General features: G+C 45.3%; 3 protein-coding genes and 2 long non-coding RNA genes across 10 annotated transcripts in view; 1 reads left to right on the top strand and 4 right to left on the bottom strand.

The window, feature by feature from the left end:
- IQGAP1 (IQ motif containing GTPase activating protein 1) overlaps positions 1–116327 on the bottom strand; it is a 183118-nt gene extending 66791 nt beyond the window's left edge. Inside the window, exons 1-19 of the mRNA XM_077829238.1 lie at positions 116196–116327; positions 100623–100722; positions 61554–61710; positions 61060–61137; positions 58923–58999; positions 55466–55533; positions 54704–54817; positions 54159–54337; positions 52789–52879; positions 52211–52374; positions 45364–45448; positions 44158–44321; positions 38965–39125; positions 38241–38365; positions 11276–11439; positions 5277–5367; positions 3928–4095; positions 3397–3539; positions 2695–2865 (exon numbers count right to left, since the gene is read on the bottom strand). Of these exons, the coding sequence (XP_077685364.1) occupies positions 2695–2865; positions 3397–3539; positions 3928–4095; positions 5277–5367; positions 11276–11439; positions 38241–38365; positions 38965–39125; positions 44158–44321; positions 45364–45448; positions 52211–52374; positions 52789–52879; positions 54159–54337; positions 54704–54817; positions 55466–55533; positions 58923–58999; positions 61060–61137; positions 61554–61710; positions 100623–100722; positions 116196–116250 (2355 nt within the window). The 5' untranslated portion in view covers positions 116251–116327. The remainder of the gene's footprint in view (positions 1–2694; positions 2866–3396; positions 3540–3927; positions 4096–5276; positions 5368–11275; positions 11440–38240; positions 38366–38964; positions 39126–44157; positions 44322–45363; positions 45449–52210; positions 52375–52788; positions 52880–54158; positions 54338–54703; positions 54818–55465; positions 55534–58922; positions 59000–61059; positions 61138–61553; positions 61711–100622; positions 100723–116195) is intronic.
- A 44258-nt stretch (positions 116328–160585) lies between these two features.
- Positions 160586–209689, top strand: TUBGCP4 (tubulin gamma complex component 4). 2 transcript variants are annotated; one of them, XR_013347326.1, is made up of 19 exons: positions 160586–160719; positions 160794–160922; positions 166423–166545; positions 167062–167115; positions 168069–168125; positions 171902–171981; positions 176073–176274; positions 186375–186540; positions 188605–188729; positions 189864–189914; positions 192484–192589; positions 193318–193425; positions 193723–193861; positions 195926–196103; positions 197625–197759; positions 202727–202843; positions 203483–203622; positions 204094–204185; positions 207172–209689. XR_013347326.1 is itself a non-coding variant. In XM_077828548.1 (18 exons), the coding sequence occupies exons 1-18, from the start codon at positions 160642–160644 to the stop codon at positions 204104–204106; spliced, it is 2001 nt and encodes a 666-aa protein (XP_077684674.1). In that variant the 5' UTR covers positions 160586–160641; the 3' UTR covers positions 204107–204615. The 2 variants fall into 2 exon arrangements, 1 of the variants encoding a protein (XP_077684674.1); XM_077828548.1 differs by lacking the exon at positions 207172–209689 and having other exon boundaries at positions 204094–204615.
- LOC144271291 (uncharacterized) lies at positions 196099–203487 on the bottom strand. Its single transcript, XR_013347327.1, has 3 exons — positions 203323–203487; positions 202716–202880; positions 196099–196248 (listed from the first exon to the last, which is right to left on the bottom strand). It is a non-coding gene; the product is annotated as an uncharacterized LOC144271291 (long non-coding RNA).
- Positions 209625–281166, bottom strand: TP53BP1 (tumor protein p53 binding protein 1). Of its 5 annotated transcripts, none has more exons than XM_077828542.1 (28): positions 281032–281166; positions 280341–280516; positions 280075–280162; positions 279659–279746; positions 279145–279227; positions 278164–278325; positions 277616–277697; positions 271929–272113; positions 270008–270134; positions 266973–267067; positions 262319–262524; positions 259652–260954; positions 238258–238377; positions 237340–237576; positions 236663–236720; positions 235626–235718; positions 233630–234134; positions 228463–228615; positions 219871–220160; positions 219167–219343; positions 218491–218921; positions 217784–217975; positions 216987–217190; positions 216135–216350; positions 215182–215270; positions 212608–212807; positions 210611–210756; positions 209625–209969 (listed from the first exon to the last, which is right to left on the bottom strand). In XM_077828542.1, the coding sequence occupies exons 2-28, from the start codon at positions 280506–280508 to the stop codon at positions 209782–209784; spliced, it is 5886 nt and encodes a 1961-aa protein (XP_077684668.1). In that variant the 5' UTR covers positions 280509–280516; positions 281032–281166; the 3' UTR covers positions 209625–209781. The 5 variants fall into 5 exon arrangements, with proteins under 5 accessions (XP_077684668.1, XP_077684669.1, XP_077684671.1 ...); XM_077828543.1 differs by having other exon boundaries at positions 266973–267025; XM_077828545.1 differs by lacking the exon at positions 216135–216350.
- Positions 281167–282364: 1198 nt separating this feature from the next.
- On the bottom strand, positions 282365–284483 carry LOC144271603 (uncharacterized). Its single transcript, XR_013347375.1, has 3 exons — positions 284140–284483; positions 283414–283460; positions 282365–282679 (listed from the first exon to the last, which is right to left on the bottom strand). It is a non-coding gene; the product is annotated as an uncharacterized LOC144271603 (long non-coding RNA).
- Between the last annotated feature and the right edge of the window lie 3875 nt (positions 284484–288358).

Below are 288358 nucleotides of genomic sequence, written 5' to 3'. Positions count from 1 at the left end.
GCCCGAGTCAGCTAGCACAGTCTAGCCACAGGGTTTTAATTGCAGGGTAGACATATCCTAACAGGTCCCCTTGCCCAATAGTCTTTATTACAGAGTTTACCATGGGCAAGGTGATAGGTATGTGCCTTAAGAAGGGAGCTGGACCACAAAAAAGTGGCTGTCCACATAAATTTAGTGAAGGTGTTCCATGTATAAGGGGTCACGTGGAAGAAATGCAGTGCTCTTTAAGAAAGAAATCCAAATTTGTTAACTTTTGGGAAAAAGACACTTCTCTGCAGGCTCTGGGGAAGGGGGTGTGGAAAAGCTTGGAGGTATCCAATTGCTGTTTTCTGTGAAAGGATGAAATTTTATTCAGTTTGAAGTATACATACGTCTTGTGGAGATAAACTACTCATCAAGTACAGATCAGTCACATATTACACACTGGAAGCATTATTCACTCTCCCCCTGCAAAAAGTGTCCAACCCTCATGCCAAATGGTGCTTCTTCCCTCTTCTGACCCCCTAGCTCCTTGAACAACCTGACCACGAAGAGGAGCAACATGGTCCCCCCATCAATCCTGTGAGTGACTCTCATGCCCACTCCCTCCTAACCAAATGTTCCTGCTCTGTTATGAAGCCACTGATCTCTCTCATTCCTGGCCTAAGGCTACCAGCTCATTCTACATTCCTCCCAGGTGGTTCTAGCCCAAGAAGGATCCAGCTGTACAAGAGGGCAAGTTGCATCAGCTTCACACCTGAAGGATTACAACAGGTAATAGGAGAAAGGACAGACTTCACTCCATGTAAGAGTCCTGACCAGTCTTGCCTAGCTCCCAGTTTTTCACAGATCTCCTGCTTTTGTGTCTGCTCTCTGCTTCCCCAAACTCCTTACTGAGTCTCCAGTTTTGGCCAGCTACAAGGTAGATGAGGCCAGGTTCTAAGGCCTGATCTACACTACACAGATAGATCGACGTAAGGCAGCTTACATCGACCTAATTAAATCAGTGTGTACACTACAGCCTTGTCCTGCGATGTATGTGCCCTACTACACCAACATAATAACTCCACCTCCATGAGAGGCATAGGGCTTATGTCGGTGTAGTTAGGACGACAAAGTGTTTATATATATACTGCTACTTACATCGGCTGTTAGATCTTGTCAATTTCAAGAGAGTTGGGCAGCTGGACCCTGCTCCCAGCTGGGAGCTGGGGCAAGAATGTATCAGTCTCCCAACTAGGAGCTGGGACGAGAAGACTAGGTGGCTGGACTGTGCACCCAGCTGGGAGCCAGGGTGAGAATGGACCCTGCTCCTGGCTGGCAGCTGGAGTGAGAAGTCTGGGTGCCTCCCCAGGGCTGGGAACATTGGCTGTCTTGTCAATTTCATGGCTCCATGGTGGATGCCCATCTCCCAGTGGGAGTGGGGGGGGGGTAAGATGCCAGGGTAGCTGGACCCCGCTCTCCAGGGGCAAGAAGCCCTGGACAGCTTCTTCCCTGTTCATGGCAGGGAACAGGGAGGTAAGGGAGGGGGAGCAGCCTGCTGGGAGCCAGGGAGACTATGGGGCAGCCACGCTTAGGTCGGTGGAAGCACTCCTAGTGAGGACATGCTCAACCGAACCAAGGAGGATAGTGTGGACATGCACCACCACAGTAATTACTGCGGTGGCTGCAAGTCATAAGAATGGCCATACTGGGTCAGATCAAAGGTCCCTCTAGCCCAATATCCTGTCTTTCGACAGTGGCCAATGTCAGATGCCCCAGAGGGAATGAACAGAACAGGTAATTGCCAAGTGATCCATCCCCTGTCGCACAATCCCAGCTTCTGGCAAACAGAGGCTAGGGACACCATCCCTGTCCATCCTGACTAATAGCCATTGATTGACCTATCCTCCATGAATTTATCTAGTTCTTTTTTGAACCCTGTTATAGTCTTGGTCTTCACAACATCCTCTGGCAAGCAATTCCACAGGTTGACTCTGCGTTATGGGAAAAAATTCGTCCTTTTGTTTTAAACCTACTGCCTATTAATTTCATTTGGTGACCCCCTAGTTCTTTTATTATGAGAAGGAGTAAATAACACTTCCTTATTTACTTTCTGCACACCAGTCATGATTATATAGACCTCTCTCATATCCCCCCTTAGTCATCTCTTTTCCAAGCTGAAAAGTCCCAATCTTATTAATCTCTCCTCATATGGCAGCTGTTCCATACCCCTAATAATTTTTGTTGCTCTTTTTTGAACCAATTCCAATGCATCTTTTTTGAGATGGGGAAACCACATCTGTACGCAGTATTCAAGATGTGGGTGTACCATGGATTTACATACAGGCAATATGATATTTTCTGTCTTATTATCTATCCCATTCTTAATGATTCCCAACATTCTATTTGCTTTTTTAACAGCTGCTACACATTGAGTGGATATTTTTAGAGAACTTATGCACAATGACTCCAAGATCTTTCTTGAGTGGTAACAGCCAATTTAGACCCCATCATTTTATATGTATAGTTGGGATTATGTTTTCCAATGTGCATTACTTTGCATTTATCAACACTGAAGTCAACCTAATATAGGTTTACTTTATTTTATACCCTAAGACTAGGCACTACTATAATTCACATAAATAAATAATAATAAATAATAATAGTATCACAGTATATGTAGTATGGACACAGAAGAAGTCACCCATAGACAAAGACATAGGACTTCACTACCTGGATACAAGTGATTGCAGGGACTTGCTTCTTCAAGAAATTCATTCTGGAGTTGAATTCCTGGCGAACAAGGTACCCACGGCAGCAAGCCTGCAGCCTGGTAATCAAGTTCTCATTAGCAAGCCAGAGCTGCTCTCTGTTGTACGCAGCAGTGACTCCAGAGATAGAGCTCTGAATTAGTGTTATGGAAGAAGAGGCAGTGCAAATCAGAAAAGGAAAAAGGACAGGTAGAGGAGACAAAAGTCAAGATGGTAAATTAACTTCCTATATCATGCACAAAATATCCTAAATTATCCTTCAACATACACTGGGATCATGATCTTGAGCTCAAAGTTATGGTGAATTTGCTGAAGTGGCTCCTCTATATACTTTCTCCAGAGAGAAGGAATTTCCTGACACATGGAGCCAACATCATCTATAAAAATCTGCTAGTCCCCAGTAGAAAGGGTGCAAACCATGTGTATAGCATAATGGCAAAACCAAAAGGGCATGGTGGCACAACCAAAAAGGCACAATTGAGAAGATGATGTAGCAGCAAATTATTTGTTTTAGTTATTTTTAAACAGCATTATCTTTTAGTCAATAATTCTATTTGGATTAAGCTTTAACTCGTAGGATAATACTGGGGAGAATTGCTCAGGTGAGCAACTACAAAGAACTTGCTCTTTTCAGGGAGACAATGAGCACATGTTATTCTACTACCTGTATCTCCTCCCGGGAGAGTTGGGTATTATTCTGCACAAATCCTGAGGGTTCATCCCAACGTCCCTCTCTGGTTCGCAGGTTATGGTAATAATAATAGCCTCCTTTCACCCAGTGCTTCACCCACTCACTGCCATTGTCCCCTATGAGCAGAAATTGAAGTACAGGAACTGAAGGTGAAGCACAGCCTCCCAGCACACAGATAACATTCTTTAAGCAATCATCAGTACAACTGCTTTTAACTATCTGTTCACTGCAGCTAGAAAAGCAGATGTCATTCCCCCAAGACCTTACTGAGCTACCTACCATAACATGCTCCTGAAGTAGAGAACATGCTACTAAAGATTTAAGTAAAAGTATATTTTCTAAATGTTAAAAAGAAGTCCCCCATCCCCTCCACACAACCTTAGACTCCATTCCAGACAGATTTTTTTCCTGGCCTCTGCTTTCCACACCACCATCACAGATTCATCTGCTTTCTTCTTGCTAGTTTACCATTTAAAATTCAGTTGTACAACCCCCACAGTTCACCTGCTGCCATTTTTTCTTTCTTGGCTTCTGCCAGCTCACGCTGGTATGTCTCATCACACTCCGGAGTGACTCCATACAGTCCAACATCAGGTGAGCGCAGGGCACTGAGGGTCTGGCCCACATCACCATGGACCACTGCTTCATTAATGGCCAGAATTCCTAAGGAAACTTAGATAATGCACAAAAGAGTGGGTTACCTTAGAATCATTTAATGTCATTATTGTGATACTATAATATTAGAAATTAAAGTAGACAAGAATAAGAATATATTTTATAAAACATGACGGGTTAAAAAGGAATATCAAGAAAAATGTAAGATGACTACTAAAAGCTGGGGAGGGGAGGGCAGGAGCTTGGAGAAAATAAAATGCTCAGCTACTTTGCCTTCATCGTCAATACAAAGGACGCTAGTGAGTTCACATGATAAATGTTACAGAGAATGAGAGAATATAAAAAAATCAGAATACATAAAATGCAAGAAAAAAATCTCGATAATTTAAAGGTATAGAAGTTAGCAGGGCTCCCACTTGTTTCAGAGAGTTAAAATGGCAAATAAAGGAAACTGGTGAAAAGAATTTAAAAAGGCTTTTGATAAAGTCTATAACACCACGCCATCAAAGAAACTTAAAACCACAAGGAGAGAGAGAAAATTCTGTCAGGAACTGAAAAAATAGTTGAGATAGGAAACAAAGAGCAGGAATCAACCATGGTTTCTGGAGACAGAAAGGAAGTGAATAGTGAGGTGCCCATGAACTAGTGGTAGGCCTACTGTTCAAGATTCTTTTAGGGTATCTGAAAGCTGTGGTGAATAGCACAGGTGAAAAATGCTAATGTACAAAATTATTTAGGTTAGTAAAAATCAGTGCAAATTTGAGGAACTCCAAAAGCATCTAATAAAACTGGGTGACTGGGCAAAATAATGGCAGATTATATTTACCATAGACAAATACAATGTAATATGAACCGGATTAAATCATTTAAATTGTGCGTGCATGCACAAATACACAGATGAGTAATGAATTGGTTGCAACCTCAGGAAAAAAATTTAGGCATTATTGAGTGCATTTTGGTGAAGACACTTGCCCACTGTGCTGCAGTGGTAAAATAATACCAAATTGGATGCTTGGATGTATTCAGAAGGTAACATAATAACGTGGAAAAAATAACACCGTTAAAATAAGTTAACAGTCTGGCCTCACCTTGAATATTGCCTTATGCACATGGATTCCACCTGAAACACTCCTCCAGAGCACTCCACGCAGTGACAGTTTTATGTCTGAACCATCTTGTAGAAAGTCTGAGGACGCCTGATGATGAAGATTAATATAAACACTTAATATGCAACTTACATTTCTGTGCTTCCTCTGTGTCCCTGTTGGATCGATGAATCCCATCCTGAATTTCATCCAGCCACAGCACAGCTGTCTCATCCCGAGTGTCCTAAAGAAAAAATGGGAAAAAGCTCATCTCCTGCTGTGCATCTAAGATAACTGTGCCTAGTGAAGTAAATTGCGCACATATCAAGTGTTCACACATTAAGTTTCAGCCACAGAGGAAAAAAAGCCACATTCCTCTCCAGATACTCTGCATTTGACTACAGCACAAGAATTAAAACTTCATGTGTTCCTGTGACCAGCAGAGGCTGCTACAGCCATAACTCAAGCAGGTTCTTCTGTTCTTCTCCCATCATCTCATTTCAAAAATAAACTTGCTGAGGAAGGGGGAGCAACTGATAGATTCTAATATTGTGCATAGCTCTAATAAGCAGAGATCAGGGACACGAGAGCAAAAGGCCACTGAATTAGCACCAAGTAGCCTAAAGCCACTCAGAGGATATTGTTTCCCTGATAGTATGGGAAGAAGACTCTAGCCCAGCGTGGAGGGCCACATCTAGGTATGGAAATTGTATGGCAGGCCATGAATGCTCACAAAATTGGGGGCTGGGGTGCAGGACAGGGTGAGGACTCTGGCTGGGGGTGCGGGCTCTGGGCTGGGGCCACAAATGAGTTCAGGGTGCAGGAGAGGGCTCTGGGCTGGGGATGAGGGGTTGGGGGTGCAGGAAGGTGCTCCGGGCTGGGACCAAGGGGTTAGGAAGGCAGGAGAGGGATCAGGGCTGGGGCAGGGGTGCGTAAGGGGGTCAGGGGTGTAGGCTCCGGGTGGCGCTTACTTCAAGCAGCAGCATGTCTCCTCTCCAGCTCCTATGCAGGGGCGCAGCCAGGCAGCTCTGCACGCTGCCCTGTCCGCAGGCACCACCCCTGCATCTCCCACTGGCCATGGTTCCCAGCCAATGGGAGCTGCCGGGATGGCGCTTGGTGTAGGGGCAGCGCACTGAGCCCCCTGGCTGCCCCTATGCGTAGGAGCCGGACGGGGGATACGCTGCTGCTTCCGGGAGGCGTGTGGAGCCATGGCACACGCGGAGTGGGGCAAGCCCGACCCCACTCCCTGGCTGGAGCACTGGAGCAGGGCAAGCCCCCAACCCCACTCGCTGGCGGGAGCTCGAGGACCGGATTAAAACGTCTGAAGGGCCAGATACAGCCCCCAGATTGTAGTTTGCCCACCCCTGCCCTAGCCTATGTACAAAGAGGCTACAGAACATGTGAAAAAAGAGTTCTTAAACATGATTCAAAGTTGGTTTCTCCCCATCCACATTCCGAGGCCAAAAAGTGTTAGAATAGTCTTTGGCTGGAAGTGCTTTAAACAGACTTTAAACTAAGCGTGGGAACCCTGTTTAACAGGCCATTGTATATAGGGCCTTCGTCACACACACTAAACTGCTCTGGTTGGACTTTGAACAAAACTATTCAGCTGTGTTTATGTGCAGGAGACTGAGATGAGGGAAAAGGGGTAGAAGTTTAACAAAGACCCAAAACATATGCATGAAGAACAAATGACCTTGCAGCTGCCAAGTATAGTCTCTCTCCACCCACCATTTGCTTCCTGTTGCTAATTACTAAAAACAGAAACCACCTCCCTCAGCCCTCACTGTACAAAGAGAATACAGGAAACACTCAACTCCAGCACAAAGTGCACCACTGCCATACAACATAAAGAGCCACTCTATAGCTGGAAACAGGGGTTTTGAGGGTCAATTCCAAAAGAGGCATTTCCTAATATATCCTCTGAATTTGCCCTATTAAAATAGTTTAATTCAATAGCTTTGAGACAGGTCACAACAATGACCTGGATATCTGTCCCTTTCACTCAAGAGAGCAACATGTCCAAAACAGGCAGCTTTCTTCTAAAAGTCAAACTGATCCCAGGAGAATGGCAGAGGGGAGAAACTGTCCAAGTGGAGGGGGGAAGAGGGCTTTTCTAGTCCACTTTGATAAAGGTAACTTTGCACACTCCAATCTCTGCTAGTAAAAGTCAATCCACAGAATGTCAGGATGATTAGGATGGCTTTGGAAACCCCCCCCCACATTTAGCATTGCAGGGCTTCAGCAATAGTAAGGAATAGTAAGGAAACTGTTACTCTTTCTTCTCTATGAAAAAAAGACCTTGCTTTTGACTTCTCTAAAAACTTCCACATGTACTGTTGCCTGGAAAATGTCACCATACAGTAGCCCACCATCCAAGGAGAAACTAAGTGACTAAGTTAGAAGGAGTTAGAAGTGACTAAGGAGAAACTAAGTGACAATCGTACAGTCAGTCCAAGATAACACACATTTACTAGCCAGTACTAGTCAGGTTGAAGATTTTCACTATTTTCCTTCTATACTGTAGTCTAATATCTCAATTTCTAAAATTACTCCAAGTGCAGCTGGGAGGGGCCCTGAAGCTGAGTTAATGTCCAAAAAAGGCAATTTCACCCCAACTGCAGTTACCAGCCCAGCCTGGCACAAGCTGCCAGCACACTAAAAGGAGCTCATTATTTCACACTGACTCAGCAAAAGGAAATGATTCAACCCCAGATCAGTTCCTGAGAGATTTTAACCCTTTCAGGGCCCTCATTTGCATTAGTAATTTGTGCAATTATCAGTCATCTGCATTTCAGAAGTTTACATTTACATGGAACCATTAGTGACCTCAAAATAGGTCTTAGTCTCATAAACCAAATTCCTGCCTAGAAAAATCAGTGATGGATTCTGAGATAAGCTGTATGAAACTCTCCTCCTCAAGTTACCAAAGGCAGAGAAATCTAGCATCCCCTTCTCCAGGGAGAAGAGGAAAAGGCAAGGTCAGTTTCTGACTCCAAACTACCCAAAGCAGGCACACACCAACAAGAATCATGCCCCCTACCCTTTCCCCAGCTAAGAAGATGAACCACTTACTTATCTCCCTAACTTCTGCTTGTTATTTAGCTAGTGCTGAAACTCTGCCAGACTCTTTAAAGAAGATTCAGAAGATAAGGTTCCCACTTACAATCTATACCAGACAATCATCAGAGCAGGGAAAGGAAGCAAGAGAAGTAAGCGATGATTAGCAGGCAGCTTGTCGGTAGCATATGTTTTGTGTGATCTCTCCTTCCCCAAGTCTCTCAATGAATTGGTTATTCATTGGTCTCTAACATTTATTTTCTGTATTATAGGTGTAAACAGGTGTAAAATATAGCTTTAACTATATTTTACATTAAAAAACTGATATGAAGAGAATGTTAATATTGCAAAGTCAAGCACTTAAAAGTTAGGAAATGCAAAAATGAAGGCTTCCTGTACGAACTTCATTTGATTGATTATGATTCAAGCTTTAATTACATGATCACATGCTATATTTTCCACAGGACCTTTGTCTCATTCAGTGCTCAGAATGGTTATTGCTCAATAAAAGGATAGCTAGTTAATATTTCTTTTTAATCCTTGTCATTTAACATTTGACCACATTCATTATTTACTACATTATATACATGCAAACCCTGCACTCAATATACAATCATCAATTTCCTCATGGGTTTTCTATGGTGCTCTCATTATAGCACACATGCGGCACAGAGGGTATGTCTACAATATAGTTGGGAGAGACCCTCCAAGCAATGTTCCCTCTAATTTTTTCCATCCACGTGCGTAATGAATTTTGTTATGTGCACCAATATTGAGGTAATGTGCGGATGTGCGCCACTAATAGAAACAAAAAACCTAGATATAATATATATTTTTAAAAAGTTACCATAGGGATAATTACTCCAGCCAGGACAGGTTAGGCATTTTAGAATTCACTACTCAATTAATTAAATTTAAGCATAAGAGAGAAATAAAATTATGAAATGCATAGACTAGTTAAACTAAAATAACAGCACTTTGAAAGAATAAAACTACAGAGAATGTATGTGCATTGCAGGAAGTACCAAGTAGTAACACCACCACCACCACAAGTATGTGTTGGGAGGCGAGCATGCGCTGTCTCTTTAAGGCACTCACCAGAAAGCAGCAGCTGCAGCTCTCCTGCTCCTGAACCCTGTCCCCCCTCCCCTGCTCTCCAGAGATGGGGTACATGGAGAGGGGGGAGGCGGACACCCTAACATCAGTGCTTCCCCTTCCCCCGCCCCTCTGCACAGCAAGCAGGAGGGTCCCGGGAGCGGGTCAGACCAACCACCTCAGCTCAGACCCAGGGAGTAGGATGGGTTTGAGTGGCTAGCCCAAGCCTCTGCCAGCGTCACAATGTCCACACAGCTATTTTTAGTGTGCTAGCATGAGTCCTGCTAACACGAATCTGTCTACCTGGGCTGGAAGGCTCAGTCCCAGCTGCAGTGTAGACACAGCAGGGAGATTAAGTCCCAAATTGTTAATTGCCCACAACATTTGGGTGCCCAACCTGAGACCCCTCTAGAATCCGATTTTTTCAGAATACTGAGCACTTTATATGCTCACAGTACAGTTCCCACTGATTTCACTTACAGTTGAGTGCTCAGCACTTTTGCAAATCAGACCCCAGGTCTCTCAGTTAGGGCAGCCAATAAATGAGGAACACACGTTGGCGACCACCTGTCAAAAGTTTGGTTTAAGTGACTTGTCCAGCATCACAAAGGAACTTTGTGTTAGAGGCAGGGATATAATCCAGTTCTTCAGCATGGCATTCAACTGCCTTAACCAAGAGACCATTCTTTCTCTTCCTGCAGCTCCCTGCCTCATTCACTACATACCTTCCATCTTTTGGAACAAATGAACCAGGGTCCTACAGAAAAATCTCTTTTCCTACAGAACCCTGAGTCACTGTCCATCCTGTGCATAGAATGAGGCACAGGTCCTGTGGGGAAAAAAAATAGTATGTGATCACGAAATTAAAGGCTGTATGATAATGCATATACACAAGGAGGCCAAATTAAGGTTGCACTGACAACCTAAATTATGTTATTTTTTAGTTTTGATTGCTTGACTTTTCAACTTTAATGCTCTTTTAATGAAATATCATCCTATAAAAAACGTCAACAGGGAAATATTGTGTAGGAGTAGAGAGGTTATATTACCCCTGTGGCATTGGTGCAACTGCTACTAGACTCTACGCTTCAAGAAAGATGTTGAAAAATTGAACAGGATTCAGAGAAGAGCTAAAAGAATAACTTGTGATCTGGAAAATCTTCCATACAGTGAGAGAGAAAGACAATAATTCAATCTATTATCTTACTAAAGAGAGTGCTAAAAGGTGATTTGATCAGTCTACATGTACCTCACAGGGGAAGATATTTAATACTAGAGGGTTTTTTAATCTAGCAAAGGCAGAACAAGATCCAGTAATGAAATGAAAATTTATAACAGTGAGGGTAATTAACCACTCTTACAATTTACCAGAGGATGTCCATCACTTGGGGGAATTTCAATCAAGACTGGATGTCTCTCTAAAAATTCTTGTTCATGCATAAATTATTGGGCTTGTTGCAGGGATTACTGAGTGAAAATTCCATTGCCTATGTTACATCAGAGCTCTCCCTCTTGGTCTTAAAAATCTATGAATCCATGAAAATTGCAGGTTTTGAGAAGTTATAAATCCAGTGATTTTGGGTCTGTGTATTTGCTGCACACTGAAGGACCTCACTTCTGAAAATTACCCAAAAGCCTCTGTGTGCTCTCAACAAAAGTGCTGCACACTATAGAATCGGTGCTCCAAGAGTCCCAAAATGCATTAGTACAGCCTCTGTTCTATGCACTGAACTGAAGCAACAACAAGAGATGCAATGATCCATTGCAATACAATCATCATGTCTGCAGCGGTTTCCTTGGTTTATGGGGACATCCAGCTTGTGGTTGCAAAACTATTTTTCTTTAGTGTAGAAAAAACCTAAGTGTCAAAATATGATCATCCCCACTGAAGGCCTGACAATTGCTTCACTGACATCAGCACTATTTCTGCCATAATCACACAACAGAATATACTGGACTACAAAAAATTCTGCAGAGACCTGTTTAATAGCACTCACCTGTGCTTTCTCCCTCTTGGCTCGGATCAACGTGTCCTGGTAGTGCTGTGCTACCTTTGGGGTTACCCCTTCCAGTTTTGCTGCAGGGATCTGTAAGGCTTGAAGGGTCTTTCTGGTGTCTCCCTCGTCAAGAGCTTCATTAATAAGCCCAATTGCTAAAATCCCTAGAACAGAAAGAATAAAAGGGACGGTTTCTGGTCAGCAGAAGATCACAAGCCATGTTTTATCATCACTGAATGATCAGAGTCCTTAATAAAGCTGGTGTCAGCTGAGAATTATCATGACATTTGCAACTGAAACTCAGCTTCTCTGGTGAAGACACCTATCTAATTTCTTCACATGTATAGTGCCCAATCAGTGCTCTGGGCACTGTACAAAAACCAAACTGCTCAGTGGCTCAATGAAACCATAAGGAGAGACATAAAGAGCCCTAGGGCATCCAGCATAAGCCCCCTCACATCAGATGATCACCACTCTCCCCCCCCGGATCCTCCCAACACCCAGGAGCAGAGCCACTGCAAAACCAATTCCATCTACTCTATGAACTGCAAACATGTCGATACCACCTTCAACAGTATCAAAGGCAGCTGACAGATCCAATTAAATCAGTATGGGTACTTCATTTGTGTGATGGTTTAAAACCCTAAACAAAAAACCAAAACTTTCTACTTCCAAAAAAATTATGACACTGTTTTGCACGTTAATTTAAAAAGAAAAAAAAAAAAAGGCTGTGTTTCATAAACTGAAAGTTTCTAGGTTTAGGCCTCTCTACAGAGGAATCTCCAGGCTAATTTGGGGGGAAGTCTTAAATAAAATGAAAACAAACATTTAAAGAACTGAAAAATTAGCTTTTCATATTTTATAAAGAAGTTACTCACCTTGTGCAGTAACGATGGTTCTTCGAGACGTGTGTGCCTATGGACGCGCCACTGTAGTGTCCCTGTGGGAGCTCAACTGTAGGTGCACTTGCGTCCCTGTGCTGCTGATCGCAGAACTTTGGTATCAGTGTCCATTAGGCCTGCACACATGCACTGTCCCTCCTCTTGCTACGCCACAAGGCTAGGCCTCGTGTGCGGGCTAACCCCCCTCAATTCCTTCTCTACCACAGAGTCATAGAAAAGAAATCAGAAGCAGAGGTGAGGAGGGTGGACACATCTCGAAGAACCACAAGGTGAGTAACTACGACTACTTCACTGAATAGACTCCCTATTGGTGCTCCACAACCTCCTCCCCTCTACTTCGGAGTTCTTGTCACTGTAGGGGACTCCCGAGCAGTACCCCTTCTGGAGGGCTATGACTTTGGAGTCGGATGGACCATGGAGCCAAAGATGGCATCGGAGATGGAGTCCCCAGTGATTTCAAAGCATTTTGCGAAAGCGTGGACTGATGCCAATGTCGCAGCTCTACAGATTTCTGAAATAAGGACATTCTTGAAGAAAGTGACAGGCTAAGAGATTGACCTTGTGGAGTATGTATGAATAGAGTCTGGAGGAGTCATGTTTCGAACTAGGTAACAACGTCTGATACAATTTGAGAGCCTTTGGGCTGATTTTGCTGAGCCCTTGGATCTTTCCGCAATGGAGTGGAAAATCCTAGTGAACTTCCTGAAAGCCTTTGTCCTGTCCAGGTAGAAGGCCAGTGTTCTCCTGACATCAAGGGTATGTAATATAGCCTCACTGTTATTTTGGCGAGGCTTGGGGTAGAAGATTGGAAGGTGAATCAACTGATTCATGTAAAATGGAGAGGTTACATTAGGGATGAATTTTGGATGCAGCCAAAGCATAATCTTGTCCAGAAAAAATACTGTGGAAGGGGGATGCGCCATCAGAGCCGCCATTTCTCCTATTCTCCTGGCCAAGGTAATTGCTATCAGGAAGGCCATTTTCATTGATAGGTGTGTCAGCAATCAGGTTTCCATGGGTTCAAAGGGGGGCCTAGTCAATCCTTTCAGTACCAGGTTTATGTCCCACATGGAGGTAGGAACTCAAGGTTGAGGGAAGAGGTTTACTATACCATAAAATAATAGAATATCAGGGTTGCAAGGGACCTCAGGAGGTCATCTAGTCCAACCCCCTGCTCAAAGCAGGAACAATACCCAATTAAATCATCCCAGCCAGGGCTTTGTCAAGCCTGACCTTAAAAACCTCTAAGGAAGGAGATTCCACCACCTCCCAAGGTAACCCATTCCAGTGCTTCACCACCCTCCTAGTGAAAAAGTTTTTCCTAATATCCAACCTAAGCCTCCCCCACTGCAACTTGAGACCATTGCTCCTTGTTCTGTCATCTGCTACCACTGAGAACAGTTTAGATCCATCCTCTTTGGAACCCCATTTCAGGTAGTTGAAAGCAGCTATCAAATCCCCCCTCATTCTTCTCTTCCGCAGACTAAATATTCCCAGTTCCCGCAGCCTCTCCTCATAAGTCATGTGTTCCAGTCCCCTAATCATTTTTGTTGCCCTCCTCTGGACGCTTTCCAGTTTTTCCACATCCTTCTTGTAGTGTGGGGCCCAAAACTGGACACAGTACTGCAGATGAGGCCTCATCAATGTCGAATAGAGGGGAACTAATCACATCCCTCGATATGCTGGCAATGCCCCTACGTATACATCCCAAAACACCATTAGCCTTCTTGGCAACAAGGGCACACTGTTGACTCATATCCAGCTTCTTGTCCACTGTAACCCCTAGGTCCTTTTCTGCAGAACTGCTTCCTAGCCATTCTGACCCTAGTCTGTAGGGGTGCATGGGATTCTTCCGTCCTAAGTGCAGGACTCTGCACTTGTCCTTGTTGAACCTCATCAGATTTCTTTTGGCCCAATCCTCCAATTTGTCTAGGTCCCTCTGTATCCTATCCCTACCCTCCAGCGTATCTACCACTCCTCCCAGTTTAGTGTCGTCTGCAAACTTTCTGAGGGTGCAGTCCACGCCATCCTCCAGATCATTAATGAAGATACTGAACAAAACCGGCTCCAGGACCGACCCTTGGGTCACACCATTTGATACCGACTGCCAACTAGACATGGAGCCATTAATCACTACCCGTTGAGCCCAACGAGCTAGCCAGCTTTCTATCCACCTTATAGTCCATTCCTCCAGCCCATACTTCTTTAACTTGCTGGCAAGAATACTGTGGGAGACCATACCAAAAGCTTTGCTAAAGTCAAGGAATAACACATCCACTGCTTTCTCCTCATCCACAGAGCCAGTTATCTCGTCATAGAAGGCAATTAGATTAGTCAGGCATGACTTGCCCTTGGTAAATCCATGCTGACTGTTCCTGATCAATTCTGAAGCACTCTGAGGAGAGCAAAGTGATTCCTTGAGGACCTGCTCCATGATTTTTCCGGGGATTGAGGTGAGACTGACTAGCGTGTAGTTCCTTGGATCCTCCTCCTTTCCTTTTTTAAAGATGGGCACTACATTAGCCTTTTTCCAGTCGTCCAGGACCTCCCCCAATCACCATGAGTTTTCAAAGATAATGGCCAATGGCTCTGCAATCACATCCGCAAACTCCTTTAGCACTCTCGGATGCAGCGCATCCGGCCCCATGGACTTGTGCTCATCCAGCTTTTCTAAATAGTCCCAAATCACTTCTTTCTCCACAGAGGGCTGGTCACCTCCTCCCCATGCTGTGCTGCCCAGTGTAGTAGTCTGGGAGCTGACCTTGTTCGTGAAGACACAGGCAAAAAAAAGCATTGAGTTCATTAGCTTTTTCCACATCCTCTGTCACTAGGTTGCCTCCCTCATTCAGTAAGGGGCTCACACTTTCCTTGACTTTCTTCTTGTTGCTAACATACCTGAAGAAACCCTTCTTGTTACTCTTAACACCTCTTGCTAGCTGCAACTCCGAGTGTGATTTGGCCTTCCTGATTTCATTCCTGCATGCCTGAGCAATATTTTTATACTCCTCCCTGGTCATTTGTCTAATCTTCCACTTCTTGTAAGCTTCTTTTTTGTGTTTAAGATCAGCAAGGATTTCACTGTTAAGCCAAGTTGGTCGCCTGTCATATTTTCTGTTCTTTTTACACATCGGGATGGTTTGTCCCTTTAACCTCAATAAGGATTCTTTAAAATACAGCCAGCTCTCCTGGACTCCTTTCCCCCTCATGTTATTCTCCCAGAGGATCCTGCCCATCAGTTCCCTGAGGGAGTCAAAGTCAGCTTTTCTGAAGTCCAGGGTCTGTATTCTTCTGCTCTCCTTTCTTCCTTGTGTCAGGATCCTGAACTCTACCATCTCATGGTCACTGCCTCCCAGGTTCCCATCCACTTTTGCTTCCCCTACTAATTCTTCCCAGGTTGAGAGCAACAGGTCAAGAAGACACTGCTCCTAGTTGGTTCCTCCAGCACTTGCACCAGGAAATTGTCCCCTACACTTCCCAAAAACTTCTTGGATTGTCTGTGCACTGCTGTATTGCTCTCCCAGCAGATATCAGGGTGATCGAAGTCTCCCATGAGAACCAGGGCCTGCGATCTAGTAACTTCCGTTAGTTGCCAGAAAAAAGCCTCGTCCACCTCATCCCCCTGGTCTGGTGGTCTATAGCAGACTCCCACCACGACATCACCCTTGTTGCTCACACTTTTAAACTTAATCCAGAGACTCTCAGGTTTTTCTGCAGTTTCATACCGGAGCTCTGAGCAGTCATACTGCTCTCTTACATACAATGCAACTCCCCCATCTTTTCTGCCCTGCCTGTCCTTCCTTGAGGAACCTTTTAGTAGTTGGGTGTGACAGCACTGAATACCTTTCTACAGTTTGGTGGAAAGCTGTTATAGCCACTAGATGAGCCCTAAGAGAGCTTAGAGATTGTCCCAACTGTTTTAGGGTCAAAGCATAATCTAGGATATGCGGAAGAGTCGCAGATGTTGGGGAGATTTGTTGTAATGTGCACCAAATCTGAAACCTGCATCATTTCTGCAGGTAAATATGTCGTGTCAAGGACTACTGTGAAGTAGTACCTCCTGTACCTCCCTTGAACAGGAGCTTTCTAGGTGCTGGAACCAAGCAGGAGCCATGTCTTGAGGTGGAGAATCCCCAAGTTGGGATGCAGGGTATGTCCTCTGTTCTGCAAGAGGAGGTGTGGGATGGCCGGGAGAGGGATTGGTTGGCACATTACAAGCTCTGCCAGGTAAGGTTACCAGGTCTGTACAACCAAGCAGGAGCAATCCAAAGGACATGAGCTCCATCCCTTTTTATTTTCAGCATGACCTTTGACAGTAGGGGAAACAGAGGAAAGATGTAGAGAAGGTCCTGGTCCCAGCAGAGGAGGAGAGCTTCACCCAGGGAGTGTTGTCTCATTCCTGCTCTGGAGCAGTAGTGTGGACATTTCTTGTTCAGTGAGTGGCGAAGAGGTCTGTGGATGGTGTTCCCCCATCACCTTAATAGGTTGTGAAGCACTGTCAGTTGTATCTCCCAGTCGTGGTCGTGTGGCAATTTGCGAGTTTTCTGTGCCCGGTAAATAAGCCGCAGACAGTATAACGTCATGGGAGATGCACCAAATTCCATAGCCTCATAGTTTCTGCACATAGGAAGGGCAACCTGGCTCCCCACTGCCAACTGATGTAGTACATACACGCTATGTTGTCTGTTAGGATCTTTGCGTGTGATCCTGTGATCAGAGGGAGGAAAGGGGGGCGCAGGTGTTCCTGACCGCTCTTAGCTTGAGGACATTGACATGAAGGGGTATCTACGCAGGCAACTGTTTGCCTTGTATCGTGAGGCTGTTTAGATGTGCACCCCACCCTATGAGTGATGCACTGGTGGGGAGGAGCAATGATGGTGATGTTTGCAAGAAGGGCACCCCTTTGCAAACATTGGCTGGGTCTTTCCACCAGTCTGAAGAGTTTTTGATTCCGGTGGGTAGTGACAGGGATTTGTCCAGCCTGTTCTTGTTTGTAAACTGAGCTGAACCATATTTGGAGGCATCACATATGAAGCCTGACATGTGATATTAGCACTGTGCATGCTGCCATAGGACCCAAGAGTTGGAGGCAGAGTCTGACTGGTATTTGTGGGCTGTTCTGAATGGTGTCTATTAGCGTGACTAAGGATAGGAACCTGTGTTGAGGTAAGAGGACATTGACCTGTAATGAATCAAGGTCGGCCCCTATGAATTTCAGGCGTTACACTGGAGTGAGGGCTCATTTCTGGGTGTTCATCTGTAGACCCAGTTCCATAAACAAGTGAATTGTAGCTTCAGTGACTTGGTGAGCCTCTCAGCGAGCTCGGGCTTTGAGGAGGCAATCGTCCACGTACAGGTAGATCGTTGAGAACATAAATGAGTGGCCACCACTGAGTGAACCTTGGAAAATACTCTCGGGGTTGATGATAGTCCAAAGGGGTGCACTCTGTATTGGTAGTGGTCACGTCCCAGAGTGAATCTGAGAAATCATCTGTGAGCCAGCAAGACTGAGATATGAAAACAAACATCCTGGAGGCTGAGGGCTGAAAACCAGTCTCCCTGTTCCAGTGCTGAAATGATCGTTGATGAGGTGACCATCTTGAATTTTTGAGCCTTGACAAACTTGTTGAGAGCTCTGAGGTCTGGTATGGGCCTCCAACCTCCCTTCCTTTTGGGTATTAGGAAATAATAGATGCCTTGTAGATGCTGAAGTGGTTCTATGGCTCCTAACTGGAGGAGGTGATCTATCTCTAATCGTAGTAGCGACAAAGAGTCCTGTGGCACCTTAGAGACTAACAGACGTTGTCAAGGTTCCTCCCCTACTCTGAACTCTAGGGTACAGATGTGGGGACCTGCATGAAAACCTCCTAAGCTTACTTTCACCAGCTTAGGTTAAAACTTCCCCAAGGTACAAATTAATTTTATCCTTTGTCCCTGGATCTCCACTGCCACCACCAAACTCTAACTGGGTTTACTGGGAAACGTAGTTTGGACACGTCTTTCCCTCCAAAATCCTCCCAACCCTTGCACCCCACTTCCTGGGGAAGGTTTGGTAAAAATCCTCACCAATTTGCATAGGTGACCACAGACCCAAACCCCTTGGATCTGAGAACAATGAAAAAGCATTCAGTTTTCTTACAAGAAGACTTTTAATAGAAGTAAAGAAATCACCTCTGTAAAATCAGGATGGTAGATACCTTACAGGGTAATTAGATTCAAAACATAGAGAATCCCTCTAGGCAAAACCTTAAGTTACAAAAAAGACACACAGACAGGAATAGTCCTTCTATTCAGCACAGTTCTTTTCTCAGCCATTTAAAGAAACCATAATCTAACACATAAGTAGCTAGATTACTTACTAAAGTTCTAAGACTCCATTCCTGGTCTATCCCCGGCAAAAGCAGCATACAGACAGACACAGACCCTTTGTTTCTCTCCCTCCTCCCAGCTTTTGAAAATATCTTGTCTCCTCATTGATCATTTTGGTCAGGTGCCAGCAAGGTTACCTTTAGCTTCTTAACCCTTTACAGGTGAGAGCATTTTTCCTCTGGCCAGGAGGGATTTTAAAGGGGTTTACCCTTTCCCTTATATTTATGACAGACGTATTGGAGCTTTCATGGGTGAATACCCACTTCGTCAGATTCATGTAGTGGAAATTTCCAAAGGCAGGTATAAATATTCAAGCAAGAATCAGGCTAGGGATAACAAGGTTAGTTCAATAAGGGAGGATGAGGCCCTCTTCTAGTAGTTGAGGTGTGAACACCAAGGGAGAAGAAACTGCTTTTATAGTTGGCAAGCCATTCACAGTCTTTGTTTAATCCTGAGCTGATGGTATCCAATTTGCAAATGAACTGAAGCTCAGCAGTTTCTCTTTGAAGTCCGGTCCTGAAGTTTTTTTTGCTGCAGGATGGCTACCTTTAAATCTGCTATTGTGTGTCCAGGGAGGTTGAAGTGTTCTCCTACAGGTTTTTGTATATTGCCATTCCTAATATCTGATTTGTGTCCATTTATTCTTTTACGTAGGGACTGCCCAGTTTGGCCGATGTACATAGCAGAGGGGCATTTCTGGCACATGATGGCGTAGATTACATTGGTGGACATGCAGGTGAATGAACCAGTGATGGTGTGACTGATCAGGTTAGGTCCTGTGATGGTGTCGCTGGTGTAGATATGTGGGCAGAGTTGGCATCGAGGTTTGTTGCATGGATTGGTTCCTGAGTTAGAATTACTATGGTGCGGTGTGTAGTTGCTGGTGAGAATATGCTTCAGGTTGGCAGGTTGTCTGTGGGTGAGGACTGGCCTGCCTCCCAAGGCTTGTGAAAGTGCGGGATCATTGTCCAGGGTGGGTTGTAGATCACTGATGATGCGTTGGAGAGGTTTTAGCTGAGGACTGTATGTGATGGCCAGTGGAATTCTGTTGGTTTCTTTCTTGGGCTTGTCTTGCAACAGGAGGCTTCTGGGTACACATCTGGCTCTGTTAATCTGTTTCCTTATTTCCTCGTGTGGGTATCAGTTTTGAGAATGCTTGGTGAAGATCTTGTAGGTGTTGGTCTCTGCCTGAGGGGTTGGAGCAAATGTGATTGTACCTCACAATACCCACACGAGGAAATAAGGAAACAGAGCCAGACGTGTACCCAGAAGCCTCCTGCTGCAAGACAAGCCCAAGAAAGAAACCAGCAGCACTCCACTGGCCATCACAATTGAGTTGGGTGGTGGGAGGGAAAGGAAGAAATCAGATTCCTTGGTGGGGACATGGCATTATTTGTTTGCTCGCTTGCAGGTTGGTGCCACTGATGCTGGGGTTTACCACATTGACTTTGCCAGGTCTAAAATGGCCTTATTAAATCATGAGAGTGATCTTCGAAGAGGACGAAGAGTGGAGGATGTCAAGAAGTTGATGGTGGGTATCCTTGACTTCCTCCAATGGTATCTGGAGGGTGTCTGCCACCCTCGTTGCCAGTTCCTGGAAGAGACGGAAGTCATCTGCCAAAGACGGTGGAGGAGGCATGACCGCTTTATCCAAAGAGGAGGATATAATCCTCGGTGTAACTTTCCCCTCAGTACCAGTTTCCTGTTCCTCCCTGACTTGGGGCAGTTCTGAAAACTTGGATGCTGCAGCTGAGGGGATGTGCCTCGAGAGTTCCCAGGTGAGGCTCAAAGCAGGAGAGGCTTGCTGGTAGTGTGCCACCCAAGGGTCCTAACATGGCCATTGGGATGGTGGGCGCCAATGCGTGGCCGTACCAAGATGGTGCCATCTGTGGGTGTATCTTTGGGCTTTGTTGGTAATAAGCACCACATAGAGCTTGGGAGGAGTATGGAGACACTAATTCCTCTGGCTCATTGTCTGAATCCTTGCTAGAGAGCGGAGGGGCATGGAATGGCAGCGGAGATACTTCCTGTGCTTGGCAGAGGCTCAGTATCAACAGGTGGGAACTCCAGTGCATCCAGCAGGCAGAGGTCTCTGGGATTCCACCAGTACCAACAGTCCCAATGGCTGTGGGGAAGACTCATATTTGCCAGGTGACTCATAGTGTGGGTCCAGAGAGCGGCCTCCATGAAGATCAACTTCTGTCTGCGCTCTCTATCCTTACAAAACTGGGGCCTTAGTTGCTGGCAAAATCCACACTTTTGTTGAATGAGGACTTCCCCAAGGCAAGGAATGCACTTGGAGTGCTTATCTGTTACAGGGATTTCCTCTTTGCAAAAGAAGCACTTCTTGAAGCTCAGTGAGCTGGGCATACCCTGCTGGGGGAAAGGTTCCCAACAAGGGAAGAGGCAGAAAAGAAATTAGTCTCTTTTTTTTATTTTTTTTTTTCATTTTTTTCTTTTTTTTATTTTTTAAAGGCAAAATAAGAAAAGAAGAAACTACAACTAGAACTACAACCATGAACTAGGAAGCTATCTAACTATAGAAATGTAGATTAAAGTAATGGTCTTAATGGACTGTGAACAGCTCCGTAGATTGGAGAGGGGGCAGGGGCAGCTGAGAATAAACTGAGGGCAGTTAGCCCACGTGGGCTAGATAGCCTCGTGGCGCTGCACAAGGAGAGACAGTGCATGTGCGGGCCTAACGGACACTGCTACCGAAGTTCTCTGATCATCAGTGCAGGGACGGTAGCACCCCTACAGTGGAGCACCCATACGGACACTACTCGAAGAAAAAATACTTTTTGCTGGACCATGCACAGTATTATTATTATAATTATTATTTATTGGTATTTCTGTAGCGCCGAGGAACCCTAGTCATGAATCAGGAGACCACTGTGCTAGGCACTGTACAAACACAGAAGTATGGTCCCTGCCCCAAAGAGCTCACAGTATGAAATTTCCTCTAAGTTAAAAGTTATACTAGTTACAGGACTATAGAAAGATATATGCAATATTGATGTTTGTTATGCAGATACAACCATTTACTGGTTTCTGGCTTGAATAAACTTTTTTTAAAACTTTATTTTTGTTTAACTGTACAAAAGTGGATTTCATGCGATCAGCAGAAACCATCTTCTACAAATGGTTGAAACATAGGGGAAAGAAGAGGTCTTTAGAGGAAATGGGAGTTGGGAAACGACTGTGGAGTTTATGACACAGGACAATGGATCTAAGGACCATGTCTCTCTTTCTGCATATCTAGAAAGGGTGGGAGTTAATGATGGGGGGGAAGAATCAGTAGTAGGGTATCAACATAAGAAGCAGAATAACTTGAGGTACGGCCCAAACAGTCAAACAAAAAAAGAGTCTCATACAATTACATCACATAAAGGTAGACAACTAAATATTGACTAATTTTATAAGTGCTTGTATACAAATTCTGTAAGTCTAATTACTAAGATGGGTGAACTTGAGTGCCTGATATTAAATGAGGATATTGATATAAGAGGCATCACAGGAATTTGGTGGAATGAAGATAATCAATGGGATATGGTAACACCAGGGTGCAAAATATACAGGAATCATGGAGTAGGTCATGCTGGTGCGGGAGTGGCACTGTATGTGAAAGAAACCATAGAGTCAAATATATTAAAAATCTTAAATGAATCAAACTGTACCACAGAATCCCTATGGATCCATGCTTGAACTCCATGCTTGAGTATAACAATACAAATGTACTACTGATCACCTGACCAGGAGGGTGATTGTGAAATGCTCAGGTTGATTAGAGAGGCTACAAATATAGAAAACCCAATAACAACAGGAAATTTCAACTACCCCCATATTGACTGGGTACATGTTACCTCAGAACAGGATGCAGAGATAAAATTTCTAGACACCATTAATGACTGCTTCTTGGAGCTGCTAATCCTGGAATCCACAAGGGAAGACACAATTCTTGATTTAGTCCAAAGTGGAGCACAGGATTTGGTCCAAGAGATGGCTGTAGCTGAACCACTCAGTAATAGTGACCATAATGTAATTAAATCTAACATCCTTATAGGAGAGAAAATACCAAAGAAACCCACCACAGTAGCATTTAATTTCATAAAGGAGAACTACACAAAAATGAGGAACTAGTTAAATGGAAATTAAAAGGTATAGTCTCAAGAGTGAAATGCCTGCAAGCTGCACAGAAACTTTTTTAAAACACCATAAGAAAGGCTCAAGCAAAATGTATACCCCAAATAAAAAAAGGAAGGAAGAGGGCCAAAAACTGCCACTGTAGCTAAACAACAGAATAAAAGAGGCAGTCAGAGACAAAAAGACATCTTCTAAAAATTGGAAGTCAAATCCTAGTGAAGAAGATATTAAGGAGCATAAATTTTGGCAAGTCAATTGTAAAAGCACAATTAGGCAGGCCAAAAAAGAATTTGAAAAGCAACTAGCAAAAGGCACAAAAACTGGAATTTTTTTTGTTGTAAGTACATCAGAAGCAGGAAACCTGCCAAACAATCAGTGGGGCCACTGGACGATAGAGGTGCTAAAGGAGCTCTTGTGAAAGAGATGGCAGTTGTGGAGAAGCTAAATGAATTCTTTAGCATTGGCCTTCACTGCCCAAGATGTGAGGGAGATTCCCTTACCTTAGTCATTCTTTTCAGGTGACAAATCGGAGATACTGTCCAGATTGTTCCAAAACCTCCTCTACTGAGATCTCAAATTAATAAATTGAACAGTAATAAATCACCAGAACCGGATGGGTATTCACCCAAGAGCTGTGAAGAAACTAAAATATGAAACTGCAGAACTATTAACTGTGGTGCATATCCTCTCTCTTAAATCAGCTTCTAAACCAGATGACTGGAGGGTAGCTAAAGTAACGCCAATTTTTTTTAAAAAGCTCCAGAGGTGATCCTGGAATTACAGGCTAGTAAGCCTAACTTCAGTACCAGGCAAACTGGTTGAAACCATAATAAACAACAGAATTATCAGACACATAGATGAACATGGTATTTTGGGGGAAGAGTCAGCATGGTATTTGTAAAGGAAAATCATGCCTCTCCAATCTATGAGATTACTTTAAGGGTGTCAACAAGTATGTGGACAAGAGTGATCCAGTGGATACAGTGTACTTGAACCTTCAGAAAGCCGTTGACAAGTGCCTCACCAATGGGTGAAAGTCCTCTCATGGGTCAGTAACTGGTTAAAAGATAGGAAACAAAGGGTAGAAATAAATGCTCAGTTTTCCCAGTGGAGAGAGGTAAATAGCCAGGTCTCCCAAGGATCTGTACTGGGGCCAGTGCTGTTCAACATATTCATAAATGATCTCAAAAAAGGGGTAAACATTGAGGTGGCAAAGTTTGCAGACAATACAAAATTACTCAAGATAGTTAAGTCCAAAGCTGTCTACAAGGGATCTCCCAAAACTGGGTGACCGGGCAACAAAATGGCAGGTCAAATTCAGTGTTGATAAATGCAAAGTAATGCACAATGGAAAACATAATCCCAATGATGCCTACAAAATGATGGGATCTAAATTAGCTGTTACCGCTCAAGAAAGAGATCTTGGAGTCATTCTGAAAACGTCCGCTCAAAGTGCAGCGACAGTCAAAAAAGCTAACCATTAGGAAAGTGATAGATAAGAAAAAATATCATAATGCCACTATATAAATCCATGGTACACCCAGACCTTGAACAACTATGTGCAGTTCTGGTTGCCCCATCTCAAAAAAGATAAGTTAGAATTGGAAAAAGTAAAAAGAAGATCAATGGAAATGACTAGTGGTATGGAACAGCTTCCATATGAGAAGAGATTAAAAAGACTAGGACTTTTCACCTTTGAAAAGAGACAACTAAAAGGGCTTATGATAGTAGTCTATAAAATCATGAATCGTGTGGAGTGAATAAGGAATTGTTATTTTCCCCTTCACATAACATACAAATCATGGGTCACTCAATGAAACTAGAAATGGAGTACTTGTGGCACCTTAGAGACTAACCAATTTATTTGAGCATGAGCTTTCGTGAGCTACAGCTCACTTCATCAGAATCTGATGAAGTGAGCTGTAGCTCACGAAAGCTCATGCTCAAATAAATTGGTTAGTCTCTAAGGTGCCACAAGTACTCCATTTCTTTTTGCGAATACAGACTAACACGGCTGTTACTCTGAAACCTGTCAATGAAACTAATACGCAGCAGGTTTAATACAAACAAAAGGAAGTACTTCTTCACACAATGCAGTCAACCTGTGGAACTCATAGCCTGGACAACATCCCCAGGCAAACAGTATAACTGGGTTCAAATAATTAGAGAAGTTCATGGAGGATATGCCCATCAGTGGCTATTAAACAAGATGGTTAGGGATGCGACCCCGTGTTCTGGGTGTCCCTAAGCCTGTGACTTCATGGTGCTGGGACTGGAGAACAGATGATAGATCACTTAATACTCGTTCTGTTCTGTTCATTCCCTCTGAAGCATCTGGCACCAGCCACTGTCAGAAGACAGGATACTTGGCTAGATGGAGCACTGGTCTGACCGAATGTGACCATTTTTATGTTCTTAGAGATTCAAAAATGAAGGTCCAGATCTATTGCAGGGCCCACATTAGGAACCAGGGCCATTACAAATAAAGGATGGTACAGACATCTGATGTGACCACATAACATAAACTTTGAATTTCATTCCCACGACAAGGGCTGTGTTTGGATGACCGCAAAATTCTCTCATGGGTGGGAGGAAGAAACATGCTTTGTCACTCCAGCCAGCTCGAGTTTTGCTTTCTGTTGGGACATATGAAGAAAGGGATAGAAAATAAATACTGAAAATACAGTTATGCCTCTATATAAGCCAACAGGATGTCCTTGCCTGATTACTGTGCTCAGTTCTGGTCATCTTGTCTCAAAAAGAAACAAAACAAAGAAAGAAAGGGGGTTCACAGACAAGAGACAAACATGACTGGAGGCCTAGCAAGACAGAAAAGGAGATGGACAAGAGAGGACATGATAGAATTAACAACAACAACAACAACTACTGACATAGAAAACGTAAATTGGACACTCCTATTTGCCCTCTTTCATAATAAAAGAGGATGTTTATGATGCATTAATCTGTTGGAACTCACTGCCACAAGGTATTGAGTCAAAAACATTTATCAGGATGCAAAAAGGGATCAGACACTTTTGTGTGTCATGAGAACATCCACAATTCTGTATTACACACTCACATTTCAAACACGAACTATAAATTTCCCCATGCTTAGGAGCATAAGCCAACCACTAACTAAGTGATTAAAAAGAAACTTCCCCTCTGAACAGGTTATTCCATTGGGGGATTCATTATAAGGATTCTTTCAGGCAGGATATTGGACTAAACAGATGTCCAGACTTCTCCTCTGTCCTGTATGGCAATTCTTACATTTCTTAAAACCTTGCCCATACAAACAGTGCTATGTGATTGCTGGCTTGGTGTCTCTGCTTCTCTCTGTGGTTTCATCATGAGATTTGCTCATGTGACAAGTGGGAAACCCAGTATCTATTTGGAGCATTCAGGAAATGAGTTAATCAAGACAGCAAGCTCTTAAATTAAAATTTAACCTTTCCTAGTCCATACACAATCTTTTCAAGCATGAAATAAATATTTCAGTAAATGGGGACTGAATTGTGGCAGGAAGAATGAGAGAGAGAGAGTCTGGTGGTCTTAGTCTCCACGGATTAATGTAGCCTTGGCCTCTAACATTTGTAGCAAACCCCACAGATGGTATTGGGGAACACCCTGGACTAGATACTGGAAAGAGCTCCTACTTACATATATAGAAGATTACATTTAATGCACAGGACTGAAAAATGCCATCTTTTCAAAGAATGAAACAGGAAAGAAATGAGTAGAAAATTCTGTTAGTCTAGAATCAGCCTTGCACACCTAGTGACTCTGGGAAACTCCAGAGACTTCTTTCTGGAAGGTAGCTTTAGGTCACATGTCCTCTCTTCACATATGGAGATTATTAACTTAGCTATGGAAATCATTCTCTACTGTATTAGCATGTACATAAGATCACATGACATTTAGAGGGACATGTAAAAGAATCACAAAACATGTCGGACATGACTTCTTTGAACTATATTATAGCATCACAGCAACAGTTACAATTACACTATTTATTCTGGAAGATTGACATTAATTTATTATTATTTGTAGACTGAAAATGCGGAACACATTCTCTAAAGTGTTTACTGCATAAAAAGGTAACAGATGAAAGGTGAAGGAATGGGACACACATACAATGTGATTCTTGCTTATACACCCAAAGGAGGACATCTGAGATAACATTTTAACTTCACTGCTAAGAAACATCCTGACTAACGCTGCAGGGATGTGCCTGTTTTTGACATGAGAGCACAGTAGTTCCTAACCTGGCAAGATCACTATTTTGCCAGATGACATTCATAAAGGGATTTTTATTGCAGTAATAAATCAAAAGGACAAGGAATATGGTAGGTGGTTCTCCCTGAAGTATAATCTGCAAGATCAGGTTGTGTTACAATTCCCAGAGGAAATGAAAATGCGTCTCCTAAAAGGACATGCATGTCACTAATGGCTTGTCTACATGAAAACTTAGTTTGAGGCAAGCTGGGGTGTAAGTCTACCCCACAGTAGCCTGCCATGCATTAAAAGTCCACGTGGACTCTGCTGCTGTGCATTAAAAGTTTCCTAGTGAACTTTAATCTACTCCTTTTTCAAAGTGAAGTAGATCAAAGAGCACTAGAGAACTTTTAGTGTGTGGCAGCAGGGTCCACAAAGACACTTAAGCCTTGTCTACACTAAAGGGAAAAGGCGATCTAAGCTACGCAATTTGAGTTACATGAATAGCATAACTCAAATCGACGTAGCTTAGATCTACTTACCACTGGGTCCACATTATGAAACGTTAACGGGAGACATTCTCCCATCGACTCCCTCTACTCTTCTTGATCAGGTGGAGTACAGGAGCGAAGAGCAATCGGTGGTTGATTTAGTGGGTATTCACTAGACCCGCTAAATCGACTGTTGATGCATCGATCACCGCAACGTCAATCCTCTGGTAAGTGTAGACAAGCCCTCTGTGTACAGCAGGCTACTGTGGAGTAGATTTATATCCCAGCTTGCTGCGAACTAAGTGCTCATGTAGACAAGCCCTAATACAGATCCACGACTCTTATGTATTTGACCCATCCAAACTGCTTCTTGAAATCTTGATCCTACTGAAGCTGTGTGTTGTATGTATATGTATGCATATTTGATCATAAAGTTAGGAAGGGGAGGGAGGAGCTGGCAAGTAGTGGTGGTGTTCTTAGGAATCAATTTGTTCCTGAGATCTTGCTTTCTGAAACTTGAAAGGGTTCGTTTGTTAATTCAACAAATTAAAAGCATTTCAGCCACAAATAAAAATGAATCAAATTATTCCAGTTTTAGTAAGTTTATTTTCAGACACTAGTTTCTCAACACTAGGCTTCAGTCAACTAAAGTTGCCTAGATGGGAACGGAATTACTGAAAGATTATCTCTGAAGAATTCATTTGTGTGCCTAGTTCCACACCTCCATTAGAGGTGCCAAAACAGCCAGTTTTTACAGAATGCAGATGTGAATCCCAATTGAATGTTTCAAAATACAATTAAGCACCTAAATGAGAGACTCAAGGCACCACAATCATGAGCACAGTATATACGTGTAAGGTAGCCAAAAATGCCTTTTTGGGAGTGGCAAAGTTTTGAATATCTAACACATTGGACCTTGCCAAGTTTCTCAGGTATTGAAGGCTATTTCTGATTCATGTTTCTCAAATCCTTTTAATGTTTTCAGATTTATTTCTCACCCATTTCTTCCTGCTGAATTGTCTTTGTAAATAAAGCGAACAGGCCTCATTAAATGATCCAGCTAAGAACCTCATTATGCTCTTATGCACATCTCTGACGAAATGTTAAGGAGCAGATTCAGGAGCAGGGGAAGAGCAGACAGAACATTACATAAACGGGCACAGAAAAGAACTAGAGTCCACAATTTTACCATACTAAGAAGTGGAGTAGGGGGAGGAGACACGCTTCTGAACTTGTGGCAAGAACTTCCTTCCTGTACACTGCAGTTGAGAAATACAGCATTAGCACTTGCTACATATTATTTAAACTCCAGTTCCCTTTTTGTTGTAACAGTGTGTGTTAAAAAGGGGCATTGACCTCATCTCTTTGAGGCACTAGTGATCACTGAACCAGTCACTTGAGCCCCATGGATGTGTTTCACAGTCCCTGCCTCCAGCAGTGGGTGGTACCCAGAAAGACTGGAAAGGACTAAAGAGAAAACTGCTTCTTTAGGGAGACTAGATAGTTCAAGGCCAGATAGTTAACTTTTATCAAGGCCCCAGTTTTCAAATTGTGATGCTTGAATAAAAAACAGTTACCTACTTCTCGTAACTGTTATTCTTTGAGATGTGTTGCTCATGTCCATTCCACGTCAGGTGTGTGTGCTTGCCATGTGCACCGAAGATTTTGCCCCCCAGTGGTATCCATAGGGCCCTCTGGAGTGGCGCACCTATGCGCCAGCCTAAGAGATGCTGTTCCGCCCCCGCCCCCAGTTTCTTCTTGCCGGAACTCTAACAGAAGGGAAGGAGGGTGAATCATGAAATGGACATGAGCAACGCATGTCAAAGAACAACGGTTACGAGAGGTAGGTAACCCCTTTTTTTTTTCTTCGAGTGCTTGCTCATGCCCATTCCAAGTCAGGTGACTCACAAGCAGTGCCTCTGGAAGTAGACAGGAGTTCATGGACGTGTAGATGGCAACACAGCTCTGCCAAAGCCAACCTCATCTTGGGCTTCCCGGGTGATGACATAGTGTGTCGTGAAAGTATGGACAGATGACCACGTAGTGGTTCTGCAAATGTCCTGCATAGGGAAATGTGCCAGGAAAGGTGCCAGTGATGCTTGTCCTGGTCAAATGAGCTGTCACAGATGCAGGTGGTGATCCAGGATGAAATTCTCTGGGATGACACCAGGAGATCCTTCATTCTGATGGCCACCGCAACGGAGAGTTGAGTAGACCTGCAGAAGGGCTTAGTCCGCTCAAGGTAGAAAGCCAGGGAGCATCTGACATCCAGTGTGTGAAGACCCACTACTCAGCGGAAGTTCAAAAGGAAAACCAATGAGCCTGGAGGGGATGAGGTTGAGGTCCCATTGGGGAAATCGAATCCTGAACCTGCAGGAAGAGCCTTTCAAGGTCCTTAAGAAATCGGATAGTCATCACATGCGAGAAGACAGACCTGCTGTCGATGAGAGGGTAGAAGGCCGATATGGCTGCCAGGTGCACCTTAATTGATGAGAGTGCCAGGCCTTGGTGCTTCAGGAGGAGCAGATAGTCCAGAATCGATTGTAAAGATTACTGAAATGGTGGGATGTTCCGTTCCAACACCCAGCAGGTAAAGTGTTTCCACTGGGCCAAGTAAATAGCTCTAGTGGAGGGTTTTCAGCTTTCTAAGAGAACCCGCTGGACCTGTCTGGAGCAGGCGTGTTCCTCAGGGTATAGCCATGCAACAACTATGCTGTCAGGTGCAGGGAGGTTCGGTTCAGATGTAGCAGCTGACTATGGTACTGCAAGAGCAAGTCCGGGCGGTTCAGGAGCGCCCAGGCACCTGCCACTGCCAAGTCCATGAGCATGCCGAACCAATGTTGGTAAAGTCATGACGGAGCTTTTACAATGACTCATGCTCTGTCCTTCTTGATCTTGAAGCATACATGAGGAAGTCCCCCCACGACAGGGAAAAGGCATCCGAAAGTAAGCCTTTGTTGAGACTGTAGAGAGCAAAACCAGTGACATTTTCTGTTTTGTTTGGTAGCAAACAGGTCCACCTGGGGTGTTCCCCATTTCTGGAAGATGGTCCTGATGACCTCCAGATGGAGGGGTCACTCGTGGGGAGAGAAGAAAGCTCTGCTGAGATGGTCCTCTAGAGAGTTCTGGACTTCTGGTAGGTGTGAGGCTTCCAGATGGATGGCATGTTGAATACAGAAGTTCTACAGATGAAGGGCTTCTTGACAGAGGGCTTGTTGACACAGAACATCAAAGTTGTGTCGTCTGTCGACACCTGCACTACCTTGACCGAGAGCTGGGGAAGGAACACTTAGCAGGACAGGTGGATGGCCCTGAGTTCTCTGACGTTTATATATAATGACAGCTCCTCTCTGGACCATAGGCCCTGTGTCCTAAGGGGACCGAGGTGGGCTCCTCACCCTAAATCCAAGGCATCTGATACCACAGACAGAGTGGGTCGAGGAGTCACAAATGGAAACCCTTCCATCACATTGTGTGGGTTCGACCACCTGCTAGGGAGGTAAGTATTTGCGGTGGGATGGTGGGCGTCATGGCTGCAGTGATGCCTGACTGGGGAGTAGACCAACACCAGCCACATCTGTAGGGGTCTGAGGTGCAGTCTTGCATGCTGAACCACATAAGTGCATGCTGCCATGTGACCTAGCAGACCTGGGCTTTAGGGAGCAGGTAGGAGTGACTTGGGCAATCAGATCTGACATTGCCCTGAATCTGGCTTCCAGTAAGAACGTTCTGGCTCAGGTAGAATCTAGGACCTCTCCAATTAACTCTATCCTTTGCATCTGGACCAATGTTGACTTCTGTTTGTTTAGCAACAGACACAGTTCTTAACAGGTGGCTTGTACTATCGTGATGCTGCACTGAACATGTGCCCACGAGTGCCCTCTGATGAGCCAATCATCAAGGTATGGGTAGATCTGAATACCCCTGCATCTGAGGTAGGCTGCGACTACTGCCATGTGTTTTGTGAAAACTCTTGGCGCTGTCAATAGACCAAACAGGAGCACTGCAAACTGGTAGTGGGCCTGTCCGACTATGAACCACAGGAACCGCCAGTGGCTATGAAAAATTGAAATATGGAAGTATGCATCCTTTAAGTCTAGGGTGGTGTACCAGTCTCCAAGGAGGGAATAATGGAGGCCAGGGAGACCATGCAGAACTTAAACTTTTTGAGGTATTTGTTGAGGCCTTGAAGGTCCAAGATGGGATTCCTTTTGCCTTTGGAATCAGAAAATAAAGGGAGTAAAACCCTTTCCCTCTCAGTTCTTTGGGAACTTCTTCTACGGCCCCCACTTGTAGGAGGGCCTGCACCTCCTGGATGAGCAGTTGCTTGTGAAAAGGGTCCCTGAAGAGGGACAGGGAAGGGGGGTGGGAGGGAGGGATAGAAATAAATTGAAGGGTGTACCTGACTGCTACAATGCTGAGCACCCACTGGTCCAATGTTATAATGGCCCAAGAAGGGAGGTATGGCAAAAGGCAATTTGAAAATAAAACGGGGGTAGGATCCTGGTTGCAAACTGGGCGTTCACCCTCAGGTGCACCCTCAAAATGCCTACTTGTTTCCAGGCAGGTAATGGCTAGTGTCTGGCTGGGATGATGAGGACTGTGGCTAGCCTTGACGGTGCTTGTAGCTCTTGTCCTTCCTACGGTAGGGCTCAGCTCTAGTCTGGCCCACAAATCTTTGAGGCTGCTGGGGTTTGAAACGCTTCCTTGAAGGCCCAGGAGCGTAGAGGCCCAAGGAGCATAAAGTGGCTCTTGAGTCTTTTAGCCCATGTAATCTAGTGTCTGTTTGGTCAGAAAACTGGGCTAAACCATCAAAGGGGAGGTCTTGGATGGATTGTTGGACCTCCGCAGACAAGCTGGCAGACTGCAGCCATGATGCCCAATGCACTGTCACGGCCGACACCAGTGTCCTGGCTGAGGAATCAGCCGCAGCCCAGCAGCTGCCTGGAGGAATGCCCTTGCCACTGCCTTGCCCTCATCTATTATGGCCAGGAACTCCTGCCTGGATTCTTGGGACAGAGAATCTGCGAACTTGGCCATGGAGTGCCACATATCAAAGTCACAGAGCCCCGCAAGACTTGGTGACTTGAAACGCACAATTGGAGGCTGGCCTTTAAATAAACTTTTCTGCCAAAAAGATACAGCCTCTTTGCATCCTTATTCTTTGGGGTCAAACTAGTTTGGCCTTGCCTGTCCCTCTCATGGGCTGCTGCGGCTACCAAGGAGCCAGGGGAGGGGTGCATATAAAGGTATTTGAAGCCTTGGCAGGGATGTAATATTTCTTCCCTGCGCATTTGGAAATGGGGGGCAGAGAGGATGGGATCTGTCATAAGGCCTTGACCAGTTTAACGATGCCCTTGTGAACTAGCAAGGCAATCCTGGGAGAATAACATGAGGGGTAAAGGAGTCCAGGAGAGCTGGCTGTATTTTAAAGAATCCTTATTGAGATTACAGGGACAAACCATCCCGATGTGTAGAAAGAACAGTAAATATGGCAGGCGACCAGCTTGGCTTAACAGTGAAATCCTTGCTGATCTTAAACAGAAAAAAGAAGCTTACAAGAAGTGGAAGATTGGACAAATGACCAGGGAAGAGTATAAAAATATTGCTCAGGCATGCAGGAATGAAATCAGGAAGGCCAAATCACACTTGGAGTTGCAGCTAGCAAGAGATGTTAAGAGTAACAAGAAGGGATTCTTCAGGTATGTTAGCAACAAGAAGAAAGTCAAGGAAAGTGTGAGCCCCTTACTGAATGAGGGAGGCAACCTAGTGACAGAGGATGTGGAAAAAGCTAATGTACTCAATGCTTTTTTGCCTGTGTCTTCACGAACAAGGTCAGCTCCCAGACTACTACACTGGACAGCACAGCATGGGAAGGAGGTGACCAGCCCTCTGTGGAAAAAGAAGTGGTTTGGGACTATTTAGAAAAGCTGGACAAACAAGTCCATGGGGCCGGATGCGCTGCATCCGAGAGTGCTAAAGGAGTTGGCAGATGTGATTGCAGAGCCATTGGCCATTATCTTTGAAAACTCATGGTGATCAGGGAAGGTCCCGGACGATTGGAAACAGGCTAATGTAGTCCCCATCTTTAAAAAAGGGAAGGAGGAGGATCCTGGGAACTACAGGCCAGTCAGCCTCGCCTCAGTCCCTGGAAAAATCATGGAGCAGGACCTCAAGGAATCAATTCTGAAGCACTCAGAGGAGAGGAAAGTGATCAGGAACAGTCAGCATGGATTCACCAAGGGCAAGTCATGCCTGACTAATCTAATTGCCTTCTATGATGAGATAACTGGCTCTGTGGATGAGGGGAAAGCAGTGGACGTGTTGTTCCTTGACTTTAGCAAAGCTTCTGACACGGTCTCTCTCAGTATTCTTGCCAGCAAGTTAAAGACGTATGGGCTGGAGGAATGGACTATAAGGTGGATAGAAAGCTGGCTAGATTGTCACGCTCAATGGGTAGTGATCAATGGCTCCATGTCCAGTTGGCAGCCGGTATCAAGTGGAGTGCCCCAAGTGTCGGTCCTCGGGCCAGTTTTGTTCAGTATCTTCATTAATGATCTGGAGGATGGCGTGGATTGCACCCTCAGCTAGTTTGCAGAGGACACTAAACTGGGAGGAGTGGTAGATACGCTGGAGGGTAGGGATAGGATACAGAGGGATCTAGACAAATTGGAGGATTGGGCCAAAAGAAATATGATGAGGTTCAACAAGGACAAGTGCAGAGTCCTGCACTTAGGATGGAAGAATCCCATGCACCGCTACAGACGAGGGACCGAATAGCTAGGCAGCAGTTCTGCAGAAAAGGACCTAGGGGTTACAGTGGATGAGAAGCTGGATATGAGTCAACAGTGTGCCCTTGTTGCCAAGGCGGCCAATGGCATTTTGGGATGTATAAGTAGGGGCATTGCCAGCAGATTGAGGGATGTGATTAGTTCCCCTCTATTCGACATTGGTGAGGCCTCATCTGGAGTACTGTGTCCAGTTTTGGGCCCCACACTACAAGAAGGATGTGGAAAAATTGAAAAACGTTCAGCAGAGGGCAACAAAAATGATTAGGGGACTGGAACACATGACTTATGAGGAGCAGCTGCGGGAACTGGGATTGTTTAGTCTGCGGAAGAGAAGAATGAGGGGGGATTTGATAGCTGCTTTCAACTACCTGAAAGGGGGTTCCAAAGAGGATGGATCTAGCCTGTTCTCAGTGGTAGCAGATGACAGAACAAGGAGTAATGGTCTCAAGTTGCAGTGGGGGAGGTTTAGGTTGGATATTAAGGAAAACTTTTTCACTAGGAGGGTGGTGAAGCACTGGAATGTGTTACCTAGGGAGGTGGTGGAATCTCCTTCCTTAGAGGTTTTTAAGGTCAGGCTTGACAAAGCCCTGGCTGGGATGATTTAATTGGGTATTGTTCCTGCTTTGAGCAGGGCGTTGGACTAGATTACCTCCTGAGGTCCCTTCCAACCCTGATATTCTATGATTCTAACCCTCGCTGGGGTTGCTGCGGCCAAAATGTCAAACAAGGTGTTGGAGGGCTCCATCAACTCCTCAGCTTCAAGGCCGAGGTTTGCTGCCACATGCTTAAGAAACTCTTGGTGAGCCATAAAGTCATCATGTGGCACTGCATGTGACAGCCCTGCTACTGCCTCATCAGGTGATGAGAAGGAAGAAGCCAGGGCTGGGGGAGGAACCGTATCCATGTCCCGTGCTGGGTGGGCCTTGTCCTGGGGTGGCTGAGGATCTTGGGAGCGATCCCTTGTCTGAGATAGGTGGCAGGCAGGATATAGTGGCTGAGTGTCTCTCTGAAGCCCCAGAGACTGAGCACTGCACGTGGGATTCTGGGGCAGAGGGAAACCTCCATGGGTTCCAGAACTGCCAGAGAACTGCCCACTGTCCTTGAAGCCATGCACCTGCTGGTGGGCCCCCTTGAACTCCCGCTGGCACTGCAGGGTACCCCCGGTTTCTGGGTACCACAACTTCCTCACCCTCAGAGTCCGAGGAGGAAGGGTCCTCTCCTGGTGACCAGTGCAGAGCCACAGCTTCACTACCTGCGGAGAACGGTGCCAGCTTTCTGTAGAGCAGTGTCAGGAGGCTGGGAACCAGCAACAGTGGTTGGGTGACCAGCAGCGTTAATCTGGGGATCAGCAATCTGAGTCCGCGGATCGGTACTGAGGCTCTGGTGACTGGGATTGCAAGACCAGCACCTAGGATCTGTTGACTGGCATTGAGGTTCCAGGGATCGCCATCGAGTTCTCGGGGACTGGCGCTGGAGTTCTGGGGATCGGCACTGGGGTGGAGAGCAGTGGTGACAGTCTGGAAACTGATGCCGGGTGTCCTGGGACCGGGCTTGCACCTCAAGGGGTCGGTGGTGACAATCCGGTGAGTGGTGCCAGGTGTTCAAGAACCGTTGTCGAGGATCCCGGGGACCGGTGCCTGGAACTCATGGAACGGCCACAAGACTCCACTGGCTGGTAACATGGCTCTGAGGATCACCTCATTAACCTGGTGACCGGGATGGTGCCGGGGAGTGGTGAAACAGAGATGGGGATTGCTCACAGATCCCAATGCAGGCTAGCTCCTAGCCGGGATTGCCATTGGGGGCAGGAGTTCCCGGGACTTTTCTGCATGTGGATCTATCAGAATGTCCTTGGCCACTTGAAAGGCCTTAAGTGTAGTGGGCACTGTGAGGTTACAGGCGCCCCTGCCACTACACAGGGCAAGAGGCAGATCCTGAAGTGGGCTTGCAAGCTTATCTAGTGAGTCTGCTGCCTGGCCATGCTCTGGGAAAGACAAGGCATCTCTCGCAAGTTCTTGTTCACCTATAACTTTCCCCTTGCAAGACACCGGGGAGCAGCCTCTCCCATGCTTATGCCTCTTGGATGGCACCAGGGATGGAGACCAGTGCCAGGAGGAGGCCGGCGCCAGAGGGGCGCTTCTCACCAATGCCAAGTCGGAATGGGCTGGCTTGGAGGCCGCAGCGAGGGCTGACTCCATGAGGAGAGCCCTGAGTCTAATGTCCTACTCCTTTGTACGCAGTTTGAAGCTCTTGGAGATATGCTACTAGTGGCGTACGTGGGACACCCTTAAGAACTTCAAACAGCTTTGATGGGGGTCACTAATTGGCATGGGCTTCTTATATCGGTCACAAGGCTTGAGGATCGAGGCATGCCCCATCCGTGGGTAAAGTCCGTAGGGTACTGCCTCACTACAATTAAGTAGTGCTTTAACTAACTAACCACCAAAACTACAAATATTCTAACTATATACACTAAACAGTTAGAAGAATCGCTGGTATGATTGCTTGCTGAAGCAAGGAGACGTTCCAGCACCATCACTGGTGGTAATAAGGAACTGAAAGGGGGAGGGGGCGGCGCCTCTTATGCTGGTGCATACGCGCGCTGCTGCAGAGGGCGCCAGAGCCAGCCCTACAGATACCACTGGGGGAAAACTTCTGGCACCAGTGCATGTGGTGAGCACACATACCTGACATGGAATGGACACAAGCAAGCACTTGAAAAATAACTGGTTGCCCAACTTTAGACATCTCAGGCCTAATTTTCAGAGGTGTTAAGCATGCAAAATTTAGAACTTTAGTTGATAACAGTGGGTGTGCTTAATCCCTTGCAAATCAGGTCCTGTCTCTCTCAAAATGGGTACCAACTCGCCCATCAGTGAATATTTTTGAAAATGTGTGTCTAAAGTATCAATCTACAGCACAGCATTCACTACACCACATCTGTGCCTATACTCCTACCAGTGACCCAGCTCCACCGGACCCTGACCCAGGACCCTAACAGGGCGGAGTGGGCCACCACTAGGTCAGCGGGGAATCCCACCAAAAGATGCTGACCTCACACAGGTGGGAGATACCACTCTCTCTCACCCTCCCTGGGTCACTTCCTACTGCACTTCCTGAAGCTGCTGTCCATGGGGCATCGGGGTCTCTGGGCTCCTCTGGGCAGATAACTCCCTTGGACTTCGATGGCCACAGATCTCCGGCTCACACAGGGAAGGGATGTGATAGCTCTTCAGGGGAAGCCTCCACCAAAGGTCTTTCCTCTCCGGCAGCCAGCCCAGACTGAGTCAGGCTGCTCCCTTTTATACTAGCATATCATTTGGAGCATGCCGCCTACAGTCTGAGGGGCGGGACTTCCTCCACCCATAGTGTGAGTTTAATCCCTTCAGGCCCAGTGTGAGGTACGCATGCCCCGTCACAGGCTGCAAGTCAGGACTGAATGTCTTCAACAGAGATGTAAATGAGTCCGTTTTGACAGTCTGACTGGCTCTAACTAGTGCTATTAACAAAGAATTACCAGAGTGGGAACTTACGCTTCAATGCATTTCTGCTTCCCTCTGCCCCCTGTCACTTTTCCTAAGAACATGAGAACCTATTTAGCAAGTCTAGTGCTTGCACCAAGAAGTAAAGACAGATTGAACAGGCCTACAACAAGACTGGATCAGAGACTGAAAGGTAAACCTATGCTCACAGCCCATCACATTGCAGAGTCTGGTCCCAGGACGTTGTCTATCTAGGTAAAGATGTTGCATTTGACACTATGGTATATGGAAATGCCTATACTTGCTCTCTTCGTCAGCAGTGCTGCTGCTAACATTTCATCATCACAGAGCACTGAATTTACTCACAGATAAAATGAGCTCTTTTTATGTACACCATATAGGCATCTCCTAATGCTAGAAAGACACCAGCTGCCAAGGTCTCTCACCATGTGCCAGCTAGACCTTCAGCTATCTCCTTGTTAACAGTGCTACCCCCATCCCAGTGAATGTGAATTTGGTTTTGGCATTTCTTAGAATCCAGGTCACTCTAGTAGGAATGAAGTGCAAGCACTTACTCTCGTGCTCCTCATGCACCACTATGTTCACACGGTCCACACATGACTGGATATCATTCCATGTGATAAACTCATTCCCTTCTGTATGTGCCTGAGCTTTCAGCTTCATCAAATCATCGATGTATCTGCCATACACAACAGAAACAATAAGACATCATGTGGGCCTAAGGCGGCAATTTAGCACGTGAGCCCAATGACAGTGTGCGGAACTAACATGCAAGGGAAGTGGCGACAGAGACAGCATGCAGGATGAACCTGGAACAAATGCAAAAAGGGAAGGGGGAGACATACCAAAGGCAGCTTACAAGAGCCCAGATCAATGCAACTGGCAGGGTGCCACAGAGACAGCATGCAAGACAGTGAGTCCAAGACCATCGTAAAGACTGAGCGTGGATTTCATGTGAAGGGGGGTGGGGTGGCATCAGCAACAGCATACAAGAACCTGAATACAGCACTAATGTGAAGTCTGGGAAGAGACTTCAAGAGACTGTACATGAGCAGGACTAATATGAAGGGGTGGCATAAGAGACAGTGTGCAAGAGAGCAAGCTCGTGGGACCAGGCACAAGAGGCATCAGCGACTAAATGTGATGATTAACAATTTGGAAAGATAACATTAAAGGGTAAAAGAAAAAAATGAAACGTCAGGAGAATAAAAAAATAATAATAATAGGGAATACTGGGGGCACTGAGAGAGGCCACATCCATTTGTCACATGTACCCACCTCTGAGAGTTCTCATCTTCAATGTTAGTGAGCCCTGTGACTGGACTGCTCAGCTGTTTCCAAATTGTGTTCACATCCCCTGAATCCAAAGCCCTGTTAATCAGAGCCACAGATGACAGCATCTCCACTGCAACTGACAGCTCTGGGTGGGTGAGGTTACCCTGCATGCAAAGAGGACAATGAGGATCACACATCCTTCACAAATTTATGCCCTGTGAGGTGGACAGAATGTGGCAGTAGTTACAGTAACTGCAGTGAGTGAGTAAACGAGGAAGACGAGGAGACAACAGCAATCGTAAACTACAGGGAAAAGTATGTGGTGCAAGGAAGAGTAAGAGTATCACAAGTGAAACCAAGCAGGCAGAGCAAGTGATGTAAACAATTAGAATCCACAGTTGTCACAACCCAATGCCCCCTCCCTCAGGGGGTCCCCTGAGGAGGCAAATCAGCATTGTATGTTGCTAATGCTGTGGCAGACATCGCAAGGCATTTTGGGAAGGGTTAAAGGTGTAAGTGTGGAGTAAAAAACTTCCTTTGCAGGTTGCAAGAGGCCGAAGGGGAAGGAAGGGAGAAGAATGGGTTAACTCAACGCTCCAGCTAGGTCTGAAGATAAGACGCTGACTCCAGCCCAAGGCCACAGCACACAACCAACTCTTGGCTCCTTGCCAAGAAAGACAGGGGCCTAAATTCCAACCCCGACCAGCCCGTAAAAAAGAAGAATTCAGCTGAACAGAACTGCAGGGTCTGCAAAAACTAGTGAGACAGTAAAGACCAGCGAGGGGGAAAAACAACAGCTTTCACGTCCCTGAAGCCAGAGTGTTTTGGGAATGCTAAGGAAGCCACGGAAGGCCAGTTTGGACTGGTACGAAGAGCACAAGGGACAGAGGTCCCTGAACGAGATACCCCCAAAAAACCCCAGGACTTAAAACCCTCCTGAGAGCTGAAGCAAATCTGAGATCAACAGCGGACCCTGAACGACCTGTGCACAGGACAGAACTCTCATCCACCCTTCCCCCTCTTCTTGTTACGTTATACCCAAGCTTGGTCAGCCTTGGGTTGTGCGTGAGTATGAAAGTGGGTTAGGGCATGGGCACTAAAGCTTTCTTCCTTTCTCTGAGTGACATGGGGAGCACCCCACACTCACCGCTGTTATTTTATTAATAAAACTTTAAAACTTAGTCACTTGGTGTGCTCCTTCACCTCCTTCCTTAAAGACCCTGCAGCCTCAGCCTGATCACCTAACGCCCCAGGCAGATTGGTAACATAAATCTGTCACACAGCTCCATGCAGCTCAGGGAATATATCCCTGATTTACAGATTAAAAACATAAGAACAATCATATTGGGTCATATCAATGGTCCATCTAGCCTAGTATCCTGTCTTCTGACAGTGGCCAATGCCAGATGCTTCAAAAGGAATGAACAGAACCAGGCAATCACCAAGTGATCCATCTCCTGTCATCCAATCCCAGCATCTGGCAGTCAGAGGCTTAGGGACACTCAGGGTTTGTGTCCCTAACCATCTTAGCTAATAGCCAATGATGGACCTATCCTCCATAAATTTTTCTAATTCTTTCTTGAACCCAGTTATACTGTTAGCCTTCACAACATCCCCTGGCAATAAGTTCCACAGGTTGACTGTGCTTTGTGTGAAATAGTACTTCCTTTTGTTTGTTTTGAACCTGCTGCCTATTAATTTCACCGGGTGACCCGTGGTGCGTGTGTTATCTGAAGAGGTAAATAACACTTCCTTATTCACTGTCACCACACCATTCATAATTTTATAGACTTCTATCATACGTCCTCTTTGTTGTCTCTTTTCAAAGTTGAACAGTCCCAGTCTTTTTAATCTCTCCTCACATGGAAGCTGTTCCATACCCCTAATCATTTTTGTTGCCCTTCTCTGTACATTTTCCATTTCTAATACATCTTTTTTAGATGAGGCCACCAGAACTGCATGCACTGTTTGAGGTATCGGTGTACCATGAATTTATATAGTGGCATTATATTTACTCTCATATTATCTATACCTTTCCTAATGGTTCCTAATATTTGGTTACCTTTTTGATTGCTGCTGCACATTGAGTAGAAGGTTACTTTCCTGTAATTGCAGGTTCTTTGATGTGCAGTCCCTATTTGGATTCTAAACTTGGATGCCAGAACAGTTTTGTAGTAGCATCCTTTGACACGCACATGCATCGTCCGCTTGTTCGCATCTGAGGCTATAAGAGGCAGGGTGGGTGCATCTCCCATATCCCTCTTACCACTAAGCAATGTCTACAGCAGAGGGGATGGAGCGCAGGTATTGGAATCCAAGTCTCAAAGGACCTCCAGTTATAGGTAAGTAACTTCCGCTTCTTCTTTGAGTGATGGTCCCTATATGGATTCCAAATGTGGGCGGTTAGCAAGCAATGGAAGTGGGTGCGCGGACTCAGAAGAAGTTAGTCTGTAGGACAGTTCCACTGCTGGGGCCCTGGCATAGTGAGCAGTAAAAGATCTGGACAGAGTGCCACGTGGCCGGCCGGCAAATGTCCTGCCAGGGTACATCCTTTAGGCAGGCCAATGTGGCAACGTGCGCCCCCGTGGAGTGAGCTGTGACTCCAGAAGGCGAGGATATGGGAGTGTGTAGCATTCGGAGCAAGAATCCTTGAGGGACTGGAGGGATTCATCTGTTCTGTCATCAAAAAGTTTTTGGTTGTCAAAGGGGAGGTCCTCAAGAGTGGTATGGACCTTCTTAGGGAACCCAGACAAATTGGGAGAGGGATAGCTCAGTGGTTTGAGCATTGGCCTGCTAAACCCAGGGTTGTGAGTTCAATCCTTGAGGGGGCCATTTAGGGATCTGGGGCAAAAATTGGGGATTGGTCCTACTTTGAGAAGAGGGTTGGACTAGATGACCTCCTGAGGTCCTTTCCAACCCTGATATTCTATGATTCTATGAATTGGACCCAGGAGTCTCATTGGAGTAGAACGCCGGTCGCCAGCAAGTGTGGTATGGTGTCGGAGGCATTCATGGCTGCCTGGAGATTCACCTTGTTGATCAGTTTCCTTTCATCCAGCAGCGTCTGGAAGTCTTCAGGCTCTTCTACTGCCAGACAAACAAGAAGACTTCCAGAACCTGGAGTAAGTGAGAAAGTAGTATTTTGCCAACAGGGCCTGGTAGTTGGCGATATGGAATTGGAGTCCCATAGAACAGTAGACTTTTCTACCAAAAGGTCCAGCTTTTTTGCCACCCTGTCCAGAGGAGTCGACTTGAGATGATGTTGGCAAATGCGTTTGGGTGCCACTTGAAGTACCAGCAAGTTGGGGGGTGAGTGGGTGAAAAGGAAGTCCGTGCCCTGAGATGGGACAAAGTGTGACCTCTCTGCATGCATAGGAGTAGGGGCACAGGAAGCTGGTGTATGCCTGACCAACTGCACTGGTTGCAGGATGGCCTCATGGATGGGGAGTGCAGTCAGGGAGGGTCCTGGCAGTTGCAGAATATCCAGGAGCTGGTTTTGTGGGTCCTTGACCTGCTCCACTGTGAGGCTGAAGGCTGCAGCCACTTGCTGAAGCAGGTCTTGGTATTGTTTCTGGTCATCTGGAGCAGAGAGGGAAGGTGGGATCAGGACCTCATCCAGTGATGATGAGGCTCCAGGAGGGACTTGTGGTCCTAGCGGCACTATGTCTTTCTCTGGTTTGTTGTAAACAGAGGATGGCATGGAGTGGGCAGGCAACAGCTGGTAAGATGCCATGGTAAAACCCTGTGGTCCTGGTACAGATCCCAAGGAGGCCAGCAGGGCCAAGCATATGGGCCCCGGGGATATCTGGACCATAGCTCAGCGGTAGGGTCATATACTGGAGGATAGGGTGGTCAGCCCCTAGGATTCGGGCTGCAAGATTGAGTAGGTGAAAAGGAGGGATCCGGCTCTGAGAAGCACCCAGATTTGGAAGATGGGTCTGCTGGGGTGGAGCCAACGGTACAATGCAGCGGTAAGAGGGAACTGGAGCGGTGTTGACCCACACAGCCTCAGATGCGAACACGTGGATGACGCATGTGTGGATCAATGGACACTACTACAAAACTGTTCCAGCTCCAGCACATGGCACATGTGCACACCCATCTTTGGAATCCATATAGGGACCATTACTCGAAGAAGAACAGATGTTTTCAGAGAACTATCCACAGTGACTTCAAGATCTCTTTCTTGAGCAGTAACAACCAGTTTAGACCCCCATCATTTCACATGTATAGTTGGGATTATGTTTTCCAATGTGCATTACTTAGCATTTATCAACACTGAATTTCATCTGCCATTTTGTTGCCCAGTCACCCAGTTTTGGGAGATCCCTTACAGTCAGTTTTGGACTTAACTATACTGAGTAATTTTGTATCATTTGTAAAACTTTGGCACCTCACTGTTTACCCCTTTTTCCAGATCAGTTATGAGTAAGTTGAACAGCACTGGTCCCACTACAGATCCTTGGGAGGCCCCAGTATTTACCTCTCTCCAGTCTGAAAACTGACCATTTATTCTTACCCTTTGTTTCATGTGTTTTAACCAGTTACTAATCCATGAGAAGTCTTTCCCTCTCATCTCATGACTGCTTACTTCGCTTAAGAGCCTTTGGCAAGGGTTCACATCAACGGCTTTCTGAAACTTCAAGTATACTGGATCACTCTTGTCCACATGTTTGTTAACCCCTTCAAAGAATGCTAATAGATCAGGGAGGCATGATTTCCCTTTAAAAAAGTAATGTTGAATCTTCCCCAACATATCGTGTTCATCGATGTGTCTGATAATTCTGTTCTTTCCTGTAATTTCAACCAATTTGTCTGATACTGAAGTTAGTCTTACTGACCTGTGACTGCCAGGATTGCCTCCGAAGCCTGTTTTAAAAACTGGCATCACATTAGCTATCCTCCAGTCACCTAGTACAGCAGCTGACTTAAGAGTTAGAATACATACCACAGTTAGTAGGTCTGCAATTTCATATCTGAATTCCTTCAGAACTCTTGGGTGATCCTGGTAATTTATTATTGTTTAATTCGTCAATTAAATAGTAAATTACACAAACTTTGAACTGCAACATATTTTCAAGAATTCCCAAAACAGCTACATTCTGGAGAAGGTGTGGAATTAAGAGCTAAGCATGATGTATACTGCTGGGAATCGTCAGATTGTTTTCCAAGAACAGGAAAGAACCTATTACTTACATCAGGGCTCTGTTGCTGCAGAGTGGCCAGCTCCCTCTGGTAAAGATCTGCTGCAAATGGATAAACCTGTGGTAACTGAGCCTCTGGATTCAAAAGTTCTTCCATAGTCTTCTCTGCAATACCTATTTGGATTGCAGAATTAATCCTTGCCACTGCTCCCAGTCCTGGAGATTAAAGGGAAAGAGGTCACAAGACATTAGAAGGGCAGAAAGCTTGTACCTCTGTTATAAGAGTATTTCTACCCACCCAGTGTGGAAAAGACTTTTGCTCTATGGGCACCCTAGGTGAAATACCACCCATGAGGAAATCAAAGCGAGATGGGAAGAAGACATTCACTCCACTGTGTGAATTACTGGGTGAAATTATCTGGCCTACGTTATGCAGGAGGTCAGACTGATCTCAGTGGTCTCTTCTGGCCTTGAAATCCATTATTCTAAGGTAATTTTAAATCATTTTATATCAGTCAATTCCAGCAACAGCCTTTGTATCAGGAAAATAAAATAAACTAACCTAGTTTCAGAGTAAATTTTCAGAAGGGCAACATCTCTTTAGCAAGTGCAAATTAAGTAGTTACAGAATTAGGGTTTAAACCTGCAATTAACTGTCTCCTAATCTGATACTAGAAAGTGGCCAGAATTGCAGGAAGACCATAATTTTTGCCTCAATATGAGCAGAATTGCATCCACAATGAGGATCACCAGGTAACCTCAGACTCTGCCCCAATAAGCTAATAGGATTTCCTTCACACACCCAGGACCCAGAGATAGGTATAAGCTTTCAAGTACAGAAGTCACTTACAGTGGACACAAGTTTCCTAAGTGTATTTTAAAGATGTATAGGTTAAAGAATAACCTATATTATAACGTGGGTTATAAGCGCTATTCTGGGGAGACTAAAAAGAATCACAGATGCTGGCTTTCTGCAAGCTTCTCACTAGCCCTGAGGTGTTTATAGGGAAGTCACAAAGAATCACAAGAGCTGATAGAAAAGGAGTACTTGTGGCACCTTAGAGACTAACCAATTGGTTAGTCTCTAAGGTGCCACAAGTACTCCTTTTCTTTTTGCGAATACAGACTAACACGGCTGTTACTCCGAAACAAGAGCTGATGTTGGTGTTCCAACAAGGGTATAAATGATACATTGCCTCAACCCTCCGATCACCTCCACCAATTCCTCAGCTATAATCTCTGCTGAAAGGCTCCTTACTTCGCTGGTACTGTTGTGCTGCACTGTTAGCAGCGTCCACTCCAGGCTGTAACTCCTCCTTCTGCAGGGGGCCTGCCAGGCCAGTCTGTAGAAAAATAAATCACACACAAGGAAAAAAAAAATGTTGACCCTCTTGTGACTTTATTCAAACACAACAACACAAACAGCAGCTTCTCCCTGTGAAATTTTACTTATGTACAACCCTCTGCAAACCGTCAGAATTCAATAGATGTAGGAGAGAGAAACAACAAACCAGATATTTACAGTGCATGTGGTGAAAGAGACAAGGTTGGCTTAAGTCTGATGCCTTCTATGAGACTGTAGGTGCAAAGCAGCTCTAGAAAATTGAGCATGGGGCTAAGAGTCAGGTAAGTCTCCATATGGATCTTTGCCATTAACTTGCTGTGAAGCCTTATACAAGTCCTTTAATTTCTCAGATTCCCCATTTGCAAAAATGGGAATACATGCCAGACAGAAGCTTTCAAAAATAGTTCTCCTTCTTTGATTATATATAGGGTGACTATATTTCCCAAAGGGAAAACAGGCACCACATGGGGCTTACTTGAGCCCCTTTCCCAGTGCGGAGCTGGCCTTAGGGTTCCCTCCATCCCACGTGTGTGTCACTGCTTACCCAAGCTCCGTGGGACTGGCTTTGATGCTTCCTCCCCTCACCAAACATTCCTCCACTCCCCACTAGGGGGGCATGCTCCACTTTTTTAGTAAAACTGGATATTTGTCGTGTTTGTTCTTGCCAACTGATGATCAGCTGGCAAATGCAAATGGGACAAATGCCCAGTCTTGCAAAAAAAAATCATGACGCTTGGAAGAGGGCTTAAAAAGGGGACTGTTCCACCCAAAACGGGATATACGGTCACCTAATTATATCATCTTGTGTGATTCTCATTTCTGGGTCTGGATCAGACCCATGGTCCATCTAGTCTAGTATCCTGTCTCCAATAGTGACCGGCCACCAAAGCTCAACTTCTTAGTACAAGACAGCTGAAACTCTAAGCTCTCAAGGTTTTTTCCAGCTCCTAAAGGCAATGTTATTAGCCATGGATGAAAGTCAATCATTTCTACTGATGGTTATTCATTTCCCCTAATCTCCAAATACTCTCATTTCTGGTGGGGCTCCTCTGTATTCCAACTGTCAGCTGGAGAGAAGTTAATAGTTAGGAAAGTCCATTATGAACCTTAAGAACTGCAGTGTTCAATACTGATGCAGATCACCAACCAAAGTGACATCACAGATTAGACATCAGCCTGACAAGAGAACACATGCGCTCCTTGGTTGGGCAGATCTGCTTGGATGATTCAGCAAAAATTCTAGTCCAAAGGGCAAAAAACAAGATTGGTAGTATTGTTCCCATAGCATAACTCAGAGGCTCCCGTATTTGGGAAGCATCTCTATGAGCCAGTAACCGCAGTCAGGTCCACAGGGTAGAAATTGCTGCCCTTCTTCAGAAAAAGCAAGATGAGCTGTGGGATGATTCTTTGCATTTACTTCTAGGATGCTAAATTCCCAAACTTGCACGATGGGACTGAATTCTCCTAATCAAAAAGGCAGTCTTCAAAATAACATGGTGTAAAAAGCACTCCAAGAGAGATTAAAAGGGGATCTCTTTCCAAGAGGTTTGTAAGGATAACATTAAGATCCCACATTACATGGGATTCTCTAACATATAGGTAAGTATGTAGTCATCCCTTTAAAAATCTAGACACCATGAGATGAGTAGGGTCTCTTGTACTTGTACAGAGGTATCTCTGTCAGTAGCACTCAACTTGCCAACAGCCAGACTCTCAGATGTGGCAACTGTCTAGATGAATTTGACCTTGATATCTGGAGAGTCTGGAAGTGTTACAGGAGGCTAAATAGACATCCTGAGATCTGTTAATCAGAACTGCCTCAGCCAATATGGAGCTTCAGGATTAGCATGACTGCCTCCTGCCTATTTTCGCTTATCACCCTGAGAATCAATGGAATCCATGGAAATGCATACATGAGACCTCACTTCTGCAATATGAGAAAGGCCTCATAGAAGGAAGCTGGGTTCATGCCCCTCGAATCAAACAACTGGACACTTTGTCATCTCTGGAGGTAAACAAGTCAATAACAGGATTTTCCTTTTGGTGAAATACTGATGTAATGATGGAGCTCTTCAGAGACAACTTGTGGCTAATGATGGATTGTCTGCTTAGGAAGTCTGCTAAACTGTTGAGGCTCCTGGAGATGAAGTGTATTGGAGTTACCCTATTTTGACATAATGTCCATATCTTGATAGCCTCCTGACATGAGGTGATGAGCAGGTGCTTCCTTGTTTATATAAAACATTTGCAAATGTGTTGTCTGTGAAAATCTGCACAGTGGAACATGGAACAGGTTGGAATGACATGTAAATTAGTCTGATTGCTCATAATTCTAGAATACTGATGTTCAGAGTCATGTCTTTTGGGTTTCAAGTTCCTTGTATCTGGAAGTGGTCCAGGTGTGTGCCCCAACCTGTGCCTGATGCATCTCTGATCAGTGTCTTTGTAGGGGGAAGTATAGAGAAATGTACCCTTTTCCAAATATTCTTGGGGTCTGACCACCAGTTCAGCAGCTACAGAATGTGAGCTGGGACCACAACTCACATGATCATTTGATGGTGAGATGATACACTGATCTTAGCCAGTCCTGTAATGGACACAAGTGAAATCTGGCTAGCGTTGTCATACACATGCAAGCTGACGTGGTCAAGAAGCATGCAGGGTTGAGTCTCTATGGGAAGAGGGGGAATCAATGCAGGAAACTATGTCTATTCCAGTCTTCAGATCTCCCTTGCCTCAACAAGGAAGCCATACCAGTTTTCAGTGCTGAGGTGGGAGTCCATACCGAAATGGTCTTTGATGGTCCTGAATCCTTTCCTGATGGTGCTGTGCAATTTTTGCAGGTACCAACACAGTAGGCCCTGTGTGCCAGCCAGCAGAGGCATTGGCTGACTGGGACCTAGAAGAGACTAGATCCATCTATGAAGTCAATCCTCGCTCTTCAGGATCTATACTCTCTCTCATTGGTTGTTCCAAGGGATATAACTTCAGATGAGTGTTCCAATAGAAAAGAAATGGCAAACCAAGCAACTATCTAGCACATGGCTCTCACTGAGACCAAAAAAAAAAAGACAGTGGCCGTGGCCATCTGCGAATGGCATAAGTCTGTTGCAGGATGGCTATGCTTTGAAGCCCAAGGGCTTTGAATCCACCATTTTTGGCCCAGATAGGGGTGCCAAGGAAAATTTAAATTTAAATCTGTTTGGGTTTATAACACAATTAAATAAAAAAGGAGGAAACGTAAAGGGAATTAACCCTATCTAACTAATTAATCTGCAAGAAAAAGATTCAGCTAAGGGGTAGCATGAAGACACCACTTGTTCCATCTTGCGTCCACCAGCAGTGAGAGCGCTGAGGAACACCTATGGCTGCTCTGCCCTTTATCCCTCGGGTGCAGAGGCACAAGGACATACATTGCGCAGGCACAGCCCAACAGTGCTATTAAAAGATTCTGATCTCACATGCACACATGTACCTTAGAGTGGGATCCAAACTGACACATACTTGAAGAACAATTCTATATTACTTGGAGCTTGCTGCAAAGGCTAAAGACCTTTCAATATCACTGTCAGATATCTCAAATTGGGAATTACTGGGCACTCATGAAGCTAGTCATCCATCTGAATGCTGGCTTGTGAAAATGCATGTGACACGATTACCTTTGTACCTAGTGCTCTGAACCTCAGTTTCCCCTCTTCTGGCTGAAGGCATTTCAATCTCCCACTCTTGGCTAGGCCAACTCCAGTGCTTCTTACTGGCCTCTGGCCAAATCATAAACCCATTCCCTTTTCCCACAGTAAACAAAGAGTCCTAAATAATCATTCAACAATCTCAGGCTGGATCATCAACCCAACTCCAGGCTCAAAAATTCTTCCACTCCTTATGTTGGGGGGAGAAAGATTTCACATCACCTTCCTCAATAAGCCTGTAGGGGTTCAGCCCTCCTTCTACTCTGAATTCCAGCTCAGACACACTGTACAAGCAGCAGAGGTTCACCTTCTCAGACCCCTTGCTTCAACTCCCTCAACCAGTTTTTACCTCCACCTGCCTGTAGGCCTTTTCCACAGCCCCTTCCTTGGCTCCTTGTGTTTGTGCATGTGTCTCTCTCTCTCTCTGTTTTCCTTTGGCCCACTTCAGAGAGCCTCCTAGCACTCTCTGCCTCCATCTGGCTCTATTGTCAGGAGCAGGAAAACTCTTCTACATGTCTCTCCCTGATCCTAGTTCTCTTGCAGGTCTCTTCCCCTACCAAGTTAAGCAGGCTCTTCTCTATTATAGAAAGCCTCAAAACCCATCATGTGAGCAGGCAGATCATTAGGAACAGGTAGTCCCACTGCCTTAGAAGGCAAGCCCACTCTGTGACAAGAAGTATTTCCTTTCCTTCCTCAGGACAAGAGATCTGTGAGATAGACATCGGACAGAAAGAACATGGAGCAGTCTCAGGCTTGGTCTACACTTAAAAGTTAGGTCGACATAACTATGTCGGTCAGGGGTGAGAAAAAAATGCACCCCTGACCAAGACAGCTAAGACAACCTAATCCCAGTGTAGGTGGAGCTATGTCGACGGAAGAATGCTTCCATCAATGTAGCTAGTGTTGTTCAGGAAGGTTATGTTCCTACACCAATGGAGAAACCTATTCCATCAATGTAGCTGCATCTACATTATGGGGTTGTGCCAGCATAGCTATTCTGACATAGCTAGGCTAGTATAGTCTCTGCAGTGTAGACATAACCTCAGTTTCCTTCAATATCTGCAAAGAAGTCTCTACTTACTTCACTAAGAGGTTCTTTCTAGTGTTGAATAGCTTCCCAAAATTTATGAATCTCCTGGAAACCCTGAACAACAAACTCTGCCAAGGCAGAGTCTCCTTTCACAGGTCAATAAGCCCTCTGCCCATCCAGGTCTGTTAGTCCAAAACACCAACAGCAGCAGCTGTGGATGGTAAACCCTTTTTTGGAATTAAAGCTAGCAACAGTCCCCTGGGATCTAGAGCACAATCCTGTGCAACCAGCTGCCTTCTCCATGACACTACAGCCTGAACCACAAGAGCGCCATATGGAAGGGACAAGTGGAAAAGAACAGACTATCCTGGGGGAAAACACCTCTCACCCTCACAAAGACACACATTCTTAAAACACCACTCCTCCCCCTCCACTCCACCAATGGTGGCAGTCTTGATCACCCACTTGTCTCCTCTTTCCAGAAACATATTTGCTTTTTCTTTCATAATGCCCCTTTATGCATGGAATTCCATGCTCTCAATGAGCAGATCTGAAAGGTTACTACCCTGTCCTCCTTCAAATCCCTCCTCAAAATCTACTTCTGCTGGGATGCCTACAAGAAATCACCCAGTGCTTAATCTGTAAAATTGGGATAATACTTTCCTACCTCCTAAGGGCAGAGGATAGGTTAATGTCTATGAGACATCAAATGCTATAGTGAAGAGCATTATGAATAAATCAATCTTCAAGAAGAAAACATGTTGACCCTCCATAAGACCTATGACAGTTCAACAATTTTAGGAGGGTTGCCAATGGATTCAACCAAAATTATGCAATGTAATAACGATCTTTATCTTCTTAATGTTTGTGGGCTCACGGACTTCAAAAATGTCAGAGCTTTATTCTCAGGTTGTATAAACTGAATTGTTGCCTTTATTCCTGGCTCTGAATGTACTTGGTATCCTACTTCTTTATCACGTTAGACCTTGTAAAAGACAAATTATTAAAAATATACAGTAGTAATAATCATCCCCTCCACCATTGCAGTTCTCTGTAATAATATGCATACAAATATTACATAAACTAATATACTTTGAGGCCCTACTAAGTTTAGAAATCTACACTAATGCATTCTATAAACAGCATTCATATACAATATACATGCAAAATTCACTGAAGGTTAGGCTTAAAATAAGAAGATAACTTCAACCTTAACTACAGAAAGATTATCTATAAGGAAAAATATCATATGCTTATCTGTATCAAATATTTACAATAAAGTACTTGCGCACTGAACATAGTAAAGTAAGAGGGCATAAAACATTATATACATACATATATGCATTATGTATTTATTTATATTTTACATTCATATTATTATAGTTATATACACATACTTTATATGCACTCTTCTCCTATGCTGTGGTGACAGCTAAGTGAAATATTTATCATGCACTCTTCACTATACTAATGTTCCAGACCCTGTGCAGCTTCAAACCTGTCACAAAAATACTTCCTTTCCATATTCCCAAAGGTGGACTCTCCCCCTCAATCACACCTGTCCAAGGTCCAGAATGAGCAAGATTCAGTCTTGGACTAGGCACTGCTTTTCCATATGCAAAAATATGATTATTTTGAAATCTGCAAACTTTAAATTACTGTATAGAAGAGTTTCCCAATATTGTAGTGGGTCCCTAGGATTCACTCCCAACCCTTCAAGACCCTAAAATATCAGCCTTTAAGTTGTGACATTTATCATTCCTGAGTAATGCCGCCGTTTCAAACTCACACTGATAAAGCCTTTACACCACACCATCAAGTATTCCATTATACGTACACAATCACAGTGTTTCTTGCACATGTGGTATGCTATTGGAATATTAAGTTTACTTTTTAAATACAAAAAACTCAACAAAGTTAAAGTTTTCCAAAGTAACATTAACTCTCATATGGGAGTTCTGTGATCATCCCATATAATTAATGTGTGATGGTTTGTGGTATTATAAATACTTTCACAGTGATTACATATGCTTTTCCATACCTCCTGTTTCTGCTGTCTGTCACTCAAGAGCTGCTTGAGATACCAGTCACAATTTTCTCGCTGTAATCCTCGAAGCCCCAGGGCTGGTGATGTCAAAACTTCAAATAATGCTAATGCATCTCCCTGTTCCAAAGCCAGATCTACCTTTGATAGGGCTGAATGTGCTAGGGAGAGAGCAAAGTAAAGTAAGGGTCAAAAGCTGAATGTAGTGATCATTAGGCTTCTATAGCAGAGGCCTCAGAAGGCATCTCTTCCTGAACACTACTAACTGATGGTTTAGGCCTGGAAGTCTCCAGGTCAGACTCCAGAATCACTCAGGAGGACTTTAACAAGAGAAAAGAGATGAAAATGGTATGTAATACTCAGGGCACAGAGTTTAATGGGGACCCTTCACTTCTTTAAGGGGCCAGGGGTGGGACAAGGGGCAGGATGAATTCAAAATTGAGAAATACTATGAACAAATATAGCAAGGAGAGCTACTCACTTAGTTCAAAGTGCAGGGATGGAAGGAGGAGTAAAGGAGCCACACAAGTCTGAATACTCTTTATCCAGGCCTATTAGTTCAGTGGGAAACTTACTATTGACTTTGTTGACATTGCCCTGAATTTCAGCTTGAGTCAGCAGCTCTTCGTACACATCCCTCTCTCTCTCTGAATTCTCAGAGGCAGTCTGACAATGAAACAAAATTATCATCAATGCAACTCTAGAGCAGACTTTGTGGTGTGTTGTTTACAGGCCTCTTACAGTCCTCCAACAGAAAGGGCAGTGAACATAACTAATGTTCACCAATGGGGGTGGGGGCGCGGAAGAATAGCTCAGTGGTTTGAGCATTGGCCTGCTAAACCGAGCGTTGTGAGTTCAATCCTTTAGGGGGCCATTTAGGGATCTGGGGTAAAAATTGGGGACTGGTCCTGCTTCAAGCAGGGGGTTGGACTAGATGACCTCCTGAGGTCCCTTCCAACCCTAACCTACTAAGATTCTTCTGTGATTCTAAAGTACACCCACATGAAGTTCTAACCCACTGCACAACAGGTCAGCAACAACTACACACACATAAAAGGGAATCCTAGAAGTGAATATCCCTAGGCGCGCCCATACACACAGAGTATAGATCTCCGGCAAACAGAGAAGGACACACAATACATAAGACGGGATGATTTCATTTAACAGCTCTGTGTGGGCACACAGAAGGAATTCCAGGACATATGATGCAGTAGATCCAGTTAGGCAGACACATACAGGTTCTCAAACTGGAAATGTTCCAAACCAAATAAATGGATATGATATTCCAGAACAGGCCACATATCTAAGTATTGCTAATTTGCCTATCCCTGTGGCAGAGAGCAGCAGACAGATAGTTTGGGTAGAATTCTGTAAACAGATTAATTTACAAAGTAACATACCATATGCTCACAAGCTTTTGGGACCACAGTGTTTAGACTTGGATGTGTAGTGCTTGTAAATATCAGCCTCCATACAGTAGGATTACTCACAGCCTAGGTAGACTTGCAGATTCACTAAGCAAGTTTAGTCTAGGTGAAATTCTAGAACTAGTTCAAACTTCGTGGGATGGTGGGTTTGTTTCATATATACATTAGAAAGACTCAAAAATTCTATAAAAATAGGACAGGCTTTACTGATGTCTAGAATAAGACATCTCCTCTATGTTCTTCCACCATGCATATTCCTTGGGAATCTGTGTGTAAGAAATTCCATTACAAATCAGATGTAACACTATAATGTCTGCTTTCTTCCATCTCATAATACAACAAATGAATCCCTGGAGACTACAGTGGAATTTCACTAAGGATAAATCTGGCCTAACATCTTACACAAAAGACTGAACAACATGTTTTCACTGGATTCTATGGGCAATCTCCTCTGGTGACATCATGAACTCGACACAATGAACATGAATTCGTAACTAGACAGGAACATTGATTTTTACCCTGTTTTTGGCATTCTCCATCTTGTCCTTCTTTGCCCGGTACAATGTGTCCTGATAGATTGATGCCAGGAGTTCATCAAGATTCACCAACATGGCATTGGAGTTTTTCATTGCCATCAGAGTGTCAGACGGAACTTGGCGGTCAATTGCTTCATTAATGGCAATAACAGCAGCATGCACTGAAAAACAAATCACAGGTTCCCTGTTAACTGCAAAGATGACTGCTCTGCCCTGTAATAAATTAAACGCTTATCTGGGAAAGAAGAAAACAGCTGACTAGGTCTTTGACATTGTTGCAAGAATTATCAGTATATAAACTGTAAGTAAGACTTTGTATTTTTGACACAGGTAGTACCTTACTTCCTGATATCGCCGTTTGATTTTGACCAAATCAAATTCAGATTTTCTAACAAAAATATCTTGGCCATAAAAGGCCTGTGTTGACTTAAACAATAGGGACTATTAGAGCTAGATTATAACATGCACTTTCTATCCAATCTGGCAATTTAAACGGTCACAGAGGATGAAAATCCATTTCCTCTTACATGCTGCTTCATCCACAGAGAGTTCATTAGCTAAAATTCCTCCAATCTTGCTGAAGGCAGGCATCTGAATTCCATACTTCTCCAGCTCACTCCTCATGTTACTGATCTCCTCCTCTGAAACACAGAGGAAAAAGATGTAATGTAGGCAGAACATTCAGAATCAGCCCTAAGACCAGCTATTGCTGCAGAAAAATTGGAACAGCTACAATAGATTGTAAATTGCCCTTTCACAAATACTTTGTGCATGCAGTCTGAGAAGAGACAAAACTCTCCTATATTTGTTCCAATCATTCAAATGGGAGGGCCTCATAGAATCTGTCTCACTACATAGTTTTGTGCTCTTAATGACACAGGTTTGAAACAGATTGTGTGATTCTTGCACGTCTCAAAGTATGGCTGCCAGCAGGGCAAGGAAAGTACATATACAACATCCTACAAAAGTTTGTTTTCTTCTGCAGCTGGTGCACTGGAAGGAAAAAGACTAAAGCCAAGGGAAGGGGAGGGAGAGACAGTGGAGACATACTACTGTTAACAGAGCCAGTAACTAAAGAATTCAGAATAAAACTTCCTCCTAAAAGTCTCCTTCCCCAACTTGTATGGGAAGAATCCCGCACCCATTAAACACAAATGCAGTTACAGCCCTGGCTGCCTTTGGGCATTAATCCCCTTTCGTCCATTATGTACAGCATCTACTGGAGTGAGTAAACAGGGCATGCAAATTCATAAACATCTAAATCTCAGAAAAGCAAGAAATCTCCATACCTGTGAAGTCCACCTTTCCATATAAATCCTGAATCTGAGGGGCCAGTCCCAGTTTAAACAGGTACAGACTAGGAAACATAATGCAGGAATAATTAGCACTAATTACTCCTTGTGGTCTTTACCCCACTCACAAGTAAATTAAGGGAGATATAGACATTAGGCTAAGTGGAAAGACTTCTAGATGGTTAAAACCTGCCTTTTCAATTGTGATGGTGATTGATTCTCCCAGTGAAGCGTTTGTGTATGAAGGAATGTCACCATGAAAAAACAATAAGCCCCTCCCCAGAAAGAAAGATCCATATGGTTTAGGAGCTCTGGATTTAAAAGTTCCCTTCTGATCAGCAGACATCTGGTTGCACATCTGGGTAACTTCCTACCAAAGATTTGCTTTATTCTGTTGGTTATCAGCACAGAGCTAAACCCTATAGGCACAAACACACCATGCAGCTACCTAGGGTGGTAAAGAACATTTGTATATTCCTTACTGCACTAGGTAACTGCAAGGTGTGCTGGTGCCTATAGGGCTGAGATTGCAAAGTGAAGTAAGCTAAATTTAATTAAGGCCACTCTAATTCTGAATATAAGCGTCAACACCAGGGTTTAATGCAATTTAACTTATCCATTTTAAATTCACACTTTCAGTTAATTCAAATTAACTTTCCTGAGTGTCCCCGCATAGACAAGTCTTTACTCTTGGAGACCTCTATGTTGCCCATTATTTATATTTCAGCAAAAACCTGACTCATTCTGAATATCTGGATTCTGATTTACACATCACTGGCAAAGAGGACCAGACTGACAAGGAGATGTGAACATCTGCCAGCTGAGTCCAACTACTCAAAGAATAACTGCAGCAGCTATCGTGAAGCTGCCAGTAAGGAGCAACTTCACCACTAACAATGACCCAAATTCCTTTCATACTGGTCAAAGGAGCATACGCTACACAGTTCCATAATTGGCCATCACACAATGCCAAGTGTTCCTGACCACAAGTTATACTAAATGTTGGGAACTGAGTTGAAAGCAGGTTCACTTCTACGAAGAATCTGATTCTACAACAGCTTGAAACTTCTGTTGATGTTCAGCTATTTGCAATCTATTTGGATGTTTCATCCTCAGATTTCACCCTGCCAAAGGATCAGAAGCAAAAGAACAAGCTCCTTCTTGAGGACTAAAACTGAGTAAGCATAAGATGGAGACCAAAACTGATATGGCTCAGTGCTCTATACACAGAAATGTCTTAAGGAGCATTCTTCATGTGAAGCCCACTAAATATTTGTCTGCCATCAGATTGGAAACCTGCATCCAAACTGGTTTAATCAGGAAGGACTAAGTCACTGCAATGCAATGCTCTGTCTCTCTGGAGCATGAAGCGGCAGCAAAACTATCCACTTCAACACACACTAATGAGGCAAAGACAGAAGTAGCTAGCACAGCCAGATGGATCTTTTAGTTACCTCGAGAGGTGAGAGATTATCCCCCGGAGCCTCTGAAAGGATTTTAAAGCTTTACATGGCTTTTCACAAAGCCCCCAAAAGCCTCCCTGATTTATCCTAAAAATAAACATGCTGCACACAAAAGGCCAACCTCACCTTACTCTCTACCTGCTGCTCAGCTGAACAAACAAGCCTGAACCTATTCTCTTCAGACATAAACGGAAATTCATAGTTCATTAGTAGGTGAAAATTAGTGTTGTCACTTTCCCTTCTGCCTCTCACACTGCAGCTCTAGATATAGATTCAGACAGTGCACACAACAGTGAAAATCTAGAACCATTATAGAAGTAAACATACATCATATGAGAGAGAGGGCATGTGCATACTCATGCTTCTGAACACCCACAGTATGTTCAGACCCTTTAAAATTTTCAATTCAGTGAGATTTTATTAGCGTGACAAGCTATGCAAGTGTGGCCAAAGTGAGGGTGGGGGTGGGAAGAGCAACCCTTTAAAGCACACCCAGGACAGCGCTTCACACTATGTTTGGGATTTCATCCTCATGACCAGTTGTTATTAGTGTCCATTCCTGATCTGGTGGCAGGACAATACATAATATAATACTATCTCGATTGCCTTTTATGGACACACAAATACTGTAGATTCCACTTATTGAGCAACCCCTTAGTAGCCAACAAAAAGTTGCTATTATCCAGCAGCTGCTAATAAGTGGAAGGTAGGTTTGTGAGACGGCAGCCAGAGAAGGAAGTGCCAGAACTTCACTTCCCTGGCTGCAGCCTTGCAAACCTGGCTGCGGGCAGGACAGCAGCAGGGATGGGGGCTGCAGTCTGGATGCCAGGACTTTCCAAGGGGAGTGGGGGCTCTGAGGGCCCACAGAGCTGCATGATACCTTTCCCTGCATTCTCCACACATCACAGCAATTCCTTCCGTATGCAGAGTCTCCCAGGAGTCTCCCAGAGGAGCACAGGGAGAGGTACCATGCAGTTCCAGCATCGGGACTATTGCTCCTCTCACTCCAGCTACTGCTCTGCCCACAGCCTTCCCTCCCCTCTCCTTCCCACCCACAGCCTCTTACCTCCTGTGCAGAGCCTGTGCAAAGGCAGGTTTTCCAGACTGCTGCCTCCTCCCCACCCTCCACTATTGCTTTGATGACAGTCTCCTCTCCCCTCCCAGCCCCCTACCTCCTGTGCAGGCAGGCTTCCATGGCTGCAACCCCAGAAAGAAGCACTGGGACAGGCTAAGTACTGGCCACAGGCAGGTTTGTGGGGCTGCAGCCAGGGAAGACAGGTCCCAGCACTTTCTTCTCTTGCTGTAGTCCCACAGACCTGCCTGCAGGGGTGCTCAGCACATTCTAGTGCTTCTTTCTGGGGCTGCAGCCCCACAAACCTGCCTACAAGTAGAACTTTTCTTCCAAAAGACCTTGTGAATAAGCGGCATGCTGTTGCCAATATCCGGATCCCATTAATATGAAAGTCAATGGGGTGGGATTGGTTCCCAGCAAAACGTTGCTATTAACTGTAAGTTGTTTATATCCAGGTCGCTATTAAGTGGAACCTACTACATATGCCTCCCTGGGGTAGGGCACTCTATACTGCACACATCTTCAGAAAGCTCTGAGTACACTGCTTGCCTCTGGAAACCATGATTCACAAAATATGCACGTAAACACACAATCCCCAAGGAAGGAGATTCACAGCTGTACACACCCCATCTCTAAGGCTTGGGAATCCTAAGATATATATGCTGCCTCCAATGGCTGGTGATCTCACTGACTCTTAAACATGCATAGCACTTATCCCTGGAAACATCAATGCATTCATAATTTCATAGATGCCACTCCTGGAAGCTGCAGACCTTCCTTTAAGCCCACAGTACATTCACCCCCACCAACTCTGAATCAGAATGCATTCGCACTCCCACAGACTTCAGATTTCTAGGTAGCCTTCATACATTCACAATTCATTCACTCACAATTCAGCCTCCTGCCTAACACACATTACCTGAGTGCATGGATACAATAGATGCAGCGTGGCATGTTCTTCCGATCATAGATGTCAGTAGTTTCTGGGTAGAAAATCTGAATATAAACAAAGTTAACCATCAGAATAATACCCCACTCTAGCCATCCAAGTAGGAAGGATTCTGACAATCCTAAAACTGCTCCAGCCCAGTTATGAGATAGGTAATTCATGGAGCACAACAGAGCTCCACATTTCTCCCATGCGTCTACCATGAAACCTGTTCCCCACTTCCAACTACATGTACTCTCACATCCACACCCCTGCTCAACCCCATGCCCCTTTTACATGACCACCCCACATTGGTGTATCTGGGGAAATGGGTTGGAGATGCTGAGGGAGCCAAGAGATGAGCAGGGATATTTACATGAGGGGTTGGGGAAGAGGATTTTGTTTGGACTGGATGGGCAGAAGGGGACTATGTGTGAGTGGCCTAAGGAGAGTGGTAAAGATAGTGTTGTACTGCAAGGCACCCGAGGCCATATTTTTCAACAAACTTTGGGGGCCATATTTTTAATTGTTCATCCCCAGCGGTTTCTATTATCACATTCTCGGATCCAGAGCTCTTTTGAAAGTCAGGCCCCTTAAAGGGTTAATGTGGAAGATGTCACTACATAGATTTTAAGGCCAGAATAGACCACTATGACAGTCTGACCTCCTATGAGCACACCCAATCTTGATTTAAAATGGTCAGTAATGGAGAAACCATCATGACCCCTGGCAAATTGTTCCAATGGCTAATTACTCTTGCTGTTAAAAAAAAATTATGCCTTATTTGTAGTCTGAATTTATCTAGATTCAACTTCCAGCCATTGAATGTTAGACCTTTCTCTGCCAGATAAGAGATTATTAAATACTTGTTCTCCCTGTGGATACTTATAGACTGTAAATCAAATCACTCCTCAGCCTTCTATTTATTTTATTAAGCTAAACAGACTGAGCACCTTGAATCTATCATTATAAGGCATGTTTTCTAATCCTTTAATCATTCTTGTGGGTCTTCTCTCAACACTCTCCAATTTATCAGCATTCTTCTTGAATTGTGGGCACCACAACTGGACACAGTATTCCACAAGTAGTCAACATATTGCTGATATATTCCCTCCATTTCCTCAATGCCTTACTCAAGCCCTCTTGCCTGACCCAAGTCCCTTTCTCTCCAGCTGTCCCCCACATTCTCTCTCTTTTCACCCAGAGCACCATCTCTCCCCCAGAGCCCATTCCTATACTTCCTGCTGCTCAATCTGCTCCTCTAGATCACCAGGAGTTCATGCATAGCACAGCTGATAAGTCAGGAGAGAGCTGGGTGGAAAATTTTGACAAAATTCTAAAATTAACATTTTCAAGTGAGTATTTTTTTTAAATGCAGACAGCAGGTTGAGGTATACAATAGTGACCCTTGTGTGATTAAACACATGGACTGTTCCTGTTACATGTAATAAAAGCATGAGGAAAAGTTGTTTTGCGTATAAATCTACGCTCATGGTTTGACTTTCAGTACAATGTTCCCAAAGATTTATAGATTTTAAGGCCAGAAGGGACCATGGTGATCATTTAGTCTGACCGCTTGTATAACACAGGTCATAGAATTCCACCCAGTTACCCTGTTCTTAGGCCAATAATTTGTGTTTAACTAAAGCATCTTTCCAGAAGACTTGATTTGAATACTTCAGGAGACAGAGAATCCACCACTTCTCCACAAGAGATGGAAAATCCACCACTTCCAACAACTGTTGCTCCTTTTATCCATGATTTTCCTATGATGATTCCTAAAAATTGCCATGACCAAACCGTAGCTCGGCATGCTGCTCAACAGAATGAAAAATAAAAATTTTGTACTGCAGATCTCACCCGAAATAATGAGTGTTAAGCATATGGTACTGAAGCAGGAATTCACTGCCTCCCAATCATACAAACAGGGATGGGAATGGAATATTTTAAACTTCAGGATTTCTAAGGAGAACCAAATCTAGGAAACTAAGGATTATCTATACATAGATATATAGGATAACTAAGAGGAGAATATAGATATATAGGATAGGCAGAGTTTATTGAATCCTGTGTACTGGCAAATTCATCCCACAACTTTCAAAGCCTGGCATTGCAGTGCAGAAATTACCTTGGGGAGGCCGATTTCAGCCATGGCATTCAACCACTGAATAACATTATCAGTATGCCGGAAATGGAGACCAGTTGCCTGAAATAAAGAGGGGGACGGAAAAAAGCATATGAATCATCACAGCCACTGTGAGTACTAGGGAACTTTGCTAAGACATGCATCTGATCAGTGCTACTTACAACAGCTAAACTCTTCCAGGGATCTGAGGTCTTAGGTACTATGATGAAAGCTTTCTACAGCCAGTTATATTTAAGGCTTTCAAAAGGCCAGCTTTCTCAGATTCTCATATGCACACAAACTCAGACAAAACTAAAGATCTTCCTTCATCTGATATTCTATAGTTCAGGAAGAGTTAACTTACATTTTTACAGTCTAAATTTGCCACAATTACTCACTCATTCACTGACAGTTCCTCTACAACCATATAACCTGAAGTCTCCCTCCTATCTCAGGTCTCTCTAGCCAACCTAGTTCCCAGAACGGAGAGATCTCACCTTATATCTGGTTTGTTCCCGATCATAGATTTTCTTCAGAGACACCACCTTGGGGGAGAAAAAGTTTCCAAGTTTGGCTAGATAGACTCCATTCCTTAGCCCCTCCTCCAGCTCTGTTGTGGGAGGTAGATCCTCATTAAGGCAGGCCTCCATCCATCTGAAAACGTAAAAAGGACAGGAGTGGGTCATTTGAGAGCTTTTATGATGTGTTCCATTTACTCTCCTCTCGGGGGACATTAGCTGCTCATTTTCTGAGCAAGTTCAGTGTTGCTGCTGCCACATCTTTTCCCATTGTATGATTTATGTATTAGGCGCTGATGTAATCGCAACTTACCTACTGAATCCAATGCCGAGCAGCATTATAGGGTCAATGTCTTTCTTGTCACCAATGCCTTTATTCAATCAGGTCCTACACGTCAATTTGAGTCACTGCGACTAATTTGTACCCTTTTTGGGTTTCTTTGGCAGTTCAACAGACCAAGTAATAAAGATCTACTTTCTGCAGCTGAACAATTTCAGCAACAGTACAACAAAAAAATCTCCAAAGAACTCAGTGAGGAGGTCATCTTCCTCAAACAAATATATTCCACAAACTTTAAATTGGATTGCAAGCCAAAGGAATTGCTTCAAGAAATACTCAAACTTGGACTCTCTATGGTGTTTCCTAGTGTCACAACTGCATTGCGTATTTTTGTCGCTTTGCCTGCATCAGTGGCTTCAGGTGAACGCACCTTCAACGTGCTGAAGCAGGTAAAGAACTATCACCGTTCAACTGTGGGACAAGTTGAACACTGCTTCAGACACAGGATACATACAATGGATATGATCCAAATCTGTTTCAGTGTTTCGCCCCTACTAGCCTATGTCACAGAAATGTTCAAAGGCAAAATAATCTCAATGTGGCCACACAGAACAATCACTTCTGGAATGAACAGGTGTTCTTCCACAGTTTATTTAAACAGTGCCTTCAGCTTTGAGAGATTCCTTATACTTTAACATGAGTAATACAAATTGAACCAGTAATCTGCCAAGCCACTAGAAATTTAAGCGCACCCATGTATGCAGAAAAATAGGGAATGCCCTTCCTCTCCCTCAGACAGGCAGAGCAGTCTTCTACAGCAGCCGGATAGGATTATTATTAATCGTTTAAATTACAGTAGCACCTAGGAACCTCAGTAACAGGTCAGAGCCCTGATGTGCTTGACAAAGTACCAACAAAAACAGTCCCTGTCCCAAAGACCTCACAATCAATATGATAGACAGGATGAAGCTAGTAAACAAAACAGACAAATGAGATGGTGGGAGGGTATTGGGGGTAACAAAAACAAAATCGTTTAGCAGTAAAGCAGAAGTCACAGTTTGGCACTTGTCTAACCAATGACATACAGATGAGATTTGTAGGCACCACAGCAGAGGTAGATTTTAAGAAAGAATTTAAAAGAGCATACAGTAGCAGCTCTCCAAATTTTACTGTTTGCAGAGTTTTTCCCATGCATAGAGGACTGCTTGGGAAAAAGTGCAGAGATGTTTTAGGGAGAAGCAATAAGGCAAATGATCAAGACTGTTGTCAATGGTCAAGCAAAGGTAGAGGCTGACAGCTTGATAAATTAGTAGACGTAATAGAAAAGGTTCAGCTAACCTGGGAAAGACCCTAAATGCAAGGATAAGGAGCTTGTATTTGATGCAGAGGAGGAGCAGCCAGTGGATGGAGGCAAAGAGGGAGTAATGATGTGACAAGGCAGGAAGATGATCCTTGCAGCTGTGTTTTGAATGGACTTGAGAGGGACAATATGGGAAGTGTCAAGGCCAGAGAGAATGAGATAGCTGAGTCATGAAATGATGAGGACTGAACAGCCCTGGCAGCCTAGGTAGAGAGACAAGGTCAAAACTTTGAAATTTTATGCAGATAGAAAGTTGCAAGACCTGGATACGGCCTTCATCTCTGTGTCAAGAGAGAGGGCAGATGAGAAAGAGGACTTCCAGATTACAGGCCTGAGTGACAAGGAGGAGGATGGTGCAGAGAAATGTGGGAGAGGGTACGGGGAAGAAAGATCAAAAGCTCCGTTTTGGTCATGTTGATCTTAAGTTATCAGCTGGACATCCATGTTGTGATGTTAGAAAGTAAAGGCCAAGATGTGAGATTGGAGGGAGGGAGACAGGCCTTTCGAAGAGATGTACATTTGCAAGCCATCAGAGTAGAGAAGGTATTTGAAGCTATGTTTGTAGATAAGAGCACCTAGAAATAGGGTATAGAGCCTAACTAAAAGAAGGTTGAGAGGAGATATGATTGCTCTCTATAAATATATCAGAGGGATAAATACTGGAGAGGGAGAGGAATTATTTAAGCTCAGTACCAATGTGGACACAAGAACAAATGGATATAGACTGGCCACCAGGAAATTTAGACTTGAAATTAGACTAAGGTTTCTAACCATCAGAGGAGTGAAGTTTTGGAATAGCCTTCCAAGGGAAGCAGTGGGGGCAAAAGATCTATCTGGCTTTAAGATTAAACTTGGTAAGTTTATGGAGGAGATGGTATGATGGGATAACAGGATTTTGGCAATTAATTGATCTTTAAATATTCATGGTAAATGGCCTGTGATGGATGTTAGATGGGGTGGGATCTGAGTTACCCAGGAAAGAATTTTCTGTAGTATCTGGCTGGTGAATCTTGCCCATACGCTTAGGGTTTAGCTGATAGCCATATTTGGGGTTGGGAAGGAATTTTCCTCCAGGGCAGATTGGAAGAGGCCCTGGAGGTTTTTCGCCTTCCTCTGTAGCATGGGGCACGGGTCACTTGCTGGAGGATTCTCTGCTCCTTGAAACCTTTAAACCACGATTTGAGGACTTCAATAGCTCAGACAGAGGTGAGAGGTTTTTCTCAGGAGTGGGTGGGTGAGATTCTGTGGCCTGCGTTGTGCAGGAGGTCGGATTAGATGATCATAATGGTCCCTTCTGACCTTAGTATCTATGAATAAACAGTAGGAGCCAAAGACAGAGCCGGGGGGAATGGGGGTGGAGACACCTATAGGAGAGGGGAGGAGAAGGACCCACCACGCAAGACACTGATGGAGTGGTTGAAGAACCATGAGAAGGATGGCATCACAAAAGCCAAAGGAATGCAGTATTTTAGGAAGTAGGGTATGGCCAAAGCTACGCAGAGAGCAAGCAGGATGTAGAAGTGGAGGTCCTATGATTTGGCCAGAAAGTGGTCATTCAGAACCTTCATGAGAGCAGTTCCAGTTGAGCAGAGGAGACACAAACCAGATGGGAGTGGTCAAGGATGGAATTGGAGGAGAGGAACTCAAGGAAGCAGTTCTTGGCAGCATATTGAATGAACCTGGAGATAAAGCAGAGACAGGGTGACAAATAGACAAGCAAGTGGGATCATGGGTGTGTTTCCTCATTAAGAGGGAGACTAAAGCATGCTGGTATTGTGAGGAGAGGAAGCCTGAGGGGAGAGAGACAGAGTGAAGGAAGGGGTCATTGGGACAAATGTAGGAATTATAAAGAGGAGAGCAGAGGGGACACTTCCTTGTCAATGATGAGGCTGAGGGCAGGAAGAGGAAGATCACATCAAATTGTGTTGATTTTCTCCTTCAAAATGACTGAGATCCTGTCCTTGCCCACAGTTTTCACTCTAAGATTTAAGAAAGGAATCAGAGGTGGTAAATAGGGGGCTAGGAGTGGAGGCCTGGGATTCAATTAGGGTGGAAACATTGAGTTGTCTAGGTAGAAAGATGGCACAATTGGAAAAAAGAAACCACATTGTAGAGCCGGAAAGCAACATGACTAAGACTACCACAGAGACGGAAGTTCCCTATTTACTCCTCCACTAGCTACACTAGAGTGAAATATTACTATTACAGCACTAAACCCCTACTTTCTGGCCTGAAATTTCTCATGCCGCTCTCCGTCCACAGGTGAACCTTAGGAAAGTTTAAACAAAATTAGTTCAGCCTTCTGAATTAGTGAAGTATGAAATACATTTTTCTCACTTTTTTGGGGGAAAAAAGGTAATTGTACTTTTTTGTATCAAAAACTCAAAACCAGCGTGATTTTCAAACTTAATATGTACAGGAACAGTCATTGTACACATCTGAGACAGTCTGTTAAAATGGACAGATTTAAAGCAACTGAAAACAAGGTACCTAGCATGTGCAGCATATAATTTTCCTTAATGAAATAAGCATGAATCACTCCTGATAACAATACAGGAACATCTGGCTCAAAGAACAGACCTTGAAATGAACACTATTTAAATAATTACACAATGCTTAGTCCTTTCACTTCACTCTCAACTCCTTCGCGCTCTATCCTCCGGTGCAAAAAGTCTGTCCCTCACAAACCTCCAGCTCGGGTTCACTTCCTGTTTCTCCACTCCTGTTCTTATGCTGCTGGTTGCGTCTGGAGAAAGTCTGTGCATGGTAATGCAGATGTCCTCCATTACAAATCTGTTCACTCTTCCTTCAGCACTGCCATATACAATTGTTCACATCAATTACCTTGAACTCTTTTCCTCCAATTCTGCCCTGGATCCCTCTTAGTCCAGCTTCCACCCTTTCTACTCCACTTAAACACACCCATTGAAGTCTCTAACTATCTCATTCTGACCATATCTCAGGGCCTCTTTTCCATCCTCATCCTTCTCAACCCTTCTTCTGCCTTAAACATGACCAATAATACTTTCCTTCTCAAAATACTGTTCTCCTTCAGCTTTAAAACACAGCACTGGTCCTCCTTCTACCCTTCTGGTCATTTCTTCAGCATCTTTCAATGGATCCTCCTCTTTCCCTCTACCATGTTCTGTAAGGGTCCCACAGAGCTTTGTCTTCAGTTTGCTCTTCTCTCTCTCTCTCTTTCTACACCTTTTCTTTGATCTAGATCTCTTTGCATGGTTTCAACTACCATCTTTAAAGTACTGACTCTTAAAGCTATCCTCTCCACTACTGAACTGCCTCCCTCAATCCAATCCCACATCTGTTTCTGGAAGCCTCTCCACCAGTTTCAAATTTGGTATGGTCAAGAGCAAGCCCCACATCTTCCCTCCAAAACTTTCCCACTCCCCACATTTCCTATCATTGTTGACAACATCAACATCCTCTCTCTCCTCCACACTGCACATTCAGGCCATGTCTAAATTCTGATACTGCTTCCTCCACAACATCTTTAAGATAAGACATTTGCTGTCTGTCCAGTCACCTAAAATTCTCATTCAGGACCTCACCATATTGTCTTGATGACTATAACCTCCTCTTCCTTGGCCTCTCCAACACACAAGTCACTCCTTGTCCCCAACAGATACCTCTTCAATTCACCTTCAAGCCTATGAAAAACTTAACCAGCCTTTTCTTCTATTGCATCATTTTCTTACCTCTCTGCTCCACCAATGATGCCCTCCTCAATATCCTGTTCATCTGCTTTTCCCACAATTAGCTCTATGCTACCACTTTGCACAGAATGCCCTCCCCAGGTTGAATACAAATATAGAATCATAGAAGATTAGGGTTGGAAGAGACCTCAGGAGGTCATCTAGTCCAACCCCCTGCTCAAAGAAGGACCAACACCAACTAAATCATCCCAGTCAGGGCTTTGTCAAGCTGGACCTTAAAAACCTCTAAGGATGGAGATTCCACCACCTCCCTAGCGAACCCATTCCAGTGCTTCACCACCCTCCTAGCGAAATAATGGTTTCCTAATATCCAAACTAGACCTCCCCCACTGCAACTTGAGACCACCGCCCCTTGTTCTGTTATCTGCCACCACTGAGAACAGCTGAGCTCCATCCTTTTTGGAATCCCCCTTCAGGTAGTTGAAGGCTGCTTTTAAATTCCCCCCTTACTCTTCTCTTCTGCAGACTAAACAAGCCCAGTTCCCTCAGCCTCCCCTCATAAGTCATGTGCCCCAGCCCCCTGATCATTTCCGTTCTGCTGGACTCTCTCCAATTTGTCCACATCCTTTCTGTAGTGGGGGCCCAAAACTGGACGCAATACTCCAGATGTGGCCTCACCAGTGCCGAATAGAGGGGAATAATCACTCCCTCGATTTGCCGGCAATGCTCCAAATATATATTATTTAAATCAGATTTTTTAATTTACATGTTAGTTCTTTACTTTCTTTCTATTTTTCAGTTTTCAACTAATGAAGTGGACGGTTTGCTCTGGTTTCTTTAATTAATTTCCTGTTACCAGAATTTCAGATTTTGCAGAGATTTTTCCTGCTAAATTTCACATTTAAAGTGTTCATAGATTCATAGATATTTAGGTCAGAAGGGACCATTATGATCACCTAGTCTGACCTCCTGCACAACGCAGGCCACACCTCTCACCCACCACTCCTGCAAAAAACCTCACACCTATATCTGTGCTATTGAAGTCCTAAAATCATAGTTTAAAGACTTCAAGGAGCAGAGAATCCTCCAGCAAGTGACCCGTGCCCCATGCTACAGAAGAAGGCGAAAAACCTCCAGGGCCTCTTCCAATCTGCCCTGGAGGAAAATTCCTTCCCGACCCCAAATATGGCTTCAGCTAAACCCTGAGCATATGGGCAAGATTCATCAGCCAGATACTACAGAAAATTCTTTCCTGGGTAACTCGGATCTCACCCCATCTAATAGCCCATCACAGGCCATTGGGCCTATTTACGATGAATATTTAATTACCAAAACCATGTTATCCCATCATACCATCTCCTCCATAAACTTATCGAGTTTAATCTTAAAGCCAGATAGATCTTTTGCCCCCACTGCTTCCCTTGGAAAGCTATTCCAAAACTTCACTCCTGTGATGGTTAAAAACCTTCGTCTAATTTCTAGTCTAAATTTCCTAGTGGCCAGTTTATATCCATTTGTTCTTGTGTCCACATTGGTACTGAGCTTAAATAATTCCTCTCCCTCTCCGGTATTTATCCCTCTGATATATTTATAGAGAGCAATCATATCTCCCCTCAACCTTCTTTTAGTTAGGCTAAACAAGCCAAGCTCCCTGAGTCTCCTTTCATAAGACAAGTTTTCCATTCCTCGGATCATCCTAGTAGCCCTTCTCTGCACCTGTTCCAGTTTGAATTCATCCTTCTTAAACATGGGAGACCAGAACTGCACACAGTATTCCAGGTGAGGTCTCACCAGTGCCTTGTATAACGGTACTAAAACCTCCTTATCCCTACTGGGAATACCTCTCCTGATGTATCCCAAGACCGCATTAGCTTTTTTCACAGCCATATCACATTGGCGGCTCATAGTCATCCTATGATCAACCAACATTCCAAGGTCCTTTTCCTCCTCCGTTACTTCTAATTGATGCGTCCCTAGCTTATAACTAAAATTCTTGTTATTAATCCCTAAATGCATGACCTTACACTTCTCATTATTAAATTTCATCCTATTACTATTACTCCAATTTACAAGGTCATCCAGATCCTCCTGTAGGGTATCCCTGTCCTTCTCTAAATTGGCAATACCTCCCGGCTTTGTATCATCCACAAACTTTATTAGCACAGTCCCACTTTTTGTGCCGAGGTCAGTAATAAAAGGATTAAATAAGATTGGTCCCAAAACCGATCCTTGAGGAACTCCACTGGTAACCTCCCTCCAGTCTGACAGTTCACCTTTCAGTAGGACCCGTTGTAGTCTCCCCTTTAACCAATTCCTTATCCACCTTTCAATTTTCCTATTGATCCCCATCTTATCCAATTTAACTAATAATTCCCCATGTGGCACGGTATCAAATGCCTTACTAAAATCTAGGTAAATTAGATCCACTGCGTTTCCTTTGTCTAAAAAATCTGTTACTTTCTCAAAGAAGGAGATCAGGTCGGTTTGGCACGATCTACCTTTTGTAAAACCATGTTGTATTTTGTCCCATTTACCATTGACTTCAATGTCCTTAACTACCTCCTCCTTCAAAATTTTTTCCAAGACCTTGCATACTACAGATGTCAAACTAACAGGCCTATAATTACCCCGATCACATTTTTTCCCTTTCTTAAAAATAGGAACTATGTTAGCAATTCTCCAATCATATGGTACAACCCCTGAGTTTACAGATTCATTAAAAATTCTTGCTAATGGCCTTGCAATTTCATGTACCAATTCCTTTAATATTCTTGGATGAAGATTATCTGGGCCCCCTGATTTAGTCCCATTAAGCTGTTTGATCTATGCTAGAAAACAAGTCTAGAGTCTCATTAACATCCTATGAGGACATACACCAAAACACAAAATTGCAGATAGCGCAAGCTACATTTGCAACCAACACCACCTTCCCATAGACTGAATATCCATACAAGTCAAAAAACCTGAAATACTTCTATCGGGATTTCCAATTTGATGCTGATGGGACTTGTGCTCCTAAGTCACTTTACGAGCTTATGAAAATCCCACCCTTAGGTACCTAAATATAGGCTTAGACAATTGTGTCCTGTGTTTATATATATGTTAACATTGAAGAAATTGTTTTGAAATGTTTTTCTTAAAAAACACAATTTTAGATCTTGATGCTACAAACACTTATGGATATGGAATAGTTATGGATATGGATACTTATGGAAGCCAAGGAAAGTGTGGGCCCCTTAATGAATGAGGGAGAGTACCTAGTGACAGAGGATGTGGAAAAAGCTAATGTACTCAATGCTTTTTTTGCCTCTGTCTTCACGAACAAGGTCAGCTCCCAGACTGCTGCGCATCACAACATGGGGAATAGATGGCCAGCCCTCTGTGGAGAAAGAGGTGGTTAGGGACTATTTAGAAAAGCTGGACGTGAACAAGTCCATGGGGCCGGACGAGTTGCATCCGAGAGTGCTAAAGGAACAGGCGGCTGTGATTGAGGAGCCATTGGCCATTATCTTTGAAAACTCGTGGCTAACGGGGGAAGTCCCGGATGACTGGAAAAAGGCTAATGTAGTGCCAATCTTTAAAAAAGGGAAGGAGGAGGATCCTGGGAACTACAGCCCAGTCAGCCTCACTTCAGTCCCCGGAAAAATCATGGAGCAGGTCCTCAAAGAATCAATCCTGAAGCACTTACATGAGAGGAAAGTGATCAGGAACAGTCAGCATGGATTCACCAAGGGAAGGTCATGCCTGACTAATCTAATCACCTTCTATGATGAGATTACTGGTTCTGTGGATGAAGGGAAAGCAGTGGATGTATTGTTTCTTGACTTTAGCAAAGCTTTTGACACGGTCTCCCACAGTATTCTTGTCAGCAAGTTAAAGAAGTATGGGCTGGATGAATGCACTATAAGGTGGGTAGAAAGTTGGCTAGATTGTCGGGCTCAACGGGTAGTGATCAATGGCTCCATGTCCAGTTGGCAGCCGGTATCAAGTGGAGTGCCCCAAGGGTCGGTCCTCGGGCCAGTTTTGTTCAATATCTTCATAAATGATCTGGAGGATGGTGTGGATTGCACTCTCAGCAAATTTGCGGATGGTACTAAACTGGGAGGAGTGGTAGATACGCTGGAGGGCAGGGATAGGATACAGAGGGACCTAGACAAATTGGAAGATTGGGCCAAAAGAAATCTGATGAGGTTCAATAAGGATAAGTGCAGGGTCCTGCACTTAGGACGGAAGAACCCAATGCACAGCTACAGACTAGGGACTGAATGGCTAGGCAGCAGTTCTGCAGAAAAGGACCTAGGGGTGACAGTGGACGAGAAGCTGGATATGAGTCAGCAGTGTGCCCTTGTTGCCAAGAAGGCCAATGGCATTTTGGGATGTATAAGTAGGGGCATAGCGAGGAGATCGAGGGACGTGATCGTCCCCCTCTATTTGACATTGGTGAGGCCTCATCTGGAGTACTGTGTCCAGTTTTGGGCCCCACACTACAAGAAGGATGTGGATAAATTGGAAAGAGTCCAGCGAAGGGCAACAAAAATTATTAGGGGTCTGGAACACATGATTTATGAGGAGAGGCTGAGGGAACTGGGATTGTTTAGTCTGCAGAAGAGAAGAATGAGGGGGGATTTGATAGCTGTTTTCAACTACCTGAGAGGTGGTTCCAGAGAGGATGGTTCTAGACTATTCTCAGTGGTAGAAGAGGACAGGACAAGGAGTAATGGTCTCAAGTTGCAGTGGGGGAGGTTTAGGTTGGATATTAGGAAAATCTTTTTCACTAGGAGGGTGGTGAAACACTGGAATGCGTTACCTAGGGAGGTGGTAGAATCTCCTTCCTTAGAAGTTTTTATGGTCAGGCTTGACAAAGCCCTGGCTGGGATGATTTAATTGGGGATTGGCCCTGTTTTGAGCAGGGGGTTGGACTAGATGACCTCCTGAGATCCCTTCCAACCCTGATATTCTATGATTCTATGATATGCTTAACTTTAATACTTAGTTCTTTCAAAGTGCTTTTCATCAATAGATCTCAAAGAGCTTTACAAAGGAGGCCAGTATCATTAACCAAATTTAAGTCAAGGTCCAGGGGATTATTCATGTAAGTAAAGTTGTATACTTGCTTAAATATGTGCAGGATCATGGCCTTAATTTTCTTTTATGTCTATAGCAATTTTGTAAAATTCAAATGAGTGGCATTTTAAAACAGGCATGATAATTTAATTAAAATTTTAATAGAGTTGCAATAGCACAAATTTTTCGTTAGTTTTACAAAGCCCCAACATGATTTAAATCATTTTAACTGTTTTAAATTATTTAAAATTACCTTGATTTAAATCACTCTTCCCAGAAGTTATGAGCTCAATGCAGAAATCACTTGGTGAAAGTTTGTTGACTGTGTTATACAGAAAGTCAGGTTGGATGATCATAATGGTTTCTTCTAGTCTTAAAATCTATGAAAAACAACAAGCCCAGACTCCCTTTCTAGCTGCTGAAACTCACCCACTTCTCCAGAATCTAATGGTCTCTCTAAAGCCTTTATTTAGAATGTAAAATTGTGACAGAGGGGGTTGGGAAGTAGGGACAGAGACGAGTTTGTCTTTTCCTCTTCTAGTAATCTGGAGGGAAGGCAAAAGGCAGGAGAATGAGGTTTCCCATACACACAGCTAAGAAGGTTTCAGAGTAACAGCCGTGTTAGTCTGTATTCGCAAAAAGAAAAGGAGTACTTGTGGCACCTTAGAGAGACTAACCAATTTATTTGAGCATGAGCTTTCGTGAGCTACAGCTCACTTCATCGGATGCATACCGTGGAAACTGCAGCAGACTTTATATATACACAGAGAATATGAAACAATACCTCCTCCCACCCCACTGTCCTGCTGGTAATAGCTTTATCTAAAGTGATCATCAGGTTGGGCCATTTCCAGCACAAATCCAGGTTTTCTCACCCTCCACCCCCCCACACAAATTCACTCTCCTGCTGGTGATAGCCCATCCAAAGTGACAACTCTTTACACAATGTGCATGATAATCAAGTTGGGCCATTTCCTGCACAAATCCAGGTTCTCTCACCCCCTCAACCCCCTCCCAAAAACCACACACACAAACTCACTATCCTGCTGGTAATAGCTCATCCAAAGTGACCATTGTCCCTACAATGTGCATGATAATCAAGGTGGGCCATAAGTGAACTGTAGCTCACGAAAGCTCATGCTCAAATAAATTGGTTAGTCTCTAAGGTGCCACAAGTACTCCTTTTCTTTTTACAGCTAAGAAGGGTTTTTTGGGATAGGAGAGCTCCAAACAAACCTGAACCTACTACCAAAACTGAAACCAAAGACAGGCCTCTCCTAAAGGAGTCAAAGACAGCACCCTGGTGAGGAAATGAGAAAATGGTGAGAATCTTTGCTTCAAAATGACTTCCTGTCAATAGGTAACTAATTCTAGCTTTCTCCTGCTGCACAACTCTGCACAGCATCTGAAACACACAGCTGCAGCAAAAGAAACTCCAGTGAGAATCTGGCACCAATTCATTTGCAGGAGAAAATCTCCCAAGCTGAAAGATCACAATGAAACTGTCAAATAGAAGCCAAAACTGATCCAGGAGTAACCAATAACCAGCAACTCAATTCAAACTAAAAATGACAAGCCATGCAGGAGTGAGACTTTGAATAACCACACATTCTACCTAACAAAATACAAAGAGATAGAAAGCGGTTTCTTCTGTCTCCTTGAAAAACTGTCTTTCCCTGCTTCTCCACCAGGTCTGCCCATGCTAGTGGAAATATCCTAGTTAAATTTATATCAGTGGACTTCCTGCAATCTCATCTAGTGTCCAGCACCAAGAACCAGCTCCAAAATCCAGTATTTCAAACATTATTGGACATTCATAGATTCAAAAGCCAGAAAGGACCATTGTGATCTAGTCTTAACTCCTGTATAGAGGTATATATGCCACAGAACTTCCCCAAAATAATTCCTAGAGCATATTCATTTTGGTCCTACAGAGTGCAGTGCCAGGCTACCACATGCAAATTGAGGAACACCAGCCAGTATAGTCCTGGCAATAGCTGTCTAATACCAGGCAATCAAGTTCATCTATCTTAGTATTTAGACTTCTAGCATATGTATACAAGCACTTATAAAATCTGTCAATATTTAGGTATCTGCCTTCATGTGATGTAATTCAATGGGACTCTTTTTCGCTTGACTGTTTCTTTTCAGCTCTGACCTGTACTTTATTAACTTCTATCCTCTCATCTTTACTACGAGATAGAGCATCCCCTTTAATAAATCCTCCCCTAAGGGATGTCTCTGTCTGAAACATGTGCTCCTCCACACCTGTCAGCTCTCCCCAGCCTTTAGTTTAAAAACTCCCCTACAACCTTTTTAATTGTACATGCCAGCAATCTGGTTCCATTTCCATTTATGGTAGAGCCTGTCCTTCCTGTATAAGTTGCTCCTTTCCCAAAAGGTTCCCCAGTTCCTAATAAACCTAAATCCCTCCTCCCAACACCATTGGGAGGTGATTTAACTGGGAATTGGTCCTGCTTCGAGCAGGGGGTTGGACTAGATGACCTTCAGGGGTCCCTTCCAACCCTGATATTCTATGATTCTATGATTGTCTCATCCATGCATTAAGACCCTGGAATTCTGCCTGTCTAACTGGCAGGGAGCACGTGAAACTGGAAGAATTTCAGAGAATGCTACCATGGAGGTCATGGACTTTAAATCTCTTATCTTGCAGCCTATATTTAGCTTGCAGGACCTCTGTTCTACCTTTCTCTACATCACTGGTACCTATGTGTACCACAACCATCTTCTTCTTTTGGAAGCACTACCTCAACCCTATGGGATGGGTCCCAGAACTATGTAGAAAGCAGTAAAGGCTTTCTGCGGATCTGAACAATCTGTGCTAAATTCTATAATAGACCATAGTCCCAACTGTCTTTATTTCACTTGGCATGGGACTCATAGTAGATGCATACATCTGATCTGAAGAGGCAATTCTCAACAGAAAACTGCCTGCTCTGTATCCATACTTGATCACACAGCAGCACAGGAATCCTAGGGGAGGTGCCAAGACCCAAACTTTTTGTTGTTTTTTTTTAACATAAATACAGCTCTCAGAGCATACGTCTAAACTACTGCACCAAACAAAATACTGAAACACCAGCTCAGAAGATACAAAAAAGGAGACAGAATGGGAAGGCACTTGAGAGTCCCAGAAAAAATCTTTGGACAGGACAGAGGAAGAGAGCTACTGTCTCAGACAAGTAGACAGAATTTTCATGGAGTTCTGATATAAGCATAACCTGTTAACTTCACAATTAATTAAGAAGAAAACAATGTACAAAGCAGAAAAACCCTGAAAGGGCCTCATTACCTGCCATATGGACTTCTATAATTCATAGATTGAGGCCAAGAGGAAGCATTATGATCATCTAGTTTGACCTCCTGCATAACACTGGCCATAGATTTCACCCAGTGATTCAGGTATCTACCCTTACAACTTATGGTTGAACTAAAGCATGTCTCTCCTCAGATCCAACTTCATTTTCTCCTTTAAAAATATTTATTAAATGCCTTCTTTGTAGTCCCACTGCCTGTGCCAACAGTTGGTGAATATGAACTTGACGCTTTCCCTTCCTAGCATCAACTCTACCATGTGTGCTGTGTTTGCCAAAAATGCCGCCACAGAGGCAGAGAGAAATTTTCAAACAAATTTTAAGCCTATAATTCTTGGAAATAGAATTATTATACATTCAACACCTTCTAAACAACAAAAGCATCTTATTGTAACAGCTAATTGCCTTAATCACTGACCATTAGAAAGAGGCAGGATTGGCTCAACTGGTTACTCAGAAGGCAAGGTGGAACAAGTAGAGCACAATTAGCATATAATCTCTCAGCACGAAAGTTAAGTTTATCATACAAAGAACCACAAAAGCTTAACAGAGCCTGAAAGTCAAGAATCAGTATGGTAAATCTGACAGACCTGGACAAAGTTTACTACTCAGTGTGTATAGTTCCTCTCCCTTTTCACTGAGTTCCATGTTCCGCCACATGCCCTATCCACACCACCATAAAAACCAAAACCAAACAAAACAAATGCTACTCTAAATTTAATTCAGTGCAAGCAGCTGCTACTCCTCAGTTCCCTTTCTGCTTTTCATTACTCTTTCCAATGAGTCATTCAGAACGAGGAAAAGATGGTGGTACTCTATTCCAATCCTCCCCCATCCTTCACCCACTGCTCAATAAATACAGTTCTATATGCACATTCCAAGATATTTCCAGTCCAAACTGTTACTCCCAGCCAATTGCATGAGGTCATCAATGAAACAGAAAAGGAAGCTGGAGAGAAACATCTGCGGAAGTCTAAACAGGAGCTGACACAAAGCTCCAGCTGAGCTGATGGGAATTAGACAATACCTCATTCATCCAACAACTGATGGTAACAGAAAATGGAATCCTGCTTACGCAGCAGAATCAGTAAGCCTCACTATCAGGACATCTTCATATTGACCTAGCAAGAATGGTCCTTCCAGGAGTCAGAAAGGAATTCTGTCTTCCTATTTACCCAAACACTGGCTTCTAGATTTTCCTCAACTATTTACATGCATGACATTAGGACTCTTTGTATATAAAGATAATCCTACAAACATGTAGGATAACCCTATAACAACTGCCTAGTCATGTCATGTTCACCACTGTTGCCAACTCAGGCTAAACTGTAGTCAAGATAAGTACTATGTGTGGGGAAAATGGAGTTTAGGGTTAGAAATCAGATACAGGAATTATCAGATGTCTAAAGGTTCTGGACTTTTAAAATTTAAAGATAATGGCATAGGAAAGCCAATGATATGAATATTCTTAATATTAACCAGTCTCTAGTTGCAAAAAACACAGAATGGCTTCCATCAATAACCCTGCTCACCACAAATGCTCTGAAATCTGGGGTCACTCCATATCACAGATTCACAGGGTCTGGTCTATGCCCATTCTGTAACCAGTCTCTTGGGAATGATCCCTTCGATGTGCTGAACCCCAAAGGTCTGCACAGTTCCACAGGGGCAGGCCCATGACCTCCACCATTCCATAGCTAACTGATAGGTCTCAAAACTTAATTGTAGATGGGGAATCATCATGAAGTGGGTGTGTTTCTAGTGGGGTCCCACAAGAATCAGCTCTTGGCCCGATGCTATTTAACATTTTAATCAATGTCCTGGAAGAAAACAAAATCAGCACTGAAAGTTTGCAGAGGACACAAAAATTGGGTGAGTGGTAAATAATGATGAGGACAGGTCACAAATTCAGAATGATCTGGATTGCTTGGTAAACTGAGTGAAAGCAAAAAATATGCATTTTAATAGATCTAAATGTAAAGGTATACATTTAGGAACAAAGGATGTAGGCCATACTTGCAGGATGGCGGACTCAACCTTGGGAAGCAGAGATGGTAGTAGAGTAATCGTTCCCAAGTAGGGTCACTCAGTCAGCAGACGGGATGTAGCAATCCTGAGCATGCAGAGGACACCATTTTACAATATGGCAGTCCCTGCACATCGTGACCTCACATGCGAGTCACCCCACATGGAGGACACTATTTTGTTCTACAAAATGGCACCGTTCAGGCAGCATGACCTCACACACCACGTATGTGCAAGGTCATGCTATGCAGAGGATGCTATTTTGTAAAGTAAAATAGCTTCCTCCATGTGGGGTGACTGCACATATAGTGCATGAAAGTGGAGGATGCCATTTTTAAATGGTGCCTCCCGCACTGTCTGGGGATACAGAAAGCAGTACAGGTGAAAATAGAGTCATGCAGGGAAAACTTTTGGGAACTGCCATCATAGTGGATAATCAGCTGAACATGAGCTCCCAATATGATGCTGTGCCCAAAAGACCTTATGCAATCCTGGGAAGTATAAACAGGGGAATCTTGAGTAGGAGCATAGGAGTAGTTTGACTTCTATGTTTGGGGGGCAACGCCAGTCAGGCCAATGGGGCCATGCGTGGAGGGGCAAATTCCATACCTGTCCAAGGCTTGTATTTTGGGGCAGGTAACACCCCCACCCCATCTGTCCCCCAAATGACGCTGTCGCTGGGTAGGTACACTCCGTCCCATGCGCTGGGTCACATATGGTGAGAAAAAGAAAAAAACTGTAGCAGCCAGTTAGGTCCTGTGTTCATGACCCTGACTATAAAACATAGCAGTATAGCCTGGTGGCCGGAGTCAAAGCGGCCCTTCCTTACAGGGCAGTGTGGCCTAATGGCTGGAGTTAAAGCGACCCTTCCACTCATGGCCGCGCGGCCTAATGGCCAGAGTCAATAAGGGCGCCCACTTCTGGGGTACTGTGTGGCCTATTGGCTCACTGGAGAAGTGATGTGCCACCTAGGGGTGTGTGGCGCCCAGGATAGAAGGACTCAGGACCTCCCTGCTCCTCCGAGTCCCAGCCCAGGTGATAGTAGGGCTGCTCACCACCTAGTCAGCAGGGATCCTCCTGAAACACACTGACTGGTTCCCCGATTCACTCACTGGAGAAAAGTCTAAGTCCCCTAGGCTGCTTGGTACCCTTTCTCCCTCAGCGATGCTCCACAGTTCCCACGGGTCTCTGGGGTCTTCAAGCGGCATAGCTCTTGCCGGCGCAGTCTCTTCTCCGGGCTCATCAGGTAGCCTGGAGTCCATCTGGAGCTCTGCATGCCATTGCTCTGTAGTTGGGGCTTGTAGCCGCTCCCTGGAAAGAGCCTGCCATCTGCGTTCTCCCCCTTCAGCAGCCTGCCCAGACTGAGTTGGGCTGCTTCCTTTTATACTCTGCCTCCAGGCTGAGCATGCCCAGCAGAGTCAGAGGGGCAGGGCTTCCTCAGCCTGCAAAGCACAGTTAACCCTCTCGGAGCTAGTGCAGGGTAGGTACACCCCATCACAAATGTCCATGAGTAGTAGAGAGGTTATTTTACCTCTGTATTTGGCAGTGGTGTGACTGCTGCTAGAATATGGCGTCCAGTTCTGCTGCCCAGAATTCAAGAAAGATGTTGATAAATTAGAGAGGGTTCAAAGAAGAGCCATCAGAACGATTAAAGGATTAGAAAACTTGATGTATAGATAGACTCTAAGAGCTTAACCTATGTAGCTTAACGAAGAGAACTTTAAGGGGTTACTTGATGACAGTCTATAAGTACCTCTATGGAGAACAAATATTTAATAATGAGCTCTTCAGTCTAGCACAGAAAGGTACAGCATGATCCAATAGCTGGAAATGGAAGCTAAATAAGTTCAGACTGGGAATAAGGCATAAGTAGTCTCTCTGTTAAAGAAATTAACTATTGGAAAAATTTACCAAAGGTTCGCAAAAAGAAAAGGAGTACTTGGGGCACCTTAGAGACTAACCAATTTATTTGAGCATAAGCTTTCGTGAGCTACAGCTCACTTCATCGGATGCATCTTTGGTTAGTCTCTAAGGTGCCACAAGTACTCCTTTTCTTTTTGCGAATACAGACTAACACGGCTGTTACTCTGAAACTTAACAAAGGTTGTGGAGGATTCTCCATCACTGACAATTTTTAAATCAAGATTGCATGTTTTTCTAAAAGCTATGCTCTAGAAATTATTTTGGGGCAGTTCTATGGCCTGTGCTATACAACAGGTCAGACTAGATGGTCACAATGGTCCCTTCTAGCCTTGGAATGTATGAAACTGGGCCTTCGCCTGAGTGATCCCTCTCTCTCTCTCCATGGCTACCTGCAGCAAATCCAGTAACGCCAGATTCCTGTGGGAAACCCATACCCCTTTAGGGCACCCCATACCCCTTTAGGGCACAATGCTCTCGTTAAGTATTTGAAGTGACACCAGGAAGCCTTTTAAAAAACAAGGTAATAATTTATTAGTCACCTAGCATACAGAATTTGAAAGTCCTTGGGTCAGTTTAAAGCAGCAAAGATACAGGCCTGGTCTAGAAATTTATGTTGGTTTAATTATATTGTTCAGGGGTGTGAAAAATCCAGACGCAAGAGGCATTGTTAAGACTACCTAAGTCCCAATGTAGACAGAACTAGGTTGATAGAAGAATTCTTCCTTTGACCTAGCTACCACCTTTCGGGAGGGTGGATTACCCACTCTGATAGGAGAACCCCTTCTGTCCGTGGAGGGAGTGTCTACACTGAAGCACTACAACAGCATAGCTATGCCAGTGTAGCTTTTTAAGCGTAGACATAAACTAAGGCTTTGTCTACACTGGCAAGTTTCTGTGCAGTAAAGCAGCTTTCTGCCTTGTAACTCCTGAGGAGTACACACTGCCAAGCCACTTAGTGCACAGAAACTGCGCAGTTGCAGCACTATAAAAAAAAAAAACACAACACACCCATCCCAACGAGAGGCCGTACAGCTTTCTGTGCCACAGCTACAGCGCTGCGGTGCCAATGTAGACACTGTGGTGATTACAGCGCTGCGATTGGCCTCCGGGAGGTGTCCCACAATGCCTGTTCTCGCCTTTCTGATCATCGGTTTGAACTCTACTGCCCTGCCCTCAGGTGACCAACCGTCATCCCCACCCCTTAAATTCCTTGGCAATTTTGAAAGTCCCCTTCCTGTTTGCTTGGTGACACGGGCAGTGGTCTTCGCACATCATTCCAGGTGACCATGCCGGCTCCACGCACCAGGTAACCCCCGCTTGGCGCAATGCCAAGCTGCTGGACCTCATCAGCATTTGGGGAGAGGAGGTTGTCCAGTCCCAGCTTCACTCCAGCCGTAGGAATTAGGATACCTACAGACAGATTACACAATGCATGACAGAAAGGGACCATGACCAGGACACACTGCAGTGCAGGGTCAAAGTGAAGGAGCTGCAAAATGCCTACCACAAGGCATGGGAGGCAAACCGTCACTCTGGTGCTGTGCCCACAAGCTGCTGGTTCCACAAAGAGCCGGATGCAATACTCGGTAGCGACCCTACCTCCATTGCAAAGGCTACTGTGGATACTTCGGTGGCTTGTGTGCCAGTCGACAGTGGGCCGCACCAGGAGGAGGAAATCTTGGACAAGGAGGGGGAGGGGGACCCAGAGGCAGAGTACGACTCAGAGGTCAGAGATGCATGCAGCCCCAAGCTCTTCTCTACCCCGGAGGAGGCTAGCCAGTCTCAGCTGTCAGAACTTGGCATAGTGCAAACAGGAGAGGAGGCCCTTGATATATGGCTTTGATTCTGGGAATCGCTGAAGCGAGTTGTTGGGGGCAGCAGGGTTGCAGAAAGCGGGCTTGTGTCTGTATGATGCACATACCACCACATGCCTAGTCTGAGCGGCAGAACAGGGTGATTGACTCCCTCACTTCACGGGAATTTGCCTCAGAGATCTCCAGGAAACTCTCATGGAGATACTGGGAAATCCGTTGCCACAGATTCTTTGGCAGAGCTGCTTTGTTTCTTGCCCCATTAAGGGTAACTTTCCAGTGCCACTCTGTCGTCACTGTGGCAGGGGACCATTGCTGCACACACACAGGAATCCACAGTCTTGGAGAAGACGCTCCCTTGATTCCCTGCTCATTCTCCCTTGATTCCCAGGCCAATCAATACCACCGATCAACTGACAATCAATACACCAATCTATATCACGCCAATCGATACTGTCTCACTGTTCACTTGTACTGACCCATCTATGTGTCTATAGATTGTAAGCTCACTCGGGCAAGGACCAACACATTTGTTCTGTTTGTACAGTGCTTCGTATAGCGAGGTCCTGGTCCATGACTAGGGCTCCTACACACTTTGGTTATACAAATAAATAATAATACGTATGACTCAGTGCTGTGTGTATTGCTATGTTTATTTTGTACACTCTGTTGGGACTCATTGTGATTTACAGTGTCTTTCTGTTTCCACATATTTAAGTGGTTTGTTATCAGACAGAAAAATCTGTTTTAAGTATAGGATTGACAAAATGGAACTCCAGCATCCTAATCCTTGCTCTGGCACCAACTCCCATGCAGCCTTGGGAAAGTCAGTTACACATTTTGCCTCTCTTTCCCTATCTGTACAATGGTGATAATACTATTTCACAAAGATAGTGTGAGAGTTGCTATTGTTTGTAATGAGTTTTGAAGATGAGAAGTGCTGTATTATAGTAGAGCAACAATGACAAGTTACTGATAATAACTGTTAGGGTAATACATGGTTAAGATTGCATCAGGCTTGTGTTTTTAACTAAATACTGTTAATAGGTATTAGTTAGGGTTCAGTTTATGCCCCTGCAATCCATGCCTCTTATTAAGGGACTACTACTCAAAACAATTTGTTTAAATCAATTGAACTATTGCCTTCATACCTGTTAAGGCTGATAATTCAGAAATCTGGAGTTTTTATTAAAATGATATGGTGGTAATTTGCATAAATGAATATATACTAGCTAATTTCCATTTTATGTTTTTTAAATTAAAATCTTTATTTTTTAGTACTACTCCCAGTTGTTCTACTACAGCAATAGCAGAGCAGATTACAGTGGTGGTATGCTATAAATCAGTATAACATTTAAATATCTTAGTACGCATTTAGATACCTTTAAGCATTAGTACAACAGAGGCATAAATATAAACTGCAGTTAAACATTTGCATTTAAAAGTATTATATGCTGACAAGCTGATGGAGAGGAGACTTTCCTCTCCAGCATCCATTGAAGAAAGAGGAAAGAAGAGCAGAGACTCCAGAGGAAAATGTCATGTTAATACCACTGATGTCACATGCCTCATTGGAGCCCCATGCAGCAGGAGCCCTCAGACTCCTGGTTCCTTCAGGTGAGACTCTCTCACTCTGTGTGGGTTTGCAGATTGATCTATTCAGATCACTTAAAGGTGGGATTAGAGACATCACTGTAAGGTCCTGTTTTGCCACTCCTGCCAGTTGTGCCCTCCTCCTCTCACGACAGCTGCAGCTTCCACTTGAAAGCCCCCACTACACAGAGAGAGCATGAGACTCTACACCAACACACCCTACGGTATCTATCTTGTGACATTTTCTGACCCAAAGGATGAGGGAGATGCTCTTCCCACAAACACTTTGTAACTAGAGTCTCAACTACATTATTAAAGACTGGGTAATGTGCTCCATGGGTGTGTGATTGCTAAAAGTGCACTAATGTGTTGCACATTGAGACATATAGACCTTGCTGGTGTATGTTAGCAATACATTGCTTGAAACAGTACATTAAAGCACTCTAGAGAACCTTTAGTGAGGTCTACACAGACCAATTAATGCGCAACATTAGCACGCTTTAGAAATCAGAACCCTGTACAGTGCATTGCCCCACTGGATAGACAAGCCCAAAGGGTTTATAGGTAGAGAATCTCACCTTCGTATCCTGATAGTAATTCTTATTGGAATACAAAGCGCACATGAATGCTTACTGAGACTGTGAATAAAGCCCAAACTAATTCAAATAGATAATCGTGTACCACGAATCATGAAGTTCCCACTCATGGTCAATCGCAAAGTGTCTGCTGAGCGAGTCCACGATTCTATTCGGCGTCCCAGGGTGATAGATGAACCAGTTCCAGAGATTGACCACCTCTGCGCATACAGCGGCGCATTTTGTTCCCCCTCTTTGTTGTTATAGAAAACAGCGGTAGTGCTGTCTGACATGAGGAGGACGTGATGGGAACAAATGAATGGAAGAAAGGATTCACATACCCTTCTTACAGCTCGGAGCTCCAGTATATTTATGTGCATCCTGGATTCCTGGGGTGGCCACATTCCTTGTGTCATGTGGCTGTCCATATGGGCTCCCCAGACTAACGGATGCGTCTGTGATGATCATCTTGTCTAGGAAGGAGGGAAGAAAGGGAACTCCCATGCATACATAATGTGGGTCTGTCCACCATCGCAGGGATGACAGCACCTTGGCAGGGACACCATGAAGTCCATAGAGTCATGGTTTGGTAAGTAAACGGAGTGGAGCCATGTCTGAAGGCAGCAGACGTGGAGTCATGAGAAGGAGGTCACATAGGTGTGTGAAGCCCTGTAGGCAAGGAGGGACAGGCAAGTCCTGGTCGGTACATAAGGGTTGCTCATGATGCAAGTTATGATGCTGTTCATTGTCTGAAATCTATCCATAGGCAAGTAAGCTCATGCTGTGACAGAGTTCATGGTAGTCCGGATGAAGTCCAGAGATTTGGGTGGGGTCGAGGATCGATTTTCAATGTTGACACCAACACCTAGGGAAGAAAGGAGGCTGAGGTTGATGTGTGGGCTTCTTGTCTGGATCTGGCAGCTAGGAACCAATCATCGAGATATGGAAACCCAAGGAGGCCATAACGCCTGACATGAGCCGCTACTATGGAAAAGACTTTGGTGAAGACTTGGAGCGGTAGCTATCCTGAAGGGGAGCACACTGTATTGGAAATGGTCGGTGTCCACTGCAAATCTTAGAAAACATCTGTGGGCAAGATGGATATCGACGTGGAAGTAAGAGTCCTTCGTATTGAGAGCCATGAACCAAGTGCCCTTCTCTAAGGATGGAATTATCACTGCCAATGTGACTGTGCGAAACTTGAGTTTGTGTATGAAGCGATCGAGTGCCATAAATGGAGGACTGGTCTGCATCCGCCCTTCTTCTTGGGTCTCAGGAAGTAAGTTGAGTAGAATCCCGTTACTTGATATTCTGGAGGAACATGTTCTATTGCTCCCTATTGCAATAAGGAGTGTACCTCTTGCATGAATATACTGTTGTGAGAGTGGTCCCAGAAGGGGGATGGAGAGGATTTTTTTTTTGGAGGAGGTAGCGTGACAAATGCGATCATATAGCTATGGTGGATGACATTCAACACCCATTTGTCCATTATCATGCTCCAAGCATGGGGGAAAAAAGCACTAAACAACCCCCAAAGGGAGTAGAAGGGTCATGAAGTGGTCAGCTCAGTGGGTGGTGGCTCTCAGGCTCATGTCAAAAATACCTCTTGACTTGAGGTTGAATCCAGGACATTGACTCCTGCGAAGGGGACCCATGAAAGCAAGACTTTGGAGTCTTTTGATGTTAATGTGAGGGTTCATAAGGTCTCTGTGGATAGTACTGAGGAGACCTGCAAAGTTGGGTGGATGGGCTGACGATGGAATTTTCGTTTCAGGACCAGAGCGTATATGCCCAATGAGCTGAAGTCCTTTAGGGTATGTAATGATTCATCTGTCTTCTGGCAGAAAGATGGGATTCATCAAAAGGAAGGTCCTCAATGGTATTATAAACCAGAAGAATGGAGCCAAAACCCTCCTTGCATGACTACAGCTGTAGCCATGGCCCTGGAGAAGGTATCCTCTGCATCTACTACAGATAGGAAGATAGTTCTGGCGACGAGCTTCCATTTATCAACAAGGGCCTGAAAGCAACTATGATCTTTTTATGGAAGGCTATCAGCAAATTCCTTGAATTTACTATAATTCAGGAAGTCATATTTAGCCAACAATGCCTGATAATTTACTATCCTGAATTGTAAGCTGAAGGAAGAGAAGACTTTCTGTCCTAAAAGATCTAGACATTTCCCTTCCTTATCAGCAGGTGCAGATCAAGGGTATTGCTGTTTTGCCCTTTCTGTAGCAGCCTGGACTACTAAGGAATTCAGTGCTAGATGGGAGAAAAGGAATTCAGACCCTTTGACCGGAACACAGTAGCGCTTCTCCACTCCTTTAGGGTAGACGTGCATGTGGCAGGGATACGCCACACTCTCCCGGCCGGCTTCATTAATTGGTAATGATATTCTCGCTGGTCCTGAGGTCTGAATAATATCCAGAAGCTTAGGCTAGGAGTCTTGGCTCTCTTCTAATGGAATTTGGACTTCCCCTGCAACTCTCCGCAAAAGCTTCTGGAATTGTCTGAAGTCATTTGGTGGGGAAGGGAATGATGCAGCCACCACCTCATCTGGTGAGGAGGATGGGAATCCTGCCAGTTACAGCAGAACCACTGGGACTGGGCTATAAAGTTTTTCCTCCACCATCAAAATTTGTGGGCCAGCTGGAATGATCCCTCAAGGGGGAAGCATGTGACTGTTCTCTCACAGATCGGGTGGCTCCAAGGGGGGAGGGGCGGGGAATATTATGCCTGCCCAATCTGCATGGATCCCAATATGGCCAATGGGCCTGATTCACTAGAGGTTGTGGGGGTTCCCACAGCATGGGTTACCAGTGGCTGAGGAAGCAGTTGTTACTATGGATGGTGCTTAGGAGTGGTATGGTAAGGGCAGTTCTTCCCCTGGTTCCAACTCACCAGAAGAGCAAAAGGTGGACTCTGGTTCAACTGGAGATACTGATGGAGCCGATAGGAGAGTGTAGAGCATAGGCGCAACGGATGAGGGACCATGTACCATAAGCACATCCCGGGGTGGGGATTTGATCTCTCTGGAAGTGGAGGATGTGATAGTCTATACCATTATACCACTTTTACAACACTATTATAAATTTTGTACAAAGCATGCCTTGTGAGGTATCATTTGCAAACTCAATCTGCTGAACATTAGTATCCTGGTAAAATATGTGTATCTACACTGTATGCAAAGTTATAGGAGTCTACTGTACAATGCTCCAGAGTTAGAAAAACTGGCCCAAACCAGTTTTTCAGAGACAAAAGGCACCTTGATGCCCTGGCCAGGTATCAGCATAATCAGATCAACTATTATGGGCTATCACCCATAATAGTTAAGCAGCCATTCTGTGGCAGGAAGAAGGGTGTGACCAAAAAGTTTACATATTGACAGTGAAACAGCTGGAAGTTCCATGTAAACAGACTGGCTGTCACCTGAATCTGACTAATCTAATCGCCTTTTATCATGAGATTACTGGTTCTGTGGATGAAGGGAAAGCAGTGGATGTATTGTTTCTTGACTTTAGCAAAGCTTTTGACACGGTCTCCCACAGTATTCTTGTCAGCAAGTTAAGGAAGTATGGGCTGGATGAATGCACTATAGGGTGGGTAGAAAGCTGGCTAGATTGTCGGGCTCAACGGGTAGTGATCAATGGCTCCATGTCTAGTTGGCAGCCGGTGTCAAGTGGAGTGCCCCAGGGGTCGGTCCTGGGGCCGGTTTTGTTCAATATCTTCATAAATGATCTGGAGGATGGTGTGGATTGCACTCTCAGCAAATTTGCGGACGATACTAAACTGGGAGGAGTAGTAGATACGCTGGAGGGGAGGGATAGGATACAGAAGGACCTAGACAAATTGGAGGATTGGGCCAAAAGAAATCTGATGAGGTTCAATAAGGATAAGTGCAGGGACCTGCACTTAGGACGGAAGAATCCAATGCACCGCTACAGACTAGGGACCGAATGGCTAGGCAGCAGTTCTGCGGAAAAGGACCTAGGGGTGACAGTGGACGAGAAGCTGGATATGAGTCAGCAGTGTGCCCTTGTTGCCAAGAAGGCCAATGGCATTTTGGGATGTGTAAGTAGGGGCATAGCGAGCAGATCGAGGGACGTGATCGTCCCCCTCTATTCGACATTGGTGAGGCCTCATCTGGAGTACTGTGTCCAGTTTTGGGCCCCACACTACAAGAAGGATGTGGATAAATTGGAGAGAGTCCAGCGAAGGGCAACAAAAATGATTAGGGGTCTAGAACACATGACTTATGAGGAGAGGCTGAGGGAGCTGGGATTGTTTAGCCTGCAGAAGAGAAGAATGAGGGGGGATTTGATAGCTGTTTTCAACTACCTGAAAGGGGGTTCCAAAGAGGATGGCTCTAGACTGTTCTCAATGGTAGAAGATGACAGAACGAGGAGTAATGGTCTCAAGTTGCAGTGGGGGAGGTTTAGATTGGATATTAGGAAAAACTTTTTCACTAAGAGGGTGGTGAAACACTGGAATGCGTTGCCTAGGGAGGTGGTGGAATCTCCTTCCTTGGAAGTTTTTAAGGTCAGGCTTGACAAAGCCCTGGCTGGGATGATTTAACTGGGAATTGGTCCTGCTTCGAGCAGGGGGTTGGACTAGATGACCTTCAGGGGTCCCTTCCAACCCTGATATTCTATGATTCTATTCTATGATTCTATGAACCCCACCTGGAGATAATCCTCAAAGAGGGGAGAATGGTATAAGAATATAGGACGGACACACACCCCTCTCTCTTCCCATTTATACTCACAGCAGGTACAATACTTGAAAGACAAAAGAAGCAGTGTTGAACTGGGGGGCGGGGGGGAGAGGGGTTCTGGCTAGGAGGCTTTTCAGCCTGTATGGACTACTGTAAGCTTATGGTGAGAAAAACGTTTTGGCTTTTAACTTCACTTAGCTTGTTAAGTAAGGTATTAGCTTGCATTTTATCCTTTTATTTTCTTTGTAACCAATTCTGACTTTTATGCCTCATCACTTGTAATCATTTCAAATCTGTCTGTAGTTAATAACCTTGTTTTATCTAAACCCGTGTATGTTTGGACTGAAGAGTTTGGGAATCTTCACTTGAGATAACAGGGTCTGTGCATATTATTTTCCTTTGATGAAATGACAGACTTTCTATGAGCTTGCATTTATCAGTAAAGTGCTGGGCACTACAAGACACACATTTCTGGGAGACAAGGCTGGGACTGGGAATTTGCTGGTCTCACTCTGCAATACAATTCATGAGTGGCTGGCAGCGTATTCATGTACCATAGCTGGGAGTGATTTTGCAGGCTAGAGGCCATGTGAGAACAGGGCAGGAGTGGATGTTCCTATAGCAAGCAGTGTAAAAGGCACTCTAGTTTGGAAAATTGAGGGGACACAGCTATTCAACAATCCAGATTGTACCTCTGGAGAATGTCACAGATGGACCTGACAGAGGAGGAGATTCTGGATCCAGCAAGTCAAAGATATCCTGATGTGCAGTCATGGCTCCAGATCTCCCTGGCATAAGAGGCACTTTCTCTTTCCCAGGCACTGGTATCGGTGCTGAAGTCTTTCCTGATACAGGACAGTCCAGCACCCCATAAGGTGCTGGAGATGGTAGTTCTGACAGTTTGTCGCCCAGAACCACTGAATCCGATTGTTTATGGGTCTTTTTTTCATACACGTGGAACTTGGAACGTACTCACCGCCTTTGGATGAGCTGGTGGAAGGAGCGTCCATCTTCTTTGAGTTGGAGGAAGACTTAGTCCCATGCTTATAGAAGTGCTTCCTTATCTCCCAACTAGGTCTCGCCATGGATTCTGCGGGGGTGGTTCTGCTGGCACGGCCATCAGACATAATTGTGGTAGGCACACTCCTCACTGAATCAGGCCAATGTACGAGGGGGTTCCCTGGCCTGGGTCCAAGTGCGGTCTCATGGTGAGCTCCATGAGATGCGTAACAAGGCGAAATGTCCAGCCTTCTTGGATGTGGCTGAGTAAGTACTGGCAAATATTGCACCTGGCCACAATGTGAGTTTCTCCCAGGCAATAGAGGCAGCATCAGTGGTTATTGCTGAGAGAGAACGATCGTGGGTGGGAGGCAGACTTTAAAATCCAGAGTTGTGGGCATAGTCCAGTACCTGTATGTGGGCAGGGGGGAGTGAAAACCCCAAAGTCTATCTAAAACTATTAACACTGAAAACTAAGATCATAGAATATCAGGGTTGGAAGGGACCTCAGGAGGTCATCTAGTCCAACCCTCTGCTCAAAGCAGGACCAATCCCCAACTAAATCATCCCAGCCAGGGCTTTGTCAAGCCTGACCTTAAAAATATCTAAGGAAGGAGATTCCACCACCTCCCTAGGTAACGCATTCCAGTGTTTCACCACCCTCCTAGTGAAAAAGTTTTTCCTAATATCCAACCTAAACCTCCCCCACTGCAACTTGAGACCATTACTCCTTGTTCTGTCATCTGCTACCACTGAGAACAGGCTAGATCCATCCTCTTTCGGAACCACCTTTCAGGTAGTTGAAAGCAGCTACCAAATCCCCCCTCATTCTTCTCTTCTGCAGACTAAACAATCCCAGTTGAATATAAAACTGGTAAAAGTGCTATAAATTATTATTATTTTTTTTTTAAGAAGTGCATCACAGATAAGGACACTGGAAGTTCCAATCTGGACCATGTGACGGTAACAAGGAACTGGAGAAGTGGTCAGTCCACCCCACCCTTTAATGCCTCAGACAAAAGCACAAGGCAAGCCAGGGCACATACACGAATCAATGGACACTACTTTCAAATTCTCTGACTCTGGGCTCATGGTGCGCATGTGTAACCCTCAGTGGACTACAATAGGGTCCATCACTCAAAGAACACCACAAATTTAAGGGGAATGAATGACTCACATCTTTAATAATGTAAGGATGTAGAACAGTGTCTCTCAACCTCTCCACACTCCTGTACCCCTTTCAGGAGTCTGATCTGTCTCACATACCCCCAAGTTTCACCTGACTTAAAAACTACTTACTTAAAAAATCAGAAATAAAATACAACAGTGTCACAGCACACTATTACTGAAAATATGCTTACTTTCTCATTTTTCCCATATAATTATAAAATAAATTGGAATATAAATATTGTACTTAATTTCAGTGTATAGACTATAGAGCAGTATAACATTTTGTACAAAATTTTAAATTCTACCTATGTCGCTAGTGCTTTTTATGTAGTTGGTTGTAAAACTAGACGTACATCTAGATGAGCTGATGTATCCCCTGGAAGACCTCTGCATACCCCCTGGTTGAGAACCACTGATGTAGATCAATGTTCCTCACACAGTGGGTCGTGAGAAGGTTCTAGATGGGTCATCACATCCAGGGCCGGAGTTACCATCACTGGACTCTGGCTAGGCAAAGATACACTTCCCACAGTCTAGTGTAGAGGAGAGGCCCCAGGGGAGGTTTGGAGAGTGAACCCAACCCACATTCATCCTGTAGCAGCAGCTCCTGTTTCATGGGACTGGGCCCAGCTCCCCACTCTAGGTGTTGTGACCTGGTGCACGAGTTGCAGCACCACTCAGGTTCAGCATAGCCATCCCTCTATCATGACGGAGAGACAGCCAGACCAAATTTAAGTGACGCTGCAACCCCTTGAGCCAGGTCTCAACACCATTCACTCTAATTTGGCTCAGCCACTCTTCCATTTTTTTTTGGGGGGTGGGGAGAGACCGACCACCGGGCCAAATCTGAGTGGTGCTGTGACCCCCCCCGCACCAGGTTGCAACCCCCGGAGCAGATGGGCCCTGTGGGACAGAAACCGCTGCTGTGGGGTGAGTCCTGGATGAACTCCCTCTCCAACCAGCAACACCCCCTTTTGGGGCCTCCCCTCTGCACCAGGCTGGGATTATGGCTGCAATACCAGGTGCATATTGTGACGTTACACCCCATATTCTTCATAGAAATATGGTTATGATATGAATATGGCATAACTAAGATACGTTTTATGCAAGATGGGTCATGGGAGATACCACTGGAAAGGTTATGATTTACTGAGTGTGTTTATCCAATTTGTATGCATATATCATTTCTGTATCTGGAGTTAGGAATATTAATTATGTAACAATTATAACTGTGTGTATACTTGGGAAACACCCACCAGACAGTAAGCAATCAGCCTTGATGAGTCATTAGAAAAAGACAATGAGTCTTTAAAGATGTGGATCTCCCATCTTCCTGGAGCTCCTTTCTGTGGACATTGCAAATAAACCTGGTTTCATGGTTGCTTCAACACTGCAAGGTCAGGTGATAATATCACCTGATGCAAAATACCATCTTGGACACTGCTGATACTCTTCCACTGGAAACTAAGACTTCCCGCCTTATGTAAATTCTATTTAAGGCTGGGAGGCAAGGCCATCAGGACTCTCCCCTCACTGCCTTCCCACCCAAGAAGAAAGACTGCTAAAAAGTACCTGAAGAGACAGACAAACTAAGCTGAGGGAAAGGCAGGGGCCTAGTCCAGACTGAGACAGAGGAGTCTAGTCTGTAAAGAGAAATAACTGGAACTCTAAGCTACAGAAACTCTGAATCCTGCCTAAGTCAACATTTAGGGTGAGAAATTACATGCTGTAAACTGTTTTTTTAGTGAACCAAGCTTAGTTTGCATGTTTTGTTTTATTTGCTCAGTAATCTGCTTTGTTCTATTTGCTATCCCTTATAATCACTTAAAATTTACCTTTTTAGTTAATAAACTTATTTCTTGTTTATAACATAACCCAGTTTGTGCAATTTATAACTGGGGGGAGCCAAGAAGTTCTGCGTATTTTCCTCCACATTAAGAGAGGGGGTGAATTCATGAGCTTACGTTTGTGGAAGTATAACATTGTATAAGTATAGCGTTGTATAAGGGGACATGCTGGATACATTGTATATGAGAGGGCATGCCAAAACATGTTACAAAGTATCTGAGGGAGCACATGTAGGGACAGTTAGCTTTTGAATGGAGAAGCAATTAAGATAGAGCCAGCACGTCTAAGAAGCAGCATCAGAATGGAAGGTGTGAAGGGCAATTAGTTAAGTTAACTGGAAGCTGTTAAAGGAGATTGTTAAGGGTGGCAGGTAATTGAAGATACGTGACTGGTCTCAGGGATCTCGAAGGGTGGTGACTAAAATCATTTTTCTTCTTTTGTCTGTAACTTCTCTGTAACTTGTTCTCCAAAAACTGTATAAATTAAGAGACACAAGCCCCACTCGGGGGGCTTACTTCTAAATGTATTAGCAGAGCAGCTTTGCTAATAAAACAGAGTGGTCTGATAAATTGTGAGTCTGAGTCAAACTTTGACAATTTGGAGGTCCCACCGAGATGGCAAGCGGCTTCACTGTGGCTGTGTGATCCCTGACTGCCTTGCAGGACGATTGTGGCAGCCGGCGCCTGGATGCTTAGTCCAAGCGATCCTCCACAAGACAGAAAGGTACACAGCAGCAGCGCAGTCTACGCCATTGAACTTGTTGGTTCCCACTCTGTTCGGGTAGGGGTCCTTGGATCCAGCTTCTGGAATCAGACGTCTCAGGTAATTATTATTTTTGTGCTTTAACCGGTTTGAGGACTGTCTTGTCTTTGTGTCTATCTGTCTTCCCCGTGGTGTGTGTGTGAATCTGGGAGCCATCTCTGTCCGGAGACTGGCTGACCGAGGGATCCCCGTCCCCACGGTCTGAATAAGTGGAATCTGCACAGCTGCAGCCGCACCACGCCTTGGGTATAATCCCTGGTCTGAAAGCAAGGGTAGTTGAGGCAGTAGCCTGTGGGCTCCTTTCTGTGTGTTGCACCGGGTACCGCTCTGCTGAGCCCGAATTTCCTTCTTGTGTGAGTGCTGTGTGAAGTCCTGCTGGATGGGTAATCAGAAGTCTAAGGTAGAACAGTTCCCTAAGGGAACTCCAGCTTATTTTATGTATTTTAGGAGGGGTCCAGACTCTTGTAGGTTTCTTGAAAAATGGTCCAAATTAGCTCTAGAGAACCCCAAATTACAGTGGCCACTGTTAGGTTCTTGGGACAAGGATCGAGTGGACGCTTTAAAAAGCAAACTCGTCCTCCCAAAAACCAAATTGGAGAGAGGAGAAGTAGACTGCTTCATGCAGTGGTGGGAAGAGGCAAATCGTAGATGGACTGAGTCAAAACCCACCTCTCTTAAAAATTCTATTAAAAAACTAACAGTTCAATTGGATGCAGTCTCTCCCACCACTAGTCCGAGCGCTCCCCTTTGCCCAGACCTGTGCAATGATCTGGATCAAACCCGACCCCCACCATACTCCTGTGCAAATAAGAAACCAGAAAAGGAAAAATCTTCAGTGACTACAGATAATGAAAGTGAAGAAGATATCCTCATTGGCCTTGCAGCTCTGCAAAATATTATGAAGAAGAAATCCAAAGCAGACTGCAAAGATTCTCTTGACATCTCTTCTTGGAAAAGAGAACCTGATGGGAGGTTAATGAGAGACTCTGATCAAACTGTTGTGGCACCCTTACGAGTCCTTAAAATGGGAGAAAGTGAGTCCATATGGGATTATAAGCCCTGGACTCATACGGAACTTTTATCTATAGTTAAAAGTTTTCCCAAACCACAGGAAAACTCTGTCAAATTTGCTGAGGAGTTTCTGTTAATCTGTGAAACCTATAAACCCTCTGAGACAGATCTCCTCCAACTGTGTAAATTGTTAGCTCCTGCCAGTTATTATGAAAAATGGTTCGCTGCCGCAGACTGGCCAGCTGAGGCACGCCACTCAACCATAAAAAGTACTGGCCCAGATTCGGCATACAGAGACCGGTGTATGGCTCTTTGGAAGCGCCTGCATCAAGCCATTCCCAAAGTGTGGTCTCCTAAAACAAACTGGACAGCAATACGTTGCTGTAAGCAAGGGCAAGGAGAAAGCCCAGGCGACTATAGGTCCTGGCTAACTACAATATTCAGGAATACAAGAGCCTGATGTAAATGGGCAGGGGGCCTTGGCACATGCATTTGTTGATGGTCTTCTCCCTGCCACAGGCAGCATGTTAAAATGATTAAGTGTGGGATGGGAGACTGAAACCATGGACAAATTGCTGGCAGTAGCAGAGCATTGCCACAGCACTTTAAAAGGAAAGGAGGAACAGGCCTCCCAAAAGTTAATGGCTCTGCAGATACAGCATTATTCAGGACTAAGCAGACCACACCGGGGACAGGGACAGGGTTGCAGAAGGGGGCAGGGGGCTGGATTAACTGGGGTTTGCAACTACTGTAAACAGCCTGGACACTGGAAAAAAGAGTGTCCAAGACGACCTAATAATTGTACGGGAAATCAAGTGAACTCCCCGCTGGTTCCTCCAGCTGATCCCCAACCCTATTTTTCACCCCAACAATGACGGGATGCTGGGGAACCTCACGAAGTTTTAGCTCCCTTATTACCTCTGTCCCCTACTGGAGAATGTGTCCTGACTGTAAATGATCTCTCTCTCCCTTTCCTTGTTGATACTGGAGCTTCTCTTTCTACAATCCGCACCACTGACTTGCCTGAGGTTCCCCGATCTGGAAAATCTGTGTCTGCTGTTGGCATTACAGGGATCCCTACCTCTTTTCCCCTCTCAAAACCGTTGTCTGTTCAGGTCGGTACCCTCTCTGAGGAGCATGCATTCCTCCTCTCTGATTCCACCCCTGCAAACCTTCTGGGACAGGACTTGCTATGCAAACTTGGCTGTTCTATTTACTGCTCACCTCTCCTCTGCTCGCCTCACTAGGTATGAACTTTTGCTGCTTTCAGCCTCACATATCACTATTAAGCGCTGCTCCCGGTTAAACCCTACTACCCTCCTTCCTTTACCTAGTGATGTTGAACCCCATGACTGCCTTGCAACTGTCTCCGCTATCACTGTCCCGCGCCCCGACCTTTCAGATGTACCTCTCCCTAACTCTGACCTGGTATTATTCACTGATGGGTCCTGTTATAGAAATGACCAAGGCCACCTTCTTGCAGGGTACACTGTGGTCTCTCTCTCTCTCTGAGACCATAGAAGCTGGGCCCTTACCTTCTGTGACCTCTGCCCAGGTGGCTGAACTCACTGCTCTAACCCGTGCCTGCTTTCTAGCCAAGGGGCTCTCTGCCACTATTTTTACTGATTCTCGGTATGCCTTTGGGGTTGTGCATGACTTTGGCACCCTCTGGCAGGCTCAAGGTTTTCTTACCTCTACTGGTACCCCTATCAAGAATGGCCCCTACATTGCCGCCCTCCTGTATGCAGTTTTACTACCGTCTGCCTTGGCAATTGTTAAGTGTACTGGCCACTCAGCGGCAGACACCGAGGTGGCAAAAGGTAATGCACTTGCTGATGCTACTGCAAAACATGCCACCACTATAAAACCTTCACCAGAAGCGTTTCTTGGTCCCCTCTCTGTCTCTGTAACACCACCATCCCTGTCTCATCTCGCTCAGCTCCAGGATTCTGCCCCAGAAACAGAGAAAGACTCCTGCAGTGCTTTGGGTTGCTCTTTGCATTCTGATTCCCTTTGGCGATCGCCCACCGGTACCTTTGTAGCCCCCCTCTCACTCTACCCGTCTCTAGCCGCCCTGCTACATGGTGTTTTGCATGTCGGCAAGGAGGGGATGGTCTCTGCTATGAGTAAGGCGGGGTGGTGGGCTCCCCCTTTTAGCTCCTTTGCAACCCGCCACTGTGCCGCTTGTGTTACTTGTCAAAGCCACAATGTAGGCAAATCTGTAAAAGTAAAACAAGGGTTCCGGGGTTTGCCTCAAGCACCTTTCCTACACTAGCAACTTGATTTTGTACAAATGCCAAAGTGTCAGAAATATGAATTCATTTTAGTTATAATATGTCTGTTTTCGGGTTGGATTGAAGCCTTTCCCTGTCGCAAAGCTGATTCATTGTCCGTTGCAAAATGTCTGTTAAACCACATTATCCCTACCAAGGGAATTCCTGCCACTTTGTCTAGTGACCGGGGAACACATTTTACTGGAAAAATTGTTCAACATCTAAACCAGGTATTACATGTCACCCACCTGTTGCACTGCCCTTACCATCCACAGAGTGCAGGGGCAGTTGAAAGGCAAAATGGTGTGCTTAAAAATAAGCTGGCAAAAATCTGTAGTTCCACAGGGTTAAACTGGCCAGCTGCTTTACCACTGGCCCTTATGGAAATTCGGTCATCCCCATCCCAGAGACACAAATTGAGTCCATTTGAAATCATCATGGGATGCCCTATGCGAACAATGGCTACTATTACCCCAGCCTCAGACCTAAACCTAACACACAGCACGCTCCTCCAGTACTGCAAAGGGTTAATGCAAGCTGTGAGCTCCTTCCATTCGCAGGTGCGAGCAGCTTGGCCGACGGAACCCACCTCTGCTGCCTGTCACACTCTTAAGCCTGGTGATTGGGTCTACCTGCAGCACCACCTTCGGAAGCACGCCTTGGAACCCCGGTGGAAGCGTCCATACCAGGTACTGCTCACCACCCAGACAGCAGTGAAATTATCCGGCATCGCTGCATGGATCCACGCCTCACAGTGTAAGCCAGCGCCACCTCAAGGGGAACAAGCACCTCTGCAAGACCACACAGAACGAGCTTCAACCCCAGAAGACAAAGAGGAACAGCCTGCAATACCTTACAATCTGCGCTCTCGTAAGGGTTGCCAGAAGCAGAGGGTAAGCAGACAGCAGGACCCAACAAACAAGAAGCAGTAGTGAGCCTAGCGCCTGCTGGACGTAAAACCGTGACAGCGGTTCCCTCGAAAGGGGTTGTCGGAACCACAAAGGGTCCTGCTTCCAACATGTGTCCTTTGAGAAGCTTAATCCTCAGCTCCTGTGTCCTGAGGAATCCAGAGTGCTAATCTAATGTTGTTAAATGTCACCAGTGAAAGTAATGAAAAAGAACGATTGATGTATGGAATCCAGTAAGTCATTGGTCATGGGCGTAGCCTTGACCAAAAGGGGGGGTTGTGGAAGTATAACATTGTATAAGTATAGCGTTGTATAAGGGGACATGCTGGATACGTTGTATATGAGAGGGCATGCCAAAACATGTTACAAAGTATCTGAGGGAGCACATGTAGGGACAGTTAGCTTTTGAATGGAGAAGCAATTAAGATAGAGCCAGCACATCTAAGAAGCAGGCATCAGAATGGAAGGTGTGAAGGGCAATTAGTTAAGTTAACTGGAAGCTGTTAAAGGAGATTGTTAAGGGTGGCAGGTAATTGAAGATACGTGACTGGTCTCAGGGATCTCGAAGGGTGGTGACTAAAATCATTTTTCTTCTTTTGTCTGTAACTTCTCTGTAACTTGTTCTCCAAAAACTGTATAAATTAAGAGACACAAGCCCCACTCGGGGGGCTCACTTCTAAATGTATTAGCAGAGCAGCTTTGCTAATAAAACAGAGTGGTCTGATAAATTGTGAGTCTGAGTCAAACTTTGACAATTTGTACAGATTTCTCTACAGAGCAAGACAACATTATTTTGGGCGTACTTTCTAGTGGGGAGCTGCACTTGAGTGCTAGGCAATTTCCTACCTGAGTCTTCCCATAGACAGCTGTTCGCAGACTCTGTGCGATTCCACAGCTGGTGCGTCCCTACCTGTGTGCGTGCACTGCCAGAGGCCAGAGAGTCTGATTCAGGAAAACAGGGAGAGGGAGCCCAGGCTAGTGGAGCAGGCTGCCTCAGTGAAATCCCAGTACATCAGATGGCATCCCAGAATGGGGGTCCAACCCGTCACACATATATGTAATGGAGAATCACAGAATCAATCACAGAATCATAGAATATCAGGGTTGGAACGGACCTCAGGAGGTCATCTAGTCCAACCCCCTGCTCAAAGCAGGACCAATCCCCAATTAAATCATCCCAGCCAGGGCTTTGTCAAGCCTGACCTTAAAAACCTCTAAGGAAGGAGATTCCACCACCTCCCCAGGTAACGCATTCCAGTGTTTCACCACCCTCCTAGTGAAAAAGATTTTCCTAATATCCAACCTAAACCTCCCCCACTGCAACTTGAGACCATTACTCCTTGTTCTGTCATCTGCTACCACTGAGAACAGGCTAGATCCATCCTCTTCAGAACCCCCCTTTCAGGTAGTTCAAAGCAGCTATCAAATCCCCCCTCATTCTTCTCTTCTGAAGACTAAACAATCCCAGTTCCCTCAGCCTCTCCTCATAAGTCATGTGTTCCAAACCCCTAATCATTTTTGTTGCCCTCCGCTGGACTCTTTCCAATTTTTCACATCCTTCTTGTAGTGTGGGGCCCAAAACTGGACACAGTACTCCAGATGAGGCCTCACCAATGTCGAATAGAGGGGAACTAATCACATCCCTCGATCTGCTGGCAATGCCCCTACTTATACATCCCAAAATGCCATTGGCCGCCTTGGCAACAAGGGCACACTGTTGACTCATATCCAGCTTCTCGTCCACTGTCACCCCTACGTCCTTTTCTGCAGAACTACTGCCGAACCATTCGGTCCCTAGTCTGTAGGGGTGCATGGGATTCTTCCGTCCTAAGTGCAGGACTCTGCACTTGTCCTTGATGAACCTCATCAGATTTCTTTTGGCCCAATCCTCTAATTTGACTAGGGCCCTCTGTATCCAATCCCTACCCTCCAGCGTATCTACCTCTCCTCCCAGTTTAGTGTCATCTGCAAACTTGCTGAGGGTGCAATCCACACCATCCTCCAGATCATTAATGAAGATACTGAACAAAACTGGCCCGAGGACCGACACTTGGGGCACTCCACTTGATATCAGCTGCCAACTAGACATGGAGCCATTGATCACTACCCGTTGAGCCCGACAATCTAGCCAGCTTTCTACCCACCTTATAGTCCAGTCCTCCAGCCCATACTTCTTTAACTTGCTGTCAAAAATACTGTGGGAGACCGTGTCAAAAGCTTTGCTAAAGTCAAGGAACACCACGTCCACTGCTTTCCCCTCATTCACAGAGCCAGTTATCTCGCCATAGAAGGCAATTAGAAGGCAATTTGTTAGTCTCTTAGGTGCCACAGGTACTCCTTTTCTTTTTGTGAATACAGACTAACACGGCTGCTACTCTGAAACATGAGATATTGAGCACCTGCCTCATTCAGTGAGCACCCTGCAGCCTGTACCTTAAATCAGGCTGGGGTCCTGTGGAAAAAATTGTATGGGATCATGCAGAGACTGTTCATAATGCATACACATATGATCAACTTTAATTATGGTATTTCCTATCTTTTCAGTACTTGAATTTGCAACCTTAACCTTTTTTTTTAAACCTAATTTTTATGGATTTTTCCAAGTTTTTAAAGAAGTAAACTGAAAAATAAATTCCATAACATGCATTGATCATTGAATGAGTGGTCAGCAGAGTTTGAACCGGGGATCTTCAGCACTGCTCTCCACTGGAGCTGAAGTACTATCATACCAGCTTGTTTGTCAACCAGTTTCTAGAGAGGAATACATCATGTACTGAAACAGTGAGAGATATATACAGACGTAGCCCCATTTTGCAGAGTGCATAACCAAACACATAGATATAGCAGATTCTTTTGGAAAGCTGCATAAGTGGATTCAGCTTGGGTTTGATATATTAGAGCCATGTGTTCTACTCCCAGCTCTACCAGAAGTGACCCTGTGCTCAGAAATAGTCAACAATCACTGGAAGAGGTAAGATTTAAATTCACAGTTTCCTGGCTCCCAGCTCAAAGTGCTTTTTCCCAAAGGATATTTTGAAGGAGAAGGACATGCAGGCAGACTCATGCAACTACATCCGGCTTGGAAACATTTACAGGTGGAACATTCAGAAAATTAAGGAGCAAGTGTAGAACAAGTTCTACTCCCAAGATACTCCAACTTGTATCTTGGCCAAATATGGCTGGGTTTTCATGGAGGCAACAAGTCATGATCACCTGCTAAATTTCAATTTTTTCACCAAACTACAGAAGCATGAGAACTGTTCAAAAATGCTTGGAAAAAATGTTTTGATAATGGCAAAACTATTTTTCCCAAATCTTGTTCTTGGAAACTTGAGGCTGAGACCCACCATGGAAAATTTCATCCAAAACCATCACATTTTGGCAAAGTTATAAGGAACTAAAAACAGAGGATTATAGTGGGAAGTGTTAGGCAGTCTTACCTGTGTGACTACTCTCTCCACCTATAATGCAGGCACAAAATTTTATACATACAATATTTTTAAATTACATATGCACACAGGATAAGCCAATTACATCAACAGTTTTTTGCACTGACATCATACACTGTTTCCTCTCCCCATTATATAATAGGTACACATTTTCTAGCTATCTATCTCATATAGCCACTCAACAGTCAAAAGCTAAATTATGTCCAAATACTCTCTTAAGCAGGTACAATAATACCTCTTGATATCCCAGTAATTTCGAGCCTCTCCTCCTTACCTCTTTGCTTCCTCCAGATGACAAAGATACTCATAAGCCACATTCTGATGTCTTCTCTCATCCATCTCCTCTGCTGTCAACCTCTCATTATCCAGGACAGCTGCAAAGAGTCAAAAATATTGTCAGTCTTCAACATACCTGATATGCAGGTATATAAGTGACCCTTGAATCACTTCAGCAGCTTGCACCTATCTCCACAGTAAAATGCATCACATGCAAAAGATATTCCAGGACAAAAGTACATATCATATTAAGAAATCTTGCCCAAAGAGAGCCATATCAGTGCACACAGCATATTCTCTATTATTATTTGTATTACAATAGCGCCTAGTGGCCATAGAGGGCCAATTGTGCTAGGCACTTTACAAACATATAACAGGTTTCAAAGTAGCAGCCGTGTTAGTCTGTATTCGCGAAAAGAAAAGGAGTACTTGTGGCACCTTAGAGGACTAACAAATTTATCTGAGCATAAGCTTTCATGAGCTACAGCTCACTTCATCGGATGCATTCAGTGGAAAATATAGTGGGGAGATTTATGTACACAGAGAACATGAAACAATGGGTGTTACCATACACTGTAACAAGAGTGATCACTTAAGGTGAGCTATTATCAGCAGGAGAGCCGGGTTGGAGGGGGGGGGGGGGGGGGAAGATGGACTTTTTGTAGTGATAATCAAGAGACTGGGAGCGGATGGGTCATTACACAAAGTAAAACTATTTCCCCATGACAGGTTTCAGAGTAACAGCCGTGTTAGTCTGTATTCGCAAAAAGAAAAGGAGTACTTGTGGCACCTTAGAGACTAACCAATTTATTTGAGCATGAGCTTTCGTGAGCTACAGCTCACTTCATCAGATACATACCGTGGAAACTGCAGCAGACTTTATATATACACAGAGAATATGAAACAATACCTCCTCCCACCCCACTGTCCTGCTGGTAATAGCTTATCTAAAGTAATCGTCAGGTTAGGCCATTTCCAGCACAAATCCAGGTTTTCTCACCCTCCACCCCCCCACACAAATTCACTCTCCTGCTGGTGATAGCCCATCCAAAGTGACAACTCTTTACACAATGTGCATGATAATGAAGTTAGGCCATTTCCTGCACAAATCCAGTTCTCTCACTCCCTCACCCCCCTCCAAAAACCCACCCCCATACACACACAGACTCACTCTCCTGCTGGTAATAGCTCGTCCAAACTGACCACTCTCCAAGTTTAAATCCAAGTTAAACCAGAACATCTGGGGGGGGGGGGGGGAGGAAAAAACAAGAGGAAATAGGCTACCTTGCATAATGACTTAGCCACTCCCAGTCTCTATTTAAGCCTAAATTAATAGTATCCAATTTGCAAATGAATTCCAATTCAGCAGTTTCTCGCTGGAGTCTGGATTTGAAGTTTTTTTGTTTTAAGATAGCGACCTTCATGTCTGTGATTGCGTGACCAGAGAGATTGAAAAGTGTTCTCCGACTGGTTTATGAATGTTATAATTCTTGACATCTGATTTGTGTCCATTTATTCTTTCCCCCCTGCACCCCCACTGTTCCTCAGACGTTTTTGTCAACTGCTGGAAATGGCCCATCTTGATTATCACTACAAAAACGTTCCCTCCCATCCCCCCCCCCCCGCTGGTAATAGCTCACCTTAAGTGATCACTCTCATTACAGTGTGTATGGTAACACCCATTGTTTCATGTTCTCTGTGTATATAAATCTCCCCACTGTATTTTCCACTGAATGCATCCGATGAAGTGAGCTGTAGCTCACGAAAGCTTATGCTCAAATAAATTTGTTAGTCTCTAAGGTGCCACAAGTACTCCTTTTCTTTTTACAAACATATAGTAAGGTAGAGTCCCTAACCAAAAGACCTTACAGCAGTGGTCACCAACGGTAGATCGATCGCGGAGCCTCTGCCAGTCGGTCGCAATCTCTGTCCGCTAAAAGTCCATCAGCACAGGAGGGCTAAGGCAGGCTCCCTGCCTGCCCTGGCCCTGCGCCGCTCCCGGAAGCAGCCAGCACATCCCTGCGTGGGGGGCAGAGGGTCTCCGTGCGCCACTCCTACCTGCAAGCACCGCCCCTGCAGCTCCCATTGGCTGTGAACGGGGAAATACGGCCAATGGGAGCTGCGTGGGCAGTGCCTGCAGTGATGGGCAGTGCGTGGAGCCACATGCCCCTTCCCCCCCAGGGCCACGGCTCAGAGATGTGCCAGCAGCTTCCGGGAGCAGCGTGGGCTGGGGCAGGCACGGAGCCTGCCTTATCCCCACTGCACCGCCACCCGAGGTTAGTGCCGCCTGGTGGGAGCCGACACCCCTCCTGGAGCCAGCACCCCATACTCCCTCCTGCACCTAGAACCCACTCCTGCACCCCAACCCCCTGACCCTGCCCTGAGCCCCCACCCCCCCAGAGCCAGCACCCTTACCCGTCCTGAACTCCCTCCCACACCCCAATCTCCTGCCCCAGTCTGGAGCCGCCTACTGCACCCAAACTCCCCTCCCAGAGCTCGCACCCCTCACCCCCTCTTACACCCCAACCCCCCTGCCCTAGACTCAGCCAGGAGCCCCCTCCCACACTCCAAACCCCTCAGCCCCAGCCCAGAGGCAGCACCCCAACTCCCTGCCCCAGCCCGGTGAAACTGAGTGAGGGTGGGAGAGAGCAAGCGATGGGGGGGAGGGGGAGGAATCAGCAGGGTGGGGCCTTGGGGGAAGGGGCAGGGCTTCAGGGAATGGGTGGGGTAGATCCTGGGTTGCTCTTAAATTCAAAAAGTGATCTTGTGCTTAAAAAGGTTGGAGACCACAGGCTTACAATCTAAACAGACAAGACAAAGAGTGGGAGGGGAAACAGAAAAAAGAAAGAGGGCAAATGATTTGTCTAAGAGGCCACAGAAGATCAGTGACAGAACCAGAAAAAGAACCTAGGACTCCTGATTCCTTGTCTGTGCCCCTCTCTACTAGACCACAGTGCCTCTACATTGCTCTTATTCATCATGATTCCATATTATAACAAACGGGATTAAACCTGGGTCCAGATTTTCACTGGCCTGCATTGGCTTGATGGCTAAATCAAGCTGTCCATTACAAATGAAAGAAAACACAATAATCGAAAAATAATTCTTCCCTTTCTCTGCTGTCACTGCCACAGAAGTACTTCATCTTCTCTTTACCGCTAACCTCTCCATTTACCCCAGAGACCCCCATCCCAACCACTGATCTCCCTAATGCCCACTTATTCCCTCCCAAATCCTCTCACTCTCTATTTCTTTCCCCACACACTACAACCACTGCTCCATGTCATCTCTAAGATTACTGAATGCACTATCTACAAGCCCTGTCTGGTATTTCTCTCCTCCAATTCAGCTTCTGGCTCCTGTACTCCACTGAAACTGCTCTCACCAAAAACTCTAATCACCTCTTCATGGGCAAAGATCAGAATCAATACTCCATCCTCATCTTTTGAGCTATCAGTCATCTCATAGCTCAAATAGTGAATGCCAGTGAAAATGAGGTAGGATCAGAAGAGGCTAAAATAGGGAAAGAACAAGTTAAAGATTACTTGAACAAATTACAGGTTTCAGAGTAGCAGCCGTGTTAGCCTGTATCCACAAAAAGAAAAGGAGTACTTGTGGCACCTTAGAGACTAACAAATTTATTTGAGCATAAGCTTTCTTGAGCTACAGCTCACTTCATTGGATGCATTCAGTGGAAAATACAGTGGGGAGATTTATATACACAAAGAACATGAAACAATGGGTATTACCATACACACTGTAACAAGAGTGATCAGGTAAGGTGAGCTATTACCAACGGGGGGGGGGGGGGGGGGGCGGAGGAGAACCTTTTGTAGTGATAATCAAGGTGGGCCATTTCCAGCAGTTGACAAGAACGTGTGAGGAACAGTGGGGGGAGGGGGAAATAAACATGGGGAAATAGTTTTACTTTGTGTAATGACCCATCCACTCCCAGTCTTTATTCAAGCCTAAGTTAATTGTATCCAGTTTGCAAATTAATTCCAATTCAGCAGTCTCTCGTTGGAGTCTGTTTCTGAATTTTTTTTGTTGAAGAATTGCCACTTTTAGGTCTGTAATCGAGTGACCAAAGAGATTGAAGTGTTCTCCAACTGGTTTTTGAATGTTATAATTCTTGACGTCTGATTTGTGTCCATTTAGTCTTTTACGTAGAGACTGTCCAGTTTGGCCAATGTACATGGCAGAGGGGCATTGCTGGTACATGATGGCATACATCACATTGGTAGATGTGCAGGTGAATGAGCCTCTATAGTGTGGCTGATGTGATTAGGCCCTATGATGGTGTCCCCTGAATAGATATGTGGACACAGTTGTCAACGGGCTTTGTTGCAAGGATAGGTTCCTGGGTTAGTGGTTCTGTTGTGTGTTTGCTGGTGAGTATTTACTTCAGGTTGGGAGGCTGTCTGTAAGCAAGGACTGGCCCGTCTCCCAAGATCTGTATTTTCCACTGAATGCATCCGATGAAGTGAGCTGTAGCTCACGAAAGCTTATGCTCAAATAAACTTGTTATTCTCTAAGGTGCCACAAGTACTCCTTTTTTTTGGACAAATTAGATGTCTTCAAGTCACCAGGGCCTGATGAAATGCATCCTAGAATACTCAAGCAGCTGACTGAGGAGATATCTGAGCCATTAGCGATTATCTCTGAGAATTCATGGAAGTTGGGAGAGATTCAAGAAGACTGGAAAAGGGCAAATATAGTGCCCATTTATAAAAAGGGAAATAAGGACAACCCAGGGAATTACGGACCAATCAGCTTAACTTCTGTACCTGGAAAGATAATGGAGCAAATAATTAAGCAATCAGTTTGCAAACATCTAGAAGATAATAAGGGGATATGTAACAGCATGGATTTGTCAAAAACAAATCATGTCAGACCAACCTGATAGCTTTCTTTGACAGGGTAACAAGCCTTGTGGATGGGGGGAAGCAGTAGATGTGATATATCTTGATTTTAGTAAAGCTTTTGATACTGTCTCGCATGACCTTCTCGTAAATAAAGTAGGGATATGCAACCTAGATGGAGCTACTATAAGGTGGGTGCAAAACTGGTTGGAAAACCATTTCTAGAGAGTAATTATCAGTGGTTCAGAGTCATGCTGGAAGGGCATAATGAGTGGGGTCCTGCGGGGAGCAGTTCTGGGTCTGGTTCTGTTCAATATCTCCATCAATGATTTAGCTAATGGCATACAGAGTACACTTATAAAGTTTGTGGACGATAACAAGATGGGAGGGGTTGCAAATGCTTTGGAGGATAGGATTAAAATTCAAAATGATCTGGACAAACTGAAGAAATGGTCTGAAGTAAACAGGATCAAATTCAATAAGGACAAACGCAAAGTACTCCATTTAGAAAGAAACAATCAGCTTCACACATACAAAATGGGAAATGACTGCCTAGGAAGGAGTACTGCAGAAAGGGATCTGGAGGTCAGAGTGGACCACAAGCTAAATGAGAGTCAACAGCGTAACACTGTTCCAAAAAAAGCAAACATAATTCTGGGATGTATTAGCAGGAGCGTTGTAAGCAAGACACGAGAAGTAATTCTTCCGCTCTACTCCGCTTTGGTTAGGCCTCAACTGGAGTATTGTGTCCAGTTCTGGGTGCCATATTTCTGGAAGGATGTGGACAAATTGGAAGAAGTCCAGAGAAGAGCAACAAAAATGATTAAAAGTCTAGAAAACACGACCTATGAGGGAAGATTGAAAAATTGGGTTTGTTTAGTCTGGAAAAGAGGAGACCGAGAGGGGACATGACAACAGTTTTCAAGTATGTAAAAGGTTGTTACAAGGAGGAGGAAGAAAAGTTGTTTTTCTTAACCTCTGAGGATAGGACAAAAAGCAATGGGCTAAAATTGCAGCTAGGGAGGTTTAGGCTGGAAACTAGGAAAAACTTCCTGTCAGCGTGGTTAAACATTGAAATAAAATGCCTAGGAAGGTTGTGGAGTCTACATTGTTGCCGGCACCCAGTGCCGAGAGGCTAAACAACAGCTGGAGTTGGTTCGCTACCCCGTGTGCTACACCCAATAATCACAACGGGGTGGAGAAGCAGAAAAGTTTATTTGCAGCTGCAAAAAGGTACAGGGAGAATAGAATCTCAAATCCTGTACATAGAGCAGGAAGTTACACAGGCTTTTATACATTTTTTTTTTTAGCATACTTATTTAATAGCAAGCTGCTCTAAGTATTCATATAGCCAGCCAATCCAGTTCCCAGCTAGTTCCCTTGTTTTTTGTATTATTTGTTAAACTATACAGAAAGCTGCTTTATTCAGCATTGCTTTTTTATATTTGCCCTGTTTGGCCTTGCTTAGTTTTAGATTTTTAAGAACAGGTTAGACAAACACCTGTCAGGGATGGTGTCATAAACATACAGCTAAGGGTAGCATAAAATCCCTCCTTTACCTGTAAGGGGTTAAGAAGCTCTGATGGTCTAGATAATTAGTTCTGCCATGAGTATAGGGGACTGGACTAGATGACCTCTCAAGGTCCCTCCCAGTTCTATGATTCAACACTGTCAACCATGTTCTTCTTGATCTCTCATCCTTCCTTGGCTTTCATGACTCAGTCCTCTCTTGATTCTCCCCTACTTCTGTAATTGCTCCTTCAGAGTGCTGTTTAGAGGATCCTACTCAGCCCCTCTCCAACTTTCATTTGGGGATATCATTTTCAACTCAGTCCTCTTTCTAGTTCCTTACATCCAGGCTGTGCCTAAATTTTCCAATCCTTTCTGTGCAACATCTCTAAGATACAGCATTTTCTCTTTTCCCACACAGCTAACACTCTCAGACTCTCATCATTTTGCATCTTGATTAGTGCTACCACCTCTTTTACCTTGACGAATCCCATCACTGGCTCTTCTTGCACCACTGCAAACCTAAGACAATTGTCTGTAATTTCACTACCTACCCCCACCCGATAATCTCACATACGCTATCAAGATGTCAGCTCCTACTTCTGATCAGCCAGTGATGTCTGCCTTCATTTCCCACTTGTTAAATTTTCAAATATATTATTGCTTTCTCCCATACTGCTTGGAGGCACTCCCAATGAACATCCATAAAGCTCTCTCATTGTCCTCCTTCAAATACCTTCTTAAAACCCCTTTTCCCACCTCTCATGATTCCTGCAAAAAAACTGACATTGGTTAGACAGCTGGTGCGCCAAGACCACGGCCTCCCCTGGTGATCAATACTATTTCACTGTTTCCTTATACTCCCCATCTGTATGTAGCCATTTGTTGTCTCATTTTATGCTCAGAGCGTAAGTTGTCCGGGGGAGCGACAATCTTTTTGTTTTGTGTTTCACAGCTCTTGGCACTACCACAATAAAAACAGTAAGTGAGGCTTTGTACAAATTGATAGATTCACCTTCTCTCTAATGAACATGTGCCATGCCCTAAGAGGCCATGGGGAACACGTCATCCTTTGTGATGGTTGGACCTAAAAACGGACCCAAATTGTAAGCTCAAATGTAGAAAGTATGTGAAAGTTCATAAAATGTCACAATAACCTATAACTTTTTGCCTGCCTAAAAATTAACCATAAAAAATAAGTCAAGTTGTTTTCAATAAATGTTCTGAAAGAGTGCAAAAAAACAAGACAGAAAAATTAAATTAGTCCAAAGAAAAAGGGCCTGTTCATATGGGTTACAGACTGTTAAAATCATGCTTGGTAGAAACAAAAAACGTGGAGCCAGAAATTAAAGGAAAATTAGTGTGCCAAATATTAGGCCTAACTGGTAAACAAAATAACAAGGGGGTGAACTATGCTGCCCACTTTTTCCTTTTTCGGGGTTCTTAAAAAGAGACTTTGCCAGCAAAAATCTCATAGCTCATCCTGGCTGTATCCCAGCTTGTTTTATATTCCCTGAAACCCAAGACACAAGGAGGAAGGCTATTTGGCCTTGCTCTTATTCAAGGACATTTGTTTTTCATTTGTGAGTCCTGAATAATCATCAGATCATCATGACAATCAGTCCACAACCCATCTGTAGGAATACCTAATAGTCAGCACTGAAGAGGCACATAAAATCCTGTTCTGCCTGCCTCCCTTCTTTCCTCCTGTCCTCTCTCTCACTCTCTTGGCTTTTTATCAAATCCTGAAATGAACTGCACTGCATCAGCACAGCAAGATGAAATTACCTCAATCCTGCCCTTTCTAAGGAGAAAAGACCCAACCAGATGAAGTCCCTGACTGGAAAATGAACCGGGGCCAAAAAGCAGGTGTCATGGCCAACTCACTAGCCAAAGCATTCAAACATAATAACCAGCCATCCAGTGTTCCAAAAACATCAACAAAAACTTATTTCCCCCCACCTATTCTATCCTCTTTCTCCGCCAGTTTGTGCCTGGTTGGTTGTTAAAAACTGGAAAAGAGAATACCCTTCACACACAAAACAGAAAGTAAAATTAGCTCTTTTCTTTTCATCAAAGAAAGGTTGCTTAAATAAAAAAACCAAACATTCTGGCTGCCCAAAAAAACAGAGTTTAGTAGGTTGTAATTAAGTTTGTTTTGCATAATCACTCATTTCCAGTTTCAGTATAAATGCTTGTTTTATTTCTTGTGTTTAATTAACAAACTTTCAACTTTAAAATAAGTGCTTTTGTGTGTTTGCCAGGAAATCAAGTAAATCAAGGTCTCTAAAAAAACAAACCCCCTTGTATCACTGTTTTTATGTTGGACAGTGAAAAAGTTTATAACAACTTTAACTCTTTTGACCCAGGAAATTAACACAATACATCCCATCTCATGTGTATAATGAATGTTACGAACCATTCACTGCCCCCCCCCAATCTATTCAATAAAATAAGACCTCTTCAAGTTATGTCCTGTTAGACTGCATTATTTATAACATGAAATTACATTCCCATGTTGCGTCCGATGAAGTGAGCTGTAACTCATGAAAGCTTATGCTCAAATAAATTTGTTCGTCTCTAAGGTGCCACAAGTACTCCTTTTCTTCTTGCGAATACAGACTAACACGGCTGCTACTCCGAAATTACCATGTCTGCAGTTCTAAATCTTGTGTTATGCAGGAAGTCAGAATAAGATTACTATAATAGGCCATTTTGGCCTTAAAATCTATTAACAGATTATTTTAATGCCAGACATGTATAGCAGCCTAAAAAAAAAAAATCTCATTCACATAAAATATTTCTTCTTAAAATTTATTGTAGCTGGAGCATGTAACAATAGCTATCACATTAAGGATGCCTAAGCATTTCCATCCTAAATGTTTTGGCATTGGAATAATCTACTAATAGACGTATTAAAACGAACTAAAACGGAGAAGCTTCAGTGGCCCCATCCTTTGGAGCAGGAATTTGAAATATAGGCAGAGATGGCCTCTGTCAGAGGAATCCTTTTGCTGTGCCCGTGAAAATCCACCCAAATTTGGCCAAGTTATAAATCTCTGAAAAAGTGCAGTTTACACATGCTTAATAGAGGCTTATTAAACCTCCATAACTAAATTACACAGACATTTCCTCCATGCTGGGCAGGGTCCAAATGGGACCTAAGCCCAATTTTCCATGCAATGCATTTCTGAGCAGCTGCGGGCCAGGTCTGGGGCCTGTGCAACATTAACACTGTCTCCTTGTGAACCTGCATTGCAATATGGTATGTAAACTACATAATCACATGGCAGTATTTCTTAAGAATCCCAACTCATTCAGTGCGCAAGTAGTGAGACAGCTGAGCAAGCTTATTTTTGTTTCCGCTGTTCAGTGAGAACATCCCTACCTCATACACTGTACAGAGGATACAAATCTACTCATATACAAACATGAACACTCAGAATCAGACCATTAGTTTCTATGGACTTATGCCAGATTTGTACTGTGGTAACTTCAAACACAACAAAGCCCAAAATGAGCCACAAATCTAGAAGAGCATCTTCTCATTCACTATGAACCCCTGCCTCATTGAGTGCATATCTTCTAAACGAGTGGTTTTCAAACTTTTTTTCTGGGGACCCAGTTGAAGAAAATTGTTGATGCCCACGACCCAGAGCTGGGGATGAGGGGTCTGGGAGGTGCTCACGGCTGAGGCAGAGGGTTGGGGTGAGGGCTGTGGGGTGGGGCCAGGAATGAGGGGTTCAGGGTATGGGATGGGACTCTGGGCTGGGGCAGGGAGTTGGGGTACGGGAGGGGGTCAGGGCTCTGGGGTGCAGGAGGGGCTCTGGGTTGTGGGGGGGCTCAGGTCTGGGGTGTGGTAGGGGATCAGGGCTCTGGGCTGGGGTTGGGGATGAGGGGATTGGGGTACAGGAGGGGCTCCAGGTTTGGGGGTAGGCTCAGGAGGTTGGGATGCGGGACGGAGTCAGGGCTCTGGGCTGGGGGTGCAGGCTCTGGGATGGGGCTGGGGTTTGGGGTGCAGGAAGCGGTTCCAGGTTTGGGGTGGCTCAGGGCTGGGGCAGAGGATTGGGGCACGGGGTTGGGGTGCGGACTTAACTCCGATGGCTCCTGGTCAGTGGCACAGCTGGGATGCACCGGAGACCACAATGTGCCCTGAAAGTGGCCAGCAGCAGGTCTGGCTCCTACGCAGAGGCGCGCAAGCGGCTCCGCTCAACTCTTGCCCACAGGCACCACCCCCTCCCCCCGTTCCCCAGTTGCCGACCAATGGGAGTGCGGAGCTGCTGCTCAGGGAGGGGGCAGCGCACAGAGTTCCATGGCCCCCTGCCTAGAAGCCAGACCCACAGCTGGCCGCTTCCGGGGCACAGTGCGGCATTGGAAAAAGTAGGCACTAGCCTGCCTTAGCTGGGCAGCACCACCGACGGGACTTTCAACATCCCAGTTAGCAGTGATGACCAGAGCAAGGTGACCCAGCGCCTTATATGCCGTGACCCAGTAGAGGGTCATGACCCACGGTTTGAAAAACACTATTCTAAACTATACATTGAATGATGAATGGGTCCTGTGAAAATAATAGCATGCAGTCATGTAATTAAAGACTGTATTACAATGCATACAGCATGAAGGGGCAGACCTAAGGTTTAGCATTAACACTGCAATTTCCTGACTTTTCAGTGTTAACATTTCATTCAGACTGCAAATTTAAACATTTTTTTATGTAATATGAATTCATTTAAAAAGGAGACAATCCCATCAGTGGGGAAAAGGAGTTCTCTTGTAGCAGAAGGAACCAAGGAATGCTCTTCTTGTGTCAAATGAAGCAAGTGGAAGCATATAGAAGGGTGACTAGATGTTTTATGCATGTGGGGAGGGTGCAGAAAGAACATGAATGGAGAAACAGGTATCACACAGAGCAAAAGGTGAGTACCTCCATCTCACAATCCTTTTGCTCTTCACAAGTGCAGGGAAGGAAACATAGTGGCACCCAAAGTTCCTGTTATAGCTGAACTTGGAACCAAATGACATCTCATTTGCATCTTGCTGTTGCTGTAGAAGTCTATGTTTAAATTCTCAGAGTAGTTCAGGGGATATAGCTATATCTCTTCCATTAATTGTAATGGAAGCTTTGAAAATCTCAACCCTATTTTCTGCTATATTAAAAAGGAGAATCTGCAGTGGTCAATGGAGTTTTATTGTTTTTTCAAAATGAAAATCTACAATTATCACTGGCCTGTCACACCAGAAACCTAAAGCTTGCTTTCTTTGTTTTGTTAGGGAGTTGCTTTGTTTTAAAACATAGGAATTTCCATACTAGATCAGACCAATGGTCCATCTAGTCCAGTATTCTACATCTGACAGAGGGCAGTACCTGATGCTTCAAGGAAATTATAAGAAAACCCATAGTGGGCAGTTCTGAAATAACTTCCCTATAGGGGAAGTTTCTTCCTAACCCCTGTCAGTCAGAGGCTGGCTTATGCCCTGAAACCTGAGATTTTATAACCCTTCAATTTGTATTTATTTAATGTAACCAACTGCACATGTTCTCATCCATATAAATGTCAAATTTTTTAAACCAAGAGATGAGCCCTGGGTTGGTTATCTTAGCCTCAATGATCTCTTGTGGGAGTTAGATCCAGAGGCAAATTATGTAAAAAAGTATTCCTTTTTTTATGGCTTAAGGGGTAAAGTGGGACCTTGGCCCTTTATAATAGTCACACCTTACATCAAATCAAACTATTCACTCAGCCACTGAGGACTAGCGAGTGTGCTTGCTGAAGCACATTAGTAGAAGGAAAGATGTTTTGAACAATTCTAAGCCTTTAGCATTTGAACAGGTAAATGTTTTATCTCATTTTGATGTGAAAAATATTTTAAACAGCGTATGAAAAAATTATCAAACACCTGCCATAGTTTGATACAAGAGACTGCAAAGGAATAGACTACACCAGCAAAGTTCAGGAACACCACCCCACAGAGAAGCCCACCTCCCCACCTGCTAGCCACTGAAAGGCCCATCACACCAGTATTCCACTCATTACACCAACTCTCCACAGAATACAGGATCAAATATAAGGTCTTAATACTAATCTTTAAGGTCCCCCATGGAACCAGCCCAAGATATCTCAGAAAGGTGTCTCTCTTCACAACCATAAACTCCCCCAACAGTTATGTTCCACAGGAGCTATGAAACTGTAAACCTCAGAGCAAGACCGAGTCAAGGCTTTGGTACTCATGCCCAAGGAGATAAAAATGACTACAAGTTTCACAGCCTTCAGAACAATGTGTAAAATATTTGACTTAGCTTTCCCACAGCTGCAACTAAAAAAATGACTAAAAAAAGAGGGAAAGATGTGAAGGCAAGAAGGGGGAGGGGGAGAAGAGGAGGAATATTAGGAGAGAAGGAAGGGAAGAAAGAATGACAGAAAGAAACATAGCACCAATTGTTTCCAAGGAAGAAGGGACACAAATAGCACACTGCCCAAAGCAACTGTGGTTACTATCTTTGGGGAGGTGCCCAAAAACTATGCAGATGGGCACTGTAACAAAAAAACAAGTTTAGTTATATTGTACACACCCGCAGGCTACTAGTCCCTGTACTTATTCAGGGGTTTCCTCCTTCATATTAGTCTGTCTAGAGCAGATCTGATATATTTGAAACACCTCCATCCTCCTTCTGGTTATTGGCAGGGAGAACCTTTCCCATCTTGCCACTACTGCCCCACAGCTTCCTGGATGCTTCAAGAGGGGCGGCTCTCCTCTATTCTACCCCTTCTTCCAGCACCCTCACTGTTACCAATAGGTCTCTACTACTCTACCTCCACCTCGGCCTCCATTTTTGAGTCCTCTCCTACATCATAAATAAGTGGCTACCTCTGCTAGTTTCCAATAGTTTTCCCAAGCAAAGTCGGAGGAAAAATAGCATGAAACCTGCTAACTTCAATGTTGCAACACTGAACATCACCAGCATGGAGTTACACACTGAATATGCTTATGAAACCACTAAGCAGCAATGGCAGCACCACAGCTGTCTGCCTGCAGACTGTGGAAGATACCACAGCAATGGGTTACTTTAGAAAAGCTATTATCACAAACATAAGAGTTTATTCCTAGGAGAACTCTGAGCAACTGCATACACGCAGAATTCATGTCCAGTGCAGAATTTTTTTTCTCTGCAAAAAATACATTCTGCCCAAGAAGTGCAGTAGTTCTGCCTTTCTCCCACCAGAGGCTGCCGTGGTGCCAGAACAGCTGGCTGACTGGCAGCAACAGCTAGCAGCCAGCTACCTTCATTACAACAACCTGCTGGTGGAGCCAGGTCAGGAGGCATAGTGGGGCACACAGGGCTGCTGGGGGGGGGGGTCACAGACTTCGGTTCAGAAGGGTTAGTGGGGGGGGCAGACTGGGGTGCAGGCTCAGGAGCTCGGGGTGTGACAGCATTGAGCCAGGGGCTGAATGGGAGGGGGCTCCAGGGCCACACGGGGGCGGGGGCAGATGTGCCTGACTGAATGGGAAAGGCTCAGAGTCAACCAGTGTCTGCAATGGGGAAGCGCCCCAATTCCCTAACAATCCTCCCCCCCAAAAAAACTGTTCCATACTTCTCCCACCCACACCCAATAACCCTCCAGGTATACTCCCAGGCTCCTTCCCTCTCCCTCAGCTCCTCCATTACCCCTGACTCCCGCAAGCCTTTACACTGCTTCTGAGAAGTGCAGAAATACCTTTCTGTACTGTAGTTTAAATAAATTACTGAAGTTTTGTATTAATATGCCTAGTAAGGAATCTATTTGTCAAAAAAAAATTTCTGAATTTTTTTTTGGTCTGTATTGTTACAGACTCAGTTGCTGACACGTATTTTGAAATAAATTACCAAAATAATTCAAACTGGTGTGTTTATATAGTATTATTTTGACAAACAAAATATGCAGAATTTTTAAATACTGTGTGCATAATTTTTTTGCACAAAATTCTCCCATGAATATTAAGAGACAAATATGTCATGACTTTTAAAGTTAAGTTTAAATTCAGCAGAAACTGATAGCACTAGCAAGGGCCAGCTTCTTATTTGCAAGTGCGTAAATGGATTTGTCAAGCCATTCATATTTGTAGGCTGCAGTGTTGTTGTGCCCATGTTGGTCTTACGCTACTACAGAGACAAGGTGGAAAAGTAATGTCTTTTATTGGACTACCTCCTGTCGGTGAGAGAGACAAGCTTTTGAGTTTACACAGAGCTCATCTTCAGGTCTAATGTAGCTGTGACACTGTGAGTACTTCTCAGACCTGAAGAAGAGCTCTGTGTAAGCTCAAAAACTTGTCTCTCTCACCAAAAGAAGTTAGTCCATTAAAAGATATTACCTCACCCACCTAGACTCTCTAATATTTGTAAGACTGATATTTTTGCAAATATTTCAGATGTCTTTTACAGAATATGTAAAGTAGCGAATAGTACATTAACACGAATACAGCAAAATGACGAGGAAGCAGCTCCTTAACCTGATATTTTTGTTCAAGAAATGAAGAAGAGGAAAACTTGAATATGCGAAGATGAATTGAGATGTTTGAATTCAGACAAGGTAAATTTAGACAGACCATTAGCAAAAGATTCTTGACAGATCAGTGTAGCCATGGGAGTCTCCCAAAGAAAGCAGTAGAAACCTCAACGCTAAGGTCAATAAAACTGGCCTGGCAGAGCCCTGAAGACCAAATTCTGCAAGGAACACGCCCGCACAGGCCTCGGGGAAGAGTGAGACTCGTTCCGACGGAGCAAGCCTTTTCCAGCGCCAATTCTACGTGAGACACGGGGCAGCTGCAGCTCCGTGACCTCCTCGCTTGCCCCATGTGCCAGGGCACTCTCCGAAGGCGGCGGCCAGGGCCAGCTGGGCTCAGGCGGACGCACCGAGCCCTCGCCATGCGGAGGGCGGCGGCGCGGAGGACTGCGCGGCAGTCAGACGTGACTGCTGCAGTCAGACCGTCCCCGTCCCCATCCCCCAGCGTCGCGGGCAGGCTCCCCGCCCCGCCCGGCCCCGGGGACCGGTCCCAGCCCACACGCCCCGGCCGCAGACCGCAACCCGCGTCCCCCAACCCCATCGGACCCTCAGAGCCCGCGACACGCGGGCAGGGACGGCGGGCGCGAAGACAGGGCCCATCCCCAGAGCAGCGGCAACCCCCGGGCCGCGAAGGCGGGCACCGCCCTCCCCGGGACTCACAGCCGTAGTGGGGCCGGGCCATCCCGAGCCCGTCCGCTTCCTCCGAGACGGACATGGTGCTGCGGGCCGAGCGAGGCCGTTCGGTCGCTGCGGGGCTGGGCGGACGCGGCGGAGGCGGGAGCGGCTGTTCCTCTTCCTGGTCTCGGCGCTGGGTGTGTCGGAAAGAGGCGCCGCCCGCTCCCGACGGCCCACGCCTTGCGCGCTCAGCCCGCGCCCGTCCTCCGCGCCGCGCCCCCTGCCCCTGCCGCCCGCGCCCGTCCTCCGCGCCGCCTGCCCCTGCCCCTGCCGCCCGCGCCCGCCGCGGCCCCCGCTGCCTCCCCCGCCGGAGCGGGCAGCACCAGGTCGGCAGCGCGCGCTGCCCCGCAGATTCCCTGCCAGCCGAGCCCCCCCGCACTCCCCCGACAGCCGTGCTGCCCCCCCACGCCCCTTCAGCCCCAGACCAGCCCCGCCCCGCCCCCCAGCCGCCTCCCCCGCCGGAGCGGGCAGCACCAGGTCGGCAGCGCGCGCTGCCCCGCAGATTCCCTGCCAGCCGAGCCCCCCCGCACTCCCCCGACAGCCGTGCTGCCCCCCCACGCCCCTTCAGCCCCAGACCAGCCCCGCCCCCAGCCGCCTCCCCCGCCGGAGCGGGCAGCACCAGGTCGGCAGCGCGCGCTGCCCCGCAGATTCCCTGCCAGCCGAGCCCCCCCGCACTCCCCCGACAGCCGTGCTGCCCCCCCACGCCCCTTCAGCCCCAGACCAGCCCCGCCCCCAGCCGTGCTGCCCCCCACGCCCATTCAGCCCCAGACCAGCCCCCAGCCCCCAGCCGTGCTGCCCCCCCACGCCCCTTCAGCCCCAGACCAGCCCCGCCCCCAGCCGTGCTGCCCCCCACGCCCATTCAGCCCCAGACCAGCCCCCAGCCGTGCTGCCCCCCCACGCCCATTCAGCCCCAGACCAGCCCCCAGCCGTGCTGCCCCCCCACGCCCATTCAGCCCCAAACCAACACAGAGCCGTGCTGCCCCCCCCACGCCCATTCAACCCCAGACCAGCCCCCAGCCGTGCTGCCCCCCCCCACGCCCATTCAGCCCCAAACCAACGAGCCTTGCTGTCTCACCCCCACCGCCTCCGAACAGCCGCGGCACTGCCCCCGCCCCGTCCCTCTGCCGCCCCTTCGCCCCCAACTGTGCCACCCCTCAGGCCCGCCAACCCTCTTCCCCACGCAAAGCCCCACAGCCCCTACCCAGCCATGCTGCTGCCTCCTGTAGCGTCCCCATCTGTGCCACCTTCCCCTGTCAAGCTCCTCCCTCACACAGCCCCACCCCACACAGGGACCCCTGCACTGTCTCCCAGCTGCACCATCCCCACTGCCCTCCACCCAGGCATGCCAACCGTGCCAACAGACCCCCCCCCACTCACAGCCCCTGCACGGCATAAGTAGCACCACACACATACACAGCCCCCCAGCCCAGTCCCCTTCTGCCCCTCCAGCCCTTGCACAGCTGCACCATTGACCCCCTTCGCAACATAGGTAGCACCAGACAGACACGCATCCATCCCCACCGCACCTCTGCCTCCCACAGTCCCCCATTGTCTCCCCACCTAGCTTTGCTACTGCCTGCACAAACACAGCTCCTGTACACAGCCCCCAGCCACGGTGGGTCCCTCTCCCCACATATACCTTTAGCTGTGCTCCCCTGCAGATGCACAGGTCCCCCCTCGCCCCCCGTCCAGCTATGTTGCCCCTACAGGCCCCACCCAGCCACACTCTCTGCCCCCAAACACAGCATCCCTCAGCCACACTGCCTACTCCTGCACATAACCACCCCTGGCCAGCTGTACTGTCCCCCCTCACGCAACCCCCTTCACCAAGTCCAGTCCTGCCACCCCCCTAAACACAACCCCCTGCACCCACCCCAGCCACCCATACACACGCTCACAGCCCAGACATGCTGCCATCTCCCACACACGCAGCCTCACCACCTCCTGCCCCCATACACAGCCCCCCCAGCTGTGCTGGTCTCCCCAACCTCCACACACTCAGCCATGCTACCCCCACATACATGCAGCCCCCTGCCCAGCCACGCCATCCCTGCCCACACACAAACAGCCCCCTCAGCGCAACCACACCACTCCCCTCCACAGCTCCTCTCACACACACACAGCCTCCCAGCTCAGCCATGGTGGATCCCACTTCCCATACACACTCAGCCATGCCACGCTTCCACACATACCCCCCAGTCCGGATGTGGCCTCCCATCCCCCTAGACCCCTCAGCCCAACCACACCACTCCCCCACATGCAAGCCACTCCGCCCAGTTGTGCTAGCCCCTCATAGTCCCTTAGCCCCCCACATGCACAGCTCCCCTAGCCCAACCATTCCCCCCACAGCCTCTCACAGCTGCACCAAACCTCCATACACAGCCCCCCTAGTCAAGCTAGGCCTCACACACGAAGCACCCCCAGTCATGCAAGGACACCACACACATTCAGCAGCCCCCTCAGGCCAGCTGCACCTTCCCTCCAAAATCTCCTAGGCTACCTGCACCACCCTCCAGTCTCACACTACCCCCATACACTCATCCCCTCTGCTCAGTTGTGCCACCCCTACACACACAGTCCCCTGCCCGTATACACAGCCCACCACTCCCACAAACAGCCTCCCCCGCAAACCCAGCCACACCACCCCCCTTCCCAGCTGCACTGGTCCCCTCACACATACACACAGCCTAAGCCATGCCAGACCCCCCACACTCTCACACTCAACTGTGCTGCCCTCCCACACACCACCCCAAGCCCAACCATGCTCTCCCCAACCTCCCATTGCACAGCTCCCCCACACTCATACAGCTCCCTACGCCCATCCAAACACATGGGAAACTATCCAACCCCCAGATACGCTTGATGGGCAATACTTCCCCACTCCCAAGCAGCAAGTCCAGGGGTTTAAAACAAAGACAACTTTATTAAAAAGAAAAAGTGAGGGGGAACAAAAGAATACATTTGCAAAAGACTGCAATTAATAAATTAATATCTAGTAGGTAAGGATTCCAACCTCCAGTATATCTTAACAAGAGACCCAAGCTCAGTCCTCTACTGGCAACTGACTAGCTGGTGCCTTCTGGCCACTTCCTTCTTCCCCAGGTCCCCACTCTCAGGCCCTATCTTCACTGGCAAGTTTCTGCGCAGTAAAGCAGCTTTCTGTGCTGTAACTCCCAAGGTATACACAATGCCAAGCCACTAAGTGCACAGAAACTGCGCAGTTGCAGCACTTGTAAAAAAACCCACTCCAACGAGAGATGTACATCTTTCTGTGCCAGGGCTACAGCACTGCAGTGCCCGTGTAGCCACTGGTTGATTACAGCACTGCAATTGGCCTCTGGGCATAGGTACCGACTCTGTGGGTGCTCTGGGGCTGGAGCATCCACGGGGAAAAATTAGTGGATGCTCTGCACACACTGGCAGCCAAGCTCCCCTTACACCCCCCCACCCCACCTTCTCCACCCTCTCCTCCCCTGAGCGTGCCACATCTCCACTCCACCTACCTCCCAGTGCTTCTCACCCAGCCACTGCCAAACAGCTGTTTGGCAGCGTTAGCATGCTCCGGGAAGGGCGGGAAAGTGTGGGAATGTGGCACGCTCAGGGGAGGAAGCAGGGCTGGGGTGGGGATTTGGGGAAGGAGTTGGAATAGGGACAGGGAGGGGGCAACATTGGAGCGGGGACTTTGGGAAAGGGGTTGGAATGGGGGCGGGGCAAGGGTGGGAAGAGGCGGGGTAGGGGCAGGGCCTCATGGAACGGGTGGAGTGGGGGCGGGGCCAGGGCAGAGTGGGGGTCCAGCATCCACGGGAAAGAGGGGAAGTCGGGGCCTATGCCTCTGGGAGATGTCCCACAATACCTGTTCTCGCCTCTCTGGTCATCAGTTTGAACTCTACTGCCCTGCCGTCAGGTGACCAACTGTCATCCCCATGCCTTAAATTCTTTGGGAATTTTGAAAGTCCCCTTCCTGTTTGCTTGGTGATGCATGCAGTAGTCTCAGCGCATCTTTCCAGGTGGCCATGCCTCCTCCACGCAGTAGGCAATGCCCCTCTTGGAGCAATGCTGAGCTGCTAGACCTTGTCAGCATTTGGGGAGAGGAGGCTGTCCAGTCCGCGCTGCGCTCCAGCCGTAGGAATTATGATACCTATGGACAGATTTCATGATGCATGACAGAAAGGGGCCATGACCAGGACACACTGCAGTGCAAAGTCAAAGTGAAGGAGCTGCGGAATGCTTTCCACAAGGTGCGGGAGGCAAACTGCCCCTCCAGTGCTGCACTCATGAGCTGCCGATTCTACAAAGATAATCAGCGGTGACCCCACCTCCATTGCAAAGACCTCTGTTGATACTTCAGTGGCTCGCGTGCCAGTTGAGAGAGGATCAAGCCAGGAGGAAGAAATCTTGAATGAGGATGTGGAGAGGGAGGGGGACCCAGAGGCAGAGGATGACTTGGAGGTCAGAGATGCATGCAACCAGGAGCTCTTTTCTACCACAGAGGAAGCTAGCCAGTCACAGCTGTCAGATGTTGGCGAAGCGCAAACAGGAGAGGAGGCCCCTGGTAAGTGGATTTGATTTTGGGAATCACTGAAGCAAGTTGTTGGGGATAGGAGGGTTGCAGAAAGCAGGCTTGTGTGTCCACCACATGCCTAGTCTGAGTGGCAGAACAGGCTGTTGATTGACTCCCTCACTTCTTGGGAATCTGCCTCAGAGATCTCCAGGAAATTCTCATGGAGCTACTGGGCAATCCGCTGCCACAGGTTCTTTGGCAGAGCTGCTTTGTTTCTTGCCCCATTATCAGTAACTTTCCCATGCCACTGTGCCGTCATGGGGAGGGGGGACCACTGCTGCACGCAGCGAGCCGCATAGGGGCCAGAGTAGAAGCTGCAGTCTTGGAGAAGACCCTCCCTTGATTCTCTGCTCACTTTCAGCAGCAAGATATTTTCCATAATGATCACATCCTGTGGAAAGTGTGGGGACAGGAATGATTATCAGGCCCCCCCTACAATGCTGGCCCTCCCTAAGAGCCACGTGCCCAGTGTACAGCAGAGTCTGGGAAGAGTGATTTATCGTGCCCCTGCGGCTACTCACCAGTTTGGCCCTGCTGAAGTACAGTACCCATTGTACTGTACTCCAAAGGAGAAGTCTGGATATGATCCCTGGACATGCACAAATCTTTAGCCGTCCTGGGACCCCACCTCCTCCTGGGACCTTCCCTTCCCCCCAACCCCCTCACTGCTGATGGGTTTTTTTGTTTGACTCTCTCCTCCGGTTGTTGTTTTTTAATAAAAGAATTGTGTTGGTTTGAAAGCAATCTTTATTCTATTAATTGAAAGCAAACAGAGTCCTGCAAAGCAACAGACAATTATGTTAAACCTTCATATTGTATCGTCTTCACCAGTGACCTCCTAGCATTACAACCACTGCACTCCCAAGCATAGCAACAACTCTTAGTGGCTTTCAGCTTCAAATTGCTGCCTCAAGGCATCCCTGATCCCCCTCTAATAGCCCTGGTCTCTGGCTGTTCAAACTCAGCCTCCAGGCACTGAGCCTCTGTGGTCCAGTCCTGAGTGAAGCTTTCACCCTTACCTTCACAAATATTATGGAGCTTAAAGCACGCGGCTATAAGCATAGGAATATTGTCATTGGCCAGGTCCAACTTCCCATAGAGGCAGAGGCAGTGCCAACAGGTCTTTATATGGCCAAAAGCACACTCAACAGTCATTCTGCACTTGCTCAGCCTGTTGTTGAACTGCTCCTTGCTGATGTTAAGGTGCCCCGTGTATGGCTTCATAAGCCACAGCATTAAGGGGTAGGCGGGGTCTCCCAGGATCACAATGAGCATTTCAACTTCCCCTATGGTGATCTTCTGGTCCGGGAAAAAAGTCCCTGCTTGCAGCTTCCTGAACAGGCCAGCGTTCTGAAAGATGTGTGCGTCATGCACCTTTCCAGACCAGCCTGCATTAATGTCTGTGAAATGTCCACGATGATCCACAAGCGGCTGGAGAACCATTGAGAAATACCCTTTCCGATTAATGCACTTGGTGGCTAGGTGATCTGGTTGCAGAATTGGAATATGCGTGCCATGTATTGCCCCTCTGCAGCTAGGGAAGCCCATTTGTGCAAAGCCATCCACAATGTCACACACGTTGCCCAGAGTCACGGTCTTTTGGAGCAGGATGCAATTAATGGCCCTGCACACTTCTGTCAAAACGAGTCCAACGGTCGACATTCCCACTCCAAACTGGTTAGCAACCGATCGGTAGCAGTCTGGAGTAGCCAGCTTCCGCAGTGCAATTGCCACACGCTTCTCCAACGGCAGGGCAGCTCTCATTCTCATGTTCTTGCATCACAGGGCTGGGGTGAGCTCATCACACAGTCCCATGAATGCGGCTTTCCTCATCTGAAAGTTCTGCAGCCACTGCTTGTCATCTCAGACATGCATCACGATGTGATCCCACCACTCAGTGCTTGTTTCCCGAGCCCAGAAGCGGCGTTCCACTGTGGTCAGCACCTCCGTGAATGCCACAAGTAATCTCGTGTCGTAGCTAGTACGAGTGGCGAGATTAATGTCGTACTCCTCTTGCTTTTGTAGTTTAGGGAATAATTCCACTGCCATTCATGACGTATTGGTCAGAGCGAGCAGCATACTGATCAACAGTTCGGGATCCATTCCTGCAGCCCGAAAAGGCAAGGTGTGCAGTACACAAATCATTGAAAGATGGCGCCAAATTTGGACGGAAGCACAGGGATTGCTGGGATGCAAAGCAATACATCACGGGGCATTGGGACAGGACCCAGGATGCCCCGCGACGCCCTCTGTCTTCCCACAACCCTTAGCAGCAGAAGAGGAAGAAATGCTCTGTGGGATAGCGCCCCAGAGTGCAATGCTCCAAATTCCACTGCAAGTGCCACAAGTATGAACACGCTATTGCGTAGGCAGCTGACATATGAACACATAACAGCAGTTTTCCTTCAGTGCTCTCTGAGTGGCGCTGTAACTTTGCCAGTGTAGACATGCCCTTAGTTTGTTAGCATGGGGTGGTGGAGTTCACAGATTCTGGAAGGTTTAAGCTGCTCCTACCACTTGGCCCAGCTGAAGTGATTTCAGCTTTAACTGTTGGGTGGAGACTGTGACACTGCATCCCATATTCTTCATAGTGATATTATGGTATGATCATAGCATAATTATGATGTATTTTATGAAAGTCATGTGATGTGTCATTGAAAAGGCCAGGAGAAAGAAAAGAAGTACTTGTGGCACCTTAGAGGCATCTGATGAAGTGAGCTGTAGCTCATGAAAGCTTATGCTCAAATAAATTTGTTAGTCTCTAAGGTGCCACAAGGACTCCTTTTCTTTTTGCGAATACAGACTAACATGGCTGCTACTCTGAAACCATTGAAAAGGCTATGATTTGCTGAATATGATTATCCTATTTGCAGGCATGTATCATTTTGGTATCTGAAATTATGAATATTGACTATGTATCTGTATTCCAAATGTAGTTACACCTAGGTTATGCCCTCTAGAAAAGATGCTTTTAGTCTAGATAGTGGGTGGAGAAGGACCTATTCAGGACAATGGCCCATTAGGAAAAAAGCAATAGGCCTTAGGAGAGAAGCTTATCTCTCACCTGGGGAAGAGCCTTCCTGAGAACACTCCAAACAGCCTGTGAGTAATGGCTGCTATGACTCTGCAAGGACATGTGATCAGACCACATGATGCTGGACTCCATCTTGGGATGTCAATATTTTTCCACAGACTGGTTTAGGAACCAAGCTTTGAAACAAACGGTTCCCGATGCAAAAGCTATATAAGGCAGGGAGTGACATCATCTGAAGTTCTTCATGCCCCACACAAGAAGACTCCTGGAAACACCTGAGGAACAAAGACTGAACTGGGGGAAGTTCTGGACCCAGGCTAAAGGGATTTCTAGCCTGTGAATCAAACACCTGGGGATTCCAACCTTTAAAGCAAGTGCAACTGGCCCCTTTAGAATCTGCAGCCTGCTTGTATCATCTCTTAGGGTGAGAATCTGCTATTCATACCCAATCTATTTAGTATATTAAGCTTAGTTTGTGTTTTTTTGTTTATTTGCTAGGTAATCTGCTTTGATCTGTTTGCTATCACTTGTAATCACTTAAAATCTATCTTTTGTGGTTAATAAACTTTTTTGCTTTAGCTAAACCAGTGAGTTGGAGTGCAGTGTGTGGGAATCATTGCTCAGTGGCAAAGGTTGTTGCATATTCCTTTCCATATTGAGGGAAGAGGCGAATGTTATGAGTTTACCCTGTATAGTTCCCTGTGCAGTGCAAGATGGTATAATTTTGGGTTTATGCTCCAGTGGTGGCGGGGGGGAGGGGTGAGTCTGGAAAGCTGGGAAATTGGCTGCTGTCTGCTGCATGTATTTGAGTGGCTTGGGTGAAACTGCTCTTTCAGGTAGCTCAGTTTCAGTGTGTGGTGCCATCTGCTGTCAGGTTGGGTGATGACAGGGCCTGGGTTAGGCTGGCTGTGTCTCCAAGCAGTGTAAACAGGGCCAACCCAACTGAGTGGTTAGAGGGGCCCAGCAGTTCCCACAGCTCCCAGGCTGCACCCCAGGGGTGACAACCTCTCAGACACCTATGCATCAGAGTTTTTTTTATGAAAACTACTATTCTCTCTGCAGTCTCAAGCCTCCTCAGTCCTTCAGCTGGAATCCACCTCATCCCAGCACATTGTCTCAAAGCTCTGTACTAAGTTTGCTCAATAGAGTTAACAGCATATAGGATTTTTTTTAAATGGTTTTACTAACACATGTTCCAAGTCTGGGGAGTGGCCAAACCAGTTCCTCTGAGACAAAGAGAAAGCTGATGCATCAGCCAGGTGTAAATAAGGCCAATGGGCCATTACCTGCTAAGTGGTTATTCTTCGGCAGGAAAAGGGGCATGGGCGAAAAATCTACATTTTGGAAAAGAAATAGGAAGTCCCATCCATACAGACTGCATGTTGCCTTGCTCCCAGCTGAAAATGCTTCTTAAAGGGGGAAGAGGACTATAAAAAGGGGAAATACCTCCAAGACACCCCTCTCTTTCTCTCTGTCCTCATGGCACCTGAAGGACAAAGGAAACAGTGTTGGACTGGAGAAGAGGTCCTGATCTAAGAGTTTGGTCAGTAATCTGCTGAAGTATGTGGGGAGAAAACCCTGCAGTTCACTGTGATCATCCCAGTGGATCTGACTTTTAGCCCAGCACCTGCAATTTTCTCTCTCTCTTTCAAGAGACAGTGACAGGTTACCAGTGACCAGCCAGCTTTCACAGAGCATTTCATAGTACATTTTGTTTTGGGACAAAACCATTACTGAGAGAACAATCAAGTCGACATGCATGCTAGCTTACCATTGGAAAGAAAGATTACTTACTTTGTACAGTAATTGGAGCTCTTAGGGACCATACATCTCCATGTGTATTCCATGACTCACAAGCAGTGTTCACTGAGGAGGTGGGTGCTAAGAACCCTGCTGTACCAGTGATGAAGGGACTACTCTGTTGCAGGAGGTGTCCTCAATCAAAGCCCGTACTGAGGTGCAATGTCTTGCAAAAGGTGTGTACTGAGCCCTACCTTACTGTTACACATCTCAAGAATAGGTACATCTTTTAGGGAAACTACAGAGGCTGCCTGGGCCCTAGTTGGAGTGTGCCTTAACACCATGTGGAGCAGGGATCTCAGTCAATTTGTAACAAAGTAGGCTACAGCACAAAATCCATTTGTAAAGTCTGTGTGAGGAGATTGCTGAATGTATGAGAGAAGAGGCTAAGGAGACAAGAAGTTTAGATTTCCTAAATGGTTTTGTTTCCTGTAAGTAGGAAGTCAACGCTCACCAGATATCCAGAGAGAGCAGAGATTTATTTCCTCCTGGCTGGTGTTTGGCTTTGGGTAGAAGACAGGTAAGTGGATGACCTGGTTAAGGTGGAACTGTGAGACCACTTTTAGAATGCATTTAAGATGTAATAGCAAAGAAACTTTATCTGTATAGATGGGTCTGCCATAAGAGCTTCCAGCTTTCCCACTTTCCTGAGGTGATGGCAACAAGAAAAGCAGCTTTCATGGCTACATAACTGAATGAACATGAAGCTAATGACTCAAAAGGGAGGATTCGTTAATGCAAATAGGACTAGATTTCAGCCAAGGTTGGTTTCAGCACTGGACGAAAGTCTCTGACAAGGCCTTTCAAGAATTTCACTGTGGCTGGCTGATAGCTGCCAGGTGTATTCTTAAAGGAGTTTAGTGATAATATTGATGTTTGCAGGGAAAGGAGATAATCCAAGAGAAGTGGGGTCTCAGAACCATCCAGAGATAGTTGTTGTTAACATCATACAGAAAATCTCTTCGATTTTGCTGTGTACCATTTCCTTATAAAATCTTTTCTGCTGTTGCTAAGGATTGACTATAAAGCAGCACAGCATGATCTATCTAAGTTAGTCGTCCATCAAATACTATGCTGCCAGGTGGCGAGATGTTGGATTGGGATGGAGGACTGCACCTCTTTCCAACTCAAGAGCTCAGACAGTAATGGAATGTAAATGCATAAGCTTGTTGTCAGCTGGAAATATGACGGTGAACCAAAACTGCCTTGGCCACATGGGAGCCACAAGGATCACTGTGACCTTGTCCTGTCAGAGCTTCCTCAGGATTCGTGGTAAGAGTGCGATGGGCAACAAAGCACACATTAGTTGTTCTGGCCACTGAACTCTGAGTGCATCCTCTCTGGAATTCTGGCTTTGGGCAGCTTGGGAACAATAGGCTGGGCATTTTTTATTCTCAAAAGATGTAAAAAGGTCCCACAGCAGGAACCCCCTCATTGCTGAAACATCCTCTGAACCATTGAGTCACGTAGTTCCCACTTGTCATCTCTGGAGACGAACCTTCTGAAACTGTCCACTGGAGTGTTTCTCCCTGCTTGTTGGTGTATTAAAACTGGTGTCATGTTGTCTGACATGACCTGGATGTGTAGATTCTAGATAAAAGGCTGGAACCATTTGCAAGCTTTTGTGTAGTAACCTGCATGTAGTTCTAAGCAGGTTGCATTGCAAGGTGGCTTCCTGTAGAGTCCAAGTCCTTGACACTCTAGATGGGCTCTCCAACCTATCAGGGAGGTATCTTATGGATGGAAGAGGGATGAAAGAAACTCCTACCCAACCTGTCTGTTTTCCCACCAGGTGAGTGATGCTAGTACTCTGTTAGGAAATGAAACCAACTTGTCCAGACTGGTTGCCTGGAACACAGACCATCAGCAGCCAAGCCTGTAGAATTGAAGATGAAGTCTTGCAAAGGGTGTCACATATGTATGTGAGTCCATGTGGCTCAGGAGGGTGAGACAGGGCCTTAGTGTAAGGTCTGAGGCCTTTTTCTGCAGCCACCTTAGGACGACAGCAGCCATAAGCTAAAAAGCAGAAAGTCACCTCCTCACATTCTATCTAAATTACATTAAAACAATGAAATATCAGGCTGTTAATAAGGCGCTCCTGTCCTAATAGTACCCACCACCACCTGTCAGACAAGGATCAACTCCAGATCCTTGCCTATGGCTGCACTCCCTTACTCTACAAAACTGCAGCCTTCAGGACACAGGAAACATGTTCTCACTTGCATTGTGTGTTGGAGTTAATCATTGCTGTGTTCTGGAGGCAGCGACTTATACCATGGATGCACTAATATAGGTTATCTACATTCCCCATTGACCATATACAACCTGCATAATTCAGCTGTGTACCTCCTGAAATGCTCATCTCAGATGCTGTCTGGTTCTATTTGGGCATAAGCTGCTACTGTTGGACACTCGTCTGCCTGTCTGTTTTGTAAGTTGTACCTCTCATTCAAGGAGGGTAACTATACCCTGAAAACTATATCCCTCTGCTCTCCTACCACATCTGTTGTCAGGTTGTATTTTCTTTGGGATAGCTTTTGACTGCTGTAGTAGGAAGAGAGCCTGAAACATAAGGCCTTGTATCAGAAGCCTGGTATGAAGCCTGAGGCCTGATTAATGGTCACAGCTTTGCTGCTATAAAGCAAAGGTAAGTTGTGAGCAAGAGGCAGGCTCCGCTCACAGAATCTGGCAAGAACGGGGCTGATATAGCAGAAATACACATTCCTAAGTAGCATGGGGTACAAGAATAAATATGCAAACACACTCCAGAAGGATGGTACCAGAACACCCCCACACCAGCACATTCCCCAAAGATAACAGGAACACGCTGACACATCCTAGAGAGAAGGTCAGGACGACAGCGTGATGAATAGAGATGTTTTGATCGAACCAACAGGTACAAGACAATGGGTAGCACCCAAATACGTCAGAGGGTGGCACCCAGATACATCAGAGGGGCAATATGTAACTTGTTTGTATCTATGTATAAAGAGGTATCTCAGAAGGAGTGTTTCTGTCTAGCCTAGGGAGGAACGGAAAGTCCCGCCATTCACTGAGCTGGTCCATTGTTATGGGCATATATGTATTAGTAGTCTGTAGAATACTAATACCGTGCCTCGTTGACAATAAACCTGTCTGAGTGCCTTCATACCTTAACGGATCTTGTGGTCATTGGGCGCTTCATTGGAGGTCTGCTGTGCCAGCTACCTGCGCAGAGCTGGGACGGCATACAGAGGGAACACACGCAGACAAACATCTAACCACATTGGTGACCCACGACCGCTGATCTGGTAAGTAAGCGAGCTGTCCTCTGTAGGAATCGCAATCTAACATGACAGAAAACCACACCTAGGGAACTCCCTTATCCGCTCCCTGCAAATCCTCACAGAGTTTTATAAAGGTATGGACATGCTGGGTTGCTAGTAAAAGAGTTCCATATGCATTTTAAAAATATAGTGGGGAAAAACATGGAATGAAATCTGTAATGCTAGGGCAGAGACTGTAGCCTTAAAATGTAGACTGTTGCAAACTATAACCATGGCTGTTAAATGGTTAAGACAACAAGCCACAAAGCTGACGGGGCAAGTAACAGAAACAAATAAAAAGTTAAAAGAAGCAGGAGAAGCCACAGAGCCCTGGAATGCTCCCACTCTCCTCGCAGGCAGCAAGCAGTCCAGAGACAGCAAGCACAGGAACAGAATAAAACACTGGAAACAGTTGTAAAAAACCTACAAAAAAAAAAAGATGTGCTATCCCTTGTTATATATATTTGTGGTCAACAGCAGGCTTCAGATAGCTACCCTGTGCCTGAAGAATGGGGACAGAAATGGAAAAAGGTGGGTTTAGCAAAATTAAAAGACGACACTGGGTCCACTGCATTGCAACCACCACCATATGATAAAACCCAGGTGCCAGTGCCTGTCAGAAGGGGAGAAGTAAGTGCACACTTCTTTTTTTCCTGCCTGTCAAGTGTATTGTGAACTCATGGCTCTCTTTTAATGATAAATAATAATTCTCCAGTGCTTTATCCAGACCAGTTTTAATCCATTAGGACACCTCTTTCCTCAAGATCCACTTCTGCTGTGGCATCCTCAAGAAGTCAGCCAACTAATGTTGTCTGGATTGTGGGACAGATGAAGACAGCTGATATTATGGGTGGAGCTGGTAACAATGCTATGATTCTATGATTATGGGTGGAGCTGGTAACAATACCTATAGATAAGGCTACATTTTAGTCACAGGTATTTTTAGTAAAAGCTATGGACAGGTCACGGACAGTAAACAAAAATTCACAGCCGTGACCTGTTCATGACTTATACTATTTATCCCTGACTAAAACTTGGGTGTTCTAGGATAGGGCGGCCTGGGGGCTCTGTGGGTGTTCTAGGGTGGGGGGGGTGGCTTGTGGCCTGGGACCCACGCTGATGGTGGGGTAAGGGTGGGGGGGCAGCGCACGGCCAAAGACCCCTGATGCTGCTGTGGGGGGAAGGCATGGTGGCCCGAGACTGCCCCAGCAGCAGCCAGTGCGGCTGGCCCAGGGGCTGCCCGAACTGCTCCAGCAGCCCCCGGGCCAGATGCGACAGCTGCTGCAGAAGTCTCGAAGGTCCTGGAAAGTCACAGAATCCGTGACAGACTCACAGCCTTACCTATAGGGAACCTTAACTAACACTTCCCATTATAAGATCTAGTTTTTGGTTGCTTATAACTAATTTGTCAGGGCCAAATTTTCCATGCCCAGTGTCTGCCTAAGACTGAATTTTGTTTTTTTGTTTTTTTTTAAATGAAAGTTTCAGCTAAAATGGTTCACCTATTTCAAAGAACAAGATCAGAGAGAGACATTTAAATTTGCTTTGCCCATGTTAAATTTTTACAACCATTTAGTTGAGAAGTTCTAGCACCTCTATGCTTTCGAGCAGAGACTTAACAGAGGAGCCACCTTTGTGTCAGGGATGTGAATTTTGCCATTCCTGTGAAAAATCAAGGCCAGGTCTGGCCATGTTAAAAGTCTCTGGAAATCTCAGTTTGCACATGCTCAGTAGAGACTTGGAGTTTGACAGCTAAATTCCCTGAAGATCTCATTTGTGGGCAACTTCCATCTAGGGTTGCCAGGTGTCCAGTTTTTGAGCAGAATACCCGATTGAAAACGGACCCTGGCGGTTCCGGTCCACACTGATGACCGGGCCATTAAAAGTCTGGTTGGCGGTGCAGTGGGGCTAAGGCAGGCTCCCTGACTGCCCTGGCTCCATGCGGCTCCCAGATGTGGCTGGCATGTCCCTCCAGCCCGTAGGCACAGGGGTGATCAGGGAGCTCTGCGCACTGCCCCAGCCCTGAGCTGCGAGGGCAGTGCCTGTGGATAGGGGCAGTACGCTGAGTCTCCTGGCCGCACCTCTGCTTAGGGAGCCAGAGAGGGGACATGCCGCCATTTCGGGAGCTGCACAGAGCCATGGCAGGCAGGGAAACTGCCTTAGCTCCGCTACGCCACTGACCAGGAGCCCCCTGAGGTAAGCGCCACTGGCTGGAGCCCGCACCCCAAACTCCCTCCCACACCCCAACTCACTGCCCCATGTTGGAGCCCCCTCCAGCACCCTAACTCCCTCCCATAGCCCGCACCTAGCACTCCCTCTCACACCCCAAACACCTACCCCAGCCCTGAGCCCCTTCCTGCACCCCAAACCCCTCATTTCTGGCCCCACCCCAGAGCCTGCACCCCCTTCCGCACCCCAACCGCCTGCCCCCGCCCAGTGAAAATATGTGAGGGTGCAGGGGAGCGAGCGACCGATGGAGGGGGAGTGAGTGGGGCCGGGACCTCAGAGAAGGGATGGGGCAGGGGCAGGGTAAGGGTGTTCAGTTCTGAGTGATTAAGAAGTTGGCAACCCTAGTTCCATCCCTGGGGCTAGATAAGGTGGCCAGGTGTCCAGTTTTCGACCTGAAAGCCTGGTCAGAAAGGGACCCTGGTGTCTCCGGTCAGCACCACTGACCGGGCCGTTAGAAGTCCGATCGGCAGCACAGGCAGGCTCCCTACCTGGCTTTGCGCAATTCCCAGGAATCTACCAGCATCTCCCTCTGGGTCCTAGGCGGAGGGACGGCCACTGGGGCTCTGTGGACTGCCGCTGCTCCAATTTGGCCAGGAACCACAGCCAATGGGAGCTGAGGGGGCGGTGCCTGCAGGCGTTTGGCAGTGTGCAGGGCCACGTGGTCACGTGTCTGCTTAGGAGCCGGAGGGAGATGCCGGCAGCTTCCTGGGAACCACCTGAGGTAAGTGCTGCCCAGAGCCCATACCCCTTCCTGCACCCCAACCCCCTACCACAGCCCAGAATCCCCTCCTGCACCCCAAACCCCAGCCACACCCCACAGCCCGCACCCCTAGCTGGAGCCCTCACCCCTCCGCACCTCAACCCCCTGCCCCAGCCTGGAGCCCTCTCCTGCACCCCAAAGCCCTCATCTCTGGCGCCACCCCAGGGACCACACCTCCAGCCAGAGCCCTCACTCCCTCCCGCACTCCAATGCCCTGCCCGCAACACCCTGCCATACCCTGAACGCCTCATCTCCGGCCCCACCCCTGAGCCTGCAACCCTAGCTGGAGCCATCACCTCCTCCCACACCCCATGTCCTGCCCCAGCCCGGAGCCCTCTCCTGCACCCCAAACCTCTCATCTCTGGCCCCACCCCAGAGCCTGTACCTGCAGCCAAAGCCCTCACCCCCACCTCCCCACACCCCAACCCTCTACCCCATCCCGGATCGCCCTCCCACACCCCCAGCCCAGAGCCCATATGTCCTTCCATACCCCAACCCCCTGCCCCAGCCCAGAGCCCTCTCCTGCACCCCAAACCCTTCATCTAGGTCACAGCCCACAGCACACACCACGACCCCCCTGCCCACACCACAACTCTCTGCCCCAGCCCGGTGAAAATGAGCAAGTGAGTGAGGGTGGAGGAGAGTGAGCGATGGAGGGAGGGGGATGGAGTGAGTGGGGGCCTGGCATCATAAAAGGGGTGGGGCAAGGATGTTCAGTTTTCTGCAGATAGAAAGTTGGCAACCTTAGGGCTAGAGGGGCTGAGCAGGACTTTCCCTGCAATTGCTCCTTCCAACTACCAGGGGCTGCTGTGGCCCCATGCACAGAAGCAGAGCAGGGAAACGGTTTCACCTGTACTCTCAATAATCCTCCAGCTAGCACCAAGGAGGAGCAGAGAGAGTTGCAAGAATTGCAGCATGATCAGATCTCACAGTGTTTTTGCAGTGATGGGATTTTGGCTGGCTCTGGAGCCAGGCTGGTGATGACGCAAGAAGCACCAGCCCACTAACCAATCTGAACCCTGGCTGGGGGAGAAAAAAATCACTCCAATAGGCTGCCTCCCCCACTTGCCCAACTCCTGGGGGAAAGCAACCAACCAGAGCAGTGGCAGGAAGAGCTCTTGCTTTCCCTCTCCTCAGGAGCCCAAAGCCATTCTCACAGGAGGGGAGAAGGAAGCGCAGAAAGAACCTGGCAGCTCAGGGGGGCTCTGCTCTCTTCCCCTCCCCTGAGCAAGTGAAGCAAGGGACAGTTCCTTTGCTCCTCCCTCCCTGCAACATCAGGTCTGTGAAGGGGCAGATAGGGGTGAAGAAACCCTGGAGCTGCCCTCCCGCAAGCCTGGATGGTGGGGAAAGAATCCCACTTCAGCCCCCCAGTCCTGGGAGAGGAGGTAAAGAATCCCAGAAGGAGCAACGGTGAGGTTGGGGCAGTGACAGCTTGTGACTTTGACAGGTGAGGCACAAATCACAAAATAGTGATTTCAACCCTTGCCCAATGTATACTTAACTATTAAAAGCTTATCTTATTTTTGGCGAAGCAACAGCAGCAGGCAGACCCAGGAACTGGAGCTGCCACAGGCGGTGGCTCCTTGCGCACACACATAGGGCATATCCCATGAAAGAGGGTGCCAGGGAGGCACAGGCTCCATTCCAGCCCCGTGCAAACCCCTGCAGCCCGAGTTTTACTGCTACAATCCTACTGTGGCCTCATCAAGCAGTGGTTACCACAACAATACCCTTTCAAGTGACTCCTGGAGGTGGTAAATTGCCCTGGTAACAAGGCAGCTTTTTGAGGCACTAAATAGCTATACCAAAATTTGAGCCTCACACAGCGCTACATTCTTCTTTCCAGCATAAATCCATCCCCCAAGAGGCAATAGCTAGGTCAATTTAAGAATTCTTCCACTGACCTAACTGCATCTACAGCGGACCTACTTAGACCACCTTAGTCTACTTAGGTGGACCTACCCTCATCGCATAAGGTGTTCCATTTTTCACAGTCCTGAGCAATGTAGCTAGGTCAGCCTAAGTTTTAGGTATAGACCAGGCCTGAGGGGAAAACTTGGACCCCACAGCCAACGTTTTCTACTTCTAAATTTCATCCCACTTACTGTATGTCACCTTAAACAAATTCTTCTTTTGTATTGGAAATGTCACACTTCAGATACTTGTAGACAACTATGTTGCCTTTCTCCATTTATTCAGGCTAAACATATTTAACCCTTTTAATCTTTATTAGCATCTCAGTTCCTTCAATCCCCTACTCATTTTCATTACTCTGCTCTAATTCTCCTCCAACTTATCTAAGCCCTGGTCTACACCTAGAATTTAGGTTGACCTAGCTACGTCACTAAGGGCTGTGAAAACCTTTACACCAACATAACATAAGAATGACCCTACTGGGTCAGACCAAGGGTCCATCTAGCCCAGTATACTGTCTTCCGACAGTAGGCAGTGCCAGGTGCCCCAGAAGGAATGAACAGAACAGGTAATCATACAGTGATCTATCCCCTGTCGCTCATTCTGAGCTTCTGGCAAGCAGAGGCTAGGGATGCCATTCCTGCCCATCCTGGCTAATAGCCACTGATGGACCTATCCTGCATGAATTTATCTAGTTCTTTTTTGAACCCTGTTCTGGTCTTGGCCTTCACAACATCCTCTGGCAAGAAGTTCCACAGGTTGACTGTGCATTGTTTGAAGACATACTTCCTTTTATTTGTTTTAAACCTGCTGCCTATTAATTTCATTTGGTGACCCCTAGTTCTTGTGTTATGAGAAGTAGTAAACAACACTTCCTTATCTACTCTCTCTACACCAGTCATGATTTTATAGACCTCAACTGTATCTCCCCTTAGCCGTCTCTTTTCCAAGCTGAAAAGTCCCAGTCTTATTACCCTGTCCTCATACGGAAGCCGTTCCATACCCCTAATCATTTTTGTTGCCCTTTTCTGAACCTTTTCCAATTCCCATATATCTTTTTTGAGATAGGGTGACCACATCTGCATGCACTATTCAAGATGTGGGCATACCATGGATTTATATACAGGCAATATGATATTTTCTGTCCTATTATCTATCCCTTTCTTAATTGTTCCCAGCATTGTGTTCACTTTTTTGACTGTCACTGCACATTGAGTGGATGTTTTCAGAGAACTATCCACAATGACTTTGCCACCTCACTGTTTACCCCCTTTTCCAGATCATTTATGAATATGTTGAATAGGACTGGTCCCAGAACAGACTCCTGGGGGACACCACTATTTACTTCTCTCCACTCTGAAAACTGACCATTTATACCTACCATTTGTTTCCTATCTTTTAACTAGTTACCAATCCATAAAAGCACCTTCCCTCTTATCCCGTGGCAGCTTACTTTGTGTAAGAGCCTTTGGTGAGGGACCCTATCAAAGGCTTTCTGAAAATCTAAGTACACTATATCCACTGGATCCCCTTGGTCTACATGCTTGTTGACCCCCTAAAAGAATTCTAGTAGATTGGTGAGGCATGATTTCCCTTTACAAAAACCATGTTGACTCTTCCCCACCACTTTATGTTTATCTATATGTCTGACAATATTGTTCTTTACTGTAGTTTCAACCAGTTTGCCCAGTACTGAAGTCAGGCTTACAGGTCTGTAATTGCCGGGATCACCTCTGGAGCCCTTTTTAAAAATTAGCATCACATTAGCTATCCTCCAGTCATCTGGTACAGAAGCTGATTTAAATTATAGGTTACAGACTATGGCTAGTAGTTCTGGAATTTCACATTTGAGTTCCTTTAGAACTCTTGGGTGAACACTATCTGGTCCTGGTGACTTATTGCTGTTTAATTTATCAATTTGTTCCAAAACCTCCTCTAATCTGTTCCTCAGATTTGTCACCTAAAAAATATGGTTCAGGTTTGGGAATCTCCCTCACATCCTCAGCCGTGAAGACCGAAGTGTTGTTTACTCTTTCTCAAAATACAAAAAACAGAGGTCACCTGATTAAATTAATAGACAGCAGGTTTAACACAAAAAGAAGTACTTTTTCATACAATGAACAATTACCCTGTGGAATTCATTGCAGTTAGATGTTGTGATAGTCAAAAGTATAAATGAGTTCAAAAAAGAAATAGATAAGTTCATGGAGGATAGGTCCATCAATGGCTATTAGCCAAGATGGTCAGGGATAGAACCCTATGCTCTGGGCAACCCTAAACCTCTGACTACCAGAAGCAGGGAGTGGAAGACGGGTGGATCACTCCAAAATTGCCCTGTTCTGTACACTGTCCCTGAAGGCCTGGCACTGAACACTGTCAGAATCAGGATACTGGGCTACATGGACCATCTGTCTGACCTAGTATGGCAGCTGTTATGTAAACAAAACAAATTGTTGATCCCCTGGAATAATGTAAATGTATAATACTGAACACAAGATACCACTGAATAAAAATACCTCTTGAAAATACAAACAAAGTAAAACCCAAGTAACTAGGAAAAAGAACCTACGTTTTTCCCCATCTTCGAGTATGGATTCTGAACAAAATCATCTGTACCCTGCCTTGGCATTTGAGCCTAAAGGATTTTGGTTTTAGTCTTCTGGAGAACCATTCTATCCCAGCTCAACAATTTACAGCATGCAGACAAACCTCACATCAGCTGCTCCATTTTGTTTAACCTTAATCCCACCCACTTGATTTTTTGCTACACTTCTTGTTTCCCCATTTCTCTAGTAAGATGGAAGAGTCTCTCCAAACCATTTAGAATTGATTGAGGACTGCAGTTCTCAAATTTCATTGTACCGTAACCTGCTTCTGACAACACTAGAGCTTTTCCATATTTTACTCCTCCTCTTTGAGGTAGGCTGTCATAACCATAGGGATAGCCTACATTCTTCCTTACCTGTAAGGGGTTAAGAAGCTCAAGTAACCTGCTTGGCACCTGACCAAAGGAACCAATGGGGACAAAAGATACTTTCAAATCTGGTGGCGGGGGAGAGGTTTTGTTTTGGGTTCTTTGTTTCTGTAGCCCTTCATTCTTGGGACTAAGAGGGACCAGACATAAATCCATGTTCTCCAAATCTTTCTAAACAAGTCTCTCATATTTCAGACTTGTAAGTAACAGCCAGGCAAGGCATATTAGTTTATCTTTGTTTTCTCAACTTGTGAATTTTCCCTTTGCTAGAGGGAGGTTTATCCCTGTTTTGTTGTAACTTTGAAACTAAGGTTAGAGGGGGTTCCTCTGTGCCCTTTGAATTTTCTGCTACTCTGTAAGGTTAACTAGCAGCCTAAGTTTACAGAGGTGATTCTTTTACCTTTTTCTCTTTAAATAAAATCCTTCTTTTTAAGAACCTGACTGATTTTTCCATTGTTCTAAGACCCAGGGGTTTGGATCCGTAGTCCCTTTGTAACCAATTGGCGAGGATATATGCTCAAGCCTTCTGCAGGAAAAGGGGTGTAGGCTTGGGGGAATATTTTGGGGGAACAGGACTCCAAGTGGTCCTTTCTCTGATTGTTTGTTAAATCACTTGGTGGTGGCAGCAATCCCAAGGCAAGAAAGGAATCTGTGCCTTGGGAAAGTTTTAACCTAAGCTGGTAAGAATAAGCTTAGGGGGTCTTTCATGCAGGTCTCCACATCTGTACCCCAGAGTTGAGAATGGGGAAAGAACCCTGACAAAGGCTCTGCATAGGCTCCCTCTCCCCTGGAGCTTCTCAGCTTTGGGAACCTGCCAGGAAACCAGTGCCCAGTGAAAATGTGCAAGTGCCCCCTCCTGGCACTGAATGTTCAGATCCAAGGTTATAAAACGGCTGTGCAATCTCCAGTTGCCTCAGTCCCTTCCTTTCCACAGCTAGCCACAGGAGTAGGAACCATTGACAATCTCACATAATATTCTTATAAGCAAACGAAGGAAATGTGATCTAGATGAAATTACTATAAGGTAGGTGCACAACTGGTGAACTTAGGCACACTCAAAGATAGTTACTAATGGTTTGTTGTCAAAGTGGGAGGGTGTATCTAGTGTGGTCCTGCAGGGCTCAGTCCTGGGTCCGGTACTATTACATATTTTCATTAATGACTCGGATAATGAAGTGAAGAGTTTGCTTATAAAATTTGTGGATGATGCCAAGCTGAGGGGTTGCCTTGGAGGACAGGGCTGGAATTCCAAACAATTAGAAAATTAGTCTAAAATCAACAAGATGAAATTCAATAAAGACAAGTGCAAAATATGACACTTAGGAAGGAAAAATAGTTTTCTTTGTAGACAAACCCTTTTTATGATATGTGATTTTATTTATTAGTGAAAGCAGGTTGAAGGAATGTCCTTGTGCTGGAATGGAAAATGGTGAGGTCTGAACTGATTCTCAGTTTCTAAGTGGTTACTTACAAATAACTTTTTGGATCAGTGCTAAGAGACTGCCATTTCAGCACAATGTTTTGTTAAATGCATCGGATTATGCATTGAGACCTGTGTGGAGTTCCCATTCCAGAGCTTTGCAGCTGTGCTGTGAAAACTGGCTTTGCCTCTAGAGCCCTGAATGGTTAGGGAATGGTCAGACAAGAGAAGCTGGCCTCTTCACCCATCTCCGCCATAATACTGGTTGTCTAGAGAGCTGGCAGGAAATCCCACCCCTCCTTCCTGCTGCCACCCCTCCTGTAACTGAAGGATGGTGCTGCCATCTGAGAAGGTACTATGGGTGCTGCTGCTTCAGGGATACAGCAAGCCGAGAGTCTGAGGTTGGGGGACAGGCCGAGGGTCCAACTTGAATATGTGGTTTCTGTGAGTCTACACTGCACATAATTGACTACAACCAAAAGGGAAGGATGTGCCTTTATCCAAGACTCAAGAGCCAGGCTGGAGGGGCTGTCAAGACTGTGATGGATAGAGACAGAGTTCCTTTTAGGCATCTTGGATTTATCTTATACTCCCACTGTCTAACCTTTCCCATGATACTTGGGTTCTGTTCATGCCAATAAAGGTGTCGGAATAAATCCATGCACTGAAGTGATTCCTGGGTGAATTCCTGCCTCCCTAAAGGATTGTTCCAAACTCTTATAGACAGCAGAGAAGGGAGCCCCCACACAACTTGGGAGCCTTAGAGTCACTGTCCTAGACAGCATCTATGGTTTATCTCAGTTTTTCCACCATAGAAATCTGCAGAGCTGCTTCTTAGAACTCCCTTCACACATTTATGGAGAGCTTCCTCTTGGAGTTGGCATCTAGATCTGATGCTTGCTTTGGGAGAGCAGTTCTACAAACTTTGTTTCAGTTGTGAATCTGCAGCCCACCTTCCTGGGGATTTTACTTGTAGCTAGACTGCCCTCTAGTGGGAATTTGCAGGGATCACTTAGAAGAAGAATTGAGCAGTTACTTACAATAGCTGCGGTTTTTCAGGAGTATTGTCTCTGCATATTCATATTCCCTGCCCAATTTCCCTTCCTCAAAGTTCTAGTCTCTTAAGCGCTCAGGGTTTTAGTGGAAGGAATTGTGGTTATTGAGGGCTGCATAACGTCTCAGTCTCACAGCTGCCACAAGGTGCTCGAGAGGTGTTTTCTAAAAGATTCCTTTAGCTCAGCCCAAGTGTGAATATGCAGATACAACACTCTTGAAAAACAACAGTTACTGGTATCAGAGTAGCAGTCGTGTTAGTCTGTATCCGCAAAAAGAAAAGGAGTACTTCTGGCATCTTAGAGACTAACAAATTTATTTGAGCATAAGCTATCATGAGCTACAGCTCACATCATCGGATGCATGCAGTGGAAAATACAGTGGGGAGATTTTATATACACAGAGAACATGAAACAATGGGTGTTACCATACACACTGTAACAAGAGTGATCAGGTAAGGTGATCTATTACCAGCAGGAGAGAGGAAAAAAAAACTTTTGTAGTGATAATCAAGGTGGGCCATTTCCAGCAGTTGACAAGAACATGTGAGGAACAGTGGGGGGTGGGGGGTGGGAAGTAAACATGGGGAAAACATGAGCTCATGCTCAAATAAATTGGTTAGTCTCTAAGGTGCCACAAGTACTCCTTTTCTTCATGGGGAAATAGTTTTACTTTGTGTAATGACACATCCACTCCCAGTCTTTATTCAAGCCTAATTTAATGGTGTCCAGTTTGCAAATTTCTCTCCTGCTGGTAATAGCTCACCTTACCTGATCACTCTCGTTACAGTGTGTATGGTAACACCCATTGTTTCATGTTCTTTGTGTATATAAAATCCCCCACTGTATTTTCCACTGCATGCATCCGATGAAGTGAGCTGTAGCTCATGAAAGCTTATGCTCAAATAAATTTGTTAGTCTATAAGGTGCCACAAGTACTCCTTTTCTAGTTACTGGTAGATACTTTCCCCCTTCAAGACTCCTTTTAACTCTCTTTTTCCCAATTATAAAATATTGTAGATGAGTCTCAGCATGGTGAAATAGTTAGAGATTTGAATTTCTGATCATCTTTTTACCTGAAATATTTTTAAAATTATAAATCCAATACATCATTTGTGAGACAATGGCATCTAAAGATTGGTAGAGAATGTATTTTCTCCCCCCATCTTTTGGTCCCTGTAGTCAGAAGTAATAACAGCTTGTTATCAATGCTAGAATTACAGATATTGTTTCTGCTTGCCATGAGAAATGTCAGCCTATTAATTGCTTATCTGCCATGTTCCTCCAATGGAAGCTGTAATTAACCTTTTCATTTTATGTCTGACTCATCTGTTCTTTAAAACAATAAGAAACATTGGAGAGCTTTGGTGTTTTCCTATATAACAATGCCCATATGAGCCATTTCCTTTCTCCATCTGCCCCTGGCTTTTCTGATCACACTCCAGCACAAGAGACTGGAGCAAGTTGCATCATGTCAGCCTCTGGTCTGCGTCAATGTGACATAAAAGTAGCTAGGGAGACAATGTCCCTTATATGTTTCTCTTATTTTCATTGTGTTTATTACTGAATTCTTCCCTTCTCTAAGCATCATATCTCCTCCTTTAAACTCTTTGCCTTGTTGTCTTTACTTGACAATTTATCTAACATTGTTCAGCCTTCTGCATGCCCTAAAACTGAATAAGGAAGTGTGAGCTCAGATATGTCTTTATAGATGTCTGATGTTCTAAGAGTAAAATCTCAAGAGGTGAGCTATGCTCACAACTAGATACTGTAGTTTGGGGTGCTTTAGAAATACAATATAGACAGAAAAGAGGCCATCAAGGCACTTCCTAACTTATTTTAAAATCTCCTTACCAAAAGAGAATCTGCCATCCTCCAAGGCTAGGGATGCCCTTGGTCATTAAAAAAATAAACAAACAAACACAAGGATCCCCAAAATGGCAAGGGGAGGGGGAAGATATCCCTGAATGGGAAATATTGACATGAGGCTAGAATAGTGTGGGATATCTAACAAGATATGAGCTTAGTAGTGATATGGTGGCCAATAGCTTGCATGACCTTCTCATAAGCAAACTAGGGAAATACAACCTAGATGGAGCTACTATAAGGTGGGTGCATAATTGGTTGAAAAACCATTCTCAGGCAGTAATTATCAATGGTTCATATTCAAGCTGGAAGGGCATAATGAGTGGAGTCCTGCAGGGATTAGTTCTAGGACTGGTTCTGTTCAACGTCTTCATCAATGATTTAGATAATGGCATAGAGAGTACACTTATAAAGTTTGCTGACGATACCAAGATGGGAGGGGTTGCAAGAGCTCTGGATGATAGGATTAAAATTCAAAATGATCTGGACAAACTGGAAAAATGGTCTGAAGTAAATAGGATCAAATTCAATAAGGACAAATGCAAAGTACTCCACTTAGGAAGGAACAATCAGTTGCACACATACAAAATGGGAAATGACTGCCTAGGAAGGAGTACCGCAGAAAGGATCTGGGGGTCATAGTGGATCACAAGTTAAATATGAGTCAACAGTGTAACATGGTTGCAAAAAAAACCAAACATCATTCTGGGATGTACTAGCAGGAGTGTTATAACCAAGACACTAGAAGTAATTCTTCCACTTTATTCCGTGCTGATTAGGCCTCAACTGGAGTATTGTGTCCACATTTCAAGAAAGATGTGAACAAACTGGAGAAAGTCCAGAGAAGAGAAACAAAAATGATTAAAGGTCTAGAAAACATGATCTATGAGGGAAAATTGAAAAAATAGGGTTTGTTTAGCGTGGAGAAGAAAAGACAGAGGGGACATGATACGAGTTTTCAAGTACATAAAAGGTTGTTACAAGGAGGAGGGAGAAAAATTGTTGCCTTTAACCTCTCAGGATAGGACAAGAAGCAATGGGCTTAAATTGCAGCAAGGATGGTTTAGGTTGGACATTAGGTAAAGCTTCCTAACTGTCAGGATACTTAAGTACTGGAATAAATTGCCTAGGGAGGTTTGGAATCTCCATCATTGGAGATTTTTAAGAACAGGTTAGAAAACACCTGTCAAGGATGGTCTAGATAATACTTAGTCCTACCATGAGTGTAGGGGACTGGACTAATGACCTCTCAAGGTCCCTGCCAGTCCTATGATTCTATCCCCAGACGCTCAATTACTAATGTCTACAGCTCTGTCCTGGGCTTGCTTTCAATTGTTTCTCAACCCCAGTATGGCACCATGGTCCCAGGGCTTCCTCCCTGAATACTCTTTGCCTTTGGTGGCAGTCTCTGACCAACATTCCCTCTAATTTTTGACAGGCTGTGTGCGCAAAAAATTTCTTCTGTTCAAATTTTTGACAGGCTGTGTGCGCAAAAAAATTCTTCTGTGCAAATTGTTGTGCTTCTGTGCAAATTTTTCTGTGTGCGCGGTGTTTCCCCATGTGCATGGGGTTTAGAATCTGTGTGCGCGTGCACACGTGCACAGTTTAGAGGGAACAGTGTCTTTGACCCCAACTCTCCAGCTGAGTCACTCTTCACATTGGTCTCCTTCTGGGGGTGAATCAGAGTCCACAAATACTGATGCTCATCAGAGTCTTCAGCCCCTTTCTCTGGGCCTTCTACACTCCCTTCCCAGAGGTTAGGCCACTCTGCCTGTGGCTGGAGGGGGGGGCAGAGCCCCCCCCCACTCTGAGCCCCAACCCAGGGACCCTATGAATAGCCACTGGTACTGCTTCCTGGGCCACTTCCCAAGCAGTCCCTTCACCTTCGACCTTACCTCAGAGTTCTTCCAGCTTAAGTCCCAGCAACCAGCCAGGAGCTACTTCTTGCTCCCCCAGTCCCATCTAGCAACTTCTCTGTCACTGCTACTGCATCTTCTTCAGGCAGCCAGGAGCACCACTCTTACTTCTCTAGCTCCAGGCAGCAACTGAAGTTTTCTAGACCTGCAGACCCTTTTATATGAGCCTCCTAGGCCCAGATTATATGCTTCCCTGAAGCCTCTCCCTGATTGGATGTTCCCTTGCAGCTCCTTTCTATGCCGCCCAGAGTACTCACCTCTACTTCTCCCTTTTTGGGACAGGGTGTGTAGGCTCTAGCAGGGGAGCTCAGGGCCTGGTATACCCTTGTCACACACACCATTCATGATTTTATAGACCTCTATCACTGTGGTTCTCAAACTTTTGTACTGGTGACCCCTTTCACATAGCAAGCCTCGGAGTGTGACCTCCCCCCCCATATAAACTAAAAACATTTTTTTTAATTTAACACCATTATAAATGCTGGAGGCAAAGCAGGGTTTTGGGTGGAGGCTGACAGCTCGCGACCCTCCATGTAATAACCTCATGACCCCCTGAGGGGTCCCGACCCCCAGTTTGAGAACCCCTGCTCTACCATATCCCCTCTTAGTTGTCTCTTTTCTAAGGTGAACAGCCCTAATCTTTTTAGTCTCTTCATGTATGAAAGCCATTCCATATCCTTGATCATTTTTGTTGCCTTTCTCTGAATCTCTTCCAGTTCCACTATATCTTTTTCAGGTTGAGCCACCAGAAATGAACACAGTATTCAAGGTATAGGCACACCATGGATTTATATAGTGGCATTATAATTTCTATCTTATTTTCTATCCCTTCCCTAATAGTTCCTACCATTCTGTTAGCCTTTTTTACCACTGCAGCACACTGAGCTCAAGTTTTCACTGCAGTGACTCCTTTTTGCAAACTCTAATTCCAATTAAGAGAGTTGAAAAGATTTTAAAAATCAAAATAAAATTATAGCAAATAATTATTTTTGTCTAGAGACAATGTTGATAAACAAAAAGTTGGTCCAATAAGTGTCCAAGAAACCAGCCTGGGACTGTCTGCCTCAAAACTGAAGGGGGCCTTAATGTTTTGTTTTTACAAATAATCCCCACATTCTGAGTTTAGAACTAATCTGTTCTTCCTGGAAAATCCCATCCACACATAAAATAGTAAATTAACTTCTAAATTGCAATTCTTTCTAAACTGCACATTTACTGCCCAAGGAGTCACTACATTTGTGTCAATTAATTGAATGTTTGATACTCAGTGGGCTGTCACTATGCATTAAAAATATTAACAGTAGTACTCAGTGGGATGCTGGACAACACTTGGATCTTGGATGTAGGCCAGGGTTGTGAAACCCTGCAACACACCAAGCAGCAGTGTATTTGTAATTCTCAATAGCCAGTGTTTGTTTAATCAGATAAATAAGAAAAAATTCTAGTGATAGATGATCAACCCAAACCAGATGAGAAAGAGAAATTACCTCTCTGTTAGCTGCTCAATTTTAAATACTTTGCAGTTGTCAGTTCAGGTCTTAGATCAACTTAAAGTTCCCATGAAAAATCAGACACATCACAAAAAAATCAGTGTTGAATATAAAGAGAGGAAAAACTGAGAGGTAGCATCTCACTAACATGTTTGTTAAGACAACTGGCTTCTTCCCCAGTGCCCACAATAAGTGTATATTTATTCATGACAAAAAGTTACTCCCACCTCCAGATTTTCCTGTATGTTATCTAGATAACAATGTGTTTTCGATTGTAAGCTCTTTAGGGGCAGGGACTGTCTATTTTTGTGTAGAATATAGTATAGAGCACATTGCTGGCACTAAATACTATATTGAAGTTACAGTGCTGTCTGGTAAATGATTTCAACCAGTAACAATGTGTAATGGCAGTATTTCAGTTCCTAGTCAAGGAGACACTTTCCTTAATATACCACTCCCTTACCCTCTCTTCTAGGATAGAAAATCTAGGCACAGACACCAACAAATAAGGTTCCAAACAGCAGCTCTCCACAAAATAAGTGGAGCTCAGCCCTGCACAGAGGGCCAACACAAGGACTAGGCAGCACTTCACATAAGCCCCCCAAATATGATGTAAGTAGGACTAAAGTAGTGCCTAGGCCTTGGTGGTGGCCCGCAGCACAGGGGTGAATTTCACCTATTATCAGCTTTGCCTGCTATGCTTATGAATAACTGGAGAATAAGAAACCAGTGTTACCTGTGGAATAATCTGCATGACTTGTAGGATCCTGCTCTGCATAGATTAACTATGTTGATCTCTCTGTAACCCAACAGGTGCCTGAGGGGTCCTTCTCTCTGATGGGAGGGGCTGTTGCAGCTTGTACAGGTCAGTTTCTGACCCCCTGAATGTCCTTTAGAAAATGAAAATAAAAAATCTGAAGTTAATTTGAGCTCAATATGAAAATAAGGCAGATTTGTCTGGGCTGCGTTGGTCTCATCTGCTGTGTGTCCCGTCCTCCTCCCACCCCCAGTGAAATCCTAGCCATATTGAAGGCAGTGACAAAACTCCCATTGACTGTAACCGGCTCAGCATTTTACCCGGGATTATAAGAGCCCTGTAGTAGAGTCAGAGCTTCTCCCACAGCGACTGACACTTACTGGGTGGAAAGCAGCAGCAGTAGCCCTATTATTGATCCAATGGGCTGTCAGGTCGCCCCGGCTCTAAAAGCCAGGCAGCGATCGCGCTTCCCCCTCCTGCCCAATGCGTGAACGCACTGACCCCAGCCCGTGGACCCTCGCACCCTGCAGAGGGTGATAGCAGAACGGGGGGCGACCCGAGTTTCCTTTGCCTTGCCATCCAGTGCGGGGTGCCCAGGCCCGCGGGTCTAGGAGCGGCTCGTGCCGCTGCCCTCCGAGCTCTCTGGCGGTTCTCAGGACAGCGCCTGCGGGGCGTCACTGCTGGGAGGAGGCGGGGAGGAGTCTCGGAGCCGAGCCGGCACAACCCAAGCTTGGACGCAGCTGCAGCACCCTGGACAGCCCCAGGTGGCTGCTGCTCGCCGCCGGCTGCTGGCTGCTGCTGCCGCCTGGGGGCTGGAGGCCAGGGCACTCCAGAGCTTTTAGGCCCATGAGCTCCCTCCATCCAGCGAGAAGGAGCTGGTGAGTGCCAGCCCGAGGGGGCGGGCAGGGCTGACAACATACCAACACCAGCTTGGTAGGAGGCAGGAATCATAGAATCATAGAATATCAGGGTTGGAAGGGATCTCAGGAGGTCATCTAGTCCAACCCCCTGCTCAAAGCAGGACCAATCCCCAACTAAATCATCCCAGCCAGGGCTTTGTCAAGCCTGACCTTAAAAACTTCTAAGGAAGGAGATTCCACCACCTCCCTAGGTAACGCATTCCAGTGTTTCACCACCCTCCTAGTGAAAAAGATTTTCCTAATATCCAACCTAAACCTCCTCCACTGCAACTTGAGACCATTACTCCTTGTCCTGTCCTCTTCTATCACTGAGAACAGTCTAGAACCATCCTCTCTGGAACCACCTCTCAGCTAGTTGAAAGCAGCTATCAAATCCCCCCTCATTCCTCTCTTCTGCAGACTAAAGAGGGGCTGCGGCCGGCAGCACCCGGTGGGAAGGAGTCGATGGAGTCCTCAAAAGTCAGCTGCCTGCTCCGAACCCACCAGAACCCTCTTGTGGTTTGCAGCTCGGGGCTTTGCAGGAGGCTCTGGAGAAGCTGCAGAAAAAGTGGATTCCACCCTGGGGCAAGAAACTGGGACAAGTGCAAGTGGTAAGGCTCCTCAGACAAGGTATTCTGTAGCCCTGGGCAGGCCAGCCTGTGCTCCCTTGAGCACTTCTCAGAGCGTCCCTGGGCACCCTCCTTCCAGACTCAGGGAAGCCGGCACTCCTAGGGTGGTTCCTAACCTGAGTGCAGCTCTGCTGCTCTCTCCACTTTCTTACAGGGAATTAGCTCACTTCCTATTACCGAAAGCAGGTCTTGGGGCATGGCCACTGAACGCACTTCTCATCCCCACAGCAGGGCCCTTCAGCACAAGAGTCAAACCATGGCGGAGAAAGGTTCTGGCGTCTACATATGATGAGTTCTAAATATCTAGATAACAAAGACAGATATTGGGGAGGGTGAATTATGCTGAGGCCAAAGAGAGGAAAGGGGCATTTTCACCAACACCAAACCTGAGTCACTAAAGAAACTTTCTTGCCTTTCTACTCTGCTGCAGAGCGATGTGGGGGAGCTATGCGCTGTCAGAAAAGCCGCCCGAATTGGGAAGCTGTGCAATTGCCCCAGAGGCGCCACCTGAAATTTTTTTCTGCTGAAATGCTTGTAAATCTCAACCCCTCCAGGAGCTAAGATAACAAAAGAAACCAAATCCTGCTGAACTGTGCTTGACAGGCACGGCTTTGTCTTTGTTGTTGTGTTTTTTTTTGCTTAGCTAATAATCTCTCCATGTAAAATACTTATATCCTTTGTAAAATATTTTTTCTCCCTCTGTATTTGTCCTCAGATTAGGAGCGAAGACCATAGAGGTAAGGCTTCATAACACTTATTAAAGATCAAAACATAATAATTCAATTGGAAATGAAGATTTTTTTTCATAGATGAGTCCAAATATTTAACAGAATTAACTCAATGTAATCATAAAAAGGAGTACTAGTGGGACCTTAGAGACTAACCAATTTATTTGAGCATTAGTTAGTCTCTAAGGTGCCACTAGTACTCCTTTTCTTTTTGCGAATACAGACTAACACGGCTGCTACTCTGAAACCTGTCAATGTAATCATGTCACTTAATAGGATGGCAGCACAGCATTTACAACTAAACATACCAGTTATAACAGGGGGGCAACAACAAATTCTATATTTACATTGCTTAGCACTTTCTATTATAATTTTTTCTTACAATTTTTGGAAGAACTGTAGTGCCTCCATTATTTTCAGCAAGAACCTGAAACTTGGCAGGGATGCTGTTAAAATGTATTAAGCTAATATACAACGGTGCAGAATTAGGGTTCCACAGGTAACTTTAATTCTGGCATTTCCTAACTTTGGAGTGCTTGACTTTGCAACTTCAATAACATTCTTTTAATATAGGGTTGGTTGATTTGTTTGAGTAAGTTGTGTGTGCTGAAATGGAAACAAGATTTTAAAAGAGAAAATTTGAAACTGGAAGCATATGAAGTGAAACTGAATATAAATTCACAGATTTTAAAGCTAGAAGAGAACATTATGACAATCTAGCCTGACCTCTTGCATAACATCGAGAGTAGAATTTCACGAAGTCCTTCCCACATCAAGCCCATAACTTCTGGTAGAACTGAAGCATATCTTTTAGAGGAGCATCCAATCTGATATAAATGTTTCAAGTGACTGAGAATCCATCCCATTCCTAGGTAAATTGTTCCAATGGTTAATTATCCTCACTCTTAAAAGTCTGTGCCTTATTTCTAGTCTGAATTTCTCTAGTTTCAGTTTGCAACCATTTGATCTTGTTATGCCTTTGTCTGCCAAACTAAAGAACCCTCTGCTATCAGAAGTCTTCTTCCTGACATGCATTGCATCTGGGATCAGCAATGACTGAGAATACCATACGCGTTTTACTGAAGAATGCTATTGTGTGTTTGTTTCTGCTTGCGGTCACTCATATTTATATTTGAGATTTCTAGAGCAAAGATGTATCTTCTCACTTGACAAGATGGCTTTAGATCAACCATTAATCCATCAGCCTCTTTAGGGCTGAAGCTATCTTGATTTACAGTACAATCATTATAATTTAGATGATATTTAAATTCAGGTTATAATTAAATCCCACCTTTGGGTCCACGAGTTATGGAGAGCAATCCACTGTAATCAAGGGAGAGTCTTCCATTGATTTCAATGGTGCAGGATAAAGCCCTATATTCATAAACTAAGTGAACACACATATGAACTTGGTAGGGGCATAAAACTCCACATAGTACATAAAACTCCACATAGTATTGATCCAACATTGTAATATGACATCTATGTCAGTGATGAACAGCAAGTGCCAGGGCCCAATCCCCCAATCCTTACTCAGGCAAAATTACAACTTCATTGGAAGTTTTGTCAGCATAAAGACATATGTTTTGCTTCCCTGATGTATGTAGCCTGATGGAATACTAGTGATGACTCCAGAATTATGTCTAAAATTGATTGTGTGTGTGTGAGAGAGAGAGCTTTTATGTAACAATGATGTGCCATGCTAGGGCCCTATTCATCAGATTGGAATTAAGGCATACATTTTTAATGGTGAGAGTAATTAAGCATTCGAACAATTTACCAAGGGTCATGGTAGATTCTCCATCTCTGACAATTGTTAAATCAAGATTGGATTTTTTTTAAAAAGCTGTGCTCTAGGTATTATTTTGGAGTTATGTGATCACAATGGTCCCTTCTGGCCTTTGAACCTATGAATCTATGAACTTGTGCGTGTGTGTTTCTAGTGGACTCCTGTGGGGAATGGTTCTTGGCCCTAAGCTATTTAACATTTTTATCAGTGACCTGGAAGAAAACAGAAAATCATTACTGATAAAATTTGCTGGTGATAGATATTGGGAGTGGTAAATAATGAAGAGGACAGGGCACCGATACAGAGTGATCTCGATGTCTTGGTAAGCTGGGCGCAAGCAAACAATGTATGTTTTAATATGGCCAAATGTAAAGTCATACATCAGAATGTAAACTATTCTTACAGGATGGGGGACTCTAATCTGGCAAGCTGTGACTTAAAAGAACTTTGGGGGTCATGATACATAATCAGTTGAACATGATCTCGCAATGTGATGCTGTAGCCAAAAGGGCTAATGTGATCCTTGGGTATATATATGGGAATATCAAGTAGGAGAAAAGAAGTTATATTACCTTTGTATTTGGGACTGGTGTAACTGCTACTGGAATAGTGTGTCCAGTTCTGGTGTACACACCATAAGGCTAGGCAGCCGTTCTGCAGAAAAAGACCTAGGGGTTACACTGGACAAGAAGCTGGATATGAGTCAACAGTGTGCCCCTGTTGCCAAGAAGGCTAAAGACGTTTTGGGCTGTATAAGTAGGAGCATTGCCAGCAGATTGAGGGACATGATCATTCCCCTGTATTCGGCATTGGTGAGGCCTCATCTGGAGTACTGTGTCCAGTTTTGGGCCCCACACTACAAGAAGGATGTGGAAAAATTGGAAAGCATCCAGCGGAGGGCAACAAAAATGATTAAGGGGCTGGAGCACATGACTTATGAGGAGAGGCTGAGGGAACTGGGAATATTTATTCTGCAGAAGAGAAGAATGAGGGGGAATTTGATAGCTGCTTTCAATTACCTGAAAGGGGGTTCCAAAGAGGATGGAGCTAGACTGTTCTCAGTGGTAGCAGATGACAGAACAAGGAGCAGTGGTCTCAAGTGAATTGGTGAGTATCTGGGTGCTCAACGGATTGGTGAGTATCCGAGTGCGTGTTTGCTGAGTAAGTACCCGAGTGTGTGTTTGCTGGGAGGGCAGTGTGAGAGCCTGAGCGAGTGCCTGATTGGCTGGTAGCCTGCAGGGGGCGGGCATTGGGGCTGTCTGTTTGTTTGTTTTAGGGAAGCCTGGCTGTTTAAAAATAGCCAGAGCTTCGCGAACCAGCTGAGCAGCGGGGAACAGCAGAGCAGCACACAGCAGGAGTTTACCTGGGAGTTCGCCTGGAGTGAGCCCAGTGAGGCTTACATCTTGCCAACTTCTCTGAGGAAGCTCATAGTAGGAAGGTGATATGGAAGGGGGGGTTCAGCTGTTGTGACCTGCACTGGATGTGCCATGTTTGTCTTTCTTCCACAGGACAGAAGCGACTTTGTCTGTACAAAGTGCAAGCTGGTCTCCATATTGGAAGAGAAGATTGAAGGTCTGGAGCAACAGATAACAACCCTGCGTTGCATACGAGAAACTGAGGATTTTCTGGACAAAAGTCAGGATATGCTTCTACAGGCACAAAGCTCTAAAGATTTAGAGCAGGTTGCACAGCGGAGCCAAGAGGCCAGTGAAGAAGCTTGGCAACATGTGACCTCCAGAAGAAGAAAGGGGAATGTCCGGGTTCCAGCAACGCGGACACAGGTAACTAACCGCTTTCATGTTCTCTCCACAGGTACCTTTGCGGAGAGTGGACCAGATGATATGTCTGGGGGGAGAAAGCAGAAGGAGACTCTGCTGGTTGGAAGGCATGAGATGCACTGTCCTGAGATGGGGGGTTCCACGACCACCACTCCCAAGAGAAGGAGGCGGGTGGTGGTGGTCGGGGACTCTCTCCTCCGGGGGACTGAGTCATCTATCTGCCGCCCTGACTGGGAAAACCGAGACGTCTGCTGCTTGCCAGGGGCTAAGATTCGCGATGTGACGAAGAGACTGCTGAGACTCATCAAGCCCTCGGATCGCTACCCCTTCCTGCTTCTCCACGTGGGCACCAATGATACTGCCAAGAATGACCTTGAGCAGATCACTGCAGACTACGTGGCTCTGGGAAGAAGGATAAAGGAGTTTGAGGCGCAAGTGGTGTTCTCGTCCATCCTCCCCGTGGAAGGAAAAGGCCGGGGCAGGGACCGTCGAATCGTGGAAGTCAATGAATGGCTACGCAGGTGGTGTCAGAGAGAAGGCTTTGGATTCTTTGACCATGGGATGGTGTTCAATGAAGGAGGCGTGCTGGGCAGAGACAGGCTCCATCTTACGAAGAGAGGGAAGAGCATCTTTGCGAGCAGGCTGGCTAACCTAGTGAGGAGGGCTTTAAACTAGGTTCACCGGGGGAAGGAGACCAAAGCCCTCAGGTAAGTGGGAAAGTGGGATACCGGGAGGAAGCACAGGCAGGAACGTCTGTGGGGGGAGGGCTCCTGCCTTATACTGAGAATGAGGGGCGATCAGCAGGTTCTCTCAAGTGCTTATATACGAATGCACAAAGCCTTGGAAACAAGCAGGGAGAACTGGAGGTCCTGGTGATGTCAAGGAATTATGACGTGATTGGAATAACAGAGACTTGGTGGGGTAACTCACATGACTGGAATACTGTCATGGATGGTTATAAACTGTTCAGGAAGGACAGGCAGGGCAGAAAAGGTGGGGGAGTAGCACTGTATGTAAGGGAGCAGTATGACTGCTCACAGCTCAGGTACGAAACTGCAGAAAAACCTGAGTGTCTCTGGATTAAGTTTAGAAGTGTGAGCAACAAGAGTGATGTAGTGGTGAGAGTCTGCTATAGACCACCAGACCAGGGGGATGATGTGGATGAGGCTTTCTTCCGGCAACTCGCAGAAGCTACTAGATCGCACGCCCTGTTTCTCATGGGTGACTTTAATTTTCCTGATATCTGCTGGGAGAGCAATACAGCGGTGCATAGACAATCCAGGAAGTTTTTGGAAAGCGTAGGGGACAATTTCCTGGTGCAAGTGCTAGATGAGCCAACTAGGGGGGAGCTTTTCTTGACCTGCTGCTCACAAACCGGGAAGAATTAGTGGGGGAAGCAAAAGTGGACGGGAATCTGGGAGGCAGTGACCATGAGTTGGTTGAGTTCAGGATCCTGACAAAGGGAAGAAAGGTAAGCAGCAGGATACGGACCCTGGACTTCAGGAAAGCAGACTTCGACTCCCTCAGGGAACGGATGAGTAGAATCCCCTGGGGGACTAACATGAAGGGGAAAGGAGTCCACGAGAGCTGGCTGTATTTCAAGGAATCCCTGTTGAGGTTACAGGGACAAACCATCTCAATGAGTCGAAAGAATAGTAAATATGGCAGGCGACCAGCTTGGCTTAACGGTGAAATCCTAGCGGATTTTAAACATAAAAAAGAAGCTTACAAGAAGTGGAAGGTTGGACATATGACCAGGGAAGAGTATAAAAATATTGCTCGGGCATGTAGGAATGAAATCAGGAGGGCCAAATCACACCTGGAGCTGCAGCTAGCAAGAGATGTCAAGAGTAACAAGAAGGGTTTCTTCAGGTATGTTGGCAACAAGAAGAAAGCCAAGGAAAGTGTGCGCCCCTTACTGAATGAGGGAGGCAACCTAGTGACAGACGATGTGGAAAAGCTAATGTGCTCAATGCTTTTTTTGCCTCTGTGTTCACTAACAAGGACAGCTCCCAGACTGCTGCTCTGGGCATCACAACATGGGGGAGTAGATGGCCAGCCCTCTGTGGAGAAAGAGGTGGTTAGGGACTATTTAGAAAAGCTGGACGTGCACAAGTCCATGGGGCCGGACGAGTTGCATCCGAAAGTGCTAAAGGAATTGGTGGCTGTGATTGCAGAGCCATTGGCCATTATCTTTGAAAACTTGTGGCGAACGGGGGAAGTCCCAGATGACTGGAAAAAGGCTAATGTAGTGCCAATCTTTAAAAAAGGGAAGAAGGAGGATCCTGGGAACTACAGACCAGTCAGCCTCACCTCAGTCCCCGGAAAAATCATGGAGCAGGTCCTCAAGGAATCAATCCTGAAGCACTTACACGAGAGGAAAGTGATCAGGAACAGTCAGCATGGATTCTCCAAGGGAAGGTCATGCCTGACTAATCTAATCACCTTCTATGATGAGATTACTGGTTCTGTGGATAAAGGGAAAGCAGTGGATGTATTGTTTCTTGACTTTAGCAAAGCTTTTGACACGGTCTCCCACAGTATTCTTGTCAGCAAGTTAAAGAAGTATGGGCTGGATGAATGCACTATAAGGTGGGTAGAAAGTTGGCTAGATTGTCGGGCTCAACGGGTAGTGATCAATGGCTCCATGTCTAGTTGGCAGCCGATATCAAGTGGAGTGCCCCAAGGGTCTGTCCTGGGGCCGGTTTTGTTCAATATCTTCATAAATGATCTGGAGGATGGTGTGAATTGCACTCTCAGCAAATTTGCGGATGGTACTAAACTGGGAGGAGTGGTAGATACGCTGGAGGGCAGGGATAGGATACAGAGGGACCTAGACAAATTGGAGGATTGGGCCAAAAGAAATCTGATGAGGTTCAATAAGGATAAGTGCAGGGTCCTGCACTTAGGACGGAAGAACCCAATGCACAGCTACAGACTAGGGACCGAATGGCTAGGCAGCAGTTCTGCGGAAAAGGACCTAGGGGTGACAGTGGATGAGAAGCTGGATATGAGTCAGTAGTGTGCCCTTGTTGCCAAGAAGGCCAATGGCATTTTGGGATGTATAAGTAGGGGCATAGCGAGCAGATCGAGGGACGTGATCGTTCCCCTTTATTCGACATTGGTGAGGCCTCATCTGGAGTACTGTGTCCAGTTTTGGGCCCCACACTACAAGAAGGATGTGGATAAAGTGGAGAGAGTCCAGCGAAGGGCAACAAAAATTATTAGGGGTCTGGAACACATGATTTATGAGGAGAGGCTGAGGGAACTGGGATTGTTTAGTCTGCGGAAGAGAAGAATGAGGGGGGATTTGATAGCTGCTTTCAACTACCTGAAAGGGGGTTCCAGAGAGGATGGCTCTAGACTGTTCTCAGTGGTAGCAGACAACAGAACAAGGAGTAAGGGTCTCAAGTTGCAGGGGGGGAGATTTAGGTTGGATATTAGGAAAAACTTTTTCACTATGAGGGTGGTGAAACACTGGAATGCGTTACCTAGGGAGGTGGTGGAATCTCTTTCCCTAGATGTTTTTAAGGTCAAGCTTGACAAAGCCCTGGCTGGGATGATTTATTCGGGGATCGGTCCTGCTTTGAGCAGGGGGTTGGACTAGATGACCTCCTGAGGTCCCTTTGAACCCTGATATTCTATGTTTCTATAAGAAGGGTATTGATAAATTGGAGAGGATTCAGAGAAAGGCCACAAGAATGATGAAAGGACTGGAAAATACCCCTATAGTGAAAGAGTCAAGGGAATCAATCTATTTAGTTTAACAAAGAAAAGGTTAATGGGTAACTTGACAAGAGTCTGTAAATACCTACATGAGGAACAGAAATTTGATAATAAAGTTCTCTTCAGTCTAGCAGAGAAAGGTATAACAAGACCCAGTGGCTGGAGGTTGAACCTAGAAAAATAAAGACTAGAAATAAGGCAGAGTCAAGGTGGATGAGGTAATATATTTTATTGGACCAACTTCTTCTGGTGAAAGAGACTACTTTCAAGCTACACAGAGCTCTTCCTTAGGTCAACAACACTAGAATTAAGGCACACATTTTTTACAGTGAGGGTGATTAACCATGGGAACAATTTACCAAGAATTGTGATGGATTTTTCATCACAGTACATTTTTATATCAAAATTGGATGCTTTTCTAGAAGATATTCTGTAGTTCAAACAGGACTTAATTCAGGGAAATCCTATGTCCTGCGTTATACAGGAGATCAGATTAGATGATCACAGTGGTCCCTTCTGGCTTTATAATCTATGAATCTATGGATCAGTGTAGTAGCTAACAAAACCCAGGAGAGGCACTGGTGGTAGTCAGTTACAGATCACTAAGGCTAAGATTATGTCACAGAGGTTGCAGAAGTCATGGAATTTGTGACTTCCAGTGACTTCTGTGACAATGGGGGCCCCGCAGCTGACCAGCTGCTGCTGGCGAAGGGGGACTCCACAGCAGCCCAGCCTCCGTGGGACCTCCCGCAACTGACCAGCTACCACCGTTGGCAGTGACCCCTGAGCTGCCCAGCCACTGCCACTGGCAGGGGTCCCCACTACAGCGGCTCAGTCGCTGCGAGCAGGTAGGGCCCCCCAGCAGCTCTCAGCTGCCGCCGCCGGAGGAACCCAGAGATGCTCAGTGGCCGCAGGCGAGGGAGATCCCCCTGCAGCTCCCAGCCAGCAGCAGCAGAGGGACCCCAGAGCTGCTCAGCGATGGCAGAGGGCCCCCTGCAGCTCCCCAAAACCCCCCACAGCTCCCAGTCCCACAGGGCAGTGGGGGGACCCCGCCCAGCTATTGGTCAATGGGGTCCCTGCAGCTCCCAGCCACTGCAAGGTGAGGGACCCTCCTCTCTCCCCATTTTGTCAGGGATGTTTTTAGTAAAAGTCAGAGACAGGTCATGGCTTCCGTGATTTTTTGTTTGTTGCCTGTGACCTGTCCCTGATTTTTACTAAAAATATCCATGACAAAATCGTAGCCTTACAAATCACCAAATCAAACCAGAGAATTGGATGAGTTATTCTTTATGTACCTGTATGTAATGTGTGGAAAGAAAAACTGTATTATGATGGGAGATTTTAATCTGGGAGACATATTCTGGAAGGCTCATGGAGCCAGTGGTAAAACAACACTGAAGTTTCTAAAAATTATAGATTATAATTCTCTGACACAATAGGTATTGCATCCAATATGGGGTATCTATTTTAGACCTCAGTATGATGGATAAAGATGAATTAATGGACTGGAAGTTGGTGGTTGCCTGGGGACCAGTGATCATCAGCCGATTATATTAAATTATGGGCAAGGAGAGGACAGTTCCAATGAGTAATGAATATACTTGATGCTTCAAAAGGACTAACTTCCCCCCAAACTGAGGAAAATTATACACAAAATTGATTGGAAGGAAAAATTTAAGACAGAAAAATTTAAAGGAACACTGGGGGTTGTTTAAGAAGAATTTACTAGATAGCCAAAGAGCTACAATTCCACAATCACAACAGAGGACAATTTAGTTAAAAGCCCTTCCTGATTAAGAGGGGAAGTGAAGGCAGCAATTAGAAATAAAAAATACCCTTATATATAACAAATGGAAAACAGGTGAAGCAGATAGTAATCAGTATAAATTATAAGTAATGAAGTGCAAAAACTTGAAGGAAGGTACAGACAACAGGGAAAAGTCCATGGCTGGTAGGGCTAAGGACAACCAAAGATTTTTTTAAAGTATGACAGGAATAAAGAAAATCTGAATAATGGCATAAGGTCCATTGTTAGATGAAAATGGTAAACTTGTCAATAATGATGCAGAAAAGGCAGAAGTGTTCCATAATTATTTCTGTTCTGTATTTGGAAAAAGCCAGATGATGTATTCATATCACATGAGTACGATGAAGTACTTTCATTTGTAACTAAGGAGGATGTTAAAGAGCATCTAGTAAGGAAAAATATCTTTAAATCCACAGGCCTGATTAATTTTCATCCAGGAGTCCTAAAAGAGTTGGTTGAGGAGATATCTGATCCATTTGTGTTAATTTTTAATACACTTTGAAATAAGAGTGCAAGAGTACAAATTATTGTGCCAATATTCAAAAGGAGAAACAGGATGAAAAGGGCAATTAAAGGCTGGTCAGCCCATCATCAATCCCAGACAAAATAATGGAAAAGCTGATACAGGATTCAATCAATAAATAATCAAAGTATAGGAAAATGATTAATGCAAATCAAAATGATTTTATGCAAAATAGGTCTTGTCCAACAAACTTGATTTAATTCTTTAATGAGAGTACAAGTTTGGTTGATAGAAGTAACCCTGTTGGTATATACTTAGACTTTTGTAAAGCACTTGTCTTAGCATCAAATGACATTACTTATTCCAACCCCCGACTGCGATGGAGCATGTTGTATACTGTTGCGTCTAAAGGTTGCTTGATCTATGGTATACATTGATTAAGAAGTGATTTCAGATTAATCAGGATGAAATGGTGTTGTAAAATGCAAATTATTTGTACTAAAGAAGAACACTTTACCCTTTTGCTCAAGTACCAGCATGACCCAGCAGAAAGAACACAACAGTTGCTTGACACACAAGGTGAATCCCACTGCCTGTAATGCCTGGTGGGAACCACTTTCTGATACACTCAGTGTAAATCCCCACAGACTCATAGGCTGGGAGTGCAGGGGGGAGGATTCTCACTGCATGATACACCATAGGGAGTACTGATTTGGGGTGTAGGATCCCTGACACTCACGGACAGTGTGGAATCTCACCAGCCCAATGCTTACAGGCAATGAGGAATCTCCAAAGTCTGATACTCACAGATGGCACAACATTTGCAGTTACAGGTGTTGGGAAGGGGTTCCTTCCCCCCAAGCCTTTTTTGGCTGTTACAGCCTTCTCAGGAGTATCCCAGTATCATCAATCCCTGGAAAAATCATGGAGCAGGTCCTCAAGGAATCAATTCTGAAGCACTTAGAGGAGAGGAAAGTGACCAGGAACAGTCAGCATGGATTCACCAAGGGCAAGTCATGCCTGACTAATCTAATTGCCTTCTATGACGAGATAACTGGCTCTGTGGATGAGGGGAAAGCAGTGGACATGTTGTTCCTTGACTTTAGCAAAGCTTTTGACACGGTCTCCCACAGTATTCTTGCCAGCAAGTTAAAGAAGTATGGACTGGAGGAATGGACTATAAGGTGGATAGAAAATTGGCTAGATTGTCGGGCTCAACGGGTAGTGATCAATGGCTCCATGTCTAGTTGGCAGCCGATATCAAGTGGAGTGCCCCAAGGTCCTCAGGCCGGTTTTGTTTAATATCTTCATTAATGATCTGGAGGACGGTGTGGATTGCACCCTCAGCAAGTTTGCAGATGACACTAAACTGGGAGGAGAGATAGATACCCTGGAGGGTAGGGATTGGATACAGAGGGCCCTAGACAAATTAGAGGATTGGGCCAAAAGAAATCTGATGAGGTTCAACAAGGACAAGTGCAGAGTCCTGCACTTAGAACAGAAGAATCCCATGCACCCTTACAGACTAGGGACTGAGTGGCTAGGCAGCAGTTCTGCAGAAAAGGACCTAGGGGTTACAGTGGATGAGAGCTGGATATGAGTCAACAGTGTGCCCTTGTTGCCAAGAAGGCCAATGGCATTTTGGGATGTATACGTTGTGGCATTGCCAGCAGATCGAGGGAAGTGATCATTCCCCTCTATTCGACATTGGTGAGGCCTCATCTGGAGTACTGTGTCCAGTTTTGGGCCCCACACTACAAGAAGAATGTGGAAAAATTGGAAAGAGTCCAGAGGAGGGCAACAAAAATGATTAGGGGACTGGAACACATGACTTATTAGGAGAGGCTGAGGGAACTGGGATTGTTTAGTCTGCAGAAGAGAAGAATGAGGGGGGATTTGATAGCTGCTTTCAACTACCTGAAAGGGGGTTCCAAAGAGGATGGATCTAGACTGTTCTCAGTGGTAGCAGATGACAGAACAAGCAGTAATGGTCTCAAGTTGCAGTGGGGGAGGTTTAGGATGGATATTAGGAAAAACTTTTTCACTAGGAGGGTGGTGAAACAATGGAATATGTTACCTAGGAAGGTGGTGGAATCTCCTTCCTTAGAAGTTTTTAAGGTCAGGCTTGACAAAGCTCTGGCTGGGATGATTTAGTTGGGGATTGGTCCTGCTTTGAGCAGGGGGTTGGACTAGATGACCTTGTTGGGGACACTGGGGCATGGCCACTAGGTAACTCGAGGGAATGGAAGAGCACGAATGTCGATGAAGCCCCCTCGCACTAGGCCCAGGTGTCTTTGGCCCCCCTGCCTGGAGGCACTCACAGCAGTTATGCTGAGAATCTGCAACAATATGTTGCAGTCAGACTGCCTGAAACTAAGCAAGGCCAAACAGGGCAGATATGGAAGAACAATGCTGAATAAAGCAGCTTTATGTGTGGTTTAACAAATGATACAGAGAACAAGGGAACTAGCTGGGAACTGGATTGGTTGGCTATATGGATACTTAGGGCAGCTTGCTATAGGATAAGTATGCTGGAAAAAAGGATGTATAAAAGCCTGTGTAACTTCCTGCTCTGTGTGCAGGATTGGAGATTCTATTCTCCCTGTACCTTTTTGCAGCTGCAAATTAACTTTTCTGTGTCTCCACCCCGTTGTGATTATTGGGTGTAGCACATCGGTTAGCGAACCAACTCCAGCTGTTGTTTAGCCTCTCAGCACCGGGTGCCGGCAACAACCTCCTGAGGTCCCTTCCAACCCTGATATTCTATGATTCTGTGATTCTATGATCAAACCCAGCCATTCAAAGCTCTTGAGTCAACCCCCCAAAAATGATGAGATTTTAAAAACAATGATTTTTTTAAAATAATAAATTTGGTGTGTGTTTTATTTGCCTTCTGGTTTCTGTGTTGCTGGGGGCACCTGCTTCACATTTTGAAGCTTTTCTTGCAACCACGAGGGCTAGAATGTTTTTCTTAAATGAAAGCTGAGATACTCACACAATCTTCAATGCCAGCAGCTGGGGCTTTAAGAACCGCCCCAAATATGACAAGAGCTGTGACAAAATCTCAGGAGTTGGCCACGCTGGTTCTCCTCAGGAGCTGCAGCTTCCTGGTTGCAGGAAGGGCAGATTTCTCTGGAGTTCCAGCAAATCGCTACCCACGCCGAGTAAAAAACAGCCCTTTCCCCCAGCGGGATCATCGCGCCGGCGCGGGGCCATGGAGGCGGTCAGGACAGTCCCCACACAGGCTCTGTCACTGTGGAGATCGCCCACAGGCCGCAGTCCTTCGAAGGGCGAGCGCGAGCTGAGCGGCTGCCTCCCACGAGCCTCGGTCGGGAACTACATTTCCCAGGGGGCATTGCGGGGGCAGCCTTCCCCTTCGATCTGGGAGAGGAGCGGGACTACGCTTCCCAGGGGGCTTTGCGGGAGCAGCCTTCCCCCTCGATCTGGGAGAGGAGCGGGACTACGCTTCCCAGGGGGCTTTGCGGAGCTCGCTAGGCGCGTGGAAGGAGTCGGCCGCCGGCTCCGGCTCCCAGGATGATTCACGAGCTGCTCTTGGCGCTGAGCGGGTACCCCGGGGCCGCGTTCACCTGGAGCAAGAGGAGCGGCCTCCAGGTACCACCGGACCGGCCCCCGCCCCCGCCCCGTGCGCTCGGGCCTTGCGCTCACCCGGCTTCGCTTCCCCGCAGGTGTCCCAGGAGCTGCCGTTCCTGCACCCCAGCGAGAGCAGCGTCCTGAACCGGCTCTGCCGCCTGGGCTCCGACTACATTCGCTTCACCGAGTTCATCGAGCAGTACCCGGGCCACGTGCAACAGCAGGTGGGAGCGGCCGAGCTCCCCCTTCCTCTTCGGGACCCCCCGGGGAAGGCCGCGCTCCTTCTCCATCCCCTGAACCCTCAGTGGAGTCCGGACGCAGCTCCCTGCGCTGAGGGCGGGGGGAGCGGCCCCGGCCCCGGCCCCTCTCCCTCTCACACGGGTCTGGGTGTGCTTGGGTGACCAGATCGCGCGTGTGAACTATCGGGGCACAGTGGGCGGGGGCGAAGAGACAGACACGGCCCGAGCCAGAGCACACTGGCCACCTGGCCCTGTGCTACCAGCGTGCCCCTTCCTGTTGGGGGTGGGCCCACGCTGCGCCACACAGCTCCCCTGCCCTGCGCCCCTGGATCCACTGTGCCCAGAGCCCCCCTTCAACCCTTCCACCACAAACGCACAGTGCTGTGCGCACACACCCCCCGCCCAGCGCCCCCCTGCCCACGCCCCACCACAGCTGCCCAGCACCCCACACAGAACCCCCGACTTGCTGGTTTCCCAATACACACAGATTTCCCCTCCCTCCCTCCCTCCCTCCCAGTGCCCTTCCCCACAGCCCCACCACCACAACTACACAATGCCCCACACAGACCCCCAGTGCCCTGACACACACAGATCTCCTGCACTGCCCGGCACCCACCAATAGGCCCCCAATGCCTAGCACCCCAAAACACACAAACCTCCCTCACTGCCCAGTGCCCTCCACACCCTCACAGCCCAACACCCCCCTCCCCCCCCCATCTTCCAGACACTCACCATTACACCCTGCCCCCTTCCCTGGCTGCACTCACCAGCCCTGCTGGGAGGTCTCTGACTCCTAGGGTGAGAGCGGCGAGGGGGTCTCCAGACTCACCACATGCTGCTCCCGCCACAAGCGTGAGCTCCGTGGCTCCCATTGGCTGAGAAAAGCGCCAATGGGAGCTGCTGGAGCTGCGGAGCGGGGCTTGCAGGCACCGGCAGCACGCAGAGCCCCCCCACCCTAAGAGCCCAGAGGAACCTGCCGGGGGGCGAGGTGGGGAGTCCCAGTGGTGTTTACCTGGGGCGGCTCCCGTCCCGGGAAGCATCCAGCAGGCAGGTCCCTCTGGCTCCTAGGGTCGCAGGTTGGGTCAGGGCGGAGGGCTCTCTGCCTGCTCCCGGTGCCTACAAGCCCCACCCCTGCAGCACGTGGTGCTCCTGCCGGTGGGCAGGTGCCGGGAGCTGCCCCAGGAAGCGGTGAGCGGTGGCACCGTGGCTGCGGTCCGGACGGTCCCACTATTGGGACTAAGGGCATCCCGACCGATGTAAGGTTGGGATGCGGGACAAGTCCCCTAAAATTGAGACTGTCCTGATAAAACTGGGATGTCTGGTCACCCTAGGATGTGCCTGTAATTAAACTCCATAATATATTGATTATTGCGTATAAAATGAGGCCTACCCCAGAGGCTTATTAAGTTGTTACCCTACGAGAAAATAGTCCTTCAGTTTGCTAATGTGCAATAAACAAACCTATCACACTGTGTCTCCAGAAATATCTGCCCAGTGAGAAAGACAAAGTCCACTTCAGCACTTCCCTGAGCATCTGGCCTCTCATTTGAAGTCAGTGGGTGGTGCTTTTGCCAGGGCTGAATTAGGTCTTAAGCCCCACAAATGAAAGAATAGAGAAATACTTATGGCTAAACTAATTTTTCAAAGCAGAATGTATTAACTAAGCTGCCTCAGGATGGGATAATATTGCTATGAAAAATAGACTTCAGAAAGGACAAAACTACTTTCTCTCCACAAGACTTTCAGATTATCCCTGGAAAAAGCTTTCTCAACTTTACTTACTCAGTAACTCATTATTGAACTATAGAACTACTTTCTGTAAGAAGCAAAGTTGTTCCTTGACTTTAGCAAAGCTTTTGACATGGTCTCCCACAGTATTCTTGCCAGCAAGTTAAAGAAGTATGGGCTAGAGGAATGGACTGACTATAAGGTGGATAGAAAGTTGGCTAGATTGTCGGGCTCAACGGATAGTGATCAATGGCTCCATGTCTAGTTGGCAGCCAGTATCAAGTGGAGTGCCCCAAGGGTCGGTTCTGGGGCCGGTTTTGTTCAATATCTTCATAAATGATGTGGAGGATAGCGTGGATTGCACCCGCAGCAAGTTTGCAGATGACACTAAACTGGGAGGAGAGGTAGATATGCTGGAGGGTAGGGATTGGATACAGAGGGCCCTAGACAAATTAGAGGATTGGGCCAAAAGAAATCTGATGAGCTTCAACAAGGACAAGTGCAGAGTCCTGCACTTAGGATGGAAGAATCCCATGCACCGCTACAGATGAGGGACCGAATGGCTCGGCAGCAGTTCTGCAGAAAAGGACCTAGGGGTTACAGTGGACGAGAAGCTGGATATGAGTCAACAGTGTGCCCTTGTTGCCAAGGCGGCCAATGGCATTTTGGGATGTATATGTAGGGGCATTGCCAGCAGATCGAGGGACGTGATCGTTCCCCTCTATTTGACATTGGTGAGGCCTCATCTGGAGTACTGTGTCCAGTTTTGGGCCCCACGCTACAAGAAGGATGTGGAAAAATTGGAAAGAGTCCAGCGGAGGGCAACAAAAATGATTAGGGGACTGGAACACATGACTTATGAGGAGAGGCGGAGGGAACTGGGATTGTTTAGTCTGCGGAAGAGAAGAATGAGGGGGGATTTGATAGCTGCTTTCAACTACCTGAAAGGGGCTTCCAAAGAGGATGGATCTAGACTATTCTCAGTGGTAGCTGATGATAGAACAAGGAGTAATGGTCTCAAGTTGCAGTGGGGGAGGTTTAGGTTGGATATTAGGAAAAACTTTTTCACTAGGAGGGTGGTGAAACACTGGAATGTATTACCTAGGGAGGTGGTGGAATCTCCTTCCTTAGAAGTTTTTAAGGTCAGGCTTGACAAAGCCCTGGCTGGGATGATTTAGTTGGGGATTGGTCTTGCTTTGAGCAGGGGGTTGGACTAGATGACCTCCTGAGGTCCCTTCCAGCCCTGATATTCTATGATTCTATGAATAGCTCCCACTCTGAAATTTATGCCACTATGTGTTTACTCTTTCCAGGTTAGGTTCACATTAAAAATAGCATTGTGAAACTCTCTCTAGTTGTATGTTAGACTTGTACATACAGAGTAATGAAATTTCAGTAAAACAATTAAAACACATTTAGGTAGTAATCTTAAAAATGAGTTCCTTCCTCCTATGGTTTAAATACCTCACTGCTCTGTTTATATAACTTATTTGGAAGTGTCTGGAATGGGGAAGTAGAACAAAGGTGTGAAACCACAGGATGAGTGTGCTGGAGATATGAGGTGGGGGGACGTGTAGCTCTCTGTTTTATGCAGTGGGTGACTCTTCCATAACCAGTTGAACTGTGAGGTCTGTAAGGTCCCTCTCAGGCACACTTTCTCTTCCCCTCAGTCAAGGTCACTCAACATGCTTCTCTCTGCATTTTTGCATCAACCTAGCCTGCTCCCAAAGGGTGATGCTGTCTGCATGGAGCAGCTCAGTCTTGTTTAATGGAATGGATTAAAAGACTTGCAAGCATAAACTTGGATAGAGCTGCAGAAATCTAGTTAGAGGCCCTCTGTGCTCATTGAAGCCTTCATCGCAATGGAACAAACGACCAGGGTGTAGAAATGAGAATGTCAGAACAAAGGGAATGAACAAAGGATATTAGAAGGGTAGGATTACTTTGTCTTGATAAAAGTTAAAGCTTATTAACTTGCATCTTCATTCTAAACACCAGGGTCCCATTTCAGCCTTTGAGGTCCTAAAAAAAATTGCTGGAGAAAGCTGACAGACAGTCTTGGATGCTGCAGTCCTTTAGCCGCACAATAGGTACAGCCCAGAAAATGTCGTACAAACTTTTCTCCATATTTTCCTTTACCAATGTATCTCAATCTTGAACTGGAGCAACTACCTAGAGTGCTTAGAAAAGATTTTGGTCTTCATGGTCCATGCAGTCTTAATGTCAATAGATAGGTCATCAAGATACTCCTTTTCGACTAATTCATATGTGTTAAAGTCAGAAAACACCATTGTGTCTCTAATCTGATTACCACATAACATGGATTATAGAATTTCACCCAGTGATTTCTGCACTGAGCTAGATCGGATCTTTTTAAAAGTCCCTGATGAAGAATCTACCACATCCCTTGGTAATCTGTTTCAGTGGTGAATTACCCTTTCATTAAAAAGCTGCATTTCTTTTCCATTTTGAACTTTGCTGACTTCAGCTTCTAGCCACTGGATCATGTAATGAGTTGGTCAACTAGTTTAAAGAGCCCTCTAATATTAGTTGCCTTCTCCCTGTGTAGGTAACTATAGACTGGTAGAGTTGTCTCTTAAATATCTCTTTGATAAGCTACATATATCAAGTTTCTCTCTAGCCTTTAATAATAAACCAGGGTTTCTAGACCACATCCTTTTTTAAAGTGGATACCATAACAGGACACTCTACTGCAGTAGTGGGCTCACCAATGTCATGTATAGAGGTAATATTACCTCCTTACTCCTGTGCCTCATTCCTGTGTTAATACATCCCAGTATTGTTAGCCCTTTTTGCAACAGCATTGTATAGGGAGGTCATGTGCAGTTGGTTATCTACAATGACCTTCCACATAATTTTCAAAGACACTGCTTTCCAGAATACAATCTCACATCTTTCCCACCTTAACCAAATTAATTGGGAGGGGGAGAGAGGGAAGAGTAGACTGATGGGGGAGAAACATACATATGCATGCCAAGCAGTCTTTTACAGCAAGGAAGAGAGAAGAACAAATGACTCATGAATCCACTACTGGCTTTACAGTGCAAACCTAAATTTATCTGCTAGGTGCTTAAATACTACCATGATGATTGTATAGAAAACCCTTAAATAGATAGAGGCAGGAGGCTATGTATGTTGGCATGATATGGATACTTACATATTCAAAACTGGACTCAAATCTTTTATTCTGTTTTTTTTAAAAAAAAAAAAAAAAGCATTAACATAGGTTATAATGATTTCTTGTTACTAACAGACTGGCTGGATTTGTAAAATAAGGATAATGCTCACTTATCCCACAGGGATGGCAAGGCTGTGTTATAGTTTGCAAAGTAGTTTGAGATCCACTTGTGAACAGTTCATGTCAGCACAAAATGAAATGTACAAATGGTCACTGTATTATGCAATGTTCTGTCTCAGGAGTTCCTTGTACATCCAAAGGGACTGAATACAATTCTGCTCCATCTTTGCCAGCTGACCCACCTCTGATTAACAGCTGATTTTATTGGTACTTTCAGTGGTTGTTTAAGATGGGCTTCACTATGTTTAAACTGGTGACTTAGTGGTGAACACATCTATCCACTGAGTCACTTAGGCCTAGCTCCTCAAAGATATTTAGGTGCTGAAGGTTGAACTCAATGGGAGCTAAGTGCATAAATATCTCAGGGATCTGGGTCTTAGTCCCCAGTCCACTCACCAGTGTACTGGGGCTAATTCAAAACTTATTGTTTGATTTTAGGATCATCACCCTTCCCAGCAGAACCAGTGTGGGTTACATGGGATTTACTTGCGGGCCTTCTGTACAGGGCTTGATTCAGTGCTGCAGCCCTATCGACAGGCATTGCTTGACCTGGAGCAGGAGGTAAGGGAGAGAAAATTGGAGGAAGAAGCTGTGCTCTATTCAATGTTATGAGCTGAAATACTGTGCAGGGGTGTCTTCCAAATTGCTGCTGTGAGGTTCCACTATAACCCACTGGTCAGTGTGCTACATGTCCCCTCTGGGTCTGATCCACTCTGTCATCCATAGAGAATGCAAGTGTCACAGTCCTCAGATTCAGGTCCTCATTCTCTAGGTCAAGCTCTGAAGGTCCTTGGTTAAATCTATGGTGTGTCAGCCAAGTTGGTAGGCGTCACACCATCTCTTGGGTAGATTCACTTTGAGTCAATGCCCAGTGATTGCATGGGCTGCTCACTCTCATCAAAGTAGCAGCCTGAAGGGGGATATGATTCAAAAGTCTCTGTGAAAAGATCTATGTTAGCTAAAGTTATTGGGACTTTTGAGGGTACAGTTCTGCTCTTTACCTTTTTCCACCAAGGTTTAGTGCTATAGATTAGAGGCTTATTTTGGTTTTTACTAACTTTTCTGTTGTTGTTGCAGTTCCTGGCTGACCCTCACCTCTCCATCTCCCACATTAACTACTCCCTGGATCAGGTATGTTCCATTTGTTGTCATCTTACTGAAGACTTACTACTGGTATATACAGCATGTGCAGTGTTGCAGAGCTACCATTGTTACTAAAACTTTAATTTCTGATGTTTGTACACTTAAATTCCGAGCACTTAAATAAACTTAGTTGTATTAATGTCATCTTTAGCTTTTAATATGGTGTAGTTATACTTGTAAGAAATTTTCCTTTCCCATTTCCACCTTTATGCAAAATTAAAATAGCTGGTAGCATGTATCACACTTCAGAAATGTTAGGAAAGCTACAGTCTGCACTTGACTTTAAGCAGCTCTAGCTCTCAGATTACATACCAATTTATTTTCTTTAATGACCTTTTCACCACGGAGCGCAGCTGTTGGGGTCTTGTGCCTACCTATGTGGCCATGGAACCTTTTTGACTAGATGTCAGCTGGGGAGGCACACATCATTGCCCTGTCAGGGATATAATAGCTCCCTCTTTAACCATCCAACAGTTTCTCTCTGCCTCCAAAAGTCCCATTTAGAGTTTAGCTGAAACATAGAGGGAAGCCAGTGCGGCTCTTCCTATCCTCAAATTAGTGGTCTCCTAAATTTATCATCTTGAGAGACTTCAGCACCCACCTAGACAGCACTTCTAGCACATTGGCACAATTCATGTCATCCATGCCAACCTTACTAAGTGACCAGAGACTCTCTGGATAAGCGTCACTTCCACTGTTCAATCTAGTTGTTGATGTTAAGGTAGAGTAACATCACCAGTATTCTGGTATAATCATCATCTCATCTCTGCAGAAGCCATGGTCTCTCTTCCAGAGACATCCAGAACACTAAGTGGGGCCAGTGAGGTGATAGACTGATAAACTACCACAACCAGCTGCTGTCCATACTAGCCCCTAAATGCCCCATCCCTACATATCGCTACTTAGGACCCTATTTTTACATGTTGGTCCTTGCTTTGCAGTTCCAACTCCTCTTCCCCTCGGTGATGGTTGTGGTGGAGCAGATCAAGACCCAGAAGGTATAGTAACTAGGAGCTGGTTTCTCTGTAGCAGAATCTGTTGTTCCCATCCATTCCCTTAAGTTAAAATTGCATGATGGTGTAAGTGACACCAGATGTTTGACAGAGCTTGTCGGAGATAGGTAGATGGGGCTCCTCAGGAAACCTTTGCTTTTCCTTTCAGAGTTTGTATCTTCCTCCTGAAGACTGCATGGTTCAGGCCAGGGAAGGTTTTTGAGGATCAGCAAGAATGAAGCGCTGGCTTCGTCAGAACCATCCATATGTGCTCCCTGTGTATGGAGCAGATTATCTATTTACAGGCTATGGATTGGTTTTTCACTAATGTCAGTGAGGCATCTTGGACACTGCTCATTTGGTGTCACTTACATAAATAGATGGAGAGACTAAGGCAGAAAAATTATATGGTGAAGGTAGCCCAGCAGCATGAAGCTTGTGCACTGATATCAAATTCCCTTATTTTCCCTTTGGTAATTTACAGATTTGCGGGGGAGGGAGTGAGCTGGTAAGACTGTAATTGGGGCTGGTGGGAATGGAAGGTTGTGCATTTCTGTGGTTGGGGAAAGAGATTCTGAGACAGGTTTGAATGGAGAAACAGAGGGAAAGGTTGGGAGCAAGGATGGAAGCAGATGAGTTTTGGGGGTGGAACTGCACAGAGTCTTTGTCTTGGATCACATTTAATTCACAGTAGAAAAGTATGGAGCACATTTTCCACCTTTACTGTGTGTTGGTGACTGGGATTTCTTTTTCTTGAGTCTTATAAATCCAAAAGACAAGGCAGGAGAAGCAGGATTTCTGACTTCACAATCCATGAAATTAAACTGTCCTCTAGCCAGTAACAGGTGGTTATGGGAGAACTTGTGTGTTGGAGTCCACAAGTCTGCTGGGCCCTTATGTGGGGTGTGGGAGGAGGGTATATAAGAACATACGAATGGCCATACTGGGTCAGACCAAGGGTCCATCTAGCCCAGTATCCTGTCTTCCGACAGTAGGCAGTGCCAGGTGCCCCAGAGGGAATGAACAGAACAGGTAATCATCCAGTGATCTATGCCCCTGTCGCTCATTCTGAGCTTCTGGCAAACAGAGGCTAGGAACACCATCCCTGCCCATCCTGGCTAATGGCCATTGATGGACCTATCCTCCATGAAATTATCTAGTTCTTTTTTGAACCCTGTTATGGTCTTGGCCTTCACAACATCCTCTGGCAAGGAGTTCTACAAGTTGATTGTGCATTGTGTGAAAAAATACTTCCTTTTGTTGCTGCCTATTAATTTCATTTGGTGACCCCCTTGTCCTCGTGTTATGAGAAGGAGTAAATAACATGTCCTTATTTACTTTCTCCTCACCAGTCATGATTTTATAGACCTCAGTCATATCCCCACTTAGTCATCTCTTTTCCAAGCTGAAAACTCCCAAATTTATTAATCTCTCCTCATATGGCAGCTGTTCCATTCCCCTAATGATTTTTGTTGTCCTTTTCTGAACCTTTTCCAATTCCAATATAGCTTTTTTGAGATGGGACAACCACATCTGCATGCAGTATTCAAGATGTAGGTGTACCATGGATTTATATAGAGGCCATATGATATTTTCTGTCTTACTATCTATCCCTTTCTGAATGATTCCCAGCATTCTGTTTACTTTTTTGCCTGCTGCTGCACATTGAGTGGATGTTTTCAGAGAACTATCTACAATGACTCCAAGATCTCTTCTTTGAGCTAATTTAGACCCCATCATTTTATATGCATAGTTGGGATTATATTTTCCAGTGTGCATTATTTTGCATTCATCAACACTGAATTTCATCGGCCATTTTGTTGCCCAGTCACCCAGTTTTGAGAGATCCTTTTGTGTAACTTTTTGCAGTCTGATGGGACTTAACTATCTTGAGTAGTTTTGTATAATCTGCAAGTTTTGCCACCTCGCTGTTTACCCCTTTTTCCAGATCATTTATAAATATGTTGAATAAGACTTGGCCCAGTACAGATCCCTGGGGGATACCATTATTTACCTCTCTCCATTCTGAAAACTGACCATTTATTCCTATCCTTTGTTTCCTTTTAACCAATTACCGATCCATGAGAGGACCTTCCCTGTTATCCCATGACAGCTTACTTTGCTTAAGTGCCTTTGGTGGGGGACCTTGTCAAAGGCTTTCTGAAAATCTAAATACACTATATCCACCTGTCCACATGCTTTTTGACCCCCCCCCAAAGAATTCTAGTAGATTGGTGAGGCAGGATTTCCCTTTACAAAAACCATGTTGACTCTTCCCCCACAAATTATGTTAATCTATGTGTCTGACAATTTTGTTTTTTAGTATAGTTTCAACCAGTTTGCCTGGTACTGAAGTCAGGCTTACCGGCCTGTAATTGCCAGGGTCACCTCTGGAGCCCTTTTAAAAAATTCGTGATATATTAGCTATCCTCCAGTCATTTGGTACAGAAGCTGATTTAAATGACAGGTTACAGACTACAGTTAGTAGTCCTGCAATTTCACATCTGAGTTCCTTCAGAACTTTTGGGTGAATACCATCTGGTCCTGGTGACCTATTACTGTTTAGTTTATCAATTTGTTCCAAAACCTCCTCTAATGACATCTCAATCTGTGACAGTTCCTCAGATTTGTCAATTTAAAAATAATGGCTCAGGTTTGGAAATCTCCCTCACGTCCTCAACCATGAAGACCGATGCAAAGAATTCATTTAGTTTCTCCGCAATGGGCTTATCGTCCTTGAGTGCTCCTTTAGCGTCTCGATCATCCAGTGGCCCCACTGGTTGTTTGGCAGGCTTCCTATTTCTGATGTACTTTAAACATATTTTTGCTATTATTTTTTAAGTCTTTGGCTAGCTGTTGTTCAAATTCTTTCTTGGCCTTCCTAATAATATTTTTACATTTCATTTGCCAGAGTTTATGCTCCATTCTATTTTCCTCACTAGGATTTAACCTCCACGTTTTAAAGGATGCTTTTTTGCCTCTCACTGCTTCTCTTACTTTGTTGTTTAGCCATGGTGGCCCTTTTTTGGTTCTCTTACTATGTTTTTTAATTTGGGGTATACATTTAAGTTGAGCCTCTATTATGGTGTCTTTAAAAAGTTTCCATGCAGATTGCAGGAATTTTACTTCTGGTGCTGTACCTTTTAATTTCTGTTTAGCTAACCTCGTTTTTATGTAGTTCCCCTTTCTGAAATTAAATGCTACAGTGTTGGGCTGCTGTGGTGTTTTCCCCACTACAGGGATGTTAATTATATTATGGTCACTATTACCAAGCGGTCCATCTATATTCACCTCTTGGACCTGATCCTGTGCTCCACTTAGGACTAAATCAAGAATTGCCTCTCCTCTGGTGGGTTCCAGGACTATTGCTCCAAGAAGCAGTCATTTAAAGAGTCAAGAAACTTTATCTCTGCATTGCATCTTGAGGTGACCTGTACCCAGTCAATATGGGGATAGTTGAAATCCCCCATTATTATTGAGTTTTTTATTTTAATAGCCTCTCATCTCCCTGAGCATTTCACAGTCACTATCATCATCCTGGTCAGGTGGTTGGTAACATATCTCTACTGCTATATTCTTATTATTCGAGCATGGAATTACTATCCATATTTCCCCTACCTTCCAGTTCTCACTGAGACCCATGCACCATTTCCCTTGTCAGTGCAAAGCCTTCTTTGTACATTCAGCTGTAAGTGTAGCATTTGAACATCTGACACTTCGGTACAGAATCAAGGGAAGATTTCTCACTGCAAATCCAGTTTGACCACTTTGTTTCTTTGCAGATTCATGGCTGTCAACTCCTGGAGACTGTCCATAAACACAGCTGTGGGGGGCTGCCCCCTGTGCGTAGTGCACTGGAAAAGTAAGGAGATTCACTAATACTACTGCTTGGCTATTATGCTCTTGTAACAGCTGAAGTTAGTGCCAAAATATCTTCTCTCTTTAGCTATAACAAATAGAGATGTCTAACAAGAGCCCTGTGCAATCTGAAAGGCACGAGTGGAATGCTAGGCTGACAGCCCTGAAGACTCAAGTCCTCTGTTTATGTATAGGATAAGTACACCATAGACAGCTGCAGTACAAGCTTCCTTCACACACTGAACTGCCAGTAATCTCACTCCTGAGCTTGTGAGGCATTTCCTATGGTAGATGGGAGATTACTCTCCCTGGCCTTTCTGCTGAGACTGACAATGAGGGAAAGTTATGACTGGTTTAGGGATGGCTTTGTAAGTCTGTCTCCCACCCCCGCACTTTTCCCCTTACCTAATGCAATTTGCGTGGAAGTTGCAATGGAAGAAGTTCCATTGTGTCAGCTGACCCCCTGGAACATAGATTGGAGATTCAGACATGGGGTGATTTGATTGGTTGAATATTACTAGAAATGGGTTCCCTTGAAGGAGGAAATTAGGGCACTGACTTTCCAGGTGCATATCATGGAGCTGCTGAGATGGCAGCTAAGTGAGTGGAGCAGTTTGATCCTACTTCGTGTGAGGGAGGTAAACAAACTGTACTTTAATGGCACACTCAAGGCCTCCCACCTTCCTCCATGAGCAAATTTCACTTGTTAGCACTTCAGCTCTCAGTGTGCTGACTGACCTCCTTAGGATCATAGAATATCAGGGTTGGAAGGGACCTCAGGAGGTCATCTAGTCCAACCCCCTGCTCAAAGCAGGACCGATCCCCGAATAAATCATCCCAGCCAGGGCTTTGTCAAGCTTGACCTTAAAAACATCTAGGGAAAGAGATTCCACCACCTCCCTAGGTAACGCATTCCAGTGTTTCACCACCCTCATAGTGAAAAAGTTTTTCCTAATATCCAACCTAAATCTCCCCCCCTGCAACTTGAGACCCTTACTCCTTGTTCTGTTGTCTGCTACCACTGAGAACAGTCTAGAGCCATCCTCTTTGGAACCCCCTTTCAGGTAGTTGAAAGCAGCTATCAAATCCCCCCTCATTCTTCTCTTCTGCAGACTAAACAATCCCAGTTCCCTCAGCCTCTCCTCATAACTCATGTGTTCCAAACCCCTAATCATTTTTGTTGCCCTCCGCTGGACTCTTTCCAATTTTTCCACATCCTTCTTGTAGTGTGGGGCACAAAACTGGACACAGTACTCCAGATGAGGCCTCACCAATGTTGAATAGAGGGGAACGATCACGTCCCTCGATCTCCTGGCAGTGCCCCTACATATACATCCCAAAATGCCATTGGCCTTCTTGGCAACAAGGGCACACTGTTGACTCATATCCAGCTTCTTGTCCACTGTAACCCCTAGGTCCTTTCTGCAGAACTGCTGCCGAGCCATTCGGTCCCTAGTCTGTAGCGGTGCATTGGATTCTTCCATCCTAAGTGCAGGACTCTGCACTTGTCCTTGTTGAACCTCATCAGATTTCTTATGGCCCAATCCTCTAATTTGTCTAGGGCCCTCTGTATCCTATCCCTACCCTCCAGCATATCTACCACTCCTCCCAGTTTAGTGTCATCTGCAAACTTGCTGAGGGTGCAATCCACACCATCCTCCAGATCATTTATGAAGATATTGAACAAAACCGGCCCCAGGACGAACCCCTGGGGCACTCCACTTGATAGCGGCTGCCAACTAGACATGGAGCCATTGATCACTACCCGTTGAGCCCGACAATCTAGCCAACTTTCTATCCACTTTATAGTCCATTCCTTCCGCCCATACTTCTTTAACTTGCTGGCAAGAATACTGTGGGAGACTGTGGCGGTTTAATGATGAGACAGAACACAGCTTTATGCAAGCAAGCAGGCTGGTTAGCTGAGATGGGCTGTTTTGTTTTTTAGTTTTTTATTTCTTTTTTATTATTTTTTTTTTAGTATTATATATTGCTACCGCAAAAAGATACATAAAGGAATGTATGACGTTGATTAATATATTTATTTATTATTTTTTATTTATTACAATTTTGGTTTTTAGGCTTTGAGCCCAGGCTAAGAAAGCTTCCCACAGTTGCTGTCCCAACAATTAAGTTCTTATGGTTCATATTTAGCCCTTGTTTTTGGATAAAGCAATGTGTGCATTGCTTCTACAAAACAGTCAGGGTGTGCCCTGCCTGCTTCCAGGTGGAATAGCTAAACATGAACCCTTCAGGAGACCGTGTCAAAAGCTTTGCTAAAGTCAAGGAACAACATGTCCAGTGCTTTCCCCTCATCCACAGAGCCAGTTATCTCGTCATAGAAGGCAATTAGATTAGTCAAGCATGACTTGCCCTTGGTGAATCCATGCTGACTGTTCCTGATCACTTTCCTCTCCTCTAAGTGCTTCAGAATTGATTCCCTGAGGACCTGCTCCATGATTTTTCCAGGGACTGAGGTGAGGCTGACTGGCCTGTAGTTCCCAAGATCCTCCTTCTTTCCTTTTTTAAAGATGGGCACTACATTAGCCTTTTTCCAGTCATCTGGGACCTCCCCCGATCGCCATGAGTTTTCAAAGATAATGCCAATGGCTCTGCAATCACATCCGCCAACTCCTTTAGCACTCTCGGTTGCAATGCATCTGGCCCCATGGACTTGTGCTCGTCCAGCTTTTCTAAATAGTCCCGAACCACTTTTTTCTCCACAGAGGGCTGGTCACCTTCTCCCCATGCTGTGCTGCCCAGTGCAGTAGTCTGGGAGCTGACCTTGTTCGTGAAGACACAGGCAAAAAAAGCATAGAGTACATTAGCTTTTTCCACATCCTCTGTCACTAAGTTGCCTCCCTCATTCAGTAAGGGGCTCACACTTTCCTTGACTTTCTGCTTGTTGCTAACATACCTGAAGAAACCCTTCTTGTTACTCTTAACATCTCTTGCTAGCTGCAACTCCAGGTGTGATTTGGCCTTCCTGATTTCACTCCTGCAATCCTGAGCAATATTTTTATACTCCTCCCTGGTCATCTGTCCAATCTTCCACTTCTTGTAAGCTTTTTTTTTGTATTTAAGAGCAGCAAGGATTTCACTGTTAAGCCAAGCTGGTCACTTGCCATATTTACTATTCTTTCTACACATTGGGATGGTTTGTCCCTGTAACCTCAATAAGGATTCTTTAAAATACAGCCAGTTCTCCTGGACTCCTTTCCCCCTCATGTTGTTCTCCCAGGGGATCTTGCCCATCAGTTCCCTGAGGTTGTCAAAGTCTGCTTTTCTGAAGTCCAGGGTCTGTATTCTGCTGCTCTCCTTTCTTCCTTGTGTTAGGATCCTGAACTCGACCATTTCATGGTCACTGCCTCCCAGGTTCCCATCCATTTTTGCTTCCCCTACGAATTCTTCCCGGTTTGTGAGCAGCAGGTCAAGAAGAGCTCTGCCCCTAGTTGGTTCCTCCAGCACTTGCACCAGGAAATTGTCCCCTACATTTTCCAAAAACTTCCTGGATTGCCTGTGCACCGCTGTATTGCTCTCCCAGCATATATCAGGGTGATTGAAGTCTCCCATGAGAACCAGGGCCTGCGATCTAGTAACTTCTGCGAGTTGCCAGAAGAAAGCGTCGTCCACCTCATCCCCCTGGTCTGGTGGTCTATAGTAGACTCCCACCACGACATCACCCTTGTTGCTGACACTTATAAACTTAATCCAGAGCCACTCAGGTTTTTCTGCTGTTTCATACTTGAGCTCTGAGCAGTCATACTGCTCTCTTACATACAGTGCAACTGCCCCACCTTTTCTGCCCTGCCTGTCCTTCCTGAACAGTTTATATCCATCCATGATAGTACTCCAGTCATGTGAGTTATCCCACCAAGTCTCTGTTATTCCAATCACATCATAATTCCTTGACTGTGCCAGGACTTCCAGTTCTCCCTGCTTGTTTGCCAGACTTCATGCATTTGTATATAGGCACTTGAGGTAACCTGCTGATCCCCCCTGTTTCTCAATATGAGGCAGGATGCGTGGTGTGTGTTTCGTTCTGATTGTTATATACACTGCCTTCTTTCACTTTCCATTATGCTTGGTCCCCAGGATCCTGGCTGTGTGTCATGGAGTCATGTATAAGCAGCTCTCTGCCTGGATGCTGCATGGACTGCTCCTAGATCAACATGAAGAGTTCTTTGTTAAACAGGGCCCATCTTCTGGGAATGTCCCTGCCCAGCCTGAAGAAGAGGACGATGACCTGGGAATTGGGGGACTAACAGGAAAACAGCTGCGAGAGCTGCAGGACCTGGTGAGATTGCCATGTTTTAACCTGCATTCTCAGAGCATTAGAGATTGTAGTCAGAAATCTGTCTTTTTCTGCTTCAATGAAAGATCCATGACTTAACGGGCATTAATAAGCCATGGTAGGATGACAAATCAATGAGATACTGTAATATGCAGCTATAAACTAGGCAAAAAGGACTGGTGAGGTCATAGAGGTGAGGGATTTGGAATGTTTTAAGGATTGTGCCACACATAAGGCACACATACGTCAAACAAGAAAGGAAGCAGGAAAGTAAGAAAAGGAGAAAAGTTTAGCATGGATAAATGGTAAGTCCAAGAGGTTCAAACTAAGCAGATCTCCTTCAGAAAAGGGAGATTCAATTCTAGTGAGGCCATTAGAAAGGATCAAATTACACCAAGTAAAGTGAGGAGGTGGGTGAGGTAATATTTTTTTATTGGACCAACTTCAAGCTATACAGAATTCTTCAGGTCTGGGAAACTTAGCTGTGACACCTTAGCACCTTTCCTAGACCTGAAGAAAGGCTCTGTATAAGTTCAAAAGCTTGTCTCACCAACAGAAGTTGGTCCAGTTAAAGTTATAACTTCACCCACCTTGTCTCTCTAATATCCTGGGACCAATACTACATCACCCTGATCACCTTAATTGATTGGTCCATCAGCCTGCATATAGCTTGCACCGATCACAACACGTCTTCCATTCTTCTTTTATCCTGGCCTTCCTTCTCTCGGAGGCGGGTTGTGGTTGTCGGAGACTCTCTCCTCAGGGAGACTGAGTCATTTATCTGCCGCTCCGACCGGGAAAACTGAGAAGTCTGCTGCTTGCCAGGAGCTAGTATTCACGATGAGAGAGACCAGAGACTGCTGAGACTCAAGACCTCGGATCGCTACCCTTTCCTGCTTCTCCATGTGGGCACCAACGGTACTGCCAAAAATGACCTTGAGTGGATCACTGCAGACTATGTGGCTCTGGGAAGAAGGATAAAGGAGTTTGAAGCACAAGTGGTGTTCTTGTCCATCCTCCCCATGAAAGGAAAAGGCCTGGGTAGAGACCATTGAATTGTGGAACTCAACGAATGGCTATGCAGGTGGTGTTGGAGAGAAGGCTTTGGAGTCTTTGTCCATGGGATGGTGTTCCAAGGAGGAGGAGTGCTAGGCAGAGATGGGCTCCGCCTAATGAAGAGAGGGAAGAGCATCTTCGCAAGCAGGCTGGCTAACCTAGTGAGGAGGGCTTTAAACTAGGTTCACCAGGGGAAGGAGACCAAAGCCCTGAGGTAAGTGGGGAAGTGGGATACCGGGAGGAAAGCGCGAGGGGGGAGGGCTCCCGCCTCATACTGAGAAAGCGGGACGATCAGCGAGTTACCTCAAGTGCCTGTACACAAATGCACAAAGCCTGGGAAACAAGCAGGGAGAACTGGAAGTCCTGGCACAGTCAAGGAATTATGATGTGATTGGAATAACAGAGACTTGGTGGGATAACTCACATGACTGGAGTACTGTCATGGCTGGATATAAACTGTTCAGGAAGGACAGGCAGGGCAGAAAAGGTGGGGGAGTTGCATTGTATGTAAGAGAGCAGTATGACTGCTCAGAGCTCCGATATGAAACTGCAGAAAAACCTGAGAGTCTCTGGATTAAGTTTAGAAGTGTGAGCAACAAGGGTGATGTCGTGGTGGGAGTCTACTATAGACCACCGGACCAGGGGGATGAGGTGGACGAGGCTTTCTTCTGGCAACTCACAGAAGTTACTAGATTGCAGGCCCTGGTTCTCATGGGGGACTTCAATCACCCTGATATCTGCTGGGAGAGCAATACAGCGGTGCACAGACAATCCAGGAAGTTTTTGGGAAGTGTAGGGGACAATTTCCTGGTGCAAGTGCTGGAGGAACCAACTAGGGGCAGAGCTCTTCTTGACCTGCTGCTAACAAACTGGGAAGAATTAGTAGGGGAAGCAAAAGTGGATGGGAACCTGGGAGGCAATGACCATGAAGTGGTCGAGTTCAGGATCCCAACACAGGGAAGAAAGGAGAGCAGCAGAATACGGACCCTGGACTTCAGAAAAGCAGACTTTGATAACCTCAGGGAACTGATGGGCAGGATCCCCTGGGAGAATAACATGAGGGGGAAAGGAGTCCAGGAGAGCTGGCCGTATTTTAAAGAATCCTTATGGAGATTACAGGGACAAACCATCCCGATGTGTAGAAAGAACAGTAAATATGGCAGGTGACCAGCTTGGCTTAACAGTGAAATCCTTGCTGATCTTAAACACAAAAAAGCTTACAAGAAGTGGAAGATTGGACAAATAACCAGGGAGGAGTATAAAAATATTGCACGGGCATGCAGGAGTGAAATCAGGAAGGCCAAATCACACCTGGAGTTGCAGCTAGCAAGAGATGTTAAGAGTAACAAGAAGGGTTTCTTCAGGTATGTTAGCAACAAGAAGAAAATCATTACTAAACGAGGGAGGCAACCAAGTGACAGAGGATGTGGAAAAAGCTAATGTACTCAATGCTTTTTTTGCCTGTGTCTTCACGAACAAGGTCAGTTCCCAGACTACTGCACTGGGCAGCACAGCATGAGGAGGAGGTGACCAGTCCTCTGTAGAGAAAGAAGTGGTTCGGGACTATTTAGAAAAGCTGGAAGAGCACAAGTCCAGGGGGCCGGATGTGTTGCATCCGAGAGTGCTAAAGGAGCTGGCGGATGTGATTGCAGAGCCATTGGCCATTATCTTGGAAAACTCATGGCGATCGGAGGAAGTCCTGGATGGCTGGAAAAAGGCTAATGTAGTCCCCATCTTTAAAAAAAGGAAGGAGGAGGATCCCGGGAACTACAGGCCAGTCAGCCTCATCTCAGTCCCTGGAAAAATCAAGGAGCAGGTCCTCAAGGAATCAATTCTGAAGCACTTAGAGGAGAGGAAAGCGATCAGGAACAGTCAGCATGGATTCACCAAGGGCAAGTCATGCCTGACTAATCTAATTGCCTTCTATGACGAGATAACTGGCTCTGTGGATGAGGGGAAAGCAGTGGATGTGTTGTTCCTTGACTTTAGCAAAGCTTTTGACACTGTCTCCCACAGTATTCTTGCCAGCAAGTTAAGGAAGTATGGGCTGGAGGAATGGACTATAAGGTGGATAGAAAGCTGGCTAGATTGTCGGGCTCAACGGGTAGTGATCAATGGCTCCATGTCTAGTTTGCAGCCGCTATCAAGTGGAGTGCCCCAAGGGTCGGTCCTTGGGCCGGTTTTGTTCAATATCTTCATTAATGATCTGGAGGATGGTGTGGATTGCACCCTCAGCAAGTTTGCAGATGACACTAAACTGGGAGGAGAGGTAGATATGCTGGAGCTTAGGGATTGGATACAGATGGCCCTAGACAAATTAGAGGATTGGGCCAAAAGAAATCTGATGAGGTTCAACAAGGACAAGTGCAGAGTCCTGCACTTAGGATGGAAGAATCCCATGCACCGCTACAGAGTAGGGACCGAATGGCTCGGCAGCAGTTCTGCAGAAAAAGACCTAGGAGTTACAGTGGATGAGAAGCTGGATATGAGTCAACAGTGTGCGATTGTTGCCAAGAAGGCCTATGGCATTTTGGGATGTATATGTAGGGGCATTGCCAGCAGATCGAGGAACATGATCGTTCCCCTCTATTTGACATTGGTGAGGCCTCATCTGGAGTACTGTATCCAGTTTTGGGCCCCACACTACAAGAAGGATGTGGAAAAATTGGAAAGAGTCCAGCGGAGGGCAACAAAAATGATTAGGGGACTGGAACACATGAGTTATGAGGAGAGGCTGAGGGAACTGGGATTGTTTAGTCTGCAGAAGAGAAGAATGAGGGGGGATTTGATAGCTGCTTTCAACTACCTGAAAGGGGGTTCCAAAGAGGATGGATCTAGACTGTTCTCAGTGGTACCAGATGACAGAACAAGGAGTAATGGTCTCAAATTGCAGTGGGGGAGATTTAGGTTGGATATTAGGAAAAAATTTTTCACTAGGAGGGTGGTGAAACTCTGGAATGCGTTACCTAGGGAGGTGGTGGAATCTCCTTCCTCAGAAGTTTTCAAGGTCAGGCTTGACAAAGCCCTGGCTGGGATGATTTAGTTGGGGATTGTTCCTGCTTTGAGCAGGGGGTTGGACTAGATGACCTCCTGAGTGATATAGCTAGGCTCACTGGCAACCAATGGACTGCAGCTGTTGCTGAGAGGCACCTACAGGAGCTGAAACAACCACTCAGATGACCTCCAAAGCGATGGGAAGATTTTATTGTGAAAAGGCATGGCCGCACATAGAATCAGAGAATTTCAGTGTTGGAAGAGACCTCAGGAGGTCATCTTAAAAACCTCTGAGGATGTAGATTCTACCACCTCCCTAGGGAACCCATTCCAGTGCTTCACCACCCTCCAGTGAAATAGTGTTTCCTAATATCCAACCTAAACCTTCCCCACTGCAACTTGAGGCCATTGCTCCTTGTTCTGTCATCTGCCACCACTGAGAACAGCCGAGCTCCATCCCTTTGGAACCCCCCTTCAGGTAGTTGAAGGCTGCTATCAAATCCCCCCTCACTCTTCTCTTCTGCAGACTAAACAAGCTCAGTTCCCTCAGCCTCTCCTCGTAAGTCATGTTCCCCAGCGACCCTGATCATTTTCGTTGCCCTCCACTGGACTCTCTCCAATTTGTCTACATCCTTTCTGTACTGGGGGGGGGCAAAACTGGACGCAGTACTCCAGGTGTAGCCTCACCAGTGCCAACTAGAGGGGAATAATCACTTCCCTTGTTCTGCTGGCAGTGCTCCTCCTAATGCAGCCCAATATGGCGTTAGCCTTCTTGGCAACAAGGGCACGCTGCTGACTCATATCCAGTTTCTCGTCCACTGTAATCTCCAGGTCCTTTTCTGCAGAACTGCTGCTCAGCCAGTTGGTCCTCAGCTTGTAGCGGTGCATGGGATTCTTCTGTCCTAAGAGCAGGACTCTACGCTTGTCCTGGTTGAATCTCAGATTTCTTCTGGCCCCATCCTCGAATTTGTCTAGGTCACTCTGGATCCGATCCCTACCCTCCAGTGTATCTACCTCTCTCCCTCCCCCCCCCCGCCAGCTTAGTGTCATCTGCGAACTTGCTGAGGGTGCAATCCATCCCATCATCCAGATCATTAATAAATATGCTGAAGAAAACCGGCCCCAGGACCGACCCCTGGGGCACTCTGTTTAGTACCGGCTGCCAACTAGACATTGAGCCTTTGATCACTACCAGTTGAGCTTGACAATCTAGCCAGCATTCTGTCCACCTTATTGTCCATTCATCCAATCCGTACTTTTTTAACTTGCTGGCAAGAATACTGTGGGAGACCATATCAAAAGCTTTGCTAAAGTCAAGAGCCAGTTATCTCATCATAGAAGGCAATCAGGTTGGTCAGGCATGACTTGCCCTTAGTGAATCCATGTTGACTGTTCCTGATTATCTTCCTCTCCTCCAAGTGCTTCAGAATTGATTCCCTGAGGACCTGCTCCTTGATTTTTCCAGGCACTGAGGTGAGGCTGACCGATCTGTAGTTCACCAGGTTCTCCTCCTTCCCTTTTTAAAAGATGAGCACTATATTTGCCTTTTTCCAATGGTCCGGGACCTCCCCCAGTTGCCATGAGTTTTCAAAGATAATGGCCAGTGGCTCTGCAATCACATCAGCCAATTTCCTCAGCACCCTCAGATGCATATTGGACAGTAGTTCTTCAGATCTTTATGATCACCTTTCTTATACAGCAAAATGATGTTGGACTTTTTCCAGCTATATGGTATTTTTGCATTTCTAAGTGAGGCTAAACCTTTGAGTAAGGGTTTACCAGAGGTCTTGGCCTCTAGCTCTTATCTCAGTTGTAAGTCTGTCTTTTCCTGGAGCTTTTCCTTCCTTCATCTGATAAACTGTATGTCAAACTTCGCTGATGAGGACTGAGAGTACGTGTTAGTTGGTCTCTTGAAGTGTTGGTAGTGTGACATTTATTTGAGACGCGAACAGTTTGGTGTAGAAATCTTTGCAGACCGTTTCCATCCCTGTTCTGTCAATTACTGCTTTTCCGTCCTTGTTTTTCAGCGCCGTTATTGTCAACCTGTTCAGCGTCAATTTCCATTTGCATTTTTTGAGGCTTCTGCGATCTTTAGCCATCTTTAAGAGCCTTTCATTTCGGTACTTCTCGAAGTCCTCCTTTAGTCTTCTTATCAGCTTGCAGAGGAGGGAGTACTCGAGTTTGTCGCCATCATTTCGCTTCATATTCCTCCACATTCTCCAACAAGTTCCTCGTTTCCTCTGAGATTCTTCCCTTCGCTCTTTTTGGTCTTTCTTTCTAGGCTAATTTCATGCATTGCCTCAGCTTATTAGCAAAGTTTTTGTAGTCCTCATCAGTTATCTATGAGGCTCCAATCTTCTTTGGAAATGTTTGCTTTCAGGATTACCTTGTCGAATATTTTCAGGGTGCTGTCTCTGATTTGCCATCTGTAGTGCTTTCTTCTCCATCTTTTTGTTGAAGTTGAGCCTTGCTCTGAGCAAGCGATGGTCACTACCAGTGTTGAATGATGGCACTAGTGAAATGTCTTCTATGATGCACCGCTTATCAATCAGAATATAGTCAATCTCATTCTTATTCTTCACATTGGGTGCGATCCATGTCCACCTCCTCTTGGTCTTCTTCTTAAACCAGGTGTTATCAATGAACATTTCTTTAGTCTCCGCCAGAGTTGCCAGGCGCTCTCCTCATGGATTCCATTCGCTGATGTTATACCTTCCAATGAACTTTTCGCCTTCTTTCCCTCTTCCAACCTTGGCGTTGAAGTCTCCCTTCACAATCGTATGTATGGATTTTTGAGCGAGGGTTTCCTTGAGCTCCTGATAGAATTTTTCCACATCATCATCTTCACTTGTGCACAACACTGAATACAGCAAGTAAAGTGTACTATTATGCGGCCTAACACAGTATGGCTCTTTGTCCTTCTCTAGCAGTTAGATCAGCAAGGTTTGAGTTTGGTACTGAATTCAAACTAATGAACTTGGTCCTTTAGTTCAAACAGTAGAGGCCACTGTTTTAAGATCCACCGTTTCCAGATTCCATTCAGATGGCCTGACTGGGACATTGTTACCAAAGTGTGGCGTGTATGGGGATTGCTTAGAGGCAGTAGCAGACTCAAAGTTCTCGTTGATCGAGCCACTAGTGGGAGACTAGAGGGGGACCAAACCACACTTAGTGTAGCTTACACACAGATAGACGGACCTAAGAGGGATTTTTAAGGGCAGATCGCGAAAGACAAATTCTTTCAGTATATTCTACAGGAAGACTGAGAGAATTGGTAAGTCTGCACAATCCCGAGGAGGTGAAAGAGCTGTTAAGGAGAATAAAGACACTGCAGAGGAGCTTAATGATATCTTTTCCTCAGTCTTCACCACAGAGAACATTGGAGATTCCTTCCTGAGGGGTGCTTTTTTTCAGATAATGAAGATGACCAGGGAAGAGTATAAAAATATTGCTTGGGGATGCAGGAGTGAAATCAGGAAGGCCAAATCACGCTTGGAGTTGCAGCTAGCAAGAGATGTTAAGAGGAACAAGAAGGGTTTCTTCAGGTATGTTAGCAACAAGAGGAAAGTCAAGGAAAGTGTGGGCCCCTTACTGAATGATGGAGGCAACCTAGTGACAGAGGATGTGGAAAAAGCTAATGTACTCAATGCTGCTTTTGCCTCTGTCTTCACAAACAAGATCAGCTCCCAGACTACTGCACTGGGCAGCAAAGCATGGGGAGGAGGTGACCAGCCCTCTGTGGAGAAAAAAGTGGTTCGGGACTATTTAGAAAAGCTGGACAAGCGCAAGTCCATGGGGCCAGATGCATTGCATCCGAGAGTGCTAAAGGAGTTGGCGGATGTGATTGCAGAGCCATTGGCCATTATCTTGGAAAACTCATGGCGATCGGGGGAAGTCCCAGATGACTGGAAAAAGGCTAATGTAGTGCCCATCTTTAAAAAAAAAAACAGAAGGAGGAGGATCTTGGGAACTACAGGCCAGTCAGCCTTACCTCAGTCCCTGGAAAAATCATGGAGCAGGTCCTCAGGGAATCAATTCTGAAGCACTTAGAGGAGAGGAAAGCTATCAGGAACAGTCAGCATGGATTCACCAAGGGCAAGTCATGCCTGACTAATCTAATTGCCTTCTATGACGAGATAACTGGTCTGTGGATGAGGGGAAAGTGGTGGACGTGTTGTTCCTTGACTTTAGCAAAGCTTTTGACACTGTCTCCCACAATATTCTTGCCAGCAAGTTAAAGAAGTATGAGCTGGATGAATGGACTATAAGGTGGATAGAAAGTTGGCTAGATTGTCGGGCTCAACGGGTAGTGATCAATGGCTCCATGTCTAGTTGGCAGCCGGTCTCAAGTGGATTGCCCCAAGGGTCGGTCCTTGGGCCGGTTTTGTTCAATATCTTCATTAATGATCTGGAGGATGGTGTGGATTGCACCCTCAGCAAGTTTGCAGATGACACTAAACTGGGAGGAGAGGTAGATATGCTGGAGGGTAGGGATAGGATACAGAGGGCCCTAGACAAATTAGAGGATTGGGCCAAAAGAAATCTGATGAGGTTCAACAAGGACAAGTGCAGAGTCCTGCACTTAGGACGGAAGAACCCCATGCACCGCTACAGACTAGGGACCAAATGGCTCAGCAGCAGTTCTGCAGAAAGGACCTAGGGGTTACAGTGGACGAGAAGCTGGATATGAGTCAACAGTGTGCCCTTGTTGCCAAGGCGGCCAATGGGGCATTGTATATGTAGGGGCATTGCCAGCAGATGGAGGGACGTGATCGTTCCCCTCTATTCGGCATTGGTGAGGCCTCATCTGGCATACTGTGTCCAGTTTTGGGCCCCACACTACAAGAAGGATGTGGAAAAATTGGAAAGAGTCCAGCGGAGGGCAACAAAAATGATTAGGGAACTGGAACACGGCTTATGAGGAGAGGCTGAGGGAACTGGGATTGTTTAGTCTGCGGAAGAGAAGAATGAGGGGGGATTTGATAGCTGCTTTCAACTACCTGAAAGGGGGTTCCAAAGAGGATGGATCTAAACTGTTCTCAGTGGTAGCTGATGACAGAACAAGGAGTAATGGTCTCAAGTTGCAGTGGGGGAGGTTTAGGTTGGATATTAGGAAAAACTTTTTCACTAGGAGGGTGGTGAAACACTGGAATGCGTTACCTAGGGAGGTGGTGGAATCTCCTTCCTTAGATATTTTTAAGGTCAGGCTTGACAAAGCCCTGGCTGGGATGATTTAGTTGGGGATTGGTCCTGCTTTGAGCAGAGGGTTGGACTAGATGACCTCCTGAGGTCCCTTCCAACCCTGATATTCTATGGTTATGAGGCACCCTCAGATTGAAGTGTCAGCAGAGAAGGGAGATATTAGAATGAACTGATAAATTAAGAACAAGTCAGCAGGACTGAGCAGTCTTCATCTAAGAGTGTTGGAGGGACTTGAGAACAAAGTGGCTGAACTGTTAACAAAGATATGCAAATACTTCCTGAAATCCACTACTAAATTGGAGAACCAGAGAGAGTAGCAGTTCAGCTCTTCAAAAATGGTACTGAGGTGATCCTTGGATTATGGACCAGTGAACCTTACTCATCAGTACCAAAACAACTGGGTGAAATACTGATTAGAGAGTTATGAAATATCTAGATTAACATAAAGACAAAGTAACACTGCTCCTGTTAAGGAAAATCATGCATTTCTACTTTACAGAATGTCTGAATATGTTAACAGAATATTGGATAAAAGAGAACCAGTTAATATAACACTATTTTCAAAAAGCCTTTCATATGCAGCTTTCAAGGAAACAAATTACTGAAGGGGTGAGAGACTGCTGGCATAGATTAGGAACAGGCTAAAACACCACTGGAATCAGTTAGACTTACCTGTATCTTAATAATGTAGGGTGGGTTTGCCTTTTTGCCACCTTATTTACATTGGTTTTCCTCTCTCTTGTTTTTTCGTCCCTGGCACCTTTCTTTCTGTTTGTTCCCCCAATCCCTCTTTCTGCCTGGCCTTGTGTTTTCTACTGCTTCCCCGTTCATCTCGTTGGGGGTTGTGATAGCGCCTGATTGAGGAGGAGAACATGTTAGCACCATCTCTGAAACAGTTTTCTCTGCGAGTGGAAATGTTACCATCATACATACCTGTGCGGGTTGCTGAGAAAATCCTCTTTGTGGGAGAATCAGTACAGATGTTTGAGAATCAAAATGTGAACCTGACCAGAAAAGGTAGGAAACAGCTGTCTGGCTTGTTTACTTGGCTCCTTGCCAGAACTTGGCTTCCCCATGGTCTTTGTTCATTTTGATTAACTGGAGAATACTTTCCAAAGAGTTGTATGATACATCTCTCAATACTATGATCTTTGGTTTGTCTGGACACGTCTGAGAAGAGTTGGTGCACCTCCCGTGCAAGAACCAGCACTTACTTTGGACTTACAAGCCATGCTTTGAAGCCATGGAGGTTTCTACTCCCTCCCATTTAGCTCTTAAAGTTGTGGTTATCACAGCGGCCAAGAGTGTGTATTCAAGTATTTCTGGCTGACTCACCCTTCAGTGTTACATAGAGAAAAGCTTGTCAATATCAACACCTAAGATCCTGCCAGAAGGATGCCCAAATTCTATCTCATCGAGTATCCTAGTCTTCCCCCCCGCCCCCACCCCATATCTCACAACTTTCCAGCAGAAGCAACATGGCACAAGTTGGCTATAAAGAGGCTTAGAGCAACTATCAGTATCCAGTCTTGTTAGTGATATAAATGCTGTTCTAGCTCCTTATGGTGTAGAAACCCGTTCCATCAGATGAGGCAAGCTCTCAGAGCTGATGTGATGCCAGTATTCTTGTGTAGACAAGGCCAAAGACTCAGGTTCCTCTGAGACCTACCACAGAGCTCCATTCACATTTTCACTCGGCCTTGATCTCTCAGCTTTGGAGTCACGCACAGATGCCGGTACAGGGACAGCAGTGGTCATGTGTCCATCCCCCACCCCGGACAAATGACTTCATAGCTATTAGGACCACAGGCAAAAGTTTGTCAGACAATTGTTGGGGAGGCAATAGTTAGTGCAACTTAGCCCTGAAACTTTGTAGCACAGTTGACTGTGTGGATGCAGTAAAATCTGTGCACTATCAAAATCAACAGTTCCTTTGCTGGCATACTTCCTGAATTCCCCCTCCTCTCCCCACCTCACTTCAGTCTCCCTTAATATTTCCTCTTCATCAGAAGTGGACCCCCATCAAGCATCCTGGAGAGCCTCCCACCTTGGGTTCAGAGGTCTTTACATGGCGATTCCACTGGGAGTGTACACTGCCACACCCCTTCACGGTTTCTCCCTCACTTATGCCTCAGCCAGTGAGTCAGCTGAGGCACACACTGGTTTGCCAGCACAAGGGTGTCTGCCACTAGCAGGTGCAGTAAGAGGTGGCATGGAGCTGGTAGCTGAGGGGTGGTGAGGAGAGCAGCTACCACCTCTCAACCCCATCCCGCAGTCCATCCATGGATCACCAGCTGGAATTCCTGCTCTGATGTTCCACCTGCTGTTTGTCAGAGTGAATACTAACTGGTGAACCATCAGTGTCTTGCCAGCTGAGGTGTGGCACCGCTGAAGCAGGGGGGTTTATTATTGGTGGGTCAGGGCATATGTGAGAGCATGGGTCGGGGAGAAGGGGTAGAAGGATCAGAGTCCATTCCTGGGTAGGAGAGATTCTGTGGGGGACCATTCCCAAAGAGGGCATGGTGTGGAGGTAGAAACAGAATGGGACTTGCAACCAACAAACTAAGTTGTCACTGCTGAGCCGGCCAAGATGAGCCTGCATCCAGTGCGCAATGTAGACACAAAGGCAAACCTTAGATCAGGTGAGGGTGACTAGTGAGGATGCGCTTCATTCAGTATTCTTGTGTAGACAAGGCCAAAGACCGTAAGAGAGAGGGGCTTGGTTTTTAGCTTAGTTGGTCAAAAAATCTGATCTGAGTCCTGGATTGGGATGGAACTAGCAGGAAACATCATTGCTTGCAGAGTGACAGATGCTTTGCTATTGTGACAAGCCACTCTGTAGGCTCTCTGGAAATGTTCCACTTACCAGATGGCCTAGAGCTGTAGGTAAGAAGTATTTGTTGTCCAATGAGTAAGCGACTTTGGGCATGAAGGGCTGGCAAAATGTTCCTAGGCAATCCACACACACAACTTTACTTGGCAAAGGCTGCTGAACAGTCTGTTAATAGCTTACCTGGAAAGTATCTTGCTTTTTTTGTACTGTTTTACTTCAGTCCAGATGCTCTTCTCTTTTCTGTGTAGGCTCCATCTTGAAGAACCAGGAAGACACTTTCGCTGCAGAGCTACACCGCCTCAAGCAGCAGCCACTCTTTAGTCTGGTGGACTTTGAGGCTGTGGTTGACTGGATTCGGAGCACAGTTGCTGAGGTAATCAAACATATTGGGGTCCTGAGTCCACAACTCCTACCAGGGGCTTAAACACTTTGGAACCGTATGCCTCTGCAGCATAGAAACACCACATGGACCAAATCTTTTGGGAGGGAATGTGCTTGAGGGAATGCTGACTAGATCCCAAGGATAGCTAGGGAGAGAAGCAAGAACCCCTGGAGAGCTCCTTGATTCTAGAAGATGGTGTGTGTCAGAACCTGCAGAGTGAGTGAGTTCTGGGGAAGGTGGGACACTCTCTAGAGCTCATGAGGTGAACAGGCATGGAAGGAGCAGGCGACTTTACAGGGCTCCTGAGCTGTATGTTGTGTCAATTTTTAGTGAGACAAGGAAATTAATGGACAGCTATTGCTTATTTGCTATGGGAGGAAAAAAAAGGAGTTAGTGTCCACAGACTTTAAAGGTTTTTGACTTCTAAAACTGTACTGAGAAAGGATAATGCTAGAGGATGTTTGTTTATTGAATGTACATTATGATAGTGTACTTGTATATTTATTTATCAGATTATATGAAAAGTGAGTATTTGAACATTTACCTACCCTCCTTTATTTTTTCATTTCCATACTTTTAAATACTTAGTTAAAATATACATATCAAGGAGAGTTACAGTCCAAAACACCCAAAGAAACTTTAATGAAGTTTGGTCTGTTAATTATAAAACTTGTCAGTAGAGCCCATATCAGTGGGAACCTCAAAGGAATAATGCTAGTTCTGCCCATTTTCCCAAGCCATCCCCCTGAGGGAAGTGAGTTGAAATAAAACATTTCCTAGGAGGGGGGATGGAGTTGGTTTGGTAACAGAGTTTGACTCCATTACAGTTTCTTATAATAGCTACTTGTATTTGACTGATATTTAAGATTGCTGCCAAAAGTAATCATGATGGTGTGAGTTAGAGGGTTCATTAATTACTAACATGGGCTGCCAGCAAACGGATACTCCCTCTTATTCTGCCCTAGTTTTGGATGGATTCAGTTATATGTAGATTTTTTTTTTTAACCATGCTCCTCATCATGGTTTTCTGAGTGTGGTGGCTAATGTTCTGATTGAGTAGGTTCAGTTAAGAACACAGAGTTTGGAGTGCTGGGTTCTGCTGAGCATGTTCTGGTTTCTCCTTAGCACCTATGGAAGCTGATGGTAGAAGAATCAGATTTACTAGGACAACTGAAGGTAACATAACTATTTCTCTGAAAAAGCTGAAATTGAGAGATTTTTAAATTAGTTCTTTCCCATCCAGTGTCCACACTCATTTTCTGTGTTTGCCTCCATTGGACAAAGCTGTTCTCGCCTCCTGTATCCTAAAAATGGGAGAGCATGGCATGATCTTTCAGGGTCTACGATAGAATCAGAGAAATGGAGGGCTGGGAGGGAGCTCAAAGCCATCAAGTCCAGTCCCCTGCACTGAGGCAGGACCAAGTAAACCTAGACCATTCCTGACAGATATTTGTCTAACCCAGGAGTTCTCAAACTTCATTGCACTGCGATCCCCTTCTGACAAAAAAAAAAAAAAATTACTTACATGACCCCAGGAGTGGGGGACTGAAGCCTGAGCCTGCACATCCAAGCCCCACGGCCCTGGCTGGGGGTCCAAAGCAATAACTCAAGGGCTTCAGGTTGGAGGGGCCTGTAACCTGAGCCTGCCACCCAGAGCTGAAGCCCTCAGGCTTCAGCTTTAGCCCTGAGTGGCAGGGCTCAGACTTTGGCTTTAGTCCCCGGCCACAGCAAGTCTAATGCCAGCCCTGACAACCCCATTAAAACAGGGTCGCGATCCATTTTGGAGTCTCAACCAAGAGTTTGAGAACTGCTGGTAACCTGGTCTTAAAAACCTCCAGTGATGGGAATTCCACAAATTCCCTTGGAAGCCTTTTCCAGAATTTAACTACCGTTATGGTTAGAAGAATTTTCCTAATATTTAACCTAAATCTCCCTTGCTTCAGATTAAGGCCATTACTTCTTGTCCTACCTTCAATGGACATGAAGAACAATTTGATCATCATCCTCTTTATAAACAGCCCCTCATGTATTTGAAGATTATTAGGTCTCCACTTCCCCCCATGCCAAATCTTCTTTTCTCAAGACTAAACTTGCCCAGTTTTTTTTAAACCTTTCCTCATAGATAGGGCCCTACCAAATTAACGGCCATGAAAAACACATCATGGACCGTGAAATCTAGTCTTCCCCTGTGAAATATGGTCTTTTGTGTGCTTTTACCCTATACTGTACAGATTTCCTGGGGGAAACCAGTGTTTCTCAAATTGGGGGTCCTGACCCAAAAGGGAGTTGCAGGGGAGTCACAAGGTAAATTTAGGGGGGGTTGCAGTATTCCTATCCTTACTTCTGCACTGCCTTCAGAGCTGGACGGCCAGAGCGGCGGCTGTTGGCCGGGTGCCCAGCTCTGAAGGCAGTGCCTCTGCCAGCAGGCAATCCCATACCATGCCCCCCTTACTTCTGTGCTGCTGCTGGCGGGGGCTCTGCCTTCAGAGCTGGGCTCCCAGCCAGCAGCCGCCACTCTCCATCTGCCCAGTTCTGAAGGCAGCGCTGTCACCAGCAGCAGAGCAGAAGAAAGGGTAGCGGTACCACAACCTCCCCCACCCACCACAATAACCTTGTGATTTTTCTCCCCCCGGCCCAACGCCTTTTTGGGTAAGGAACCCTACAATTACAATACTGTGAAATTTCAGATAGAAATAATGAAATTTATGATTTTTTAAATCCTATGACTGTGAAATTGACCAAAATGGACTGTGCATTTGATAGGGCCCTACTCATAGATCAGTTTTTCTAAACCTTTTATTATTTTTGTTGCTGTCCTCTGGCCTCTCTCCAATTTTTCAACATCTTTCCTAAAGTGTGGCTCCCAGAATTAGAGACAGTGCTCCAGGTGAGGCCTCACCAGGGCTGAGAATAGCAGGACAATTATCTCCCACGTTTTACATACGACACTTCCATTAATACACCCCAGAATATCAGCCTTTTTTACAACTGCATCACATTGTTGATTCATATTCAGTTTGTGACCCACTATAACCCCAGATTCTTTTTAGCAATCTAAACCTAGCCAGTTATTCTCCATTTCATAGTTGTGTGTTCGATTTTTCCTTCCTAAGTGCAGTACTTCACGCTTGTCTTTATTGAATTTCATTTTGTTAATTTTAGACTAATTCTCTAATTTGTCAGTGTTGTCTCGGATTCTAATCCTGTCCTCCAAAGTGTCCGCACTCCCCCCTAGGTTGGTGTCATCAGCAACTTTTATAACCACACTCTCCACTCCATTATCCAAGTCATTAATGAAAATATGGAAGAGTTCCAGACCCAGGACTGAACCTGTGGAACCCCAGTAGATATGTCCTTCCAGTTTGACAGCAAACCATTGATAACTACTTTGAGTATGGTCTTTCAACCCGTTGTGCACTCACCTTATAGTAATTTTATCTAGACTACGTGTCTCTAATTTCTGTATGAGTCATTCTCTAGGATTCACCCAAGTGTGTGTGTTTTGCAATCTGCATCTTGGAGAGATGGCAAGACACCACAGACCTTTGGGACATACGATGGATTCTTCCCAAAACCAGAAATCCTGCTCTGGAGATTCAGGTTGTACTGCTCCTCTTTAAAATGGTACAAACTGCAGTCCATCCAGTAATGAAAGCAGACACTATAAACCAGGAAAGGTAAGTGTGGGTTTTATAGTTTCTGTTCAATTCTTCAGAGTTTTGAATTTAAATGTTTTTCTTCACAGATTATTAAGGATTTTTATCTCTTGGGGAGAGGAGAATTGTTCCAAGCCTTCATAGACACTGCACAGCACATGTTAAAAACCCCACCCACAGCTGTAACTGAACATGGTGAGTAATCATAATTGAGTTGCCAAGACCTGCTTGCTCTGCCCGCTGTGGCAAGAGGACAGCCAGCCCTGCCTAGCACAGCAAGTGTGAGACTCGTTCAATTTCTTGAGCAGTCACCAAGGATGAACCTGTATTTTCCCACTGCAGCATGCAGCTCTCTTAACATTGCTCTGGATAGTCTCCATGACATCAGAGATAAGCAGGTGTAGGTGACAGTGTGCTGTAGAGAACAACCCTGCACTATCCACGGAATAAGATCAACTAAATTGGATCTAAAAGGGCTTTTCCTTTTCTTATATTGATAATTTACCAAACAATTGCCTAGTAATTTGGTAAATTACTTTGCAGACACGAGGAGGTCGTATCTATGGATTAGTGCACTGGGAGAGAGAAGCCGCCATCTTGGCATACAGAAGCACCCCCTTTACTTCTTAGAGATGATTACATGCAGGTTGCTGAACTAGAATGTAGAGTGTCATACAGACTGGCCATCCCTTCATGACTGTGTCAAGTATCCCATGTGGTAGGGCAGGTCAGTGTTCCAAAGCTGAGGCAGGAAATCACAGAGGGATGGGAACTAGTTGCAATTTAGAAGATTGCCATCGAGTCCCAGCATGAGCTACTAAGGACTGAGTAGAATTCTCAGCCTCTGGCCCCGTAGCAACTCTGTGGTTGGTGTCAGTTGCACCTTGATGCTCTCTGTGACATTCATGCTCTTTCCCTATCAGATGTCAATGTGGCATTCCAGCAGTCTGCTCACAAGGTGTTGCTAGATGATGATAATCTCCTTCCTTTAGTCCACCTTACCATTGAGTATCATGGAAAAGAGCATAAAGGTATTGAGTTGTGCCTGCTTTTTAAGGGTGGGGGGTGGTGGTGCTGGCTTGCTTCAGTCTCTATTCATATTGCAGACTTTTAGGATTAAGAAATCGTAACTCTGTGCTCCCTCTCCTCTTTGGCCTTCATGACTCAGGAGTTTCTCCTCCCTCCCGCACACCACACTGTACCTTTAGACTCCCTGCCGCTGCCGCCTCTCTTCATTCAGTTCTTCCCTTCTTTGTTTATTACCAGGTATGTCACTCCCCACTAAATCTGTACACGGGTTAAAGTTCAGCAATTCTATTCTTTTCCAGATGCTTCTCAGGCTCGGGAAGGGCCTTCCCGGGAGTTATCTCCCCGTGAAGCCCCCACATCTGGTTGGGCAGCTCTGGGACTCTCTTATAAAGTGCAGTGGCCATTGCACATCCTCTTCACTCCTGCTGTCTTGGAAAAGTGAGTACCAGATCCTTGTCTGTTCACTGTAGGCATCCCACCTCTGAAGTTTCAGGCACACAGTGATTCTCTATCCTTCACACTGAATGAAGAGAAAAGAGCTTCAGTGCCTTTGTCTGCTCTCCAAATTATTCAGTACAACTTACTTACATTATGGCCACTTGTTGCTGATGTCATGACGAGTGCGGTATGGTACTGCTAGATTTGCTTCTCCCTTACAAATCTGTCCATCTACAGCTCTACTCCTTCCTCCTCACGGTGAAACTCCCACAGAGCAATAACAGAGAACCACTGTAGCCTGATAGGTGTATCAATTAATTTCTTAGACCATATTGGTCAATAAGGGTTCGGTCTTCTGAGTGGCTACAGGATCAGGAAGGTTATTCCCAGTATCACTAGAATGTGAGACCTGAGGAGCACATAAACTATTGCAATTTGTAATAAAGGAATTTGTGATAAATCCACTAAGCAGCTGAATAGTCCCACAAACACTGAAATACTACATCAGATAGAGTGAAAAGTGTTCAACCCTGTAACTGGCATCAGATCTCCTGCTGGGGAACCCTGGAGTGTCAGTCATGATCTCCTCCTCCTCTTCATTGTCATCACCACCACCAGTGGGTCTCATTGTGGCATCTCCCAAGGCACACAGGCTGAGATACAGCTTTTATAATCTGTAACGCTGATGCCTACTTGGGTTCATACGTATTTATGTAGGTTTAATCTATATTTTAATCTGTTTCTATACCCCACTAAATTTGGGGTGCCCCATTTTCCATAGATTAACCTGTTAGTTCCTTTTATACCCATTAATGTTTACATTACTCAGTCACTATAACAACTTGTGGTTGGCACTTTACTGACACCCTATGTCTGCAAAAATGCCCCAAATACTCTAACCGGTACATTGCAATATATATTTCCTAAATATCAGCAGTTAACACTTCTGTTCCTGTGACTGTTTCATTTTGTGACAGGGTGACTCAGCAGTAAGGCTACATTTTAGTCACTGGTATTTTTAGTAAGTCACGGGCAGTAAACAAAAATTCACAGCCCGTGACCTGTCCATAACTTTTACTAAAAATATCAGTGAATAAATCTTGGCGGGGGGGAGGCAGTGGCACATGGCCTGGGACCCCTGCTGGTGCGGGGAGGGGAAGCAGGGGAGAGGGGATTGGCAAGGCCGGAAGGCTCCCTACCTGGCTCCATGCCTCCCCCCTTCTTTCCCCGCAGCAGCAGTTTGGGTGTAGGAGGGGGCAGGGGATGGGGTGAGGCAGGCTCTGGGTAGCACTTACCTGGGGGGGGCTCCCCGGCGGTGGCAACATCCCCCTCACTCACTGCTAGGCGGAGGCACCACCAGGCAGCTCTGCGTGCTGGCTCTACCTGAAGGCACCACCCCCGCAGCTCCCATTGGCTGCGGTTCCCTGGCCACGCCTCCACCTAGTATCTGAGTGAGAGGGATGTTGCCCAGGTAAGCGCCACCCAGAGCCCACCTCACCCCATCCTGTGCCCCTGCCCCCTCTCACACCCAAACTCTGCTGTGGCGGGGTGGGGTGGGGGAGCAGTGGCCTGAGACTGCCCCAGCAGCAACCGGTGCATCTGGTGTAGGGGCTGCCTGAGCTTCCCCTGAGCCAGTGGCCACTGCAGAAGTCCCCGAGGTCATGGAAAGTCACAGAATCAGTGACAAACTTGTAGCCTTACTCATTGGTTAGCTACCCATGTCAGCCTATTTCTAAGCCTGAGGCCTTGTTTGACTAAGCTAAATATCTTACAGCCCTGAAGCCAGTAGGCTCTGGATTACATTAATACATACATTTCACCTCTGCATTCTCAATATACCTGATATTTTTTTATTCTTGCCTACACCATGAGTTCAATGCCATTAAGGACAAAAAACATTTCTATTTACAGGGCTGGGCCATACCCCCACCTGTTCTACATGTTGCTGTTCAGCTCTCCGGCTTTTTGTCTCATGTCCATGTTCCAGCCTTTGTCTGGTGTGGGACTTGGGCTCCAAGGAAGCCTCTCTTTTTCTTGAATGGTTGCTATTTGTCTTGGCTGCAGATACAACGTTGTATTCAAATACCTGCTGAGTGTGCGGCGGGTCCAGGCTGAGTTGCAGCACTGCTGGGCTCTCCAGATGCAGCGCAAGCACCTGAAGTCCAACAGAACTGATGCCATCAAGTGGCGTTTGAGGGATCACATGGCCTTCCTTGTGGATAATCTTCAGTACTATCTGCAGGTCAGGGTGCAGAAGAGGATGTGGTGTGCCATTTAGGCAGATAAACAGGAAGAGGGAAATGAAGGGGAGGCACTGAGCAGGCGTCTAAATCCTCTACAGCAAGACTCAGATTATGCCAAACACCATCTTTTCCTGGGGAGTTTGCCTGCAGGTTGTAGGGGAGAAGGGTGGATAGGGTAGGGAGAACAAGGACTGAAAAGTGCAAGGCAAGAGCTATTAATTCCTGGACTGGTGCCAAAGCAGAACTGCTGAGCTGAGGGACCAGTGACTATCTTAAAGCCTGTGCTCTCATGAACCAGCAGAGCAATTAGTGAATGCTATGCAGGAATTCCAGCTTTCCAGTGATATCTAGTGTTCATAGGTAGCCAAGATACCATCCTGCCTTTCTCTCCTTCAAATTCAGCCGCATCCCGAGTTTAGTTGTTGCTGTTTTGAGCAGTTAGAAACAATGCTGTAAACCAATAGTTTTCAACCTGTGATCCATGAACGTCTGGGGTCCGCAGACTATTATCTTTACCATAGAATAGTGATTTTCCACCTGTCTGTGGACACTGGTGGTCCACAGACTATGTTTAAGATTTCCAAAAGAGTCGGCACCTCCATTTGAAATTTTTAAGGGGTCTGCAAAGGATAAAAGGTTGAAAACCACTGCTCTAAACATCTGAGCTTGAAACTGCAGTTTTCAATGGGTAAAAATGGAACTTCTAGTTGCCAGGATTTTATGAGACTATTGGCTGTTAAAATCACCACTGGCACTGTGAAATGAAAGTGGTAGCATGAGGGATGAACAAGACAATGATAGAAGAAAACTGATTCTGAAGTGCAGCGGTACCTAACTTTCAGTTTTTTGTTGAATATTAACTATATAAAAAGTGTCACAAACCTTAAAAGAAAATAACCATTTAACTCTCCCCTCAAGTGACAGTTAAACTGAAAATATTTAACTTCCCCAACCTTGTATCTGATATTTTCTCCAATTAGCTTAATTGGGCAGTCTCAGTGCCTCTTGCATGTGGACACAGGGACTGCTAATGACAACAGTATGGGACTCAGGTTGGCTTCCAGAATTTGGGTGAGAGCTACAAAGGGGCAAATTAACTTTGTTTTGTGAAACTCTTGAAATGTTAACATAATTAAGTAGCTAAAAGATCGAAAAACCAAATTGCTAATCCTGCTTTAGAATCCAATATTTCATGGTTTGCCAGTAGGAAAAAAATGGATGAGAATTTTTTAATTAAATATTTAACAGAATTTAAAGGTTGTGAGAACTTCAAACTGGTTTTTAGAAATTCCAGGGGGGAGGGCAGAAAATGGCCCATTTTTGACAAGCTCTACCAGTAAGTCACAGATCCTAGATGAAGGTTCAGACAAAAAAGTGTTCAGACTCGTCTGGGGTAGGGCACTCCTGAGATTTTTCTAGCTCTTGCTGGAGGCAGGTTGAGGAGGCTAGGTAGAGATGGAATTGCTCCCAGCAGGTAAGGAAGAGGTGGTACTAATGAAATTTCTGTACCTGCCTATCAGGTGGATGTGCTGGAGTCTCAGTTCTCACAGCTTCTGCTGCAGATAAACTCCACTCGGGATTTTGAGAGTATCCGATTGGCTCACGATCACTTCCTAAGTAACCTGTTGGCTCAATCCTTCATCCTGCTCAAACCTGTAAGTAGATTTTGCTCTCTGGTTCTTTTCCACAAGATACCCCAGGGGTTTTATATTCCATTGTGAATATATGATATACCAATAACATTTCCCATATTCGTATAGAGAAGGTCAGAAGGGACCACTGTGATCATCTGTGACCTCCTGCATAACTAACTCCTGTTTGAACTGAAGCATCTCTTAGAAAAACATCCAATTTTGATTTAAAAATTTCCAGTGATGGAGAATCCACCACAATCCTTGATAAGTTGTTCTAGTGGTCAATTATCCTCACTGTTAAGTTACCTTATTTCTAGTCTGAATTTGTCTAGCTTCAGCTTCCTGCAGCTGGATCTTGTTATACCTTTGTCTGCTAGATTGAAGAGGCCATTATCAAAGTTTTGTTCTCCTGTATACGTACTTATAGGCAGTAATTAAGTCTTTCCATAACCTTCTATTTGAGGAGCTAAATAAATTGAGCTCCTTCAGTCCTTCATTATAAGGCATATTTTTCAATCTCCTTCTTGAATTGTGGACACCAGAACTGGGCACAGTATTCCAGCAGCAGTTGCACCAGTGCCAAACACAGGGGTAACATAACCTCTCTGCTCCTACTCAATATTCCCCTATTTATTCATTCAGTGATTGCATTAGCTGTTTTGGCCCAGTGTCGCACTCATGATCAGCTGCTTATCCAACATGCCCCCAAATCTTTTTCAGAATCACAGCTTCCCAGGGTAGAGTCTCCCATTGTGTAAGTATGGCCTATGTTCTTTGTTCCTAGATGTCTACATTTTGCATTTCACCATATTGAAATGCTTATTTGCTTGCATCCATCTTACCAAGATGTTCAGATCACTATATCAGTGATCTGTCCTCCTTCCTTATTTACCACTCCCCCAGATTTTATCATCTACAAACTTTCAGTTTTTCTTTTAGGACAGTCACTTATAAAATTGTTAAACAGGGTAGGGCTAAGAACTGATTCCTACAGAGCTCCACTGGAAACACATCTGCTTCATTATTATTCCCTGTTCAGTTACTTTCTGAGGCCTTGCAGTTAGCCAGTTTTTAATCCATTTAATGTGTGCAACGTTGATTTGTATCTTTCTAGTTTTTTAATCAAAATGTTGTGTAACACCAAGTCAAATGCCTTACAGAAGGAAAAGGTAATAGTGTTGATGTAATCAACCAAACCTGTTATCTCAAAAAATATACCAAATTAGTTTGACAGGATCTGTTTCCTATGAACTCATGTTTATTTTTATATTACCCTCCTTTAATTCTTTTTATTAAGAGTCCCATCACAACCATTCCATTTACTTTCTTCCTGTCCTCTGGAACATCCCCTGTGTCCAAGACTTACTGAAAATCAAAATTAATGATCCAGAGAGCTCCTCAGTCCTCTTAACTTGCAATTGTGTTTTTTAATCTGGACCTATTTATTTTAAAATGACTTAAAGCAGCTACTAATATACTCCTGAGTTACTGTTAGAATGGAAAATATTTCAATCACCATATCATATCATCTAGCTTTTTCTCAAATATGAAACAAAAATATCCATAATGAACACTTCTGCTTTTTCTTCAGTGACTATTCTATTTCCATCTAGTAATGGACCAACAAACCATTTAGGATTTTTGTCCTTCCTAATACGCTTTTAGGTTCCTTTTTATTGTCCTCAACTCTGCTGGCCATATATTTCTTCTTGTGTTCTTTTGCTTCCCTTACCAATTTTCTACAATTAATTTCTATCAACTTCCCCTTTTTCCATTTGTAATTATTTTTATCAGTGCTTTCACTTTCCCTCTAAGCCATGGTTGGTGTGTGTTTGTTTGTTTGAAATTAGTGGAGTCTTTTTCTCCATTGTGGGCTTTGGGACATCTAGTAAAATGTTCTTATAGTTCAACATATTCCCCTTTTTTTGTGAAAATTCTCTCCACTGATATGTCTCATAATTGTATCCAGGTTTGTGAAACTGGCTCTCAAAGTGCCAAGTTATATATTACTGGTTTGGACTTCACATTTATTATGTACAAATAGCATGATCAAGTCGTCATCCTTTGCACTTATGCAACCACTAAATTTTATCAATTCCTCTATCTGTCAACATGAAGTCTAATATAGAATTCTCCTGTGTTGGATGCATCATTGCATGAGCTAGGAAATTGTCATCTATAATTTTTAGGAATTTCAAGGACTTTTTAATACTGGTAGCATAAGACTTCCATCATGCTGCTCAGATTGAAGTCCCCCAGGGTAATGCAGCTAGGGATCATCCTGCTCCTTAATGTAATGTGGTAGTTGGCAGTAGATACCAACCAATACCCCATCTTACGCTTTATCTGTAAGCACTGAAGATCATTTGCTTCAAAGTTGTCAGTGACTTGGAAACAGATGTTTCTATTTTTGACAGTGTGCCCTCTCCCCTACGCTGTACTTCCCAAATAGTGATTTTAACATTCCCAACATGCAAGTCTTTCTACTTGATTTCAGTAATACCACATAGGTCTAATTTATGCTCATAAATGAATAATTCCAATTCCTCTTTTATTACTCAGGCTGCTAGCATGGGTGTACAGGCAATTAAACAATCTCTTCTCTTCATATCCATGGTGTTTTGAATAATTTTGTTCTTAACATCTTGATTTTATACCAAATGAGTGCTCAGTTGTCCAATCAAATTATCTACCAGCCAGTCTAAATCCCACCTCCAGTTCATGGCGTCAGTGTTTAACTAATGTCTGTCTGATAAACTTAACAGTTCAGCTGCTCACACCTAGTGACCTCAACAAGTAGAATGAGTCATTAAAATATTCGTCCATTCCCACAAGCAGTGGACAGTGCAAGTACATTTTCTAGCACCTTCTATAGTCCAGGTTTAAACCTCTACTATGATAGGGCCCCCATTACTTCCTTTCAGAGTATAAAAACATAAGATATTCTTATGTAATATCCCAGATGTGATCACCTCAAAGCTGCATAAAGGGAAACTGGCACCTTACTACTTGAGACCTGTTGCTTCCTTGTATGTAGCCCAAAATTGCTATGGCCTGTTTTGCTGCCATATTATATTTCACACACTCATATTATGGTATTCTAGGTTTCTCCCTGGCTTTGAGTATCTGGGTTTGATTGTATTTCTGTAGCAGTATTAGCTGCTTTTCTCCCACAGCATTTAAGGCCAGATGGGCCCTTAGATCATCTACCCTAACCTCTGACATATATTGGAGGCCACAAAATTTCACCCAGTTACCCTTCATTGAGCCTGCTAACTTGTTTGATTAAAGCAAGTTTTCCAGAAAAGCACCAGGCTGGATCTAAAGACAGCAAGAAAATGACTATCATTGTTTAAAAAAATTGTGCCTTCTTCCCAAACTGAATTCTACAAAACTGGGGGACAGGGCAAAAAAAAATCGCAGATGAAGTTCAATGTTGATAAATGAAAAGTAATGCACATTGGAAAACATAATGCCAACTATACATATAAAATGATCGTGTCTAAATTAGCAGTTACCACTCAAAGATCTTGTGGTCATTGTGGATAGTTCTCTGAAAACATCCACTCAATGTGCAGTGGCAGTCAAAAAAGCGATCAGAATGTTGGGCATCATTAAGAAAAGGACAGACAATAAGACAGAAAATATATTGCCTGTATATAAATCCATGGTACGCCCACATCTTGAATACTGCCTGCAGATGTGGTCGCCCCATCTCAAAAAAGATATATTGGAATTGGAAAAGGGCAACAAAAATGATTAGGGGACTTTTCAGCTTGGAAAAGAGACGACTAAAGGGGCATAGGATAGAGGTCTATAAAATCATGACTGGTGTGGAGAAAGTAAGGGGTGTTTACTCCTCCTCATAACACAAGAACTAGGAGTCACCAAATGAAATGAATAGGCAGCAGGTTTAAAACAAACAAAAGGAAGTATTTTTTCCATACAGTGCACAATCAACCTGTGGAACTCCTTCCCAGGGGATGTTGTGAAGGCCAAGACTATAACAGGGTTCAAAAAAGAACTAGATATGTTCATGGAGGATAGGTCCATCAATGGCTATTAGCCAGGATGGGCAGGGATGGTGTCCCTAGCCTCTGTTTGCCAGAAGCTAGGAATGGGTGACAGGGGATGGATCACTTGATGATAACCTGTTCTGTTCATTGCTTCTGGGGCACCTGGCATTGGCCACTGTTGGACGACAGGATTACTGGGCTACATGGATCTTTGGTCTGACCCAGTATGGTAGTTTGTTATTTTGCTTATTCATCCCAAGTTTCTAGTCTCCCTTTGTCTCCTTTTCAGATCATTAGTCCTTGCTAGGTGACTCAGCAGGGAATCTTATATCTATCCCCTAATATTTTTCTGTTAAGAGTCCCTAACAGATTGTAAAAAGTGAGTTTTAAAAGTCAGTGTCCTATTTATGCTGCTTTCTTTTTGTGTTTCTCACTGGATGAAAATCTTTCAGGCTTATTGCTACTTTTGTGTTTCAAACACCTGCAGCGGAATGTTTGTTTAAAAATTGTTTTCACTCGCATTTTAAATTGTGGCAGCATGTCTCATTTGTACAAAAAACTCAAATGTTAGGCTACATTTAAGCAGCGTCCCTTCAACTTTATTAGTATGATTTTAGATTATCAGCTTTCTGAATAAGAAAAGTTTTGTTCAAAATATTCCATATTACAGCGCTAAAGTGTCATAATTTTAAAAGAGGTTATGTGTAGAAGTAGTGGGCTCCCTGTTCATCGCTGAAAGGAAAGGAAAGAGTGAGTTAAAGCAGAAAAAGTTGAAAGGTATAAAGGTATTGGAGGGAGGGCAGCAAATGACACTATGCTACGTTCCTCCTCCTCTTAGGATATTCCTGCAGTTTTTTAAATGGTCAGGTCAAGCAAGACCTAATGAACTAATGTGTGAAAATGCCCTCTCATTGGGTCTGTTTTTGGCATCTAATTTTAAAATTACTTTCTTATGACTTACTCTCTCTGCAGGTTTTCCATTGCCTGAATGAAATCCTGGATCTCTGTCACAGTTTCTGTTCTCTGGTCAGTCAGAATTTGGGCCCATTGGATGAGCGTGGAGCTGCACAGCTGAGCATCCTGGTAAAGGTGAGTCTTTGTCCATCCAGATCTCTCCTCCTTCCTGCTGTGTGCATACATGGGACATGACAAACAGAGTTGATTTTGGATTTAGGCTTGACTATGACAGTTACATTTTTTTAAATTGATTTAGTAAAACCAGTGCAAATCCTTGTGTGGACACTTACTTAGGGTTAAGAGTAGCCACCTTATGTCAATCAGGAATTTGTTTTAAGTTAAACTGAAATTAAAAACAAGTTTTAGCTAAATTGGGGCAACTCTTGTGTAGGCAAGGCAGCAGCCAAGCCCTGCCCCTTGCCATCTACACTGATGAGTGCAGAGCTGCAGCCAGCAATCTCAAGTCGCCTGTGTTGAGCAAGCAAATACAAGCTTGCAATAAACTTTATAAGACTGTGGAGTTGGGAAAAGCAGCTTGTGAGTCTCAGGGTCTGTACTTTCACCCTGTTGTATCAAGCACTAGAATGTCATGGGGGTAACAGCTAGCTTACCTTACAGTGGAGATGGCAGTGTGTCACTTTGCTGTCACAGGCCACTTGTATCTGGAAGGAAATGTCACTTTAGGTCCATGAAAGATGGTTTTGGCAGCAGTGGGAGACAAAGCCACAGTAGCCTTAGCATCCTCTAATTCTGATCTTCTGTAATCTGCAGGGCTTCAGCCGTCAGTCCTCGCTCCTTTTCAAGATTCTCTCCAGTGTTCGCAACCACCAGATAAACTCTGACTTGGCTCAGCTGTTGCTCCGCCTGGACTACAACAAATACTACACCCAGGCTGGGGGGACCTTGGGCAGGTAGGAATACGCAGCACTGAAGCCTGGAAGGGCACCAGGCTTGGTGGTAGCAGCAACTCTCCTTTCTGAGGTTACTGAAACGAGTCAGTTAAGGGCTTAGAGTGGTAGCCATGTTAGTCTGTATAAGCAAAAAACCGAGGAGTACTTGTGAACTAATTCTCAGTGATTTTATTAAGAGGTTCTGTCGTGGGAGGACTTTGTCATTTTCCATCTGGACCCAAAATTACTTGTATCAAAAGGCTCACATCTGCATTACATGGACTAAAGTGCTGCCACGTGATGGGGCCAGTGGGTCTGAATTAGCCACACACCATAGCTACCTCTTCCTCACTGTTTGTATATTTACTTTGGGATCAATGCAAGCTACCTACCATGTGGTGTTCACCGATCACTGGAACAATCTACCCAGTTGCATGGAGATAATTTCTTAGGGTATGTAATTAATGGTGTCTCTTTCCTCCTCTCTTGCAGTTTTGGGGTTTGAGCACCAGGACCAGTTTTTCTGGCTGAAAACTAGCGCACGGCAAGATGTAGCAAGGACACCAACTGCTGCTGCAGTGAGTGTACGTAGCCATTGGTCCTGTTCCTAGGGAATTTGCATTTTCCTGGCCAAGTCCTTCTCAATAGCTGTTTATAGTCAACTATTGCCAGGTATCAATCTCTTCTGGAAAAAACTAATGGGGAGAATGTCTCATGCAGTCAGTGCTCCTAGTGACTGCAGTGAGCCATTCCACTCACTGAACACCACAGTGGGCACACACTCCTGTGGCATTTCTGTATCCCTGTTGTGCTTCATGCCGGGTGTCATTTTCTGAAGAAGAGAAAATGCAAGATCACGCAGCTCCTCCTACCTCTTCAGCCGAACTGTTAACCTTTGTCACTAGGAAAGCAAAGAGAGATAAGTATCCTACTAAATGCCTGTGTATGGTAAAAGGCTCCGACTGTTTGCATAGGGTTCAGTTTGTACAATAAATCGTTTTGTAGTTGCCATGATCTCAGATTCAGACAAATCTGCAGGTATGTCTGATGCAGCAGGGAGAAATGACAAGAATTGGGTGGTAGGTGTATGTTGCTGTAGTGCCTGATTAGGCAACTAACAGTGTCTGTACAGCCTAAGGTTTGTACAAATGCACCCTTTACTTCGTTTGAGCAAGAGAGAAGTATGGGGTTATTGATGCAAGCTCTTTCTTTCTGTGAAAAGAGAATTTTACATTAACCCAAGGAGAGGTAAAGGCGGTGGTGTGGTTAGGTCTAAGCATGTTTTTGCTCGGGGCAGGAGCTCCTTGTAACAGACATTGCTCTGGCTACTACTAGAATAGCAGGATAGATGGGCACTATAGGAGGAAGCTATTTTTGCTTTAACATAGCACAAACTTAAACGTGCTTAGTTTGATCTGGGTGACCCAAACACTCTTGACATAAGAGTATTAATTCACTTGAATCAGAGAGAGGGAGCCTTATTTCCAATATATACAACACTGAGCTCCCTGCAACAGTGGTGCAAGAGGCAAAAAACCTCAGGTTAAGACCTAAAAGAATGAAGAGTAAAGGGAAACTACAGTACCTACTACAGCTCACTGCCATTGAGGGAAAGCAAGAGTGGAATTTCTGCATTCCCTTCCAGCATAGCCAAGACTACTGGGGGATTTTTAATTAGCCAACTAAAATGCACAAAAGAACCGTAAAACTGAAAAAGAAATCCATCCACTCTGACTAGACAATGGGAGTTTTCCAAGCATAGAGGACAGCAGGATAGAATGTGCAAGCCCAAGAGGAAGTAATAATATAAGAGGAAGAGCCCGAGTTCTATGTACCTTATCAAGAACTATAGAAACCCTGAGAGTTCAACAAAGCAGCATGAAGGAGCTGGTGGGACTGATTAAGGAAAGATTAAAATAACTTTTGAAAACAGACAGCTTAGCTAAGTTATAAGTAGGTGAAAGACGCATGGCCGCAAACGAATTACTTAGTGCAGTAAGTTGGGGGGGAGCTATAATTTAGAAAGGCAAAATATTAGGCTGGATAGAATGGAGGTGAAGAGGCTCAACTAGTGATGGCAACCAAAATCCGTGGGACAATCAAACATAAGCTGCATGGAACATCAATGTTACATCTGCTGCTCCACAGGCAACTCCCTCATAAAAACCCATTCATAAACTTAGGAAGATCGTTTGCTGTGACTACTTGTAGTAGGAGGGTGTCCCAGGACCTCAGTTGGTTAGAAGCCTTCTAATTGGCCAGCCTGAATTTACTCAGGGCCAGTTTATACCCATTTGTTCTTGTGCTAAGTGTGATTCAGCTTAAATTCACTCCATGGTGTTCATCATCTGCTGTATTTATGAAGCAACCCTATCTCCTCTCAGCCTTCACTGTGCTCGGCTAACTAAACCCAGGTCATTTAATCTCCTCTCAAGATAGGCTCTGTTTCCCTGATTTTAGCAGCCTCTCTTGCCAGTGTAAAGTAGTCATGATGAGGTCTTACCAGTCCCTTGTACAATGACATTAGTACTTCCCTTGCTCTACTGGAAATACCTCACCTCACGCTTCCCAGCTTCGTATTTGACTTTTTCACAGCCACATCACACTACTGGAACAGAGTCATCCTGTGATAAACTAATACACCTATAACTTTTTCCTCTGTTTCCACTTCATGCACTCCCTAGTTTATAGGGCCACTGTTAATTACTACCTGTATGATCTTGCACTTTATACTATTGAATTTCATCCCATTTTCATTACTGTATTTCAGAGGTCCCCAAACTGTGGGGTGTGCACCCTCCCCCCCCAGGGGGGCATGGAGGAATGTTCAGGGGGATGCAGCAGGCTTGGACAAGCCCCCAGGGGAAGCACCACCCACTCCACACCTGGTCCTGGTCCTGGCCCTGGGTGCCTGGCTGCTAGCCCCCACCATGGCCAGGCTGTGGCTCTGTTCCTGGCCCCATCCCCAGCTGTAGCCCCAGGCTCTCAGACCCCTTCCCCTGTCTGCATCTCCCCCCTACTCCATGGGGAGCTGCAGCCCTGGCCCCAGCAGGAGGGCAAATGAGTTACCCAGGCCCTGGGTGGCACAGTGTGGAGACCACTGTGTAAAATAATTCAAACCTCTTCTCTAATGCATCATTAGCAAATTTCATTAGCAGACTCGTAGATTTTTTTGCTAAGGTCACAATTGAAAAGACTGCCCCCCTCCCCGGCTAATCCTCAGGAAACTACTGTAACCACCTTCCAACCCAATAGTTCTCCTTCAGCACAGCTCATTTTCTTGCCTTTAGCCACGTAATAAGCCTGCTCGGTCCAGGAGCTGGGCAGGATGGTGTTTTCTCTAGTTTCTATAGCATTAGATTAAATCAGACCATTGTTTCTGCCACTGCAACAGAAGGAAAAAGGTAAAGATAAATTATAATTTTTGTCTATCCTGCCAATAGGGTCAGAAGCAAACTCAATCCTGGTCTGTCCCTAGTAGTAGGCTGTAAGAACAAAGTCCCCTCCTCTGAGGTGAGGTGCTAATTTATCTTTTCTCTCTCCCATTTCTCATTCTTCTGATTGCTTCAGTATGAAAATAGACAGAAGATAGCAAAAGCAAACACATCTCTTCTGCACTTAAGCCTGCAACTACAGAAGCCTGGGAGGCTAATAGAAAATATCTAACAGATTAATAGAAAAGGGACACACAATACATCATGCTGTGGAGGTCATGGACACAGGACTGGATTACAAGACAGCTTAGCAGAGGTTTTTGTTTTAAAATGGTTTGGTTCTCAAATTATTAGATCAGAAGAAAGTGGGGCCCGGGGAGGGAGAGAAGAGCTGGGCAGGCTCACGTACACATCTCCAATCACATCACTTTCCTGCAGCAGAGAAGAGGCTTTTCCTTCATCAGTGTGTCAGCTGGTTGTTGCAGCACCTCTGATCAGATACAGCTATGCCAGAAGGCACAATAATTTACTGTTGATTAATCACATTTAACTCACACAATTAATCGCACTTTTAATCCCACTGTTAAACAGCAGAATACCAATTGAAATTTAATAAATATTTTTGGATGTTTCTACATTTTCAAATATATTGATTTCAATTACAACACAGAATACAAAGTGTACAGTGCTCACTTTATATTTATTACAAATATTTGCACTGTAAAAATAATAGTATTTTTCAATTCACCTTATACAAATACCACAGTGCAATCTTTATCATGTGCATGTGCAATTTACAAATGTAGATATGTTTTGTTGCATAACTGCACTCAAAAACAAAATGTAAAACTTTAGAGCCTACAAGTCTACTCAGGCCAACTTCTTGTATAGCCAATCACTAAGACAAACAAGTTTGTTTACATTTACTGGAGATAAGAAGCAGGGAACATTATTTACAGTGTCACCAGAAAGTGAAACCAGGCATTCACATGGCACTTTTGTAGCCAGCATTGCAAGGCATTAACATGGCAGATATGCTAAACATTTGTATAGCCCTTCATGCTTCTGCCATCATTCCAGAGGACATGCTTCATTGCTGATGATGCTCATTTTATTAAAATGATTAAATTAATTAAATTTGTCACTGAACTCCTTGGGGGAGAACTGTATGTCTTCTGCTCTATTTTACCTGCATTCTGCCATATATTTCATGTTATAGCAGTCTCATATGACCCAGCACATGTTGTTCATTTTAAGAACACTTTCACTGCAGATTTGACAAAATGCAAAGGTGGTATCTGTGACATTATTCCATATTCTTTATGAAAATATGCTTATAATATGAATGACATAAGATATACTTTATGCAAGATGGCTCATGTGAGATGAGATGATATAAAGAAATTGCACTACAGTACTTGTATTAGGTGAATTGAATAGTAGGTTTTTTTACAGTGCAAATATTTAATCAAAAATAATATGAAGTGATCACTCTACACTTCGTATTGTGTTGTAACTGAAATCAATATTTGAAAATGTAAAAAAAATCTAAATATTTAATAAATGGTATTGTTATTGTTTAATAGTGCGATTAATCTTTTTAATTGCTTGACAGCCCTACAATTTACTCAGCCTCTTTTGTACCTACAGCCTTCTGCCAGCTATGGACTATATGAGGTCTTGGTATCGGAGTGCAGCTGGCTAAGGCCTGTGTGGTAACTGCTTGGTTGTGTGATGCGGGCCAGATGCTGTACTGTTCCTGCAGAGGAAATGGCTTGCCTCATACCTGGAATCTTAAAAGTAGGGCTGTCAATCGCTCTTAACACCTGTGATTAACCGAAAACAAAATTAATGCATTAATCACATACCTCTAGGGAGAGGGGGCGGCCAGGAGCCCATATTTCAAAATATCCAAAAATATTTAAATTGTATTCCATTAACAGTGCAGTTCAAACTGTGATTAATCACCATTAATTTTTTTTAATGGCTTGCCACCCCCTACTTAAAAGACAACTTTAACCCTTCAAACACTGTTGCCTGTTCCAATTTTCTACTCTGCCCTGCACTCCTAACACAGATAAACAGTCCCCAGTGTTTATGTGCCTTCTCTGGTATCAGCCCTGCCAGTCTGCAGAGTCTAGTACACATACCAGGAAACAGTAACCAGAATGGTCACAGGAAGGCAGGCAAGATAGCACTTGCTCTACCCTAGAATTCCAGGATCGTAACAGTGCCAAGCACACCTTCACCCACTTTCATCTCAAACCCATCCTGGAAAGAGAGCCACATCAGCAAACCAGGCTGCTCAGCAAGAGATATGTACATCCTAACCAGTGCGTACACACAGAAAGGGAGTACTCAGTGCCCACTAGACCTGGCACTTGGTTGTGGGATGAATGCTCCCACAGTCAAATAGGGTATTCAGTTCATTGTTCTGGACTTACTTGGGCTGAGATTTTAGACCTGGTAGCCACCTTTAATGCAAGCAGGAAAGTAACTAGGTGTTTAGCATGGGGAAATTTAGCTGCAATCCACTATCTGCCCCTGAAAGCAGCCAAGTCACGGGTTCATATGAGGGGAAAAAATGTGTTACCACAAGAGATTCAACATTTATTTCATCATAAAAGTCCAGCAAATAAAACTATATACAGTGATCCATGCATGTGGCCAGTAACACACAGACATTTAAAACCTGATTAAAAACACAGTCTTCACACCAGCAGAGAGGGCAGGACACGGGGTGGCATTAGCAGGGGCCATAGTCATGTTTATATTTTGGATGCTGGTTGTAGCCAACTCTCTCCCCAGCAATGAGGCTCTGAATAACCCACTCCTGCGACACAACAGGCAGCCGTAACACTTCCGCACACTTCAGGACAGCAGCTGGGCAGGACGAGTCACTCACCACCACGTCAAACACCCCCAAAGCAATATCTGCAGGGAGCAGGACACAGGCTATTGTCAGGGGAAAAAGAAAAGACTCCTCCCTCCCTGCAGTCAAGAGATGCAGTCTCACTGGTCCAGCAACCCTGGTCAGAAAATTCTATGTTTTGTACAGTTAAAAGTATTCCACATCGAAGTTTGAGCTCAGATGGAGCCTCAAGTGCCGAAGATCAAAAAACAAGGCTGCCCTTTGGCAGATGAATAAGCAGCTGCTTGGGTCCACATCCTACATGAGCTCCATGGCTCACCTGCACTACCTCTCCTGGAGAGGGACTGAAGGGAGAGGAGATTTATTGCCTGATAGCAGACCCAGAAGCGAAGCAACTGCTGACCTCGTTTTCCCTTTCTAAAAGCACAGACTGGACCACCACCTGAACTACTGCAGCATGCAAAAGTTCACTCCCAAAATGGAGTCAGTGGAAGAGTGGAGACTTCCCCATTTTATCCAGGCAGAGGCCTATCAGTTATCTTACCCTATGTCTGCTACCCCATCCCTGCTCTCACCTACAACAGCCTAAGCCCCTGATCAAGTCAATTCTAAATCAGTTTAAACTCCACACAAGACTGCACAGGCACTGAAGTCCCAACTACTGGATGTGAGATTCACACGAGGCTCTCTGGCTGGTGGGTACCTTTGTTCTGGGCATTCGAGTAATGTTGTTTAACTGATGCTGCTCCCCCTGTCATGAGGATTTCTGACCAGAGCTCCAGGAAGTTCTGCTGTTGGTCTGATACCAGAAGAACTTTCAGGTTACCAAAGGGGTTCTCTCGGGGATGCCTGGAAAAGGAACAAGAGGAGGGAAGGCGTGGCAGATCCCTACAGACTCAAAACAGTAACTTAATTCTATGGCCACTTACTCTGGTAGCCTGTTTGGTTAGTTATATGACCCCACAACACCCTTATATCTCAATGCCTCACAAACATCAATAATTTTATCCTCCCAACAGCCCTTTGAGGTAAGGAAGTATTAACTCCTTTTACAGATAGGAAAACTGAGGCACAGAGACTGATTTGCTCAGTCACATGATGAATCTATGGCAGAGCTGAGACATGAACACAGATCTCCCATGTTCCAGGCCGTGCCTTAGCTGCAATGCCACCATCCCTTCTCAGTGGGGGGAGAGAGAGGGGTGTGGCAGGACAAGAAAAGCGGTGGCTGGAGGGCATTGCTGAAACAAAGTATACTAGTGTTGTCCTCTTCTAATTTTTTAAGATCTTTCTGGTAGCAAGGTGCCTGCAGCTGAACCCAATATCCTGGGTGCATTTTCACCAGAGCTGCATACAGAGGGATTCTCACTTCCCTGTTCAATTAAGAGGATAACTAAAATTTAAGATGCCACTGTTTATGAAACCAAAATTGCAGACCTCCTGCTGCCATATCATTGAAAGCCCACATTCCTGCATCCCAGATTTCTCCCTCCCACTGAGTATTTGGGAACATTGGATTATTTCTTTCCCAGATGCATTAGCTGCATTTTCCCCAAAGAATCTCCTTGGAAATATGCAGGAAATAACAGTCTCTTTCTAGTTCCCTCTCTATTTTTCTGTCCTCTCAGTTTACTATGTATTTGCTAGTGCAACTAACATGTTAACCTTTCCCTTACCAGATCATTAATATTTAATAAAATAGATACTGTTGTGCGACTCTGCTGCATCCACTACACAGCCAATCTCAAGGAATATGATAACCTATCAGCTGCTTTACTCAAGTCCACAGCCAACATCTGCTGCTTTCTTTAATCAACTACAATTGTCGTTCAAATTTTGCAATAGATCTGCTAGTTTTCATGGGCTGGGTAACTCTTCTGGGGCCTGTCAAACCAAGTAATTGCCTGTTCACAAGTCATTCTAATGTTCTGAGACTTGAAAAAACCCTCTCTTTGGGCCGTGTCCCACCCTTCCCTTTCTTCACTCACTCATGAAATCACTTGCTTCAGTCATCTTCAAGTCTCTTCTATGGGGCCCTCCCAAGTTGTCCTTGATTCTAACTAATCTTCCTTCACTCATGCTGTTGGAATTCAGCCTTCCTCTGAATTCCCTTTTTTCTAGCACCTGGGAAACACTGGCCCCAGAATATGGGAGCACAGGAGGTAAGCAGAGGGGACAAAAGAGACTGGCCGATGAAAGCTGGGGGGTTCTAGAATTTGCCCCAGAAACTAGAGTGAGGAATACAGCTCCCTCTGCTCAACTGCATGTATTTAACCCGTTTGCTCCCCAAAAGCCCATGTCCTGATGGAGCCCAGGATCACGTGGTACAGAGAATAATTTCTGTCCTACTGGGGCGGGTGGGAGATAGCGTCTGCTATAGACACAGACCTTCCCAACTAGAGAATTCTGTTAGACAGCTCCAGCTGCTCTTCTCTTCCTTACTTCAGTTTTGCTTCTCATGTCCAGGGCTAAAGGCAGACTGTCACAGGAGATGGTCTGCTCACTGCACGACCCCCAAGTATTGCTCCCACGCATTAGGGAGAAAATGGGGAGCTATGTTCCCCCACTCTATCTAGTTACTTATGACTCCCATCATCACAGTAGTGCAGCACCTCCCAATCACTAGTGTAATTATCTTCACAACAACCCTCTTACTTTAACCCTACCTATGCCTTCAGATCCTGGTTACTTAGTGCTTACCACTCCAGCAGCCTTTGCTCTTGGAGGCTGTAGCCAGCTGGGAGAAGGTAATTACGGTAGTTTTGAAGCTGGTTAGCATGGCAACTGTCACGGACCCAGACATGAGATACACAGGGAATTCCACTGGCAAGGCACAGGAAGTACTTCCGGGTTCGGCAGTGCTGATCTGCAATCAGGAGACACTGATATGCCGCGTTACACTGGGGGGAGGCAAAGAGACAAAGTGTCAGAGCCTGGTACTACCTAGGCAGAGGAAGTATCCTTCCATAAAAACTCTTTAGAGGAAAAAAAAAGTGCAACTAAGAGCTGTCAGGAAGCACACAGGGCACGAGGAGAGGTGTGCAGCTGCTCCCTGAAGGACTACACTCCCCTAGCCATTCACTTAGGCATCGCACATGAAGTATATTCCCCCAGTCTTCTGTGAAGTCAGGTGGTTAAGGTGACTTGGTCATATGGCTAAGCCTGAAAAGTCCACCCCTTCCAGGGTCCTAAAGTCCAAGAAATCGTCTGTTCTGCTTCTGAGCTCTGCTATGGCCCTCCTGGGCTTTTATCAGTCTACCACTCATCTCCTTAATATCAGTGTTTCACCTCATAAGGCGGCAGTATGGGGGAACCCAGAGTCCAACCTATTCAGTGGTACTGAGCCCTGGGACCTCCTAAAAAGAGTTGGATTGCCTGCCCCTGTAACCAAACAAAAAGAGGACTTGTAGGAAGAGGCCCTGGGAAAGAGTGCATTACCAGCCTTCCTAGCTGGCCTCCTACCCTTCGAAGAACACTGATTCCTAGCAGTCCCTCTCAGCTTGGCTCTCCCAGCTTCCAACAGATCACCACTCTTCCTGGTGTTGGTCTCTTCACCCTGCCTCTGCACTCCTTTAGCAGCAGCATGCCTTCTGCCACAGTGCAGCCGTCTTTGGCCTCTTCAGGAACAGTATGAGCAGACACCCGTTCACCAGTAGTCTGTCTTTCCCAGGACGACTGTCTTTACATCCTCAGCAGGCCTGGCTCCTAGTCAGCTGACTCTTTGCCTCCATGTGGGGAGGGAGACCAACTCTGGTGCAGCTGAGCCCTCAGCCTTCTTAAAAGGCCACCTCACGCTATGATACAGGACTTAAAGATCTTCTAAACTCTGGAGGTGGAATCTTTTCTGGAAAGCCCATAAAGGCATCTGAGAGTATCCAAATATTTGGAGATTTAACCTCATGTTTCAAACCCTCAGGCTGGAAGATGTCTGGATCTTTGTATTTCACTGGGCCTTTCATCAGGAGATCCTCCGAGAGAGGTAGCTCCTGAGGAGTTCAGACACTTCTGGAGTCAAGGGATCCAGGAGTTGTAAGGTTAGCTGGGGGCTACTGGGGATTCCCTGACCCTCTCCAACATGATCTTCCGAGCAACTTTGATGAGAAGAGGCAGAGGAATGAAGGTCAGATCAGCTGAATGAGGAGTCATCTGTTCTCAAGACTGTTGATTCCAGCGCCTGGAGCAGAAGAGATCCAATGTTTTGTTCTTGCTGGAAGCAAACCAATTTATTTGGGGAGAGCCCCATTTGAGAAGCACTAGAGGGAGAATCCTGTTGTTCAGTTCCCATTCCCCTGGGGAACGAGTACAGCAGTTGAGCCAATTGACTTGGGTGTTGAACTTGCCCTTGACATAGGCTGTCCTGAGAGAGAATGGTTTCTTTTCTGCCCAAAGGAGGATTCTGGTGGTCTGCCTGCACAGAGGAACTGCAGGTCCTGTCTTGCCTGTTGATATAGACCACTGCTGCCTATTGCCCAACTGTACTAAGGCAGCAGAGGAGGTCAAGGGAGGGGAAAAGCATGTAAGGGCATTCCTGATGGTTCTAAGCTCTGGTGGGGAGGGAGGCACAGAGAAAGGAGGAGAGCTGCCCACAGTACGTACAGGGTTGTGGCTTATTTCCCTCTATGAGGCAGAGCTATCGAGAGACACTATGGACGGTGGCATAGAAGCAAAACACTCTGTGGGAATGGCTAACTGAATTAGTCAGTCTCCAGACCAGACAATTGTTATGAGAATTTGTTTTATCGATTTTAAATTTGTTGCCTCTCTTTAGGTGCCATACAGACATCAAGGAGACAGATGATGAATTTGAGCTCATCACATCCCCTCTTGTCATCTCCTCTCTAAACCAACAGTCTGAATTTTTTCAATCTCTGTTCACAACAGTCTTTGAGCAGTCCAAAACAATGCCCAGGTCTCCTCCTAAGTGGATATAGTTAATTTAGAACCCATGAGGTTCAAGAGCAGTTTAAATGATTTCTTCCAATGTGAATTACCTTGCACTTGTCAGTGACTTTCATCTGCTTTTGCTCAAGAGCATCAAATGCTGTGGGAAGATCAAAAGAGGAAGAAAAAGGTGCTAGGACCCCACTCCATCATCCAGCCCATCCCTCCCCACAGACATGAGCGTTCTAGGCATGACACAAACATTGCTTACACCACCCATCGCAACATGGTTCCAACTGCCCTGCTCTGTACTGCGCCCTCCCCTCACGTAGTTTCAGCTCCTCACCATTTCTGTAGGAATGCATTCTGGGCAATCAGACTGCATGTCCTCACCTGGGTTTCATTGAAGTCCTCCAGGATGTAGCCGGCTCCGGTTCGCAGCTGCAATGCTGTGTACTGTTTGTTGTAAGGAATTGAGAATTCTAGAACAAGAGGAGAAGAGAGCTAAAAGCCTTGGCTACCTAAGCTATGCACAGCCCATTCCCTCAGCCCACCAGAGAGAGACAGACTGACCCCACAAAGAAAAGGAGTACTTGTGGCACCTTAGAGACTAAACAAATTTATTTGAGCATAAGCTTTCGTAAGCTACAGCTCGCTCAAGAAAGCTTATGCTCAAATAAAATTGTTAGTCTCTAAGATGCCACAAGTACTCCTTTTCTTTTTGCGAATACAGACTAACATGGCTGGTACTCTGAAACGGACCCCACAGAGATTCTAGTATCAGGAAGATGTGGTGAGGACACAGAGCACCCCATGGAGATACAGCAGAGAACTGAGCACACTGCTGGCCAAAATGGTCACACAAGTAACTCATGAATCTGAACAGCTGCTTTTAAAATCAAAACATCAAGTTCATGCATATTACCACTGTATCTGCCAAAGGCAAGTTCAAGCCTCTTGTTTCTGCTTTCAAGCCTTAAGTCACTCAGCCCCATCCTGTGTCTGAGAGAGACTGTTTCCATATCTCCTCCTGCAATTTGCCAGTAATGCCAGCCGCAACACCATCTTCATTTCCTTCACTGACTGAAGGGCCTACAATCGTTACCATAATTCTCATCCTTTGCCTTCCCTTCCCAGACATCATATCCTTCACTGTAGGCTAAACTCCCTGAAGCAGAGACTGGGTCTGTGTTCATTTCTGTGAAGGGCCTAACACACAATGAGATAAACAGTAAAAAAGTGGGGACAACATGAATTTGCATACATGCCTGAGCAGATACCACCCAGCCCCTTTCCCTAACCTACAGGATTCCACCTGGAAATACAATTGGGAAGATTCATCTCACCTTCCTCTTCCTCACTACTGCCTGCAGGACCATCTGATGGTTTCTGGCGAATAGCCAGTTTGTCACTGGGGGTTGCCATAGTGAGAAGGAAAGCATAGCCCAGAAAGAGGGTCTTGTTGTGGGGCAATGGCCCATGATGCTCCTCCAGTGTCGAGGGATCTCCTGTGTGATCTCCACTTTCACAGGGGCTCACAAATTCACCTGCCCTCACAGCCCCTGTAGAGAGAAGGAACTGCTATGAAAGCCCCAGCATCGGGTCACCCAATGCAACGGCATCAGGGATAAATTCAGGCAGTTCCAGATGGCTCACCATGCTGGTACTTTTCCTTGGTGGATGCCACCTTGTGCTCCAGAATGAAAAAAAAAATAGTTAAAGTCTCTTGCCCTCGTGGTTGCAAAGAATTTCAAAAAATAACTGGAGTGTATCTAGCACAACGTCTGCTAGAGCATGCAGACAGCCTGAAACAATAGGTCAGAAAATGGACAGCTGTCCCACTCATCTCCATGAGTGTTAATTCTGAAGTCTAATCATGTCAATCGAAATGTCAATATTGTTAGGGTATTTCAGTGCTGATCAAAACATTCAAGGGGGAAGATGATCACATCACTAAGATCTGACCAATACTCTGCAAAGGACATCATGAATGGGCAGAACTTGGGACAGCATTGCAGTGTATTTTTAATCCTTCCGTCCAAGATAAAAGAGCCTATACATGACCAGGGAGAAGGATAGCCTCAAACACAGAGGCTGTGGGTTCCACACATTTGCTTAGGAGAAAGGTGTACTTTTGCATGTAGGGAGAGAAGCCTGCAGACCCTGAGTCTGTTTAGAGCAGAATGGAAGGTTCTTACCAGGTTTCATTGCTGCAGACTTGCGCCCTCGTTTGGCTGGGGATCTCTCATCTTCAGAAGCAACTAGCTTCCTCTTCCCAGACAGCAGGCCTGGGGCGACACGGGGACTCTCCTGTCCTTTTCGAGTGGGTGTAGTGCTGCTGCTGGAAGTGCTGGGTGAGCCAAAGTTACTGCGCCGCTTCCGCTTCCCCTCCACCAGGTTATCTAAACCACAGTAAGTCAGTGGCCAGTCATCCATCTCCCGCTCCCCCTCACCAAACCCACAAGCATCACCCATCCCAGAGCGATAGCCTCATAAGCAGAGCACACAGAGCTTTACACACCATCTCCTGACCCAGGGGGAGAGGATCAGCTTTCCTACATCTTGTGTCTTCGTTCACTCCCCATGAGACTCACTTTTCCTTACCTGCCTTCAGAGGGCTGACATCATCACATCCCTTCATTGAGCTAAGGATGCCTCTGCAGCTCCCTGCTCTTCCAGTCACCTCCCACTCTGGGCATCTGTTCCTTCTAGGCGAATCATACCTATGCAGCAACCACACAGTGCTGTCGGAGCAGCACTAGAAAGCAGAAGCAGCAAAGGCATGATCCATGCTTAATTAGGGCCTGTCCAGAGTCAGTTCCCACTGAATTCTTATGGATATCATGCAACACCTCAAGGCTGCAAAAAGACATAATATGACTAGCAAAGTCAGTGTGTTGTCAGCTTATGGTTCTACTGGCTTCACACCTGGAGTAACACATGGTTTGGATGCAGTTTGGGAAGCCTCCAACAGTTCAATGCAGCCACTTCTTACCCAGGCTGATGTCAGCTGCCTTGGTCAGGGGTGTGATTGGTTCATACGGACTCAGCCCAAACTGCTCCCGAAGTTTGTTTCCTTGTTCCAAGGACAGGATTACTGCCATACGCTTGTACCATTTCCTCTGGCCTTCCTTTTCAATACAGTAATACAGCTCTCCAGACTCCTTCCGGTGTCCCTTCACCACACCTGACAAGATAGCAAATTAGAACTGTTTACTGACAAGATCTTTGACTCTTCACACAATACACAGTCAACCTGTGGAACTCCTTGCCAGAGGATGTTGTGAAGGCCAAGACCATAACAGGGTTCAAAAAAGAACTAGATAATTTCATGGAGGATAGGTCCATCAATGGCTATTAGCCAGGAAGGGCAGGATTGGTGTCCCTAGCCTTTGTTTGCCAAAAGCTGGGAATGAGCGACAGGGGATGGATCACTTGATTGCCTGTTTTGTTCATTCCCTCTGGGGCACCTGGCACAGGCCACTGTCGGAAGACAGGATACTGGGCTAGACGGACCTTTGGTCTGACTCAGTAGGGCCGTTCTTATGTTATGTTCCTGACTCTACCCCACAGCCTGGCACCCACTTCCCAGCAGACAGTTCCTGCTGGATGCAGTGACCTAAACCAAGACCAAGGCCACTAGTCTTTTTCAGACCAGAGAGGAAGTGAGAAATTGAGCTGCAGGAGCACAGCTGTTGTTACCTGCACTGAAATACTCATCCTCAGAGAGCGCAGTCACCTCAGTTTCCAGTGGAATGGGATCGCAGAGTAAAATATCTTTGCCTAAGACATCACACTCATATCCATCGTCAAAGAGCAGCTTGTACTTCCCTGCCCCAACATCCTGGGTGATTGTCCCAGAATAGAAGTAGCCATTTGAGGACCACTTGGCTACCACTCGCAGGCCCACAAAGCTGCTCCCAGAGGATAAGTCCGCACTGTCCGAGGGACCTGCCACCACCTGCAAGGGAATTTCCGGAGAGTCACTTCGGCGCAAAGTGCAAGGGCCAGCAGCATCAAATCTGTCCCCACCATCTGGTGGGTGAACCACAATGCGCACAAAGGGCTTCTCCTCTGGTGATGCTGTAGTAGAGAGATCTTCCACCCCTAGTAGGCCACTCCCAGCTGCATCCCTGGGAAAGGGAGAGAAAAGAGATGTGAGCTCCATGGGAGCAGAGAAAGCAACTATCATGTACCAAAGGAAGATTTCCCACGCTAGGTACTTGCACAACCACTCCTTTCTCCCCCACCAACCATGAACCCTTGCAGTTCCCCACTGAGTCCCTTCTCACCCACTCCTCCCATCATATGCAGCCACCTGCTCCCTATTCACTCATTCAAAAAAGAGACCTTGTTCCATCCTACTTTTCCAGGGTACCTTGTTCCAGTTGCTCGAGATGGTGGGCGGCCCCTTCTCCCTCGCCCACGGGGTGTAAGAGGTGCTTTCCCACCCTGTCGGATGCCAGGTGCTGGGTCTTCATCCTCCTCACACGCTGTTGCTCCTGTCTGACCAGCCCTGAGAGGGGACCCTGGCTGGCCAGCTCCTTTTCTAGGGCTAGGGAATTAAGTGAGATTATTTCACTGCCCTAGAAGAAGCCATCAGCAAATCCACTCCTTCCAAGTTTCATTGTGTCCCTGATTTCTGGTGAGAAGTTTGCCTGACAGCTACCTTGCTGGCAGAGTTTCATGAAGTCTATGGGAAGCACTGCACGAAGGGGAGGCAAATCCTGTCCTTTCAGGAAGAAAGGAGGGGTTGGGAAAAATAAAGGAGAATAGAAGATTTTCCCTTTTCCATATATCAAATCAGATCCCTCCCAGGAAATGTATGCAATACCCCACCCTTAGGACAGTCACCATCCACTTGTCTTCTTGACACTTAGCAGCTCACCCTCTCCCCAACCTAAGGTTGCCAACCCCCCAAGATTGGCCTGGAGTCTCCAGGAATTAAAGATTAATCTTTAATTAAAGATTATGTCATGTGATGAAATCTCAAGGAATACATCAAACCAAAATTGGCAACCCTACCCCAACCCCACCCGCAATGAAGCGCCTGGCTTCCTGTCCCCAAGGCATTATACACACCTCAATTTTCCTAGGACTCCTCTACCACTGGGCAAGGCAAACTCTCCAGCTTCCATTCCGCTGACTTTCCCTTTGAAAGATCCAGCTCCCCTCCCTGAGCTACTGCCACCATGTGTAGCTGACATGCCACTACTGGCTCCACTAGATGTACGATGGAGACTCGAGGCCTTGGATGAAAGGGAGCTGATGTCACCAAGGTCCCCGGAGGTCAGTGACGAGCCCCCTGTTGTTCGGGAGGGGGAGATGTCTGTCTCACACTCCTGGCACTCCACTATGGGCTCTTCAGTTTCCTGAAAAGGAGAGGTCAGTCTATAAGAGACAGAAGCTGTATGTAGATGGAGGGTCTCTAGTGGTCAGATAAGAGAGCTCTGAGAGAAGAGGGGATCATGTTCATATCATGTGAACTTGAAAACATAAATCCAGCCCAAGAGAGGGAACCCTATCTCAGAAAGGGGCTGGACGAGCTCTATGTGAGTGATGAGAGGTTACTTCCCTTGTACAGTGACTGGAATTCTTTGAGATATTTGCTTCCTATGGAATTTCCACACGAGGGCATGCGTGCACCCATACACTCTTGCCTGGAGATTTTTTTCATTAGCAGTACCTGCAGGTCCATGCCTGCACCATATGCCTCTTCATGCTCCAGTATGGGGGCATATAGGGAGGAGCAGACTGTACCACTCCACTTCCTTCTCAAGCTCAGATCATGGTAGGCTTCGAAAGCAGAAGGAAAAGGAGGTAGGAAGTGGAGCATCTATAGGGACAAAACATCTCAAAGACCTCCAGTTACTGTTCATGGTAAGTAACCTCTTCCTTCTTGGAGTTATCCTACGGGCACTCCACATGAGGAGATTCCTGAGCCACATCTCAATGCACAGGAGGCTGCTGCAGAGGTAGATTCAGTACAGAGGTAGAACAGCTTCAAAGGCTGCATCTGCTCTGGAGGCCTATACTAAGGCATAAAACACTGTGAGAACATGAACATGGGGGATGAGTGGGCTGCCTTACAAATGTCCTTGATGGATACCTTCCTAATGGAAGTTGATTGAGCCCTTCTGGAAGGAGCAGTGATTTTAGGAGGAGGTGTACACCAGAGGATACCTAAATGGGTTCTGGGGTAGTCTCTGGGTGGAAATAAGAGCGAAGCCTCATCCTCTCAGCAAAGGAAAGGAAGAGCCTGGGGGAAACTCTGGAGGGCATAGTCCTGTATAGACAGAAGGCCAGAGCTCTAATTACATCCAAAGTATGGAGACTGGCCTCTTGCCTTAAAGAGTGAGGCTCGGGGTAAGAGACTGGTAGTTGGATGTCCTGAGGGATATGGAACTCCGATGAAACGAGAATGGGGACGCAAAGTAACTGTTAGGTAGAACACCGTACAGTAGGTTAGGCATGAGGGCACCTACTTCCCAATCTCTCCTCGCTGAAGTGAATACCATGAGGAAAGAAGTCTTGAAGGACAGGTGGAAGAATGAACAGGTTCCCATGAGTCTGAAAGGAAGACTTCTCAACACACTAAGCATGAAATTGAGGTGCCAGGGTGAAGTAGGGTCCCAAATTGAAGGAAACAGGTTATAATGTATTATGTTGATGCCCATGATGCCTAATGCATATTCATTAGAGGTTTCAGCTCCATTTCCTTATCTAAACTTTCACACCCCACGAATGTTGGAGTGCCCTTTTCCCACAAGTTACTAGGCCTTTTATCTCAAGCTTATTAGCATGTGTGTTAAATTAGTTACCACGGCATGGTTGGACTTCTGCTTATGTTCCTATCTTAAAATATCTCAAGCTGGCATCAACAAGTATATCTTATGGTTACCAATCAGCAGTTTAGTCATTACAGCATTCTATCTTCTGATAAGAACGGCCATACTGGGTCAGACAAAAGGTCCATCTAGCCCAGTATCCTGTCTTTCAAGAGTGGCAAATGCCAGGTGCTTCAGAGGAAATGAACAGAACTGGTAATCGAGTGATCCATCCCTGTCGCCCATTCCCAGCTTCTGATCAAGAGTTACTCTTGGTTAGCAGCTTGTGCTAAGGCTTTTTAGGCCTTGACTAGTTTAGCTAAGCTATTGTTTTGCAGGCCATGAGGTTTGTAGACACATTGCATTACTTCCTTAACTTATACCTATGTCTTACCTAGCAAATACACATACCTGTAGGCTACAACAACATTAAGTAATTCCTTTTAATGTTCTAAACTTGCCCCTTTTGGACAAATCCGCTCAAACAGATAACAACCACCCTCTTAAAAATGCCTTAAAGACAAGAGCATCCTTGGAAGTGTGATAAATGTGTTAGGTACTAAAGGACTGAACTGATTATCGTAAGTTAATATCATAAGAAATATTGATAATCGCCATTGTTTCTTGGTGTAAATGCTGAACCTCAACTCTAGAGTCTGTGATAATGGCTTGCAAGACTTTATTGTGTGTATAGCACACACCCAGAACAGTGGTTATGTCTATAGTGGAGTGCTGAACTGTTGCTTGTATACTAATGTGGCTCTGGGTGAACTAATAAATTGTTTGTTGAAGAATAAGCAAGTGTCCTGATTTAAGAAATACTGTTCAAGTTAAAAGCTGACCTGAAAAGAACCCAGCATTTAAAAAAAAAAAAAAAACCCATCACATTAGTAAGCTAACAGTCCCTGGACCAAATAAAGGACTATCCTAAAATATTCCATTCTACATTGGCTATAAACACGTATCCAGTTGGCAAACCTAGTTTGTTAGATTTCAGCTTTAAATCTAAGGGGCACCACGGCAAGTTATAAAAATTGATCCCTTTTCATGCTTACATCAATACTGATATGAAGGATCCAAAACAAAAATCTAAGGTATTTTCTGTGAGTCAAGTGAATAGAGATGTGAAAGTACATGTCCTGAAGGTCAAGAGCTAAAAGTCTAAGAGAACCAAGGAGGGTATTATAGCAGTAGTTAGGGTAACCATAATGAATCCAAAACACTGAATGAAGATACTGAGAATTCAAAGGTCGAGGATTAACCTTCAATACCCTTTCTTTTGGAACCAGAAAGTAGAGGGAATAGAAGCCTCTTCCTTTGAATTCTAAGGCTACTTTCTCCCAGCCCCAAGATGTATTAAGGAGTTCACTTCCTGTTCCAGAAGACTCAAGAGAGTGGTCCCTGAAAAGGGACAGGGAAGTCGGGGGTAGGCAGACACTGGAACCGAATGGAATACCCCTGGGCTTACTAACCTCAGGCCAGTGAGTCCTTAAGATATTCTCATCCAGTCTTCCAGAAAAAAGAAAGGTTCCCAATAGGGTCAGGAAAGTAGGATTTGTAGGAGGTTCCGTAGGGCTCTAGACACTCGCTGCACCTTCCTCCAAAAACCAGTTCTGATGTATGTCAGATGGAGCAAGGTGGAGCTGATGACCGATGCCTATGGAATCTCCTTCTCCTGTGCAGGGGCTCAGATGTGCACTACTGTGGCTAGCATTTGCAGTTGCAATAAGGCTGCTGTCTCTGTTGCTGCTTTCTCTGTGACATGGGAATATAAGAGGTCCAATGACTGAAGAATCGCCATAATGTCCCTATGACTGTGGAGTGCTTCATCCATAATATTGGCAAACAGATCAGCCCCCTTGAACAGGAGGTCCCCTGTGGCAGTTTGCACCTACTGTAGGATCCCAGATGGAGGCAAGCAGCATGATTCACAACAGCGGTGGATGCCATGGTCTTTCCACCATATCCAAGGCATACAGAGTGGCTTGGCAGAAGGTCCTGGCCATCAGTGGTCCTTCTGCAATCAAGGTTCTCAGTTCCTCCTGCTGGTCTTGTGGCAAGTGGTCCATCTTTGTCTCCCACAAAGAAGAAAGTCATACTTTGAGAGCAAAGCTTGATAAATCCGCCACCCTCATTTGGAGGCAGGTAGAGGAATAGATCTCGCAGCCAAAGAGATCCAATCTTTTCAAATCCTTCTCTCAAGGGGCATTTTTAGAAGCTCTTTGGATTTCTGCTGAACCTCCTGGACCACCAGGAAGTCAGAGGTCATGCACTGAAAAATACTGAAATCCCTTTGTGGGGCCTTGCTATTTTCTATCCACTTTCTTTGAGGTGGGTGGGATGGAAGTCAGAACATGTCAGATCACCTTAGCAGGCTCAAGGAGACCCTCATTAATGGACACTGCTACTATGCCTATTGTTGCTGTGTGGAGGATGTTCAACAGTTTATGTTGTTTCTCCTGAACGTCCAGCTCTTGGTGATCCTCTTGAAGTGGTTTTGGAAAACAAGAGGTTATTTACCTTTACAGTAACTGAAATTCTTCTAAATGTTTTGTTTTTAAGGGTGCTCCACTAAGTGTGTATACATATCCCCGTGCTCTTTCAATCAGATTTTTGGTACCAGAGCCCATGGGGTCTGCACTTGCATCCTGTATATCCTCGTGCTCTGATCGGAGGGCATATATGGAACTCTCTCTCAACTTCAAAATTTGGCATGGCAAGGACTCCAAAATAGAGGGAAAGGAGGGCAAAGTGGAGTGCCAATTGAGACAAAACATCCAGAACTGCAGTTACTCTACAGGTAAGTAGCCACTCCTTCGAGTATTTGTCCCTGTGAGTGCTCTACATTAGGTGGCTCCTGAGCAGTGTCCCAATAATGGAGGTGGGTGCTGAGGAGAGATCTAGTACAGATCGGAGAACAGCTGTACCCAAGGCTGCATCTGCCCTGGAAGCATGCACAATAGCATGGTGCTGGGAAAAAGTGTGCACAATGACCAGGCATCAGCTTTTCAAATGTCTTCAGTGGGCATGTTCTAAAGCAGGGCAACAGATGTAGATTGTGACTAGTGGAATGGGCAGTCTCGCAGAAGACACTCCTCCTCCATCAGATTCAGGAGTAGATTTGATGGTTATTAGCATATATGTTAATTAGCATATTAATTTGGGGGGGGGGGGGGTGGGAGGAGGCACGTGGCGACTCCCTACTAAATCGGATAGATTCCGAAGAGGGGTAACTGATCCCAGGGCCCTCACTATGGCCTGTTGGAGGAGTCAACAGATGGTAATAGGAGTCTGAGTGACTGAGCCAAGTGAGGTGGTGGCTGGTCCCAAGGCTGTGGGGTTCTCCTGGGAAATGAATAAGAGCAGTACAAAAGGAGCAGTTCTTCCAATGGGTCTGAATCTCCTGAGGAGGAAAAAGCCAACTTGAGTTCTAGTGTTGTTACTGTCAGTGCTGTTGAAGAGGTGTAAGCTGTGTATGGAGGGGGGAGCCGGGAAGGAGATGACCTCTGGAGATCCCTTCCAGAGCTTATCTAGTTCATTCCCCTGCACTCATGGCAGGACTAAGTATTATCTAGACCATCCCTGACAGGTGTTTGTCTAACCTGCTCTTAAAAATCTCCAATGATGGAGATTCCATAACCTCCCAAGGCAATTTATTCCAGTGCTTAACCACCCTGACAGTTAGGAATCATAGAAGATTAGGGTTGGAAGAGACCTCAGGAGGTCATCTAGTCCAATCCCCTGCTCAAAGCAGGACCAACACCAACTAAATCATCCCAGCCAGGTCTTTGTCAAGCCGGGCCTTAAAAACCTCTAAGGATGGAGGTTCCACCACTTCCTTAGGTGACCCATTCCAGTGCTTCACCACCCTCCTAGTGAAATAGTGTTTCCTAATATACAGCCTAGACCTCCCGCACTGCAACTTGAGACCATTGCTTCTTGTTCTGTCATCTGCCACCACTGAGAACAGCCGAGCTCCATCCTCTTTGGAACCCCCCTTCAGGTAGTTGAAGGCTATCAAATCCCCCCTCACTTTTCTCTTCTGCAAACTAAATAACCCCAGTTCCCTCAGCCTCTCCTCATAAGTCATGTGCCCCAGCCCCCTGATCATTTTCGTTGCCCTCCACTGGACTTTCTCCAATTTGTCCACATCCTTTCTGTAGTGGGGGGAACAAAACTGGACACAGTACTCCAGGTGTGGCCTCACCAGTGCCGAACAGAGGGGAAATAATCACTTCCCTCGATCTGCTCACAATACTCCTAATAATACAGCCCAATATGCCGTTGGCCTTCTTGGCAATGAGGGCACACTGCTGACTCATATCCAGCTTCTCGTCCACTGTAATTCCCAGGTCCTTTTCTGCAGAACTGCTGCTTAGCCAGTCAGTCCCCAGCCTGTAGCGGTGCATGGGATTCTTCCTTCCTAAGTGCAGGACTCTGCACTTGTCCTTGTTGAACCTCATCAGATTTCTTTTGGCCCAATCCTCCAATTTGCCTAGGTCACTCTGGACCCTATGCTACCCTCCAGCGTATCTACCTCCCCCCCCCCACTTAGTGTCATCTGCGAACTTGCTGAAGGTGCAATTCAGCCCATCATCCAGATCATTAATAAAGATGTTGAACAAAACCAGCCCCAGGACCGACCCCTGGGGCACTCCGCTTGATACCAGCTGCCAACTAGACATCAAGCCATTGATCACTACCCGTTGATTTAGGAATTAGAAAGTTTTTCTTAACGTCCAACCTAAACTGCCCTTGCTGCAATATAAACCCATTGCTTCTTGTCCTATCCTCAGAGGTTAAGGAGAACAATTTTTCTCCCTCATCCTTGTAACAACCTTTTATGTACTTGAAAACTTATCACCTCCTCCCCCCTTAGTCTTCTCTTCTCCAGATTAAACAAACCCCATTGTTTCAATCTTCCCTCACAGGCCATGTTTTCTAGACCTTTAATCACTTTTTTTGCTCTTCTCTGGACTTTCTCCAGTTTCTCCACAACTTTCTTGAAATGTAGCTCCCAGAACTGGACAATACTTCAGTTGAGGCCTAATCAGCGCAGAGTAGAGTGGAAGAATTACTTCTCATGTCTTGCTTACAAACACTCCTGCTAATATATCCAAGAATGATCTTTGATTTTTTTGCAACAGTGTGACACTGTTGACTCATACTTAGCTTGTGATCCACTATGATCCCCAGATCCCTTTCTGCAATACTCCTTCCTAGGAAGTCATTTCCCATTTTGTATGTGTGGAACTAATTGTTCCTTCCTAAGTGGAGTACTTTGCATTTGTCCTTATTGAATTTCATAATATTTACTCCAGACCATTTCTCCAGCTTGTCCAGATAATTTTGAATTTTAATCCTATCCTCCAAAGCAATTACAACCCCTCCCATCTTGGTATCACCCACAAACTTTGTAAGTGTATTCTCTATGCCATCACCTAAATAAATGATGAAGATATTGAACAGAACCAGACTCAGAACTGATCCCTGCAGGACCCCACTCAATATGCCCTTCCAGCTTGACTGTGAACCACTGATAACTACACTCTGGTAGTTAGCGCACGGTACACTGGATCACTGCAGTTTTCACACACCAGCTTACCATGCATTAACTCACCATTTAGACATGTCCTAATTTTCAGTCAGTCACTTTCCAAATCACCATTCTTCAGATAGCACTAAGATTCCTCACTCTCAGCAACAGCAGAGTCCCAGGGATGGTTGCAATTTAAATCTAACCTGCCAGTTGTCTGAATACCAAAAAGGCACACTATTTCTTAATGTAGGTGTATGTTCACACAGCAGCAGCAATTAATCTCTCACTTCTATAGGGCCATATATTTATATAAGGGCTCAACTGATTTTGTAAGATAAGAACATGGATCTCAGCCTGAAAGCATAAGATGTTTTATTGCCCCAAGCCATGTTCCCTCTAAGGTGTGCACCTGTGCAGGAGGCCACCAAGGGCTGCGCAGGGGCGCACACTGCAGTCAGGGGCATGGGGTGTGCAGGGCTGCAGTGACTCTCCCCGGCTGCAGCAGCCCCGGGACCAGAGCGGGAAAGACGCTTTCCCCCAGCTCAGGTGCCGCTGTGGAAAGAAAGGGTTGGAGGGAGTCCTCTCTCCCCACCACAGCCCTGGGCAGCCTACACCCCAACCCCACCACAGAGCCTGCACCCCAACCCTCTGCCCCAGCCCTGAAGCACCTCCCACACTCCAAACCCCTCGGCCCCATCCCTGCCACACATCACCTTCATACTGGTGCACATAACAAAATTCATTCTGCACATGGATTGGAAAAATTAGAGGGAACATTGAAAGGAATGTTTTTGAGACTCTTCTGATAGGATATTAGGGATTGGAATGGAAACCCCTCTGAAGTCACTTGCTATGGCAAAGCAATCAAGGAGGTTTCTACTGATTCCTCGGTCTCCCAGGAGGAATGTTAGCTCCAGAATGATTATAATGCAGCACTAAGTTACACAGTTTTGTTAAATCACCAAAGAGATTGTTGTTCCCTGTTGGAATTTTTACCCCTCTGAAATCCTCAATGTTGTGGGTAGCAGATATTACACTATGCTGAAGTAATACGGTCACCACACAAGAAATGTGGCATCAACACAAGGAAGCAGCTTTTTGTTTAAACACAGTGTGATTCTTAATGAAAGATGTTCAAATCTCATAGGGGGTGAGCAAAGATCAGTGCCAGAGCATGGCAGCCTGTTAAGTTAACTCTGCTGTTTCCTGTGGCCACACAAATACCAGCAGGCAAGGTCCCTGCTTATTTGGATTTAATGTGTCCTCCTGAAAACAGATCACCACATTCACCCCTGAAATTGGATTTACCTCAGTGATCTTCCGCTCTACCTCAGCACCATCTACGTAGTAAACATCTGTGATGATACGTGTGACAACTGTGCGCACTTCACGGATGGTTCGCATGTGGCGATGCTGGACATGGCCTCGGGGTGGCTGGGGCAGGTTAAACTCCTCCTCTCCCTGAAATAACAAAATGAACTAATAAATATGAAAGTAAGCCACCCCACTGCACAAGTATTTTTGTTGTGTAATTCTGTGAGCACCATGTTACCAGGAGACAACATTCAACAAACTGTTTTAACACCAGACTCTGATCAAATTTCTGCCATGATTCCACACACAGGCTTCTCCACAACATTCTTGATTCTGGGCTGCCTCAGGACTGTTGTGCAGAGGACTTCATAAATTGTTCATGGTAACGGAAGCCCAATTCAGCCTGCTACACAATACTCGCAGCTGGAAGCCCGTGCTGTTGCAAAGGTGAGGCAGTTGGGTCAAGTAATCCACTATCTGTGCAGTGTCCCTCATATAACCAATGCAACTGTTGCATGCAAATTAGCTGTAAAGGTAATGATTGGTTGAGTTACATCTGATATCACACTAGTCTAGGACAGCGGTTCTCAAACTTTAGCAACCTGAGGACCCCCACTTTTATTTAAAAATTTTCGCGGACCCCCCAAGGCTACTGATGTTATTTACATTTGAAGAAAAAAAAATTCCGTGTTCATGAAAAGCTCTATCATTAATTTTTTGTTTATAAACTATTGTACCACTAAAATTTTTTTTATTATTATTTATTAGACAGATACCCAGACACATTTATGTAAGGAACTATTCTAGCTGTTTAGATTTAATGATAATAAAAATAAAGAAAACTTCATAAAAAAACACACAAGCTAACAAAACATTAATGCAAAGGATGTTGTTTTGCCGAAACAAGATCGCAAACGTTTGGCTCGTTGGTGGAAAATTGTATTCTTAGATCTGCTTCTACAGTCAGTCGGTTTCTGTAGTTTGATTTCACATATAAAAGTGCAGAGAATGCCCATTCACATAAATATGTTGTGGGAAATGGCATTAAATACTTGAACGCTTTGGTTGACAGTTTGGCATAATCAAGTCTCAGACATAACCAAAAGTCTACCAGACTGTACTGATTGAAAATCAATTTCAAAGGAGGTGTCACATGAAAGGCAATTTTCTTCAGATGAAGTTAAACTTTTGGTGGTGTTGACATCTAACATTGAATGGATCCCGGATCCAATTGTTACCGGAATTGGGAAGAGGAAGATAATCCCTGAAGTTGTTCTTCAAAACCTGAAAATGTTCAATAAGAACGTTTTGTATTTCATCACACAGCTTTTCTTCGGACATTTCAAGAAAATCATTCAGCATTGGAAATGATTCACACACAGTTCTGAAGACAATTTGACCATAAAGTCCAATTTTTTAAATCAGCACTTCCACTGTGTCTTCAACTTTAAATATTGGGCATAGCTACCCCTGGTAGGCTCAAATTTAGTCCATTCAAATAGGTGAAAATATCGGCCAAGTACGCTACCATAACTAACCACAAAAAATCACGGATATGCTTGCTCAGCTGAAATGTCGTATCTATGAAAAATATTCATATTTCATCATACATCTCAAACAAGCGGTTGAGTACTTTCCCACGAGACAACCAACGCACTTATGAATGTAAAAAGCCGTTTATGATCGCTACTCATGTCATCGCAAAGGGCATTAAAGATGCAGGAATTTAGTGGATGAGCTTTAATAAAGTTGACCACTTTCTCCACCTCATCCAGCGTTGTCTTCAGTTTTCCTGCCTTTTTTCTAGTAGCTAATGCTTCTCATGGTATACGCTAATGATTCCACGTAACTGTAGGTATGAGATCCTTAACGCGTGCAATGAGTCTGCTGTACTTTCCTGACATTGCACGAGCCTCATCAATAGGGATTCCTACACATTTTGACCACTTGATTTCATTTATTATGAAATCATTCAGATTATTAAACACAGCTTCAGGGGTAGTATGTGTTGGTAATCCATGGCAAAATAGGAAATCTTTGTTAGTTTTACTGTCGAATTCATATCAAATGAATGCCAGCAAATTAGCATTGCCAGAAACATCTGTACTTTCATCCAGTTGCAGTAAATAATATTGGCTTTTGTATACCCTTGTAATTAACTGCTCTTTTATATTCACAGACATATCTTCAATTCTACAGGTGACAGTGTTGTTGGATAGTGAGATCAAATTTCAATCTTTTGCAGCTTTATCCCAAAGCATTGCACTGGTCATTGCTTTTGCAGCAGGCAGAATTAGTTCCTATGCAATAGTGTGAGGTTTCCCTGCCTTTGCTATTAGTAGGGATACTTGATAAGAAGCAAACACAGCCTTTTGTTATCAATTTCTGGCTTGCACATAGTTTTCGCTGCTTGTTTTGGAAAAATTCGAAAGATTGGTTCACATTTTGCTTATATTTAGTTTCTAGATGTTGGTGAAATTTGGCTGTTTCATGCATTCGTCGGATAATAATTCATAACAGAGGACACATTGTGCTTTCTGCCAGTCTTCAGAATCTGAACTCGTAAATCCAAACAATAAATATTCGTCACGGTACTTATGTATTTTGCATTTTAGTTCAAGTGTTTGAGTAGTTTCACTCAAGCATGATGCACCTTCACTTGAGTCACCATTATTTTTACATTTTAACCAGCGATCCATAATTAATTATTGGCACGTAAACTAATGTCAAAAAGTGTATAAAAACAGAAAATGCATGTATAATATGATACCACAAAACAAGGGTAAGAACATGAGCTTCAACGCACAGGTGCCGACTTCTAATTTTCCCCAGGAGTGCTTAACCCCTGTTCAGCCCCAGGCCCTGCCCCCACTACACCCCCGCCTCTCCTCTTCCTGCCCCCTCCCCTAAGCAAGCCCCATCCATGCTCCTCCCAGCGCCTCCTGTTGATCAGTGGGGCCGGCAGCCCTGGACATGACTTGCGGACCTCCTGGAGTACCCTCACAGACCCCAGTTCATGAAACACTGGTCTAGGACACTTGGCAAGTCATAGATACATGCCTTACTGTAGCTGAAAGCCTGTGGTGTCACACTGATGTAATATGTAAAATCAAAATGGCTGAAAACTTAAAAACGGAACAGTCACACACAGTGAATCCCAATGCTGATTGAACCTAGTGACATTCTGAACAAAAAGAACCCTCAAACATGCTCCTAGCGGTTTCCATTGTTTCACACTGAATCAGATATTCTACAAAGCAGAGTGACCCACAGAGGGACAACCCTGAAATATTATATAGAGTAAGTCAGCAAAGTTGAAGACAAATATTGGTATTAACTAGACTGCTTAAATTAAAAGCAGTGTGGTAGGGAGTCTTCAAGCACCCTGGTAAAGTCACAAGTTGTCATGGCACAGGCTGAAAGATTCTAGAAACAGGAGGAAGTTAAAATCACCAAAATACATTTATTGGTTAAAGTTGGGAATGAAATTGCCTTTCCTTTCTGGGCATTGCTTATTGGGGTCGGGGTGTCTCAACAAAACATCTAGGATGCAAGTCAGAGTTTCCTGCTGTGGCCCACTCAGTCACGTCATCTCCCCACTCCACCTCATTTCTCCTCTCTCTTTCTGGCTTACACGGTCAAGACAAACCTACTCTTGCAACACTGCTGCAAGCCCCATGACCAGACAGGCAAGCTAAAAAGCAGTGCCTTAAACAGCTTGTTGCCGGTAAAAGTTTGCCCGGTCTTGGAAAGGTGGATACAACTGTGTGACAAGTCTTGGCTGTGACAGCAGAATTGCTCTTTGCTATGCTTTCCCTTTTGGGTGAGTTTGTCTTGTTTCATCTTACAAAGAAGTAGGGTCAGACTTCAACAGTAACAAGAGCTCAGGACCATCCAAATGAACTTTTTCCTTTTCCTCCAAACAGGACAGTCAATTGTCTAAATGAAAGCCTTACATAATTCTTTATGTTTCAATAGCTTTAGCTGTTTTCCTTCTTCTGTGTTTAATAAAAAGGTTTTTAATGGCAATTGTTATAATGAGAGGAAGCCAATGATAACTTGATACAGAATCCCAAACCACAAAACTGTTTAATGTGAAAGTAAGATATTTTAACAGCTTAACATTTGTTGGATATGAGATGCCCCCTTATCAAAATATTACCAACCAGTGCTCTGGAAACAGAGCAGAATATGTAAAAAGCCTTAGGAAACAGGAGCTCTCTTCCCATAGTGTTTCCAGTCCAACAACAGCCTTTGCACCTTGCACAGGAAGCTAGGTGATTAAACGGGAACATCCAGATCATATTCAGCTTCTCCTTGAGGTAGTCCAATGGCAAGGGTGCCATAGGACTGGAGTAAATGGAAGGAGCCAAAGCTGGATGTGATGGAAACTATGAAAATACCCAATTGGGTCAATTCAATCTGCATAAATTTATCAAGGAATCTTCTTGCCTAATAAGTCATATCCCGGGCCTTGTGTCTCCTTCTGATTTGGAGTTTGCCAGAGAATCCACCAGTTGCTTTCATTTAAAGCCACTACATATTTTCTAGCCCTTATGGTTGTGAAGAAACCTTCAGAATGTGACCCCAAAGCTGTGGTCTTCTCAAGTATGCACACTTCCTTACAATAGTTCTGAGGCTTTGGTCAGTCCATTACATTCCTCTCACTGGGTTCATCTCAGGAGGAAAAATTTAATAGAACAACATTTTAAAGGTATTTCTTTCCAGGAACACTCCATGAACATGCTTATCCATGGCTATTGGATGAAGTCACAGTGATAAGGGCTGGTTGCGTGCAGAAGAGTTCAAACCCCTTCCCTCAAGAAGTTACTTCCACCCCTGCCCAGCAGAGAGAGGGAAAGAGGAAATGTATTACCTTACCTGTATCCTGGGTACAAAAAAGCAGTCACCAGCCATACACCTCCCCAGGTGACAGATGCCCAACATTCCACTACACAGCTCTCCCCACCCACTGAGACTACTTCTCCATTGCAGTTTTAGTACATTCAAACTTTAGGGCTGAGGATGCAAAGTAAAACCACCGAAGGATACTGTACTGACTGGAGCATTATTTCCATATCTAATGCAGTAAAGTCTTCAATTTCAGAACCCAGGGGCTTGAAACTACATAAAAGCGACCTGAGCTTTTGCTCATTCTCACCTGGCTGTGCAGAGACTCAGTGTCATCTCCAGGGGCATTCACAAGCTTCTCCCCGCTCTCCTCAGTTTGGACCTTGGCATCCTGTTGGCCAGGCCTTTGCCCAGCCATGCTCGTTCCCACTTCTATCTGGCTGCTCACTCCCGTCACTGTCTGTGTTGCTGTTGACACAGCTGCTGAGGCCAAAAGAGAACCTCCTGTAGTTTGGACCTCTTTGTTACTGGTGCCAGCCCACATCTGCTGGCATTTATCCCTCTCTTGGGCTGCCAGAGCCTTACTCAGCTTCTCCTGTGTGCTCTTCCCTTCCTTTTCCAGATCTCTTTCAATATCAACTTCCACAGCCTCTCCCTCTTTTGCATGGGATGGCGGATGTCCGGAGTCCTGCTCTGTGGGCTGAGAAACTTTAATTTCCCCACAAGAGGTGTGCTTCTGACACTGTTGCCAAGCTTCAGGATCATCATGCATTTCCTCCTCCTCCTGTGTGCTTGGGAAACTGAACAGGTTCCCCCTGCAAACCAATCAAATGCAGATCAATATTAAGATGTTCAAAACAATGGGTGCCCAAGCACCCACCACACGCAAGCAGGACTCCCCGTGGCTTTTTATGTGATGTTCATTTAATAATCTGTCAGGAGTGCATAAGAATCACTTAGTTTTATGCATTGGGAACAGATTAACTGGTGGTTCTACTACAACCTTCCTGTAGCTAAACACAGCAGTGTTCCTCTAAGTGCCAATGTTCCTTTGAAATGTCAGCACCTCCAAAGTTACCCAACCCGTGGCAAAGATGACACTTAGCACAAACTAAAGCATTAACTGAAGTGTGTTTTGCTCCAGGTATCCAATACCAGCTAGACACAGCCCTACTGGTAGTTATCCAATCTTCAGGAACCATCACACTTTCCTGTACCATTCCTTTGGTGTTACAGTGGCTAAGGACAATGAGAAAAGTAACTGGGAGACGATGTAGAGGAGCAAACACTAATATTTTCCTCAAGTTTTGACTAGACTTTATCTACCTTTTGCTGACTGGCCATTTGCCCCAACCTACTCCCACACTGATTCTCAGTCTCTTCACCTCAGCCTCACTTCACACATACCCCTCATGCATTCCTTCTCTCCCTCTTTTCTCCTGCTCTATCCCTGTCACCCCACTCCCTTTCCTTGTATTGCCATTTGGCTAAACCCCATTATACCCCCACCAAAAAAAAAAAAAAAAAGGGGTAGTGAACCAAACATGGCATTTGCTAGTATCTCATCCTTTTGTCTGTCTTGTCTAGATAGACTAATCTTCTCAGGGCAGGGACTACCTACTGCTCTGTGTTTGTATAGTGTCTAGTACTATGGGGCCTCAATCTTGGTAAGTCCATAGGCACTGCCATAACAAACATTAATACTGTACACAATGTATGTTAATCTGCTGTATGTGAGAGCCCATACCCCTGTAATCTCACTCCCCAATCAACAGATGTTAAGCAAGGTGCAGGAGTGAAAAGCTTCTGGGTGCTAGTGGCTTACACAGTTATACTGCATTGTCATCTAACAGCTACCAGTAAGCACTTCTATAACCCTTTCATTTTAATTTGGCGATAGCCAGCCGCATGTGTGAGGAAAAAAATTACTTGGAAAAAACAAGAAACAATAGCTGATATGGTAGCAAATAAGACCATGCGATTTTTGGCAGGATAAGCAAAGGGCAGGGAGGCAATAGCCCCCTTGTATGGATGGCTTCTGAATGACCCACCTACAACACTCTCTTCGGCTCTGGGCATCTCACCCAGCAGCAATCCTCACATCAAACTTCAAAGCTAGAGAGCACAGCTTGGTTACTGCATGACCCACACCTACCAGTCATATTACTGAGTACATGCACACAGTGCCCCCCCCCCCCATCTTTCTCTAGAGGTCACTCCAGAATCAGTGACACAGCACAGGGCTCCTAAAGGGACATGGAACCTCACTACAGGGCCAAACAAGAATAAAACGCAAAGCTCTATACCTAAATGGAGAAGCAGGAAGATCATGACCTCTGGCCTCATCCTCTCGTCGTACTTCACAGACACGACTAAACACAGACAGTGTCTTCTGTGAGCTAGTTGTAGAGATTAAAGAAACAGGTCACAATCACAGGAACTAGGAAAGTACTGTCATTGGAAAGGAGAAATGTCTAAAATCACTAGAACCAACAAAAGACTGGCCTTTAGGCTGATTAATTTGTTGTGCCATAAATCAGCAAAGCAGTTGGAGTTGGTCAGAGCTCTCCAGGGTCAAGAGACAACTCACAATTGTAAGAAGTTGTTGCCTACTTCCTTCATCTCAGGCTCCTTTTTGCCAGCCAGGAGAAACTCAGTAGCTTGAGACAGTGCAATAAGCATGATGTCAGCATTACACTAGCTTTCGAGAAAGTACAGTATCATGGTCCAGTACTCCCTTGCTGCCACAAGGTGGCGATATTAGATCATTTGCACCTTACATTTTAATACCCTCCTCTTCCCAGTGAGAGCTGATAATAGCTTTCATGACACAGCAAAAAAACACCTGAGATGACAAGCTCGCAACACACTTGAAAGGTCAAACTCACCACACAACTAGAAAGCTTCCCCACTCTCAGAAAAATGAGTGATGGCAACGCTCACACACACAGCAGGCAATTCTGTGGCAAAGGTCTCTTAATAGCACTTATTTCAGGATTCCACCCCCCAAACAATCTGAATCTTTCACAACCAAATCCTGGTGGGCCACCATTTTAGCCCCTCCGCTCTTGCCAGGGCCCCATGGGGCCAAGAAAGGCAGGAAGTTAGCAGGAAGCCCCCAGGCCAGAATAAAATGGCAGGTGGGAGCACCTGAACCAAGGCAAGTGCCTTGCACCAGAAGCATCACGGCAGGTGGCAAGGGGTTAAGTCAAAAGCAGTGGCTGAGCCAGCTCCATGCTGCTGGGTCTCATTTTTATTTTTCCTGCTGTTAGTAGATGATCATTTCTCTCATTACCAAGAACTTTGCGTTCAACCACTCTGCTTGGCAACAAGCAGTAGTTACCTGGCAACAGCTCCAACAACAGCAGAGGATCCATTTTTCCTTTCACTGGCTGCAGGCTCTGAAAGAGATGGGGGAGGGGAGAAAGAATCCTGTTAGCACCGCACCTGAACAGCCTTCCTGCCCCCATGAGCTCTGCAACTAGAGGGGTTGAGCAACAGAAGAGAAGATAGCTATGAAACCATCCCATCCCCCCTCAACCAGCCATTTCAGCTTCCCACTGCAACCCTCAGCCTGTATGAATACTCGAGCATATTACATAGATTGAGCAGAAGAGCAGCATTCAGATACTGAAGTTACACTTTTCTCAAGAGAACCGACTGGGATCACATCTCCTAATTGCCCCCCAACTCTGTTGAAACACACAAACCTAGCTTCCTGCCATAGGAACGTCTCCCCCCCACCTGGAAGTGCCTCTGCTTCACTGCAATGCCAATGGGACATGAGCTCCCCTCCCCCACCTAAGTGGGTCTCTACACCCCTCTCAGCTGCAGGACACACTATTTTCTTAGACATTACTGTGCAATGGAACTAAAAAAAGGATTCCTGTGAGAGGAGGCCAGCAGCTCTCCAAACAAATCTGATTCCAAGCCCTTGTCAAGTGACTGGCACTGGGTGGGGTATCCCAGGGTGAGGAGACAGTCAGCACCTACATATTCCCCAGTTTTCCATTCCCTTACTTTCCAGACTGAAGGGCAGACTCCCCTCGCTCTCCTCGCTCACAGGGGTAGCGAGGTTCATTCGAAGACACAGTTTTCCATCAGCCTCAGGAGCTGCATCAGAATCCCCCTTTTCACACTCTTCCAACACATCGGCTGATGCCATAGCGCTCTCCACAGTGACATCATTGGTGCCAATACTGCCCTCTGCTGTGACATCGCTGGTTATTATGGTTCTATCTGGGCAGCTGCCATCCACTAAAATGAGAAAGGAAAGAAGGCACAAAATACAAAGTGAAAATGGCCAGTGTAGTGTTTGCTGCATTGGGTTCAGCTCCCTGTGGGTGCCTAGGAGTGGTGCAATTATATGCTTCAGTGGCAAATAGCATAGCAGTGGACATTCCTATCAGGCTGCCCTTAAGAATGTCTCAGGGATTCAGTTCTGTAGTAGTAACAACAGCCTTAGCCAAAGGCCAACTAGTTCCATCATCCACTATAGACACCATATAGAAGTCAACTGCTAAGTTGGACATCACAAGGGATGCTGCCTGATGAGGCAAAACATGGTAAATACAGGAAATGATCTTGCCTTAGCAAAAGGCAAGGATTTGGACTAGGAGGGCCTTTTGAGTCCTATTGTCAGGAGCCTATGACTGACAGCACCATGCATATAGAATTCATGGCAAGACGACACAAGACAGGCACACCCACCTGTGGTACAGTAGAGACTACATATAAAGGGGGAAATGTTTAGTTGAATGAGTGAGTGACCAGGGTCAGAGTACCAATGGGAAACTGTGACAGGTGAACATGCCCTGCTCACAGCACAGGGCCAGCCCAATGCCAGCTCCTAAATTAGGTTTAAGGCTTTAATCAAGTCCTGTATCAAGACTCAAGTCTGCTTCCATTTCAAATCGAGGCCATTCTATTCAAACTCACCGATAGGAGTGCTGTGTCTTCTGGGTCCCATTTTAAGCTGCCCAATAAGAGATGGGGTCACACTAGTCAAGGGCTGAATGACATCACCTTCCTTTGGCAAAGTGAAATGAAACAGGGTTCCTTAAAGAGAGACGCAGAATTAGTGATCTGCAGGAGAGGTCTGTATCTGAATATACGTGGCGAGCACTGGAGCTCACTAGGGATGGGGACGAGTTCATCCTGCTTCTGCAGTGAACTGGGACACCCCAGTGCGGTGTTTGGAGAATAGATTTGGTGAGTGCTCTCCAATAAGTAAGTTACTGATCTCAAACCGACCACTCCACTGAATAGCTTTTCTGAATCTAAGGTCTTCACAACTCAAGTCTTTCTACCCTACAAATCTGTCATCCCAGAAAGAATTCCCCAGTGGGAGACTTAGGCCACAACCATAGCTTCATACACCTTCCTCCACACTCTAACAAAAGGTTTCAGAGTAACAGCCGTGTTAGTCTGTATTCGCAAAAAGAAAAGGAGTACTTGTGGCACCTTAGAGACTAACCAATTTATTTGAGCATGAGCTTTCGTGAGCTACAGCTCACTTCATCAGATGCATACCGTGGAAACTGCAGCAGACTTTATATATACACAGAGAATATGAAACAATACCTCCTCCCACCCCACTGTCCTGCTTTCTCGCTGGAGTCTGGATTTGAAGTTTTTTTGTTTTAAGATCCTTAATAATGCGTTGGAGGGGTTTTAGTTGGGGGCTGAAGGTGACGGCTAGTGGCGTTCTAGAAGCCGTCACCTTCAGCCCCCAACTAAAACCCCTCCAACGCATTATTAAGGATCTACAGCCTATCCTAAAGGATGACCCAACACTCTCACAAATCTTGGGAGACAGGCCAGTCCTTGCCTACAGACAGCCCCGCAACCTGAAGCAAATACTCACCAACAACCACATACCACACAACAGAACCACTAACCCAGGAACTTATCCTTGCAACAAAGCCCGTTGCCAATTGTGCCCACATATCTATTCAGGGGACACCATCACAGGGCCTAATAACATCAGCCACACTATCAGAGGCTCGTTCACCTGCACATCCACCAATGTGATTTATGCCATCATGTGCCAGCAATGCCCCTCTGCCATGTACATTGGTCAAACTGGACAGTCTCTACGTAAAAGAATAAATGGACACAAATCAGATGTCAAGAATTATAACATTCATAAACCAGTCGGAGAACACTTCAATCTCTCTGGTCACGCAATCACAGACATGAAGGTCGCTATCTTAAAACAAAAAAACTTCAAATCCAGACTCCAGCGAGAAACTGCTGAATTGGAATTCATTTGCAAATTGGATACTATTAATTTAGGCTTAAATAGAGACTGGGAGTGGCTAAGTCATTATGCAAGGTAGCCTATTTCCTCTTGTTTTTTCCTACCCCACCCCCCCAGATGTTCTGGTTTAACTTGGATTTAAACTTGGAGAGTGGTCAGTTTGGATGAGCTATTACCAGCAGGAGAGTGAGTCTGTGTGTGTATGGGGGTGGGTTTTTGGAGGGGGGTGAGGGAGTGAGAGAACCTGGATTTGTGCAGGAAATGGCCTAACTTCATTATCATGCACATTGTGTAAAGAGTTGTCACTTTGGATGGGCTATCACCAGCAGGAGAGTGAATTTGTGTGGGGGGGTGGAGGGTGAGAAAACCTGGATTTGTGCTGGAAATGGCCTAACCTGATGATTACTTTAGATAAGCTATTACCAGCAGGACAGTGGGGTGGGAGGAGGTATTGTTTCATATTCTCTGTGTATATATAAAGTCTGCTGCAGTTTCCACGGTATGCATCTGATGAAGTGAGCTGTAGCTCACGAAAGCTCATGCTCAAATAAATTGGTTAGTCTCTAAGGTGCCACAAGTACTCTAACAAAAGGAGAGATTAATTATGCAAATGTGGGTAGTGGTTTTGTAATGTGTAGAAAGGAGTGTCGTGTTCAAGGTATGCCCAGCACTGTAACAGAAAAAAGGGTGGAAGAAGAGAGGGCAGGAATGCAGGTTAGGACTGAAGTGCATTAGAAGAGCTGTGTGGGAGGGAAGGAGAAGCTTGAAATAAAACTCTGAAGATAAAGCACTATTCTGAACAAGTGCAGAAAGCTTTACAAATCTTAAACTTACAACAGCTGGCTGCCCTCTATACAGGTCTAAATACCTTTCTGAGAAGTGACAGCTTGACATTTAAAAGAGTTAGAGAGCACAGCCACAAAAGTTTCCCTGGATAAAGAAACCCCAAAGGAAATAAACTGAGAAAAAAACATTGTTGAAAAATGACTACCAACTAATTTTATATTATTTAGAATTTTCAACTACGAGACATAGCTTGCTAGGGATGGGGAAGTACCAGAAACTATACATATTTGATGGCAATTGAATAATTTAAGGCTGTCACAGCATAAGGGGTTGCTACCATAGAATCTGATCTCACTGTGTCGCAGAACAAATGGAGCCCTTATGACATGGCTTTCATGAGTGGAATGACAAGATAATCCCCTGAAAGGCAAGTCTCTTTTCTCAAATAAAAGTTTAGTTTTTTTTTTTAATTAATGTTTAAGTCACATTTAGATTCAGAAAAGCTATTCAAACTTTCTTGCAAACTGAATTATCTTGGAGAATACACAACTGAGTGCAGCAAGGCTAATGGAGCATAAGAAATTCAAGAAAATTATTGTTTCATTACTAAGAGTTCTTCATATTTGACTTTTATATTCAATAACTATAAAAGCTGTTACAATGCTTTAAGAATTAAGGATGGTTAAGGCCTTGTCTACACGACAGTTTTGTCAGCAAAAGGCAGCTTTTGTTGACAAAACAGTGGAGATATGCACACTACAATGCTCCTGCTGACAAAACTCTCCTGCTTTGCCGACAAAATAAAACCAAGTTAGATTGACAAAGCATCAGTGCAGACACTGTTTGTTACACTGCTGTTACTGGCCTCCAGGAGGTATCCCACAATGCCCACCCTGACTGCTCTGCTCACTGTTTTGAACTCCGCTGCCCTGCACCCAGCTACAAAGCACGTGCCCCTCCCCTTTCAAAGCCCCAGAAAGTTTTGAAACTGCTCAGCCTGGAAAGTTCACATAGCTACTGCCCAGCTGAGCATGCTGGCTCCCAGCAGCAAATGCACTCCTGCCTGGACTACAGGGGAGAGGGTGGATCTCCTGGGGCTGTGGGAGAACTCTGAAGGAATCATGGAATCAAAACTTTAACATGGAATCCTGCTCTCCTTGGCACTAGGACCACAGTGGCAGGGAGGCAGGACAGATTGCTGCAGGCAGGAGGGGGGCGGGGAAGAGACTCCTGATGCGCTGTGCAGACCCAGGGAGGGAGGTGGGGGCTGATGTCAGGGTTGGGAAGACAGGTGGACACCAGCTGTCTGTGCACCAGTTTCTGGCTCAGGATTGGTTGCTTCTGGCTGCTGTCTGAACTTAGAGAGACAGCATGCCACACTCTCCCCGAACACACACACTGTCTCTCTCACACTCACTTTCTCTCACTCACACACACACAGGAAGCCCACAGAAGTGTGTTAGTATTCAGCAATGTCAGCTGATCATATTACCAAGTGCTACTTTAAAAAGTGATTTACAATGTGTTACTTTTCAGGCACACACAACAATCATTACATGGTTCCTAGCATGGTGCAAACAAACGATGCCAGCCTCAGCACACTACAACAACAAACGTTACTGTGGCTCAGTGTTAATAAGCTCCTTGAAGGCATCCCCCAGCCAAACAGCCCATCCCTGGGCTCCCCTTATAGCCTGGTATTCATAACACACAGCACAATATTGAACACAGTGCAGGATCCAGGCTCTCTGACAGAGATGGCTGGCTCGCAGGTTACCAGGGCAGTTGAAAAGCGGCTGGCAACCTAGTAGGATAGCCATGGAATGATGGGATTGAGCAACCTTCATCATGTGATGCTGTACCTGCCCCCATAAAGCATTGCAACCCCTCCCAAAGCACCCTGTGACCAGCTGCACAGTGGGATAACTATCCACAGTGCACTGCTCTGTGTCGATGCAAGAGCTGCTATTGTGGATGTGTTCCACTGACACAAGATGCACAGTGTGGAGATGCAACAGCAGTTTAATTACAGCAGTGGCTGTATGTTGGCGTAATTTGCGTTGACAAAACTCTGTAGCGTAGACAAGACCTAATTCAATAGTAGCAGAGTAAAAACAAAATCAGCCACAAATTACCTGGCAATCACAACGACTGCTTAACCACACTGGGGACAACAGCTGGGAAAATATGGTTCCTAACCTGTTCTGTAATGTTATTCTCCAAGATGTGTTGCACATGTCCAGTCCATTCCACTCAAGGTGTGCACACCCAGTGTGTCAGATGAGATTTTTCTTTTAGCACAGGGGTGGGTAAACTTTTTGGCCCAAGGGCCACATCGGGATTGCAAAACTATATGGAGGACCGGGTAGGGAAGGCTGTGCCTCCCCAAACAGCTTGGCTGCCTGGCCCCTATCTGCCCCCTCACACTTCTCACCCTGACTGCCCTCTTCAGAATCCCTGACCCATCCAACCCCCCTGCTCCTGGGACCCCCACCGCTAACTGCCCCCCATCCACCCTTCCTTCTCCCTGTCCCGACTGCCCCAATCCCTATCCACACCCCTGACCCCTGACAGGCCCCCCTCCCCCAGAACCCCAACCCATTCAACCCCCCCTGCTCCCGTACTGCCCTTCCGGAACCCCCAACCAATCCAACCCCACCCCCCGCTCCCTGTCCCCTTACCATGTCAGAACCAACCACGCCACCGCACTGCCCAGCAAGAGCGGCAGGCCAGAGAGCTGGCGGTGCAGTGCGGCGTGCTCAGGCTGCGAGGGAGGGCCGAGGGCTAGCCTCCCCGGCTGGAGCTCAGGGGCCGGGCAGGACGGGCCCGCGAGCCAGATGTGGCCCGCGGGCCGTAGTTTGCCCACCTCTGCTTTAGCACTACCTATCAGAGCAATGCATAGCCCTTCGCTTCCTCATAGTGCTGCACAATGGTATAAAGGGCAGAGCTTTCCCTGACCCTGCTTAGTTTCCTCTTACCAGACAGACAGACTCCAGCATAGAGGGGAAGGAGGGTGGGTCGTGGAATGGACATGCACAGCACATCTCAAAGAACAACAGTTACAGGACAAGTTAGTCACAGTTTTTCTACAATTGATTGCACACATCCATTCCACTTCAGGGGATTTAAAAGCAGTTCAACCTGGAGGTGGGATTGGAGTCTACCTAAATAATGACTGAAGGACACGTCCAAATTTGGCATGGTCTCTCGCCTGTTGAGAGATGGCACAGTGAAATGCAAAAGAATATACTGATGACCAAGTTGCAGCTCTAAAAAAGTCCTGTATAGGTAATTGAGCTAGAAATGCTACAGAAGATGCTTGTGATCTCATTGAGGGCGCTGCTAGTGTAGTTACAATGGCAACGCTGTAACAAACATATGCAGGAGGAAATCTGTAACGAGATTCTTTGAGAGGAGACTGGATCCTATCCGTGACTATCACGAACTGTTGTGAGAATGACCTAAACGATTTAGTCCTGTCCGAGTAAAAAGCTAACACTCTCCTGACATCTTGAGTGTTAAGTCTCTCCTCATCCTTATGAATCAGAGGCTTAGGAAAGGAAGTTGGTAAGTATACCCCTGATTGATGGAGACGTGAGAAACCACTGTGATGAGAAATCTTGTGAGGACAAGGTACTTACGCCCTCATCCAAAAGACTGTATATGGCCGGTCAGATACTAGGGCTCTCAATTCTCCTGATCACCTCATAGAGGTAACTGCCACCAAAAAGGCTGCCTCCATTGAAAGATGAAGCAACAGGTGGCCAGCGGTTCAAAGGGTGGACCCCGTATCATAGTTAAGATTTAAGTCTTGAGGAGGAACAGGACTCTCTACTTGGGGATATAACCTGACCAGATCCTTCAAAAACCTGGGTGATGGGGGATTGGAGAAAAGTGAGTGATCATCAAGTGCAGGGCGGAAAGCGGAGATAGCTGCCGGGTGAACCCTGATGGAAAGACCATGTATAACACATAGTCCAGAACATGCTGTATAGGTGCCCAGACGGGAGAAACATTTTTTTTTTGCTGAGATCACAAGAAGAACCATTTTCACTTAGCAAATAAACATACCTAGAAGGTTTACTGCTATCTGTGAGTAAATTCTGATATCCCTTAAACACCTGAGGCATTAATCATGGAACATGCAGGCTGTAACATTAAGGACAACTAGGCTGAGATGAAGGAGACTACCGTGGTCATGTGAGATCTGGTGTGGCTCTGGTGTTAATGTTAATGGAGCGCTGGTTGCAAGGCTCAGCAGAGTGGAAAACCAATACTGGACAAGGCCATGCCAGTGCTGAGGAACATGAGAGCATGTTCTTTAACACTACTCTGGGAATGAATGGAACTGGAGGGTAAGTTTGTCTTTCCAGGCAACAGGAAAGCATCCATCAGGGACCCGGGACCGTGGCCTGATCTTGAACAAAATTAGTGACACTTTCTGTTGTGATGAGCTGCAAATAGGTATATGTGGAGAACCACCCCTCCCACCGCACCCCCACCAACCTGTGGTAGTATGGGTCCAAACACTTAGGAAGTGGGATAACTTGTTAGAAAAAACAGGGCTAGGATATAAGGTAAACTGGTAAGCTGTCCTCAAACAAGGCAGTCAGACTGCATGGCATTCTCAGGCTGTCTGGATGACTCTCAAAGCAGATGAAAAATGATGGGGGGGAGAGGGGTGTCTCTTCCTATGACTCTCCCAATCCCACCAAGACTGGTCAAGTTACGTAGGCAAAAAGAGTTGGTAACAGTAAAATGACTGAGGATGGAATTGCTTCTTTTTAGGGAGTGAAGCATAAATCTCCAAAGACTTCAAAAGTACCCCTTGAGACTGCAGAGTTTATCATCAGTCTCCTGGGGGAAAAAGGGCTAGACCCTCAAAGGAGAGATCCACAGCTGGTCCAACAGACTATCCAGGAAGACCTGATGACTGGACACATGAACACTTACATATTGTGACAGCGGATGCCATGGCCACAGTTGCAGTCTCTCTCTCTCTCCAGGCTGCTTTGGATGAGGCAGGGGTCCTATCCACCAGCTTTCCCTCATCTACTACTGTCTGAAACTCTTTTCTGGCATTCTGGTAACCTGTCTGCCATTTTGAGAACATTGTACCAGAGGGAGAAATCTTATCTTCCCAGCACGGCTTGCTGGTTCAGGATATGGAATCCACTGCTGTAGACGAGTTTCTTTGCCTCTCAACTTTGGGTTAGAAGCAGGCTGCCAGTCATGCTCCTTCTCATTCACTGCCAAACCACCAAGACTCTGGTAGTGGTGGGGTGTGTGTAAAAGTGGTCTTACCCCAGTCAGGAGCCAAGGTACCTCCGTTCAATCCTTTTGACCACTGTTGATAGAGAAGATGGTGTTTGCCACAAAGCACTCCTGGAATGGCCTTGTTTATGGGCAATGCAGGAGGGCCCTGTTGAAACCAAAATATCCACCACATGACGTGAGCTCTCCTGAACCGGCTCCACTTGTATGTCTGGAGAGCAGGCCACCCTCTTCAACAGGTCCTGATATGTCTTGTCATTATCCTGAAGAGGTAAGGCCCTGGACACTACTGCCTCATTGGGGAGGATGAGGAAGAAGCCAAAGCAGGTTAAGGTGGAGCCGCCAGTAACTTCTCCAATGGAGGTTCCAATGGAGGGCAGTTTACACGTGCTCAGTACCCAGTTCGGTACCAGCAGTAACTCTGCATGTCTCATAGCATGCACTATCCTGGCATTAGGAGTAGGGTGAGGGGAGGATCTGATGGTGGGAGGAAACCCCAATGAGTTCCAATATGGCCACTGGGAGAGCACTGGGCACCAACCTCTTCCATAGCAAGGATCCATGCTCCTTAACCAATGAGGAACTCCTGCTGGAAACCAAGGGCAAAAATCCTGGGATGGAGAATGACACTTCCTATCCAGAGGCTGATACACATGACAGTACTGAGGAAAGCATACTAGGCTTGTCTCTTGGCAGCACCAGGCAAAGAGGTGCAGGAGGAAGCAAAGCCAATCATGGTACTGATAGTTGATCTTTTCTGGAAGATAAAGTCAGTCTAAGGGTTTATCAGCACCAGACAAGATGTCTCCTGAACCACTGGAGAGGCCAGTACCGAGAGGCACAGGAGATTCCAAGCAGCTGCATATGCCTCCGAGGTTGTTGGTACAGAGGTTCCCTTGATACGGCTGCTATTGCATTGAAAGGGTTGGCACCACGAAGTGAGACAGTGCTCCAGCAACAGCTGGAGTCAACCACCCTACCTGAGGTGCTGTCAGCACCAGGGAGTGTCTCCTCTCTGAGGACCAGTTTCTCAGATTCTTTGCTGGTTGATGGTGTTGGAAACCTTGATCTTTTGGAAGATGAGTCCTTCTAAGCATCCTGCCAATGATTCTTCCTTGGCACCAGGAAATGAGAGTGGTGCTGAGACTCAAACGTTCAAAGGACCACTTCTTATTGAGCAATCAGTCCTCACCCTGAGCAGAAAATCTCCAAAGGTGGACACAAGACAGCCTCCATGAGAAGGTGACAAAGCCTCACCTTCCTATCTTTTCTAGTTTGGGGCATGAAGTCCCTGCAGATCTAGCACCTGTCTCAGATGACCCTTGCCAAGGCACTTTAGACACTAAGAATGAGGTTCACTCACTGGCATAGATTTTCTGCAACCAGTGCAAGGCTTAAAGCCCAGAAACTGAGGTATCCCCAGGTACTGGGCATCAGGATCCAGAACAAGTGGGATTCTGCAAGATCTACTAAACTACGTTAAATCTACACTAACTATACTATACAACTACTAAAATCACGTACCAACTATATACACAAGAACAATTTCCTTGAGAAATAACGCTTGTAGAAGCAAGCTAACGCACTTTGACTACTGACCACAGGGAGCACGAAGAAACCATCACGCAGCAGTACGAGACAGCAGATGACACATGCACTGCCTTGACAAGTACTACTAAGGGGAAATTCTCTGACACTGGTGCACCTGAAATGAAATGGACATGCACAATCATGCGCAATCACAAAGCATTTCTGATCCAGTATCTTACTAGTATTAAGGCTATTACCTCTTTTGCAATGTTCAGCCAATAGGGGACAACACAAAAACCCTTGACTGGGTCCAATTCCATCCAGTACAGGAATTGATACATGTTAAGACAACATAATATCTGGTACATTACACAATGCCAAGCAATAAAAACAACTGAAGAAGGGCAGAAGGAGCGTCCTGTTAATCCAAAGTAAGAGACCTGACTCCCCAATGAACAGGAATCTTTATACAACACGGAGCACACTGTCAGCTCTGAATAAAATAACTACTACTACAACATAGGAAATTATTCCTGGATATTTAGAGGCTACTAAGTCTCCTTGGCCCCAAGAACCTCTACTTTCTCGCCCAAACCTTGAACTGCTTTCAAAGCGTTATTTTGTTTTCAATCAATCCTGTCCTACTATCAGATATCTAGATCCAGTCTAGTAAAGGAACCGCTGCTTTCCTATGCTAGCAGAAGTCCCTATTGAGGCAGAGCACAACCGAAGATAGAATCACAAAAATTTAGGGAGGGAAGGGACGTCGAGGGCTCACTTAGTCCATGACTATATGCTAAGCCAGTTTTAAGTTCACGTAAAGCATCCCTGTCCAATGTTTTTCTCTAACCTGTTTTTAAAAGCTTCCAGAGATGGGGATTCCACAACTCATAGACATTAAGGTCAGAAGGGACCATCGAGTCTAACCTCCTGCACATTGCAGGCCACAAAACCTCACCCACCCACTCCTGTAACAGACCCCTAACCTCTGGCTGAGTTACTAAAGTCCTCAAATCATGGTTTAAGGACTTCAAGTTACAGAGAACTCACCATTTACACTAGTTTAAACCTGCAAGTGACCCATGCCCTATGCTGCAGAGAAGGCGAAAAACCCCCAGGGTCTCAGCCAATCCCATGTGGGGGAAAATTCCTTCCCAAGACCAAATATAGCAATTAATTGGATCTTGCCCACATGCTCAAGGTCTACCAGGCAGATACCTGGGAAAGAATTCTCTGTAATAACTCAGAGCCCTCCCCATCCAGTGTCCCATCTCCAGACGTTGGGGATTTTTTGCTACTGACAGTTGCCGATGTGCCACATGCCATCATAAGAAGCCCCATCCCCTCCATAAAAACTTATCAAGCTCAGTCTTAAAGCCAGTTAAGTTTTTTGCCCCCACTGCTCCCCTTGGAAGGCTGTTCCAGAACTTCCCTCTTCTGATGGTTAGAAACCTTCATCTAATTTCGAGCTTAAACTTGTTTATGATCAGTTTATAGCCATTTGTTCTTGTGTCCACATTGGCTCTTAACTTAAATAACTCCTCTCCCTCCCTGGTATTTATCCCTCTGATGTATATATGAGAGCAATCATATTTCCCCTTAGCCTTTTTTTGGTTAGGCTAAACAAGTCAACCTACCTAAGTAACTTATTCTGCTGCTTAACTATCCTTATACTTAAAAACTTTTTCCTACTATCTAACCTTAATCTCCCTTGTTGAAAACTAGGCTAAGTATTTCTTATCTTCAGTGGATATGGTGAACAATCACAGTCCTCTTTATTACAACCTTTTACATATTTGAAGACTTATCACATTCCCTCCTCAGCCATCTCTTCTTTAAACTAAATAGGACAAGTTCTTTGAACTTTTCCTCACAGGCTAGGTTTTCTATACCTTATTTTTGCTGCTCTCCTTCGGACTCTCTCCAGTTTGTTCAAATCTTTCCTAAAGCGTGGTGCCCAAAACTGGATACATTACTCCAGCTGAGGCCTCATCAGTGCCAAACAGAGTGAAACAATTCCCTCTCACTTCTTACATACAATACTCTTGTTAATACATCCCAGAACGATATTTGCCTTTTTTACAATCCTGCAGGACTGCTGTCTAGCCAGTTATTCCCAAATTTTTATTTATGCATTTGATTTTTCATTCTTAAGTGCAATACTTTGAACTTGTCTTTATTGAATTTCATCTGATTGCGGACCAATTCTCCAATTTATCAAGGTCACTCTGAATTTTAATTCTTTCCTCTGATGTGTTTGCAACTCCCTCCCATTTTGACATCTGCAAATTTTATAAGCATACTCTCCGCTCCATCAGCCATGGAGGGAATATTAACAAAAATATTGACTAGTACCGGACCAGGACTGAACCATTTCATAGACAGTCCCAGTCTGACAGTAAACCATTGATAACTACTCTTAGCATGGTCTTCCAACCAGTTGTGCACCCACCTTATGGTAATTTTATCTAAACCGTATTTCCCTAATTTGTTCATAAGAATGCCATATGAGACCGCATCAAAAGCGAAGGAGTACTTGTGGCACCTTAGAGACTAAAATTTATTAGAGCATAAGCTTTCGTGAGCTACAGCTTTGCTTTTTACGGATACAGACTAACATGGCTGCTACTCTGAAACCTGCATCAAAAGCCTTACTAAAATCCAGATATATCATATCTACTGCTCCCCCTTATCCACTTCTATCCCCTTAAACAGATTAAAAGATGGCTAATTGGTAGGTCTCAAAATGTAATTGCAAACTGGGAATCATCAAACGGGTGTGTTTCTAGAGAGGTCACATAAGGATCAGTTCTTGGTCCTATACTATTTAAGATTTTATCATATAACACAAGAACCAGGGTCATCCAATGCAATTAACAGGCAGCCAGTTTAAAACAAACTTAAGGAAGTACTTCTTCACACAATGCACAGTCAACCTGTGGAACGCATTGCCAGGGAATGTTGTGAAGGCCAAAAATATAACTGGGTTCAAAAAAGAATTAGAGAAGTTAATGGGAAGATAGAAGTCCATCAATAGCTATTAACCAAGATGATGGGGTTCCATCCTTGACCCTCAGAGATTCTCTAAACTGCTGACTGCCACAAGCTGGGACTGGAGACAGGAACAGATTACTTGATAAATCTGCCCTGTTCTGTTCACTCCCTCTGAAGCATCTGGCACTGGCCACTGTCAGAAGACAGGATACTTGGCTAGATTGGCTAAATGACCATTTGTATGTTCATATCAATGACCTGGAAGAAAACATAGAAAAACTGATAACATTTGCAGACAGAGAAATTGGGGGAAATGGTAAATAAGGAAGAGGACAGATCACTCGGTAAACTGGATGCAAGCAAACAATGTGTGTTTTAATGATAGAATATCAGGGTTGGAAGGGACCTCAGAGGTCATCTAGTCCAACCCCCTGCTCAAAGCAGGACCAGTCCCCAATTTTTGCCCCAGATCCCTAAATAGCCCCCTCAAGGACTGAACTCACAACTCTGGATTTAGCAGACCAACGCTCAAACCACTGAGCTAACCCTCCCCCCTAATACAGCTAAATGTGAAAGTATACCTTTAGGAACAAAGAGTACAGGCCATACCTAAATGATGGGGGACACTATCCTGTGGAAAAGTGACCCTGAAAAAGATTTGGTGTCATGCTAGATAATCAGCTGAATGCCCAGTGCAATGGTGTGGCCAAAAGGATTAATGAGATCATGGGATGCATGAACAGGGGACTCTTGAGTAGGAGTAGAGAGGTTATTTTACCTCTGTATTTGGCACTGATGTGACTGCTACTGGAATATTATGTCCAGTTCTGGTGTCCAATATTCAAGAAGATGTAGATAAACTGAGAGGGTTCAGAGCTGAGCCACGAGAATGATTAAAAGATTAGAAACATGCCTTATAGTGACTGTTAAGCTAAATAGCCTCAAGGAGTTCAAAGAGAAAATTAAGGGATGACTTTGATTACAGTCTATAATTGGGAACAGGTATTTAGTGATGAGCTCTTCAATCTAGCAGAGACAGGTATAACATGAACCAGTGTTGGAAGTTGAAGCTAGACAAAGTCAAACTGGAAATAACATGTACATTAACAACAAAGGTAATTAACTATTGAAACAGTTTACCAAGGGTCATGGGAGATTCTCCATCACTGACAATTTTCAAAACCAAGTCTGGATGCTTTTCTAAAAGATCTGCTCTAGGAATTATTCTGGGGAAGTTCTATCGCCTGTGTTATCCAGGTAGTCAAACCAGATGATCACAACAGTCCCTTCTGGCCTTGGAATCTATGCATTTCCGTATTCCACCCCCAATCAAATATCCACACACACACACACACACACACACACACAATACTTCTCCATGTTTCTCTTCCACCTCACTAAATAATGTGCTTATGGTCTTCATCATACTTTCAAACTCCAAAAATCTCTTCTCATTTATCGGATTGTTCCATCCTATTATGTGGTCATGTTTTCACAAAGTCTGGTATTGAAGACACACACAAATGTTCAGTGATCTCATTTCATCCAAACTTCCCTCTAACACTTGGACTTCATCTCAAAGACTTCTGTTCAGGCATAAGGAAATCTGCCACTTCGGGGATGCCTACACTGCAATTAAAAACCAGGGGCTGGCGCATATCAGCTGACTTGAGCTAGCAGGGCTTGGGCTAAGGGGATATTTAACTGTGGTGTAGATGTCTGGGCTTGGATTGCAGTCCAAACTCTGAGACCCTACCACCTTGCAGGGTCTTAATGCCTGGGCTGCAGCCCGAGCCCACAACACAGTTAAACAGCCCCTTAGCCAGAGTCCTGCTAGCCTCAGTCAGTCATGTTTTTAATTACAATGTAGGCACACCCTTCCTTGACCTTTCCAACCAGGATCTCATATTCCCAGCAGTTAGTGTGTCCCATGTCACAAAAACTGAGGAAAAGGGGAGAGAGCCAAAAAGAATATAAAGAGGTTGGAAAAGCTATCAGGAAGAAGTTAAAGATGCCATAAAAGGCAATAACAACAAAAGGAAGGAAGATGTAGATAAGTAATTTAGAGAATAGCAACAAAATTGATTAAGGGGCTAAACAGACTGACCAGGAAAGATTCAAATAAATTAGTATATCTTGGCCAATTGAAGACTGATGGACGAAGTGAGAGAGAAGAGAAAGTTATGAAGGTATACAAGTCTTTGAAAACAAAAAGGGAGTGGCACAATTTAGAGTAGTAAGCAGTTATGGGCAGAAGTTTAAGCAAGGGAAATTTAAGCTGAATGTCTTAAGACACAAGGTAGGTGAGAGGTAATATCTTTTATTGGACCAACTTATAACCTCACATGCGTCGTCTCTCTAATATCCTGGGACCAACATTGCTACAACAACGTAGGAAAATTTGACAGTGATATCTATTACTTTATGTCTAGTTTTTTTAGAGCAGAGCTAAAAAGACTAATCACCTGAACAAACAATCTAGAACAAGCTTTAGGGGACAATCCTGCAGGGGCCACTCATCCTCAGGGGATGGAATTTATCTAGTCCAATATTTTTGTGTGTTTCATTGGTCCAGGTCCCAGACTGCCCTATCTGAATCTGCCAAATGATTCACAAACATGCCTTCCTACTGAGCAGTTTAATTTAGCTCAACAGAATTACGTAGCATTGTAAGACCTGCCATGATCACAGCAATATACATATTGCTATAATGGATGAACCTACAAAGCAAATAGCGGCTCATATACCCAGAAAATCATTGTGAAGGTTTAGATATGGTTAACTTGGCATAACACAATCTTTGCAGAGCTGCATAAAGACAACACACAGTCACCTACTGATACTCAATGTTCCCAGTTCCTCACTTTCATGAACAACTTCAGAGCGAGAGGCATCCCTCTACTGCAGTAATAGGATAGGAAAAACAATGTATTTAGTTCACAATGGCAAAACTGTTGTGAATACAGTTTCAACTGTAGAAGAAACGTATTGCTACGTTCAGTGGAAAACGGTGCTGTATAGAATCATAGAATATCAGGGTTGGAAGGGACCCCTGAAGGTCATCTAGTCCAACCCCCTGCTCGAAGCAGGACCAATTCCCAGTTAAATCTGTAAGATATTGGAATTTCACACCTCTTTGTAGAAGGCACTCTTACCCGCACTGAAATGGCCAAAATCTTGTAAAATTTGCACAAATATGGGGGCAGGGGGAAAGAGGGAGAATCATTAGAGAGTTACTCCATTTCGGAATCAACTATTATCCATTTCTCTCAACTTTGTGCGACCACCTCTCAGACTGTCCATCCTGCAAAGACAACTCCAGAGCCCAAAAAACCTCATTTTTGATTTAACACTGAAATATCAAGATTACAACTACTGCCTTCTAATGAAACTTCCCTTGTATATCTTTTCAAATGAGTGAAATTACTAAGTTTGTTCTTGTATTTTAAATGAAACAATTTTTTTAAAAGGGAAATTTCCTGCAGAATTTAGAGATAGCAACCCAGAGTTCTTGTTTAATAACCTAACAGTGCACTAAGTGAAGTAAAAAGAAAAGGAGTACTTGTGGCACCTTAGAGACTAACCAATTTATTTGAGCATGAGCTTTTGTGAGCTACAGCTCACTTCATCGGATGCATACTGTGGAAACTGCAGCAGACTTTATATACACACAGAGATCATGAAACAATACCTCCTCCCACCCCACTGTCCTGCTGGTAATAGCTTATCTAAAGTGATCATCAAGTTGGGCCATTTCCAGCACAAATCCAGGTTTGAAAGCCTGGATTTGTGCTGGACATGGCCCACTTTGATTACCATGGAAAATTTAGGGAGATTGGTCACTTTGGATGAGCTATTACCAGCGGGAGAGTGAGTTTGTGTGTGTGTTTTTTGGAGGGGGGTGAGAGAACCTGGATTTGTGCAGGAAATGGCCCACCTTGATTATCATGCACATTGTGTAGAGAGTTGTCACTTTGGATGGCTATTACCAGCAGGAGAGTGAGTTTGTGGGGGGGGGGGGGTGGAGGGTGAGAAAACCTGGATTTGTGCTGGAAATGGCCCAACTTGATGATCACTTTAGATAAGCTATTACCAGCAGGACAGTGGGGTGGGAGGAGGTATTGTTTCATGATCTCTGTGCGTATATAAAGTCTGCTGCAGTTTCCACGATATGCATCCGATGAAGTGAGCTGTAGCTCACAAAAGCTCATGCTCAAATAAATTGGTTAGTCTCTAAGGTGCCACAAGTACTCCTTTTCTTTTTGCGAATACAGACTAACACGGCTGTTAAGTGAAGTAGTACTCAGTGATATGAATGAGCAGTCAATGGCATTTAAAGAGTTGACACACACGTATCTAAGGGTATGTCTACACTACACACTCCTTATGGTGGCATGTAGAGTACATACACTGTATGCCCCTAGTACGGATATAAACAGCAGTGTAGAAGATGAGGCACTGCTTAGGTGAGTAAGGACATGCCTGAACCCTTAGGGTATGTACCCTACATGGCTCTCTACATGCCCAAAGAGTGCCTCCCCCATCTATGCGTCTATTTTCAGCAATGTAGTGCCCTGCAGCCTCCCCACTGCTGAAGCCTTTCCCCATTGCCCAGAAAGGCTCTGGCAGCAAGGAAAGGCACCACTAGTGGGGAGCTGCTGGAGCATTCCCCCACCACACAGAAAGGGTCTGGCAGTGGGGAAAAGCTCCATCAACTCCCTGCAATAGGGAAAGACTAAGTACATTTTCCAGACCTGAAGAAGAACTCTGTGTAAGCCTGAAAACTTGTCTCTTTCACCAATAGAAATTGATCCAATAAAAGACAGAGACATAACGTGAGTGAGGTAGTAACATCCTGGGACCAACACAGCACAACACTGCATAATTCTTAACTTGTTCTGACCTTATTTTAGCCTCAGATCCTACCCTATTTACATTAATGTTCACTATGTTAGTCGTCCAAATCAACTGCAAATCTTCTTGGTGAAAACTGAAGCAAAACAGGCATTTAACACTCTGGCCATGGTTGAATGGTCTGCTACCATCTTTCCCTTCTCATTGAGTAATGTACTTGCTATGTCCTTAGTCTTCCTCTTGCTTCTCATGTAATTGTAAGATGTTTTCTCGTTACCCTTTATGTTCCTAGGTAGTTGAATCTTATTTTGTGCTTTGGCATTTCTAATTTTGTCCCTACATACTTGTGGGGCTTTTTTCATATTCATCCTTCATAATTTGACCGAGTTTCCACTTTGTGTGTGTTTTTTTTTTTTTTTTTTTAAATAAGTTCAGGTTGTTGAAGATCTCCTGGTTAAGCCATAGCGATCTCTTACCATACTTGTTATCCTTCCTATGCTTTAGGATAGTTTGCTCTTGTGCCCTCAATAATCTCTCTTTAAAAAACTGCCAATTCTTTTTTCCCTTAGACTTGCTTCCCACGGAATCTTGCCTACCAAATCTCTCAGTTTGCTAAAGTCTAATTTGAAGTCCATTGTCTTTATTTTGCTGGTTTCTCTCCTACCATTCCTTAGAATCATGAACTTGATCATAAAATGATCACTTTCACCCAAGCTACCTTGTATCTTCAAATTCTCAACCAGTGTGACCCTACATGTCAGAATCAAACCTATAAACAGCCTCTTCTCTAGTTGTTTTCTCCATGTTCTGGAATAAAAAGTTGTCTCCAATGTTTTCCAAGAACTTGCTGGATAATCTGTGCTCTGATGTATTATTTTCCCAACTGATATCTGTGTATTTCAAGTCCCCCATCACCACCAAGTCCTGTGCTTTGGATGATTTTGTATTAGTTTTAAAAAGCAAACAAAACAAAACAAAAAATCCACAACCCTCATCTACTCTTCTTTCTAGTTAGGTGGTCTATAGTAAACCCCTAACACAGGGGTTCTCAAACTGGGGGTCAGGATCCCTCAGGGGGTCACGAGGTTATTACATGGGGGGGGGTCACGAGCTGTCAGCCTCCACCCCAAACCCCGCTTTGCCTCCAGCATTTATAATAGTGTTAAATTAAAAACACTTGTTTATATATTTATAAAGGGGGGGTCGTACTCAGAGGCTTGCTATGTGAAAGGGGTCACCAGTACAATAGTTTGAGAACACTGCCCTAACATGTCATCACTCTCTGTTTTTTACCCCTTTTATCCTTACCCAGAGACTTTCAACAGGTCTGCCTCCCACTTCTATCTTGACAAGGGTAATCAAATAGCCAGTGTGAAAAACAGAGTTGGGGATGGGGAGTAATAGGCACCTGTATAAGACAAAGCCCCAAATATTGTGACTGTCCCTATAAAATCAGGACATCTGGTCACCCTAATCTTGACCTCAGTGCAAATGTAGTCATTGACATGCATGGCAAACCCGCCTCTCATTTTTCCCTGCCTGTCCGTTTCGAACAAGCTGTACCCTTCTACACCAATATTCCAGTCATGTGAATTATCCCATCAAGTCTCTTTGATACCAATTATGTTATAATTATGATTATTAATTAGTATTTCTAGTTTTTCCTGTTTATTATTTATAGTCTTTATTCAATGCACAGACATCTAAGACGTTCATTAGATTTCCCTTCCATATTCCTTCATCTCGCCTTTGTTCCTGCTATGATTGCCTATGTTCTCCTGGGATTGTGACTCTTCTCCCAGGTATCCATGTTCTGGACTCACTTGTGGGTTTGTGTCCTGTCCCCATCAAACCTAGTTTAAAGCCTGCCTCACTGGGTTAACCAGTCTGTATCCAAAGATACCCTTGCACTTCCTTGCTAGGTGGACCCTGTTTCTGCTCAGCAGTCCTTCTCAGAACAGAATCCCATGGTTGAGGAAGCTACAGCCCTCCTGGTGACACCATCCACGTATTCATCTGCAGGACGTGTCTGTCCCTGCCCAGATCCCTACCCTTGATAAGGATTGATGAGAACTCCACCTGAACCCCCAAATCCTTCTCCCTTACTCCCAGCAGCCTGTAGTCACTTCTGATCTGCTCAGGGTCATACTTTGCAGTATCATTAGTGCCCACATGGATGAATCTTAGAACCATAGGGCTAGAAGGGACCACAAGTATCATCTAGTCTAACCCCCAGCCAAGATACAGGATTTGTTGTGTCTAAACCACCCAAGACAGATGGCTATTCAGCATTTTTTTGAAAACCAACAAAGAAGCTTCCATGACTACTCTAGGCAGTTTGTTCTATTCTCCTACTGGTCCTACAGTTAGGAAGTTTTTCCTGAGAATCTAAAACTGCTATCAACAGTTTGAACCCATTGCCTTTTGTCCTGCCTTCTGAGAAAAGAGAAAACAGTTTTTCTCCATTGTGTTTATGGCAGCCTTTCAAGTATTTGAAGACCACTATCATGTCCTCCCCTTAATCTCCTCTTTTCCAAATTAAACATACCCAGGTCCTTCAGCCTTTGCTCATATGGCTTGCATTCCATCCCTTTGGCCATCTTTGTCACTCACCTCTGTATCTTTTCTAGTTTCTCTACATCCTTTCTATACATCAGTGACCATAACTGGACACAGTACTCCAGCTAAGGCCTAACTAGCATCAAGTAGAGTGGTATTATCATTTCCCATGACTTGCATGCTATGCGCCTGTTAATGCAACTCAAAACTGTATTTGCTTTTTTTGCAACAGCATTGTATTGCTGACTCACGTCAAGGTTGTGATCCACCACAACTCCCAGATCCTTCTCAGCAGTGCTGCTGCCAAACCAGTTGTCCCCCATTCTGTATCTGTGCATTTGGTTTTTCCTCCCTAAGTATAGGGCCTTTTATTTGTCTGTGTTGAATTTCATTTTTTCATATGTAGCCCAGTTCGCCAATTTTATCAAGACCCCTCTGAATTTTAGCTTTATCCTCCGAAGTCCTCTCCAGTTGGATTGCTTCCTTAACCTTGTAGGGCTCCATATGCATATTTTCAAGGAGTTCCTGATGTGCCTGGATGCTCTTCAGCTTGGCCACCTCCTCCTGTGGCTCTTCCACCAGATGCCTGAGAGAGCCTACCACTAGGCACCTGCCACACTGCATGATCTCGCCAGCCTGGCTTTCTATGATGGGGAAATAAAGGCCACAGCCTCTGCAAATCCACATCAAGGCTTGGGTAGAGGCATCCATGGTCAGGCTCTCTGTCTGAACACAGGTGCAGATGGAGGATCCAGAAGCAGCGTTGGTATTGGCGATACAGACTTTCCAAACCATGGTGATTCCATTCTCTCTCTCCTACAAGCCCCCGCACTATCTAGTCTTAGTGGGAGCCTCATCTACCTCAAAGTTACTCCTTTCTTCCCAACAAGAAACTAAACATGAAAATGCAAAGAGAAGATTATGAAAACAATAAAAGAGAGGCCTGGAGATATGATTGCTCTCTATAAATACATCGGAGGGGATAAATAGCAGGGAGGAAAAGGGAGTTATTTAAGTTAAGCGCCAATGTGGACACAAGAACAAATGGCTATAAACTGACCATCAACAAGTTTAAGATCGAAATTAGATGAAGGTTTCTAACCATCAGAGGAGGAAAGTTCTGGAACAGCCTTCCAAAGGTAGTAGTTAGGGTAAAAGGACTAACTGGCTTTTAGACTGAGCTTGATAAGTTTATGAAGGGGATGGAATGATGGGACTGCCTATGATGGCATGTGGTCCATCAGCAACTGCCAGTAGCAAAAATCCCTAAAGGCTGGACGTGGGACAATGAATGAGGAGGGCTCTGAGTTATTACAGAGAATTCTTTCCCAAGTATCTGCCTGGTGGATCTTGCCCACAAGCTCAAGGTCTGACTGACTGCCATATTTGGGGTCGGGAAGGAATTTTCCCCCAGGTCAGATTGGCTGAGTCCCTGGGGTTTTTCGCATTCTCTGGGGCATGGGTCACTTGCAGGTTTAAACTAGTGCAAATGGTGAATTATCTGAAACTTGAAGTCTATAAATCATAATTTGAGGACTTCAGTAACTCAGCCAGAGGTTAGGGGTCTATTTCAGGAGCGGGCAGGCCACAGGTCAGACTAGGTGATCATGATGGTCCCTTCTGACCTTAAAGTCTATGAGACTCCCACAGGAGTCCCCTCCCTTCCATGTTTAATTTTTTCACTAGGAACAAAAGCACTAAGTCCTAAAAATCCTTGAGCATTTGCCAGTGTGAGAGTGTTCTGAGTTTTCAAGGTTGTGTGGCAGCAGAATCCCAGAATAATGGAGTGAGGGAGTGGTTAGGAAAGAAGGAAATGGGAACCCGCAGAAGTTACCTCAGTGTTGAGGATGGTATCAGCACAACCAAGAAGAGGAAAGAGAAAAAATGCATGTTATGCAAGTAGTATCAAGTCCTGGAGCAGCTCTGCACTTAGATATCACTGCAAGACAATATGCCCCTTAGATAGCATGGGATCAGCCCTACTGGGGAAGCTTTGAGAATTACACAAAACTGTTCCTCTGCATTACAAACACACATTAGACAGAGATGAACTACTACATTCAATACACTTACCACTGGATGGACAGGGGGACTGGTCAGCTGCCCTCTCCTCTTCCTGCTCCAGATTACTCGTTTTAAATGGTTTTTCAGGCATATCTGCTGCCTTCTCCAACGTCATCAGAAGTGGCTGCTGGCTCTCTTGCAGTGTTGCTGGCACTTCATCCCCTCTCTCTAAAGGAGCTGGAGGTGGCTGCTGATCCTTCTGAACTTGTTTCAATTCCAGGTCACCTTCAGCTTGACTCCTATTCCCTGGACTGCCTGGACACTTTTTGGTACATGATGCTAATCCTGGGGCAACATCCACCTTTACTTGGGGCAATGAGCCATCCTGCTGTTGCAACGACTCTCCCACAAAAGGCTGAGGGGGAACTTCACTGAGCTTTGGCACATCTTCTGGAGCAGGCTTCAGGGACAGATCCTTCATGCTTTTAACTTCAGCGACCACATTAGAATCTTTAGAGGTTTCTTTTTTCCTGATCTCTGGATCCATCTGTACCAACCCATGGCTCAGGTCACATAATTTTTCTGAGTTTTTGCCAAAAGCCTCACTGGATTCCACTTCCATCACTTCCTGGCCTTCATGTTCCTGTGTTTCCCTTACAAGAATCAGCCCCCGAGACAGAGTTAGAGGGTCAGAGGATCCCTCTTCATTTAGCTGCTTCTCTTCTGCCTGCCTTTCTCCTCCTTGTTCCTCACATAGAGTCTCAGGGACTGCTTCAAATTCAGACGCCTCTCCTGATAACTTTTCCTTGATCTCAGTCAATGCTTCTTGACACAGAGTGTGTGCTGAAGTCTCAGACTGAACAGACAGAGTGGCAGCTGTCTGACTTCCAGAATCACATGTGAGATCAATGTAAGACAGCTGTGCTACAGACCCTTCTGCTGCTACACCTTCAGCAACAGGACAAATGGTAGGTTCTCCTGTAGCTCGCTCAGACGCCCTTTTTGGCTTTTCACAGTTTTCACTGAGCAGGGCTTGGCTGTCCTCACTCAGCCTCAGTTGTACACGATAACTTTCTGTGGAACAGGGTTTCAGCTCTGAAGCTTGCAGTGCAGAATCCATCTCACCCTGTGTGTTTTCACTGTCTTGGTTGGTTTTCAGAGAGCTTGTGTTGCCTTCTGTCTTTGTGGGCTGGCTGCATTCACTTGCAGAGAGTACTAGCTTACAGGAAAATTCAGGATCTCCTGTGGGGATCTTTGGTGGAGCCTCTGTGGTTTCAGAGACATCTGCTGGCAAGCATGAACTAGGTAAAACTCCACTCTTCTCTTCTCCACTAGGCTTCTCCTCCAGACTCGGAGTTGAAATAAAAATATCCTAAAAAGGATAAAAATAGAAGAAAAATAAAGAACTCTACAGTTTACATTCTTCTAGCCAGCCTACAGGCTTGGCATCTGATCCATCCATCAGGCACCCAAACAGCTCACAAGCAGTCCTATCTCCTAGTAAGGGACCTTGGTTCAGGGACACAGAAAATTCATCCAGAAACTCAAGTTTTAAAGTAGCAGCCATGTTAGTCTGTATCCGCAAGAAGAACAGGAGTACTTGTGGCACCTTAGAGACTAACATCCAACGAAGTGGGCTGTAGCCCATGAAAGCTTATGCTCTAATAAATTTGTTAGTCTCTAAGGTACCACAAGTACTCCTGTTCAAGTTTTAAGGGGACTATTTTCCACTTATCTGATCAATAACTGCCCTTCTGCTGTGAAGGGAAGTGACCATCATTCATCATCATCTCAAAAGAGACGACTGTGTGGTCAGAGGTGCAATGATGGATACCTCTTTGATCTCACATGACACACCCCCCAGCATAAACACAGGGAAGGAAGAAAGGTGCTATGTTGTCAGCCAGGTGCTAGGAAGCTATGCAAAGTGCTCTATTAGGTTTTTCTACAGCAGCAACCAGCCACGATATCAGAGCACCAAAGTCACCTTTTCCTCAGGAAGAGACATTATTAACTGGTGTGTCTTGGTTAAATTCTCCCAATAAAACCTTAAACCCCACCCCCACCTACTCTTAGGTGGATGAAAAGAAGTCTTCTTAAGTCAAAAAAGCCACACGAGTCCACTATTCAAAAAGGATACCTCACTTCCTGTAGCAAAAGGTGCAAGGGAAAGACCAAAATGACATTAGACAGGAAATTCTTAAAGGAAAACTGCAATGATTAGTTACAGGCCTTAAAAGACTACGTTTTAAATGCAGTGCTACAAAAAATCAGTGCTTCACTCTCTCCATAATCAAGAGTGGTGCTGGGGTCTCACACAGCCACCATTTTACTGACATATCCCAGCAGAAGACTAGCCTGAGGATTAGTTTGAGACATAGGATATGCAAATCAGAATCAGAAAGAGACTTCCAAAGCCATTGTAAAGAGAATCTCACGTGTTTCCTAGGACAGACTAAAAGACAGGCAGCAAGAATAAATCAGATAAGAGTCTCTTAAATCACATTGCAGTTTTCTTCCAAGAATACAATGGTACATGGTGGGTGTAATAGAATACCATAGAATGACTAGTGGGGATGAGGAAGATCTCTATAGCCAACTAAGCAGGAGAACCCCACACATCAGGGTACAGAGAATGAGCCAAAAACCAATCCCCTACAATCAACCATGTACCAAAACTTAAGGGACCACGGTACAGGAAGAAACTAAGGGGGGAAATTCCACTTCAATACCCACATGGGAAAACTCTGGTTGTGATGGTATAGGGAAGGATCCAGGAACAAAGGCTGGGGCACTCTGGGATACAGGAGTTGAAACCTGTGGCAGTACATGAGGTTCTGGTGGGACAGGTGGACTGCCAGTGTCCACTGGCTCATCTCCTTTCTGCTTCTCCTGTAGAAGGTCTCCTCCTTCTGCTGGAGCAGATATATCCATCTGCTCATCTGATTTAAAAGACGGAAATTAAAAAGTTAATTATAGCTGCAAGCAACACCTTAAAATTAATGGTTAATATATTCCATTAGAAGATCCTGTTTAGTTGCTGATAGCTTTGCCAAACTAATGGTTTGTGTTGAAATTTTTCATATGAGGCATCTGTCTCAAGCTGAATTCTTTTGGGAAGAATCAGCAAAAGTGGTTCAGCCATTTCCTAGGACCAGGTTAGGAAGCAATATGTTTTGCCCATGTTAAAAAATTCATGCAACCATTTTATTAGAGAAATTCTAGCACATCTCTGTTTTGAATAAGGGACTTGAAATTTGCCAGAGGGTTTGCCCTGGTATCAGGGATGTGCGTTTTGCCATCTCTGTGAAAATAAACCTAAATGTACCCATGTTATAACCCCCGGTGGAAAATAAAATAAAATCTGTTTTGCACATGCTCAGTAGAGGTTGTTCCGAGTCTGGCAGCATTATTCTCCCCCACTGAGCATGCTCCATCCCCACCCAGCTCCTAAATGTCAATTGAACCATGCATGCACCATACCACAGAGCAACTGAGCACGCTATTTCAGGGCTGTGCAGAATTTTTCCTGCAATTGCTCCTCCCAGCAACTGGGGTCTGCTGTGGCACTGGGCACCAAAACGGAGCAGGGAAAGTGTCTTGTGTGTTGTCTCGGATTTCAAGCCAAAAGCCACCATTATGACCATCTACTCTGACCTCTGGTATAACAGAGGCCAGAGAATTGCACTTGGTGATTCCTGCATCCAGCCCATAACTTCTGGTTGGGCTGCAGCAGATCTTTTAGAAAAGAGACATACAATCTTGATCTAAAGACTCCAAATGCAGGAGAACCCACCACGGCCCTGGGGAAATTGTTCCAAGGGTTAATTACAGTACCCAAAAAAAAAAAAGTCCCTTTTTTCTAGTCTGAATTTATCTAGCTTCAGTTTCCAGCCACAGGATTTTTAAAATCTATTGTAGGCACTTTTACGGTCCCCTTTATCCTAATATTCAAGCACCTAAAAATTTTAATGTAATTATTCTCCCACACAGCTGTTGTGCAGTAAGGAAGTGTTATCCCCATTTTACATATGGGGAACTGAGGGAGAGAGAGATTAAGTGTCTCATGGTACGATGGCATATACAAACCATATACCAGGCAACAAGGGGCTCAGGAGCTTCTCTGAGCTCAGCACAGACTGGAGAAGTTAAAAGGAGCAGAACAGCTCACCTGTGGGCAGGCCAGGGAAGAGAGAGGACCTACACCTTGCAGCTCCTAAGGGAAAGCAGGATATCTCCCATCCACAGCTGCTTGAAGGTTCCCCCCCAAGGGAAGGGAGGACCTACTTTTTATCAACTCTGAGAGGGAGGCATTTCCCTCTCTCACATACTAACCCAGCTTGTGTATATTGATTCTGTGTTTTGTTTATAGACTGCCCCTGAAAGGAAGAGACTTAGAACTGAACTGACCAGAGGGCCAAGGAATGAGAGGAATCAGCTGATGCCCCAAAAGGGAGAAAGCTGCCATGCCCGGACACAAGGAGGTGCCATGCAGTGAACTGACCCCCTTCACGTTTTCCTGTACAGACTGTGAACAACAGAGGGATGATACGAAGTGGCCCAGGGAAGGCAGCCTTAAGGCATTCCTGGGCATTAGATGCTTTTGTTGCCCTTACAGAGCCCTGGGCTGGAGTGGGAAGGCCTAGCTCCCCTCCTAAAAACCCCTCTGCAAGTCAAAGGCCTAAGCCCCTGACTACTAGGCAATGCTCCCCACGAGTGAATCATAGAATCATAGAATATCACGGCTGGAAGGGACCTCAAGAGGTCATCTAGTCCAACCCCCTGCTCAAAGCAGGACCAATCCCCAGTTAAATCATCCCAGCCAGGGCTTTGTCAAGCCTGACCTTAAAAACTTCTAAGGAAGGAGATTCTACCACCTCCCTAGGTAACACATTCCAGTGTTTCACCACCCTCCTAGTGAAAAAGTTTTTCCTAATAGCCAACCTAAACCTCCCCCACTGCAACTTGAGACCATTACTCCTTGTCCTGTCCTCTTCTACCACTGAGAATAGTCTAGAACCATCCTCTCTGGAACCACCTCTCAGGTAGCTGAAAGCAGCTATCAAATCCCCCCTCATTCTTCTCTTCTGCAGACTAAACAATCCCAGTTCCCTCAGCCTCTCCTCATAAGTCATGTGTTCCAGACCCCTAATCATTTCTGTTGCCCTTCGCTGGACTCTCTCCAATTTTTCCACATCCTTCTTGTAGTGTGGGGCCCAAAACTGTAGGACACAGTACTCCAGATAAGGCCTCACCAATGTCGAATAGAGGGGAACTATCACGTCCCTCGATCTGCAGGCTATGCCCCTACTTATACATCCCAAAATGCCATTGGCCTTCTTGGCAACAAGGGCACACTGCTGACTCATATCCAGCTTCTTGTCCACTGTCACCCCTAGGTCCTTTTCTGCAGAACTGCTGCCGAGCCATTCGGTCCCTAGTCTGTAGCGGTGCATTGGATTCTTCCATCCTAAGTGCAGGACCCTGCACTTATCCTTGTTAAACCTCATCAGATTTCTTTTGGCCCAATCTTCCAATTTGTCTAGGTCCCTCTGTATCCTATCCCTACCTGCCACCGTATCTGCCACTCCTCCCAGTTTAGTATCATCCGCAAATTTGCTGAGAGTGCAATCCACACCCTCCTCCAGATCATTTATGAAGATATTGAACAAAACCAGCCCCAGGACCGACCCTTGGGGCACTCAACTTGATACCGGCTGCCAACTAGACATGGAGCCATTGATCATTACCCGTTGAGCCCGACAATCTAGCCAACTTTCTACCCACCTTATAGTGCATTCATCCAGCCCATACTTCTTTAACTTGCTGACAAGAATACTGTGGGAGACCGTGTCAAAAGCTTTGCTAAAGTCAAGAAACAATACATCCACTGCTTTCCCTTCATCCACAGAACCAGTAATCTCATCATAGAAGGCGATTAGATTAGTCAGGCATGACCTTCCCTTGGTGAATCCATGCTGACTGTTCCTGATCACTTTCCTCTCGTGTAAGTGCTTCAGGATTGATTCCTTGAGGACCTGCTCCATGATTTTTCCGGGGACTGAGGTGAGGCTGACTGGTCTGTAGTTCCCAGGATCCTCCTCCTTCCCTTTTTTAAAGATGGGCACTACATTAGCCTTTTTCCAGTCATCACTTCCAGAGTGAAGACCACCACAAATGGTTAAGGCATTAGAATGCCATCCTAGAGAACTGGATTCTACCTCTGCCTTTTCCACAAAGCTCCTACAAGATGCTGAGCAAATCACTGAAATCAATCCTTCCACCAGTGGTCACTAATTGTGTGTTCCTAATTTTCTGGGAGCCTAGCTTGACACACCTGGGGCCACATTTGCAGAAGTGCTGAGCTTTTCAATTGTACGTGAAGTCCAAGGGGTTCTGTGCTTTGAATATGAAAGGTGCTAAAAAATGCTAAGTACTATTAAAAAAAAAAAAATCAAGCTTTAAGCGTCTCAAGTTGGGCACTCAGAATTAGTGAACACTTGATAACTTTGGCTTTAACGTCACTTTCTTGGTTCTTAATCTGTAAAATAGGGATAATACCACCTGACTTTGCATGGGTACTGGTAAGAGAATCATCTGAAAATAATGTCTGAAGCCCCCAGATGCTACAATGAATACACCATAGCAACACCCATGAGGAAATTAATAATTTTCTATTCAGTGCAGGGTTTGGATAGTGTATGTTTTAATAAGGCCTGGAGTCACACTTTGAATGAGAAAGATAAGAAAAATATCAAGTATTCGGGGGGGTGAAGAAAAATATCGAATAGCTATCCATTCATTGAGCACTGTCCTTTCCGTGCACTGAATGAGGCAGGGGTCCTGTGGAAACAGTAGTATGTGATTATAAAATTAAAGATGGTATTATAATGCACAAGGGGTCTGAATTAAGGTACAGTGATTCTTTAATGTAGTTGTCGGCTCCCCACCCCTCCAAATATATTTATACATAAGAGAAGAGGGATTCCTGCTGCCCTGCAGTACCTATCCTGTTGCATGAATGCCTTTCCTCCAAGGAAGCACAATGGCAACTGGCCCTCGGCATCCCGTGTTCAGTGCATCCCCATCTTACCAAGAGAGAAGGGGGAAACTAGCTGATGATGCCCTACTCTTCATGTACTATCACCTTCTCCCAAAGGTACAGGGAAAGCCAATGCGGGAGTGGCCCATTGCATGTGCACTTAAGGAATCAATCAAGTTTGAAGACTCTTGAGGAAGAGCTGTATAGGGGGAGAAGGAGAGGCGCTTGTTATGCAGATTACCATATGGACATGATTCTAAGCAGTGTTTGGAGGAAGCTAGACACACAGGCTGGAGGAGTGGGTATAGGGAAAAGCCAAAACCAGATCAGTATTCACAGAAGTTTTACCTTTTGTTTCTTCCTGTTCTGTGGGACTGCTGGAGATGATAAGAGGATGGGATCTAAAGGCATCAGGAGAAGGAGTAATTAGGCCTGAAGAATAACTGCAGAGGAATAAATAAATAAAAATAAAATCACAGATCACTTAATGCTTTAGTTATTTCTCATACTCCACAAGAGTAGCTCCACGCTTTCACAACGGGAGCCTGCTTCACCAGCTAACACAATCAAGCCAATGAGCCTAAATCCCTCAAATGACTGCAGAGGAGTACAGGCAGGGGACCCGCAGCTCAGTTTCCATGTAGCAACAGTCTACAGATCACAACACATCCCAAAAGCAGGGAGAATCCTACGTATTCAGACTGCAGTTAAAATAATTTGACAGATGTGAAAACAAGCATTGTACTGACATACAGAAAAAAAAACTGTCAAGAATGGAGGAGACCTCTAATTCAGTATCTTGTCTCAGATAATTGCCAATATTGGATACTTCTGAGGAAAGTGCAAGGAACTCTGGGGTAGAAAGTTATGCAATAACATCCTTCGGTTAAGAAGAAACCTGCCCGGAGAGGAAGTTAGTGGTTGACTTATGCTCTGAAGCATGTTCCCTTATTTATCATCTCAGGTACTTATCTGCTCCCCATTATCAAAGTACCTGAATGCCTCACAATGTTTAATGAATTTACCCTCACGGCACCTCACAGTGACAGGGAAATGCTGTTATCCCATTGTACAGATGGGGAACAGATACAGACAGGCTAAATGAGTTGCCCAAGGCCATACAGGAAGTCTGTGGTGGGGCATGTACTTGAACCCAAGCCTCTCAAGTCCATTGTACCGTTTTTATTCTACCTAATGAAGCTGTGCATTACTCCTCATGTTAGTGCGTAGTCTGATTTTTACTAAGATCTTGCCTTAAGATAACACTGAAGTCAATGAGTTTTACAGATTAGTTATACATTGTACACAAATTTCCTCTCAACAGCTTTAAACTGCTGTCTTTGAGTTTAACTATGTCCCCTTGTTTCTTCTATTATGAGAAGAGATAAATGGGAATCATTCATACCATTCATTGTTTTGTATCCTTCTATCACGAGGATGGAGTACCAGTTCTGAACTGTAGCCCAGGAAAACGATAGAGGTGTGCAGGAGAAAGAAAAAAGCCATACTGGAGATAGTCAAGGATGGAATTTGAAGAGAAGAACTCCAGACAGCAGCTGTAAACAGTCTGTTCAATGAATTTAGAAGTGAAGGGGAGAAGAGATGGGGCAGTCGCTGCAGGACTACATGGGGGTCAACCATGTGGAGGTTTTTTTGTTTGTTTGTTCTAAAGGTGGGAGAGACTAAAGCAGCTTGTACAGTAGAAGGAGAAGAGAGACAGATTAATAAGGACAAAGGGTGAAGAGAAGAATGGGTGAAAGGGAGATTAGTGCCTGGGTGGGGTTACGAGGGTAGGCTGAAGGGTTAGAGGACAACACCAGAGGATGAAAAGCTCCTGCATGAGTGACGGGGCAATGGGGAAAGTGGTGGGGAGGAAGGGAAGGCTTAGAAGTCATCAAAATTTGGCAGTTTTGTTGGGGGGGGGGGGGTGAAGAGAATCAGTAAAGATCCTGTGTAGAGTGAAGTGGGGCTGGGGAGAGGTTTGAGAAAGGAGTCAAAGGTGGTGAACAGGTGAGTGGGACTGCGCACACGGGAATCTGAGTGGAGAAGCAGAGGGCCTGGCTAGGATGTTAGCAGAATTGAAGGAGGAGAGAACAGTAGTGGAGAAAGTGACCATGCTCACTGAACTACTGCCAGATGTTCTGCTGTGAGAATGTGGCAGTGGAGGACGCAGATGATGGGGAAGAGTTAGGGTGGGCCTTGTGATGGGAGAGAGGGGCAAAGAAGTCAAGTGTGGAGGGGAGTGTAGAATGCAGAGAATCGACAACCATGTCATGGGAAGAGACAACAGGGAGGAGCAAGCTGAGAGTGGAAAAGAAGTCACTAACACTGATGGTCTGGAAGTCTCAGAAGCATAAGATGGTGGGCAGCAGGCAGATATCCTATCTTGAGAGAGACCAGGTGATTGGCAGAGTGGAGGACTCAGTGATGAAGAGGAGATCAGTGCTTGGTGAAGATATGAATGGCTATCCTAGGGAATGGGAAAGTTGATCCAGTTTGCAGGTCAAAAGAAGCAATCTGTTCTATCCTTTACCGGAAGAGTTATCTTTGTATCATCAGCAGAGGACTTTGTCTGACCACACTCATCTTTAGTACCAGTCAACTTCCCCCCAGTTTCTCCTAATTTAAACTATACGCCTCCACCCTAGCCACAGAAAATTAACAAGGTGTTTTTGCATCAGAAGTATGGCTCCTCTGAATAAAATGGAGACATTTCCTTTTGTGTAGGCACCCCTTTCCCCAAATAGCTCCTCAATGCCTAACAAGTTTTAAACCCTCTTCTCAGCTGTAGGTAGACACTCTGAAGTATCCCCGTTCAGTCACTGAAGTTTATTTCAGAGACAGCTAGCAAGGAGATCCTGAAGTGTGCATGAAGCTGGGGACACCTTCCCCAAGAAAGCTATTGGGAGTTCAGGAAAACTGATGGAAGATAATGTAGCTTAATCACTTTGGAGGCTAAAACCAAACAGATTTTACAACTCCTCTACATCCTGCAACTTGGCATAACCTGAATAGAACCAAAAGGCAAAAAAGAGTAATTCTCTCCCAAGCAGCATGAAGTCCCCACTCATCTAACAGAAAACCCTGTAAGGTCCCCTATTCTCCTTGAGGAAGGCTGAAAGGTTACCAATGAGCCCAGTGTCTTCCCCCCTCTGGAAACCCATGTGAAAAGCCAGAATTATACCTTATTAGCTATTAAGCTTCGAAGACTTCAGTTTGCAGAAAGCCACAATTACAATGTAATCCATGTTAGAAGATTTAACCCCACCTGCTGTGCTGGGCTGTTTGTCTCAGTGACTTTCATCCCATGCAGGACAAGTGCATATTAGAGGTGTTGGTTGTGTGTTGTGGGGTTGTGTTGTTGTTTTGTTTTTTTTGCTTACGTGGAAAGACTCTCCTGACCAAGGGACTCCTGCACAGAGAGATGCAGGAGTTGCAGAGTGCCAGCAGGGGTGCATGCCACGGAACCTCCCACTTCCACCCTGGTTATGGTACAGTCACTCTCTGAAGCTATTTGGAGCAAGAGGAAACAGACTGGATTATTATAAAGCAAGTTATCCAGATAAAATCATGAGTGATGATTTTCACTTCTGCAAAGTTACCTCCCAGTTTGACAAAGACCAATATTCTCAGTGAGACAAAAATGGATTTTGGAACCACAGGTCCAAGGCACATGAAATGCAAGTGTCATATCCCTAAAAGGTAAAAGGCTTGTTACTGGCTGGCAAAAGTGGCCTGCTCCCTCATACTGGATTATAAGTGTTTACACTAAAGAATTGTAGGAAAAAATTCTCAATGGTTCCAATACCAGTTCAGCCAAATCCAGGTTAGAATTGGTGGGAGCACTAGTATAGACAAGGCTCTGGCAACAACAAAGAAGAAAACTCACTGCTTTTACCGTTTTCATTAGATAAGTAGATTTTACATCCAGAAGGTTTAACAAAGTTATATCAATTTAACTAAAGCTGTTTAAAAATCACACCTGTTAGTTAAACCAGTGCAATTTTGTTTTGACCCGGCCTTTAAACCATGATCAAGTCACCTTTTTAAATTTCTTTTCAATAACTAAGTAAAATGTCTTAAGTCTCTCATGGTAAGGCATGTTTTACAGACCTCAATTCATTTTTGTGACTCTTTTCTGAAACCTCTTCAGTTTTTCAATATCCTTTTGTAGTATGGATACAAGAAGGGGGCACAATATTCCAGTAGTGGTCTTATAAGTGCTACATATACACAACCTCCCCATTCCTCCTCTGTATATTCCTGTTCATACAGCCAAGTTTTGCTAAACTTACTGAAAAGCAAGTGTAACTGAAATATAGTAAATTATTCTGGCTGCTGAAGCCTTTACACTAGCACTTGTACCAATTATAATGCCGGTTCAGCTGAACCAACAGGAATTTTTGGGCTAAGTTTCCGCAACATGGACAAGGCTTAAAATACAAGCCCATGCTTTTTCCTAGTGTCACAAGAACAATTAGCAGTTTTATGGCCATGCTTTTTTTTTTTTTTTTTTGGGGGGGGGGGGGGGAGAACATGCAGGAAAAAGTGAGGAATACTCAAACAACCCATTCTAATGGCATTATTGATTCACTTCAGAACAACGAGAGAACATCTGAACACTCCCCACATAGGCGAAGGCTGTGTTTTGCTTTCCAGAGTACTTTCACATGAACAGAAACATTCATTTAATCAAAACACACCCAAAGCATTCTGCCCACTGTAACCTGCTTCCCTGTAAGATGCCGTCAAAGGGCACATCTGCCCAGTAATGTCCCTTAAAAAGTCCACACAGTCGAGATATTCAAACATTTCGCCATCTGGGATCCAGTTTAAATCTTGTATAAAGTCTTTCAAAACAGAAGTTAAACCTACAAAGTCTTCATCCCAATTTCAGCTAGGCTGAGCATCTGTCTTCTCATTACAGTTCAATATTTTTGCTCCAAACCCAAGCTGGGCATAGCCCTTCCCGCTGAGGATCGGTCTTCCTGATCTCCCAGCACCTCTTGCCTAGAGTTTGGCCTTCTCCACTGGACTTCCCCCTCTCTGATGACTTCCCCCTGCTGATTCAGGGCCTCATAGGAGCTTTCTTGCTCCTACAGTGTTTCCAGGCAGCTGCAGACAATCACCCTTATAAGCCCCAGGTCCAGCTGGGCAGCAGATAATCAGTCCAGTTACACTGGACCTTACTTCGTCTTAAAGGGGCCAGTCACCCTGTGACAGATGCATAGCCCCCAGCTAAAAAATAGAACAGTGACTGCTCCCTTAGGATGGATACTTTGGCATTAGTTGGTCTGTTTTTACCTGTTGTGTGGCTCTGGGAAAACATATCTTCCTGAGTTGACAAAATCTCTGACTCCTGCAGACCAGGATCAGGTGTCTTCTCAGCCTGCAACCCACTTTCAAGCACATCACAGACAGACATTTGTATCCTGCTGGTCTCTTTGTGTTGCTGTGGAATTCTGGGAGAGCTAGACATAACCTCTGACCTGGGAAATTCAATTTATAGTAGTGTTGCAGAACTATCATGAATATTTACCAGCCCAGGTACAAAAATCTTCTCACTCGTCCTCACCACAATAGCAGGGACAAAAAATATTTTTACCCACGTCAAAATACACCTGCCCAAGGTGAATATGGGGTGGGGGTAAGTAGAATTTAAAGCAGAGTTAAACACTTTGTATTATAAAGTAAACTCAAGATTCTGATTTCAGCTCATTACAAAGTTGCAAAAACAGGTTTTAAATACAATTTTAAAACATTACTTATTAGGGCTGTGATTAATTGCAGTTAACTCATGCAATTAATCTCAGTTTTAATCACACTGTTAAACAATAGAATACCAATTGAAATTTACTAAAATATTTTGGATGTTTTTCTACATTTTCAAAAATATTGATATCAACTACCACATAGAATACAAAGTGTACACCACCATTACACCACACCAATACAAAGTGGCCACCATTCCAGAAGACATGCTTCCATGCTGATGACACTCGTTAAAAAAATAGGTTTCAGAGTAACAGCCGTGTTAGTCTGTATTCGCAAAAAGAAAAGGAGTACTTGTGGCACCTTAGAGACTAACTAATTTATTTGAGCATAAGCTTTCATGAGCTACAGCTCACTTTATCGGATGCATACTGTGGAAAATACAGAAGATGTTTTTATACACACAAACCATGAAAAAATGGGTGTTTATCACTACAAAAGGTTCTTCCCCCCCCCCCACTCTCCTGCTGGTAATAGCTTATCTAAAGTCATCATAAAAAACTCATAAAAAAACAACCTTCCACACAAACTTCCTCGTGGCTGGACTTTACTAAAATTAGACAAGCCATTTACAACATACACTTTGCTTCTCTACAAAAGAAAAAGGACACTAAACTTTCTGAACTACTACATGCCACAAGGGGCCACAGCAATGGTTCCCTCAACCCACCCAGCAATATTGTTAACCTATCCAACTATACACTTAGCCCAGCAAAAGCAGCTGTCCTATCTCGGGGCCTCTCCTTCTGTCCCTCCACCCCCACAAACATGATACAGTTCTGTGGTGACCGAGAATCCTATTTTCGACGTCTCCGACTCAAGGAATATTTCCAACACACCTCTGAACAACGTACTAACCCACAGAGACCTCTCTACCAACACTACAAAAAGAAGGATTCTAGGTGGACTCCTCCTGAAGGTCGAGACAGCAGACTGGACTTCTACATAGAGTGCTTCCGCCGACGGGCACGGGCTGAAAATGTGGAAAAGCAGCATCACTTGCCCCACAACCTCAGCCATACAGAACACAATTCCATCCACAGCCTCAGAAACAACTCTGACATCATAATCAAAAAGGCTGACAAAGGAGGTGCTGTTGTCATTATGAATAGGTCGGAATATGAACAAGAGGCTTCTCGGCAGCTCTCCAACACCACTTTCTACAAGCCATTACCCTCTGATCCCACTGAGAGTTACCAAAAGAAACTACAGCATTTGCTCAAGAAACTTCCTGAAAAAGCACAAGATCAAATCCGCACAGACACACCCCTGGAACCCCGACCTGGGATATTCTATCTGCTACCCAAGATCCATAAACCTGGAAATCCTGGGCGCCCCATCATCTCAAGCATTGGCACCCTGACAGCAGGATTGTCTGGCTAGGTAGACTCCCTCCTCAGGCCCTACGCTACCAGCACTTCCAGCTACCTTCGAGACACCACTGACTTCCTGAGGAAACTACAATCCATCGGTGAGCTTCCTGATGACACAATCCTGGCCACTATGGATGTAGAAGCCCTCTACACCAACATTCCACACAAAGATGGACTACAAGCCGTCAAGAACACTATCTCCGATAATGTCACGGATAACCTGGTGGCTGAACTTTGTGACTTTGTCCTTACCCATAACTATTTTACATTTGGGGACAATGTATACCTCCAAATCAGCAGCACCGCTATGGGTACCCGCATGGCCCCACAGTATGCCAACATTTTTATGGCTGACTTAGAACAACGCTTCCTTAGCTCTTGTCCCCTAACGCCCCTACTCTACTTGCGCTACACTGATGACATCTTCATCATCTGGACCCATGGAAAAGAAGCCCTTGAGGAACTCCACCATGATTTCAACAATTTCCATCCCACCATCAACCTCAGCTTGGTCCAGTCCACACAAGAGATCCACTTCCTGGACACTACAGTGCTAATAAACGATGGCCACATAAACACCACCCTATACCAGAAACCTACTGACCGCTATTCCTACCTACATGCCTCCAGCTTTCACCCTGACCACACCACACGATCCATCATCTACAGTCAAGCTCTGTGATACAACCACATTTGCTCCAACCCCTCAGACAGAGACAAACGCCTACAAGATCTCTATCAAGCATTCTTACAACTACAATACCCACCTGCGGAAGTGAAGAAACAGATTGATAGAGCCAGAAGAGTTCCCAGAAATCACTTACTACAGGACAGGCCTAACAAAGAAAATAACAGAACGCCACTAGCCGTCACCTTCAGCCCCCAACTAAAACCCCTCCAACGCATTATCAAGGATCTACAACCTACCCTGAAGGATGACCCAACACTCTCACAAATCTTGGAAGATAGGCCAGTCCTTGCCTACACACAGCCCCCCAACCTGAAGCAAATACTCACCAGCAACCACATACCACACAACAGAACCACTAACCCAGGAACCTATCCTTGCAACAAAGCCTGTTGCCAACTGTGCCCACATATCTATTCAGGGGACACCATCACAGGGCCTAATAACATCAGCCACACTATCAGAGGCTCGTTCACCTGCACATCCACCAATGTGATATATGCCATCATGTGCCAGCAATGCCCCTCTGCCATGTATATTGGTCAAACTGGACGGTCTCTACGTAAAAGAATAAAGGGACACAAATCAGATGTCAAGAATTATAACATTCATAAACCAGTCGGAGAACACTTCAATCTCTCTGGTCACTCGATTTCTGATCTCAAGTGACTATCCTTCAACAAAAAAACTTCGAAAACAGACTCCAACGAGAGACTGCTGAATTGGAATTCATTTGCAAATTGGATACAATTAACTTAGGCTTCAATAGAGACTGGGAATGGTTGAGTCATTATAAAAAGTAACCTATTTCCCCTTGTTTATTCCTCCCTCCCTCCCCCCCGCCCCCCCCACTGTTCCTCAGACATTCTTGTTAAACCCTGGATTTGTGCTGGAAATGGCCCACCTTGATTATCATACACATTGTAAGGAGAGCGATCACTTTAGGTAAGTTACTACCAGCAGGAGAGTAGTTGGGGGAGGGGGGGAACCTTTTGTAGTGATAAACACCCATTTTTTCCATGGTTTGTGTGTATAAAAATATCTTCTGTATTTTCCACAATATGCATCTGATGAAGTGAGCTGTAGCTCACAAAAGCTTATGCTCAAATAAATTGGTTAGTCTCTAAGGTGCCACGAGTACTCCTTTTCTTTTTGTTAAAAAAATAATGCATCAATTAAATTTGTGACAGAACTCCTTGGGGGAGAATTGTAGGTCTCCTGCTCTGTGTTTTACCTGCATGCTATAACATGAAATATATAGAAGTCTTGGATGATAACTCACCATGTTGTTCGTTTTAAGAACACTTTCACTGCAGATTTGACAAAATGCAAAGAAGGTACCAATGTGAGATTTCTAAAGACAGCTACAGCACTTGACCCAAGATTTAAGAATCTGAAGTGCCTTCCAAAATCTGAGCGGGACGGGGTGTGGAGCAAGCTTTCAAAAGTCTTAAAAGAGCAACACTCCGGTGCAGAAACTACAGAACGTGAACCACCAAAAAAGAAAATCAACCTTCTGCTGGTGACATCTGACTCAGATGATGAAAATGAACATGCATCGGTCTGCACTGCTTTGGATCTTTATTGAGCAGAACCCTTCATCAGCATGGATGCATGTCCTCTGGAATGGTTGTTGAAGCATGAAGGGACATATGAATCTTAAGCGCATCTGGCACGTAAATATCTTGCAACATCGGCTACAACAGTGCCACGTGAATGCCTGTTCTCACTTTCAGGTGACATTGTAAACAAGAAGCGGGCAGCATTATCTCCTGCAAATGTAAACAAACTTGTTCAGCCAATTGCTCAGACAAACAAGTAGGAGAACTGAGTGGATTTGTAGGCTCTAAACTTTTACATTGCACTCAAAAATAAAAACAGTTATGTAACAACAACAAAAATCTACATTTGTAAGTTGCACTTTCACAATAAAGAGATTGCACTATGGTATTTGTATTAGGTGAATTGAAAAATACTATTTCTTTTATTTTTACAATGCAAATATTAATAAAAAATAAATATAAAGTGAGCACTGTACGTTTTGTATTGTGTTGTAATTGAAATCAATATATTTGAAAAAGTGGAAAACATGTAAAAATATTTATATAAATGGTATTCTGTTTTTTTTTAATCAACTTGACAGCCCTATTACTTATAGGACAGGAAGCAGTCATCATGAAAACTGGGCAATGCAAATGGAACCTAAAGAATACACTTTGCCAGTTAACAGTGAAACTGGAGAGTTTAACCGCTGTAAGATTTATAAACTAAGAATTACTAATAAAAACTTAACATTTTTGGTTAAACAACTTATAATTATAAAACTTACAGTGAAATTCTCCAATACCCAACAGAGTCCCTGCTGGGAGTATCATTAGACTCCTGAGAGACCACAGCCAATTCCCTGAAAACAGGGACAGACAGTGATGTGGGTTTCAAAATGTCCTTTAATAAATATATTGCTTTCTAAAGTTAAAAATGAAACACTAACATTTTCTTCTAGCCTATTGCATTGCCACATAAAAAAAAAAAAAAAAAAAAAAAGGTCATGTTTCCTTGAATGCTCCTACACCATTTCCACCCCACCCCCCTTCCCAGCCAGGAAAGGATGGGAGCTCTCCTCAGCCACCATTACTGAGACATTCCTTTCAGCAACTTCCACTATAGGAAGTTTTCAAGCAGTGTGACAGGTCACTGAGCCAGAACTGCTGAGCCAGCCCTCTGTCACTCCAGCTCCAATTAAGGGAGGTGAACCGGAGCTGGTTGGACCACCTGGCCCTAATTTGGGAAACAGAGACAGCTGCTGCCTAATTAGGCTGGGGCTGTATAAAAACCAGGGGGCAGCAGGAAGAAAAGGAAAAGGCAGGTAGTGGAAGCAGGCAGGTAGCGGAAGCAGGGAGGTAGCTCTCTCCTTCCTTCCGCCTGCAGAGAATAAAGAGTTACTGAAATGGTGAAAACGTGGTGGGAGCACAGCCTGTAAATAAACTGCACCAATGGTTACTGAACCCAGGGTCTCTTGGTCTTAATCAGCCCAAGGGGCAGGAGCCAAGAGGGCCCTGCAGCACATTGTTACAACCAGTAATCCTTGCTGTTTTCTCAGCTTTCCTCCTTCTGCATGCCCCCGCCCAAGGTACCTACAGAGAGGGCAGTTGTTTTACCTTCCAGACTTCTCTTGCCAGCACTGTGCACCTGTGTAACTTTCTCCAGCAGACAGAGCTTCACTCCTAACTATGTGCAGCTCTAGCAGGAGACACAGAAAACATTTGTTACTCAGTTTAAATAATCTGTGCTGACAAGTATCAACAAGTGTTTGGCACTTCACATAACACAGATATCAACACAACCCTGTCATGAATTTACAATATAGAAGGTCCACTGATAGAGAAAACTAGAAAGGGATTGTGAGGTCTGTAGCAAAGAATAGATTCAGTGTCAGATTTTCTGGATTTTTAGAAGTTAGCTAAGAAAAGAGGCACTCATAGAAAGACAGATGTTGACACTTGGGCAACACCACAACAGTGAAGGAACAAGCCCGAAGGAAAAAAGGAAGTCAGAATTCTCCTTTTCAAGCTTTGGGCAGCTTTAATATCATTCCTGATCTTGCACTTCGTATCAGAGGAAACATGCCATCTACAACTCAAAAGGAAGCAGAGAGAAATTTACCATCTAAGGAAAAGGCTTTTTATGAACAAGACTATTTACATACCCTCATTAGGGTCATTCCTCATGGGATTAGAACAGGTAGGGACAGTGCCTGACGGCTGAAGCTGGTGACCTCTGCCCTCTTCACTCAATATTGAGTCTCCCTCAAAGTCCTGACTTTGTGAGAGTTCCAGAGCTCCAAAACCCAACTGCGATGTGCCAGAGTCTAGCACCAAACATCCATAAAGAAAAAAATAATTTATGTATAAATTGCCATTAGAATTAACACCCACTGCACACAAACAAAATAGCTAGCTCACAGACACGTTCCCAGACAGAGGACGCATTAAAGTGCCTACTATAACTATGAGCAACTACCCACGGAGACAGAAACTCAGCTGCTCTCAGTACTCTACAAAAGCTGCACAGCCTCTCTTTGATAATTAAAAAAAAAACCAACAACATAATCGGTATAATGGTTGACATTAAAAAGCCATCATTTGCCAACAAGTTACCAAACAATGGTACCAGTAGTGTACAGTATCCCAGGAAATAATTGTGGTAATTCAGCCTCCAAGTGTAGCACTTGTGGGTAAACGCTAACATTTAATGACAACCATCACATCAAGTTTCCTTTACAGCTAGCATAACAAACTTTTAGGAAAAAACCAACTATTTTCTAATGATCTGGCTACTTCCATGCCCCTCCTAAGCCCCTTCCTGTCCTAAAGACCTGAGCCAGCACAAGGATAAGAATTACTCCACTGACATCCGAGAGGGTGTATGGGTGGGTAGAAAACTGGTAGTTTTCAAACACGCGGCACACAATCAGTATTGATTTCTAAAGCCCTAAAGTATTTGGGGATGAGCTCTCTAGGCAAATTGTTGATTTCTTAACAGTTGCTTCATATTATCTTAATCTGATGGGAAACAGTGAGCCTGCTAAAGGGGAAAATTATATGAATGCAGACACATGCTAGTGGAGCTCCAAGCAGATTTTAATGCTCTGAGGAAGTCACGGAAGGCTCTAGAGCAGAAGAATTACCTTCAGCACCCAGCAAGTGGGTAGTGCAGTGTGCAGCATCTTCACCTGCCTCCTCAGCAGCAGCTGCTACCATCTCAAGAACCCTGCAGTGGAGAGAAGAGATGATCTGGACAGTCAGAAACATAGCACACTGGGTTTTTTCTTCAGGCTGTTTTCTTAAGTTTATTTTTATTTTTGTTCACACATGGGTCCCTCAGACACCCTCAGCATCTTAAAAAACAAAAAAGAAATCAGTGTCCCTTGAATTCAGGGCTGTTCCTCAGTACATCTGAACCATCCCAGAGGATCACACAGATATCCAGGGAAATGAGCTAAATTGCACAAATAGGATTTTCTTCTGCTTTCTGAACTGATTTGCTATTGTACTGTTACACATCAGTTAACCCCAGCAGCACTGGCATTCCAGGTATGCCACCACATAAGGGGGAAACGTCACAAAGATAATCCCTCTAAGACAAACAGAAATGGAGTTGGAGATGGGGGCAGGGACAAAGTCAAGGAATATTCTATCCACCTGTTCTTCCTGGTAGGCTGAGGCAATCGATCAATAACTTGGCTGAGCGAACCTGTCGCATCCTGATGGGTAGAACTGTCCATGGGCTCTGAAAACACAATAGGCCATTAGAATGGAAGAGAGGCAAACTTCTGGCTATAGGGACAGACACTGAGAAGTGAGGAAGTCAGCAGCGCTCTGACAAGAACAGCTCACTGTTATATCTGCTTAGCCCACTCACCCTTTTCACGGTCACATGCCCTGATACTCAACTCTTCACAATAATTTCCAAAGCCCTGGTACCATTCTCTCCAAAGCCAGCAACCCCCAAATATCTCATCAACACAAGCATTGCAGGAGAATGAATTTTAGAGCAATCAGAGAATGTTAACTTCTCAGAGATAAATAAAAGGTAAAGTTACTTATGGCTCCCTCACCTGTGAGCTGTTTTTCCTCAAGGCCTCTGTCTTCTCCTCCTCCTCCACCACCAGCAACCAGTTTGCTACCTTGAGGGCTGGTCATCTCCTGTAAAACACATGCACCTGATTTCTACATCTCCAGTTCTTCATTAAGCACCTGGAGAGAATTCAGCCTCAACTGAGCTTACTTCTCCCACACAGCCCAAGCAAACACATATATACTTGCTGGATAGATGCTTGTATTTCACTCCCTTCCTACCTCCCTCAAAGGAGCTTCCACTCACCAATACTGGGCTCTTGCAGTTGGGAAGACGTAGGGCTAGCAGGCTGATGCAGCCATGAGCAGCGTCTTCCTCGATCACTGCACTCTCTGGCTGGGAGTCCTCAACTATCAAGCAGGGAGTGTCCTGCTGAGAGAAGCCTAAATCTAGCTGGCTCTGGCTGGGGTCCATCCACTGCCCTAAAGAGAGAGGACAAAGGGGTCAGCGCAGCTGGAACTTGCTCCAGGTACCGTTGAAGTTATTCTGTCTCCCCCTGGTGCCTAGGCAGAAACAGGAGACAGATACCAGCACGCAGAGGCACCCACCCAAACCAGCTTCTAGCTCTCGCGCCCCGCCTTGTGTAGGGCCGGTGCCCAGTCCCTCAGCTCCCCATCCTGCATGAGACTCCCTGCAGGCACGGCACAGCCGCCCCGTCCCGTCGGACGCCCTCACCTCCCCGGAGCCCGTGCGCCACCTGCCCCCGGGCACTGCAAGGTGAGGCGGGACAAGAGGGAGGCAGTTACCAGGGCTGAGCCCCGGGCAAGCGTCTGGCCCTGGGTTAGGCCCGCACGCGGCGGCCCCGGCTCACCTCACCCCGCGGGCGGCCCCTGCTCTGTCGCCCCCCGCCTCTCACAGCCCCCCTCCGGCTCTCACCCTCCCAGCAGGGTGCCCAGAGGGCAAGTGTGACAATCGGCACGGCGGCAACAGGGCCTACCTCAAGCGACGCCCCTAAAAGCGGGGCGGCCCCCGCAGTGTCGGGACGTCGGGACCCCGCGCCGCGCGCCCCGCCCCACGGCCCCCCAGCCAGGGCCGCAGCCAGCCCCGCCGCTTGCCTGCTTCCCGCGGCCGCTCATGCTTCAGCCGCGCCGGTGGGAGCCGCCGCAGCGCGTCCCGCCCCACGCACGGCTGCGTGGTTACCACAGCAACGCCGAGCTTCTCTCCCCGCCCCTCGGGCTCCGACGCCGGGGAGCCGACCAGGCCCCAGCAGCTGCGGGCGGGACGGGCACAGGCCGGGGGCGGCTGCGGAGTAAGCGAGGCGGGGCCGCCCGCGGTGCACGCTCCCAGGGAGCGGCTGGGCCTGCCTCCCGCAAGCCCCGGGCCAGGTGCACTACAGGAAACTGCTCCGTGGAGCAATGGGCTACTTAGGGTGGACTGAGCATGCGCGCATGACCCGAGCATGCTCAGTAAGATCTGCTGAAGCCACTGCCCTTCACTCTGCCCTTATTCGCGGTAAGAGTCTGCTGACTGCTATTCACGGGGTGGCAAAGGGGCAAATCAGAGGAGGGGGTGGCCAGGGTCTGAGCAGGGGGTGAAAATTGACCGGTCAAGGGGAGTCAAGCAGCTGGAAGCAGGGTTAGGATAGGGCTGAAGGCAAAATCAGGAATGAGGGGGGAAGAGACAGAGTTAAGCCCAGGCGTGAGGCGGTGACAGAGGGCAAAACCCTGACACAGGCAGGGGCAGAGGGGGTAACAGTTACCCCGGTGGACTGAGGCACCAGTGCTTAGCAAACAAGAGGGTGGGGGGAGCAGAGGAGCTTTTTTATTTCCCCTGCCACCGACAGCACCTCTCAGCATGGGCTTCCCAGGGCTGGGTTCTTAGAGGCACACGCATTCCAATGCTTTTTCTTAAAGACACAGGCATCCCCATGCCTAGTCACTGCAGCTCCTCTTTGATGTAACCAGCTGAGGTGCATGAAAGCCCCCTAAGCTTATTTTTACCAGCTTAGATTAAAACTTCCCCAAGGTACAAACTATTTTACCTTTTGCCCTTGGACTTTATCGCTGCCACCACCAAGCATCTAACAAATATGTAACAGGGAAAGAGCCCGCTTGGAAACGTCATTCCCCCCCAAATCCTACACCCCCTTTCCTGGGGAAGGCTTGATAAAAATCCTCACCAATTTGCGTAGGTGAACACAGATCCAAACCCTTGGATCTTAACAATGAAAAAGCAGTCAGGTTCTTAAAAGAAGAATTTTAATTGAAGAAAAAAGTAAAAGAATCACCTCTGTAAAATCAAGATGGTAAATACCTTACAGGGTAATCAGATTCAAAACATAGAGCATCCATCTAGGCAAAACCTTAAGTTACAAAAAGACACAAACACAGGAATATACATTCCATTCAGCACAGCTTATTTTATCAGCCATTTAAACAAAACAGAATCTAACGCATATCTAGCTAGATTATTTACTAAATTCTAAGACTCCATTCCTTTTCTGTTCCCAGCAAAAGCATCACACAGACCTAATCACATCAGCCACGCTATCAGAGGCTCGTTACCTGCACATCTACCAATGTGATATATGACATCATGTGCCAGCAATGCCCCCTGCCATGTACATTGGTCAAACTGGACAGTCTCTACATAAAAGAATAAATGGACACAAATCAGACGTCAAGAATTATAACATTCAAAAACCAGTTGGAGAACACTTCAATCTCTTTGGTCACTCTAATCGATTACAGACCTAAAAGTGGCAATTCTTCAACAAAAAAACTTAAAAAAAAACAAACTCCAACGAGAGACTGCTGAATTGGAATTAATTTGCAAACTGGATACAATTAACTTAGGCTTGAATAGAGACTGGGAGTGGATGGGTCATTATACAAAGTAAAACTATTTCCCCAAGTTTATTCCACCCCTCCACTCCCCACTGTTCCTCAGACGTTCTTGTCAACTGCTGGAAATAGCCCACCTTGATTATCACTACAAAAGGTTCGTCGTCGTCATCCCCGCCCCCCACCCCCAGCTCTCCTACTGGTAATAGCTCCCCTTAAGTGATCACTCTCTTGTTACAGTGTGTATGGTAACACCCATTGTTTCATGTTCTCTAAGTATATAAATCTCCACACTGTATTTTCCACTGAATGCATTCGATGAAGTGAGCTGTAGCTCACGAAAGCTTATGCTCAAATAAATTTGTTAGTCTCTAAGGTGCCACAAGGACTCCTTTTCTTTTTGCAAATACAGACTAACATGGCTGCTACTCTGAAACATACCACAATTAGTAGGTCTGCAAATTCATATAAGAGTTTCTTCAAAACTCTTGGGTAAATGCCATCTGGTCCTGGTGACTTGCTACTATTTAATTTACCTCTTCTATTGACTCCTCAGTCTGGGACCATTCCACAGATTTGCCACCTAAAAAGAGAAGCTTGAGTTTGGGTACCTCCCCCAGATCCTCTGCAGTAAAGACTAATACAAATAATTCATTTAGCTTCTCTAACAACTGTCTTGTCTTCCCTGAGTTCTCCTTTAGCACCTTGATTATCCAGTGGCCCCACTCACTGGCAAGTTTGCTGCTTTGGATGTACTCAGGGCTGTTCCTAGCCATTTTGGTGCCCTATGCAGTCCCCCCCATGGGGGGGGGCTGGCCCCAGGCCTCCGCGGAGGGGGGGTCAAGAGCAGGCTTGGGGGGCGGGGGAAAACTGCCCCCCAGCAGGAGCAGGCAGAGCAGACTGGGCTGGGGCTGGGTCGCTCCACTTCCTGCAGCCCGGTGAGTGCAAGGCAGGCCCAACCCTGCACTCACGGGGCAGCAGGAAGTGGAGTGACCCGGCCCCAGCCTGCTCTGCTTTGGTCCCCTGGCTCCCAGCTTTGGGGACCAAGAGGGAACCTCCCCCCAGCAGTCACTAGCAGCACAGCTGGGAGCCAGCAGCGAGGAGTGGGCTGGGGCCGGGTCGCTCCACTCGCCGCTGCCCAGTGCGTGCAGGGTGCCCTACCCCTGTTGCAGTCCTCAGGGGAAGGGGTGGAGTGGGGGTGGGGCATGTGAACAATGGCTGCTACCTGTAAGTTCTGAGTCATGCATGGACACGTGACTTACCCATGTGACTCCCAAACTCCATCTTGTAGCTGGGATTCTACACGGAGGGGTGTCTACCCACAAGAGAAAGTCTATTTAAACGTCTGGGAGACCCCTCCATTTTGTCTTCAGTTGGCTCAAGAGATAGCCTCTCCATCCCCAAAGGATACCTAAAAGAAACTGGAACAAAGGACAGTAACCACACGGGTGTGAGTGATTGCTGAACCCAGACTAGAAGAAGGCTAGTCTGTAAAAGAGGCTTATTGGAACATCTCTGAGGGTGAGATTTTATCTGTATTCAGTTTCTTATTGTATTAGGCATAGGCTTGTGTGTTTTATTTTATTTTGCTTGGTAATTCACTTTGTTCTGTCTGTTATTACTTGGAACCACTTAAATCCTACTTTTTGTATTTAATAAAATCACTTTTTACTTATTCATTAACCCAGAGTATGTATTAATACCTGGGGGAGGAGATCAGCTGTGCATATCTCTCTATCAGTGTTATAGAGGGCAAACAATTTATGAGTTTACCCTGTATAAGCTTTATATAGGGTAAAACGGATTTATTTGGGGTTTGGACCCCATTGGGAGTTGGGCATCTGAGTGGTGGAGACAGGAACACTTCTTAAGCTGTTTTCAGTTAAGCCTGCAGCTTGTGGGACGTTGTTCAGACCTGGGTCCGTGTTTGTAGCCAGCAAGCATGTCTGGCACAACCAGGCAGGGTTCTGGAGTCCCAGGCTGGCAGGGAAAGCAGGGGCAGAAGTAGTCTTGGCACATCAGTTGGCAGCCCCAAAGGGGTTTCTGTGATCCAACCCATCACAGTACCCCCAGGATTATGTGTACTTCCTGGTTGAGAACCACTGCTTTAGATGTCAGTAATGCCATCAACTCTTGCAGGAGAAACACAGATTCCTGAAGCCAGGTCCTGAAAGGAAAGTAAAACAGGAAATTTTTAAAATATTTTGTTATAAAATATTCTCATTTTTAGTTTTTAAAGCCACTCATTTTTGGTTTAAATTACTTTAATCAGATTATGTATATATTTAAAGGGCTGTTTAGTGTGCTTTTAAATTATGTTGATTTACAGTGGAATCAAGCTACCATACTTACAAGTATATGATCAGATTACCAATAGTTAATGAACTCTGTCAAATGCTGTGCTGCTGTTAAAACTGTGGAATACTGAGAGGAGGTTGGAGTTGATAGCATATGTAATGCAAGCCAATTCACTTTTGTGTAGTGTTCTCCAGACAAAATATTTTTTAAGTTTATGTCTGTATTACTGCAGCATATGTAAATCCATAAATATGACAAATAGATTAATAAACACATGTTTATCATACATGCAAAAAACAGGTTAATGCAACCTTAAGTCAGATTTTCATCACACAAACATTAGGAAATTCAGAATTCTCAACAGTTTAGCTGTCCTGTGGGGCATATTACCATAGGGTCTTTTATTACGTGATCAAAACATATACAGTAATACCAAATGCTATGTATGTGCATCTAAGGTTGTAAGTTAAATAGAAATAAATTTATTTGGACAGTCTTACTGGAGAAGAATTAACAATATTCATCTTACAAGCCTTCAAGTCAGCAACCATGATGAGGACAACCATTCCTAATGGTCACAGCTGGAATCAAGAGTCCAGTATGAAGTTGGAACAAAACCAGAGTGAGACCAAAGCTGGAGCAGGCTAAGGTTTGGCACATCCACTGCTATTCTCAGACAGGAGCAAGCTCACAGCCCTCAAGTAACATTAATCAGGGTGAGCTGCTCTGCTGTGCCTCCTGTGAGGCTTATATACCTACCCTAAAAGTCTCCAGACCACCTCCTGGGTTGTGGATTGGCTGGAGCCTAGCATAGGAATGACTTCGTGTACCTGGCTTAAGCAGCCTAGCGGGGAGGAGTGGTTGACCTGCTTCCCCTTTCCCCTCTTCTCTCTGGTGTTTTCCCCTCTCTCCCTGCTCATTATGACGGGGGACATGGGTGGGACCCCTCAGGTGGACCCCGCCGCCCCTCCCCCGCCTGCCCCCCCATCACCGCCCCCAGCCTCTACCTCAACCACCGCTACCAAACCACCTGCTATCGCCCCCGCTGGGGCACCAGCAGCAGCAGGCAACGGGGTGAACTCTGCTGCTGCCATGTCCCTCGCCTCCTCCAATTCCCCCAGCTGGCACGAAAGGCCAGGGCAGGAAGAAGGGGAAGGGCCCCGCCAAAAAGACTAGGCCCTCCATGGCAGGGGCTGCCCCAATTGCTGTGGCCCCGCCACCGGCCGCCATCCATCCCCGTTGCTCCCTCCACCAGCTCTGTGGGTGCCCCTCCCTCGGCCCCCAGGGCGTACACCCAGGTGGCGGCAGCTGCCCTGCCTGCTGCCACGTCATCTCTCCCGACCACCGCCTCTGCTAGCATCTATAGCGGCTGGGGCCCCTTCCCCAGCTTGACCAGGAAACATGGTGTCCGTTGCCTCCTGGTGCCCACCTTGCCCCACGTAGAAACCTATATGCGGGTGTTGGCGGGTGTGGTGGGGCCCACAGCCGTCATGGCAACCTCCAAAATGTATGGAAAGGTCATCTTCTTCCTAGTATCGGAGGCCTCCGCCCAGGAGGTGGTGGAGAAGGGCCTGGCGGTGGGGGCGGGCGTATTCGTCCCCCTGGAGCCGCTGGAGGACCTGGGTGTCCGAATAGTCCTGACCGCTGTCCCTCCTTTCCTTCCCAATGCCAAAAAATTAATCAGGCTCTAGTTCAGGGATGACACATCACCTTACACCTGCAGTAAGACAAAATGAAAGGAAGAGAACAACAGCAAGTATTTTGCAACTCGAACTCTAGCAGTTGCTAATAGCCCCCACTTGCTCAAAGGAACTGCACTTTCCTCCGTATTCCTAGCTGTGTGTGGAGATCCTTTGAACAGGTGGGCTGTTAGCAACAATTAGAGTTAAGGTTGCAGAATACTTAGTTATAATCTTCCATTTTTGCATATTAGTAGCTTTCCAATGCATTTGGATCAGATATTTTCTATGCTTGTTCTCTGCCTGAAGGTGAATTGTTTATTTTAACGTAAGTTACATTGTGTCAACCATTTTTTGATTGTGGAAAAATGAACAAATAGTTTTCTTCCATTAAAAATTTCAAGCCATAGAATCACTTTCCATGTTTCCAAGTTGAAACCTGGCCTGGATATAGTCCTCATTGAGGATTAGTGGTTTTGCTTAGTTTGAAAAATAATTGTTTTTATTTTACAAAGCTAAGAGACTTTGAAAATTGTATACTGAGAACATGCAGTAGCTTTGGGTGGGGGGGGGAGGGGTTGTTAAGAGATATGTGCTTAGGTCTTAACACGGAAACTAAGCGTGTTCAGGATCTCACAGGAGACACTGAACATCTTACAGGGCCTTTTATAAGAAAGTAGTGGAGAGGGAAGAGGAGCTCTGCCCTGACAAATCGCCTAAGAGGTCAGCGAGGAGCAGTGGGTGGTTTGTCAGAACAAAGAGCCTTTCCTCTTTGCTTCTCTCTCCATAGACCCCTCCCAAGCTCATCCAAGAAATCACAATATAAATGGCAGCACAGCTCCAACCATTTCTACTGGGAAATGCTGTCAAAGTTAAATAATATCAAATTTAATCATTTTCAGCATCAAAACCTAAAGCTGTTCTGCTGGTTACTAGAATGGCAATCAGGGTTCAGTCTCATCATATGACTGCCTGAAAGTTTTGGGGAGACCTGATGATTCTTCTGTAACACTGTAAACATTTTGCCACTAAAAACTCCTCAAGTTAGAAGGAACTCTACTTCCTGAGCCTTTAATTCCTAGTAATCCTGTGCCCTTTAAAACAAAGTTAGCCCTGTAGACACAGATTCTGATGTAAGGTTCTCTCTCTTTACATGTTCCCATGGACTTCCTACTTTAAATCTTTCTTGCATAGATTCCAAGGCCAGAAGTGATGATTGTGATTATCTAGTCTGACCGCCTCTATAATACGGGCCATAGAACTTTCCCAAAATAATTTCTAGATCATAGCTTTCAGAAAAACATCCAATCTTGATTTAAAAGCATTATGCAGTTTGCCACTTCTACAGAAAAAAGTGGACATACACCGGCTCCTGTAACCTGAGTAGATTTCCTAAGCACTTCAAACAAAACACACTGTTTTAAGTAAAATATAAAACAGATTTATTAACTACAGAAAGATAGATTTTAAGTGATTATAAGTAGCAAGCATACAGATTAAAGTT

This window comes from Eretmochelys imbricata, chromosome 10 (assembly GCF_965152235.1).
Source record: "Eretmochelys imbricata isolate rEreImb1 chromosome 10, rEreImb1.hap1, whole genome shotgun sequence".
In the NCBI taxonomy this organism is placed as follows: domain Eukaryota; kingdom Metazoa; phylum Chordata; order Testudines; family Cheloniidae; genus Eretmochelys; species Eretmochelys imbricata.
Note: the sequence above shows the minus strand (reverse complement) of the source record. Positions and strands in the feature narration are given on the sequence as shown.

Excerpts from the sequence above, each read along its gene's own strand:
- TP53BP1 (XM_077828542.1), bottom strand. The coding sequence starts at position 280,508 with ATGGACCCCAGCCAGAGCCAGCTAGATTTAGGCTTCTCTCAGCAGGAC. Across the intron at positions 277,698-278,163 it reads GAGGAATGACCCTAATGAGG|AGCTGCACATAGTTAGGAGT; the intron begins GTATGTAAATAG and ends GTCTCCTGCTAG. Across the intron at positions 260,955-262,318 it reads CACAACCAGAGTTTTCCCAT|GATATTTTTATTTCAACTCC; the intron begins GTGGGTATTGAA and ends TATCCTTTTTAG.
- TUBGCP4 (XM_077828548.1), top strand. The coding sequence starts at position 160,642 with ATGATTCACGAGCTGCTCTTGGCGCTGAGCGGGTACCCCGGGGCCGCG. Across the intron at positions 166,546-167,061 it reads TGCTTGACCTGGAGCAGGAG|TTCCTGGCTGACCCTCACCT; the intron begins GTAAGGGAGAGA and ends TTGTTGTTGCAG. Across the intron at positions 202,844-203,482 it reads AGCTGAGCATCCTGGTAAAG|GGCTTCAGCCGTCAGTCCTC; the intron begins GTGAGTCTTTGT and ends TGTAATCTGCAG.